The sequence below is a fragment of the Grampus griseus genome (genome assembly GCF_964374135.1).
Source record: "Grampus griseus genome assembly, chromosome: 7".
NCBI classification, from domain to species: Eukaryota; Metazoa; Chordata; class Mammalia; order Artiodactyla; family Delphinidae; genus Grampus; species Grampus griseus.
In genome coordinates, this window is record NC_139001.1 from 113,006,283 (window position 1) to 113,269,121 (window position 262,839).

The window sequence follows — 262,839 nt, forward strand, 5'->3', positions numbered from 1 at the left end:
ACTAATAATATACAATGAGCAGGTGCTTATAAATCTTCAGAAGTCAACCGACAGAAAGAAAGACAAGATCCACAGCACCCACAGCAAAGGGGCCCCTCCACCAACCCGCCCCAGCACCTACCAGCGTGTCACTGTTGTAGGCCTGCGTGTACACACGGCCATTCCTCGACAAGATCAAGAAGCGCTTCTCTGCACAGGCGATCTGTGTGACCCCCAGGTTGGCAAGGCCTTCACACTGAATTGGACCGATCACATTGGCATAGTATTTCCATCCTATTAACCCCCATCCTATGACCTCTTGCAATGATCCCTGTCAGACAACAACGTAAGGAAACATTTTCTTTATATCAGCAAGAAAATTCTTTCTTAGACAAAAGAAAGAATAATTCATGCAAGGAGTAACAATGAGATACAGTAAGATAAAAATAAAGGAAGTAAAGAAAGACGCTGATTCACAACATCAAAATAACTCAGCATACCCCACATGGCCTCAGTTAGCAGGTAAGATGAAGTAACTGAACAGGTTTCTTTTCCACAGCATTTCATTTTAACAGAGCCCATTAAAAAGTAGTGCAAGTAGACCTGAAACATATTTTAAATGCTCAAACCATATCAGGTTACCACTTCGCCGTTACAGGCAGGGACCCGAAGGCCTAAGCACAAGCCTAGGAGACAAGTGTCCCTGGCTGTTGGTGGGAGTGAGAGGAATGAAGCCACGTGAGAGCAATTCGGGGATAATCAGCTCACGTGTCCACCACATCGGGTACATCACCACTGCAGACGCGTGCACACACACAGAGGAACAAAGGTAGAGGGTAGCCATCGCAGCATTACCTGAGTAGCAAGCTTCTGGCAACACAAGTGTCCACCAATAGGAGACATTTTAAAAAATCATGATACGTCCACATGTGGAACACTAAGTTTCTTTTAAAAATAAAGAGAGAAGCTCTGCTTACTTATACAGAGAGCTCTTCAGTAGTCGGCTTAGTGAAAAAACAAGCTACAAAAGTGATATAATACAATACTGCTGAGAGAACTGAAAGGATGCATAAGGGACCAGAAGCATGAGAGGCAAAGCTGGGGAAAGAGGGCGAGGAGGCAGTGGGAGAGGAAGTGACAGGGTGTCTCTGCATTTAGTTTTCATTGTTGAACCATAGGAATGTATTACTTATCTGGAAAACATAAATACCTGCAAAATAAAATAAATACTCCTCGTATTAAACATTAAAAGTTAGAAGGAATTTCCTGGCGGTCCAGTGGATAGGACTCTGCGCTCTCGTTGCCGGGGACCAGCTTCAATCCCTGGTCAGGGAACTAAGATCCCACAAGCCACATGGCTCAGCCAAAGGAAAAAAGCATTAAAAATTAGAAAAATCTGCAGTTTGCTGTACAGCAGAAACTAACACAACATTGTAAATCAACTAGAGTCCAATAAAAATTAATTTAATAAATAAATAAAAGTACTTATGCTGCCAAAACAAAGAAAACCGTTAGAAGAATCTGGATTCAAAACCAGGATTCTTCTGCGTGACCTTGGCAAGGTTCGGTACCACTCCAAACGGCAGCCTTCTCATCGACACAATGGGGCAGCACAGTGATGGTCGGGTGCATCTGTGTGAGGTCCTCCGTGGGCCTGCACCAGCAGGCCCCCACACACCCAGCTTAGTGTCAGACACGTCGCTACCTTTCTCCTGAGGAAGACAGCGTGGCGTGTGGCTGTGGGAAGGCAGGAGAGCGCTCCAGGGACGTGCCCCTGAATCTGGAACCTGGGACACGGGGTGGGTCCTGAACCGCTGTGTGCCTCGGCCTGCTCATCGCCCACTGTGACCGCTAACGACGCCTTAAAGCGTATACATGTTTAAAAGCTGAAAGCCAAATCCACCCCAACAGCAGAGAAAGTGAGTCTCCACACAGGTACAGAATGAGAACCTAGGAACATACACACAGAGAATAAACACTGCTCTCGCACTGACCTTATGAGAGGTCGGAGAGCTACAGAGAGGTGGCATACAGGGGGCGGCCAGGCGGTCCAGGTGGGCCATGACAACAACCGCAGTCTGTCGTAAGTCTATGGCAAGCTCGCTGTCTCGCGGAAGAGTGAGGTACCTCAGGAAGCTCTCATTGGGGCTCAGAGGGCCAGACAGAAGCTAGAGAAGAAAAGTAAAGAAACATCTTCAGAAACGGTGGGAAAAATTAAAGTAACACAGTTAGCCTTTAACCACTCTTTATATTTTGGTATTCACAGTTAGACATTATCTGTGAACCTGCCCCTTTCTGGCTATCAAGTAAGAAGTGTTGCTGACGCATTGAGATCTATACACGCACCGCACACAGTGGTGCCCACACATCCGCACATCCGTCACCTGTGTGCCAACTCCACACAGGTAAATGACACAGCCCGACCGTCCTCAGGTTCACTACCCCAAGGACCCTCGAAAGAACTCAGAGCAATCTTCCTGGGAACAAAGCACTGTACCTCAACCTGGCTTTGAAAACTGAAAACAAAAACCACTTACTTTAATCTAAATGCTGCCCACTCATCAGAAAACCTAATTTTATTTGCACATTAAGTAATAATTCTAATTCTTCTGAAGCCAGAATAGCTTTATTATCACTAAAGACTGCAAAGTGAAAGAATAATTAGGCTGAAACTTCATAACGGAATAGCTAAGTCTTTCCAGAAAAGACCTGCAAGATCAAACTTGTACCTCTAAAAAGCCACAGCCCCAGGGGTGTGGAGCTGGGCGGGCCCTGCCCTGCCACCAGCCTCAGCTTCCTGGGACTAAACACAGGGATGACTTACGTGACATTCTCTGCGTGGTGCCCCACATTCAGGAAAGGCCAACAAAGTGAGTCGCTATTTCCAACGCTCTTTTTCTAATATTTTTCTGAAAGTGTGCATTTCAGACTTGGCTCCACGCTGCCAACGCAGCTGTTGCTGGCTAATGGAGGTGCCGTCCATAAACAGCACATGGAGGAGGACAGAGCGGGAAGAGAAGATTTGCCTGGGTCCTGGAAGGGTCAACACCAACCCACAGTAACTGCCCCCCACGCAGACAGAGTGAGGTATCGTGGCAGAACAGCTCCTCTGAACCAGACGCGCGCTCCCTCCCACGCCAGCCGAGCCTCGCTCCTGCACTGTGGCCCCATGTCATCACCGCAGGCACCGTAAGAACGCACTCTTTCTGAATATCATCAGGATTTTTACCCATCTTCATGCCGCTACTAACTCAATTAGCCCCATCACAGCCAAACCACAACACGACTGGCTGCCGGGAACACAAAAGCGCTAAACGCACAAAAGGCTCAGGGGCTCCAGCGTAGCAGAAAGAAAACTGCATGGCCAGCAAGGCAGCAGATGGATCTCTGTAAAAGCACAAGCTGATATTTGTTAAGAAACATGGTCCTAATACACACAATCCAAAATGAACACAAAGGGCCAGGGTCTACAAAACACAGCTGGCTCTGGTCACTCCTTAGTTGCTGCAAAGAATCCGAATGTGATCATGCGATAGTTCTGCTGTATCAACTGTGACCTACACAATGACCTGCCATAGCCAATCCCACACCTGACTCACTGTTTGCTTCGTTTTTTTTCTTTATTTTTGGTCATACCGCGCAGCTTGCAGGACCTTAATTCCCCGACCAGGGATTGAACCCGTGCCCCCTGCAGTGGAAGTACGGAGTCTTAACCACTGGACGACCAGGGAAGTCTCTGATTCACTGTTTTAATGGCCAAAACCACTCTCCCCCCAGAAGCAACTACCACCACAGATAATGTGCTCTGGTCTTGTTTATAAAAGGCTAACTCCTTTAGGATAAGTGAAATGAAGAGAGCTACTTAAGTGCAAAGTCTCGTGACGATACCTACATGAGTGTCACCTTCTGTATGGGGGGCATCTTTACTGCACATGATGCTCTGGAACCTTTGCAGCAAAGGAAGAAGGGGGGCGCTGGTACCCTGGGCAGACCGCTCATTGTCAGTTTCCTGTGTCCCACTGTCCCACAATTGAAGCAGCAACAGGATAGCAGATAACATTTGGCTGGAAGAGAAATTATCTTTATTCTCTAGTAAAAATTTTAACATTTTTTGCCATGGTCTGTAAAAAATTAAAGCAGACAGCTAAATAAAACTGAAGAAATACTTTAGATTTGAAAGGAAACTAAAACAAGGCCCTGAAAACAATTCTTGGCAGTAAAATCCCTAAATCAATGCCAAGATTTTAGCACAAGACATCTACCTTCTGTGGATGAGAAACATAAAACCAGTTAAGAAGCTCAAATAGCACTTTCTACAGGGAATTTCTAGGACCTTAAATTAATGGAATAAAAATAACTATTTGAAGAAAATTAAGAGAGAGAGGCAAAAGAAATAACAGTTCCTAAACTACTAGAAAGTTGAACACAAAAAAGGAAGTGAAGAAAACTTAAGTGTACCCAGGTCTGAAAATAGAGGGTCTGGGACATGGTTCTTTGATCACAGACCACCACACATTTCCTACAGTCACAAATAGTTCAATGAAATGCAACAGCTGCTCAGATACACAGGCATCTCCCTACAGCACTCCCAGCCTATAGCACCCCTCACCTCAGCGTGCCTCTCTGCACAGCCAGCTCTAACAGGATGGCCAGGGCCAGGTGCTGGTCCTGCAGGGGGATACTTCCTGGCCCTTTGGTACCAGGCGTTCCATGAACATCCCTGAAATGAGAGCAGAGGATGCAGGGACAAAGTAACAACAGACCTTAAAGACAGCATACTTAAAACAAGCATGTTGTTAATGTTAAATTAAGTACCTTCCCTTTCCCATGGAGAAATATATTTTTAATATTTAGAATCAGGTTTCTGAGACTTGCTTACTCAAATTTAATCAGAGATTCTAAAGCATACAATTAACCTGTAAAGATAAGTTTTTGTTAAAAGTATTAATTCAGATACTATACGATGATTACATTAGAAGACATATTCCAAGTTGCTGTAGCATAAAACTACTTGTATCATTATTCAAATGATGAGCCTGAGGGTACGCTGGAAACACTCCAGAAACCAACCTACTAAATTTCTTAGCTCTAAAGAGAAGAAGGTGAGACGAGACTGCAAAGCATGCTGGAACCGTTCACACAGTAAAATGTGAGAAGAAGAACTCACCCGGTCACGACGGACCTGAGGAAGCGGGTTGCTCTTTCTACCACCTCCAGCCACACAGAGGACACTGTGCTCTCATCAAAGAGCGAGGCCTCAGGCAGGGCTCTCAGGGCGTCCAGGGATTCCTGCAACAGCTCGCTGCAGAGGTCCGCGTCCTCCCCTGGGCACACACAAGGCAGATGACGCCACCCGTACCCGGGCAGCACACAGACAGAGTTCTCCCCACTCTCCCAGGCAGGTCTCCTACCCCCAGAGTGAGAGGATGCCACTGGCAGGTTTTCAATCTCTCACTTTCCTCTCAATGAGATACCGCAAGAACTCAGAGACTAACACTGAACAGTTGCTCCAACGTCAATTCTTTATTGTATGACTCTCATGTGAGCAATTCTAATTTCTGGTTCTCCTAGAAAATAAATCAGTACAGAGGCACTGCGGTGGTTCACCTGGGATGTATGTGCATACGCACCTTTTTTCTTAGAAGCACAGGCCTGCAAAGTCAAACAGACTGTGAAGCCTCTCATTTTACAAACAAGGAAAATGAGGCCTAGAGAGCACATGGGATCAACCCAGGGGCACGTGGTGGCAGAAGTGAGGAAAGAACCCACATCCCCTGATGTGGCAGGAAACAGAACACGCGGGGCACACGTACCTGACCGCCAGGCCCTGCGCAAGAACGCAAAGGCAAAGGAGAGAGCTGCTCGGGATCCAACTCTCGCAAGGCCTTCCACCCCTTTGCCTGTGGGCCGGGAACTGCGGACAACATACATGGGGGGGTGTGGGAATTGGTCAGTCAGAGGCATGTGCAAATTCTAAAATAAAATAAGTAATACGAAAGGATTTGTTCCAAAATGTGATCAATGGGTTTCTTTAGATAGCAGGATCACAAATGACTTTTAGTTTCACGCTTTAAAGACTTTTATCAAATGTCCTTTGTAAAGGAAAAGTTTTCTCTTTGAGGGGAAAAAAAAAGACAGTTAAAAAGAATTTTAAATGACTTGCTAAAACACTCATGAAATAATCTCAGGGAACTAATATTATTAGTTGGGGGAAGACAGATGATAAATGAAATAAACAGATAAACATAAAAGGGGGATTCAATTTACAAAGTAAAGAAAAGGCAGGTGAGGGGTAAGGAGCACACAGAAAACAAGGCAGCAAGTGCCGACACTCAGCCCCAGGCCTGGGCATCCGCTCTGGCCCTCCCCCTGCCTAGGGCTATGTGGCTGCTAGGTCTGCAGGCCCCGTCATGTGCTCTTCTCCTTCACCCACACTCCCACCTACCTCAGCAGGTAACCCCGCCTGAATTTACTGCTTTTCATTTTCACGTGTTTTTTAAGCATTTTTCTACTTATACATGTTAATTTAACAAGACATGGTTTCATTTTGCACGTATTAAGAAGTTATACAAACCATAAAAATCATCCTTTTAAAAAAAACCTAGAATATAAAAATGTGTGTACAATATAAACTCAATCATACGTAGCAAGAAATTTTATTTTCAACTTTATACTGTTATGTATTTCTACTATATACTTCACTCTCCAAATTTACTCTAATTTGCTTTCATAATTAGGGAGAAATGTTATTTAAAATGGGCAATCATATAGAATGATCTCCCCAAGATACAATATCAAGTCAAATTAGCAGTGAGGAACGTGGGGACCCACAGAGGCAGCTGGTACGCGCACGTCTATGAATCCTGAACAGTGCAGGATACGTGCTTGGGGAGCTCTACGAGGAAACAACCCTCTAAGAAAGCTGTACCAGGAGAGGCATGAAGCTGGGGTTCCCCTCAGCCAATCGCGACCTCATCCACGGAGAAAGAGCCAAACAGTCCTAAATCTGTACCGTGTAAAAACTGCTAAATCTTCAACAAGTGGCTCTCCATTTTACAGCTATTTAAGAAAACAGAAATAGAAATAGCTTGGACCCACCCCCATCTACGCCAATCAACTATCCAACCCACAGCCAGTTCTACGAAAAAGGTAAAACCCACTACTATCCAAATAAGTCGAGAAATTAGGGAAAGATATCTACTAAAATTTAGGAGATAACACTACACATCTAACAGAATGGCTAAAATAAATAAGTGACAACACCACCAAATGCTGACGAGGATATGGAGAAATGGAACCACTCATACATGGCGGATGAGAATGTGAAATGGTACAGCTATTCCGGAATCAGTACGAAAATGTCTTACAAACCTAAACGTAAGACCCAGCAATTGCACCCTAGGCATTTATTCCAGAGAAATGAAACTTAAGTTCACACAAAAACCTGTACACAAATATTCACAGCAGCTTTATTCAAAATACTCAAAAATGATAAACAACTGAGATATCCTTCAAAGGTTGAGTGGTTAAACACAATGTGGTACATCCATACGTGGAATCCTGCTCAACAATGATGACACATTCACCTACTTGGAAGAATCTCAAAGGAATAATGCTGAGTGAAAAAGCCAACCTCAAAAGGTTACATAATAAACATGGAGAACAGGTTAATGGTTGCAGCTATAAAAAAGGGTCCTTGTCCTGTACCCTGTGGCAGTACTGACAGAAATCTACACCTGCGATAAAATCTCATGCATACACACATACACAGAGGATTGAAAGCATGTAAAATGGGAAATCTGAGTAAGACGGGTACAATGTATCAAAGTCGATATCCTAGTTGTGATTTCTGTACTACAGTTTTGCAAGTGAAAAACTAGGGAAACTGGCTGAAGGGTATAAGGAATCTCTCTATTATTTCTTACAACTGCATGTGAATCCATAAAAGCATCTCTTGTAAGAAAAGAATAAGTAAATCACATTAAGAAGAAAAAAAATGAAGCATCTAAACTAGTTAAGCACTACTACAATGTGATAATTCCCTACCCGGTACCAAAACAAAAAGAATATAATGTTCAGATCCCATTTTCAAATCTAGACATGCCGATCTAAACTTTTGACTGGCTTCTACAGTTACTGACAGAACAGGGTCTTTAAAATAATGGTACAGGTTACAGCATAGCCTGTTACTTTATGAGCAAATTGGGAAAGCCATTCTCCAGATTATATGAAACATACAAAAAGGGAAAGAAAGAATAAAATTTCAGAAAACAAAAACAGACTATATTGAAAGCCTTAATTAAACTTTCTTAAACAAAACAGCATGAGTTTTATATTTAGCTGGTATCAGGATTCTTTTTTAATTATATTACCTTTTTTTGTCCACAGGAGGCAAAGAAACACTGCTGCTTTTCCACTTAACTTTGACAGTCTCCTGAAAAACAGTTCTATTCAAGGCAATGAAGTATCGTTCCAAAACGACGAGTCTCTGCTTGAGCCTCAGGGCTGAAAGGGTGGTGGTGGCTGACTGGATGGCCAGAGCTTGTTGCTCTCTAACCAACACAGAAAGACACTCCTTCAGTTCATTCACCTCTAGAAAACAAGATAAAACATCCAACCTCTGAATATCATGGGCACAGTTTGTTGTAACATTATAAAATGGGTAACAATAATAGGTAATAGCTGAGTGCTTAATATGTGCCACAAACGGTTTTAAGCAGTTTACACACATTAGGTAATCCTCACAGGCACCATTAAGAGGTAGTACTGTGCCTGCATTCTATGGAGGAGGAAACTGAGGCACAGAGTGCTTGCCCAAGGTCACCCAGCTGAGTATGGCACACGGGAGACCACTCTTAGCCACCATGTTATACTGCCTCTCTGTAAACATGGTATAAAAGTTTTTAACACAAAATTGTGAAGTCAATCCTTATCAGCAACACATTTCCTAGATAGAGAGAAAAACTACATCCAGTATTTTCATGTTATAAAACCAAATCCAAAATAAAAACAGTTTCAATAAATTGCCCAGCATACATGACCGATGAGAGGTAATACATTTATGGAATATTTCAGAGAAAGATGAAGTAACTAGTCAGAATGTGCTATGGGTAAGTAGTATTTCATCATACTATTCTCTCTACTGTGTATGTTTGAAATTTTCTACACTTAAGGAATTTTTTTTTTAGGTACCTAGAAGAAAATTACGTGAATGAAAATAACTAAAAGGAGTCTTGTCTTACAATTAAGCATAAAGCTGCCTTAAGTTGAACTGTAAACTAAGTTACCTTCCACCAACCCCCTATACCAATAAAGCACCCAGTGGTAACGAGAGCAGGAGATGTCCTATGCTTGTTTTTCTATCTCTGATATTTATTAGCTATGAAGCCAAAACAGTCATCGCCCTGGTAGCCTCATATACCAAGAGACAAAAGTCACACACCTACTGACTTCCCCTATACGGAAGACATTTATTTTTTAGCTACCCATGACCTAAACATGCTTTTCCTATGGCAGAGAAGGAGATCATAGAAGGCATCAGATGGATACACCTCACCACTCTCTAGAGAGGCCACCAGGACAAAGCTTCCCTCTCCACACACAGGAACTATGGCACAGAGATGCACATCCAGACACCAGAGGTTGGATGCTAAGTCTGGAAAGCTCCACTAGCTAAAATGGCTAATCATTATAGAAAACTAGATGGAAAAAATATGTCTTTTTGTGTTTTTTGTGTTTTTCTTTTTTTTTTTTGAAAAATACTTTTGGAACTTCCCTGGTGGTCCAGTGACTAAGACTCCATGCTTCCAATACAAGGGGTGAGGGTTCGATCCCTGGTCTGGGAACTAAGATCCCACATGCTGTGTGGCATGGACAAAAAAGGAAAAAAAAATTTTTTTTTAAATACAGATTTCAGAAACACTAAAAGCAATGTAACAGAAAAATATGAGAAAAACATTAATAAATGTTTTTTAAAAATACTTTAAATTCCAAACTAGGCTCAAGATGAAGCAGCAGAAAGATTTATACATGAAGTACCATCCCTACCCTTCACAGGCATCCTTGCAGAATCACCTTTGGCCCAACACTGAGAGGTGCCTGAGGCCCTGCATACATACGGGAGACTTCACTGAGACAAGCCCTGTCAAAGACAGTTTGTCTACACATCCCCCATGCAGAATTTCTTCCAGAAATCAGGCCTAAGAAAAGCTTTACCTTCCTGAATAATCACTATGTTTTCTACTTTGAAATAATAATACGTCTCTCTTCCGCGTTGCTGCAAAGCCCAGAGACAACAGTGAAGCTCAAAGAGAGCCTTCATGCCCTTGAGCCTGCTCTCCTTCCTGATGTCCTAACGGAGCTTGCCCTGCCCAACTCCTAATGCCTAGTCAATCAGTCATTTATTGTAGGATACCTTGAAACAAGTAGGTGAGTAAATAAAGTAACAAAGAAACAAATCATGGAGACCATGGGGGGAGCCAGCAGAACTCCCATCCCCTCCTGGCAGTAACAAGGTATAGCACACTCTTGCCCTGCCAGAATGGTGTCACAGAAAACCAATCAGAGTCTCAGAACATAACGTGAAGATGTCCATGTTTCAACAGAAAGTCACTCATCACATCAAGAGCCAGGATGATCTCAAAATAAATTTTAAAAAGACAATAAATAGATAGAAACACCAAGATGACAGAGACGTTAGAATACTCTCATAAAGATTTTAAAGAAGCCACAATAAAAAAATGCTCCAAAAAGCAAAAACAAACACACTTGAAACATATGAAAAAATAGAAAACCTAAGACAAGAAAAAGGAGTTTTATTTAAAAAAGAAAAAAAAAGAACCAAATGGAAATTTTGGAACCAAAAAACCTAATAACCAAAATAAAGTTTGGTGAAAGGGCTCAACAGTAGAATGGAAAAAAATAAAGATGAATCACTAAATTAGAAGCCAGAAGTTGCCAATCAAATAAGGAGAGAAAATACACTGGAAAAATAAAATTGCACTGAACTGAAAACATGCTAGAAGGATTCAATGGCGCATTACATGAAGCAGCAGAAAAGCTCAGTAAACTCAAAGACAGGGCACTGTAGTTCACCCAGTCAGAGCAACAAAAAGAAAAAACAATGAAAAAATGTGAAAATAGGTTAAGGGATATACGACACAATATCAAGCAGACTTCACAGGGTCCCAGAAGGAGAAGAGGCAGAGAAAGGGACAGAAAACTTATTTGATGTAATATAGGAAAAAACTTCCCTAACCTGGGGAAGGAAACAGACATTGAGATCCAGGAAGTCCAGAGAGTTCCAAACCACAGAAAACTAAAGACACCCACAACAAAACACATCATAATTAAAATGTCAAAGGTTAAAAATAAGATAAAAATCTTAAAAGCAGCAAGAGAAAAACAACTTGTTAGATGCAAGGGAACCCCTGTAAGACTGTAAGTAGATTTTTCAGCAGAAATTTTGCAAGGCAGAAGAGAGTGGCATAATATATTCAAAGCCTGAATGAAAAAAACTTCTTTACCCAACAAACATATCAAGTAGCAAGTGAAGGAGAGATAAAGAGTTTTCTAGACAAGTAAAAGTTAAAGGAGTTCATCACCACTAATCTAGCCTTAATAGAAATGATAAAAAGAGTTCTTTAAGCTGAAAAGAAAGAGAACTAATTAGTAACAAGAAAACATTTGAAAGTATAAATCTCACTGGTAAAAGTAAATATATAATAAAGGTAGTGGATTAATAACTTAAAAACTGAGTATAAAGGTTAAATGACAAAAGAAGTAAAAACAACTATAACAAACAATTAAGGGATATATAAGATAAAAAGTTGCAAATTATGACATCAAATACACAAAACATGGGAGAGGAGGATAAAAATGCAAAGCTTAGAATGTGTTCAAACGTATGTTTATTTATAAATAGAATGTTATAAATACAAGCTGTTATATGTAAGCTTCATGGTAGCCACAAAGCAAAAAACTATAGTAGATACACAAAAGATAATGAGAAAGGAATCTAGGCATACCATTAAAGAGAATCATCAAATCACAAAGGAGAACTACAAAACAGCCAGGAATAAAACAATTATCATAACAGCAATAAAAACAAACGTTATCAATAACTGTAAATGTAAATGGAGTAAATTCACCAATAAAAAGACACAGAGTGGTTGAAAGGATTAAAAAAAAAGAACTCATCTATATACTGCCTACAAGAGACTCACTTCAGACATAAGGACACAACACACAGACTGAAAGTGAAGGGATGGAAAAAGATATTCCATGCAAATGAAAACCAAAAGAAAGTTGGGGTACCTATACTTAGATCAGATAAATAGATTTTAAAACAAAAGTGTAATAAGAGACAAAGAAGGGCATTACATAATGATAAAGGGGTGAGTCCAACAAGAGAATATAATATTTGTAAATACCTATACACCCAACATAGGAGTAACTAAATATAAAGCAAATATTAAGAGACCTAAAGGGAGAAATTGATAGCAATACAATAATAGTATTGTATTATAGTATAGTAAAGGACTTTAATACACCCCTTACATCAACAGATAAATCACCCAGACAGAAAAATCATTAAAATAACATCTGCCTCATATGACATGTTAGATCTGATGACCTTAACAGATATATACAGAACATTCCATCCAAAAGTAACAGAATACACATTCTTCTCAAGTGCACATGAAACATTCTCCAGACTATCATGTATTAGGTCACAATAAACTTAATTAGACTGAAATCACATCAAGCATCTTTCTGAACCACAAAGTTATGAAACTGGAAATCAACTACAAGACAAAAACTGGAAAATTCACAAATATGTGGAGATTAAACAACATGCTACTGAACAACCAATAGGTCAAGGAAGAAATCAAAAGAAAAACAAAAAAAGACCTTGAGACAAATGAAAATGGAAATACAACATACCCAAACTTACGGGATGTAGCAAAAGCAGTTCTAAGAGGGAAGTTCAGAACAATAAATGCCTACCTCAAAAAAACAAGAAAAATCTCAAATAAACAAGAAACCAGATAGCCTAAATAAGCACCTCAAAAAACTAAAAAAAAAAAAAAAACACAAATGAAGCCCAAAGTTTTTAGAAGGAAGGAAATAACAAAGATCAGAGTGGGAACAAATGAAAGAGACTACAAAGACAATAGAAAAGATAAATAAAACCAACAGTTGTTTTTTGAAAAGATAAACAAAACTAACAAACTGTTAGCTAGAATCACCAAGAAATAAAGAGGGCCCAAATAAATAAAATCATAAACGAAAGTGGAAATGTTACAGCTGGTACCACAGAAAGACGAAGACAACTTAGAAGAAATAAATTCCTAGAAACATACAAACTGCCAAGACTGAATCATAAAGAAATAGAAAGTATGACCAGACCAATTACTTGTAAGGAGACTGAATCAGTGATTAAAAACCTCCAAACAAACAAAACTCCAGAACCAGAGGGCTTCACTGGTGAATTATGCAAAACCTTCAAAGAAGAATTAATACCGATACTTCTCAAACTCTTACAAGAAAAACAGAAAATGAGGGAATACTTCCAAACTCATTTTACAAGGCCAGCATTACCCTGATACCAAAACCAGACAAGACAACCACCAGGCAAGAAAATTACAGGACAACTTCCCTGATGTTCACAGATGCAAAAAACCTTCAACAAAATATTAGCAAACCAAATTCAACAATACATTAAAAGGATCATACATCATGATCAATTGGAATTTATTCCAGAGATATGAGGATGGTTCAACATCCACAAATCAATCAATGTGCTATACCACATTAACAAACTGAAGGATAAAAATCATTTGACAGAATTCAATATCCATTTATCATAAAAACTCTCACAAAAGTGGGTACAGAGGGACCATACATCAATGTAATCAAGGCCATATATGACAAGCCCAGAGCTAATATCATACTCAGGGGTGAAAAGCTAAAACATTTCCTCTAAGATCAGGAATAAGACAAGGTTGCCTACTCTCACAACTTTTTTTCAACACAGTATGTGAAGTCCTAGCCACAGCAATCAAACAAGAAAAAGTAATCCAAACGGTAAAGGAATAGGTAAAACTGTCACTGTTTGCAGTGACATGACAGCATACATGGAAAATCCTAAAGACACTCCAAAAAACTACCAGAACTTGTCAATGAATTTGGTCAAGTTTTAGGATACAAAATTAATAAACACAAATCTGCTGCATTTCTACTCATGAATGATGAACTACCAGAACGAGAAATTAAGAAAACAGTCCCATTTACAGTTGCATCAAAAAGAATAAAGTACCCAGGAATAAATCTAAGGAGGTAAAAGAACCGTAGTCAAAAAACTGTAAGACACTCATGAAGGAAATCGAAGACTACACAAACAGATGGAAAGATATACTGTGCTCGTATACTGAGAGAATTAATATTGCTTAAATGACCATACTACCCATCTACAGATTCAATGCAATCCCTATCAAAATCCCAATGGCATTTTTCACAAAACTAAAACAAATAATTCTAAAATTTGTACGGAAACACAAAAACCCCTAATAGCTAAAACATTCTTGAGAAAGAAGAACAACGTTGGAGGTATCATGCTCCCTGATTTTAAACTATACTACAAAGCTACAGTAATCAAAACAGTATGGTACTGGCACAGAAACAGACACATAGATCAATGGAAAAGAATAGAAAGCCCAGAATGAACCCATACTTATATGGGCAATTAATCAAAAAGAGGTAAAAATATACAATGGAAAAAAGACAGCCTCTTCAACACATGATGTTGGGAAAACTGGACCTCTACATGCAAAACTGGACTACTCTCTCACACCATGCACAAAAAAAATTCAAAATGGATTTAAGACTTAAATGTAAGACCTGAAACCATAAAACTTCTAGAAGAAAACACAGGCAGTACACTCTTTGACAATGGCCCTAGCAATATCTTTCTGGATATGTCTCCTCAGGCAAGGGAAACAAAGGCAAAAGTAAATTAATGGGACTACATCAAACTAAAAAGCTTCTGCATAGTGAAGAAAACTATCAACAAAAGGATAAGGCTTATACACTACCAAACGTAAAATAGATAGCTAGTGGGAAGCAGCCGCATAGCACAGGGAGATCAGCTAGGTGGTTTGTGACCACCTAGAGGGGTGGGATAGGGAGGGTGGGAGGGAGGGAGATGCAAGAGGGAAGAGATATGGGAACATATGTATATGTATAACTGGTTCACTTTGTTATAAAGCAGAAACTAACACACCATTGTAAAGCAATTATACTCCAATAAAGATGTTAAAAAAACAAAAAAAGATAAGGCTGCTACTGAATAGAAGAAGACATTTACAAACAATATATCTGATAAGGGGTTAATATCCAAAATATACGAAGAACTCATTTAACTCAACATTAAAACAAACAAACTACCCAATTAAAAAAATGGGCAGAGGATCTGAACAGATATTTTTCCAAAGAAGACATTTAAATGGCCAACAGGCACATGAAAAGACGTTCAACATCACTAATCATCAGGGAAATGCAAATCAAAACCACAGTGAAATAGATACCACCTCACACCTGTCAGAATGGCTATTATCAAAAAGGCAACAAATAACAAGTGTTGACAAGGATGTGGAGAAAAGAGAAGCCTTGTGCACTGTTTGTGGGAATGTAAATTGGTGCAGCTACAATGGACAACAATATGGAGATGTCTCAAAAAATTAAATATAGAACTACCACATGATCCAGCAATCCCACTTCTGGGTATTTATACAAAGAAAACAAAAACACCTATTAGAAAAGATATAAGTACCCCTATGTTCATTGCAGCATTGTTTACAATTGCCAAAATATGAAAGCAACCTATGTGCCCATCAATAAATGAATGGATAAAGAAGATGTGATAAATATAGATACAGATATACACACACACACAAAATATCACTCAACTATAAAAGGGAATGAAATCTTGCTATTTGTGACAACATGGATGGACCTAGAGAGTATTACGTTAAGGGAAATAAGTCAGATAGAGAAAGACAAATACTGTATGATTTCACTTATATATGGAATCTAAAAAGTGAAACAAATAAATAAACATAACTAAACAGAGTCAAAGATACAGCGAACAAACAGGTAGTTGCCAGTAGGGAGAAAAGTGGGAGGTGAGGGAGATTAAGAGGTACAAACAACCAGTTGCAAAGGAAATGAGTCAGGGCTAAAATATGACACAAATGAACCTATCTACAAAACAGAAACAGACTCACAGACACAGAGAACAGACTGGTGGTTGCCAAGGGGGAGGAGTGGGGAAGGGATGGATTGGGAGTTTGTGACTAGCAGATGCAAACTATTATATATAGAATGGGTAAACAACAAGGTCCTACTGTATAGCACAGGAAACTATATTCAGTATCCTGTGATAAACCATAATGGAAAAGAATTTTTAAAAGAATGTATGTATATGTATAACTGAATCACTTTGCCGTACAGCAGAAATTAATACAACATTGTAAATCAACTATACTTCAATAAAAAAATGAGTTATGGGTATGAAATATACAGTGTGGGGAATACAGTCAGTAATTAGGTAACATTTTTGTATAGTAACAGATCATAACTAGACTTATTGTGATGATCATTTTGAAACGCATAGAAATATCAAATCACTATGTCGTATAACAGGGAGTAACACAATGTTGTAGGTCAATTCTACTTCAAAAACAAAGAAACAAACTCATAGGAAAAGAGATCAGATTTGTGGTTACCAGAGGCAGGGGGTGGGGGGAGGGGGAATTGGCTGAAGGGGGTCATAAGGCAGAAACCTCCAGTTATAAGATAAGTAAATACTAGTGATGTAATGAACAACACGATAAAGATAATTAATGCTGCTATATGTTAATATGGAAGTTAGAAGAGGAAACCCTAAGATTTCTCATCACGAGGAAAAAATATTTTTTCTATTTCTTTAATTTTGTATCTATATGAGATGATGGATGTTCACTGAACTTTCTGTGGTAATCATTTCATGATATTTGTAAGTCAAACCATTATGCTGTACACTACTTTATGTCTACTTTGTGACACTACTTTGTGACTACCTTATGTCAATTATAGCTCAATAAAACTGGAGAAAAAAAAGTTAAACACAGAATTACCACATGATCCAGCAATTTTACCCCTAGGTATATACGCAATGAATTGAAGCAGAGACTCTAACTCGTGTACACCTATGTTCTTAGCAGCACTATTCCCAATAGCCAAAAGGTGGAAGCAACTCAAATGCCCATCCACAGATGGATGAACAAAATGTGGTATATACATACAATGGAATATTATTCAGCCTTAAAGAGGAAGGAAATTCTGACACATGCTACAACATGAATGAATCTTGAAGACATTATGCTAAATAAAGTAACAAGCCAGATACAAAAAGACAAATATAATGATTCCACTTATATGAGGTAACTAGACTAGTCAAAATCCTAAAAACAGAAAGTTAGTGGCTCCCAGGGGGCTAGGGAAGAAAGGGGAGTTATCATTTAGTAAGTACAGAGTTCCAGTTTGGGAAGATGAAGAGGCTCTGGAAATGGGTAGTGGTCATAACTGCACAACAGTGTGAATGTATTTAATGTCACTGAACTGTATACTTAAAACTGACTGAAATGGTAAAATGTATGTTATGCACAGTCTATTACAACATAAAAAAAATTTAAGTTTAATTTTTAAAAATTCTATGACCAAAAAAAAGTCCACCTACTCTATCTAGAAAATGAGTGCTGGATCAATCGTTCCAAAGTACCAAAAGTTCAGAAGATCATAATACCTGGTTGCTTGCCCCACACCCAGCTCTCTAGGATTGATTTGGCCCTATATGCAGGTGCAGGAGTTTCTTCCTCTTCTTTTTTCTCTTTGTCATTTAGATCTTCTTTCTTTGTTCCAATCTGCATATCAACACCATCATCTGGAAAATTTTTTAAAAATTTAAGTGTATAAATTGCTTTTTAAAATGTAACATCTACTTGCCAACACCATCATCTGGAAAAAAATTTTTTAAATGTACATATATAAATTGCTTTTTAAAATGTAACATCTCTTTCCCAGTCGCTCCCAGAAATGTAAAGGTTAAGTTACAACACACATCATTAGCTGACCATTTGATGGTTGGGAAAAAAAAAATTACATGACTCATCAACATAACAGAAACAGTGTGATTTATTAAGTAATGAATAGCCCAGTGACCCTTTTAATTTAAAAAATCGATATTCCAATTGTTCTTTGAAGCATGTCTTCCAAAATATTCCAATTTCTTACTACATCTCACAACTAAGAAACTTAGTCTTTGATATTAACATTAACTGTTTTCATCCAGTGATTCCCAACTGCTGTGTGTCCACGGGAAGGGAGGATGTGGAATCAGAGTATGATTCAATGATCATTTTCAACTCTATACATTGCCCTACTCCACCACCAGCTGAGAACCAGTGCTACACAGGGCCACTACCACTGAGGGAGCGTAATTCAGAAGCACTGCAATACAGCAGAAACGTGAGAACCATGACTTTAGGCCACTGACAAGTTTCAGTCAAGAAAAAATGTCATGAAACTCCTTACACAGTAAGTTAAGAGAGAACTAATATTAACATGGAGGTGTAAATGTGTCCTAGCCTAGAAAGCCCTTATTAAATGAACTATTTTCTAAATGACATAATTAGAAATATACAGTTGACCCTTGAACAACGTGTGCAGTCAAAAATCCGCATGTAACTTATAGTCAGCCCTCCACATGTGCAGTTCTTCCGAGTCCAGCATTTCCAACAACCAAGGATCATGCAGTGCTGCAGTATTTACTACTGAAAAAAAAAAATCTGCTTATATGTGGACTAGTACAGTTCAAACCCATGTTGCCAGCATCAACTGTACATCTAAATCTGTGAAAGAGAATATATCATATCACAAACAGTAAGGAGTATCTAAAAATACCTAAAACCAACAAGGGACAAAAGAAACTCCTAAATTCTTTCAGAAAAATATCAGATATCCAACAGAAGGAACCCCAAACAGCTAATGCTATGAAGAGATACTCAAATTCATATTTAGAAAAATATAAATTAAAATAATGAAGTATTATATTACTTTACACTCACCAAATTCACAACTGTTAGAAAGCTAAAATATAAGCTCCAAAGCAATAATTTTTTTTTCCTTTTTCATCTGGTTTTGCTCTCTGATATATCCCAAATGCCTAGAACAACGCATGCCAGGGAATAAGCCCTCAATGATGAGTTCAGTAACTAAATAATGCCAAGTGTCAGTAGAAATGTAGGAGGCACAAATCTTCAGACACAGCTGGTGGGAGGGTGGACCCCGCAGCCTACCTGGAGAGCAATCTGGTACAGCTGAGTTACATGGAAGGTCCTCCAGTCGTCCCGAGGGGCTATGCCCACAGAGCTCTCACACAGGCCTGGGATTGGGAGGAGGTGGAAGACAGAGACCCGCAGCAGTCTAATGACCTTGGACACAACTTAAAAATACAGTGCTTGGGCTAAAGAACCACACACTCTCCATGTACACAAACTTACAATGCATGCACATTGTACAACAGTATGTTTTAAATGGCATAAAAACAAATACATTACAAAGAAAACACCTAAAAATATGGATTTGGAAATGGTGTGCCAGGAACTGACCAGTGTAATTAACTCAACCTCTGCCCCTGAGGCCCAAGAAAAGGCCCCTGTATACCTCATGTGTCCCATTCTTTCAACCTCCTGCAACAGCTATGGTTAACAGTACCTCCCCCATTTACAGAAATATCCAGGGAGTTTCCTAGCGGTCCAGTGGTTGGGACTCTGTGCTCTTACTGCCGAGGGCCCAGGTTCAGTCCCTGGTCAAGGAACTGAGATCCCACAAGCCACGAGGCACAGCCCAAAAGAAAAAAAAAAAAAAAGATATATCCAACAAGCTCCTGGGCATTAAATATAGATTTTTTTGTAATGTGTACTTTTCATACATTACAGATGTAAAACCACACAGCGCCTCTAAATTAAGTACAGATTTGCTTGAAGTCATAGAAAAAGTCAGGCTCGGAATCAGGTTCTCAACCCTATCATACATCAGAAGCAGGGGGTGAGGGACGGACACACGCACACACACACACACACACGCACACGCGCGCGCGCACACACACACACACACACACACACACACACACACACACACACTTTTAATACCAAGCCTCAGTTCTATCACCAGAGATTCTGATTCAGTTGGTCCAGGGCATGGCCTGGGCACCAGCAATTTGAAGTTCCAAGATATTCCTAATATTCCACCAGGTTTAAGGACCACTGGCGTAGAAGGTAAAACGTTAATAAGACAATGCAAATGCAACTGACCAAACAAACAATGGCTATTTTAGCTATCATAAGCACTCTCACTGTAACAAATTAAGGTCATGCAGAAGTAAATAAATCTTTTTAAAAAGATAAGACAAGTGAGAGAAAGGCCAAATAACTTTGGCACTTCTGTTTTTCACAAATTGTTCATCTTTTCACTAAAACTTAAATCATGAAATAATCATTACTGAGTTTTGTGACTAAGAAGAGAGATTTGTTAATTTTTGTTTTTTTTCACAAGTGTGAGAGAAGTGTCCATGGGGACTGGCAACCTGATTATTGGAATTCAATCTTTTTACAAGCAATGAAGCACTGTTTATTGTCTCTTAGCTTCAGTCCCATCCTCAGTAAAGCTCAGAAGCTCACCTCCAGCCTGCTTTGTAACCAGGGAGTACCAGCATCTGTGTGGGGGACTTGGCCACAGCTCTCATGTCACCCCATTTGATCCTCATCAAGGCAAAGACCAAATGACCAGACTGGCTGTGGATCCCAACCCTGGGGAGGTTGGCTGGCTTTCCCTGGAAGAAGAGGTGGGCCATCAGGACCCCAACACTTCCCTGTAACCACCCAGAAGATCCTCACTATGAGTGACTGGACAGGGACAGGAACCGAAAGCCTGGGCTTTATTTGGCTAGATATCTAAACTACTGAGGGAATGTGGAGAGGAGGGGGAGGAGGGAGAGAGGGGCAGAGGGAGAAGAAGGGTGCACTCTGGGAAAAGGCAAGGCTGCAGCAGAGGATGGTGTCCATGCATCCACCTCTGGGCTGTAGGTCCACTACTCTCCCACTACACCACTCTGCTGCCTCTGTCACAACAAAGAGCCTGATCCCCAAGGTTGTAGAGAAAACACCCAAGGCAGCCATGGGCACAGCAAAGTGGTTAACTCAAGCCCAATGTAAGCCCAGCATCCTTAAACCCTGTAAAGTAACCTTCACCATGGGGAGTCCCCTTACCCTGACAATACTGAAGCTTTCTGGAGAAAAACAAATTAAATTTGAAACAAAGGTCCACAATTTAACCCAAGTGGAACTCCAAAGTTTACTGTAAGAACTTATACAATAAAAAGACAGGGCTTCCCTGGTGATACAGTGGTTGAGAGTCCGCCTGCCGGTGCAGGGGACGCAGGTTCGTGCCCTGGTCTGGGAGGATCCCACATACCGCGGAGTGGCTGCGTCCGCTGGGCCTGCGCATCCGGAGCCTGTGCTCCGCGACGGGAGAGGCCACAGCAGTGAGAGGCCCGTGTACTGCCAAAAAGAAAAAAAAAACGAAGACAAAGGGCTTTGGTGCCACTATGACACAGGGTCTGATTTAACTTAAGTATCTGCTGAAATGTACCAACTGGCAAACCTTCATGAATTTAAATCAATACTGGGGCTCAAATTACATGTATAGCTGGGGATCCCACTAAATCTAAACAAGGCAGCCCATATAATCTTAGGGGAATTACTTCATATAATCTAGAAGACAAATAAATTTGCTTCGCCTTAACCATCACAACTATTATTGCCTTAAACTCCCCATGGTCACAGCACCCATTGCCCTAAAATATCCCATAGTGGGCGTGGACACTGACACAATGAGTAATAAATTAAAATTAAACTAAGTGGGACTTCCCTGGTGGTGCAGTGAGTGGTTAAGAGTCTGCCTGCCAATGCAGCGGACTCAGGTTCGCGCCCTGATCAGGGAAGATCCCACAGGCCGTGAAGCAACCAAGGCCATGTGCCACAACTACTGAGCCTGGGCTCTAGAGTCGGTGAGCCACAACTACTGAAGCCCGTGCACCTAGAGCCCATGCTCTGCAACAAAAAGCAGCCACCACAATGAGAAGCCTGCACACTGCAATGAAGAGTATCCCCCACTCACCGCAACTAGAGAAAGGCCGCACGCCGCAAAGAAGACCCAACGCAGCCAATAAATAAATAAATAAACTTTTTTAAAAAATTAAACTAAGTATTTAGCAATTACAAATTGGCTTGACAAACACAGCACCTGTTTATGGGTTGAATCATATCCTCCCAAAAGATGTTCAAGTCCTAGCCTCCAGTACCTGGGAATGTGACCTTATTTATAAAACTAAGGTCTTTGAAGATAATCAAATTAAAATGAGGTCATTAGGGTGGGCCCTAATCCAACGTGACTGGTGTCCTTACAAAAAGAGGAAATTTAAGCACGGAAAGATATGCACAGAGGAAAGACAATATGAAGACACAAGGAGAATATGACCGCCTACAAGCCAAGGAGAATGCCTCAGAACAGAGCCTTCTCTCACAGCCCTCAGAAGGAAACAACCCTGCCGTCACCCTGATTTTGGACCTGCAGGGTCCAGAGCTGTGAGACAATACATTTCTGTTGTTTAAGCCACCTAGTCAGTGGTACTTTGTTACAGCATCCCTAGGGAATTAATACAGATACGCCCCCCCTTAGCACCCTCAGAGACTCCTTCACTGAAGAGGCTTCAGCAACCTTCTCTCATGCCCCCTGGGGTCTCTGGACCACATATGATGACTAGCTGTTACCCTGGGGCTGCAGATGCAAGAAACTGCCCTTCTCAGCCCCGCACTATACTGTACCTCATCAGCGTGGAAACTGCTGGTCATGAGCTTTCCTGAGAACAAAGCCTGGCCCCAGGTGCACATTTTTACAAACCCTTGGGACACAGCCTTTTAGAGTTGCTTTTTTTGGGCTCAAGAACCCTAGGAATCTCTTCCCTCACAGATACCCAAAATATAAATCAAAGTCTCTACATATATTAAGACCACAATATGAGGCCTCAATTGCCTTATCCTTGTAAGGACAAGGACACTCCTTACCCCTTTAGAGTTCCAGACATTACTGATAGTGACCAAGGCACTCATTCTGCTTCTCAGAATACACATGCTGGGCTCTTAAAGAAGGCATTCAATGACACTTCTACCTCCCCTATAGGGGGAGGCAGCAAGTTTACTGAGATGCATAATAGACTCCTCAAAGAACTATTTAAGTTACAATGTGGCAAATGGAATTTTGTCACTATTGCCACAAGCACTGAGCAACCGAAACTGACGCACCCTGGGGAGGCATACTCCCCCACACCAATGGCACACGGGTCACTCAATCGCCTGTATTAACAATAATAGAGGAGACTTGTAAAGTTCATGCTTTTGACAACTGCCTCACCATGGGGTCCTCCCTCTCCTGGTCAATGCCAACTCATTTCCTAGGGGGCAATTCTCCTCTTCCCTAAAAGTCACGGTCATCACCAAAGTTTAAACTGATGTCATAGCATCAGAAGGCCAACTGTGGTATAAGGCCTGAAAGTAACGTTCTACATTTTTAACGTGCTGAAACAAAACAACTATCAATCAGAATGCTGTATCTAACAAAAATATCCATCATTCTCAAATGAAGAAAAACTAAGAGAATCTGTAGTCAGCAGACCTGTTCCAATAGAATTACTAAATTATCTTAAGATAAGGGAAACAATACCAGAAGGAAACCTGGAACAACCAGAATGAAGAATGAGTAACAGCAATGGCATATACCTGAATAAGTGACCAACATTTTATACAATGCACCACCCAACAACAGCAGAACAGGCATTCTTTCTAAAGTACACACTGAATACTCACCAAGACAGACCACATCCCAAAAAGGTAGGACTTAAGTAGAGGGGACAAAAAGGCAGCAGCTAATGGAAAATGAAAATAAGCTTACATGTACTATACAAAGTATCTGGCCAAACAACAGGGCATTATCCTTTTTAATCCTTACAAACAATTATTCAAGAAGGCAGGTTTTTGTCTCCAGCTCACAGATGCGGAAGAAACTGTACCTCACAGTGTAGCCCAGCCACAGAGCTCGGGTTAGAACACGGTGCTGGCTCTAACTGCTAGGTAGGCCCTGCTCACCGGTGGGGTCCACCTATAAGGCTGGGAGCGAATTCCAGCCCAAGGCTGGTTTATGTATGGTCCAAAAACTAAGAAAAGATTTTACATTCTTTAATGATTGAAAAGTAATCAAAAGAAGAATAGTATTTTGGGATGAAAACATTATAAAAACTTCACATGTCGGTGTGCACTTAGTTTTGCATATGGCTGCTCTGGCACAACTGCAGGATTCCATAATTACCAAATAGTTAGGGTCCCCAAAGCTTAAAATATTTACTACCTGGTCCTTTAGAGAAAGTCTGCAACCCCTGATGTGCACCTTGCTATAAATTTTACAAATAAAAAAAAAGAACTCAAAATGCTCATTTAAATACCAGCCATATAATCTCTCATCCAGGGTAAAAACCTTTGACAATTCATCAGGAAGCAGACAAGAAGCATCACTAAGCACACCCCAAGTTTTATTCTCAGGAGCATAAATGAGAACATTTACAATAGCAAAGGCGGGAGGAAGTCACGAGGATGCAAAAACCACCAAGAAGAGCTCCACAAGCAGCTCCGCGACAACACGCACAGTACCTCCAGTATTTGTCAGCTCTCCTTTTCATCAACACAGGGCTCGAAGTTTACAGAGAGAAAACAAACAGAACATAAACTGTTATGGAACACCCACACATCACAGATTATGGAAAGCTGGGGACAGGGGGTGGCGGGGTAGCTGACCTTCCTGAGGTTCCAGGGCAATACCCTGAAGGAGACGAGCAGATTCCAGCAGATGGAACCAGGACTAGATAGCTTTAACACATTCCTGTCAGTTACAGCGAGGAGGTTTTTTACAACCACCCAGTGACATTTTGACTCAAAGCACTGTCTCCAGGACCTACAGAAAGACGAGTGCCAAGGCAGAAAGGCTTGGGGCCCAGGGGCCACAGCAAAATAGAGGTAGGAGGCACCTCTTCTGTGCAGCTGCCCACTGGTGGGTCGGGGCCACAGCTGGAGGGGCGCTCCTGGAACAGCCCAGGGCCACCATCAGGGAGACCTGCATTCTACTGTTCAACAAGGTTCAACTGTGTTTTGAAGAAAGCTTATTCACTAACATATGCTTCTCAAAAAACAGACTGTATGGGTATCTAAGTGTATTAGCAAGGATTCTCCACGGAAACAGAGCAGGGGTGTGTGGCGGAGGTGGGTGGAGTATGTGCATGTTGAAGGTGGTGAGGGAAACAGATTGATTTATTTTGAGGAACTGGCTTCCATAATTGTGGGGATTCAATGCCAAAATCTGCAGGGCAAGCCAGCAGGCTGAAGACCCAGGGAACAGCTGATGTTACAGTTTGAGTCCAAAGGCAATCTGGAGACAGGATTCCTTCTTGCTGGAGGAAGGTCAGTCTTCTCTCTATTCAGGCTCTTCGACTGATTGGATGAGGCCCACCCACATTACGAAGGGTAATCTGCTTTACTCAAAGTCCATGGATTTATTTATTTAATAAATTTATTTGTTTATTTATTTATTTTTGGCTGTGTTGGGTCTTCACTGCTGTGTGCAGGCTCTCTCCAATTGCAGTGAGAGGGGGCTACTCTTCGTTGCGGTGTTCAGGCCTCTCATGGCTTCTCTTGTTGTGGAGCACGGGCTATAGGCACGTGGGCTTCAGTAGTTGTGGCACGTGGGCTCAGTAGCTGTGGCTCACGGGCTCTAGAGCGCAAGCTCAGTAGTTGTGGCGCACAGGCTTAGTTGCTCCATGACATGTGGGATCTTCCTGGACCAGGGCCCGAAACTGTGTCCCCTGCATTGGCAGGCGGATTCTTAACCACTGCGCCACCAGGGACGCCCCAACGTCCATGGATTTAAATGTGAGTCTCATCCAAAAATCACCTTCACAGAGCTATGTGGAATATTACTTGATCTAATAAATACCTGGACACCACGGCTTAGCAAAGTTGATACATAAAATTAACCATTACACTAAAGGTCCCAATTAATCAAACATTAGCTAAAAAGAGATACAGTATATGTTTTTATATGACATTGAAATTTTTTTTCTATTTACAAAGAAGTACAAGTATAATTTTAAGAGATTTTAGGTGTGAAAACTTTCTAATGGAACACAAACACAGAAGTGGCCATTCAAATTTCCCTTAACTCCACTGTATTATAAAGATACAGTGCAATATTTATTATGTCTAGCTCATTTGATTAGGGATGTAGTGCTGGTAACATGGCAACTTCACAAACAATTCAAAGATTTTAGGAGCAGATTAGGGAAAAAAGATGCCTATATTCATTTAACAGAAAAATTTAATTCTCACATGAAAAATAAAGTGATCCATCAAGTCGATAATAGGATTTTTTCTTTTTTTGGCCATGCCGCGTGGCTTATGGGATTTTAGTTCCCCAGCCAGGGATCGAACCCAGGGCCCCAGCAGTGAGAGCACCGAGTCCTAACCACTGGACTGCCAGGGAATTCCCAATAAATGGGATTTTAAAAGATGGAGAAATAAAATTAAGGAAGACCTCTCAGCAGGCATGAATAGTTAAAAAGCTGAAAGCATCCACCTGAGTGACACATAAAAGGGCACTCATCTTCAGTGTCCCATCCTCCACTGGGGAATTGGTACAGCCCTAATCAGCCTGAAGCCATGACAAGACAACTCACTAACTCATGACACAAATTCTGATTGGATCTCTCCTGTATATATAGTACTCTGCCAGGTGCTGGGGTACCAGGGTTAAATGACAGAGCCTGTCCTCATGGTTCAAGGTGGATACAGAGCTGTTACAGGCAGGGTGAGGGACATGAGAGTAAATGCAGGGGCCTTGGCTTCTCAACTCAGGGACCCTCCCTGGCAGCTTCTTTCATCGCTCTGCTGTTTTCTTCATACCACTGCCACTCTGTCCATTTTTTATTTGTTGTGCCAGTTGGTATATAAGCACCAGGAAAGCAGGAGCCACGCCTGGCTCATTCACCACCACATTCTAGTGCCAGAAACCCTCACCAACAGCCGGATGAGTCCGTGAATCAATGAGCAAATGAATGAATGACCCACATGCTGCACAACTCACTCAGTCTCCCCAGAGGAGCGTGCATCCCTGGGACTGCAGTGTGGAAAAGGATCTGGACGCTCCGATCCACAGAACTGCCCACAATAACCCATGGCCAAAGCAGCCTGGCTGTAGTCCGGGCTGTGCTTCCTACCCATCCACTGGTCTCTCCTCGACTCAACAGAGCTGGGCCCAGGAGGGGTCAATTTACTGATTTCAAAAAAGGATAAAATAAAGTCAAGCCAGAGACTGAGGGTTAGACTCTAAATGCTGTACCGTTACACATTTTTTGTACATTTCTTCTAAATTCTGGTGTACCTCACATCCTAGAAGGCTTTAATTTCTATTGAAAATAAAGTGTGTATGTTTCATACATGCACTTATATGCCCGTAAGTTACCTCTGGAAAGATACTAATAATAGTAATAATACCCCTGAGAAGGAAAAAAATAAATAAAAGGAGGTAACTGAAGAATAGGACTGGGAAGGAACTCACTCTTCGCTGAAAACTGTGTTAGCTTTTGAATGCTATAAGCTATGCATGCAATATAAGTATTTTTTAATAAGATAAAAATGTTTAAAAGTTCTAACACTGAATTTAAAAATAAATGTGTGATATAAAAGATTTGAATTCATTCCTGCTGCAACTCCTTTAATCAAAAACAGGAGTTCCAGTCTCTCAGGCAGGCAAGTCCCTTCACAAGCTGATTTAACACAGGAACATGGGACATCCTTTATCCTAGGTACTGGCACCTCCTATGTGCCAGGCACTGTGTTCAGTGAAGGGGACTCATGGCGACAGGACACTGACACTCCTGCCTGCACTTGAACAATCACCGTGAGAATCACAAACCCTTAAATAGCACAAACTGGGAGCCAGGCACTGTTCTGCACATGTCATAATCAACTCATTAATCAACTCAATAACCCTATGAAGTAGGTGTTTCATCAATCCAGAGATGCACCTTTTGCAAATTTCAGCATGTCAAATTGATATGCATCAGATTCATGGGCAGCACATTCTCTCCTGGTGATAAATAATACCACGTCTTACTACTGAGGCATCTTAGCCTTGCTGAAATGCATTTCTTGCCACCCAGATAGTGCTCAGAGCATATATCTCACCCAGAGCCTTAGGCTAGTAAGGAGAGCTCTCCCTCTGCTGGCCCCAGGGTCTGTGTGCCTCATCATCTCACAAGCCAAGTGCAAGACCAGACACCAAAATGCTGACCAGATTTGCCTGAGGTTGGATAAAACTGTGGTGGAACTTTGGATGATTAAAAGTAATTCAGGTGCTCATTTTGGCAGCACATATACTAAAATGGTAACAATACAGGGAAGATTAGCACGGCCCCTGCATAAGGCTGACACACAAATTCATGAAGTGTTCTTATACGTTTTGTGCCCTTCCCCACCATCTTGACACCCTCTGCTGATTAACACACACACACACAAAATTCAGACTCATTCAATAGAAAACCCTATGGAGCCAGCAGATTCTTGATATCAGTACCCTTCATTGTATTTGTATATTTTCTTACCTCTGCAAGGAATTATTAACTATGAAGTCTATTAAATCTAGTGGTACTCCTCTTCTCCTATTTATGAAAGAATAATAAAAACTTACATAATCTAAAAAAATGGAAATCAAGAATCCCCGGAAAAGAAAGAAACTTCTGATACTTCAAAGAGTGGCCAGCCTTTTGAGGGGGAAAAAAAAATCTCTCAGAAATGGACTATATATAAAATAGATAATAAGAACATACTGTAAAGCACAGGGAACTCTATTCAGTACTCTGTAATGACCTATATAGGAACAGAATCTAAAAAAGAGTGGATATATATATAACTGACTCACTTTGCTGTACAGTAGAAACTAAGACAACATTGTAAATCAACTATGCATCAATAAAAAAATTAATTAAAAAAATCTCAGAAATGGAACCCTTGTGCACTGTCGGTGGGAGTGTAAATTGGTACAGCGATTATGCAAAACAGTATGGACACTCCTCAAAAAAATTAAAAATAGAACTACTATATGATCCAGGATTCCCACTCCTGGGTAAATATCCGAAGAAAATGAAATCACTATCTCAAAAAGATATGTGCATCCCCATATTCACTGCAGCATTGTTCACAAAAGCCAAGACATGGAAACAACCTAACTGTCCATCAACGGATGAAGGGATAAAGAAAATGTGTATGTACACACACACAAGCACACACATACAGGCACTCTCACACAATGGAATACTATTCAGCCATTAAAAGAAGAAGAAAATCCTGCTATTTAGAACACCATGGTTGACTAGGACATTACACTAAGTGAAATTAAGTCAGACAGACTATATGATCCACTTACATGTAAAATCTGAAAAGGCTTCAACATAGAGAGTAGACTGGTGGTTGCCAGGAGCTGCCCGGGTCGGAGACATCAGTCAAAGAGTACAAACTTCCAGTTATAAGAAAAATAAGTTATGGGGATGTAATGTACAACATGGTGACTACAGTTAACCGCAGAGTCCTGTATACTTGAAAGCTGCTAAGAGAGTAACTATAAATGTTCTCACCACACATCAAAAAACGGTAATTATGTGAAGGGATGGACGTGTTAACTAACCTTATTGTGGTAATCATTTCATTTGCTATGTATATCAAATCATCATACTACACATCTTAAACTTATGTTAATTACAGCTCGATAACTATGGAAGGAAAACACATCTCTCAGAAACTGCTAACTTAGAGGCACCTTTACATTTAGAATTTAAATTCACATACTCCAGGTGAACCCTTGGATAAATCAGACTGACTTGATAACTCTGGTTAAAAATGGCTCTATGGGGCTTCCCTGGTGGCACAGTGGTTGAGAGTCCGCCTGCCGATACAGGGGACATGGGTTCGTGCCCTGGTCGGGGAAGATCCCACAACAGGAGAGGCCACAACAGTGAGAGGCCCGCGTACCACAAAAAAAAAAAAACAAAAAAAGGCTGTAAGTCCATTCCCCGATGTGCTAGCAGTGTGGCATATAACACAGCATACATGATTTCTAAGCCTTGGGTTTGTTTTCTCAAGGAGAACCTAGTTAATCTGAATTTTCTAAACTGTCTACATGAGTTTCACTCATCAGAAAGTTGACATAACTTCCAGGTGTAAGACTGTGAAAATATAAGATTACAGACTCACTCTAATTGAATTATAAAATTCTGACAAACTTTTTTATATCAATAAAAATCACATTGTTCTGTAGTGTATTACCTTAAAAGCAACGTTCAAATCTTTCATTAACTTACACTGGCCCCAATACTAAATTGATTTAATCGATAGCTAATCTGTGAACCCCTGTACAAATGCTAAGAGAAAATAACTAGATCATCAGTCACCAAGCACAGGTTAACGAATAAATGCACACATGCCTTTGCCTCTTATTGTTACTGCATGGCAGTATTCAAAACCACCTTTGCACCTCTTAATGAGCACATTCTTCTTGCTTATTAAACATGTAAAATGGGACCCTTATAATGTGGACTCCAGAGCTCTGCTAAAATGCTCTAACATCTACTTCCCATTTTTTTATCTGTGGTATAATAAAAATATATGTTTGGTCTTTGCTCTAGGTTCCTGGCGCAGAGCTCCTAAAAGCCTTGGAATTTACTGAGGATAGGAGTGTCTTTTGATACTCATAACGAGCCCCTTTCCACTGTACCTGAGCTTATGCTAATGAGCTGACTCAGCGTGGGGCCTCTAGACAGCTTCATGATGTGGGCTGGATACCAGAAGGACCAAACAGCGATTAGAGGGTGAGAACTATCAGGCCCATCCCCTGACCGCCAGAGAGAGGGGGGCTGAGATTAAATTATAAAATCTCTTGAACAACAGAATTTGGGGAGATGCCAGGTTGGTGAACACACAGGTGTGCTGGGAGGGTGGAGGGCCCAGAGGCGGCTATGGAAGCTCTGAGCTCCTTCCCCCAAACCTTGCGTTCTGCATCTCTTCCATTTGCCTGTTCCCGAGCTGTATTCTTTAAAATAAACCAACGAAGTGTTTTCCTGCATTCTGTGAGTTGTTCTAGTGAATTACTGAAACTGAGAGGGTCATGGTAACCTCCGAATTTGTAGTCAGCCAGGCAGAAGTGGGAGTAGTCTGGGAATCCCATTTAAGGCTGGCATCTGAAGTGGAGGTAGTCTTGCGGGACCGAGCCCTTAATTTGTGGGGCCTGAGCTAACTCCAATAGTTAAGTGTCAGAATTGGATTGAATTATTAGCTATCCAGCTGGTGCTGGAGAATTACAGAAGTGGTGTGGAACGACTATCCGAATTAGAGGCTACTTAATTTAGATAAAAGTCATAATTAACATGGATGGTTGAGATTGGTAAACCAGAAAGGATGGTGGCAGAGAAATGTAAATATATAAGCAAGATGATAAACGTTACTATCAAGGAATAAAGATGGAAGAAAGATAGGGACTTCTCCGGCAGTCCAGTGGTTAGGGCTCTGCGCTTCCACTGCAGTGGGCGCGGGTTCAATCCCTGGTGGGGGAACTAAGATCTCACATGCCGCACAGCACAGTGCAGCCAAAAAAAGGAAGAAAGACAGTAATTTTTGTCTTAAAGGAAAATGTCCAATTATGTCAAAACGTGAAAGACGGTAAGAGATAAGTGAGCAGATAAGTAAATTGCAGAAGATTTGAGGAAAAGGGCTTTATCTGCCTAAGTTAAACAAAACCTGCAAAAATGTGTCCGAATTGACAAAGTTGAGCAATAAATAAAAGTGTGAGCCCTTTACTACCAGGCTGGGCTTTCTCTCTGGGACTAGGGCACAGCCATCCTCTCTCGAGCCCAGGTCAGCTTCCTCTGAAAGCTGTTTGATGCCACCTTCCCAGGATCAGACTCTAAACTCTGAACTATAAAATTGTCAAGGTATTTTTACACCAGATGTATCTGGCACTTCCTAGATGACCAGAATAACAAACAGTGGCTCCCACATCATGGAGTTCATGATGTTAACACCCACATGCAGCAAGAAGGCTGGACATAAAAATAAGCAGAGAAGGGATGCTCCGTATTTCTTCATGAGCTCACAGCTATCATTAGAGCTTCCCTGTGCTTCAGGGCCACAATATGGGAGAGCCAGCATATCAAAAAGAGAAAATTAACATTCCCTTGATTAACTTCATACAGGCAGGATGTTATTTAAACAAACACACTGCAATTCCCAGGATAGTGGGAGGCTCTAGACATGCTTCCATGCCTCGCTGCCTTTGCTGTGTTCTAACCCCAGGATGGACAAGGACCAAATCCTCACACCACCGCCAAGAAGCCCACCCTGCAAAAGATTTTACTCCTGTCCATTTTGATAACGTTGCTAAGTCTAATCAATCAACTGGAGCCTCAAGTTTTATCATCTGCTCCCTTCTAAAGCTAAAGCTAAAGGCCAGAAATTGGGTCTTCAACAAACAAAAGCAACAACACCAACCCTGTAGGGAACAGACTCCAGCAGAAGCTGATATCACTGCTTCCAATAGACATCAGGCAGGCTCCCAGGAGTGGGTTAAGTTTTCCATAAAGGACTAAAGATTCAAAGTGCTAAGAATTAACTATGAAGGACAGAATATATTTATGAGGGAAATCTAACTGTGGTCATTTGCTTTTTTTTTTTTTTTTTTTTTCAGTACGCGGGCCTCTCACTGTTGTGGCCTCTCCCGCTGCGGAGCACAGGCTCCGGATGCGCAGGCTCAGTGGCCATGGCTCACGGGCTCAACCGCTCCGCAGCACATGGGGTCTTCCCGGACCGGGGCACGAACCCGCCTCCCCTGCATCGGCAGGCGGACTCTCAACCACTGCGCCACCAGGGAAGCCCTGCTTTTCTTTAATGTTCTGTTTTCTAAGGAGCACATGAGGAAGCTCTTTTCCTCTTTCTGCCTCTGAAACTCCCAATGTAATAGACTGTAGCTACAAACAGACACAACATACTCTTTGACAAGCAAGCATCATCAGCAGGACTTGGAAACACATTGGAAAGGCAGATTCCCAGGCCCTATCCCAACTCCAAGTAACGGAAAGCTCTAAGGGTGGGCCAGGCATGGGTGTCTGACCAAGCCTCCAGGAGATCCTGATGAACTACAGAGTTTGAGAACCCTTAGGCTTTTGACCTGTAGTGTGTAAGCGTGCCCCCCGAGAGTGTGTCCAGAGCAGCAGCAGGCGCCCCTCCTGGATTCAGACACAGCTGGTGCTCCAAGGAGTCCACTTCCCTCCAGGCTGGCCCACCCCACCTCCACTGCTCCCCGTTACCCGGCACACTGCTCTTTGCAGTCCTCCACCTGGAGGCCTGTGCTCACTTCTCCCCAGGGACCCCACACGCCACCGCCCTTGAGCCCAGACCAGGGCCCCCTGACAGACCACAGGGAACACTCCACCTCGGAACTCCTCCAGCCCTGGCTGTGGGTAACATCATGGGGTCTTCATCATCCTGTTACACACCTTGCTTATACAGATGCCTTTTCTGCCCAAATAATCATGAATTATTTGGGAAGAAAGGCCACATTCAATGTTTTACATCCTCCACAGAAAAACTATAAAACTAGCAAGAAAGTTGTATTCTTAAAAAAAAAAATCAAAAACTCATCTCATGGAATACATAACTAAAGAGTACTGACTAGACAAAGGAAAAAAAAAAAAACCCCAAACAATTAATGCACTTAAGGACAATATGAAGTCAGAAAAAGCCAAAAACAAGCTCCATAAAACTACAAAAATTAGTCCTGATGTCAATAAATTACATTTGTAATGTAACAGAAACAGCAGTGAAACTTTTTCAAGAGGCCTGGCTAAGCAAAATAATGGCTAGTGTATTTCTACTATCTGCATAGACTGAGAAGGTTTATAATAAATGAAACAGCTCATGATACTTAAGTTCTTCACATAAAGGCCAGCCCTAGACAAAAATAAAAAAATAAGCTTAGCATATCTTTTAGTAGCCTCCTAACTTTCCTTTCTTTATATCCTATTCCCTTCTCTACCTTCCTCAAAATAATAAATACAAACAACCCTAAAGAGGGTTGAAAGAAATGTTCACTCAAAAAAACGTATATGGGCTTCCCTGGTGGCACAGTGGTTGAGAGTCCGCCTGCCGATGCAGGGGACGCGGGTTCGTGCCCCGGTCCGGGAAGATCCCACATGCCGCGGAGCGGCTGCGCCCGTGAGCCGTGGCCGCTGAGCCTGCGCGTCCGGAGCCTGTGCTCCGGAACGGGAGAGGCCACAGCAGTAAGGAGCCCGCATACCGCAAAAAACAAAAAAAAACAAAAAAACAAAGAAAACGAAAAAAACAAAAAAACATATATGACTATAATCTAGCCTGCCTTTTGCAGGGTAGGCCCCCAAAAGGAAACACAAAAGCTTACTACGTAGGAGGAAGCATTCTTTCCTCATCAGTAGGACCAGAAAGTTCTAAATGTGACTGCAAAAGAAAGCAAAGTTTATCTCAATGGAAGCGCAAATTATTAGAAGCCACGATTTCCCAGAAATTAACCATGCAGAAATCCAGCTTGATAACAGTAAGAACTCATCCTAGAATGGGTGGGTGCAGAAGAAAGTGACCGATCCCTGCGGAAAACAGAACAAAGAAAACTTGTGTGTTTGAGGAACTTCTACTCTAATCTGTATTTTCCTCACAATCAGCTACAATACAACCACATATAATGTACATAGTCTTAAAAATGAAATTTGTCATGTATAAGCCTGAGAAAAAAAGTATTTTCTAATAATAAAAAGCAATATCATGCCACATTAAAAATAAACTTTTACTGAATGTCAAAAAAACTATTCAGTTGGGACCTACATAAAGAACAATTACACTTTGCTTTCTAACCACATGATTTTTAAAAGAACAAAAAATATTCATCAAATGTAATGAATAAGAAATACACTTTGAATTTATCCATGTAATTAGCTTTTCTTAGAGTATCTTTTAGAACTAATGTTTCACAAAAAACATTTTGGGGAATGAGTTTCAATGCATTAACAAATACTGGAGAGCTGAGACGAAGAGGCACAAAAACTTTAAAAATACACAGAATGGAAAACCATAATTCAAAAAGATACATGCACCCCAATGTTCACTGCAGCACTATTTACAATAGCCTGATCACGGAAGCAACCTAAATGCCCATTGACAGACGAATGGATAAAGAAGATATGGTACATATATGCAATGGAATATTACTCAGCCATAAAAAGGAACGAAATTGGGTCATTTGTAGAGACGTGGATGGATCTAGAGACTGTCATACAGAGTGAAGTAAATCAGAAAGAAAAACAAATTTCGTATATTAACACATGTGTGGAATCTAGAAAAATGGTACAGGTGAACCAGTTTGCAGGGCAGAAATAGAGACCCAGATGTAGAGAACAAACGTATGGACACCAAGGGGGGAAAGCGGCGGGGGCGTGGTGGTGGTGTGATGAATTGGGAGATTGAGATTGATATGTATACACTGATGTGTATAAAATAGATAACTAATAAGAACCTGCTGTATAAAAATATAAATAAAATTTAAATATTCAAAAAATATATATATACAGAATGAACTACTAAAACATTACGGAGTGAAAGATGCACAAAACAGCACAGAGGACTACATGATTCTATTTACATGTAAGTCTAGAAAAGGCAAAACTAATCCACGGTAGAGAAAGATCAGACCAGTAGTTGCCTCTGAGCAGAGAGGGCAGGGGTGAGCCGGGAAGGGGCACGAGAGAACCTTCGAAGTGAGAGTAACGTTGAGGGGTCTAAGTTACACCAACTACATCTGTCAAAACGTATGGAAGAGTAAACTTAGAACATGTATTTTATTATGCATAAGTTTTACCTTAAAGACAAAAAGTTACACTGAAATGGACCCTGTTAATACCATACATGAAGTGCCCAAGGGCACCAGGTAAGGCGCACCAATGGACAGAGGAGGGACTAGTAGGGCCTGGGGGATAGGCGTGCGGCTGCTCACTGTGTAGACCTGTAGGCTTTTCAGGCTTGGGGTGGGTCCACGCATTCATTTCTTTTTAAAGCCTAAACAGTGATGCTGATTCACAGCCAAAGTCAAGAACAACTGAGTGACAGAATTTCATTGCGTTTTCATAACTACAGGCCTAACAAGAGTGTTCACTGATATTTCCCTGCATAGACAAGAAGATACAATAGAAGGGGAGCCAAGTCCAGGCCACAGGTCGAAGGCTTCCAAAAAGTGTTTTATACACTCCCACTCGAGAGTCATACAGGAAAAATTTCAGGAATACTGATTATTTCCACTCGACCTTATAATAACCACAATTTATAGTTAGCCAAAGCAATATACATTTCAAAACTTAACGAAGAAACATTAAGTGGAGTTCCTATAAGCTACAAATGAGACATCAGAGGAAGGACACCACAGCAAGGTGGTTTTGCCATGAAAAGGCCTTCAATTCACACAGAACAATGAAATCCAGGAAGCTCCTAATATTAACTATCATTTAGACATCTCCAAAGTGAAAACAAAACTTCAGTTACACTCAAGCACACTTCTGTTCCTATAGCACATTCCAAAATTTCTATAAAATGCAATTTATAAAGGTCTTCACAAAATGAAAAATACTAAAGGCCCTTACCTTTTCTAGAAGGAAGTTCTCCATTCTGTGTTAACTCTGCCCCAGTATATACAATTTCTCCATCTTTAACCATTTCATTCCACAGACCACAGAGCCCATCTCGTGTGAATGCAAGCTGGCAATGATAAATAAAATAAACTTACAGAGTAATCACACTCACAATGCAATTCTTAAAGAATAATATGGAAAAAAAATCTCATTCGTTCAACATTTAATGAAAATTTTCCCAAGAAATACAGTTAAGTGAAAAAGGTACTGTGCATAATAGTTTATATACTGTGCTACGTTTTGCCTAAGATACAAGAAAAAAGACACATGTGGGCAGGTGCTCTGGAAAGATAAACCAGACACAAATTACATGATCACTTATCGGGAGATGGGAAGGGGAACGTGGGTAAAAAGCAGCAGAGGTGAATGAAGGCAAGATTTTGAGTATACCTTACGTTTACTTCTAAAACATATAAATGATTTTCATTTTCAAAAAGTACAATTAAATCATAAAAAGCAAAGCCTATAACTGGTAACAAGCAAATTAACCTGTTTATCAAAAAGAAAAGTACACTTGACCCTTGAACAACTCAGGGGTTAATCCAAATATAACTTTTATAGTCAGCCCTCCATATGCACGGTTCCTCCACAACCACAGACTCAACCAACCATAGACCGTGTAGTACTTCAGTATTTACTACTGAAAAATATCCAAGTACAAGTGGACCCACGTAGTTCAAACCTGCATTGTTCAGGGTCAACTGTATGTCAAGACCCTTTTCAACTATACATCTTTAGCTGGATATACTTCAAGGGGAAAAAAAAAACCTTAAACTTTACTAATTGGTCTTATTCACAACTATAATATTGATATTAAAATTTTTCAACTATTTCATGTATATATTATAGGATAAAGCAATGTTAATATAATAAAATGTATGTTTATGACAAAGTATGTTAATGTTACTAGATTTAAGTATAAAAGATAAAATCAAGGAAGTTTTTAAGAACAATTTGAATTGGAAATCTCAGCATGAATTTATATTTGAATATATCTGCTTGCACTGTCTTTGGAAAAGACCTAAAATCAATGGCACTCTGAGAGCAGTGAGTACACCCAGCACCCAGATACTGGTTTCCAAGAACCACTTCCTACTAAATGAAACCTGGGCTCTAGGGAAAAAAAGGCTGAGTCAAGGACCAGGAAAGAAAGGTGAGCCTGGAATATCTTAAGTTTGCACCAAAAAAGCTGCTCAAAGCCTGATGAGGACTCCCTCACTGGCCAAATTTAGAATAATTTTGAACATCAAAATACATAACGGGGCTTCCCTGGTGGCGCAGTGGTTGAGAGTCCTCCTGACGATGCAGGGGACATGGGTTTGTGCCCCAGTCCGGGAAGATCCCACATGCCGCGGAGCTGCTGGGCCCGTGAGCCATGGCCGCTGAGCCTGCGCGTCCAGAGCCTGTGCTCCGCAACGGGAGAGGCCACAACAGTGAGAGGCCCGCAAAAAAAAAACAAAAACAAAAACACGAGTCCATAGTGATATTCAAAGACAAAACAAAAATGCCCACAAAAATGCTCTTGGTTGTCAGTATTTGGAAGTCAGAAAAGGTTTCCCAGAGAAAGCAGTCACTGAAGGGCGTGGGCATGGTAAACACCCAAAGAAGGCATCCATTCTGAAAACGGCAGGTACAACAGAAACCCTCTTCTCAGACAGACAAGACACTTTACACTAAAACAGACACATCTGTTTGCCCATCTTTTAATGGAAGGTCAGGGCCTTTTCTTTGTTCACAAGTCCACCAGCTTGTCCCTTGTCATCAATCCAACATTCGCCACTCTCATGAAGCATCCACTATTTCCAGACTCAGTTTCTTTAAAGGGAGCAAGAACTGAAGGGCACTCTGTGAGCGATCTTAGTACACAATTCCTTTAGACTTGCAAGGCTTTTCCCGCAATCCTTGACAGTTCTCTCTTACCTAACCCGTACAAGTAATTTTTTTTAGCATCTCACTTTTATCCAAACGATGTGTAGTAGGCAAATCTAAGATGCCCTCAAGATCCTTGCCCCCCCGGGGCACACACACCCTGTGTAATCCTCTCTCTGAGTATGGGCAGGACCTGTGAATATAGGACGGGACTTTCCACCTGTGACTAGGTTTTGTTTCCTTCTGTGGCAAAAGTGAAGGAATTTCTCATATATAATTAAGGTCTCACATTGGTTGATGTCTAGTCAACCAAAAGGATGATTACCCTAGGGCCCTGTCAGGTAAAAGCCCTTAAGAGGATGGGGCCATCCAGAAGAGACACTCTCCCAGCCACTGCCATGAGCTGCCAATGGAGGGGGCATATCCTAGGAGCCCACAGCTCAGCCCCACCCAACACCCAACAAACTGAATTCTGCCGACAAGGACCCCAGTGAGACTCCAGATGAGAAAGCAGACTGGTTAGCACCCTGACTGCAGCCTGTGAATCCCGAAGCAGAAGACCCAGCTAAGCCATGGCCAGACACCTGACCCACACAGAAAGGGGGAGAGAGTAAATGGAGTTGTTTTAAGCTGCTGAATTTCTGGTCAGTGACTTGTTACATCGCAACAGAAAACCAATTTCGCATCTAACTTAGTTTTCACAGAAGCAACAACTTGCTCTCAGCACTCATATTTTATCTGTCCACATCACTAACAAGATAACTGCCATAAACATACTTGAGACCAAAACATGACTGCTGGCAAAAGTATTAACTGGCAGAGGGAGAAGTAAATCCTTTCTAAAAAGTGAGCCACAGACGTTCAGGGTCCCTGAGGTTTTAACGCGGGAATGGAAAGGCCTGGCTCATCTGCTGGTCTGCGTAAGAGGTGGGCAGCTAAGAGCTGCCGCTGGGCTCAGTCCTGGCCCACAAAGCCACGTAGGCAAACAGTGGCCAGAATAAATACAGCCCCACACGTGCTGTGCTCCAGCAGTTACACGCCACCTCTAGGGGCCAGGGAATAAATGATCACACCTCCAGCCATAACTCAGTGTCAGGGCAGTGGAGAGGACAGAGGAAGAAACCAGAAACAAAGGAAATAACTTAGGTGGCCTCTGCTAAGAGCTCCCCCAAACAGGATGAGAGCGTAAGCCAAGACATGGAAGAGAAGAGTATGTAAGACATTTCAGATCAAATGGGACAGAGCAGATGTGAAACGTGAAAAACCAGGTAGGGAACAGACTCAGGATGAGAGGGAATTAGCTCAGTTTTAACCACTGAGATTTGCACCAACTACTGAACATAAACATGGAGATACTCTCCCCATGCACGTGCATACATGTACACACATACACACACACAGACACATTACACACATACTGCAAATACAAATCCAGATCTTAGCAGAGTGTTCAGGGCTAGAGGTTCAAATCTGGGAGTCAACAGCATGGGCAATAAACCTGCAGAAGATGCTAACGCGGAAGGAGGGAGGGTGGACCAGCCCCGACTGCCCACTAGGATTACCCCTGGGTGGCTGGGGACGAAACATTTATTAAAGAATAAGCCAAGGAAAAGCCCAGTTTACATGGAAACAAGAACTATCACTACCGCCCATTCTTTCATCACTCGGGTCATGCTGGGAAGGATGAGAGCAGGGCAGCTGTGTGGAAGGTAGACACTGGGTGTCTGGAGGGATACTCGCTGTAGAAGCCTCTTAGGAACTGCGGACGTGAACTCGAGTAACCACCCAACTACAATGGTTCGGGCATCTGAAAGGATTCGAGGAAGGAGGAACACTGCTAAGGCAACAGAGCAAGCTTCCATGGAGCAGGGCTTGAAAGAGCTAGACTGCAGAAGGCAGAGATGACGCCCCTGGGAGAGCATTCCAAGGCACTGGGAGGGAAGCACAGGATCCCAAGGAGAAAGAGGCCAGGAAAACTGGGAAATAATCATGGCACTGGAAGAATAACCTGCACAAGCAGTGAAAGTCACTTCAATTTGGCAGTTTAAGAGTATTTGTACAACAGTCTATAAATAGTTTGTCTTTATTAGTAGGTAATTTACATAAACGTTCCCAATGGGTGACAACACAGATCTTAAATTTTAACTTTTTTCACATAGAATCCAGATGCCTCTGATTAGCATTATTCAGTCTTAGGACCCTTTTCCAATGTGCTCTTACATTCTTACCTCACACCTCTAAAATCACACAGCAGGTAAAGGCATTTTCATCCTGAAAAGAAGCCAGCAAGGGGGCTAGTAATAGGCCCAGTTTTGAGGGTCAGGAACTAAAACTTAGGAGTTCAATTACCTGACCAAGATCACACAACACCGAGGCTGTCAGAGTTTTTGGGAAGAGGCCTAACTCTCAAGCTTGTTCTCTTCTCACCAACACCACATGCACCAACACATGCAGTAAGGAGGCCTGGGGGAGCCATCACAGGTGCTACCAATACTTGAAAACCAAATAGAATTGGGCAAGAGGACCCTGAAGGTATCTATTAAAATCACTACTTCAGAACTGTATAATTACACAATATAATCCGAAATAGAATATGCCAAATGAAATAAATGGCATTTTGATTAACTTATAGTTAGAAAATGTTTATTTCTTCTATTTTTAAAATATGCCTGAAATGTGATCTGTTCAAATATTTGCAGATGACTAAAGTAAAGATATCTGGTTTTTTTTCTTAGCCTTGCAGAAAAATACTTTCTAAACACCTACTGAACACAGGACAATATACCAATTCCAAAAAATTTTAAGAACAGGTTTCTAGAACTGGAAAGGTCAGAAAGAAACATAAAGTACATCTGTTTGAAGACATCCAGGCAGCAAGGAGAGGAGGACAGCCCAGGGAGCCGAAGGCTGCTTCCCTAGAGGCACCTGCCAATTCTGCGAGCAGGGCTGAGACCAAGCACAGCTCAGTGGAGCTGCTGAGCGGCTAGAGCCATGGTCCTCACAGGAAAGAGGCCTGTGAGGAAGAGGGAAACATGCCACGCTTTGAGCAGAACTCCGAAGGGACACACACACACACACAGAAGTACGGGTGAGGTACAAGCAGGCCGGTAGGAGCCCCGTTTTGAACCATCACAGTTCCCTGCTGCTCTGAAGTAACCTGAGGTCACTAGTGCTACTAGTTTGACAGATCCTCTCTGGAAGAGGAAAGCGTTACCCAGTATCCCCAAGTGATCACAACGATTTTTCATGTACAATACCTAGAACTCAAACAAAAATAAAAATGGGTAAGATAAGGCCACATGACTGAAAAATGAAGAAAATGGAAGACAGCATAAGCAAATCAAGAGTGCATCCAGAAAAGAGACATACAGATACAGACTTTGCCCTAAAAAGGAAAGCCCAAGTAACAGATTAAAGTGCTGACACTTTCCCTGGCAGATGCCAGCCCAGGGCAGTGAGGGGAAGGGCAGAGGGGGAGGTAAGACAAGGAAGCATAGGAAGCAAATGATGCAGCAAGTTACTACAGGGGTCAGCAAATTAAGGCCCACCAGGGGCCAAACGTGGCCCACGACCTGATTTTAGATGGCCCTCAAGCTAAGAGTGGCTTTTACATTTTTCAATGATCGAAAAATAACCAAGGAAAATATTTCATGACACATGAAAATTATGACATTCAAACTTCAGTATCCATAAAGTTTCTGGAGCCTACCAACATGTACTTGTTTTATGTACCGGCCGTAGCTGCTTTCGCATGACAACAGCAGAGGAGAGCAGCTGTTACAGAGGACACATGGCCCACAGAAATATTTACGATCTGGCCCTTTACAGGAAAAGTCTGCAGACTCCCGTTTTACTGCACCGGTCCCCACTCCATGGTGTGCGGCAGGTATACTCTCCAGGCATGTGGGGCTCTTCGCCAAGGTCTCCGAGAAGAAACCACAGACCCGTCCAAGGAGGGAAAAAAAGGGGGTGGGGGGTGGGAATTAAAATACCCAGTTCCCGTATCTCTCCTTACCAAGCGGTGAATGTTCGCCCTGTGGAAAGTGAGCTCCTGCTCTCCCCCACCTTCCAGACGATGTCACCTGCAACTCCATGGTAGGCAGCTGGGAAGCCCTAACCTACACCCTGCTGTGTGACGTTACATCTAAGACGAAGAGTGGAAGGGCAGCCCACAGGCACGCTGGGGTATCAACCCAGAGGGAAAGGGAGATGCAGTCGAGGAATCTAAAGAGGCTGCACAAGGTTTAACGTGTTCAAGCAATTAAAAGATCACATGAACAATTTCAGCAGAGAACTGGAAACTATAGAAAAGTACCTAATGTGGCAGTTAAGCAAACTGCCAAAACACTTCAAACTAAACATTTAAAATAGATGCATTTTACTAAATATAATTATACCTCAATAAAATGCATTCAAACAAAAATGTGGAAATTCTAAAACCAAAACAAACAATATCTAAAATTAAGAAGTCAATAAATGAGATTAAAGCAGATTGGGAAGGCCTGTGCTTCCACCTGTGAAGAATTAACTTCTTTAGGAATTACCTGTCTGGTAGAAAACCAGACAGAATATATCAAACAGCTGTTTTCCAACATTGGACAACAGACAGCCCAGAACTGTGATCCCTGAGAAGGGCAACAAATGAAGTAAGGGCTACAACTTCCCAAACTTAATGCCTAGAAGCAGCTTCCAGGCTGCAACACAGGAAAGGGGAACCCAAATAGAGCCCAGAGGTCTTGCTGAATGGAGGAGAGAGACCAGCTATAAGTAGGTCAAAATGACAAGAATACAGGAGAGGAAGTTGGCTGCAGAGAGGCTGATCTCTGGAGATGGGAAGAGGGGACCCCTTGAGATTCTGGCTGAGAACTGATCTGGGTATGAGTTGAGAACACTCCCAAGGCTGGGGAAAGCAGCACTAAAAAGGAGTAGGCAGAACCCCTATGATTCACAGTCTGGGAAATCTTGTGTTTCCACCAACCAGAATAGAAAGACCTCCCAACACACGAAGCATTAGTCCTGAGAAGGACATTGCCTTAATAAGGCAGATAAATTAGCCCAAGATTAAAGGCTGTGCTAGATCAGCCCAAACAAACCTTAGGATCAATCTTTGAAAGGCCAAATTGATCCCAAGTAACTTACATGCATGCCAGACAAAACTAATGCTCTGTAAAAGAATAAAACAAAATCTAACACAGAATAACATAATATTTATTTATAATGTCCAACATTTAATAAAAAATTACCAGGCATGCAAACATGTCCCATAACCAGAGCAATAAATCAACAGAAATGATAGATTCAGTCAATCGAAATAAATGCAGAAATTACAGACATGATGGAATTAGCAGACAAGAATGTTAAAAGCTCTATTATAGATATGTTCCATGTACTCACAGAGAGGAAAATATGAACATCATGACAAGTGAAATGGAAGATATAAAAAGGAACGGAATGGAATCTCTAAAGATGAAAATACAAGACCTAAAGTGAAAACTTCAATACATAGGATTACTAAATTAGACACTGCAGAACAGTTCTACTATAATCCAACATGTCTAAGCATACAGCTGTTGTAACAGCTATGCTCTCTCCCTTTTAAAACTCACTCTGGGTTCTACCCATAACTATAGGTTTAATGCCCACCACCAGTCTTCATGTCCATGTACAGTCATTCAGTCATCTAAAGATCTTTCTCTACTCAACTCCTCAGGAAGGGCTCTTGGAAACAATATTTTCTGAGTTCCTGCTCATTGATAAACTTGTGTCCTTTTTACCTGAAAAGTCAGTTCTGCTAGAACATAAAATCCTTGGCTCACATTTTCTTTTCTCAGGTGCCATGAATATGTTACTCAGCTTTCTTCTGCATAAGGCCTTGTTGTCAAGTCTGATGATAAACTCATTTTCTTTCCTTTATAACTATTATTAGTCTTTTCCAAGAACCAAAGCTAAAAGTCAGTTCTTTAAAAAAAAGACTACCAAAATATATAAACCCCTGACAAGACAGGTCCAAAGTACAGAAAAGATACAAACAACCAAAATCATGAATAAAAAATTGAGCAATACTACCTATTCACAGACACGAAAGAAATCACAAGAAGTCATTATGAAAATCAATTAAGTTACCTGTGTGTACAACATCCTTTTACTTCTATGTATCATCTGTCAACTGGAAAACCTGAGATTTGAATTTACCAAGATGTTCATGTTTACATTTTTTAATCTACTGATATTTCTAAGTGTAAAGTGACAATATATACATTTAATAACTTTAAGTTTAAAAGCTAACTTTCATGCTGAATCATTTTAAATTGATGACTAGAAGAAAAGAAAAATTCAATCTGAGTTGCATTATTGATATAGTCAACAACTTTGATGGGCCTCAAAGGCATTATACCGAGTGAACAAAGCCAGTTTCAAAAGGTCACATACCATATGACATTCTCGAAATGACAAAATTATACAGATGGAGAACAGATTAGTGATTGCCAGGGGTCAAAGATGGTAGAGGAAGTTGAGTGTGACTATAGAGGGACAGCAGGAGGGAGATCTCTGTGGTGATGGAACACTTCTGAATCTTAATTGTGGTGGTGGTTACATGAATAATCACATATGATAAAATGGCATAGAACTATGCTCACATTGTACCAATGTCAATTTGCTGGTTTTAATATTATACTATAGTTACCTAAGATTGTACCACTGGGGGAGTCTGGAAGAAGAGTACACCGTGACCTCTCTACTTTCTTTGCAACTTCCTGTGGGTCTATTATTATTTCAAAATAAAAAGTTTTAAAAATTGCTTCATACATACCTAATTTCATGTTCCACTTCAAAGAACCCAAAAATAGAAACCCAAAAATAGGAGATTGATCTGAGTACAGCTTATTCAAGAAAGAACAGGATAACACCAGCCATTCGTGGACCCCGGCTCAAAGACACACCCTTAAGCTTACATCAAGACTAGCAAGGGACTTCCCCGGTGGTCCAGTGGTTAAGACTCTGCTCTTCCACTGCGGGGGGGCACGGGTTCGATCCCTGGTCAGGGAACTAAGATCCCACATGCCATATGGCACAGCCAAAAAGAAGAAAAAAAAAAAACAAGACTAGGAAATAAATATGCATATGTATTTTAAGAATAAAAAGTTTTTAAGGTATTATGTACTATTTTTATAGTTCTTTTGCTTAACTGACTTTTTGGTTCACCAAAAAAACTACCAATCACATTAGACAGAAGGACTTTTACTGTAAATATAAACATGGTAATGGTAGTGATTATGTAGCTAACACTTCTTAGCTCTGTATTTGCTGCCTCCTCAAGAGAGTTGTGAAGGAAGATGGCGATTCAAGGAACTCCACACAACAACCAGAAAAGAGTACTGAAGAAGTAAAAGGCATTATATATGTAAAAACCAGATATATGTCTGCCATACAATGGGTACTCCATTAGAGGCAGCTGGTTACAAAGTCCCAGGCCTGAGGGATCTAAATGTCTCTGATCAAGAAAGTCTAGGATTAGTGTCTATATTCTCTATAATAGACATATTAAAACTTTTCAGTCTCCAAAAATTTTTCCTTTCTAAAGTCACTGAAAACTTCACAGGCATTTCAAATAAAAACAGCCATAGAAAAATAGATTAGCTAACTCTTACAGCTAAGAAACATGCTTCTACCCCACATATTATTCATTACCCAGGTGTCAATCCTGCTCCCAATACAGAAGCCTACTTAAGGAAGGGGACCCTTCCCACTCCAGGTGGGAGAGACATCCCCAACAAGGTAAGTGTAAAACCCATCAGCATAAGGCTGGCATCCACAATATATGTTTTCAGGAAAGATTCCAAAGAGTAAACCATGTCTAAGTTATTCCTTAGGGTAAAACAACAACATTCATTCCTCACATTTAATAAGCAATGCTGGAGAAATTGTATAAAACCAAGGTCACCAATCACTTTTTTCACACTATTTTCATTTATCTCACAGCTTCAACACCCATACTACATTTTTCCTCTATCCAAAACCTAGGTCTCTTCACTTATTCCTAGGAGTTCGGAAGACTTCTGAATAGTACTCAAATGTCTAAAGAAGGGCCAAGCACTGTATATTACACTAAATAAACCAAAGGTAAAATGGTAATCACTCTAAGGCATGAGTGGTGTTTCTATTTATGTGTATCTGCCTGACTCATTGTAGGCACTCAACTCAGCATTAAACCGGTTTTAGATCAAGATGCTAAAACTCATATTTAGCAATTATTCAATTATAATTACTAAGGGAAAAAAAACTTCATTAGGTAAAGTTCTTTACTTCAAAAAGTTTTGTAAAATATATAAACACTAATACAAAAACAATTCTTGGGACTTCCCTGGTGGTCCTGTGGGTAAGACTCTGCGCTCCCAATGCAGGGGGCCAGGGTTCAATCCCTGGTCAGGGAACTAGATCCCACATGCATGCCGCAACTAAGAAGTCCACATGTCTCAACTAAAGATCCCGAGTGTGGCAACTAAGACCCAGCACAGCCAAAATAAATAAAATAAATAAATTTTCTTTTAAATTTTTTTAAATAAAAAAATAAAAACAATTCTTAAAATCAGTTTGCCGGAATCTCAAGATTTTGTAAATAAGAAATTATTCATCTCTCACTTCCCCCACCCCTGCTTAAAAAAAAAAAGTCAAAGGAAAACAGAAAGTAATTGCTAAATAAAAGATAATGTTTAAATTAAAAAAATAAAAAGTCACTACTTTGCCAATTCTTAACCCAATTCTTCTTGGGTTAACCATCCCATCACCCACAACATAGTTCTTAACACTTGGCTCTGAAACCAACTGGGACTCCACACTTAAAAAAAAAAATGTAAGAAGGGCAATAACGCTTCACTACAAATATCTAAGATCAACTGCTTACAGAATACATGACTTGCGTCATGCAGTAGGTAAGACTGTATTTAAACAAGGTTAAGATTACTTGAGAAATACTTAAAATGGTTAACCTCAGGGAAGAGGGAAAAAACGCATATACACAACAAAATATTTCAGCCATTTCTTTCTGAGGGCAACAGGGAGTTACAAACAGTTTTTCCATTTGCAAACAAAACTAACTTGGGATAAAGAAAAGACTACAGAAACATCATCATTATTTATTTGACAATTTCTGGACAAGCATGCAATTACCTTAAAACAAATTATTAGAGAGTCTAAGGCTAACATTTTGTTTCCACATGTTCTTGATATGAAAATCCAAGCACTCCTCTTAATAAGACCAATGAGAATACAAAACAAACAGCTCAACTGAACCCTTGTCTCTCCAGAAACACAATCCCATAAAAATGAGTTTCTGCAGGACATAATAAATGACTGTATGTCACTTCTCCCCCACATAATTAACTGAACATCTCAAAAAGTATCACTAAACAGTCACCAAGATATGGCTAAGAATGATACAGACCTCTTAAAAAATAATAACAAAAAATTTTTGCATAATATCTCGTTTCTTGCACTTATAAATAACTGTAATTAAAATGTAGCCACACACACTATAAATAGAGCAATAAAAACTGACACAATAAAAGGTACATTTAAAGTTATAGAAAACAAACCTGCTTCTCTAATATGGCAAGATCTGATCTGCATGCCCTTACATATCCTAAAGAAAGGGTTCACCAGAAGTTTAACTATGTAGGCAAGGAAAACACCAGGAAAAAGGAATGTCAAAACCCCACCTGTATATCTGTTTTCAACCATTTGGAGTCAAGTCGAGCCTGAGCAGCCAAACAGAAAGAATCAGAAGGCATCTTTCCCCCGATTTCCTCCCAGTCGTCAAACCTGCAAGTAAAACAGAAACGCTGAAGACCTAAACCTTTTCAGAATTTTACAAAGACCCTACCGCAAGATTTAATGCGGCAAAAAGAGGGAACAGGAAGGAGGGAGAGGAGAAGCTCTGGAGGAGGGGAGTGAGAGGAGGAGAGAGGGAAAGAGAAAGATAGGGCGAGAAAGGAAAAAGCCTACTTCCAGTCCAGGTAAGAGTCACACACGGGATTCGCCCGGGTCTGTACCACGTCGGCGAGACCTTGAGAATGGACGGTTACAAGACCAAATCACAATGTCACCCCTTCCCTTAAATCCAAAAGGTAAACACACAGACTGCAAAAAGCCCACATCTCAACGACAAATGACACCAGAACGCATCCTCCGCTTTACCTCAGGCCAGAACTGGTGCGTGAAATAAATTAACCAAAATTCACGTCTGCAGAAAAATCCAAAACAATAATCACTTGGAAATGAAAAGACAGCCCGAGACGCGCGCCGCGGGCGGTCCGTGCAGGCCCCGGTCCGGCGGCTGCGCCAACGCCCGCCGTGCCCCGGTTTGGCCCGGCCCCGGCCTGCACCGCCCCAGCGGCCGGCCGCCCTCGCCGCCCCCCTAGAACGAAGACCGGACGGCAGAGGCCCGGCTGCCTGGCTCCAGCGCGTGCGGACACAGCCCCAAAAGCCACGGGCTAAGCCGGCGCTCCCAATCCCGGGGCCTGCAATCCCGGCGCCTCCAGAGGCCGGCGGGGCGGGCCGACGCGGGACTACGGCCCACGCTGCCCAGCCAATCGCATCGAGGCGTCTCCGCAGGCCCAGCCAATGGGGAAGAGGAACATCCCCGCCCCTTCTGCCGACTCTCCAAGTTTCCTTCAATCCGGCTCCTCTTCCTCCTTGAGCTCACCCCCTTGCGGTCAAGGCCAACCGAAGACGCCGAGAGGCGGGATTTCCGCCGCACGCACGCACGCACAAGCTCCGGAACCGGACTTCTCCCAACGCTCTCAGAAAGGCAGCCGGTGGGGAGACAGCATGGTGATGCAGGGTGGCTCGGCTTGGTCGGCGCTAGGGCTGAAGGTGAGGCGGGATGGGGTCTGCAAGAGCCTCTTGCTGCCTGTCCCACTGAATGCAACCAAAACCTTGCGCAGAATACATGGAGCAGCTGGTAGCAGGGGGATCAGAGAAGGAAATGAGAGCTTTTAGTTCCACTGAACCAGTAGCCAGAAAACAATGCTTAAGAAATTTAAAACAAAGTCATACAAAGTATGTTCTCTGATCATAATAGAATTAACTACAAATCATTAAGAGATACAGGACAATCTCCAAACACTTGGAAGTTACACAATACATTTTTAGATAGTCCATGGGTCAAAGAAGAAATCTCAAAGGAAAAGAACTATTTTGAATTGAACAAAATTAAAATGCAGCATCAAAATTTGTGGGACTCAACTAAAATACTGATGAAAGTGAAATTTATAACACTAACTGCTTATCTTAAAAGTGATAAAGACCCCAAATCAACAATCTAAGCTTACATTTTTTTATTTTCCCATTCTTTATTTTCCTGATTTCTAGACTTTATTTTTTTTAATTATTTTGGAGTATAGTTGATTTATTGATCAATACAATGTTGTGTTAGTTTCAGGTGTACAACAAAGTGAATCAGTTATACATACACAGATATCCACTCTTTTTTTAGATTCTTTTCCCATATAGACCATTAGAGGACTGAGTAGAGTTCCCTGTGCTAAGCTTCCATTTTAAGAAACTAGGAAAAGAAAAGCAGCACACACCCAAAACAAGAAGAGGGAGGAAATAATAGAGGAGAAGAAATAAATGAAATTGAAAACAGAAAAACTATAGAGAAAAATCAATTAAACTAAAATAAAACCAGTCATTTGAAAAGATTATAGGCTATGATGAGACCTCCAAAAAGAGGGAAAACACACAAGCTACCAATATCTGGAATGCAAGAAAATTTATCACTAAAGACCTCAAAAGGACAGTAAGGGAATACAGGTTTCCCCAACTATCCAAAAGAGAATTCCTATGCAACCTTTCGGAATGGAAATGTTGTAAAGCAAAGAAAGAACACATCTTGCCAAGGGATGCACGAAGTAAATTGCGATAAAGCTCAGATACTCACAGACACAATTCGAAGCTATGGTGGCTTGATGATGAGTTGCTGAGTGTAGTTCCCAGGGAAGGAGCTTGGTGGTGCCACTTGCTGCTTGGGGTGCAGGTACCTCTATAACAGCTCACAACAAAACAAATGCTGAATGCTGTTTTCATTTTTTGCCTTTTTCCATAAAAGGGAAAATTCTCTTTGGGATTTCTTTTGGTTAGCAAAAACAGGTAGTAATGCAGGTCTTTTCACAGAAGCAACATGGCATAAAGCGAGCTTTTGAAAAGCAGGGGGTACCTGTCCTAGAAACAACTCTATACATACAGATTTGACAATTTATATGAAATGGGCTAATTCCATGAAAGTCGTACACTACCAAACTCACTCAAAAAGAAATAGATAACCTAAACAGGGTTAAAGAAATTAAATTCACAGTTAAAAACCTTCTAAAAAAGAAATCTCCAGGCCCAGATTGTTTCATTGGTGGATTCTGGTTCTACCAAATATTTAATAAAGAAGTAACACAAATTCTATACAAACTCTTCCAGAAAATTGAAGAGGAGTGAACATTTTCATTCTATAAGCCCAGCATACCCTGTTAACAAAACCAGAAAAAGACATTACAAGGAAACTTAAGACCAATATACCCTACAAACATAGATGCAAAAAATTTTAGCCAACTTTTTGCAAATAGATTCCATCACCATATAGAAAGAATAATACATCATAACCAAGTGGAGTTTATCCCAAGAATTCAAGATTGATTTAACATTCAAAGCATCTCACTAGATACCAAAAAATGCTTTGAAGAAGATCCAACATCTCATTATAAACACTTTCAGCAAACTGGAAAGGGAGGAGAACTCCTCAACCTGATAATGGACACTTATGAAAACCTACATGCAAGCCAAAACAGTCTTGCAAAAGAACAAGTTTGTAGGACTCACACTTCCCGATACAAAAACTTACTACAAAACTATAGTAAACAAAACAGTGTGATACTTCCAAAAGGATAAACATATAGATCAATGGAATAGAATACAGAACCCAGAATAAACATTCACATATCTGGTCAATTGATTTCTGACAAGACCATTCAATGGTGAAAAGACAGCCTTTTCAATAAATGGTTCTGGGAAAACTGGATATCCACATACAAAAGAATGAAGTTGGACCCTTAACTTACACCATATATAAAAATTAACTCAAAATTGATCAAACCTAAAAGTAAGAACTAACAGTGTAAAACTCTTAGAAGAACACATGGGGGGAAATCTTCAGCTTCATGACATTGGATTTAGCAATGATTTCTTAAATATGACATCAAAAGCACAGGCAACAACAACAACAAATAAGTCTAAAGCTTTGTTTATCCCTAATCTTATTTAGGTTCCTACTTCTCATCTATTTCCCCCACCTCTACCCCTACCTCTACCCCTCTACCTCTACCCCTAAACCCTGTGGAACTTACAGACTATCTTCAGCAACATCTTCAATTGATTTTTTAATATTCTCATCATGTTACCGATCTAATGAAAAACTTGTTGTTCCCTGTGGAAAACAGTCATTTTTTATTCTCCCACATCTGTACATCTTAGGGCATGCAATATCATTCCCTGCCACTTTTAAACCATTTTTCCTCCTGCTTCACTTAAGAAAACAAAACAAAAGAAGACAAAAAGCCAAACTTCTTTGAAACACTGCTATTTGACGATACCACCCTCTGCTCCTGATTCCAATAATCCATACTCCCTCTCATCACTTCTCATGTTCACTGAAGAACACGAGTCACCACCCAGTTCCCTAACTTTCAGTTCCTCAGGGCCTCACTTTTAACCATCTTACTTCCTGCTCCACCTGAGCCACTAACCACCATGACCAGTTCCATTCACCAAATCACCTTGAAAATCACAGTTGTGAGCCTCTGACTCTTTGATCACTTGCCCATGATCTCTAATCAGTTGTTCCTCTCTCCCTCTGTTGTACTTGCCTGGCAAACCTCAACACTGGGTTAGTCCACTCCACTCACTGGCAATGTGGCTGAACTCCTGAGGTACACACTTGAGTATATACTCAATATTTTTTCCATTCCCCTGGTGCTGCAGAGATCTCTGGTACTCAGGATACAACAGGCCTGAGAATGAAAAACCACCCAGCTGTGGAGCAGCAGAGTGGAGGGATAGAAGGAGACCCTGGAAGATGTACATGCACCACTCACCCAGTCTTGAGCCCATTCACCCTAAGACTTAACTAAGCGTAGAAAAAATTAACAACCAGATGTTATTGCAGCCAGAAGCACCCTAACTGATAAAACTTCTCACCATGAAAATTACCATCATAATTTCTTTCTGTAGCTTCTTTCTTGCCTCTGTTATTGTGGATAAATCTTCCCATATCTAATAGGTAGACAATCCCCCTGCTAGGGCTCTGGATCCACCCCCTCACCTATCAATGACTCCACTCAAGTTAGTCCTTGCCTCACTTCCCCTCCATCTTTCTCTCTCTGCTGCATCTGGTCTGTCAGCTTATAAATATGCCAAGGATCTTAGCTTTAAAGATCCTCCTTTGAGCTCCACATATCCCTTCAGAAGCTACCTCATTTCTCTCTTTTTTCACAGCAAATTTTTTTTTCAAGTGGTCGCTACTTTCTACCTTTACTTCTCCATTCCACTCTCCTTTGAACCACACCAGTCAGGCTTTGTTCCCACCACTTCACCAGAACACTCTAGGATAGGTTACCAAAACGTTCACTTGGCCAAATCTCATGTCAGTCATCGGTCCTCACCATATGTGAGCTCCCAGTAGTAAGTTCACAGTTGTTCCCATCTTCATTATTGAAACCTTTTCTTCACATTTTCCCAGGTTTCTTCCTACATGACTGGAAATTCTTCATCAGTCTCCTCATTTTCCTGACCTTTCTTTATTGGAATGACCCAACCTTATTCCTCGAGTCTCTTTTTTTTATTTTTTTTATTTTACATTTTTTTATTTTTTGGCCTCACCATGGGGCATGCAAGATCTTTAGTTCCCCAACCAGGAAGCAAACCCGTGCACCCTGCAGTGGAAGCGCAGAGTCCTAACCACTGGACCACCAGGGAATTCCCTCAGCTCTCTTCTTTACCAACAGTTACTCCCTGGGTGGTGTTATCTAATCATGTGGCTTTCAATGTGCTAATAACTCCCTGGTTTGACATCTTTCATTAAATCTAAGATGTGTTGATGCCATTATTTTCTTAATCTTACTAAAAGGTGTCAGAAAAGATGTCATAACTGAGTCACAACTTCCACTTGTCTGACAGCCATTGATAACAGGATGCATCCTGATTTCGGAGATATTAATACATGGAAAATGTGTACCTCAGAACTGAAGGAGTAAGATGTATATATCTCCAGTTCTAAATTTCACAGTCCTTCATCCAATGACCCATTTGGAAGAACAATATGTATCTCAAATTTAACATGTTCAAAAGTGAATGTAGGGTCTCACCTCTCCACCCCCTACTCTTCTCAGTAAACAGACTACCTTTCACCCAGGTGCTCAGGCCAAAATTTGTTGCAATAAAAATAGAAGTCAAGGGTTTTTTTTCCCCCTCTTCTGAGAACAAGGAAAATAAAGGGCACAGTGAACAGGCTAGCGAAGAAACATAACCTGGCCTGAAAGAGTTAATCACTCCTAGTTTTATTTTAACTGTCACTAATCTGTAGTGTCTGTAACTAGATTTGTACTTCACAAAGCTAACCTCACTCCCTGACACTATGTAAATTACATTCTGCACCTATCACCCCTGACTCTGTGTGAGTTACATCCTGTGCTTGTCACTCCCTAACCTCATTACATCCTGGCGGGCATACATTCCCTATGCCCCCTTGTAACAAATCCCTGCCCTGTAGCTTTTGCGTTTCAGAAAGAAGGTTGCCGGCCCATAAACCAGAGACAAACTGACCCAATTACCAGGCTGCCAGACCCCAATTACTGGGCTGCCTGACACCAGCTATGACTGTTTTGAAGCAATGCAAGGGAAAAAAGAATGCAAGACCTTCACTACTTTGATCCTTATAATATACCCGGGACAGCAAGCCCTGTGTATAAAATCTTCTCCGATTCCCAGGGGAGGAGGGCACAGTTCTTGAGGTGCTAGCCTGCTGTGCCTTCCCTTTGCCTGGCAAAGAAAATAAAAAGCCTCTCTATTTCTTATCCTTCAAATCTCTGTCTCCGTATTTCTATTCGGCATTGGTGCACAGGGAGCCAAAATTTGTTGGCAACAAACCTTTGGAATCATCCATAACTCTTCTCATGTCCAACATCCACTCCAAGAATAAATCCCATTGGCTCTATCTTGAATTAGATCACTTCCCATCACCTCCACAATAATGTGATCCAAAATGCCTATGTCTCTCACCTGGACCTACACAAGAGCTTCCTAACTGCTCCCCCTGTTTCCATTTTCATGCCCCTATCATCCGTTCTCCACCCAGCAACCATATGATGCTTCTCAAATATGCTTCAGACTACCTCTCCTTGACCAAAACCCTCTAATGGCTTCTCACCATACTTCTAATAAAATCTAAGGTCACTATTATGCCTACAGGCTATACCTGATTTACTCCTGACTCCTTTGTCCTTTCTTCCTTCCACTTTCTTCTTCACCCACTTCACTCCAAGCACAGAGGTCTTCTTGCTACTTCTTCAACATGCCAAACATGTTTCTGTCCCAGGGCCTTTGCACCTGCTGTTCTCTCTACTTGGAAAGATCTTTCCTCAGAAATTTGTCTGGCTTTCATTTGTTTATACATGGCTCAAAGACCCCACCATCTGTGTGACCCACACCCCAACTTCCAATATCCAAGAGAGGATACCTCTTTGATTATTCCCAGGCCATGGAGGGGGTTCCTCTCTCTTGAGGCAGGTGTCCACCCTTGGGTCAATCATCAGAGTCAAGAAGAAAGTCATGTGGTACAAAACACCTACTTAGACCCAGTCCTTCAGTAGAAGCTATAGGTTCGATGTATGTATTTTCAAATAAGATGCATGAGTTGGGTAAGCACTTGTAAATGTCTATTACAATTTCTTCACCTCTCTGATTGGTCAGGTTTGCAATGATTAAGAGGAAGGGCAGTCAGACTTCTTGTGTCAAATCTTGTTTCTGCAACTTACTGGCTGTGTGACTTTTGGCGAGTTATTTTGTCTCATTTTAAAATGAGGATAATAAAAGTATTCACCTCATAGAGTTACTTTGAGGAATGAGATAATTGATGCAATGTGCCTAGAACAGTACCTAGTAAGGTCTTAATTTATGTTAGCCACCATCATCATCACCATCACCATCATCATCATTCCCCTTGGCCTCACTCTAGCTCCAGTTAGTTATTCAGAGCTGAAGGAGACCCCAAAGTCCAAAACTTATCCCCAAGGAAAAGACAAAGAAGAAAAAGAAAAGATACTTTTATCCCACCAAAATATTCCTCCATGTGCTGTAGAGTCAGAGAGACCTGAATTCTGAGTTAGCTACCTTCTATGTGACCTTGTGGAAATTGTTTAACCTCATTTTCTTTATCTGTGGTATGGGGGTATTACTGCCTACCTCTTGGAATGTTCACACAGTCAGAGACAATATATGTGCGGTGTCAGGCAATCTGTAACCAGGTTTTTTTTTTTAGTTACTGGGATTTTTTTTTAGTTACTGTGATTCAAGAGTTATTTCTGCAACATATCTTCACCTATTCTGATGATACACTTTTCAGAAGAAGCCAGATAATAAGTGTAGAAGGAATGACATAATTAGGGAAGCATTGTTTTCAAATCCTAATAACATTGACTCAGGTAACTCACACTAAAACCATTGAGTAAATGATTGATGGGGAATTGGGCATTCCTACAGCAACACTATCCAAATGGCTTTCTAGTCACAGGGGGAAAACCTTAATTGTCCTGACTGACGTCATCCTAATCGAGTGGCCACTGTTAGAAACACTTATGAAAGGTCAACTAGATATTTTGAGTCTTCTGATGCAATATGAAATACACAATATTACCCATGATACATTCTAGTTGTTTTTAATGTCTTCATTAAATCTATCAAGTCTTTAGGTTCTTATAACTTTTAATTTTATTTATTTATTTTTATTTATTTATTTGGCTCTGCAGGGTGTTAGTTGTTGTGTCATGTGGGCTCTTAGTTGCGGCATGCAGGACCTAGTTCCCTGACCAGGGATTGAACCTGGGCTGCCTGCAGTGGGAGCGTGGAATCTTAACCACTGGACCACAAGAGAAGTCCCATAGCCTCTTATAACTTTTGAGTTATAAGAAACATAGGAATTAGAGGAACAAGCTGAAATCATCACAAGAGAATAATTTGACCTAGTCTCATCAACAACTCAGTGCTGTAAAGAAAGGGTCTGAATTGGATAAAAAGAGAATTAAGAGATACTTAAGTGATTTAAGAGATCAAATATAAATGCAGAGTCCTGGACTGGATACTTTTGACAATCTCCATTTAAAAGTCATTTGGAGATATAAAATAGCTAGTGGGAAGCAGCTGCATCGCACAGGGAGATCAGCTCAGTGCTTTGTGACCACTTACAGGGGTGGGATAGGGAGGGTGAGAGGGAGATGCAAGAGGGAGGGGATATGGATACATATGTATACATATAGCTGATTCACTTTGTTACACAGCAGAAACTAACACAACATTGTAAAGTAATTATACTCCAATAAAGATGTTAAAAAAAAGAATGATTATATGTATATGTGTAACTGAACCACTTTGCTGTACACCTGAAACTAACACAACATTGTAAATCAACTATACTCCAATAAAATTTTTAAAAAAGTTATTTGGAGGACAATAGGAGAAATCTGAATAAGATCTGGGCTTTAAATTATGTGAATATATACTGATATTGGATAGGTATATATCATTAATGGGGAGAAAACAAGTTGAAAAACAGAATGTATAGGACGAAGACATTTTAGCAAAAGAGTGTGTGTGTGTGCATTGAAAAAGGTCTGTAAATGTACATTCTAAGGTGTAAACAGTGATAAAATTTGGACAGTGGGAAAGGATGTTATTATTTTCTTAGTTATGCTTATCTGTATTTTCGAATTTTCTGAACATATAAAGATTAAATTGTACTCTAAAAATAAATAAATAAGACTTCACTACAAAAAAAGAGTGTAAAAATTTCTTTTAGTTAACTGGCAAAATTTTGTTTCTGGAAATATGACAGAATAGTTTTCTGAGAAAAAAAACCTGCCACTTAAAAACACCTAGACATATTGGAAATGGTATTACAGTCTAAATATAACCAAGTTTAAAAACTTCAAGAGTATCTCTAGGGTCAAATGCAAATAGAAACTGAGAGGTAAAGCAATGATAGAGTGAGAAAGACTTTGTGACATGAAAGTAGTTGCCCATACTTGGAACCTAGACACCTGGGATCCCAAATCTGACAGGCAACACTTGGAGCACTGGGAATAAGTGCTTGTACTGGGAGCCTGAGTATGGGACCAATAAGTAGGGGAGATGAGGCTGCTCACCCTGGGGAAGTTACCCACATTCAGAACTTAAACGCCTGAGATCTACCAAGGAGAAGAAACATAGGCTTGTTGCCCAGAGTAGAGGCTCATTCCCAGAGCTTAGAGACTTGGGGTATAACAAGTAGAGGAGACAGGGCCTTGACAAACTGGGAGGAGGTAACTCTACTTGGAACATAGACATGTAGGACCCTCATAATCTGAACCTGGAGAACTGGATTCAAACAAGCAGCAGAGACAGCTTTGGTGACCTAGTAACTGTAACCCATACTGGGAACAAGAACCTGAGATCCAACCAGAATAGGACACGTGGCTTTTGTGCCTGGCTGTAGAAGATCATACTCAGAACCTGGAGACCTGGTATCCAACAAGCAGAGGAACAAGGCCTTAGTTCCCCGTGCATAGAGATATTGAATCCCACAAGCAGAAGAGACAAGGTCTTAATGCCTTTAAGCTAGGTGCCCATATTTAGAACCTCTGCTCATGAGATTAAACAAGCCAAGGAGACAAGGCTTTGGAGCCCTAAGAGTAGTAGTCAACATCCAGAATTTATACTAGGAATCCAAAAGGCAAAGGGCCCTGTGACTCAGTGCCAGGATACTTTCCCATAATCAGAACCTGAGATCCACAGCAAGAAACTAACACAACATTGTAAAGAAACTACACTCCAATTAAAAATTTTTTAAAAAAATAGAGAGAACCTGAGATCCAACAAGCAGAGAAGGAACAATGCTCTCGGTGTACTTGCCAGCTCCCAGATTCTAGACACTTGGGAATCCACAAAGCAGAATATATGAGACCGTCTTGCCTGGGGAAGATTTGCCACTATTGGCAACGCACAGACCTGGAATCCAACAAGCAGAGGACACAAGACCTTGCCCTGGAAGTAGTTGTTCACTATCTGAACTTGGAGGCCTCGATTCCTTCAAGCTGGGGAGCCAGGGTCTTTGCACCTTGGGAGTGGTTGCTTATGCTGAGATCATAGACATCTGAAGTCAGCTAAGGAGAAGGGACAGAAAGCATGGGTGCCCCTGGTGTTGTTGCCCATTCTAGGATCTTCGCGACTGGAAATTAACAAGCAGAGGAGCCTGTGCCTCTGTGCCTAGGGATTATTTGCCCATACTCAGAACTTAAAGATATGAGATCCAACAAGCAGAGGAAAATAGACATGGTGACCTAGGAGCATGTAACAATTTTTGGACTCTAAAGATCTGGGATCCAAAAAAGCAGAATATATGAGACTTTTTTGCCCAGGTAGACGTTGTTCCAACTCAACATAAAGGTCTGGACTCCAACAGGCAGAGGACACAAGATTTTTGTGCCCTGAGAGTAGTTGCCTGTACTCAGGTGAGAGATCTGGGGTGCAATAAGCAAAGAATACACTGCTTTGGTGACCTGGGAGTAGTTCCTAGAAAACTCGGAATTATCAAGCAGGGAGACAAGGTCCTGTGCCTTAGAAGGTATACATACTCTAGACTTAGAGGCCTGGAAAACAAAGAGCAAAGGAGGCAAACTCTTAGTATTGTGGGGGTAGCTCCCTACAACCTGAACTTAGATAACAGGATTCCAACAAGCAGAGGAGATGTGGTCTTGGTGACCCTAAGGTTATGTGCCCATACTCAGAACACAGAGATCTGGAATCTATCCAGCAAAAGAGATGAGGTGCTGATACCCTGAGTGTAGTTGCCATACTTAGAATGTAGTTACCTGTGGATTGACATGTATACACTGATGTGTATAAAATGGATGACTAATAAGAACCTGCTGTATAAAAAAATAAATAAAATAAAATTCAAAAAAAAAGAATGTAGTTACCTGGGATTGCAATAAGGTGAGGAGACAAGACATCGTATTCTCACAGCAGCTGTCATTCCCAGAACTAGAGACCTGAGACCCGGTAAGAAGAAAACGGAGCCTAGTGCCTTGAAAGTCGATTCTCTCACTCAAACCCTAGAAATTTGGATTCAACAAGCAGATAAAAAATTTTTGATGTTTGGGGAGTAGTGGGTCATACTCAGAAACTAGAGGCTCATTTTTATTTTTTTTATTATTTTTTTAATCAATTTATTTCTTTTCTTTTCTTTATTTTTGGCTGAGTTGTGCCTTTGTTACTGCGCGCGGGCTTTCTCTAGTTGCGGCGAGCGGGGGCTACTCTTTGTTGTGGTGCGCGGGCTTCACATTGCGGTGGCTTCTCTTGTCGCGGAGCATGGGCTCTACGCGTGCAAGCTTCATTAGTTGTGGCTCGTGGGCTCTAAAGCACATCCTCAGTAGTTGTGGCGCACAGGCTTAGTTGCTCTGCAGCATGTGGGATCTTCTCCGACCGGGGCTCGAACCCATGTCTCCTGCATTGGCAGGTGGATTCTTAACCACTGTGCCACCAGGGAAGCCCTAGAGGCTTTTATTTTTTTTTTTAATTTATTTTATTTTTGGCTGCATTGGGTCTTCGTTGCTGCGCGCGGGCTCTCTCCAGTTGCGGCAAGCAGGGGCTACTCCCCGTTGCGGTGCGCGGGCCTCTCATTGTGGTGGCTTCTCTTGTTGCAGAGCGTAGGATCTAGGCCCGCGGGCTTCAGTAGTTGTGGTTTGCAGGCTCTAGAGCGCAGACTCAGCAGCTGTGGCGCACGGGCCCAGTTGCTCCGCAGCATGTGGGAATCTTCCCGGACCAGGGCTCGAACCCATGTCCCCTGCATTGGCAGGTGGACTCCTAAACATTGCGCCACCAGGGAAGCCCCGAGGCTCATTTTTAATAAGGGTATTTGACCAGGTCTTTGTGCCCCAGGAGTATTCTCCCAAACTTGAATAGAGACCTGAGATTCAGTACAGAGGAGACAAGGTCCTGTTACCCATGATTGGTTCCTAAACACCAGATATCCAACAAGCAGAATAGAATAGGCTTTGCTGAGTTGAGAGAAGTAGCCCATATTGGAAACTTAAAGTCCTTCTACCGAAGAACAGACAAGACCTTAGTCTTAGAATAGTTGCCAATACTTGAAGCCTAGAGGCATGAGATCCAACAAGCAGAGGTGACCAGTCTTTGTGTATTCTGGTTTGTCCCTCCACTGTGAACCTAGACTTTGGTGCCAATAAGAGAGGAGGTCAGCCCTGGGCACCCAGTGAGTAGTTCTCTATGCTTTGAACCTAGAGACTTTAAATCCAGCAAGTATAGACAATTATACTTGAAATCTTGACCGACATCTTGTTTTGTGGCGGCTCCATCAATCTATAGTGATGCTATTAGCTGGGAATGCCTGGGGCACTCACCTGGGCCCATACCGCTTGGGGCAGCCCCACAGACATTTCCCTGATGATATAGTTGGACTGGCCCTTGTGGTTTTTATTACAATCGCAAGATGCACCTCAGCAACAAACACCAGAAAACTTTGAAAAAGCTAGTTTTATTACTCATAGGTCCTGGAGGGTACACTGCATGCCTGGGGCCATATAGCAAGGTTACAGATAGAGAGAAAGTACATACACATGTGGGGTTCTGCCCAGGGTTTCATGGGTTCACTATCGGTGAATTTAAAACATAAGAGCAAGGATTAAAGTGCAAGAAGGGAAAATCAGGGTTGGTCAGTTATCTAGGTCACCATGGGCTTTCTATAATGGGAACTTCATGGGTGGGCTGGCTCTTTATCGAGTTCGGTAGCTGGCAATATGTTTATTCAAGATGGACGTCTTTGAAATGGATGACTGCAATCAAAAGCTTAATATCAGGCACTTACATTACATTCAAAAAAGCTGATTGTCAGGCACTTACACTACACATCTGGGATCTAACAAGCAGTGGAAACAAGCTTTAAAGCTCTGAAAATAAGTGTACATACTGGGAACCCAGAGATGTTTATCCAAAAAGCAGTGGCCTTGCTGACCTGGGAGTAGTTTCCTATACTTGGAAGCAAAACCTGGGATCCAACAAGCAGAAGACACAAGGAGAAGTGGTCATATTTGGAACACAGAGAACTGTTATGCAATAATCAGTGCCTTGGGTGCCCTGAAGGGAGTGGCCTCCCTGCATCTCACAGTCACAGGAAATGAGGCCTTAGTGCCTGGGGGATTAGTATCATACTTGAATCCTAACAATTTAGGATCTGACAAACTGTGAAGATATGGCTTTGGAACCCCTGAAATAGGCATACATACTTAGAACCTAGAGATGTATCGATATAAGCCAACAAAGAAGGAATAAGGCCCACTTGGAACCTAGAGATCTTGAATATAAAAGTAGAGAGATGAGGCCTTGTTGCTTTGGGAGTTTCATGTTTCACTTCTTCATGTTCTGGAGACCTTTGAATAGTGAAGCAGTAAGGAAAAGGCCAGGGTAACTGGAAGTAATTGCCCATTCTCACAGTATATATCTTTGTTTTCTACCCAGCACAGGATTTAATGTCTTGGTGTCCTGGGTGAGGTTGCCCATTGCCAGAACCTAGACCCTCTGGATCTATCGCAAAGAGGAAATAAGGCTTTCTTGCCTAAGGAATGCTGGTCCAGAAGTGGACCCCAGTGATTTCAAGAAGAGCAGAAGTGGTACTGGAGCCCTAGCTGTTTGCTATAGATTGAATATTTGCATCCCCCACCCCAAATTCATGTGTTGAAATGAATTCAAATCTCTAGGTTTTGAGAAAACGCAGTTACTCCTGGATCATAAAGGCCTTGTTTCCTCTGGGTGTTTAATCTCAGGTTATAGGTTCTGAGTATGAGAAACTATCCCCATTGCCCAGTGTGATGTTACTAGCATATGGGGCCTTTGGGAGGTGCTTGGGTAATGGGGTTGGAGCCCTCATGAATGAGATTAGTACTTTAATGAAAGAGACCCCACAGAGCTCCCTAACCCCTCCCCCCATATAAGGATACAGCAGAAAGAGAGCCAGCTGACTTAGAGGAGGTGGACCGTCACCTGACACCCAATCTGCCAGCACCCTGGTCTTGGACTTCTACCCTCCAGACTGTGAGAAATGAAAATCTGACAACTATAAGCCATCCAGTTTATACTAGCAGAGGATGTTTGCTACAGTAGGCTGAACGGAGTAAGACACATTATTGCCCATATTCAGAACCTAGGGAACTTGGATCCAAGAAGCAAAGGCAACAAAGCCATGACGCTGCAGCAGTAATTGCTCTTCCTCAGAACCTAGAAATATTGGATCCAACAAAAGAGGAGACAAGGCTCTGTTGTCCAGAGAAGAGTTGCCAATAGTTGGATCCTGGACATTAGATAAATAACAAGCAAAGAAGACAAGATTTGGTGTCCTGGGAACACTTGCTCACACTCACAACCTATAACTTGGGATTCAATAAACAGAAGAAACAAGCCCGTTATGTCTTGGGAGTAATTGCCCATACTCAAAACCCAGAGGATTGAAATAGCACAAGCAGAGGAAAAATGGTTTTCTTGTCCATTACAGAGAGTAGTATTCAAACTCTGAACCTAGAGATCTGGATTCCAAGAAGCAGAGGAGTCAACGCCTTCTTGCTCTATAGTAGCTGCTCTTTCTTAGAACCTGGAGACCTGGAAACCAAAAGGGAGAAGAGACAAAGTTGTAGTGCTTTGAGTAGTTTCTCCTGCTTGGAACCTAGAAAACTAGGAGCCAAGAAGCCTTTATCTCTTGGAGTAATTGCTCATACATGTAACCTGGAAACTGAGATGCAAACAACTAAGAAAGGGTCTATGCAACCTGCATAAGTGGAATTTAGACAACCCCCTGCACACGCACACAGGAAACCACATTTTTTGTAGGGATTTGAGACTTGTAGACTAGAAAAATTCTGCCTGGTGCAGAAAAAAAAAAACTGTTTTAGCATTTAATGAAAAAAAGTTTAAAATCTCATCTAAGAATTTTTAAATATAGAACTACATAGTTTTGAGGTTTGAAACTGACACTGTCTTCATGGCCTGGAAAACTGAAAGTCAAGCACTTGTCCCATATAAACAGCACCTTTGGGAGCCTGGCGGAGCCAAACCTAAGTCCTCTGTGGAGGAACACATACTATGAATTCATTCATTCATGAATTCATTCATCCTCCACAGAAAATACGGAGGATAGAGGAACAAATAAAATTTTATCACAAAGAAACTAGCGAACTTCATTAGTTATCTATTGCTGCATAACAAATTACCACAAACTTAGAGGCTTAAAAAATGTTTATTATCTCAGAGTTTCTGTAGGTAAAGACTCAATGTGGCTTAGCTGGGTCCTCTGCTTAGGGTCTCACAAGGCTGAAATCAAGATGTTGATTGAGGCTTTTTTTAACATTAAAAAACTCATCTACTTGGAATATATTTGGCTATACGTTATGATAAATGGATCCAATTTAATGTTTTCTATATGGTCACCCAGTTGTCCTCAACCTATCTATTAACATTTTCCACCAGACAATAGTTTAGGCAGTTCTGATCAAGTTTACAGCTTGCCAGTTCTGTGTGTAAAATGAGTAAATAGTTTTTCTGAGTGAGACTTGAGTTCCTCCTGCTTTTAAAATTAGATATTTAGTTTATCTATTCAAGTACCTTTTTTGAGTCTACTTCCCTGACTTTAGTTGATTTCTGGTATGGGAGAGGCTATTACTGCAAACACACAAGAGAAAAAAAAAGAAAGAAGGAAAGAAAGAAAAGAAAGAAAGAAAGGAAGGAAGAAAGGAAGGAAGGAAGGGAGAAAAGAAAAAGACATACAGGAAGATATATAGATAGAAATAGATGATAGATGACAGATAGATAGATAGATAGATAAAGAAACTGTCCTGAGAGATGCCTGCTTGCAAAGTTTTCCCTTGGCTGGCCTCTGGGAACTTGGATTTAGTCAGGCCTCTCACAACTCCATTATTATCTTTTTCCCTGATAAGAGTGGTTCACCATGCCTAAACTGTACAAACAATATGGTTCATGCTGAACACTTGCTTTTCTGTAGGGAGTCTTGAATTTTGGTGTGTAACTGACCACAGAGAAAACCTCTGGACTCCTAGGCTCAGGCAAGTTTTCCTGGCAGATAGCATTTCATACATATTGTCACAGCTTATTGAAGGAATTAAGCACATGCTGTGTGACTTCTTTAGAAAAGAACTCTTGGAAGCTCACTCCTGGTTTCCTCCAGACCTCGACCCATGTACCTTTTCCCTTTGCTGATTTTGTTTTGCATTCTTTCAAAGTCATGAGTATGACTATATGTTGAGTCCTATGAGTCTTCCTAGTGAATCATCAAACCTCTGAGTGGCCTTGGGAACCCCTGACACAGATGCTTAATAAGAATATAGAATCAATGAAAGAAGAACTCAGATATTGGATAACAAGACAACAGATACAATGAAAAAGAAAGTTTCAGAGCTAAGGAAATAAACAGAACATCATCTATTAGTGGTTTTAGACATAGATGATATATAGTGAGATAATTAAGAAAACAACAGATAAAATACTATTCAGCATAAGGATAATTGGTGTCTTTAAAATAGAGAATTTACCTGATGGAACCTAAGAAGAGAAGGGGTAGTTAGGGGATATTTAAAAACACAGTGGTAGAAAATTGCCTGAAAGAAGGAAAAACAATCTACAAAAAAAGGATATACTGTGGACTAGGAAGGATGATATAGATTGAGCAATTCTGTAGTATGTCCTGATTGTGTTATTGAGCTTCAAGGATAAATAATTCTGGAGGCACCAAGCAGAAGAAAGAGAGGTGAAATAAAAGAGAGCCTCTACTACTACCTATTTCCTTAAAACATTTGAAGCAAACAGCAAAATAATAGGATTAGATAGAGTTGGAAGAATGAATGCATGGATTTTTAAAAAATATTATTCTCTGTACTTTTATGTACATTTGAAATACTTTATGATGAAGAAAAACAACAGATTTTTCAATCTTTCTTGATTTCTCATTTGCATTTCTCGTTTGCATCACTGACCATGAGGGACCAATGCCCCCGCCTGAAGCTGAGCTCGCTCTGCCTCTCCTGTATGTGAGTAAAGTGTTCCATCCAGTGCCTATGTGAGTCGTGTCTCTCTTGGCAACCCTGATATCTACAAACCATGGAGAGAGTAGACATCCTGAGACTGCTACTCTTGGTGGCAGGCATTCTTATGCTATTTGCTATCCTCCATGCAGTAGGACTTTTCCCCGGGAGTGGTAACAGGTGTCATTTGCTTGACAAATCCATTTCCACACATGCTCACACACTCATGTTTTTTTCCTTGTGAAATTAAAAAAATCAAATCTGCAACATAATTATTTCTCCTGTAAACACATTAGTAGTTGTCTGTAATAGATAAAGATATTAATGTAATCACAATTACATTATATAATGTAATACCATGCCCAACAAAATTAACAGTCATTCCTCAACATTATTTATACCCTATTTGTTTTCAATTTCCCCTGACTGTGGCCTCAGACTTTTAAATAACATTGAATGTCAGAAGACAATGGGACAATGCCTGCCAAGTTTTAGGAAAATAAAGTATGATCTGGAAATATTAGACTTGTCCATTTTGTACTTCAGGCAAACTTTCTATAAATAAAAAAAGCTCAAAGATTATAGCACCCATGGTTGTTTTTTATTTATTTATTAATTAATTTATTTATTTTTGGCTGTGTTGGGTCTTCCTTTCTGTGCAAGGACTTTCTCTAGTTGCGGCGAGCGGGGGCCACTCTTCATCGCGGTGTGCGGGCCTATCACTATCGCAGCCTCTCTTGCTGTGGAGCACAGGCTCCAGATGCGCAGGCTCAGTAGTTGTGGCTCACGGGCCCAGTTGCTCCACGGCATGTGGGATCTTCCCAGACCAGGGCTCGAACCCGTGTCCCCTGCATTGGCAGGCAGATTCTCAACCACTGCGCCACCAGGGACGCCCTGGTTGTTTATTTTTAATATACACTCATTGAAAAATTTCCAGTGAATTAAAGATGAATGGGAAAACTTGGTAAAAGGATGATATGAACAACAAACCCACTTTTCATATGTGTTTAAGATAACACAAATATAGAGGTATGAATACAGAGTAGTCTCTAAATGTTATATGCCTCGACATATAAAACATTTTCAAGGCACTGGAAAGTAAGCTGATTTCCTCACTTCTCATTGCAGGGAGTCAACTGATACTGTCTAAATTTGAAACATGGAGTTAAGAGAAACGTAATAACTCCCATCTCTTAATGTTTTTTACTTACTTTAATTATAGTGGCATCATTTAGGAACTAATATCTCATGGTAAAATTGTAGTTATCTCAGCTTTGGTAGTTAGTTTCATTTCAGTTTTTTAAATGTTATATCCAAGTAATATATATGTGCCTTCCCATCTGATAAAATGTCTATCCTCTTACCCATATACCCATTTACTGGAAAAATGTCTGGAGTGGAGTTCTTAATGGTAATAATAATTACTTTAGTGTGATGAAATTTGGGGTGATGTCTTATATTCTTTGGCATTTACTGAATTTATTGTGTTTTTTAAAAAAACTGAGCATACCTTTTTTGCCAAAAGCACTTTAGTCTTTTTTTTAATTTTTTTACTAGCATTATTAGAAAAGTAAAACATTATGATTATGTTGGCAATGCTGTTGCTGCTGTGTCCAGCGCTTGCTTCTGCTGAGGTTTATTATAGAAGTTATTGCTTATGTTTCCAGAAAACATCATTGATGTTCATAAGTATATTTAAAAAGAATAAGCAACCGTTTCACACCTACTAGGATGGCTATTAAAAAAAGACAAGGGGAAAATAACAAGTATTGGTGAGAATTTGGAGAAATTGGAACCCTCGTGTATTACTGGTGAGAACATAAAATGGTGCAGTGGCTGTGGAAAAGTTTGGCAGTTCCTCAAGATCTAAACATAGAATTTACCATATGACTCAGCAATTCCACTCTTAGGTCTATATCCCAAAGAATTTAAGTCAGAGCCTCCAATAGATACTTTCACACCAATGGTCATTGCAACATTCGCAACAGACAAAAGGTGGAAACTGGGCTTCCCTGGTGGCGCAGTGGTTGGGAGTCCGCCTGCCGGTGCGGGGCACGCGGGTTCGTGCCCCGGTCCGGGAAGATCCCACATGCCGCAGAGTGGCTGGGCCCGTGGGCTATGGCCGCTGGGCCTGCGCGTCTGAAGCCTGCGCGTCCGGAGCCTGTGCTCCGCAACGGGAGAGGCCACAGCAGTGAGGGGCCCGCGTACAGCAAAAAAAAAAAAAAAAAAAAGGTGGAAACTACATAAGTGTCCATCAGAAGATGACTAGATAAAAAAAATGTTGGAGAGAGACCTTCAAGATGGCGGAGAAGTAAAACGTTGGGCTCACCTTCCTCCTCACAAATACATCAGAAATGAATCTACATGTGGAACAACTCCTACAGAACACCTACTGAATGCTGGGAGAAGACCTCAGACTTTCCAAAAGGCAAGAAAACCTCCATGTACCTGGGTTGGGCAAAAGAAAAAAGGAAAAACAGAGACAAAAGAATAGGGACAGGACCTGCACCAGAGGGAGGGAGCTGTGAAGGAGGAAAAGTTTCCACACACTAGGAAGCACCTTCACTGGTGGGGTGAAGTGGGGGAAAGCTTCAGAGCCACAGAGGAAAGCGCAGCAACAGGGGTGCGGGGGGCAAAGCAGAGAGATTCCCGCACAGAGGATCGGTGCCAACCAGCACTCACCAGCCTGAGAGGCTCATCTGCTCACCCGCTGGGGCGGGCGGGGGCTGGGAGCTGAGGCTTGGGCTTTGGAGGTCAGATCCCAGGGAGAGGACTGGGGTTGGCTGCTTGAACACAGCCTGAAGGGGGATAGTGCGCCACAGCCAGCTGGGAGAGAGTCCGGGAACAAGTCTGGACCTGCCTAAGAGGCAAGAGGCCATTGTTTCGGGGTGTGCAAGGAAAGGAGATCCCTTCCCCACGTGCCCACAGAAGGTAGAGCACCGCCTAAGCGAGCTCCAGAGACAGGTGCAAGCCACGGCTATTAGCTCAGACCCCAGAGACAGGCATGAACTGTTAACGCTGCTGCCACTGCCACCGAGAATTCTGTGTGCAAGCACAGGTCACTATCCACACCCACCCTAGGAGCCTGTGCAGCCCGCCACTGCCAGGGTCCTGTGATCCACGGACAAGTTCCCCGGGAGAACACAGGGCACGTCTCAGGCTGTTGCAATGTCGCACTGGCCTCTGCCACTCCAGGCTCAACCCACATTCCAATTATGACTACTGTACCCCTCCCTCTCCCTGGCCTGAGTGAGCAAGAGAGCCCTAGTCAGCTGCTAATTTAACCCCCTCCTGTCTCGGCAGGGAACAGACTCCTGAGGGTGGCCTACATGCAGAGGCAGGGCCAAATCCAAAACTGAAACCCAGGAGTTGTGTGAACAGAGAAGAGAAAGGGAAATTTCTCTGTGCAGACTCAGGAGCAGCAGATTATATCCCCACAATCAACTCCATAAACCCTGCATCTGAAGAATACCTGAATAGACAATGAATCATCCCAAAATTGAGGCAGTGGACTTTGGGAGCAACTGTAGACTTGGGGTTTGCTTTCTGTGTCTCATTGGTTTCTGGTTTTATGTTTATCTTAGTTTAGTTTTTAGCGTTTATTATCATTGGTGGATTTGTTTATTGGTTTGGTTGCCCTCCTCTTTTTTTTTATGTTTAATTGTAATTTTTTTTTGAGTTTTTTTTCCTTTTTCTCTTTTTGTGAGCATGTACATGTATGCTTCTTCGTGTGATTTTGTCTGTTTAGGTTTGCTTTTACCATTTATCCTAGGGTTCTCCGTTTTTTTTGTTTTTTTGTTTTCTTCCTTTTCTTCTGAGCTGTGTGGCTGGCAGGGTCTTGGTGATCTGGCCAAGTTTTAAGCCTGAGCCTCTGAGGTGGGAGTGCCAAGTCTAGGACGTTGGACCACCAGAAACCTCCTGGCTCCACGTAATATCAATCGGCGAGAGCTCTCCCAGAGATCATTGGCTCAACGTTAAGACCCAGCTGCACCCAACGGTCAGCAAGCTCCAGTACTGGATACCTCATGGCAAACAACTAGCAAGACAGGAATACAACCCCACCCATTAGCAGAGACGGTGCCTAAAATTATACTGAGTTCACAGACACCCCAAAACACACCACCGGGTGTGGTCCTGCCCACCAGAAAGACAAGATCCAGCCCCACCCACCAGAACACAGGTACCAGTCCCCTCCACCAGGAAGCCTACACAAGACACTGAATCAATCTCACCCACTGGAGGCAGACACCAAAAATAACAGGAACTACGAACATGCAGCCTTCAAAAAGGCGACCCCAAACACAGTAAGTTAAACAAAATGAGATGACAGAAATATGCAACAGATGAAGGAGCAAGGTAAAAACCACCAGACCAAACAAATGAAGAGGAAACAGGCTGTCTACCTGAAAAAGAATTCAGAATAATGATAGTAAAGATGATCCAAAGTCTTGGAAATAGAATGGAGATAATACAAGAAACCTTTAACAAGGACCTAGAAGAAATAAAGAGCAAACAAACAATGATGAACAACACAATAAATGAAATAAAAAAAACTCTAGAAGGAATCAATAACAGAAAAACTGAGGCAGAAGAATGGATAAGTGACCTGGAAGATAAAATAGTGGAAATAACTGCTGCAGAGCAGAATAAAGAAAAAAGAATGAAAAGAATTGGGGACAGTCTCAGAGACCACTGGGACAACATTAAACACACCAACATTCAAATTATAGGGGTCCCAGAAAAAGAAGAGAAAAAGAAAGGGTCTGAGAAATATTTGAAGAGATTATGGTTGAAAACTTCTCTAACATGGGAAAGGAAATAGTCAATGAAGTCCAGGAAGCACAGAGAGTCCCATACAGGATAAATCCAAGGAGCAACACGTCAAGCCACATATTAATCAAACTATCAAAAATTAAATACAAAGAAAAAATATTAAAAGCAGCAAAGGGAAAGCAACAAATAACATAGAAGGGAAACCCCATAAGGTTAACAGCTGATCTTTCAGCAGAAACTCTGCAAGCCAGAAGGAAGTGGCAGGATATATTTAAAGTGACGAAAGGGAAAAACCTACAACAAAGATTACTCTACCCAGAAAGGATCTCATTCAGATTTGATGGAGAAATTAAAACCTTTACAGACAAGCTAAAGTTAAGAGAATTCAGCACCACCAAACCAGCCTTACAACAAATGGTAAAGGAACTTCTCTAGGCAGGAAACACAAGAGAAGGAAAAGACCTACCATAACAAACACAAAACAAGTAAGAAAATGGTAATAGGAACACACATATGGATAATCACCTTAAATGTAGATGGATTAATTGCTCCAACCAAAAGACACAGACTCGCTAAATGGATAAAAAAACAAGACCCCTATATACGCTGTCTACAAGAGACCAAACTCAGACCTAGGGACACATACAGACTGAAAGTGAGGGGATGGAAAAAGATATTCCATGCAAATGGAAATCAAAAGAAAGCTGGAGTAGCAATTCTCATATCAGACAAAATAGACTTTAAAATAAAGACTACTACAAGAGACAAAGAAGGACACAACATAATGATCAAGACGAAGATACAACAATTGTAAATATTTATGCACCCAACCTAGGAGCACCTCAATACATAAAGCAAAAGCTAACAGCCATAAAAGGGGAAATCAACAGTAACACAATAATGGTAGGGGACTTTCAACCCCACTTTCACCAACGGACAGATCATTCAAAATGAAAATAAATAAGGAAACACAAGCTTTAAAAGACACATTAGACCAGATAGACTTAATTGATATTTATAGGACATTCCATCCAAAAACAACAGAATACACTTTCTTCTCAAGTGCTCATGGAACATTCTCCAGGATAGACCATATCTTGGGTCACAAATCAAGTGTTGGTAAACTGAAGAATATTGAAATCGTATCAAGTATCTTTTTCGACCACAGTGCTATGAGACTAGATATCAATTACAGGGAAAAAAATTGTAAAAAATACAAACACATGGACACTAAACAATACGCTATCAAATAACCAAGAGATCACTGAAGAAATCAAAGAGGAAATCAAAAAATACCTGGAAACAAATGACAATGAAAACACGGGGACCCAAAACCTATGGGATGCAGCAAAAGCAGTTCTAAGAGGGAGGTTTATAGCAATACAATCCTACCGCAAGAAACAAGAAAAATCTCAAATAAACAGCCTAACCTTACACCTGAAGCAATTAGAGAAAGAAGAAGAACAACAAAAAAATCCCAAAGTTACTAGAAGGAAAGAAATCATAAAGATCAGATAAGAATAAATGAAAAAGAAATGAAGGAAACAATAGCAAAGATCAATAAAAGTAAAAGCTGGTTCTTTGAGAAGATAAACAAAACTGATAAACCATTAGCCAGACTCATCAAGAAAAAAAGGGAGAAGATTCAAATCAATAGAATGAGAAATGAAAAAGGAGAAGTAACAACTGACACTGCAGAAATGCAAAGGATCATGAGAGATTACTACAAGCAACTCTATGCCAATAAAATGGACAACCTGGAAGAAATGGACAAATTCTTAGAAAAGCACAACCTTCCAAGACTGAACCAGGAAGAAATAGAAAATATGAACAGAAAATATGACAAGGACTAAAATAGAAACTGTGATTAAAAATCTTACAACAGGGCTTCCCTGGTGGTGCAGTGGTTGAGAGTCTGCCTGCCGATGCAGGGGACACGGGTTCATGCCCCGGTCCGGGAAGATCCCACATGCCGCGGAGCGGCTGGGCCCGTGAGCCATGGCCGCTGAGCCTGTGCATCCAGAGCCTGTGCTCCTCAACGGGAGAGGCCACAACAGTTAGAGGTCCGTGTACCACGAAAAAAAAAAAATAAATGACTGTTTAAAAATCTTACAACAAAGAAAAGCCCAGGACCAGATGGCTTCACAGGTGAATTCTGTCAAACATTTAGAGAAGATCTAACACCTATCCTTTTCAAACTCTTCCAAAGTATAGCAGAGAGAGGAACACTCCCAAACTCATTCTACGAGACCACCATCACTCTGATACCAAAACCAAAGATGTCACAAAAAAAGAAAACTACAGGCCAATATCACTGATAAACATAGATGCAAAAATCCTCAACAAAATACTAGCCAACAGAATCCAACAGAACATTAAAAGGATCATACACCATGATCAAGTGGGGTTTATCCCAGGATTCTTCAATATATGCAAATCAATCAATGTGATACACCATATTAACAAACTGAAGGATAAAAACCATATGATCATCTCAATAGATGTAGAAAAAGCTTTTGACAAAATTCAACACCGCTTTATGATAAAAAGTCTCCAGAAAGTGGGCATAGAGGGAACCTACCTCAACATAAGGAAGGCCATATATGACAAACCCACAGCCAACATTGTTCTCGATGGTGAAAAACTGAAACCATTTCCCCTAAGATCAGGAACATGACAAGGTTGCCCACTTTCACCACTATTATTCAACATAGTTTTGGAAGTTTTAGCCATGGCAATCGGAGAAGAAAAAGAAATAAAAGGAATCCAAATTGGAAAAGAAGGAGTAAAACTGTCACTGTTTGCAAATGACATGATACTATACATAGAGAATCCTAAAGATGCTACCAGAAAACTACTAGAGCTAACCAATGAATCTGATAAAGTAGCAGGATATAAAATTAATGCACAGAAATCTCTTTCATTCTTATACACTAACAATGAAAAATCTGAAAGAGAAATTAAGGAATCATTCCCATTTACAACTGCAACAAAAAGAATAAAATACCTAGGAATAAACCTTCCTAAGGAGACAAAAGACCTGTATGCAGAAAACTATAAGACACTGATGAAAGAAATTAAATATGATACAGACAGATGGAGAGATATACCATGTTCTTGGATTGGAAGAATCAACATTGTGAAAATGACTATACTACCCACAGCAATCCACAGATTCAATGCAATCCCTATCAAACTACCAATGGCATTTTTCACAGAACTACAACAAAAAATTTTACAATTTGCATGGAAACAGAAACGACCCCAAATAGCCAAAGCCACCTTGAGAAAGAAAAACGGAGCTGGAGGAATCAGGCTCCCTGACTTCAGACTATACAACAAATCTACAGTAATCAAGACAGTACGGTACTGGCACAAAAACAAAAATATAGATCGAAGGAACAGGATAGAAAGCCCAGAGATAAACCCACGCACATATGGTCACCTTATCTCTGACAAAGGAGGCAAGAATGTACAATGGAGAAAAAACAGCCTCTTCAATAAGTGGTGCTGAGAAAACTGGACAGCTACATGTAAAGAATGAAATTAGAACACTTCCTAACACCATACACAAAAATAAACTCAAAATGGATTAAAGACCTAAATGTAAGGCCAGATACTATAAAACTCTTAGAGGAAAACATAGGCAGAACACTCTATGACATAAATCACAGCAAGATCATTTTTGACCCACCTCCTAGAGAAATGGAAATAAAAACAAAAATAAACAAATGGGACCTAATGAAACTTCAAAGCTTTTGCACAGCAAAGGAAACCATAAACAAGACCAAAAGACAACCCTCAGAATGGGAGAAAATATTTGCAAATGAAGCAACGGACAAAGGATTAATCTCCAAACTATACAAGCAGCTCATGCAGCTCAATATCAAAAAAACAAACAACCCAATTCAAAAATGGGCAGAAGACCTAAATAGACATTTCTCCAAAGAAGATATACAGACTGCCAACAAACACATGAAAGGATCCTCAACATCACTAATTAGTAGAGAAATGCAAAGAAAAACCACAATGAGGTATCACCTCACACTGGTCAGAATGGCCATCATCAAAAAATCTAAAAACAATAAATGCTGGAGAGGGTGTGGAGAAAAGGGAACCCTCTCGCACTGTTGGTGGGAATGTAAATTGATACAGCCACTATGGAGAACAGTATGGAGGTTCCTTAAAAAACTAACAATAGAATTACCATATGACCCAGCAATCCCACTACTGGGCATATACCCTGAGAAAACCATAATTCAAAAAGAGTCATGTACCAAAATGTTCACTGCAGCTCTATTTACAATAGCCAGGACATGGAACAACCTAAGTGTCCACTGACAGATGAATGGATAAAGAAGATGTGGCACATATATACAGTGGAATATTACTCTGCCATGAAAAGAAATGAAATTGAGTTATTTGCAGTGAGGTGGATAGACCTAGAGTCTGTCATACAGAGTGAAGTCAGAAAGAGAAAAACAAATACCATATGCTGACACATATATATGGAATCTAAAAAAACAAAATGGTTGTGATGAACCTAGGGGCAGGACAGGAATAAAGATGCAGATGTAGAGAATGGACTTGAGGACACAGGGAGGGGGAAGGGTAAGCAGGGATGAAGTCAGAGAGTAACACTGACATATATACACTACCAAATGTAAAATAGATAGCTAGTGGGAAGCAGCCACATAGCACAGGGAGATCAGCTCAGCGCTTTGTGACCACCTAGAGGGGTGGGATAGGGAGGATGGGAGGGAGATGCAAGAGGGAGGAGATATGGGGATATATGTATACATATAGCTGATTCTTTTTGTGCTACAGCAGAAACTAACACAACACTGTAAAGCAGTTATACTCCAATAAAGTTGTTTTTATAAAAAAAATATCGTACATTAGTCCTCCTTTATCTGCAGGCCATACCCTCCAAGAGCTCCAGTGGATGCCTGAAACCTCAAATAGTACTGAACTCTATATATACTATTTTTTTTCCTATACATACAGATGAACATATATACCTATGACAATGTTTAATTTGTAAATTAGGCACAGTGAGAGATTAATAACAACACTGATAAAATAGAACAGTTATGACAATATAGTGTAATAAAAGTTATGTGAATGTAGTCTCTCTCTAAATATCTTATTGTAAAAATTTAATGCCTCTTTCATCTTAACTAAGCACTTATCATGCACTGTGGCCATAACTTTTGCAGTCTGAGGTGTGACAGCGAAACTAGCACAAATCTCTTTTTCCTTCTTCACAGTTTATGGATAGAAGATTCTAAGTGTAGATCTTATTGACCTCAGAATACAATTTTTTTCTTTCCTTTCCTTATTAAGTTCAAAACTTTCACCTTTTCACTTAAAAGAAGCATTTTACAGCTTCTCCTTGGCATATCCAAATTGTCAGCATCACTACTCTTGTGCTTTGGGGCTGTTATTAAGTAAAATAAGGGTTGCATGAACCCAAGCCCTGCGATAGCCAGTAGTCGATGTGATAACTGAGTTGCTACTAAGTGACTAAATGGACAGTATACAATGGGCAAAGGGATGATTCATGTCCCGGGCAGGATGGAATGAGATTTCATCATACTACTCAGAACAGCATGCAATTTAAAGTTTATGAATTGCTTATTTCTGGAATTTTCTATTAACATTTTTGAACCACATTGACTTTGGGTAACTGAAAACAAGGAAAGTGAAACCTTGCATAAAGGGGACTACTATATTTACATACAATGGAATATTACTGAACCATAAAAAGGAATGATGTTCTGACATACGCTACAATATGGATGAAGCTTGAAACATTATACTAAGTGACACGAGCCAGTCACAGAAGGACAAATATTGTGCAATTTCATTTATATGAAATATCTAGAATAGGCAAATTCATAGAGGCAGAAAGTAGGTTAGTGATTAGCAGAGACTAGGGGGTAGGAAAAATGGGAGATAACTGCTTTATGGGTATAGAGTTTCTGTTTGGAGTGATGGAATAGTTGTGGAAATAGACAGTGGTGAGGGTTGCACAACACTTAATGTAATTAATGCCACTGAATTGTACATTTAAAAATGGCTAAAATGGCAAGTTTTGTTATATATATGCTACCACGACAAAAAGAGAATAAGCAAAGGACTAGATTCATTCAGCATAAAAGTTTTCATACAGAAATAGTATTTGATTTTATATTGCTTCACAAACAGTGATGCATATAGGTATAGGTTGATATTCTTTAGTTTTTTCAAAATTTACGAAGATGTTCATCACGGCATCACTTATAATAGAAAAAAAAACTGGGAGCAACCTAACATCCAACGACAGCTGAACAGTTAGACAAATTACGGTAATTAACTTTATGGGAAATTACACCGTCATTAAAATAATCATTATGTAGCAACGTAAAAACTGATTATGATATATTAAATAAAAAGGATATTTTGTATATTGTCATTGCAATTGTACTTTAGGTGGGAAAACAATAACTATTAGGCTAGGGCTGTGGGATTGAGTAATTTTAAAATATTGTCCCATGCTTTCTGTAATTTCGGTATATTTTATTAAAAATAAATCAGTAAATTGGACGGTGCGATCACGAGCTCACTGCCCCGGTGCGGAGACAGATGACTTCCCTTCCTTCAGCGGTCCTATTCGAGTTTCCACAGCTGACGTGTCTTGGTTTCAGGCTCCAGGGGCGGCTCTCTGCGGGCCCCCGAACAGCTTTGTGAGGGACCATTATCCCAGCGAACGCTGCGTCCTGCTAGCGCTCTTCCAGTCCTAAATATCGCATGGGACACCCACCAAAACCCATCTGTTTACCTGAGAAGCAAACTTAACTGGGGGCCCTGTATTTGCACCGCCAAGCCTGCAGCTCGGCCTCTGCGCCCACCCACCTGCCACCTCACCCCACTCCTCGCCGCCGCCGCCTCTCCTAACGCGCTCCTCCCCCTCCTCCCCCCTCTCACCCCCTCCCGGAGACCGGGCTCCACCCCGCCCCTGCAGAACCCCGGTCCCCCGCACCCCAGTGGCTCTGGGCCGCGGAGCCGGCCCCCGCCTCCAGGCCCGGCGGGCGAGCGCGCAGGCGCGGAGGGCGGGAGCCGGCGGAATGGGGACTGCAGCGGCTGCAGCGGCGGCGGCCGGGGAGGGGGCGCGCAGCCCGAGCCCCGCCGCCGTGTCGCTCGGCCTGGGCGTGGCCGTGGTGTCGAGCCTGGTGAACGGGTCCACGTTCGTGCTGCAGAAGAAGGGCATCGTGCGCGCCAAGCGGCGAGGTAGGGCGGGCCGCGGCCCTGCTCGGGGTGGGGGCGGAGGCGTGGAGGGAGCAGCCGCCGGCCGTGGGGAGGGGAGCAGCCGCGGGGTGGGGTGTTCCGGTCGTCGCCCGAGTGGGGTCCGGAGACGGGGCGGGGCACCTCGGAGGGCCAGCTGCGCGGGCGCGAGGCCCCTAGACCACCCGCAGCGCAGGCGCGGACGCGGTCCTGTGCGCCAGAAGTGCCGCCACCGCGGCCGAGCCTAGTCCTCCAGCAGCTCCGGAGGCGGCCGGTAAGCCCTGAGCGGTGGTAGTTGTGTCGCCGCCACGGTTTTTCTCCCTTCCCAGCGCTGGCGAAGCCAGTTTTATAAGGTTTCTCCCGCTGACTTCTTTCCTCCCTCCCAGACCCAATCGCTTTGCAGCCGTGCATCCCACCGACCTGCCCTCTGGTTGGCGCCCAGGCGTCCCTGTCACCCGCACCCACCGGCTGCTAGGGAAAGCTTCCTGTTTGCAGTATTCCCCGAATGGTCGGAGCCCAGTGCCTGCTCAGAAGGAGCGACGGGCCTCCCGCCTTTGCTGTGACTCCGGCCTGGGGTGCACTTGGAGGGCAGGACCTGCTGACTTCTCGCCCTGCAGTGGCCACACCAGTGCAGAAGTAAGAGCTGTGTGCTAGGCAGGCCGGGGTGGGACCTGCGGGCCAAGGAGGCGCTCGCTCTCAGGGTCGAGCGAGAGTTCTGACCTTTCCTGTGGCTTCTGTTCCTGGGGTCCTTATGACTACAAGTGATCTTCGGTGTGAAGAACACTCAAAGAAGATTAAAACCACCAAAAATGGGCCAACTGAGTATTCCCTGGGTGGATAAGCCACCAAACACCACTGCTTATCAATGTGGAAAGTGTTAAGATGTAGCAGAGTTCTTTGCCAGTGTTCTTCTGTAATAAGAGAGGCCTGAGACAGTTTACTGAACGCAAGATGTAGCATGCTTTGAAACTGAAAATCAACGTGTCCAGAAGGACTGAGAGAGTCTTGTGGTCGTTCTACAAGAATAGTGTTAGGGCTTCCCTGGTGGCGCAATGGTTGAGAGTCCGCCTGCCGACGCAGGGGACACGGGTTCGTGCCCCGGTCCGGGAAGGTCCCACATGCCGCCGAGGGGCTGGGCCCGTGAGCCATGGCCACTGAGCCTGCGTGTCCGTGGCCTGTGCTCCGCAACGGGAGAGGCCACAGCAGTGAGAGAGGCCCGCGTACCGCAAAAAAAAAAAAAAAAAAAAGGAGGAAACCGCCAGGTCATGGGTTTAAGATAAGTAAACTTATTTAATAGTTCAGATTCTATAATGCAAGTGAAACTCTCTTGAGTGTCCTGGATGATCAGCCAGGAGTGAACTGAGGAAAGAGATAAAGGGACCTACAATATTGAGTGAAAATATAAAATCAGAGTTATTTGTTAAAGAATTCAACTTCGAAGTGAAAACATTGCAGTCTGTACATAAAATCTAAATAAAACCAAGCGTGGTTTCCCTAGGATGCAGATGTATCTCTAAGGTAACAAATGGACATCTGGCAGTAGAGCACTTTTAAGGGAGCACATATCAGTTTGAGGGGCTCCAGGGGTGGGTGACATGATCGTCATGATTCAAAAATAAACAGCACACGTGCCCTTGATAGGATAGGTACATGATCTCCAAAACCCATGACCCCAGTCTAACCATGAGAAAAACAGCACACAAACCTGAATTCAGGAACAGCCTACAAAATACCTGACCAGTCCTCCTGTCAAGGTCGTAAAGTCTGACAGACTGTCGTAGCCAGGACACATGGCCATAAGACATTAGGTAAAATCTAAGGAAACCTGAATATAGACTTCAGTTACCAGAAAACAATAATTATTGAGTAAAACTAAATTGTTTCAGCTCAGCTTATGTGTTCAAGGGAATTAGTGACTAAGAAAATAAAAAACACAGCAACCTGAAAAAAAAACATTATTCATGCTTTTATTTATACCTGCATACTATGTCCTTAAATAAATGAGTGAAAATGTGATATTTGCTGATTTCACACTTCTCCAGTTACTACCCACCACTACTAATTCAAGCTACCTGGCTTGCTCATAATGGTGGAAGACAGACATACAGTCTTGTTTTGATAAATTTAGTTTTGATTTGTTCAACAGATATTCACGAAACTCTTATTATGTGCCAGGCACTGTTGTAGGTATTGAGGATGCATAGTTTTAGCATCTACTCCCCCTGAAACCTTTTTTACCTCTGCTAATAAGCAGCATAGTTGGCCGTTGTAAAATGACTGAAATGGGGGAGATTGGAGGAAAGAGGGGGTGCTAAAAACTGGGGAGTCAAGTTCTTGTGCTAAGGGAGACCTGATGGTCTTACACTGTAAAAAGCTGTCTCACTGAAAGTTTCAGCTTTATTGCACTGCCGTGCACCAGCATTTCTTTCAAGTCTCAGCTTCAGGAGAGCCAAGTTCTGGTCACAGCCCTTCCTTTGTGGGGGAGGAGTTGGGGTGCAGCTTTCTCTGTTACCAGCTTTCACTCTTGAAAGGACCTTCCCAATGAATGGAATATCATTCATGGAATGGAATGGATAGGCTAGGAGCACCATCCACAACACAGGCTCAAGGTGAACTGCCTCACTCCTGGTGTGGCTTTGAAAGACCCTGAAGATGGGAAGAGGGCAGGGGACACCTGGGGCCACAGGTCATTGATAGTATGTTTAGTGTTAGAGCCCACTTGAAGCAGAGCTTAGAAGAGAGAAACAAGGTGACCATCAAGTCTGAAGATAATTTGTTGAAAGCCAGTTGCAACATTAGAATTCTGTGCTGGTGAATAGGTGAGGATGTCCTGGGAGCCTCTTAACTGGGGGGGATGATGTCCTGCCCTCAGACAGACATTGTGGAGACAGCCTCAGGAAAGTCATAGAATTGCATAGATGAGTGACTCTATGTAGAATGTCCTAGGCCAGGAAGAACCACAATCTTTTTAAAATCCCTTTCATCAAAACTGGGAGATACCACCTAACACACATTAGGATGGCTATTGTTTAAAAAAAAAAAAGCAGAAAATAACAAGCATTGGTGAGGATGTTGAGAAATTGGAACCCTTGTGCACTGTTGGTGGGAATGTAAAATGGTGCAGCTGCTATGAAAAACAGTAGGGAGGTTCTTCAAAAAATTAAATGTAGAATTACCATATGACCCAGCAATTCCACTTCTGAGTATGTATATCCAGAAGAAATGAAAGCAGGGACATGAACAGATATTGGCACACCCATGTTCATAGCAGCATTATTCACAGTAGAGAAAATGTGGAACAAATTGTGGTATATACGTTCAAAGGAATATTACTTAGTCTTAAAAAGGAAGGAAATTCTGACACATGCTACAACATGGATGAGCCTTGAGGACATTATGCTAAGTGAAATAAACCAGTCACAAAAGGACAAAGCTTGTATGATTCCACTCATATGAGGTACCTAGAATAGTCAAATTCACAGAGACAGAAAGTAGAATGGTGTTGCAGGGGGCTGTGAGGAGGGGGGATGGGAAGTTAGTGTTTAGTGGGCACAGAGTGTCTGTTTTGGAGGATGGGTTAGTTCTGGAGATGGATGGTGGTGATGATTGCACAGCAAGGTGAATGTGCTTAATGCCATGGAGCTGTACACTTAAAAATGGTTAAAATGCTAAATATTATGATATATATTTTAACGCCATAAAAAAGTCCTTTTCAGATTTCATAGTCTCCTTCCTGAGAGGAGTACAGCCTAGTGGTGTAGTCACACTGTAAGATGCTCGGAAGGTGAGTGAGTTGTCTTGTGAGAGTGGAAACTGGGATCCAAGCATCCCACCTGCCAGTCTCAAGCCTTCTGTACTGATTTTGAAGGGCATGTGCTCTCTGGTCATGGAATGTACATGTTTTCTCCTTGCCTCTCTTGCCGTTCCCAGGCACACACCTAGGTGCATGTACCCCCAAACCCAGAGCTGAGGCACACACATGTTATCTTCACCCCTGCAGCCCTTTGACTCTGTGGTTAGTTCCTCCAGCTTCTGTAAACCCTCCAGACCCTGACAGATGGGGTCAGCTTCCTCTCCTGCCGTGTGTCTTCTTGGTGCCTGTCTTCAGCCCCTTCCTGCCCCTGAAACCTGTGGTATGATGGCTTGTTCACTTGTCTGTGCTCCGCCTGGATCCTGGCTCTTCAAGGCAGGGCACATGTCCTGTCCACTGGGAGGCATGTGGTGGACACTCAGTAATGCTATCTAATTGGCCATGAGTAACCCTGGAGTAAAGAGGGTAAAACCAAACCTCGTATTTTATTTCTGAGCTTTCTTCAAATTATTCAGAGCTGACCTCATTTACCTGTGGCCTCTACTAAGTAATAGAATCCAGAGTTACTGCTAGATCTGAAAATCTGTAACCCTGATATCTATCTAGCTCCAAGGGGAGATCGTTGATAAGGAACATGGTGAGAATAGGGTGAGTGTTAAGAGCATTTGAATGGCTCCACAGCCTGTCCATATCTGGTTTACTTGATAGTATTTCCATGAGAGGAGAAGATAAAGAAGGCTGCTACTTACAGAAGACTTATGATGTCCCTGACTCATGCATCTGTCATGTTCCATGGGCTGACTGGACTCAATGGGCCCCGCTTCCTTGGGGTCTCCAGTGGGTTGCGGTCAGATGGTGGCTGGGGCTAGAGTCATCTGAGATGACTTCTTCATCACTTGTCTGGGATAGCTGAGACAGCAAGATGGTTCCTGAGCTGCCTCCCCCCACCACCTCTTTTCATCCCTCCATATACTCTCTTCACAGGTGGCTACCGTGGGCTTCCTTACACCATAATGGTCTCAGGGAAGTCAGACCCCTTACATGGTGGATAGCTTCCCCTAGACCAAACCTTCCAAAGACTAAGATGAGCCCCGAATGGATCCCTGTGCCCTAGCCTTGGAGGTCTGGCACTACCACTTCTGCCACATTCTGTTGGTGTACTCAGGGCCAGCCCAGGTCAACTGTGGGAGGGGATGGCATAGGGACATGGATCCCAGGAGGTGTGATACAGGAGAGGAAGTTGAGGCATGCACCCAATACAGGACTGGTTGCACTAGGATTTGAACCCAGCTTGGGCTGACTTTGAAGGTGGTTTTTCTCTGCTGCTCCCAGTGGGAAAGGTGGGGCGGGAGATACATAAATTCACCTATAGATAAGACTTTTCTAATGAGGGGCTTCACAGTCTATGTGGAAAAAGCTGGTACTCCGATACTGTTTTATTATAAATAAGTATAATAATACCCCAAACATTAAGTATAAATAATACCCCGAAACTAAGGCAAATAAGAATTTCTTATCATTTTCATGTGACAAATGTGGGAATAGATCACTAATATAAATTCCTACATGAAATACCTTTGGTGTTGATGAATTTCTGTTGGACAGAGTATATTTTTTCTTCAAAAATATTTATGCATAAATAGTATAAACTATAATGTAATTTATATTTCCAGCCCTTTAAGTCCTTAATGAGTAACCAACCAGGCCTTTTTTTTAATTTTTTTTTTTTGCGGTACGCGGGCCTCTCACTGTTGGGGCCTCTCCCGTGGCGGGGCACAGGCTCTGGACGCGCAGGCTCAGCGGCCATGGCTCACGGGCCCAGCCACTCCGCGGCATGTGGGATCTTCCTGGACCGGGGCACGAACCCGTGTCCCCTGCATTGGCAGGCGGACTCTCAACCACTGCGCCACCAGGGAAGCCCCAGTCCTTCTTTTTTAAAAAAAATGTAGCCATGAGTGGCTAAAAAAGACCACTTTTCAAGAAGAATATGCTCAATCCCACACTCCCTAACCCCACACTCCCTAACCCCACACTCCCTAATGTTTCTGGGCCAGGAACCTGTGACAGTAAACTGACCCCTTTTAGATATTGCCTGGATCAGCCAGGGAGGGTGGGCAGGCAGAGGGTTTACCTTGCATGTTCATGCCCAGTCAGAGCTCTTTGGTATGATATGATTACTCAGCAGAGTATATCGTGAATTCACAGAACCTGGGCATAGTCATGCTTTTAAAAGAGCATCTTCTTCTTGGTTATAGAAATATAGTCATTGTTTAAAATCTGGGAAGTACATACAATTACGAATAGGAAAATAAATAGCATTTATCTCCTCACCTTCAGGTAACCACTGTTACAATTAGGGTGTGTTTCTTCCTAGTCACATTCAATACTTATATTTCAAAATTGAATTTTAATGAATAAATCCTGTGTACAAAAAATATATAACACATATGTAGGGTATAGAGAATAATAAGATAAATATCAAGGGGTTTTTTGTTTTGTTTATTTATTTATTTATGGCTGTGTTGGGTCTTCGTTTCTGTGCGAGGGCTTTCTCTAGTTGCGGCAAGCGGGGGCCACTCTTCATCGCGGTGCGCGGGCCTCTCACTGTCGCGGCCTCTCTTGTTGTGGAGCACAGGCTCCAGACGCGCAGGCTCAATAATTGTGGCTCACGGGCCCAGTTGCTCTACGGCATGTGGGATCCTCCCAGACCAGGGCTCGAACCCGTGTCCCCTGCATCGGCAGGCAGACTCTCAACCACTGCGCCACCAGGAAAGCCCCAAAATAGAGTTTTAAAAGTGGTGATGTTTCGATAAACTGTGTGTATAGTACATATATATAGTACGTGTATAGTATAGTACGTGTGTGTATAGGAGTCATGACTGAGAGCTCATATTCTTAGATTGTTCTGTTCACATCAGCAGAGCCTGACAGTACAGGTATAAATGCCTGACATCTACCTGTCGTGGAAACAGGAATTGGCCACTTTGGCTTCTCTGTACTCAGGGTGAGTGGGGGCAGCCCTGGTTTTCAGAGAAAGGGAGAGGGAAAATGCTGCAGTAAAAGTGAGGAGGAAGAGAACACTTTTCAAGGGCAGACACCATGCCTTGGGAATCTTTATAAGTCTTTGTATTCACCAAGGAACGTGATGCTTCCGGTAAACATTTGATAGAGAGCTTCCCTGGAGGGAGTATGTGTTAATATATACTGGACTTACTCCCTGTGAAACACTGAATGTCATTTCCACACAGAAACTGTGAGAAACTGTCACAATGGTTATTGCATTATGGTCAGCATTGTGTGGGCTAACCTAGAAGTTTAGTTATTGTTTATAAACTATTTTTTCTTTTTAAATATTGGAGTATAATTACATATAGTCAGCTGCATAGATCTTAAGGGTCAGTTTGGTGAGGTGTTTTTTTTTTTTACAAGAATGATTTTTTTAAAATATTTATTTATTTTATTATTTATTTTATTTTTGGCTGCGTTGGGTCTTAGTTGCCACACGCCAGATCTTCGTTGCGGTGTGTGGGCTTCTCTTTAGTTGTGGCATGAGGGTTTTCTCTCTCTAGTTATGGCACACACGCTCCAGAGCACGTGGGCTCTGTAGTTTGCGTCACGCAGGCTCTCCAGTTGAGGTGCGCTGGCTCAATAGCTGTGGCACGAGGGCTTAATTGCCCTGTGGCATGTGGGATCTTAGTTCCCTGACCAGGGATTGAACCCACTTCCGTGGCCTTGGGAGGTAGATTCTTTACCACTGGACCACTGGGAAAGTCCCAGTTTGGTGAGTTTTGACAAATAAATATACCTGTGTAACCAACACCTCGGTGAAGAAATTGATTATTGCTGTCATCCTAGAAAGTTCTCTCGTGTTCTTTTTCATTCTGTCCTCCCTACACCAGAGGGTCTGCTCTCCTAGTATCCATCTGCATAGATTGAATTAGTTTTGCCTGTTCTTGAACTTCATATAAATCATACAGTATGTATTCTCTTTTGTCTACTCTTCTTTCTTTCTTTCATCATGGTTTGAATATTCATCGTGATATATGTAACAGTCGTACTTATATTGCTAAGTAGTGTTCCATTGTTTGAATATACCGCAATTTGCTCATCTATTCTGAAAATTTGGTTGTTTCCAAATTTTTGCTGTTTGAGGAAAGCTGCAATGACAATTCTTACATAATTCTTTTTTGACTTAAAGTCTTCTTATCTTTGGGGTAAATACCTTGGAGCATTGCTGGATCATGCAGTAGGTGTATAATTAAATTTTAAGAAACTGCTGAACGCTTTCTAACTACAGGTGTACCATTTTACCCTCCCATCAGTAATGAATGAGTGTTCCAGGTGCTCCACGTTCTCTCCAACATTTGGTGTTGTCATCTGTTTAATTTTAGCCATTCTGGTGAGTGTACAGTGGTATCTCATTGTGATTTTAATTTACATTCCCCTGATACCTAATGATATTGAGCAGCTTTTGATGAGTTTATTGGCCATTTGTATACAGTCTTTTTGAGGTGTCTTTTCAAGACTTTTGCCCGTATTTTAGTGGATTTTATCTTTTTATTATTGATAGTGTGCATTGTATGTAACATGTATGTATAATCTGGATACACGTCCTTTGGCAGGTTTAGGAATTGCAAATATTTTCTCTGAGGCTTGTCTTTTCATTTTCTTAATGTTTCCTCTTGAAGAGCAGAAATTTTTAATTTTGATGAAGTCTAACTTATCATTTTTTTCCTTCTATGTGGTTAGTACTTTTTGATTTCTGCCAAAATAAAATCTTTGTTTCTCCTCAGGTCACAGTGGCATCCTCCTGTGTTTTCCTCTAGGAGTTTTATAGCTTTCGCTTTTACCTTTAGGTCTGTAAGCCATCTTGAGTTAATTTTTGTATATGAGTGAGGTATGAATCAAGGTTCAGTATTTTCCCTACTGGTATCCAGTTGGTTCAGCATCACTTGTTGAGGAAATTTCCCTACTGAATTATACTGTTGCTTTAGTCCATGATCTGACTGTACATGTGTGAGTCTATTTCTGAACTCTATTCTGTTTTATTGTATATGTCTATCCTTACACCAGTCTGTATTGATTATGTAGTTTTAAATCTTTTTTAAAAATCTTAAAAAATCTAATTTTTAAATCTTAAAATCAGATAGTATAAGTCATACAGTTTTGTTCTTCTTTTTCAAGATTGCCCAACTATTTCTTTAGGAAAATAAGTTCTGCATATCTAATAGCCAACATACAAAAGAACTTCAAGTACTGAATCCATTCATAAATTGGTGAATACCAAGTGCTCAGATTGAGTCTAATTAATGCCCTCATCTAGCTGTGCTGGTGTCAGGAAATAAATTTTCTTGATAGTCCTTTTTTAAGAGCTCTGTAAAAACTATGTAGCATCTTTTTACACATTTTTTAAAGTTAAGGCATTAATTAATTCGTAAAGGACTTAGTGATCCACTCTTGCTTTGCTGATAGGAGCAACTCTGTTGTTGCTGTGCAGAGCACACACGAGTGGAAGCAGTTTTGCTGTGGTATAATCAGCAAGTAAAAAAACTAGATGACTGCCTGTATTTTTGTGCTAGAAAGTCATATTTTAAGGACATTTCTGGTACACATTTAAACCTAAATGGAAGGTTTTAAAAGCCACGAGTCCATGGTTGGACAACATCAATGCCAATTGATATTATCATCCTGACAAGTCTCTTTTGTTTTTGCACAACACTTCTTTGTCTTGTAGTTCAGCTGTTATAAACAACCGTTCAACTCTCATCCAAGGTTTCCAGTATGAGGGGGAAAAAAATTCTAGACTTTAGATATTGCTACCTTTGCAACCCACACCTAGGAGTGGAGGGGAGGAGGCATGAGTATAGTCAAATAAACAAACAGAAAACCAGTGTGCTACAATTCTGAGGTTCCTTGTTCTTGCTAAGGCCAGAGAACTTGAAAAGTCCCAGGCATCAGCTGGGAAGAGGATGAGCATGGCCATAGGCTTGAACAGGTGCCTCCTGAGGGTGTCAGGTGAGTAACTTTAGGATTTTTAGGGACAGTGATGAAGGTGAAACTGTGAAGAAACCAAGTCATTTTAGGACATAAGAAAATAATATCTATGACAGGGCCAATGGCTAACATGGAATGCAGGTTCCTAGGAATTCCTGGCTGCAGGAGGATGGAACCTGGGGCAGCCAGCTCAGTGAGGATGCTAGGCACAGGTGGATGGGCAAGAAGAGCCATAGGCTACTTCCGTGGGCACTGGGGATATTGCTGAGCTGGAGCCCTTGGGGGCCATGGAGAGCAGTATCACTTTGATCTACAGTTAGGGGTGTGGGGCAAGTATCCCGACAGAAAATCTTAACTTACGTAATGTCCATGGAAGCAGAAAAATTTTGCCTAATATTGGCTTAAAAGGTGAGGGTGATCGCAATACCTTTGGATTTCAGCAAACACAAACTCCTCCTGGGGAGTATGAGTGGGAGGACCCTAAACACTTGGAACTAACCTGTACCTTTTGACTAAAGGGAGACCAAAGGCTTGTTATTTCTCTAGCCCTGGCTACGTGGTATCCCAGGTTCTTCCCCATTTTAGTGACAGTCCATTTCAGACTGTCAAAAGCACGTGCTGTGTGGTAGTTAATGGCGTGGGGAAAACTATAGCAGTGAAAGAGGAGAGCTTCAGTGGGTCCCATTGTGCTGGCATCCTTGGACAAGCTTTCACTGCCCGAGTGTTGCCCACATTCTAGCTGCTGCTGTAGCAGTGATCCCATGACTGCGTAAGCACTCACGACAAAACTGTATTCATCACAGTAAAAGGAATTGGCCTTTCCCTGCCCCCAGCATAGACCCCCAACAGAAAAGACTGTGACTGATTCCTTGATCTCAGAGTCCCTAAAATCTTTTGAATATTATATATAGAATTTTTGAAAAGCTGTTGAGTAAATTATTGTGTGCATCTGCTATAAAAACAAGCTTCAAGATCTAGAATGAAATGTGTTCACAGTTATTTTAAATAATAAGCAATAATATTTACTTATACACAAAAGAGAGCAGGAGTGGCCATGCTAGTATGAAACAGAACAGACTTTAAGGCAAAAATTGTTACTGTAGCCAAAGAAGGACATTTTTTTTGGCTGCATCGTGTCTTCTTTGCTGCACGCGGGCTTTCTTTAGTTGTGGAGAGCGGGGACCACTCCTCGTTGCGGTGCACGGGCTTCTCATTGCTGTGGCTTCTCTTGTTGTGGAACACGGGCTCTAGGCATGCGGGCTTCAGTAGTTGTGGCTCGTGGGCTCTAGAGCGCAAGCTCAGTAGTTGTGGCACACGGGCTTAGTTGCTCCACAGCATGTGGGATCTTCCCGGACCAGGGCTCGAACCCGTGTCCCCTGCATTGGCAGGCAGATTCTCAACCACTGCACCACCAAGGAAGCCCAAGAAGGACATTTTATAACAATGAAAAGGTCTACTATAAGTTTATACTTGATTTCCTTTGTTTTCTAAGCTTCTTTAGGACATAAAATAACAAAGTTAACATTATCTTTATTATAAGTTACAACAATATATTGTTGGGTTTGTAACATAAAAAATGTAACATATATAACAATAATTAAATAAAGACCACTGATCTGTTCTTTGTATCTATAAATTTGGTTTTGTTGAAAATTTTTTTAATTGAAATATAGTTGATTTGCAATATTAGTTTCAGGTGTTCAGCAAAGTGATTCGGTTATTTATATGTATTTTTTCAGATTATTTTCCATTATAGGTTATTACAAGATATTGAATATTGTTCTCTGTGTTATACAGTAGATTTTTGTTGCTTTTCTATTTTATATATAGTAATGTGTATCTGTTAACCCCATACTCCTTATTTATCTGCCCCTCCTTTTCCCCTTTGGTAACCATAATTTTGTTTTCTGTGTCTGTGAGTCTTTTTCTGTTTTGTATATAGATTCATTTGCATTATTTTTAGAGTCCACATGTAAGTGTTATCATATAATGTTTGTCTTTGACTTAACTTCACTTAGTATGATATTCTCTAGGTCTATCTCCATTGTTACAAATGGCAATATTTCATTCTTTTTAATGGCTGAGTAATGTTCCATTTTGTGTGTGTGTGTGTGTGTGTGTGTGTGTGTGTACACACACACGCACACACCCCATATCTTCTTTATCTGTTCATCTGTTGATAGACACTTAGGTTGCTTCCGTGTCTTGGTTATTGTAAATCATGCTGCTGTGAACATCAGGCTGCATGTATCTTTTCAGATTAGAGTTTTCATCTTTTCCCAATATATAACCAAGAGTGGAGCAATCGCTGGATCATATGATAGCTCTATTTTTAGTGCTTTAAGGAACCTCCATACTGTTTTCCATAGTGGCTGCACCAATTTATATCCCTACCAACAGTGTAGGAGAGTTCCCTTTTCTCCACACCCTCTCCAGTATTTATTATTTGTATACTTTTTGATGATAGCCATTCTGACAGGTGTGAGGCTCATTGTGGTTTTGATTTGCATTTCTCTAATAATTAGCAATGTTGAGCATCTTTTCATGTGTCTGTTGGCCACCTTTATGTCTTCTTTGGAGAAATGTCTATATAGATCTTCTGCCCATTTTTTGATTGGGTTGTTTGTTTTTTTGATATTGAGTTGCATAAGCTGTTTGTATATTTTGGAAATTAAGCCCTTGTTGGTTGTGTCATTTGCAAATATTTTCTCCCATTCCGTAGGTTGTCTTTTTGTTTCTTTGATGGTTTCCTTTGCTGTGCAAAAGTTTTTAAGTTTGATTAGGTACCATTTGTTTATTTTTGCTTTTATTTCTTTTGCCTTGGGAGCCTGATCTAAGAAAATATTGCTATGATTTATGTCAGAGAATGTTTTGCCTATGTTCTGTTTTAGGAGTTTTATGTCTTATATTTAGGTCTTTATGTCATTTTGAGTTTATGTTTGAACATGGTGTGAGGGAGTGTTTTAATTTCATTGATTTACGTGACGCTGTCCAGCTTTCCCAACACCACTTGCTGAAGAGAATGTCTTCTCCATTGTATATTCTTGCCTCCTTTGTTGAAGATTGATTGACCATAGGTATATAGGTTTATTTCTGGGCTGTCTATCTGGTTCCATTGATCTGTCTGTTTTTGTGCCAGTACCATGCTGTCTTAATTACTGTAGCTTTATAGTATTGTCTGAAGTCTGGGAGGATTTTGCCTCCAGCTTAGTTCTTTTTCATCAGGATTGCTTTGACAATTCTGTGTCTTTTTTTTTTTTCAGATTCCACATGTAAGTAAAAGACATGCTCTAAAATAGCCACAGTGTGATTTAACGCATTTGGGAAATTGAACAAGGATTCTATACTAATAGTTGATCATTGTTCTGCAGTGTTCACTGCAGGGCATTCTTCAGCTCAGCTCTACTTTCTGATACGTAGGACATCATGGGCCACATTTGTATCAGACACACTCAGAGGGACATGGGACAGGAGCCACAGCCAGTGTCAGGCCCTCTCTGTTGGAGCCTGGTAGCAGAGGCAGAGCATGGTTTAGGGTCCCAGAGGCAGAACTGCAGCAGACGGTGTCACAGCTGCCCAGCCTTACAAGCCTCATGCCCTCCAGTATAAAGTCATAGAGGCAGGAATCCCGGGCCCTGAAAGAGCTGTTCCTATTCTCAGAGGTATTGCACTAGGGGAGCCCAACCTCCAGTCAGATGCCATTTGCCCGTCAGAGGTCATTTTTACCTTACGTGCTGTCCCCTGGCCACATGGCTGTCAGCTTTATAGTCGCATTCTCATGCAGAAAGTGAAGGGGTTTTGTTACTCAGTTATCTACAACAATCCATATTGAAGTTTTGCCAGTTGCCCCAATGTTGTCCTTTATAGCAGCCTTTTTTCCCATCTAACATCATGTGTTTAGTCACATCTCTTTTGTTTCCTGTCATTTGCAACAATACCTTTGTCTTTCATGACCTTGCCGATTTTGAAGTGTACAGGCCAGCTGATATGTGGACCATTTCACAATTTCCTCATGATTAGATTCAGGTGATGCAGTCTGGCAGGAGTACTGCAGATGTGATGTTGTGCCTTTCTCAATGCGCCCTCAGGAGGTGCAGGATTTGGTTTGTCCCACTGCTGATGGTGTCAACTTTGACCACTTAGTTAAGGTGATGTCCGTCAGGGTCTTAGAGTACTGTAAAGATAACTTTTTCTCTTTGTGATTAATAAAAAAACTGGTGGAGGTGATTCATGGAGGTTACGTGGCAATCCTGTCCCTCAACAAACTTTCATTCACTTATTTTAGTCTCGATTGATGGTTCTTGCCTGAATCAGTTTTTACTGTGATGTTACCAAATGGTGCTATTTGAACTAGACCATTCCTTCCACTCTATCATTACTTATTGGTCTCATTTTCTTAAAAGTACTTTTTAAATACCTGTAGCTCTGCTCCTCAAAGAAGCAGCCTGGCTTCCTATGTTCATTATACCAAATTATTGCGAATTAAAACATCCAAATAGATTAGGTGTTTTAGTCTGAAGTGAAAAAATCCTGTTAGACTGGGAGCATTTTGACATACCTGAAGAAGGACAAAAGGAGAGATGGATGTGACGAGGAGACCTGCTCCCATCTGTGCCTGCCCTGGCATGCATTGGGGCATAAGAGGGTAATCCAAGAGAGTAAAAGGGAAACCACTGTGTACAATGTCCGATCATTGAGTGAGTGTAAGGGTCTGCTTTCAACCATTTTCACATGGTTGCAAAAAGAGCCATGTCACAAAGGTTCTACATTATGAACCTGTTTAAGCAGCAAGTCACAGAACCCTGTACTAGAAAAATTATCATATAAATGGGTTTCAGTAAATGCATGAGAGAATTGGACTTTGAAGGTCAAATCTCGTTTGAAATCAACATATAAAAAGTTACTCCAAAGAATATTTGTCTCTAGATGATGTGTTGAGCCCCCCTCCCAAATAAAGTACAATTTATAAAGATTTTATTTGCTTGGGTCAGCTTGTGTTGATTGCAGAAAGTATTTTGCCACTTTTAATCGTTTCTCATGCTGCTCTTTATAGACTACTTTAAAGTTTCTTTGTAGGGTGAATAAAAGTATGGCATTCATTCTTTTCAATTTTAGTTTTATTTAAAAATTCCTCTTTTAAGTGTGTAGCTTGTAAACCTCTTGGTTCGTACTTTCCTGATGTTTTTGTCTCACTCTTTTACAGGTACCTCCTATTTAACAGACATTGTGTGGTGGGCAGGAACAATTGCAAGTAAGTACTCTTTGTGGTGAAGAGCTTGGTCTCCTTTTGTAAGATCAGTCATTTGTCTGTCAGGGCTGGATGGAGGGGGTGGGATGAGCTTAGCTTGTTCTTCGGAATAAGGACCAGGATGGTGGGAGACAGTGGAGGGTGAAGGCAGAGGATCCTGCTGCCTGCTGTTGGCCCTGAATTTTGTCCAGGTCAGACTGTCCTGGGTCTGAAGAAATTAAGCAGCTCCTGCTTCCTCATCTGTAGTTGGGCTGTGGGCATTTGGTGAGCTTGTGCCCCACACAACTAGTTTTACAAAGGAGTTTCTTCACTCAGCCTTAAGTACCAGATCAGAGGTCATGTGTTATAATATAAAAATAATAAAATTAGAGTTCAGACCTTTACATATATAAAGAAAAATTCTGTTAGATATTTCAGATATATCTTGAGGTCTTTTTGTCACACATTGTCTTTTAGGCAAGAAATTTTCTAGTAGACATTGATTCATCGAAGAACTCATTTTTAAGCTCTATCTATCTATCTATCTGTCTGTCTATCTCAGTGCAGCCCCAGGCACAGCCCTGTACAGGCAGTAGTGTTTCCACTTGATGTGCCAGCAGTGTGTCACTGGAATAGATCCCAGGCCACTTGAAGGGGCATGGAAAGCTCTACATGATCTATCTTAAAACAGGGATGTGTTAAGAAGAAAGTGGAAATATACTCTTGTACCCACTGTCAGTCACTGCTGGTTAGACTGGGAATTTCCATAGAGGGTTGAAACTAATTGGGCCAGTGATACTATGGGGCCTGCCCTCCTCTGCCCTCAGGACTCTTAATCATGCAAATGATGCCCCATATTTCCTTCCTCACCAGTAATGAGAAAGAAGTAGCCCTTTCAGAGCACAGTCTTGCAAAATTCAACTCTGTGATGAATGCTCAAAGAGATTTTTGTAATTGCAGTGATACCCTTGTGATTCTCTTGACAGTGGCTGTTGGCCAGATTGGAAACTTCCTGGCTTACACGGCGGTCCCCACAGTCCTGGTGACTCCTCTTGGTGCCCTTGGAGTGCCATTTGGGTGAGAGCTGGGATTCTGTGTTTTGCTTTTTAATGTGTAGTTTAGGTATAAGAAAACTTTTCATTTTAAATGTTTCTGTTAAAAGAATAAAAGTAGAAGTGTAACTGAAGATATGTCTTCAGTATTGCATTCCATATGGTTTAATTTTTATCCCTTCAGATTTAGTTGTATGAATTATTCACCCTGTCTTAGACATTTCCTTCAGTATATTTCAAATCCTTACTTATTCATGGATACCCACATGATGTCATCACTCTCCTGGTCTTTGCTCTGGAAGACTTCCTAGAGACTGGAGTCTTCCTAGCTCCTTGGCAAGTGATTCTGAGAAATCAATAAGCAAAACTAGTCAGTTGGTGTTTTATTTGGGTCCCTAGCATCCCCTGCTGGATGCTGGGCAGTCCCCTATCTCAGGAGATTATGGAGGTTGGGACAAATGACACATGGGCTCCAGTGGGTTGTGTAAAAGGATTCACGACTCACAACAGTCAATAGCAAATGTATCACCCGAGGAGAATAGCTCTGGTTTGGTCTGGAGTAGAACAGGAGCAACGCGGGGCCTTGAGTTTTTATTGCAGTTACGAAGTGAGCCAGGTGGAGGTTCCCATGCTCAGTCTGAGGCTTACATGGTTTGAAATTTTAGTGCCAAGGGCCTGAGGGTGTGAGCTGTCCTTCTTATCAGGTTACCTGGATATGGGGCAAAAGGGAAAAGAGAGGACTGGGGAAAGCAGCCAGCTACCACAAATGAGGTCTTTCTCTTTATCACACTTGGCTTACCTATGAAAATGATTTTATGAGACATTTATTAAATATATTAACACATATCCTCTTGTGAACCTTTTTATATTATTTTACCTTTGAAGAAATCATTAATAAACAGAGGTAGAATAGAAGCGAAATAGCATCCAGGTTTCTAATTCATTGATATATTGGTATTCTGCTATATTCCAGACAGAGCTCCAGATCCTTGCAGAGAAGTGTGTCTATGGTAGATGTATTTAATTGCCTACCTTAATGTCGCTTAGGCTTTAAGGTTCTGTGGCCTAAGAAGCCCAAAAGCGTTTTCCACGTGTGAACCTTTGAAAATGTGTTTGTAGTACATTGTTCTAATCCAAACATATGCTTAGTATCACGTGTGGCTTAACATCACTTTGCATTTTGGATGGCCCTGAAAAGCTTAGATTACATGAGTGGGGCTCTCATTGGGGAATCACCACTTCAGCTTCTCAGAGCCCAGCCTCACTCACCGTTTCCTGAAAAATAATCAGGCAAATAAACAACCCAACCATATGATGTTTGCACTTTTAATGCACACATATTAAAATGCCTTGCTTCATTAATTTCCAAAGAACTGTCAATTCTTAAGGACTTTGATAATTCAAAGACTCCTCACTAGAAATGTTCACTGCTCCAGGTCTTCAGGAGACGTTTCCCAAAGAACCGTGTGAGATGGCATTCTGGATTAAAAAAATGCTTTCAACTCAGGATCCCAATAAGATGTTTTTTAAAAATAAGAAAACAAATTAATTTGGAAAAAGTAAAGATATCAATATGTAGGTACATAGGTATATGTATATTTAAAAGAAGTTCTTTTTTTGTTAATGGGATGAGGTTGCTAGAATTACATAGAAACAGAAATGAAAAGAACGTGGCACTGGGAAAAAAGATGTCTAATATCAGTGAAATAGAATAGAGAGTTCCCAAATAGGTCCACTTGTCACTGCAGTGGTTTAATGTATGATAAAGTAATCATCACAACAAAGTACTTTTAAAAAGGCTTTTAAAAATGTTTTATTTGGAATTAATTTCCAAATTACAGAAAAATTATAAGGTTAAGAAAAATTAAAACAGCATCCATATACACCTCACCCAGATACATCGATTGTTGACGTTCTATCCCACTCGCTCCATCATTTCCTTTCTCTGTATCAGGGTTTTCCAACCTTGATGCTATCACCATTTGGGGCCAGATAATTCTTTGTTTTGGGGGGCTGACCTGTGCTTTGTAGGGTGTTTAGCAGCATCCCTGGCCTCCACCCATCAGATACTGGTAGCTCCCTCTCCCCAAAATGTCTCTGGACATAAGCAAATGTCCCCTTGTGGGGCAAATCACCTTTGTTTGAGAAGCACTTTTCTATTATGAATGTGGTGCTTGTTTTGTTTTTTGCATTTTTTTTTTTGATCCATGTGACAATAGTTACATATATCATGATCCTTTACCCTTAAACACTTTGACTTGTATTTCCTAAGACGAGAGACATCCTTTCCATAACAATAGTATAATCATCAATTTTGATAAATTTAACATTATTATAATAAATGTATCTTTCTAATCTGCCTTCCCCATTCCAATTTTGTTAAGTGAACCATTATACCGTTATTCTATACCATTATCCTTATACCGCCATCCTTTATACCATTATTTTTCCTTCTAGTGCAAGATGTAGTCTAGTATCTGCATTTAGTTGTCATATCTCCAGTTTAAAACAGAGGGTTTCTTTTCTTTTTTTTTTTTAATAAATAGTTTTGGGAAAACTGGTAAACAATTTTTAGGAACATCAGTTTAAATCCTAATCATAGCACCATCAAAATGTGATCTAAGTGAATTAAGCATTATGTACAGGATGGCCATCCAAGTGTGAAACAGAAACAAATACAACATTGAATCGTTTGTTGATATTACATTCAGTGCCTGATTTGTGTAATGACATTATTTGATATGTTGAGGTGTGTTATCTCACTCAGCAGTGCAGAGTATGCTATGTAAAGCTGAAGTGAACCCAGTGTGTTAACTGGCATCTCCACTAATACCTACCTGAGTATCTATGGCATGTAGCTACAGATAGTTTATGTCTCTGATATTCATTGAACAAACCCGCATCTCTAGCACAAACCAGAGTAAGTCATACAGAGATTTTATCTGTAAAAAAGGAGGAAAAAAAGTTTAGCTATGTACCTAGAGTTTATGGTCCATGTGTAGGAAAACTTTTAATGTGTTTCAGATCTTAGAAGGTTAAGAAGTTTCAAACATTGGAAGCAATAAAAATGAAAAGGTTAATTTTCTACACTAAAAGATAAAATAAGAAGGATGTTTCTGTGTAATTCTAGCAACCTCATCCCATTAACAATGCAGGGGACACGGTTTCGAGCCCTGATCCGGGAAGATCCCACATGCTGCAGAGCAACTAAGCCCGTGCGCCACAACTACTGAGCCTGCACTCCAGAGCCCACGAGCCACAACTCCTGAAGGCTGGGTGCCTAGAGCCCATGCTCTGCAACAAGAGAAGCCACCGCAATGAGAAGCCCGCGCACCACAACGAAGAGTAGCCCCCACTCACAACTAGAGAAAGCCCGCACACAGCAACAAAGACCCAACACAGCTAAAAATAAATAAATTAAATAAATAAATTTTTAAAATGTATATATATTAAAAAAAAGAATTTCTTAAATTGACCAAAATAATATGAAAACCCCAATAGATAAAATGACAAAGGGCAAAAAGTGTCACTTTATACATAGGAAAATAAATTTATTCCACTAATGTTAAACCTCATTTTCAATAAAATGCACATAAGCAAACAGATTTAATAAACACCATATATGTGTGTGTGTGTGTGTGTGTATACACACACACACACACACACACACACACACACAAAGGAAGAAGAGGAAATAGAACTATATAAGAGTAACATTATTGTATCTCACTGTAGTTAAGTTAGTATCAATTTGAAATGTATTCTCATAAGCCTTAGAGAAACCACAAGGAAAATAACTTAAAACAAGTATAGTGAAAAATATCATTAAGGGAATTAAAATGCCACACTGTAAAGATTCACTTAATGCAGAAGAAAGCAGTGAGAAATAGGGAACAAGAAAAAGACGTGAAGCATAGAAAACAAAAAGTAAGACGGCAAACATAATCTAACTATATCAATAAAAACATTAAATGTCAGTGGATTAAACAATCCAATTAAAAGGCAAAGATTGTCAGGCAGGATGAAAAACAAGATCTAGCTATATTCTTTCTACTTCAGACATACTTTAGATTCAGAGATACAAATAGATTAAATGTAAAAGGAAGGAAAAACATATATTATGCAAATAGTAACCATAAGAAAGTTGGAGAGGCTATGTATCAGACAAAATAGACTGTAAAACAAAACAAAACAAAAGTTACTAGAGATGAAGAGAGACATTTTATAATGACAAAAGGGGCAGTCCGTTAGGAAGACATAACAATTATAAACAAATAGGTACCTAAAAACAGAGATCCAAAATATATAAAAGAAAACCTGACAGAATGGAGAAATAGAAAGTTCAACAATAATAGTCACAGCCTTCAGTACCCCCCTTTCAATAATGGATAGAAAAGCTAGGCAAATGATCATGAAGGAAATAGAAGACTTGAATGACACTATATCCAAGTAGATAAAATAGACATCTTTAGAACACTCCACCCAACAATAGCAGAATTCATCTTCTTCCCAAGTGTACGTAGAACATACTTCAGGATAGACCATGTGGTAGGCCGTTAAAATCATCAATAAAGTTGAAAGGGTTGAAATCATTCTCTGAACACAGTGGAATGAAATTAGAAAGTAAAATCAGTGAACTTGGTGAAATTCACAAATATATGGAAATTAAATAACTTACTACTGAATGATCAATGATCTGAAAAGAAATCATGGGACTTCCCTGGTGGTCCAGTGGTTAAGAATTGGTCTTGCAATGCAGGGAACACCAGATCGATCCGTGGTTGGGGAACTAAGATCCCACATGCCATGGGGCAACTAAGCCCACATGCTGCAACTAGAGAGTCCACGTGCCACAACTAGGGAGGCTGTGTGCTGCCACTACTGAGTCCGTGCACTCTGGAGCCCGTGTGCCACAACTAGAGAGCCCATGTGCCGCAACTAATGAGCCCGCATGCTCTGGAGCCCATGCACCACAACTAGAGAAAAGCCTCCATGTCAGAAGTAGAGAGAAGCCCACGCACCACAACAAAGAGCCCACGTGCTGCAACTAAGACCTGACACAGCCAAAAAATAAATATTTAAAAAAAAAATCACAAGGGAAATTAGAAAATACTTTGAGATGAATAAAACTGAAGAAACAGCATGCCAAAGCATTTAGGATTCAGCTAAAGCAGTACACAGAGAGAAATTTATATTTGTAAATGCCTACATTGAAAAGGAAAGATCTCAAAATAAACAACTTAACCTTCCATCTTAAGACACTGGAAAAAGAGGACAAACTCAAATAGAAGGAAGGAAATAATAAAGATTAGCACATAAATTAATGAAATAGAGAATAGAAAAACAATAGAGAAAATCAATAAAAGCAGTTAGTCCCTTGAAAATATCATCCAAATTGATAAGACTTTAGCTGGACTGACAAAGCAAAAAAGAGAGAAAACTAAAAATACTAAAATCAGAAATGAAAGAGGAATATTACTACCAACTGTACAGAAATGAAAAGAATTATAGGCAAATATTATAAACAACTGTATGCCAACAAGTTAGATAATGTAGGTGAAATGGGCACATTCCTAGAAAGACACAAACTAACAAAACTGTTTTGAGAAGAAATAGAAAATCTGAAAAGACCTATAACAAGTAAATAGATTGAATTAGTAAATAAAAAAATCTACATCAGGGAAAAGCTTAGGTAAAACTGGTGAATTCTACCAAACATTTAAAGAAGAATTAATAGCAGTTCTTCACAAAGTCTTCCAAAAAATAGGAAGGGAGGGATTTCTTCTCAGCTCACTCTATGAAGTCAATGTTACCCTGGTAAGAAAACAAAACACAGCGCAAGAAAACTACAAACCAATTCTCTTACGAATATAGATGGATAAATCATCAACAAAATACTCGAATTGAATCCAGCAATATATAAAAGGGGTTATATACCATGGCCAAGTGGGATTTATCTTAGGAATGCAAGGTGTATTTAACATCAAAAATAAAATAATGTAATACACCACATCAATAGAATAAAGGGTGAACACTGCATCTCAACAGACACAGAACAATTATTTTATAAAATTCAACACCCCTTCATGGTGAAAACAATCAATATGCTAGGAATAGAAGGTAACTTCCTAATCTTGCAAAGGATCTCTATGGAAAAGCCCCAGCTACCATCATACTTACTGGTTAAAGACTAGATGCTTTCCCCCTAAGATTAGGAACAAGACAAGATGTCCAATTTTTGCCACTTCTATTCATAATGGTACTGGAGGTTCTACACAAAGCAGTTAGTCAAGCAAATGCATTAAAAGGCATCCAGATTGGAAAGGAAGAACTCAGCCTCCATCTCCCCACAATAATTAACAATTAGCTATCCATTAATGAAAACAGCTCTGGGAGAGCTCCGGAGTCCACTTGAGAAAATTTAGTGATACAGTGGAACCAAAAACCTGAGAATAACTGCAAGAAAAAGAAGGAAGAAGACAGCTTCATTTTGACTGCATTATCCCTTCCCCCAAGTTGGGGTTGCTCAGTGCCATGAGGGAACTTCCCAGATAGGAAGAGTTCCCCTGGCCAGGAAAGGAAGAATGGAGGAAGTGACCAGTTTCCCCAAGACTTTCAGAGCACCACACGAAGCTCCCACCCAGAATGGCAAAACTGAAGTGTATTGAAATGGCTAGGAGCAAGGAAGAAAAGCAGGGGATACCAGTGGCAGCCATGCAGTGGGAGTGAGTGTGGTTCTCAGTGACCTGCTCTGCAGAAAAACTTAGCAGATTTCACCACCATGGACCCCTGCATATTTCAGCAACTTTTGCCCTATAGGTATTCACGTTCACTGATGCCAGAAGCCCGAGTCCTTCCTTGCTCCATTTCCCCACTCTCCCCCCCTGCACTTGGGGAGCCTGGGAACCGCACGGGCAGCAAGCAGCCCTCTTGAGTGCAAGACAGCAGCCTACACCTCCACAGCTGACCCCGCCACAATGTGCTTCCTTGCAGCTAGTGCCTCCAGCTGTGCCTTTCCACACTGCAGGCCTCCACTGCAATGTGCAGTTTGGGAGCGGGTATCCTGGCAGCCACAGGAGAGCACTCCGGCCGCCAGCCTCCACAGCTACATGTTGGTCTGGATCAGGCCTTGTCTTCTGTCACTAGCCTGCCCTGCTGCATTGACCTGCCGCCAGCCACTTGAGCTATGCACTTGCACACCCCTGGCCCAACCCCTGTCACCAGCCTCCATTACACTGTGCATGGCTTGCGGGGCTGGGAAGTGTGCAGCTACCGCAGGGCCATGGTAGGAATCCCACAGCTGCTAGTGAGCTTATAGTTGGTCCCAGCCCTTGCTGCTTGCCTTGGCCCCTACCGCTGTCTGTGTGTCTGCAACTGGCAGGCACTATATAGGCACTTGAAACTATATAGGCACCTGCATTTGGCCCTCAGAGCTGAGTGTGGCACATCATTGGCTCTGGCCACCATCTCTGCCTATCCTGGTGTCTAGCCACTTGACCCCAAGTGATACTATGGACCCCAGTACCCCTTGCGGCCACTATGGACCCTCAGCAGTACTCACCATGGAGCACACAGTTGCTGATGATGTAGACCCTAGCAGCCTGAGCCAAAAGACATGCCCCACCGGACCTGGCGCCACCGTATGCGCCTGCTCTTGGTGCCCCGCACCACTGACCGAGGGCCACAGCGCACTCCAGCATGACCCCACCCCTAGGTGAAAGTCTTCCCTTACCCGTAAAGTCTGGAAAAGGTGACTGCTTCTTCAAATGTGCAGACACGCAAAGCTATAGGAATCATGAAGAATCAGGGAAACATGACTCCACCAAAAGAACCTCCAGTAACGCCCAAAGAAATAAAGATCCTGAATTTCCTAATAAAGAATTCATAATAACTGTTCCAAAGACTCTTAGCTACAAAAGAACACAGATAAACAATTTAATGATATCAGGAAGACAACATAAGACCAAAATGAGAAGTTTAATGAAGAGATAGAAGATGTAAAAAAAGAACCAAACAAATTTTGGAGCTGAAGAATGAAATGACAGAACTGAAGAATTCAGCACAGAGCTTTAACAGCAGACGACCAAACAGAAGAATCAGTGAGCTTGAAGGCAGATCAATTGAAAATATCCAATGTGAGGAACAAAAAGAAAAAAGAACGAAAAGGAATGAAGAAAGCTGGTGGGACTTTCATGACACCATTAAGAGAAACAATGTAGGCATCATTGGAATCCCAGGAGAAGAAGAGAGGAAGAAAGGAGTAGAAAGCTTATGTAAAGGAAATAATAGCTGAGAACCTGTCAAACCAGGGGAGAGATTTGGACATCCAAGTTCATGAAGCTCATAGGTTACCCTAAGATTTCAGTCCAAAATGATCTTGTCCAATACCCATTATAATAAAACTGTCTAAAATCAAAGAGAATTTTAAGAGCAGCAAGAGAGAAAAAAAATCATAGAAGGAAACACCCATAAGGCTATCAATGGATTTCTGAACAGAGACCTTGCAGTCCAGGAGAAAAGGGGATGATATGTTTGAAGTGCTGAATGGAAGAAACTACCAAGAATACTATACCCCGCAAAGTTGCCCTTCAGAAATGAAGGCAAGAAAAAGACTTTCCCATGGGCTTCCCTGGTGGCGCAGTGGTTGAGAGTCCACCTGCTGATGTGGGGGACATGGGTTCGTGCCCTGGTCCGGGAGGATCCCACATGCCGCGGAGCAGCTGGGACCATGAGCCATGGCCACTGGGCCTGCACGTCTGGAGCCTGTGCTCCGCAACGGGAGAGGCCACAACAGTGAGAGGCCCGCGTACGGAAAAAAAAAAAAAAAAAGACTTTCCTTACGCACGTGGCTCCCGGAGCCTCCTATCCCTCCCCCTGTCTCTCAGGCATTCTTCTCACCATTTAAAGTGAAGTGTGCATTCGTTGTAACAGTGATTTGGCTTTGATGGGTTATCTGAAGCATTCTTCGATCTCCTTGCCACAGAAATTATATGAAAATGTATTCGCCAAAATGACCAACACAAAGGGGCACCTGCTACACGTTCTCTAGGCCTTTTAGAAAATATGGAGTTGTTCCTTTGGCCACATACATGCGAATCTACAAGAAAGGTGTTATTGTAGATATCAAGGGAATGGGCACTGTTCAAAAAGGAATGCCCCACAGATGTTACCACGGCAAAACTGGGAGAGTCTACAATGTTAACCCAGCATGCTGTTGGCATCATTGTAAACAAACAAGGGCAAGATTCTTGCCAAGAGAATTAATGAGCGTATCAAGCATATTAAGCACTCTAAGAGCCAAGATAGCTTCCTGAAATGGGTGAAGGAAAATGATCAGAAAAAGAAGGAAGCCAAAGAGAAAGGTACTTGGGTTCAACTGAAGCGCCAGCCTGCTCCACCCAGAGAAGCACACTTTGTGAGAACCAATGGAAAGGAGCCTGAACTATTGTAGCCCATTCCCTATGAATTCATGGCATGATGGGTATAAAGAAAATAAAAGACCTGGACTGGAAAAAAACAAACAAACAAGACTTTCCCTAACAAATAAAAGCTGAGGGAGTTTATCACCACTGGACCTGCCTGCAAGAAATGCCTAAAGGAGTTCTTCAAGCTGAAATGAAAGGACACTGGTTGATAACATGGAAATATATGAAAATATACAACACACTGGCAAAAGTAAGCATATAGTCAGATTGAGAATACTGAATACAGAATACTGTAATATGGTGGTGTGTTAACTACCTAACTCTAGTATAAAGGTTGAAGGATAAAAGTCTTAAAAAAGAGCCATAGCTACCACAGTTGATCAATGGATACACAGTAGAAAAAGATGTAAATTGTGGCATCAAAAATATGAAAAAAAGAAGGGAATAAAAGATTAGAGGTTCTGTGTGCAATAGAAGTTAAATTGTTATGAGTGCAAAATAGACTTATATCTCTAAGATGTCTTAATGTAACCTCATGGTAACCACAAAACAAAACCTCCAGTAGATTCACAAACAAGAGAAGGGAATCAACGGATATCACAATGGAAAATCAGCAGTTCACAAAGGACGGCAGCAAGAGAGAAGGAAAGGTACAAGGGAACTCCAATAAGCCAGAAAACAGTTAATGAGATGGCATTAATAAGTCCTTACCTATCAATAATTACTCTAAGTGTTAAAGGATTGATTTCTCTAATCAAAGCACATAGAGTGGCTAGATGGATTAAAAAATAGAACCCTGGTATATGCTGCCTACAAGAGACTCACTTCAGTTTTAAGGAAACATACACTCAAAGTGAAGGGATGGAAAAAGATCTTCCTTGCCATTGGGAACCAAAAGAGAACAGGAGTAGCTATACTTATATCAGACAAAGTAGACTTTAACCTGAAAACAGTAGCAAAAGACAGAGAAGGTCATTAGACAATAATAAAGTGGTCAATTCATCAAAAATATAACAATCACAAATATATTCACACCAACATCAGAGCATCTAAATATATTAAGCAGATATTAACAGATCTGAAGGGAAAAATAGACAACAATACAATAATGGTAAAACACTTCAATACCCCACTTTCAACAATGGATAGATCATCCAGACGGAAAATCAAGGAAACATGGAACTTGAACCCTATGTTAGACCAATCTAACATATACAGAACATCCTATCCAACAGCAGCACAGTACACATTCTTCTCAAGTGTGCAGGAAACATTTTCCAGGATAGATCTTACGATAGGTCACAAACAAGTATTAGCAAATTTAAGAAGATCAAAGTCATACCCAGTATCTTTTCCGACCACAGTGGTATGAAACTACAAATCAATAACAGGAGGAAAGCTGGAAAATTCACAAATAATGTGGATATTAAATAAACACTCCTGAACAACCAGTGTGTCAAAGAAGAAATCAAATGGGATATCCAAAAGTATCTGGAAACCAATGAAAATGGAGACCTAATATATCAAAAGCTATGGGATACTGCAAAAGCAGATCTAAGAGGGAAGTTTACAGCAATAAATGCCTACATTAAGACAAAAGAAAGATATCAAATAACCTAATTTTTTACCTCAAGGAACTAGAAGAAGAACAAACTATCCCCAATGTAGGCAGAAAGAAGGGAATAAAAAGCCAAGCAGAAATAAATGAAATAACATCCATAAAAACAATAGAGATGCTTAACAAAACTGAGAGCTGCTTTTCTTTTTTAATAAACAAAATTGAGAAACTTTTAGCTAGACTACCTAAGGAAAAAGAAGATTCAAATAAATAAATTCAGAAATGAAAGAGGAGACATTACAACTGAACGACAGACATAGAAAGGATCATGAGACTATGAACAATTCTACACCAACAAATTGGATAACCTAGGAAAAAACAGATAAATTCCTAGAACATGCAACCTACCATGACTGAATCATGAAGAGATAGAAAATCTGAGCAGAAGAAGATTGAATCAGTAATTTAAAACATCCCAGCAAAGAAAAGTCCAGGAAGAGATGGCTTCACAGGTGAATTCTATCAAATATTTAAAGGAGAATTAATACTAATCCTTCTCAAATCTTCCCAAAAATTGAAGAGGAGGGATCACTTCCAAACTCATTTTACAAGGCCAGCATTACTGTGACACCAAAACCAGACAAGGACACTAAAAAAAGGAAATTACTTACCAATATCACTGATGAATATTGGATGCAAAAATTCTCAACAAAGTATTAGCAAACTGAATTCAACAATACACTAGAAAATCATATACTATGATCAAGTGGGGTTTGTACCAGGGATGCAGAGATAGTTCAGTATCCACAAATCAATCAGTGTGATATACCACATTAACAAAATGAAGGGTAAAAGTCATATGATCATCTCAATAGATGCAGAAAAAGCATTTGACAAAATCAAATATCTATTCATGACAAAAACTCAACAAACTGGGTACAGGGGGAACATACTGCAACATAATAAAGGTCACATAAGACAATCCCACAGCTAACTTTATACTTAATAGTGAAAAGCCAAAGGCTTTTTCTCTGAGATCAGGAACAAGACAAGGATGCCCACTCTTGCCACTTTTATTCAGCATAATACTGGCAGCCCTAGCCAGAGCAAGACAAGAAAAAGCAATAAAAGGCATCCAAATGGGAAAGGAGGAAGTAAAACTGTCTCTACTTGCAGCTGACATAATATTGTATATAGAAAACCCCAAAGACTCTACCAAAAAACTGTTATAACTGATAAATAAATTCACTGAAGTTGCAAGATATAAGATCAATGTACAAAAATCAGTTGTGTTTCTACACACGAAGAAAAACAATCAGAAAAAGAAATCAAGAAAACAATCCCATTTATAGTTGCATCAAAAAGAATAAAATAGGGACTTCCCTGCCAGTCCAGTGGTTGACTCTGAGCTTCCAGTGCAGAGGGTGCGGGTTCAATCCCTGGTCAGGGAACTAAGATCCTGCATGATATGTGGCATGGCCAAAAAAATAAATAAATAAAATACCTAGGAATAAAGTTAACCAAGAAGGCAAAAGACTTGTACAGTGAAAACTATTAACACATTGATGAAAAAAATTGAAGAAGACACAAATAAAGGCAAAGATATTCCATTCTTATAGATTGGAAGAATTAATATTGTTAAAATGTCCATACCACCCAGTGCAATCTATGGATTCAGTGCAATCCTATCAAGATTCCAGTGGCGGGCTTCCCTGGTGGCGCAGTGGTTGAGAGTCCGCCTGCTGATGCAGGGGACACGGGTTCGTGCCCCGGTCTGGGAAGATCCCACGTGCCGCAGAGTGGCTAGGCCCGTGAGCCATGGCCGCTGAGCCTGCGCGTCTGGAGCCTGTGCTCCGCAACGGGAGAGGCCACAACAGTGAGAGGCCCGCGTACCGCAAAAAAAAAAAAAAAAAAAAAAGATTCCAGTGGCATTTTTTCACAGAAATAGAACAAACAATCCTGAAATTTGTATGGATCCATAAAAGACAAAGATAGACAAAGCAATCTTGAGAAAGAACAAAGCTAGAGGCATCAAGCTTCCTGAGTTCAAACTATATTGTAAGCTATAGTAATCCAAACGGTATTTATTTATTTATTTATTTATGGCTGTGTTGGGTCTTCGTTGCTGCACGCGGGCTTTCTCTAGTTGCGGCAAGCGGGGGCTACTCTTCATTGCGGTGCGCGGGCTTCTCATTGCGGTGTTTTCTCTTGTTGCTGAGCACAGGCTCTAGGCACGAGGCTCTAGAAGGTAGGCTCAATAGTTGTGGTGCACAGGCTTCGTTTCTCTGCAGCATGTGGGATCTTCCCGGACCAGGGATCGAACCAGTGTCCTCTGCATTGGCAGGCAGTTTCTTAACCACTGCGCCACCAGGGAAGTCCCAACAGTATGGTATTGGCATAAAATCAGACACGTAGATCAGTGGAGCAGAATAGAGAACCCAGAAACAAACCCACACATATATGGTCAATTAATTTAAGACAAAAATGTCAAGAATATAATGGAGAAACGATAGTCTGTTCCATAAAACTGGTCAGGCCACATGTAAAAGAATGAAGCTGGATCACTATCTTACACTGTACACAAAAATCAACTCAAAACAGATTAAAGACTTGAACATAAGACCTGAAACTAGGGCTTCCCTGGTGGCGCAACGGTTGAGAGTCTGCCTGCCGATGCAGGGAACACGGGTTCGTGCCCCGGTCCGGGAAGATCCTACATGCCGCGGAGCGGCTGGGCCCGTGAGCCATGGCCGCTGAGCCTGCGCGTCCGGAGCCTGTGCTCCGCGACGGGAGAGGCCACAACAATGAGAGGCCTGCGTACCGCAAAAAAAAAAAAAAGACCTGAAACTATAAAACTCCTAGAAGATAAACATAACGAGTAAGCTCTTTGATATTGGTCTTGGCAATTTTTTTGATCTGACATCAAAAACAAAGACAACAAATGCAAAAATAAATAAGTGGGACTACATCAGACCAAAAAGCTTCTACACAGGGACTTCCCTGGTGGTCCAGTGGTTAAGACTTTACCTTCCAATGCAGAAAGTGTGGGTTCAATCCCTGGTTAGGAAGCTAGGGTCCCACATACCTCACAGCCAAAAAACCAAAACATAAAACAGAAGTAATATTGTAGCAAATTCAATAAAGACTTTAAAATAAAAAAAAATCTTTTAAAAAATCAATAAAAACCTTCTGCACAGCAATGGAAACCATCAACAAAATACAAGGACCATTTATAGGATGAGAAAAAATATGTACAAATCATAGATCTGGTAAGGGGTTAATCTCCAAATTATATAAAAAAATCTTACAACTCAATAGCAAAAAAAATCACAATCTGATTAAAACATGGGCAGAGGAACTGAAGAAATGTTTTTCCAAAGAAGACATACAGGTGCCCAATAGGTACATGAAAAGACGCACAACATCATTAGTCATGGGGGAAATTCATATCAAAACCACAATGAGATATCACCTCATACCTGTTAGAATGGCTGTCATAAAAAATAAACAAGAGATAAGTGTTGGCAAGGGTGTGGAGAAAAGGGAACCCTTGTGCACTCCTTGTGTACTGTTTCCTTCTTCATCTGTCAGTGGACACTGGAGTTGCCTCCACAGTCTAGCTATTGTGCATCATGCTGCTATGAACTTGGGTATACAAATTTCTCTTCAAGACCTTGCTGTCAATTCTACAGTGCATTTTTTGTTTGTTTACTATTACTATAAGTTTATTAAGATAGTCTATTGACTCTCTCGGCATTAAATTTCTTTCCCCCTCTTTCCATTGCCTTTTATCACGCTGCTTCTCACCCCACCCTCCCACCTCTGCTGTACCCCCAACCCCTCCAGTGAGGATGCTGCTCCTTCCTCTGTGCTGTCGTGGCCCTGATGCCGACATGTAACTTGTGCCTCCACCTCAGGCCAACTCTCCAGATAGATGTGCGATTAGTTCTGTAGATCATTTAACTTAGGGGGTGGCCACCTTTTTCTGTAAAGGGCCAGATGGTAAATATTTTAGGCTTTGTGGGCCATGTGGCCTCTGTTGCAGCTGCTCGCCTCTACCATCATAGTGGAAAGTAGCCAGAGACCAGACTAACTGTGTGGACACGGCTGTGCTCCAGTAAGATGTTATTCGCAGAAACAGGTGAAGGGCTGGATTGGGCCTTCAGCCATAGTCTGTGGACTCCTGATTTAAGTCAAAGAGATTTTATATGATTTTTGTTTAATCTCAGATCAGAAGGTAGCAGGCTTTAGTTACTGCAGCCCAGGAAAAGTGAGAGGAGAAAGGTTTTGAGCCTAGACAGCTGGTGGATTTCCTGCTGGGGAAGCCTGTTAGATAGATGGCCCTTATTCCAGCCGCCCTGGGGTCATCCATTCTCAGCCACAGAGGGGAGGCAAGGACTAGTTCTCCATGAGGAACATACTCAGGAGGTAAGCGGTTGCCCACGTCTTTATCTGGTGTGTCCTTAAATGACATGGCACTCTATTGACCATGTGTCTAGCGTCTCTAAACTGGATGCCCTAACATCTGCCCTGCATGCCTGTGCCGCACACGCCTCGTTCTGGACAGTCCGGTCCTGAGTCACCTTGCCTTGGCTCACGTGTCCGCTGGCACGTGCACCTTTCTCCTCGGGAGGAGTTCTCCTGCTCAGGCATGCGTTTCAAATCTAAACCAACCGATCCAGAGCTCACATCCCAACCACCTCCTTTTTTGGACTCTCACACTCCTGCCCACTACCCACCTGCGCTGATCCCCCAGGACCAAGTCATAGACAGCTAGGGACAGCCCGTGCCCAAGCGCCACTGAGCTCTTCCCTCTGGCCAGTGCTAAACTGCTTGCACTGCCTTACACACCCCTTCCCCCGGAGACCACAGTGAAGTGAAGGCTCTTGCTACAGCCCTCCGCAACCCCGCAACCCGCCAGCGCCTCCTGACCAACGCTAGCTCTTCCCTGTGCCGTCCTGCGTAGGACGCTACGGCCCTCAGCTCGGAGACCGTGAGCAATAAACTGTCTTTTTCAATGGCAGTTGTTTCCTGATCTATTGGCCTTAGCATCCCTCAAGTTTTCTGTTACGCACTGTTTTATAGCAGGGCTGTTTAATTTGTACTCTGGTATAAGACCAAGAGTGCAATAAGAGGTGAGTTGGCCTCGCGGTGCGGGATTACCCTGCCCCTTTCTTCCATATTCGTGGCAGCCCTCTCCCCCGGCATAGGCCCACCCGTTGTTCCTGGCTGACTCCAGCCCACCTCTTATTCTCGGAGCCGCCCACTCCTTTGTTGCCACCTCTCCGTGCAGCTGTGTGGAGCCCCCCAGTTTAACATCCAGTTCTGTATTATTATATCCTGTATGGTTTCTTTCAGGGATGTTGCTTATTTTCCCAGCTACACTGATGGGTCTCCTTGGGGACCAGGCTATCCAGGGCCAGGGACACAAAGCGCTGTAAGGGAAAGATGGAAGCTTTGACCTCTCCGTGGCTTCACCTTTTGTTAGCTTTGTGGCCTTGGTTTCAGTGCTGATCTTTTCTGAGGTTTGGTTTCCTTATCTGTGAAATGAGGATGAATGGAAATAGTCCTGTATATATATATATTGGTATCTGGGTCTGGTGTGCCCTCCCCGTACCAGTCTTAAGATTACAGATGTTTTATGAGGAATGCTTTTTTTTTTTTGCATTAAATAAGTAATGTGACCACATTTTAAAAGTTTCCATATTAGAGAAGAGAAAAGTAATCACCCATACTCCTTGTACCATAATTCAATTACTATTAGCCTTTTGATTTTTTCTTATTTGTGCATTTTCTCACTTAATTTATTTTAACTTAAGTGTTCTGATCATGAATTACTTGTAATTATTTTAACAATTTTCATATCCTGCTTTCCTACTTAACATAGTTTTTTTGGACTGTGTACTTTTAAAAATATGGAGGCAATATTTTTATTTTTGATCAATCATAAAACTTAGTTTTCTACCCTGGTATATTTCATATCTACTGAAATAATAGAGTGGTATGAGTTACTAGTATCATTATGTACTGGCTCTGCATGGAATTGGCATGAAGATCCTATTTGTACTGAAATAGCAACTTCAATAAATTCCTAATCTTTGTACACTTAAAAACTAATTTAAAAATAAAATGTGACGGTAAAGAAGATGTAGCTTTAATAACATCTGCAGTTAGAAGAAACAGGTCGGTCAGATAGTTTGATTTAATCATATCTTATTTTAAAATTGAAGGTCCATTTTAGCTTCTTACCTTCTGAAAGAAAAGCTCAACATCTTGGGCAAGTTGGGGTGTCTACTAAGCTGTGCGGGTTCTGTCGTGCTGATTATCCACTCCCCGAAATCTGAGAGTGTGACCACTCAGGCCGAGCTGGAGGAGAAGCTGACCAACCCAGGTAACTCAGAGCTGTGGTGCCAGAGAGCTTGCCGCCTCCGGCGCGGTTCTCCCGGCTGGAGCTGTACCCTCCGCCCCGCTGTGGTCTGTCCTCCAGGCCCTTGATTCCTCTTTGCTCACCACTGTCTGCTGCTGCCCCCCGGGGCTGCCCTGCTGCCGTGGCCCCTTTGCTGCCTCCTGGGATCTGGACCTTGTGCATGGACGCTGTCCCCCACCCCGCATCTGTGCGCCCATTCTGCGGGATCGACCCCAGGCTGCTCCTCTCAGGACCACCATGTGTCCAGGCCTCCATGCTTCCCTCTGAAGTGAAGCTCTCAGAGAGCCGAGGTCTGATTTAATTCATCTTTAGAGCCCCCGCAGAGCCCTGTACTTTTTTTTTTTTTTGGTATCTACTTTTGACATAATTTCTTTTTTTTCATAACTGCAATCATCACCACCCCTTCCCCCTGATGAGAGAAAACCCAAAGTACTGCACACTCAGGCCCAGCTGCTTTTTCTTCTTCTTCTTTTTTTTTTTATTAATTAATTAATTTATTTTTGCCTGTGTTGGGTCTTCGTTTCTGTGCGAGGGCTTTCTCTAGTTGCGGCAAGCGGGGGCCCCTCTTCATCATGGTGCGCGGGCCCCTCACTGTCGCGGCCTCTCTTGTTGCGGAGCACAGGCTCCAGATGCGCAGGCTCAGTAGTTGTGGCTCACGGGCCCAGTTGCTCTGTGGCATGTGGGATCTTCCCAGACCATGGCTCGAACCCGTGTCCCCTGCATTGGCAGGCAGACTCTCAACCACTGCGCCACCAGGGAAGCCCCCCAGCTGCTTTTTATGAAATAAAGCCTGCGCACTTGCGTTCAAGCTACTTCTGATTTTTCTGCAAACACAGCCCACACTTCGGCAGTATTTTACGTTTGCGTGTGCTGCTCTCTGCCCTCCACTACCCCTTGCCCAGTTTATAGGTCAGGCTCCCAGGCAGCTTTCAGCTGTAGTATCTTCCTGAATCTTCCCCTGCAGCAGAGCTCCATAGTCTTTTTCTTATCCTTGAGGAAGAGGGGCTCCCACCACCTGCTTGCTGATACACATGTCCAGGCTGTTCCCAGCCCTCAGGCCCAGTGCCTGGCACCCCCTTTACAATCTGGAAATGAAGTTCATGGAAAATACAACTCCTTGTACATATAATAGCAGTCAACATAATGCCCTAAGAACAGTACTTTGGAATAAAATGGAATGCTCAGGTACAACTATAGGAGAAGACATATTAAAGCCAGCAGACCCCACACCGTGTGTGCTGTGAATCTGGCAGGTGCAAAACAGACCGATGTGGAGGTGTTGTGTTATTGACTCAAACACTAAGGATTTTGCCATCAGCAATGGGATCTTCTTTTTTGTTTTTTGTTTTTTTTTTTTTTGGCTATGCCAGGTGGCCTGCCAGATCTCAGTTCCCTGACCAGAGATTGAACCTGGGCCCCACCAGCGAAAGCCCGGAATCCTAACCACTAGACCACCAGGGAACTCCCAGCAATGGGATCTTCTGAAATGGAGTATAACTCTTGAAGTTCTGAAAAATTCAATGTATATTAAGTCCTTGCCAAATTACTCTGTTTTACACATAAAACAGGTTCTAGCTCTGATTATTATAAATATTTTCCACTTTCCTGTCCAAGATGACATCCCGAAGTCATCAGGAGAACAGGATGATTTTTCATTGTGTGGGGCCGTCTGCACATCACAGGACCCCTGGCCTCTGCCCACTGTGTGCATCCCCCAGTCACTGCAACAGCCAGAAATACCCTTACAGCTTCCCTGTGTGTCCTTTGAGACCCCGCGTGACTCTCTTTCTCTCCCACCCCACACGTAGGAGTACTCTCTGCCTAGGGTTTGTTGAGTTGACCATCTTGTGAAATGGTTTTAAAAAAATTCTCAGGACTTCCCTGACAGTCCAGTGGTTGGAGCTCTGCACTTCTGCTGCCGGGGCACGGCTTCGATCCCTGGTAGGGGAAGTTCTGCGTGCCGCACAGTGTGGCCGAAAAAAAATCTCAAAGCATCTGTGTAGACTTTTATTGTTATAAAAATGTTACTAATAGAGAGAAGACTTATTTACTGACATGTAATATATAGGAGCTATGAATGTTTGAATGGTGAAAGTGATGATGGGAATAACTTTTGTGGAGTGAGCTCAGGGGCTGTGGTAAAGCACATCCGGAGCGGTAGGGTGCCCCGGTGACAGCGGGGGTGGGGGGTAGGTGGCGGAGCACGTGGCGAGGGCTGCTCTGCTTCGCCCCCTGGGTCACCGTGCACCCTCTCGTTTCCAGTGTTCGTAGGCTATCTGTGCATCGTGCTGCTCATGCTGCTGCTGCTGATCTTCTGGATCGCGCCAGCCCACGGGCCCACCAACATCATGGTCTACATCAGCATCTGCTCCTTGCTGGGGAGTTTCACCGTGCCTTCCACTAAGGGCATTGGGCTGGCAGCCCAAGACATCTTCCACAACAATCCGTCTAGTCGGCGTGCCCTCTGCCTGTGCCTGGTGCTCCTGGCCGTGCTTGGCTGCAGCATCATCATCCAGTTCAGGTACATCAACAAGGCCCTCGAGTGCTTCGACTCCTCTGTGTTTGGGGCCATCTACTACGTTGTGTTCACCACACTGGTCTTGCTGGCCTCGGCCATCCTCTTCCGGGAGTGGAGCAACGTGGGTCTGGTGGACTTCCTGGGCATGGCCTGCGGGTTCACCACTGTCTCCGTTGGGATTGTCCTTATACAGGTGTTCAAAGAGTTCAACTTCAATCTTGGGGAGATGAACAAATCTAATATGAAAACAGACTAGGATGTAACAGGGGGTTGGATGGCTTGAGGAACAGGAAATGGATGTGGCTTCTGGTCCTGATTTGTCGTGAAGTAGAAGAGACCGTAAATCGCTGGTGTTGGAGTTGCCTGTATATTAATGGATGGGCTGGTGGAGAGTGAGGATGTGTTGCTCAGCACTGGGGTGGGGGCCCAGCCTTCTGTACTCTGAAGTTGCTCAGTGGTTGCCTGGGTGTCATCTCTCTCTGATGAGAGGAATCTTATGTTCATTGCCATTAACCTGGAAGCTTTCATGAATACTCTTTGCTTTTAAAACACGTCATCATTATTTAAATAGAATGGGCCTTTTCTGATTAGTCTTTGCAGGGGAACAGATATTCTTACTTAGAAGCTTACTTTGGAAATGGGAGAAATTGTTGTCTTGAAGTCTGACTCTACAGTAAATGTGTCTGTAGTTTTTTAATTTTGCATTAAGCATGTATAACATTCAGGTGTCAGATCCAAATCAGAGGCATATACATTTAATTGGTTTTAATCCTCTGATGTGTTGACTCTCCTACCCCCAACTCCTAGACATTTTAATTGCAAACAGAGAGAGAAGAGTGAATGGAAATGATATACTGTTCCATTTGCAGGATGATTTTCAATAGCTCAAATCAATTTCAGTGCCTTTATTACTTGAACTATTCACTTAATTTGACTATTACTGTGTGTATGTTCTCTTAGATTAGAGTAATGCAGCCTCCTTGATTATACTTTAATATTTCACTCTTCAAAACATAAATGTTCAAAGCAGTTAGAAATTATAGTATATTCATTCACTGGAAGAGAGTCAAGACTAAGGGCACATTGGAGTAAATCAACCCTTTCAGCATGTAGTTATAGTTCAATTAAAGACAATTGACTTAAGTAGCATGAGGTATTTTATTTGCATTCAGTCTAATGTAACTGGGATCCAATATTAAATATATTCATGTTCTCTTTCAGCAAGCATTGTGGCCATTAAGAAGAAATAAATTATTTAACTTGATAATAAGGCTGTTAAATGAGAGAGTAACTGTTCAATAGCACATATGAGTTCCCTGTAATTCAGGAACAAGTTAAAGGACACAATTAAGTTTAGGCTATATTCTACAAACTGGAACACACATAGTTTTCAAAAGAATTTCTAGCAAAAATGAAAACAATTTGTAGCCATCTCCCTGTTGTTTGAGATGGCAGAGCACCCTACAATTCCTCAGTCAAACTTCTGAAATGCAAAATAGCCATTAATTATTCCAGTATTTGGATCAAAGAGGTCACTTGGCTATCGATAGTAACCTTGCATGTGTATTAAATGGGAACAAAGCACAGAGTGATGCAGATATTCATCACGATATCATGTACTTCATTTGCAGTGGTTCTCCCACCCCTGCACCATGCGGCATGACGGATCTTAGTTCCCTGACCAGGGATCGAACCAGTGCCCGCTGCAGTGGAAGCTTGGAGTCCTAACCACTGGACCACCAGGGAAGTCCCATGTGTACCGTTTTATCTAAATAGGAAGCTATGCCAAGTTGAAAGATGGGATTGGGTAAGGTAGATTTGGTGATACCCAATTAAATAATACCCAATTAAAATTACTAAGGAATGTCAATAGGAAAAAAAAAAGTGTTTTTTCGTACAAAAAGAACATTTCTAAAGACCTAAGGAATAGTTCCCTAAAGTGTTGAACAAAGAGACTAAACTAAATGAGGATAGTTTAACATAGAGAAAAAAACACCTTTATGAATTAAAAGTACATGTGATGATCATGGGTTGTCAAGTGATCTGTGAACTAACAGCAGCAAGAATATTTAAAAATTTTTAAAAATCTTATAGTAACTGATAGTTAATAAATGCTCAAAAAATGCATTACTCTTTTTATCAGCTCATGAAAGTTTGTTTTTTATCATCAGTATTTTTAGGAATGCAGGCCTTAATTTATTGAACTGAACTTTCTGAAAGTATAATGCAGGAGTATAAATATACTTTTAGGCATAAAAATCATTTCTAGATAAGGAGTATGAGATATTCAGAGAATACATGTGGCTATACAAGTATAATGAGAAAGTCCATGTGTCATATGGAAATTACCATTTTTTTGTTTACAGTTTACATGTGAAGCTTAGTTTATTTAAATTCATCTATTGATGTTCCTGATTACAGTTAATCCATGATTATTCCATAGATACTTAGAGGTGATATTTTCTGGATTATCTCCCTATGATTTTTTTTTAGAGTAAAATAGAATCTCAAAGTAGTAATAGTTTGTCTCCTCTTGAAGGTGATAAGTCCCGGAACAGTTAGACTCTCCCAAGTTTACATCTGTTCAGCAAATTACCTTGGTAGGATACACAACTTCCCTTCCAGTGGAACACAGTTCATATCATCCATTGTATTCCAAAAGTGTGACTCTAGCCTGGAAGTAATTGACATGACCAGCAGTCTAACAGCCTAATTTTCAAGTTTAACATAGAGCGTTTAATATCTGACTTATAGTATTTATTTTACAGATTCATGTTTTTATAATTTGGAATTACAAAAAAAGATTTAAAAAGTAAAGCTTTGAAGGGTAGGGCCCAGAATGGGGATAGGTCTTATATTGGTCTTTCCAAAAGTAAATACATATAAAACATTTTCATTATTATGGTATTCTTTGGGTTTTATCTTCAATTAAAGCAAGCCTCCTCTAAAATCATATGTTTGTGATATGATATCCAGGCTTGCTCTGGATAGATACTTAAATAGGCCATTTCTCTCCTGTCTTACTTGGACAATGCCTTGTTTTCTCATCTGAATCTTTGCATTTAAAAAGATTGCTTCCTGTTCTGCTCAGTGATCAAGTGTAGGGCCTATTAAGGATTCTAACCCAAACCCAGCACGAAGACCACCCTGGGTGTTTTGCTGTTCTGCAGGACTGCTCCAACTCTGCAAAGAAGGATCCGGAGAGAAGGGCAGTCTGCTCCCTGTCACATGGGGAGCAAGAACTGCCCACGGCTGGACCTTCAGGGGGAATCATCACTCAGATGTTATTATGGTCTTTTCACATTAGAAAATTAGTGAAATACACTTTGCTGCTCTTGGTTCAGCAATAAGAAATATTCCTTCAAGTCCTACTTCTCAGGCCAATTTGATTTATGCAGTTTTATTTCCAGAGGTTCATTCCAGCTGTAGTAGATTGGTCTTCGGGTTTTTCTTTGGGTTTCACGTCTGATAGAAGAGAGCACTGTTGAAGTATGCAGTCACCTCTCACCTTCCTTCTTCCTCGACTGCTCAGCTCTTTGTAAATACTGCGCTCCCTTCTAGAGGCCAGTTTCTAGACATCCATAAAGTGCTCGAGATGCACTGTCTACACGCGTGGATGAGTCCACGGAGACTGAGGTGTTGATCACAGGCCACTGTCGTGCTGCCTAATTCTTGTTGGGAGATGACACCTCTCGTTTCTAAGCTGCTCAACTAACCCAGAAGAGCAGTTTACAGAGCTATGCCCATCACTCTTCTTTGATGCCTACTTGATCCTGACTTAGACTTCCTGGGACTGAGTAGGAACTTGGAAAGAGAAGAAGCTTTAGTTTAGATCTGTTCATTGGCTGTCTGATTGGCTTCAGTGGTCTGAAGAAGTTGTCCTTAACTGTGTCTGACACCGCCGAAGTAGTTCACCTATCAAGCAGGATTAGATGGAAACTTGGTGTTCCACCTTCTCAGGGACCAAAAACGTAACATTAACTCCTTGGCATTGACCTTCCTCCCAAGGACATATCTGTGTTAGTTTTTCATATGTTTTACTCATATTCATAGCTAGAGGTCTGTTAGCTTGAGTTAGGAAGAGAAAAGATCAGTTTGCACACCAGTCACACCATAAAACAGTTTATCATATAAAATACCTCAACTATATGTATTCCTCACTTCCGCCTCACAGTTGAACTGGTGATGAATTTTAAGGTGATTTTTCACATCTGGCCAGATTCTTATACCTCCATCATATACTTGAAAAGATTAAGAATTTTAGGAATGGGAACAAGAATTTGGCCCAATATCTACTCATTTATTTTCGTACACATTTCTCACATGCTATTAAATGCAACAAAGAATTATATTTTAAGAAAATGTAACTCTGTGTTACATCAAAAACATATTGTCTAGTGAAAAGTTGATATTCAGTAGAACAATGATCATGTAAATAAACATCTATTTCAAATGTACCCAATGTGATAAAAAGCATAGTCTAGGGCCCAGTGCATGAGCCGGGGAGGATTTATTTGTTCTTTTCTCTGTTTTTCCTTGAATTGTGCAACTATAGGTGAGTCACTTAACCTTTCTGTGCCTCAGTTTCTCTACCTCTAAATGGTGGGATGGGTCTCCAAATCTGTGTTAGAGCACTCACATGTTTAGTTTGTGCTGGTAGCCTCAGACCAGAGCGCATGTGCAGGACTCCTTTGGAGCGATGCACCATGCATCCTGTCTGCTCAGGACCATGCTGTAGACACACAGCTTCGAGCACTGAGTAAGCAAAGGAAGCACTGGGTGTAAAGTCTGCATGATTCCATGAAGCTTTAATTTTCTTTTTTTTTTGTTTTAAAAGGCAGGGTTTTATATTTTCTGTTGTAAAATATGGAAATTAAGCAAGGACTTTAAAAACCTGCACTGAGAGATCACATTCTGATGGTGTGATGAGCTTCTCTGACATTCTGCAAAGGTTTATGTTCTGCAGAAGAATCAATGACTTGTGAACCAGATTGATTCTGTTGCGTTGAATTTGTAATGAATGATGCTGAACTTCCTGCTTCCAAGCGGCTCAACCCTGACCATGAACTACCTGACACCAGGTAAATGTCAGGAACTCCCAAACCACTAGTGCCAAAGGGTCACATTGAAAAGTACAGAATATTTCTTTTATTTGTCAGACTATAATAATTTGCTCCCCCCTGCCATGTCAGTGTTTTTGCAGTTTGGAAAAATTTAAGGGTACTGTTTTTCCAGTAGCATTCCTGAGTGTTTTTGCCTTTTTAAATGATAACTATTACTGTCTTGTAAAATGGAATATAATTGTGAAAGAGAGGAAGAAGACTAGATAAAAAAATGTAAAATGTTTGATTGGTTGCATAAAATTTTTTTCATGTAAATGTATCAGGGAAGCTTCCAATTAGCACACACACCCATTTGTCAATGACTAAGACTTGCTTATATTTTGCTTTATAGAAGTAGTCATAGCATGTTGTAATTGCCTTATGTAAATAAAAATGCTATTTATTAAGTTTTCCAATAATATTTATTAATCTGTATGTGTTTTAAAATAAAATAACTTATTTCTAGCTGAACACTCGTTGCTTTTTTGCCCTTTACATGAAATGCTTGTGTGGTCTCGGGTTCCATATCACCCTAATTCCTCAATCAAATGCTTCACATTTTCTTTGTAGAAACAAATAGCCCAGGTCTCCATCACAATGTAGAAAATGTCTACCCGAGCATATATTAGGGAGCAAATCTATGATGTGTGAAGGATTCACCATCCAGTGATTACCTTCTGATACAATGAAATGATGGTATTAAAGAAAACCAGCTATATTTTAATAACGTGTACATGTTTTTGAGGTGTATAACATGTTTTAAACACATGGAAAATATGAGAATCATAACACATTTTAATACTCCAAGTGTCATGAGAAATCTTGTCATTAATCTTTATTAGTGTCCTATAAGTAATTTTATTTATTAAATGAAAAAAATATTTCATTTGAGAAAAAATATTTTTCCTTAGGCTCTATCCAAAAAGATTTGATGACTCACATTTTGATCAAAGTATACCTGTATAGAAGTCAGGAACAAACATTTTAAGAAACCACTAAATGTTTCTATGGATAACCCTTTCCACACAGGTTTCTGGGGTCATGAAATGTACAAGTGCCAAATTCTACAAAAACCTGCCTGGGTTGGTTACTATTAACAAAACTGTTAGTTGTATCTGCTAGCCAATCACAATACTGTTGAACCTGAGCTCTACATCTGGATCTGAGGAGTATAGAAAATCAGGCATGCTCCCTACCCTTTACTTCCTTTGTTGATGGGTCATGTCCCTGTCAGGTGGCCCTTAGGCATGACATTGTCAGCATCTTTGATGTAATATTAATCATACCATATTTTGAACCTCATATGGTAGGTAGTTTCAAAAAGGCTTTTTGTGTTGGAGAGCTGAGGCACAGTCAAGAAATAAAGAGAGGGCTTCCCTGGTGGCGCAGTGGTTGAGAGTCTGCCTGCCGATGCAGGGGACGCGGGTTCGTGCCCCTGTCCGGGAAGATCCCACATGCTGTGGAGCGGCTAGGCCTGTGAGCCATGGCTGCTGAGCCTGCGCGTCCGGAGCCTGTGCTCCGCAACGGGAGAGGCCACAACAGTGAGAGGCCCACGTACTGAAAAAAAAAAAAAAAAAAAAAAAGAGTGACTTAATACAAGATTCCTTTATTCTTTCTCGTATGTCTATGGGTCAACAGCACAATTTTGTGGACCTCAACCAGCTTGGCCCAATGTCTGGTCTCTGAGTCAACTAGGTGGCTTTGTAAGTTGCTCTGCTCCACCTGGTCTCCTCCTCCAGCAAACTAGTCCAGGCTTCTTCTCATCATGATTTAGGCTGGGAACCACCACATTTTCTTGGCCAAAGACAGTCCCAAGGCCAAGGCTGGAGTGGAACTGCAAAGCCACTCTGCAAAATGGGTGGGCACATGGATGAGTAGAGAATCAGAGCCATTTTTATCAATCTACCACATCATCAGAGACCAGCTTGCCAGCTATCAATAGTCAATGTAATTCCTTATTTGACCATGTCATCTAGCTAGAATTCAGCTGAGACCAAAAAAGTAAGCAAAAAAGTTCCTCTGGAGCCAGTTCTAAAAAGCACATCTGTCTGGTTGCCAAGCTTACAGATTAAATTAGAAGCTGTATAGTTACCAAAACCAGACTGGTCAGGGGCTGTGCAGTCTAGAACGTTAACAGTCCAGTTTGAAAGGAGCAAATTATATCTGGCATTTTCTGGCTAAATAAACATAGACTTCATTTTAGAAAGATTCCCACCCAAAATGATTTAAATTTGGTATAATAGTGTTTCTGTATCTAGTCAAAAACTGGAAGAATATCCCCAGAGGACTTTTGCACCTGTAACAAAGGTATTACTGATTTATTAGCAGGTCTCACTGCAGATGTAGCTAGTTGCGCTTTCCGTTTCTAATAAATGAGCCCTCTGTCTTGGTCCTTTTTCGAGGAAATCATGATGATGGGTCCCAGGAACTTGCCACGTTCCAGAAGCAGCCAAGGCAGGACAGCTTAACAGTGGGTTTTCTGTGCATCTCATGAAAAATAAATCTCTGCTCCAAGTGTCGGGAGACCGGCTTTAACCAAACCACAAACTCTTCCAAAGAACTTAATCTATTCCCCGATTCGGTTAGTTAACGTTTGGGAAGAGAGGGCCTGACCCTGAGCCGAGCCCCGCCCCGCCCCCATCTCTTGGTCTCGCGCCTCCGCGTCCGCCAACCCGCTCCGGTCTACCGGCCTCGCTCTAGTCCCGCCCCTTGTCCTCTTGGAGCACCTTTCCCTAGGGGCTCTTAGGGACACCGCTTAAACTGCAGCTTCACATGTTAACCGCGCGTGGGAATTCACGGTACAAGGTACTTTGGCTTTGATCATTTGGTTGCCCAACAATACGTGGCAAAACGCTGCCTCCTAAACCTTCTCTCTTTGGCCCGCCCCGCCGCCCTCCGCCAACCAGGACTTGGAAAACAGACTGGAACACAACCGGAAAGCGAGACGGGGGCGGAGCGTTTGCCGCGCCGCAGTGCGCGCGCGCGCGGCATCTCTTGCGTCACTCTGCCGCGCCCAGGTTCTTCTCGGCCGTGCCCCCTGGACCTGGTGGCGGAGGTGGAGGCCGGAGGTCGTCCGGAGCAGGTTCCCCTGGGCGCTCCCCCATGGAGGAAGAGGTGCGCACGGCTGCAGCCCCGGATGCTCGCACTTCCCACTGGACGGCGACGAAGGCGGTGGCCGCGCGTGCTCTGGAGGGGGTGGCCCGTGCGGCCTGTACGGGGGTGTGAGCGGAGGTGACCGTGGCCGGATAGTGGAGGGCAAGCCGCGCGCGGGGCGGGCCGGCCACCGGCGGTGAGGTCGCCACTTTCTTCCTTTCAGGCAAGCGCGAAGGGGCTGGGGGCAAGCCTGCCCATCTTGGGTCGGGAAGGACTCTTCAGGGGCGCCTTTCTTTTCCCTGGGGACCCCGAGCCGCGCGTGGTCTGAGATGGGGTTTCCCCCGTAACCTGCATCGGGGAATACCACCGTGCTTTGGATTGCCAGTAAATCCCACGGAAACCGGCCTGGCCCTGTCTGGGGCGCGTGTTCATTAAGTTCATTAAGATAGTTTCCTGTTGTTGTGAGTTGGAAGATTGTTTCAGCTACTGCGGAGATATTAACTGACAGTTGAACAAGCCTTAGATGTCGCTGTAACGGTTTGAACATGGCTTGTTTAATTTCCTAACTTTTATAAACTCAGAGATTCCGCTCTCCCTCTCCATACAGCTGAACAAAACTCAGTATACCTTTGGTTTTGTGTTTGTCTCTTGAATCTCTTTACTAGATTTTTCATTTCATTTACTATAGACCGTGCTTTAGTTCTGTTTTTAGAAATTCTCTATATACCGCGAGTCCAGTTAGTACTTTTATTTTTTGTTAAAGTACTGTCAGTGAATGTGAGGGAATAGAGATCTTTGTTTCATACCAGTAAGCTGTCCGTTGAAGCAGTATGTTATGATCGGTTGAGTTGGTATTATGTTAGTTGGTAAGTAAAACGAGTATGGAGGGTAGTAGTCAAATTTTAAAAGTGTTCAGTAACTATTCATTCCTTTTGCCTATTTCTGTATTTTCTTCGTTCCAGGCTGGAGCTACTCTGCCAGGGCTTAAAACTTTAAATGAGAATAAAGGGTATTATTTACGAGGAAATGAGAGTGAATAAGTCATCTCTAACCTCTTCCAGCCTTGTTTTCATAAGAGAGACCATATTAAACGTACATGTAAGTTAAAGTTTTAATTTATAACTAATGTTGGAAATAGGGTTGGAAATTTAGGTTCTGTAGTATTTATAACTACTACTATTAGAAATAATTAGCCAAATGAGAGGTTGGAAAAAATTAAAGCAGTGTAAACCAAGTAGAAGTAAAGACTGAGAACTCTTAAGGTTTTATTATGATGTGGGCAGTCTATATAGAAGTTGAGTCCAGTGGACACTTAGGTTCCAGTTCAGGCTGTTTAACTTTCTGTGTGATCCTCCACATGTGATTTAACCTCAGAGAGGTTTGGTTTCTTTACCTGCAAGGTGGGGGTAATGATACCTTTTTCTTATTATTGTGTAGATTAGAATTAATGTGTTTCAATCACCAGGAGCAGTGCCTCTGTAGGCGTTCAATAAGTGGTAGCTATTACTATTAGGGAGACATAATAATAAAAAACAATTACACTAGTTTTCAGGAAATTTCCATTGTATAAAAATACTCTGCTGTGGTATCCCACCTACCCTGGTTCAGTTAGTGTCAGCCACAGTGGCCTTTCTTTTCCCAGGAAACTGCATACTTGATCATGCCTCAGTGCCTTTGCACTTCTTTCTCTGCTTTGTTCTTTTACTGTCTCTTTCAAGCCTTTACTCAGTGTTACCTTCTGCACTAGACCTCCTAACCAACTTAGTTAAAATAGAAGCCCCCCAACCCAACTCCCCAATGCCTTTAACGTGCTTTACTTTTCACCATAGCATTCACCGCCTTCCAATATTGTGTCCTTATTTACCAACAGAAGGTAAACTCCATGAGGGCAGGGTTTTGGTCTGTTGTATTCACTGCTGTATCCCTGTTCCTAGAACATAGTGTGTATTCATGTAAATATTTTTTGATTGAGTAAATGAGATAAGCATACCACTTGTCCATAGGGGGATATGAGTCATGTACATTAGTAATCATAATAAGGGCTAGAAAAGTGTCCAAAGAGAGGTTCAGATTAAAGGCTAGGGAATTCAGAAAAGATTGGCTTATGGAATTCAAGCAGGGCTTCATTGTGGAGGTGCTTTTTTGAAGCAGGTCCTTAAAGATGAAAGGGATAATGTAATAAAGTTATAGAGGAGTGAAAGGAATAGGTAAGAATGGCAGCAGTATGTTGGCTTAGGGTGGAACCAGGGTATGTGAAATACAGTATCGGGAAGTTAAGATTGAAAAGACAGGTTTGGAACAAATGGTGAAAGGTCTTAGTTACTGGCTTACAAAATTTGGAATTCTTTCTGTAAATAGTTGGGTAGCCATTCTAAGTTTGTAAGCAGGAGAATGAGACGACAGAGATGTGTTTTATAGAGCAGTGTGGTAGCATGATGTTTTTAAACTGGATTAGGGTCAGAAGAGACATGGAGATGCCAGGCCACATTTCAAAGGTAGAATCCATCTGGCATCCTTGGCCCTTGTATGCAGTTTGGGTAATGAAAATGGTGAAGCTGCAGTCAGAACACAAGGAGAGGCAGATTGGGTGTGAAGACAGTGACCTACACTGAGAGCCTGGTTTGAGCTGCCCCTTGCTTGTATTCCAGCTCGGGGACTAAAAGGAGACTCCAGTGGGAAAGGCTAAAGGCTGAGGAGACCTGGATTCTAGTCCTGGGTCTCCTACCCACCAACTGCATGAGAAGTTACTTAACATCTCTGTGCCTGTTTTCTCATCATGAGGCTCTTATCACATTTCTTTTCAAGCTTTTTCGAAAATGAAATGTCAGGAGTGCTGTGACAAGTTTAAAGCTGTAAATGTACTTCAGTTAGTATAATTTTTAAAGTTAGCTAACTTTGGTGATTGATGATAAGTCATTTTGCAAAGCAAAAGTTTTTTGGGTTTTTTTTTTGTTTGTTTTTTTTTTTTGGCCGTGCTGTGTGGCTTGTGGGGTCTTTCCCCTGCCAGGTATTGAACACAGGGCCATGGCAGGGAGAGCACCAAGTCCTAACCACTGGACCACCAGGGAACTTTGTTTTGGAACTCTAACTCCCAAGACAAATCTTAATTTAGGCCTTTTGTATAGGTGTTAGAATGCTAGTCCATGTTTTCCTGTTCCTTAAATTATGTGTTCTCCATGTTTTAGAAGGAGGTAGACCAATTTCATAATTATTTTCTTTGAGCTATATTAATTTCATTTTTGACATAATTGCATTTAATGGAAGTTAACAGTATAAGTATTCATAGATATTGGTGAAATCAGTAGTGAAAATTAAGTGTGTTAAAGTTTAGAAAGAGCAAGCTGAAAATTCTAAGAGTCTGAGTGTGTTTAAAATTTGAATAGTTTATTTTCAGAATTCTCCCTTAGCTGTGGAATTCTTAAGGACAGGAACTTCTGGTCATCTTTATAACTCCAATGCCTGGCACATCGTAGCTACTCAGTGTATGTTTCTTGAACAGATGGCCACATATAAATAAACAGTAACAGCCAGGGGTAGGGGATTGGGACCTTCCACCTGAGTCCCTTTAAGAGGTAACATGGGCAGGTTACCACCTGGAGCTCGTCATATCTGGTTTGGGAACCTAGAGGAAGTGAAACTTAGCAAGTTTTCTTTTTTAGCTGTCTTTAAACCTGGCCCTGCCTCATAGCTAATCCTTAAGAAATAAAAAATAATCTCTGTTTCAGGCTCTCTTGGCTATGATTGACCTTCAGTTACACAGAGTAGGAATAGAACATTACCAGGTCAGCGAATAGTGAAGCAACTATTCCTTTCAGGACATTCACACTGATGTCCTATTTTCTTTCCTTTTTTTTTTTAATTGAACAAAAAGTAATATCTTTATATAAACTATTAATAGATCTCTAAATACAATATGGTTTTTAAAATGAAATTATGTATATATAGTTGTATTCATGAAGTACACTAATCAAAAGCTATACAACAACATTAACAGCAAATCCAAATACAAACGAAGATAGTCCTCAGAATTTCATGTTTCACCGAGCATCAAAAACCACCCATCTTTTAGTCCTTTTCTTGTGCATTATTCTGTATCCACATTCTCTGCCTCAGACTGGATCCCGTAATTTTATTTCATTTTCTGTGTGACATTCTCCACAGGTATATATCACTGGCTGCTGCTTTGGGGGTTGAACGTCCTTCTGTGTGTCCATTGTTGTCCCCACATAGTGCGGAGGAACTTCTCTGCACTTCCAAGCAGATTCCGACTTGCCGCTGTGTCCACGGACGTCCTGTTTTCAAACTGTAAGTGAAATGAGATGATTCATTTACTTAGTTTAGTGGCTGAAGGCTGCTTTATAACTTGATGGCATGTAACTTTTATGTTACTTGGCACCCTTCCCCACCCACATACACATCATTGTAGTTCAGTAAGTGAACGAACAAGCACAACAAATAACCTTAATTCTAGAAAAGCTTATAAATCATATTTGCCACTATAAATGAGTGCCTTTTGTGGAGAAACCACTACAAAGAACCAGTCATTGTCTTTAAGAAACTTAGAATTTATCTTTGAACATACAACAGTAATTAAGAAATAAATTTTATGAAGCTGTCTGTAAATAAAATGAGTGCAAAGGAGAGAAAATGCCTGTGGGCTATAGTTACTCGAGAAGTCTTTGTAGCATAGCTTGAAGTGTGACCTGGCCTGGAGTGAAGAGCAGCCTCTAAGTAGTGGAAAGGAGGATGGGAGGGCTGTAGTGTGGCTGGGCACTGATGACTTGTCTCAAGGGAGCCATGATCCTGTGTTGGGAAATGAAGTGGGCACGAGGGGTACAGCTCTCCAGAGCCACATGCATAATAAATGATTGACCCAACTGCTCAAAAAAGGCCTTCTCTCTACTTTTGTGTGTTTGAAATTTTCCACAATAAGTCAATAGCAATTAAAAAAAAGAGGGAAAAAGATTTTAAATAGCATCATGCAACTTTATGTAACAAGTGGAAAAAATTTATATGTAGACATAGTAAAGTTAAGAATAGTGAACTTTCAGTTCACTATTTGGATAAAATGAGTAAGATTACATTATAAAATGAGTAATCTTACTCATTATAAAATGAATAAGATTACATTATAAAATGAGTAAGATTACATTATAAGGTATTTGTTTAATCACCTCTTCTTCACTTTGTTAGTTGGGGGTAGGGTGCGGATTCCCTCCCTTTGACACTGGACACGTGAGAGCAGTTTATTAGACAGCAGTTTATTAGTCACTTTTACTCATCGAGGAGGAGGACACCGCATACCACACAGGGCCACACGGGGGCTGCAGAGAAAGAACCAGGGACTGTGGAGGCAGGCTTTGTAGTGCAAGAGGTTGAGGGGCCCCTTGGCTCCTGCAGGAGGATGTGATTAGCTGGTTTTAATAATTCTGCAGTCTGTCAAGGCAGTGAAGCCCACTACTCAAGGATAAGCAGGAAATGTGCCTGGTCCCCATGATAAGTAGAGTTGTTTGGCTTCGGGACCTAGCCATGAAAGCAGAGTGGGGGAGGGCAGGAACTTGTGGTCAGGTCATCCCAGTTTTACCAGGTGTCAAGGCAGCACAATATATTGGGTCTTAATTTTACACCTTACACCACTAACTTGCCTTTAGTGAAATTTAACATTAAGTGTTAGTAAATATTAGTAAATTAGTAGTTACACATTTGGCATTTGAAGGTCAGGTTTATATAATTAAAGTCTGAATTTGTATTTGTGAGGCTATCATTGTACTGGGATTGGAATTACAGATAAACCTGACTTGTTTCTGGGTATCATCCTTGCAGATAACAAAGTTCCATCTTATTGATTCCAGAACATTCAGACTATAATTTGGCTTGTTCTGTTCAGACCTTCAAAAGGGAGATTTTTGAAGATTTAAGTAGTTACTTCCTCAGTAGAACTTGTATGAATCATAATTACGAACATTGTTCCATGAACGTAACGGTTGAAGGAAGAGGTTTCATTAAAGTTAGGTGACTCTTGCTCATTAGAAGGATATACCTGCCAAGTGGGCTGACGTGTTTGGTAGCCAGGTTTCTTTACTCCCATTTTCCAGCCGTTATTACTATTATCTTTGCATGTTCACTTGTATGTGGTGCTATGACTTCCCAGTATACTTTGACAACTTTTTACAGTTCTTCAGTTTATAGTCTATAAAATAGTGGTTACATTTTAGGATGCTGATATGAGTGATGCAGTGGTTTTCTGTCCACTAATGACCACTCATGAATAGCCAACTTTATTTTTTAGGACCAATTATATGATTCCAAACATGTATTGAGACATGAGACTGCCAGATAGCTGAGTACACAGGATAAAAAAAGGTGACTCGTGCAGGAACCCAGGAGCTGGCATTCTGCTGAGGGTGACTGGGCCATAAACCTGGATAAACCAGTTGTTCACGGTGTGGTGGGAACCTGTAAGCACTTGTTTTTGTTATAATTTTTTTTTTCTTTTGGTGATAGAGCAGTTTAATTATAGATTTGAAATTTATCTTTCATTTTTGTACTTTTACTTATTGATAAGAAGTAGAAGTAAAGGAATTGATTCAAACTAAGCCACCAGATTTGAAAAACTATAGCATATTTGCAGAGAGCTTCATTCCTTTGTGTTTAAGTATATTGTCAAATCTTTGGTATTCAATTACAGTAAGTACCGTTTTTAAGATGTTTTTTCATACCTGGAAGTTTAGTGTCAAAAGTTCTGTTTGTTTGTTTTGAGGTATAATTAACCTGTAATGCTATGTTAGTTCTGAGTGTACAACATAGTGATTTGATATTTCTCTATGTTACAGAAATGATCACCATAATAAGCCTAGTTACCATCTATCACCATGCAAAGATATTACATTGTTATTGACTGTATTCCCCATAGTGTACCTTTCATCCCGGTTTCATTTATTTTGTAACTGGAAGTTTGTACCCCTTAATCTCCCTCACCTATTTCTCTTATCCCCCAACCCCCTGTTATAATCTGTCGCTTGTCTGTCTCCCCATTGAAGTGTAAAAGCTATTACCATTTTATCCAGAGAGCTTATCATAATGCTTAGTGCACATAGCATATGTTCAGTAAAAGCTGTTTGAGTGGTTGGATAAGGTAATTGAGGGGCTAGGTAGATAGGAAGTTAAGTTCCTTTTATGAAAAGCCTGAGTCCCATAACCTGAAGAATGGAAACATTTGGCTAGTTAGTGAGGGTTAATGACTAAGGATCCTGACTGAGTTGCAGATTAGTTCTGGGATTCAGTTGTTAAATTGTGGGACTAAAAATCTCAGGGCATACCAGAAAGTTGGACTGGCAGTTAGTTATAACCAATCATAAATCTTGCAGCTAAGTAAATGTTTTTACCTCCACTTTCTACACTTTGCTTTAGTTTGTTTGTCAGCAGAGTTCTGAGTTTTGGCTATTTGGAAAAAAAATTGCAGTCTTTGGTATGCCACTGCATCCTTTCTGGCCTTATGACTCAAGTCCTCTAGGTCCCATGGCCCTCATGTTCTCTAAAAAGTCCACCAGTACTATACATACACCCTGGCAAACATCTGTCTGTTAGAATCATCATCCTCTGCTCACAAAATAATGTGACATCTGCCTTCTCCTTACACACCCCCAAATAGGCTAAATAAGAAATAAATTACCAAATGCTTATGTCTACATAGATTTCTAAGAAGAAAATATATGAGTGAGAAAATTTTTTCTCTGTATAGATTATTCAAAAAGGACACATTTGTGAAATTGGTAAATGTATTTGCAGACTAGATTTGTATGTTTTTATGCCTGACTTTCATTCTGTAGAAGTTTTTTTTCTTTTTCTTTTTTGGTGAAACTAACTTTTAAAATATGTATTTATTTATTTTTTTTTATTTATTTATTTAACTTTTGGCCACACTGCACTGCATGCAGGATCTTAGTTCCCCGACCAGGGATTGAACCTGTACCCCCTGCAGTGGGAGCACAGAGTCATAACCACTGGACTGGCAGGGAAGTCCCTAGAAGGTTTTGTCTTAAAAGCAAAGTTTTGTTACTATGGACTATCCAGCTAAGACTGGAAACATTTTAAAAATATGAAACCACAGTTTATAACATCAATTTAAATGTGGTTTTATTTTTAATTTTTTCCCCAGTTTTATTGTTATAGCTGATATGTAACACTGTACTAGTTTAAGGTGTACCAGATAATGTATATATTACAAAATGATTACCACATTAAGTTTGGTTAACATTCATTACCACACAAGAGTTACACATTTTTTTTCTTGTGATGAGAACTTTTAAGATCTACTGCCTTAGCCATGTTCGAATATACAATACGGTATTATTAACTGTGTTACTGTGCTCTACATTACATCCCCATGACTTATTTATCTTGTAACTGGAAGGTTGTACCTTTTAACCACCTTCACTCCTACCCCCTACCCCCTAACTCTGGGAGCTCTCTGTTTCTATTAGTTCAGTGTGTTTTTTTTTTTTTTTTTAAATTTTATTTATTTATGGCTGTGTTGGGTCATCGTTTCTGTGCGAGGGCTTTCTCTAGTTGCGGCGAGCGGGGGCCACTCTTCATCGCGGTGCGCGGGCCTCTCACTGTCGCGGCCTCTCGTTGCGGAGCACAAGCTCCAGACGCGCAGGCTCAGTAGTTGTGGCTCACGGGCCTAGTTGCTCCGCGGCATGTGGGATCTTCCCAGATCAGGGCTCGAACCCGTGTCCCCCGCATTGGCAGGCAGATTCTCAACCACTGCGCCACCAGGGAGGCCCTAGTTCAGTTTTTGTTTTGGTTTTTTTTTGGTCACACCGCATGGCATGTGGGATCTTAATTCCCCAACCAGGGATCAAACCCTCTCCCCCTGCAGTGGAAGTTTGGAGTCTTAACCACTGAACCGCTAGGGAAGTCCCTATGAGTTCAGTTTTTAAGTATGGTTTTATATCAAGATCCCATCTTTCGCCATAATTGGAAGAAATATAATTAGATTAGCACTAAATACAAATGGTAAATATATTGATGTTAATTAATAGTACCAATAGAAATGTTATTATTTTATGAAAAGAGAAAGAGTAAAATTTTGAATTGTATATGGTCATGCATCCTGTCATTCTGTGAAAAATCTCATTTTCTTTTGCATCATTTAGATTTGAAGACTGCATCATCCTGCCTCCAGCACCAGCAGTTTCTCTGTTCTTGATCAATGTGATTCACAGGAATTTTTAAAGTAACAAACGAAATGAGCCAGGGCCGTGGAAAATATGACTTTTATATTGGTCTGGGATTGGCTATGAGCTCCAGCATTTTCATTGGAGGGAGTTTCATTTTGAAAAAAAAAGGCCTTCTGCGACTTGCCAGAAAAGGCTCCATGAGAGCAGGTAGGTTATTTATGCCCTATGTGACTTTGAAATGACATCAGTGTATGCTTATGTACTTGGGTTCTTTGACCGTAGAAGACCGTATCTTCATTCCTAGTGACTATATTTAAAACTTTGAACTGTGCAAGAGTTGTAAATGTTTATAGAGAATCATTTTTGTAATGAGAAAAATAAAAAGTAAGAAGTCAAAATAAGTTAACTACTCGCTCTTGGAGTTATTATCAAAGTGGGAGTAGGGACCAATGCCCAATTAGCATCCAGCCTTTCCTTTAAATTTTGATATGACTGCAGAGAAGGAAATGAAGGTATGTGGATAGAATCAGAATCCTATTGAAGGCTAGGATCTTTTGTCTATGATAGTAAAAGTTTAACTTTTCCTTAGACATTTTTTCTGATGATCTCCAATTGGCAGGAAGGAAAGAGAGGGCTTCCTAAGGTTGAAGTGTACTCAGTTGCGTGAAATTCTGATGGGTGGTGTAGGTTGATCCCCAGAAATTACTGAATAAGTCACGAGACCCTGGGGGATGCCCAGTGTGATTGAACCCGCCTGACTTCGTCTGGTGCATCATAACAGCTCTCAGAATTATTTTGCATTCTGGTCATGTTCTGTCATTCAGCCTCTGCCCCAGTTCTGACCTCATAGGAAAACCTGCTTTGGCAGTAAAAAATGTTACCTCCTTCTTTTCTGTGCCATCTCTATGGCCAAACCTAATTAAACTCTCTTAAAACAATGGCCTCTATTAGATTTAGTGCAGAGGGGAGAAAGTATTGGCATATGCTGCTTGAACAAGTGTATCCTCATTCCTAAGGCAGGTACTCATTGCCCATATGGATACGCTTGTCGAGGGGTTCATTCACTTTGGCTTTTTCTTTTGAACAACGGCTTAAGTACTGATTGCTTTCGGATCTTATTAGTTTAGACTGGAGGAAAGTCAAGTGAAAAGGCAGCATGAGCATCCTGGAAGCCCCACACTGTGAGCAGTGCTCAGTCTTTTTATGTCTGGTCAATATAGGACCCCTTTCTCCAAGGTTACTACCTCATAAGTGGGGCTCACCCACACCTAAGTGGCTTGTCCACTATCTGATTCATTTGAAGTTGGGCTACTTCTTATAGGTTCAGTTTCTTTATTTATTGAAACTGAGTTCACAAAACAAAAGAATGAAGTATGAACTGAATATGTGTCACTCACATTCACATGATCCTCACATTCCCTTTTCTAAGATAATCATAAAAATATTATCTAAGAAATCCCGTATGTAATCATGATGAAACCTTTATTCAATGTAGTAATAATTAGCAAATGATATTTTAAAATCTGTCATTACTAATAGTTGTCATAAATTTATTGAAGTCTGGCACTTTTCCAAAGAGGTGAAATATGTTTTCATTCACAGGTCAAGGTGGCCATGCATATCTTAAAGAATGGTTGTGGTGGGCTGGACTGCTATCAAGTATGTATAGAGGACATTTCAAGAAAATATTATAGCTGTGTATTGAAATATTTACATATACTATTACAGCCTCATATTACCAGCAGTTTTAAAACTTTAAATAAATTCTGTTTTTGTAAATGAACAAAACACAAAATATGTAAAATTTAAGCCTGTAAAAGTCATTTTGCAGTTTAATAGCTTATTTAATTTGAATGAGAAGACATTTACTTGGTTAAAACATGTCTGATATATATATATGTATTTTTTAAAATTATGCTCAGTTTAAAAAGGTAATTTTGAAAGTGAAAGATCATAGAACACATCCTGTTTTTAATTCCTGTCCCTCCATTAATTTTCATTCTAAATTGGAAATGAGATATGCATTTGAGAAGACTGTCCATGCTTATTTTGATGATTACCTTTTAAAGGGTACATGGAAAAAGTGATCCTTAAGACACTAAGCCTTCAAAGTATTCAAGATTAAATTATGTAAACTTTTTTCTAAGTTTAAGGGCAGTTGAAATAAGAAAGAGACTGATTTGACTATTCATTCAGCAAATATTTCTTGATCAGTTTTTGTATGCCAGTTGTTCTAGGTGCTGGAGATATAGCAAACAGAATACACAAACAAAAAAATTCTTAACCACATGAGACTTTACATTCTACATGGACAACAAAATAAACAAGATAAAATGTGTATTAGTGATAAATGTTAACACTTGCTAGGAGTAAAGTAGGGAAGGGATGTAATAAAGTGAAGGAAGGATAGGTTTAGATTTTAGTTAGGGGGCCAGGGCAGCCCTCCCTGGAAAGATAATATTTGAGTAAAAGACATAAAGGAATTGAGGAAGCTGGCCATATGGATATTTGGGGGAAGAACATTTTAAGCAGGAGGAAGTAATAAATATGAAGGCCACGAGGCAGGACCATGCCTGGCCTTTTAAAGTGTGGTAGGCAGAATCCAAGATAGCCCACAAAGATCCTCATCCCCTGGTGGTCACATCTTTCTATGATCCCCTTTCACACTGAATTAGTGCTGACCTGGTGTGATCAAAGAATACAACGGAATTGATGATGTGACTGAGTTATCAGAGGCGTTAAGGTTTGCCTTGATGATTGTATTGGTCATTCTGAAGCCAGCTGCTGTGCTGGGGGACAGTCAGGCAGCCTGAGGAGAGGTCCCCAGGCTATAACCAGTTACTGACTTACCAGTCATGTGAGTAAGTTATCTTGGAACTGGGTCCTCCGGATTGTAGCAAGGTACAGGTTGCAGATCGTATCTTGACTGCAACCTCTTGAAAAACCCTGAGTGGGAAGTACCTACTGATCAACAGAAACTATGAGAAACCGTTAAGTCTTGACCAACAGAAAACATGGCTTTTGTTGTTTTAAGCTGCCAGTTTTGGGGGGTGCTTTGTTATACAGTACTGGATTACTAAAACCTCAGGAAACATTAAAGAGGCAAGAATAGTAAGGGAGTGGATGTGCAGGGAAGCAGTAGGGGTAAGTTTAGAGAAGTAATAAGGGCCTAGATCATGTGGGGCTTTGTAGGTTATAGAAAGGACTTTGACTTTTATGTTTGATGGGGAGTCATTGGAGGCTTGAGTGAAGAGGTAACCTGATCGGACTCAGGTTTTAATAGGAACTCTCAGGCTGCTGTGTTGAGGCACAGACTGCATAGGTGCAAAAGCAGAGAAACCAGGTGAGAAGCTATTGAAATAATTAGGTAAGAGGTTGTGATGGCATGGACCCAGAGTAATAGCAGTGAGTATGGTGAGAAGTGGTAGAATTTCTGGATGTGTTTTGAAGCTAAAACTAATAAGATTTGCTGAAAATAAGTTAAAAGTCTGGACAGGATATAAAAAACCATCCTCTTAAAAGCATTAAAGAGCTAACATGTTAGTGAAGAATTAGCTAGCCTAGATCAGGGAAAAGCATAGAGCCCAGGATAAGCTGGAGATACTTCTGCCCTAGAGGTAATCGCAGACTCCAGAGCAGGCAGTTGAAAGAGAGAACTTGTGAACTGGACTAATAAGGATCAGTTAGGTGATGCCACTTGGGGAGTCTGGGTGGTGGATATATAGCTGTCATTTATATTTTATTCTGTTTTTCTGAATATTTGAAGTGTTGCATTATTCTTTAAACTTTTGAAAAGAAAATCTTTTAAAATGGGTGGTATATTTAAATCCAGATATATCAATAACTACTGTACACGAAATGCCCCAGTTAAAAGGCAAAGATTATTCTACTGGAATTATAAAAACAAATAACAAACAAAAACAACTACATGCCTTTTACAAGGTCCACTGTAAAACATGAGATACAGAACGGCTGAAAGGGAAGGATGGGAAAACATGCCTGAAAAAAGTTGAGATTTCTGTTATTGATATTAGAAAAAGTATAATTCAAAGCAAAAAACAATACTAGAGACAGAGGACTATTTCTTAAGACAAAGGGTTCAACTCAGGAAGTTTAACAGTTCTAATTTTATTTAATAATATGGCCTTATATACAAAGCAGCAGTTGACAGAATAGCAAGGAGAAATAGACAAATCCAAAATCATACAGTGAGATTTTAATGTAACACTGAGCAGTTGATGGGGAAAGCAGAGTAAAATCTTAAGGTGATAGAAAATTTGAACAGCAGATTTAACACACTTAAGTCACTGAACTCAGCAACTTAAGATCTACATTCTTTTTAAGTGCATGGAATATTGATGCACATGGACTGTTTGCAGGACCATAAAGCCAGTCTTTAATTTTTCAAAGGATTTGATGAAGTCTTTTCACAGATCATTATATTAGAAATAGTAACAAAAAGATATCGTGAAAAACACGTGTGGAAACTTAGAAATATGCTTTATGTAACCCATGGTTCAAAGAAGTCAGAATGGAAATTAAAAAATATTTTTAAAATATGTTTAATTTAGAAAATACTTCAATATGTTGATACAAAGTACAGAATATCGTAATTTGTGGAATATAACTGAAGTAATTAAAGTTTATGGTTTCAAATAAATATAATTGAAAATGAGAAAGGTGAGGCATCTAGTTCAAGAAAATAGAAAAAGAATGGCAGAATAAACCCCAAAATGTAGAAGGAAATAAAGAGAAAAGCTGAAATTATTTAAATAGAAAACAGGGCATTAAAGCAAACATTTGGGTCTGTGATCAGGATAATGAACTTGGTAAACCTTGAAACTGATCAAGAAAAGGAGAAGGTAGAATAGCTAGGTGATGTAATTAGGGTTTTCTAGGTATTAACAGGATGTTACGAAAAATTTATTCCAGTTGATAAAAAAACGTAGACAGAATATCTTGAAAAGTAAAATTTATCAACACTCATGAGGAAATAGAAAACTGGAATATACTCCTCTAACTTAACACAGTTGAATCTATAATTTTAAAACCTATGCATATGGGACTTCCCTGGTGGTCCAGTGGTAAAGAATCCGCCTTCCAAAGCAGGGGATGTGGGTTTGATCCCTGGTCAGGGAACTAAGATCCCGCATGCCACAGGGCAACTAAGCCTGTGCACCTCAACTACTGAGCCTGCACGCCTCAACTAGGGAGCCTGCGTGCCACGACTATAGAACCCACATGCCACAGCTAGAGAGAAAACCTGCACGTCACAACTAGAGAGCCCACGCACCGCAATGAAAGATCCCACATGCCACAACTAAGACCAAACGCAGCCCAAAAAAATACCTTTGCATATACTAAACCTTGGGCCCAGGTGGTTTCATTGGTAAATTTTTCAGTCATTGAAAGAAGAAATAATTGTAGTCTTGAGAAATTTCCTAATAATAGAAAAAGCAGTATATATTCCTTCACTCTTCTTAAAAAGCTAGCATAATTCTAATGCCAAAAGCTGATTAGGACAGGATAAGAAAGGAAAAATCAAGTCTAGTCTCATTCACGAACATATATGTAAAAATTACAAATAAAATGGTATAGCATGAACAAGTTAGATTTATTCTGTTGATGCAAAGTTGGCATAATACTGGAAAACCAATCACTGTAATTTACCGTGTTAAATTGAAGGAGAAAAATTATTTCAGAAAAATTCAGCTATTCATGACTATAAAGAAACCACTTCAAATTAATAATTTAAGTGAATTTCCTTAATATGATATAGGATTTCTAAGACCAAAAAAAGCCAAAACCAAAAAAAAAAATGCTAACAAAAGAAAGCCAAAACCGACAATTGCCCAGTAAACGCAAAAATGGGGAAATATTGAAGACTTAACTTTTTGGAACTGGGAACAAGCAAATAACCTCTCATCACTTTTTCAATATTTTACTGGAATTTCTAGCCAATGCAGAAAGTCAAGGGGAGAAAATAGGATTAGAAAGGAACATATAAACTGTTATTTGCTGATTATATGATTGTGGGTATAAGAATTCCAAAGAACATACAGATGAGTTATAAAATTAAAATTTAGCAAGGTTGTTGGATACAAAGTTAGTATACAAAACTTAGCTGTGTTTCTATATATCAGCAACAATTAGAAAATGAAATGTTAAAATGTTACCATCAGCATATAATTTTAAGAAACAGGAATTAGTTATAAATCTAACAAAAGATGGTAAAGATTCCCACAGAGGAAATGAAAACATTACTGAGACGAATAGTAGAGGGATATGTCATTTTCATGGATTGAAAGATTCAACAATATAACAATAGTTTTGTATTTGTATTCAACAAATACAACAATAGTTGTAATTGTAAAATTGTCATTTCTCTCCATGCTCATATATGGATTAATGCTATTCCATTTGAAACTAGGTTGTTAGGTGGTACATGATAATTGATTTTAAATTATGTGTGGAAATACAGAAGTCTAAGAAAAGGAAAGATACTCTTTAAGAAGAAAAGGTGAAAGGACTTGTTCTATTGGATATCAAGACTTAATGAAGTTAACACTAATTAAGTCAGGATGGTATTATAACAAGATAGATACATGAGCCAATAGAATAGGTCCATGGGCAGTATATTTATGACAGAGGTGGTATTGATATAGGGAAGGGTACTTTTCAGTAAATATTGCTGTAACAATCCACCTGGAAAAGAAAATAGGGTTCCTACTTCACTCTGTATAAAGATCAACTCCAGGTGGTTTATAAGCTTAAATGTGAAAGCAGAACACTAAAGGATTTAGAGGATAAAGAATTTTGAGACAGATTTCTTGTACAAGTTGTATGAAGCACTAACCATAAAGGAAGATATTTTAAAATTTGACATTGAAATTAAGAACTTTTTTAAAAAAATAAATTTATTTATTTATTTTTGGCTGCGTTGGGTCTTCGTTGCTGTGCGCAGGCTTTCTCTAGTTGCGGCAAGCGGGGGCTGCTCTTCATTGTGGTGCACAGGCTTCTCGTTGCGGTGGCTTCTCTTGTGGAGCACAGGCTCTAGGCGAGTGGGCTTCAGTCGTTGTGGCACGTGGGCTGAGTAGTTGGGGCGTGCGAGCTCAGTAGTCAGGGTGCATGGCCTTAGTTGCCCGTGTCCCCTGCACTGGCAGGTGGATTCTTAACCACTGCGCCACCAGGGAAGCCCCAAGATCTTTTTTCTTTTCTTTTTTTTAAATAAATTTATTTTATTATTTTATTTTTTGGCTGTGTTTGGTTTTTGTTGCTGCGTTCAGGCTTTTCTCTGGTTGCGGTGAGCGGGGGCTACTCTTCGTTGCAGTGCGCAGGCTTCTCATCGTGGTGGCTTCTCTTATTGCGGAGCATGGGCTCTAGGCGCGTGGGCTTCAGTAGTTGTGGTGCGTGGGCTTCAGTAGTTGTGGCACACGGGCTCTAGAGCGCAGGCTCAGTAGTTGTGGCACACGGGCTTAGTTGCTCCACGGCATGTGGGATCTTCCCAGACCAGGGCTCGAACCCGTGTCCGCTGGATTGGCAGGTGGATTCTTAACCACTGTGCCACCAGGGAAGCCCCCAAGAACTTTTTTGATTACAAGAGTTTAAGAGAATTAAAAAAAGCAGGTCATGGCATTAAAAAAAAATGCTTTTAACCAACAAAAGATTTGTGTTCAAAATATATAAAGAATTACCTAGAATCAATAAGAGAAAACAAATAGCTTAATAGACAGAGAAAAACCTTGAACAGCTACTTCACTAAAAGATTTCACTTGGCCAATAAATATGAAAAGGGAAAATGCAAATTGAAAGCATAATAAAATAATCCCATTTCCCATTAACAGATTAGCCAACTTTAAAATCTGACAATACTAAATGTTGGGGAGAGTGAGAGACAAAGGATATTTGGCATAACCATTTTGAAAATAGTAGCCAAGAGTGATCATTTTATGAGATCACATGTCCCTCTCCTGCTAAAATTCCCCAGTGGCTTTTCAGCTCAGTTAAAATCCATTGTGAGACTCTCCCTGGCTTCTCTCCCCCTGGCTCGCTTTGCTGGAGCCACCCTGGCTTCCTTGCTGTTCAGACATGCCAGGCATTGTCTTGAGTCAAAGTTCTGTACTTGCTCTTCTCCCTGCTTGGGATGTCTCTCCCCCTTCCCCATACCCATAGCTGCTGGTAAATCCCTCACTCCATATCAGATTGGTCAGAATTACCTATCAGAGCATCTTTGCCTGGCACCATGTCCTGCCCGTCACCAGCTCTCCATTCCTTTCCCTTGCTTTGTTTTCTTCATAGCACACTTAAATACTTGACATACGTGTTTTGTCTGTTTTCCCTCACTAAAATGTAACTCTTAGGAGGGTGGTATCTTTATTTTGCTCCCTGATGTATTTCCTGATGCTAGAACAGCATCTGGCACATAGTAGGAACCTAAGAATACCTTTTGAATGTAAGAGTTGGGTTTTAAAAAAGAAAAGAGCTAGTGAAAAAGACTTGGGAGAAGTGCTTTCATATCATTTTTAGCTGATTTGTGTTTGTTGTCATAGGATGTAAATATCTATTAAAATTTTTAATTTAAAAAACACCTATATAAACATAAATTAGATGTCTTCCATTGAAATTATAGATTTGTATTGTTTCTAATGGGTTTGAACTCTATTCTAATGTTGCTAATTTACAGGAGAACCCTTGTGAATAGATGGGAGAAAATACAGAAATTACTAGATATGATTGAAATAGTATGTTAAAAAATAAATGTAAATGAAATGCAGGCATTTCCGTTTTGACTAGATATGTTCCTATCTGAGAGTTTTCTCTTGTTGTCTGTCTCCAAGTGGGAGCTGGCGAGGTGGCCAACTTTGCTGCGTATGCCTTTGCACCAGCCACCCTAGTGACTCCGTTAGGGGCACTCAGTGTCCTAGTGAGGTAAGGACCCTACTCATCACATGTAGAAACAACAGCTAGGGTTTCAGCCTTCAGCCTGTGAAGTTTTCAGTACCATCTAACCACACATGGTCTGCATAATTTATGTTTAAGCAACGTGGAGAACTTTTTATGCTGCGTAGTAATTTGCTTTTGAAATGTTACCCTCTGTGTGGAGGCAAGCTATCAAGTTGTGGGAGAAGATGCTTTTATTCTTTGTCTTGCTTGTGTTCAAAGTCAGCACTAGTTCTACTTTAATTTCAGTTTTTTAAAACTCCAAGTTGCACTTGTTACAATATTTATCATTTGATACATGTATACTTTGGTAGGTGGTGGTTGGTGATGAATAGATTTCTGTACCTTCTACAGAAAATCATTGATTGGGGCATGGTTGAAGACTGGCCCAGGATCCTTGTTTGGAAGGAGCAGTACAAGACTTGTCCTGTTTCTGTTATTTTAATCATTAGCCCAAACAGCTAAGCCCATATTGAAGTCTGGATTTTGGCTACTATTCCCAAAGTTGGTTGGTTGATAGGTATTTTTATTTTTAAAGATAGTACTTTATAAATCAATGTAGTATGCAAATTATATAATTTTCAAGATACTATATATTATACATAATATATAAAGATATAAGATGTTATGTATTATATATAATAAATAAAGATATATTATGGCATGTGTCTTTTATCCTTGATTTTTGTATATTATGCCATTATTATATTTATAGGTTTATATTTTTTAAAGATTTTGATAAAACTAGTTATAAATTATTAAAACTTGATAATATAATAGGCAAATTACATAGAATTAAATGAAAATGTACAAAGGATGCATCAACCAGTAGGGATAAATTAAAGTTGAGCAAATATTAAGCATTGGTTTGGACATAGATTCTTAAATAGAATATACATTTGTACCATAGCTCTGTTAATTATAAATTTCACATTGATGTACTACAGTAGAAAGATGGTAACTATACTGGTTTAGTGTATGATGAAACAGGTGGTTCCCAGAAACTTTCGTTTTATGATTGAATTTGCATTTTCTTTACTTTGGCTGAAAGCCAGAATCTTTATAAGCTCACAGTGTTTTAGTTTGAGTTCATTAGTTTAAATTCTGAGTTGTGTTGATATTTAAAAATGAGAAAGTAGCTGATTATTTTAATATTCTCCACCTTCTCCCCATTTTAGTGCTATTCTTTCTTCATACTTTCTAAATGAAAGACTTAACCTTCATGGAAAAATTGGATGTTTGCTAAGTATTCTGGGATCTACAGTTATGGTTATTCATGCTCCAAAAGAAGAGGAGATTGAGACTTTAAATGAAATGTCTCACAAGCTAGGAGATCCAGGTAAAAAAAAAGAAAAGCTTTATTGGTCTTACTGTATTTTACTTTTCAACATAGTTTTTATTGAATCAAAATTTTATGTGCATATGAAGAGGCCAGTTGTCCTACAAGGCTTATCAGGGAAATTGCAGTCATTTTCTTCCCCTGGCAGCCCCTCCGCCCTTGTTTCTTTTGTTCTTTAACTTGGTATCTCTAAATCAGGGGTCCCCAACCCCCAGGCCGCGGACTGGTACCGGGCCGAGGCCTGTTAGGAACTGGGCCGCCCGGTAGGAGGTGAGCAGCAAATGAGCAAAGCTTCACCTGCTCCTGCCGCCGCCCATCGCTCGCATTACTGCCTGAACCATCCCCCACCCCCACCACCAGTGTTCCACAAAACCAGCCTCTGGTGCCAAAAGGGTCGGGGCTGCTGCTCTAAATAACATGCTATATTGCTACTACCTCCTTGCCTTTAGGCATTATTATATCTATTACCAGTTGTATCTATTTAGTTTTGTTTAAATGATTTGTTTTACATTATTGTCACTACATAACTTTTATTCTCAGCTTGGACATACAGTACATTATGATTACTTTTCCCTTCCTTTCTTGTGACTTCTGATTTTCCTGAACTAATAATGATCTTATTTGCTTAGTTTTCTACAAATTTATCAGTCCATTCTGAAATTTTTCCCCTGTGATCTAATTCTACTCTCAGTAATTTCAGACATATTTGGTGTTCCTGCAGTGTCATCTCTTATGGAACTCTCTCTCTAAGAGCCTTGTTTGGCCTCAATTTAGACTGATGTCTTGAGGCCACTAGCAGAGTCAACATCCTGGGTTCCTTCACCAGCATCCTGGGGGATCCCTTTCACTTTTGTTTTTTCGTGGATCTCTTATCTCCCAAATCCTGGGTTTGCACCCTCATTTTGCTGGAGCCACTCTTGTAGGAGACAAGAGAGGCACACAAGAGAGACTTTTTGAGACCCTGCATATATCAAGATGTCTTTAATCTACCATGACCTTATCATCTTCTCACTTCCAGTGTTGCTGCTGAGAAATCAAACACAATTGATTTTTTTTTTTATTTTTGGTTACCTGACCAGGGATTGAACCTGGGTCCTTGGCAGTGAAAGCGTGGAGTCCTAACCACTGGACCGCCTGGGAATTCCTGATTCTTTATCTTTTATATGAGACTGATCTTTGGAAACATGTAGGGATGTCCTCTTTGCCCTCATTGTCTGACATTTCCCAGTAATGTGCCTAGATGCGGGTTAATTTTTATCCATTGTGTTAGGTACTTGATGTATCTTTTTTAATTTAAAAAATCATGCCTTACGCTAGAAGCAATTGAAATACTTCTTTGATACTCTTCTTTTTGTGAAATTCTTCTTATTCTTCTTGTTGATTGGACCTCCTGAACTAGACCATCAATTTTCTTACATATTTTTTCCCCATTTTGCCTTTTTACTGTCTTTTGGGGAGATTTCCTCAAATCTTCCAACCCTTCTTTTGAGTTTTTAGTTCTGCTATTGTATTTTTAATTCCAAGAGCTTGGCTTTGTACTTTGATTCCTTTTTTTTTTTTTTTTTTTGGTGGCAAAAAACACATAACAAATTCACCCTCCCAACCAGTTTCCAGATGTACAGTACAGTATTGTCAGCCACATGCATGGTATGGTGCATCAGGTCCCTGGAGAGTCCTAGGTATTTTAAAGTCTTTATCCGAAAACTTTAATATTTGTGGGCCTCTTTCTATGGTCTGTTTTTTCTTTTGTTTTCAGTCATTTAGTTTTGTCTTTGGACAGTTTCAGTTGAATGCTGGCCATAGTGTATTAAAAAGTGTAAAGGCTCTAAGTGATGTTTTCTTCCTTCAGAGGGAATTTAAATTTCTTTGGGTAGGCAGATAAGAGTAAGCAGATGACCTTCAACCTGTAAGCTGGGGCTAGTTTTTTTCCATTTTGCCATTATTCTTGGTCAGAGCCCTTCTGGCTCCCAACTGATAGGCTAGGACTCTCCAGCTTGGCGAGCTGTGGATTGCCAGTGTCTTGTCTCGGCAGCCCCAAGACAAGGCGGGCCTCTCTGCTTAATCCTTTGGCCTCCTCACCAGGCTGTCCACTTGGCCCCTCTGACTAGGCGTGTACAGCTCTGTGCCCACAGACACCACACAGAAAATTCGCGTGCGCCTCTTCAGTTCCCTCCTTTCTGCAATCTTGGCCTGTTTTGTCCCAGCTGCTTAGCCTAAAATTCTCACTTTTTCTTTTTTTTTACCTCCTCTGCTGAAACATCCATAAGCCCCAGGTTACCACTCTCTGCTGGCCTTCGTGCCTATCCTCACTCCTGCTCTAGGTTTGGTGTTTGCCCTGAGGGAACAAGCAGAGGTGTTGGTGCAACCTCAGAGTACTTTCTCTCCAGATTTTGACTGCTTTGATTCCTCTCATATTTCATCTTTGTCTGTCTGAGGAAATTAATGGTAGTTTTTATTGATTTGGGGGGGATGGTAATTTGTCTAATTTGAAGTTTCCTTCTAGACAGAATTAGAGGAGTAAAAAGGTTAAATTTCCTCATCTTAAAATGCAGATGACAGCGTCTGTACTGCAGGGTAATTGTCAGTTGAATGAGTTAATTGGTGCAAATTGCTGAGACAAGTGCCTGGCCCATGGTGCTACACAATCATTACTATTATCATGCTGGGTTCAATTCTCCATATCCAACCTGAACCCTGACAGTTATTTTCATGTTCTCTTACTGATTTGTTTTTTACCCCAGTGGTTGTCCCTAGATATTTTAAAAATTACTCATTTTAGACAAATGTTGTTTAGCATCTATAAATCGTTGAGCATTCAAGGTCATCTCATGATTTCTCTCCACTAGTTTCTGATTCTGTCTTTGGAGTTAGAGCACCCCAGTGGGTGGGAAGTAGTACAATATTCTAGGATAGACAGCTGTGAATCAGCCTGATGCCATTTTCTGTAAGTTTGACCCTTTAACAACACAAGGGTTAGGAGCACCCGAGAAAACCCACTTACAGTCCATCCTCCACACCTGAGGTTCCACAGCCACAGATTCAGCCCTCAGACTGTGTAGGACTGCAGTATGTATTAGGAAAACAATCCACATATAATTGGATCCCCGCAGCTCAATCCCATGTTGATCAAGGGATATCTGTATAATTATGAGGCCTAAGACGCTACTTTAAAAGTGTTACATGTATAATAATTGGTGAATATGAAGCATAGTTTAATCTTCCAGCGTGTACTTCTAACTAAATTCTTATGAATGTGCTTTTTTGCTGGGGCAGCAAAAGAAAGCTGATTTTTATGTTAAGGCCACTTCTTTCTCCTTCCTATTGAGGACTTAAATATTTGACTTTGCCTCCTCCAGGTTTTGTGGTCTTTGCAACACTTGTGGTCATTGTGTCCTTGATATTAATCTTTGTGGTGGGACCTCGCCATGGACAGACAAACATTCTTGTGTATATCACAATCTGCTCTGTAATTGGAGCGTTTTCAGTCTCCTGTGTTAAGGGCCTGGGCATTGCTATCAAAGAGCTGTTTGCTGGAAAGCCTGTGCTGCGACATCCCCTGGCCTGGATTCTGCTGCTGAGCCTTATAGTCTGTGTGAGCACACAGATTAATTACCTGAACAGGGCCCTGGACATATTCAACACTTCCATCGTGACTCCAATATATTATGTATTCTTTACAACATCGGTTTTAACTTGCTCAGCTATTCTTTTTAAGGAGTGGCAAGATATGCCTGTTGATGATGTCATTGGTACTCTGAGTGGCTTCTTTACAATCATTGTGGGAATATTCTTATTGCATGCCTTTAAAGACGTCAACTTTAGTCTCGCAAGTCTGCCTGTGTCTTTTCGGAAAGATGAAAAAGTAATGAATGGCAGTCTCTGTAATATGTATGAAGTTCTTAATAATAATGAAGAGAGTTTAACCTGTGGAATTGAACAACACACTGCTGAAAATATCTCCCGAAGAAATGGAAATCTGACAGCTTTTTAATAAGAAAGATGTAATTAAAAGGTTAATCTATAATTGTGTTATAAAGTGAACTTGAGTATCAGAATGTGTCTGAAAAAGCATTGTTCTCAAATAATGTTCTCTAGAGACAATCTTTTTTAAGGTTTCACTAATCTGGACCAAGAAATTACTTTTCTTATATTTAAATGATGGTAGCTCACTAAAATGACCTCAGTACATGGCCACTTTCTTTTAATATTGTATTATTATAGAGGTATTTTAAATTTTCCTTCACCAAAATCTAAATGCACTAATGACAGTTTTAAGTCTATAAAAATGCTTTATTTTTTCATTGGTGATGAAACTCTGAAATGTATATTTGTCATGCCCACTCTATCAATTCTTGACCATTTTAAGGCTTTTTCATTTAAAAAAACAAAATTAACTCAATACCTTATCCTGTAATTTACCTTACCTGTAAAAATGACTCCCATTTGATGAATTATTTTAATTTTGAAATGTTAATTTAAGAGACTCCTAAGTTATTAAATGAAGGAAACTCTTTTACAACAAAAACAAAAAAGGTAGGAAATCACCACACTGAAATACTTCTCAGGCAGTGAGTTGTCACCGTGAACGTCTGATGGCCTTCCTAGATGGCACCTTGTTAATAAACCAGCGTACCCTTTGTCGGACTACAGCCTGGCTGGTTTTATTCTTCAGTTACTCAGTAATCCCTTGATGCCTGGAACCTTGATTACCATTTTTACATCAGCTCTTGTACTTTTCCATATATTTTCATAAGGAGTTATATTGTCATTTAGCTCTTCTAACAACTCTGGGAAATGAAGTCAGAAGACTAGGGTAATTTCTTAAATTTAGCTCATATTGAAATAAAAAGACAAATTGAAACGAAGTTCTTTTCTAAGTCTGAATGCTCAGAATAAACAGGATATTTGTAAAATATGGTTTCCTTGTACCACATATTTTACTTTGCTTTGTTTGGACCACTATATATTTTGGTTTTTTAAAAAATGTCCATAAAAGAAAGTTTACAGAAAACTTCAAAAATATGCAAAAAAGGTAGAGTACTATAATTAATTCTATGCAGCTTCAAAACCTGTCACTGATTGATTGGCCTCAAAAATACTGACAACTAATTTGGGTCAGTATCTGGGTTGGGCTTGTTTCCATTCTGCTGCTCCTGCCCAAGGCCCCACAGCTTGGCCCACTGTGTAAGTAGCCACCACAGGAGCCTCACTGTTCACTGGCTTTATCAGGGCAAAGCTGACAGTTTTCAAGTTTCATGAAATAAATTCCATTTTCCCAGTATTGTATCATTGACCCTCTAAGGAGCCTTTGTAGACATTTTTTTCTAACTGCCTCTCTCCGTGTAATTTTAACACCACAGATATAACTATATTTGTTTATGTACTGTATCTATATCTGTGCTTTGTATACAATAGATAAAAACCAATTTTCACTCCCTTGGGTGTGATATTTATTGCCCTCATTGAGAATGCACAGGTTATTAGTAATAAATTCTTAATTATTTAACATCTTACAGCACTTGAAATTTTTATTTGGTTATTAAGTCTTATAAAACTCAGTAGTGTAAATTATTTAAATTTACTCATTAAACTTAAGTTTTCATCATATTCTGTACTTTCATTACAGGCTGAGCACAGCTGCTACCTCTTAATCTGCAGCAGAATGCTGGCCCCAGGGTTATTATTTCACATTACAGTTATGTTTTATGTAACTCAAGGTTAAACAGTACAACAGAATAGTTCACAGACTATATTTGGTGCCATGGATGATGCACCTGGACTTTTTGGTATTAACGTTTTTAAAGCCATATGGAAGCTTTACTATCATGATCTTGTCCCTTCTCCCAAGGCTGCAGGTAACCTAGACTCCTGGCCTGGTTTGTGCACTCGAGTGAGGAGAGAGAGTACCTTGCCCAAGCCAGGGCTCATAGGGAGGGTCACAGTAAATGAACACAAACAACAGGTTTCATTAGTTTTATTTCTGTAACCTTTAAATCATACCTCACAAATTAGATTTTGTCACAACTGGATTTAGCAGAAGCAGAGAAATCAAGTTCACTATTTTCTGAAACACTGACACAAAAAGGGGAAAGAAACAAATGACTTAGAAAAGGTTTTCATAAAAAAACTGGAAAAATCCCTAAACAAAAGCTAAATAATCATTAATTCTAATTGGTAATGGGTTTTATCACAATTAGCTGGTAATTAAGGTTCTTGCTTAAGTTCACAAGTCTTTCCCTAAATGTTACGGATCCTTTGTTAAAGGATAAATGGATGAACTCAGCAGCACTTCATAACATAGCTAGCTGCTGGAACATTCCATAGAAAAATGGAAAATAATTTTGTAAGGACGTGATGGCAACCCTCAGCAGCCAAATCCTCCGACTTTCCAATTACCAAAAGTATATACAATTTTAGTGTAGAAAAATAAGTCAACTTTATAAAATTAAGCTTTTAGATTGAAAACACCCCCTTTAACAGGCACAGAGATACTGAAAAATAGTTCCTAAAAATCTAACTAGCTTATGGAAAGAAAAACATGCCCTTATAGTTCTTAAATGCAGTCAGTACTGGGACTCTTCAAAAACAGGTGATACACATGCCCTCAGCTGCTGGCCAGAGACTGGTGGATAGGTGGCTGAAAGCAGCGAACGTGTTCCACAGGCGTGCTCTCTCCATCGCCCGACTTCAAGTACTTGTCCAAGATAGTGATAATCTCATCATTTAGAATCTGGAACTTGCGAATTCTCTCCACCATCTTCTTCAAAGGCTACATACAACAGTTAAAATTAGGATGTTTTACTAATAACAGTTACACATTTATTCTTCATGTGTCAAAATGTCAGGATTTTTCATATTTTCTCAGAAAAATTATAGCAAACTGCTGACACGTACCATCTCATTAATGTAACTATTGGACCGATGAATATATTTTGCAACATTTCTCTGTTGGTTTCATGCTACTAACTGTAGATTCATTTGTGAAACTTAAAGACCTATTTATTTAACAAACAGGTATTAAGAACCTATAGGACACCTCCTAAAAGCCAGGAATGTAAAGATGAAGATAATGTGGACAATGGGGAAAGACCAGTAAACTAGTAATAACACAAGTTTTAAATATTTCCAGTTATTGTGGACAGGATGCTTTGACAGACCTTCATGCTATAATAGAACCGGATAAAAAAAACCCACAAGCACTGCTGGTTCTGTCTATGCAGGAAGTAAAGCAAAAGCCAGGACTTCCTCAGGGATAGATGCCACCAGCAGCAGTGGGATGAGGAGACAGGCTGGGCAGTAAGCAAGGTGGACTACACCTGGAGACTCTCCACGAAGCCTGGACCTCTCATTAGGCTAAAGTGGTCCCAAGTTGGTAATAATTCTGGGAGATGAACAGTAAATGAAAATCCTAGGGAAAAACCCTATCAAACAAGAGCTGCCAAATAAATAAAATCCAACACACGGGGACTTCCCTGGTGGTCCAGTGGTAAAGAATCTGCCTTCCAATGCAGGGGACGCTGGTTTGATCCCTGGTCAGGGAACTAAGATCCCACATGCAGCGGGACAGCTAAGCCTGCACGCCACAACTACTACAGAGCCCGCGCACCTCAACTAGAGAGTCTGCATGCCTCAAATTACAGAGCCCGTGTGCGCTGGACCCTGCGCGCCACAACTAGAGAGAAAACCCGCGTGCCACAACTAGAGAGAAACCTGTGTGCCGCAACGAAGAGCCTGTGTGCCGCAGTGAGATCCCACGTGCTGCAACTAAGACCTGATGCAGACAAAAAGAAAAAAAAGTCCAACACAGTGGAACATTTCAGAGTTTTAGATACCCCTCGAGGCCTCAGATACTAGAACTAAAAAAGAATATAAGATACATGAAATGTGTAAAGAAATAAAAATTGGAAAAAAATTCCATGACGAAGATAAAATTATCAATGACTACCAAGATTTGAAGAAGAAGCAAATCAACATTTTAAATATAAACTGATGACTTTCAAAAGTAAAAGCACAGCAGGTCAGACTGAGCTGAAGTGAGTTAGTTAAACGAAGACAGTACTCTGGGTACAGCCCAGAGAGCCAAGGAAAAGGAAATGGACACCTCAGTTCTCCAACTGTAAGGAACTGAATTGAGCCAACCACCTGAATGAGTCTGGAAGCAGATCCATGATCAGAGGCTCCAGAAGGGATCACAGCCCTACAGACACACTGATAGTGGCCTTGTGAAACTGGAAATGGAGGACCCAGCTGAATTGTGCTGTACCCGACTTCTGACCTTGAAAACTGTGAGATATTAAGTGGAGACCAGATAAGTCCGTCTGACACTTATCTAACTGAAGTCCCAAAATGGAAGAAAAACTAAAATATTTGAAAAGATAATGGCAGAGTATTTTCTGGAATTCAATTACAAAGAATCCATAAAACACAAAAAGATCTTTAAAAAAGCCCCAAACACACTTTAACTACAACGAAGGGAGCCAGAAGACTTGAAGGGTATGCCAATAATCTGAAACTGCAGATCTTACAAGCCTCTATAATTTGAAGTAGGTCTACATACCTTAAAAACAGAAGGAAAATGGAACCATTAGTATTTCAGTACCAGACTCTTTTACTCACTAATTCCATTTAGATTCATTTGGGGAGTGAAAAGAATGCTTCAGTTGTCCTGGCATGAGAAACATTTCCAGAAAAACGACTTACAATAACTAGAAAGTATCTTTTTTTGTGAAACTTCCACATACCACGTTTTTGATAATTTCATCCTTGCCATCATGTTTTTGGACTTTGAGTAGATGGTAGCAAAAATCCAGTACAGCAAAGCGCCGCTGCTGCCCAAGAAGCACAATGATCATACAGCCAGCCCAGTGGAGCCCGTCGCCAAAACACTGCCTGGGGACAAGCAGCAGTAGGTAGGATGAGTGATCAGGTTCCAGCGACCAAACCACCTGCGTGCCCCGCCTGGAATGCTGAGCAGAGGTGTGCCCCCGGTAAACACCTCTTTGGGCTTCCTCTGGCAAACTGTGGCTCCTCCATGAAGAATGAGTTCATGAAGTTGCGGCCCTCCTATCTAGCAAAACGTACACCTGACCTGCACAAGTTTCCATGAGTTCAGAGAACTGCAGAAGCCCCGCCCTGAGGCACTTGCTGGGCCTCAGGCAAGAGCCCCCACTTGAGCAGCTTTATAGCAGCTCAGCAATTTGGGGGTCCGTTTCCAGAGGAAGGTGGTCCCCCGTGTTAGCCCGGCACCAGGTTCTCTCCCCCACCTCGCCCCGAGCACACGCGCTTACTCGACTGTAAACTCGTGTGTTCCCACAGGAATGCAGTAGACAAACTGCATGGCGCTCCACAGTCTGTGAAACTCGACACAGTCATCCACGTGCATGACCCCATTGCTGGGCAGGGGCCCACGCCAGATGGGGTCGTCCAGAAAGGTCCGGATCCGAGTCAGGATGACTTCAAACATAGACAGGCCACAGCAGAGGCGCTCCTTCGTCAGCAAGTCCCCCTCTCTTGCTATTGCAATTTGCTGTAGGAAGGACAAAATGTCACGGGCATGGCAGGAGGCTAGAGTGCTGAAACTGAAGTACTCCAGTTTTGTTTTTGACCCACTGGAAACTGTCCCAGCTTGCAGAAGAGGGTTTTTAGAAATAAGTACCAACAAAATAAATACGTCAGCTATTACCCGTATGTCTTACCACACTAAACGTATTCCAGAGTTGAGAACTGTCGAGTACAGCTGTTCTTAACGGGGAGTGATTTGTCTCCAGAGGACATCTGGCAATGTGTGGAGACATTTTTGGTTGACACAGCTTGGGGTGGGTCTAGTGGCATCTAGTGGGTAGAGGCCAGGGATCCTGCTAAATGTCCTACAATTCATAGGACAGTCCCCACAACACAGAATTATCTCGTCCAAAATGGCGACAGTGCTGAGGTTGAGAGACTCTGATGTAGCTGGTCTAAGTTCACGGAACTCCTCCTTGCTTTCTGTTATTAAAAACCTACGAGAAGGCCTTCTTCGTGAAGGGACGGACAACAAAAACAGCGACGTTTTCTGTGTCTGTCTCACGTGCCAGGTGATGTTCTAAGTCCCTTTCACGTGTTAGCTCATTCAAACTTCCCGGCCACCCTGTGACAAGGTCCTGTTACGAGCCCCACTTGAGACACTGGGGCCTGAGCAGCTGAGCGGGCTCGTCCCCCCTCATGACGCTTCAGGGCTGGGTCTCACCCAGAGCCCGTGCTCTCAAGCCCCAACCCCGGTAGTGGCCTAATGTGTGGGCCCAGCTCACGGCAGTGACAGCAGCCCCAACATGCATTACCTGAGGGGTTCCCAGTCTTTCGATTAGAGGGACAAGATGCAGTGGGGCGTACTTTGATTCTAGTCTTTTCATTTTGGCATCAAGTCTCTCTCCCTCTGCAGTGGAAAAAAATATTTTATACTCTATTCCTTTGTATGAATAACAACTGCACAAGTTTAATTTTGTCAAACAAACAAAAACCAACCAAATGAAAAATGTTTAACGTTATACATGTAGGTTCTCTTTGAAAATTCTTTTATGGAACTGGCTCATTTGCTATTTTAACTCAGAGAATTGATTTTCTGTTCAATATTCACTTTTAAAAACTTACTGAAAAATCCAAATATAATCAAAAACAGCACAGTACAGTGAATCCTCTGTGCCCATCCGCTGCAACAGTCATGAGATGGCACTCTTCTTTCATAGATACCCAACACCTCTCCTTCCGTGCTATTCTGAAGCACATCCAGGACACAGCATTTCAGCCCTAAATACTTCTGTTATTTGATACTCATTTAACAACATTATGTTACCAATTACCCCAGGTTATGACTGAACAGGCACGAAACTCAAACAAAGCTGGCCTGTAACTAAAGAGAACTCTCTGGCTACACAGACATGCATCCCTGCCCTGGTCAGAGGGCTGGCTCACCTTTCACGTGGACTCTTGGTAAGATGTTCTGGAAAGGGGCTGCGTGCAGGAGGTCACATACTTCTTCTAAAGACTAGAACAAAGAAAAAGAAGGCTGTGTTATGAAGCTTATCTCACAGCAAAAATGGACAAAGAAATCAGGTGCTGAAAACAAGGCACATCTTTGGCATTTAGTGTAAATTAAACACTGCAAACAGCACTGCCCAACAGGAGTCTGGGATGATGGAAATGTCCCCTAGCTGTGCTGTTAAGGTAGTTACCAGCCACATGTGGCAACTAAGTACTTGGAATGTGGCTAAGGAACTGAATTTTCATTTTTACTTACTTCTGACTAATTTAAACAGAGACAGGAGTAAACCCAGCACTGAACGTGGCCTTCGTGTTTACAGTTTCGCAGCCCTCGGTGCAGAGATAGGAAGGAGGTGCTTCCTGTGTAAACAGCAGAAGGCAGAAGGAAGGGGCAGCGTCAGCGATTCCCCACAGAGCCGAAAACAAGGTTCTGAGCAGTCGCTCTGAACCTGTTGTTGGATCACCAACTCCTTTAAAGAGGCAATAAAACCCCACGCTGCGCTTCCCTGGTGGCGCAGTGGTTGAGAGTCCGCCTGCCGATGCAGGGGACACGGGTTCGTGCCCCGGTCTGGGAAGATCCCACATGCCGCGGGAGCAGCTAGGCCCGTGAGCCATGGCCGCTGAGCCTGCGCGTCCAGAGCCTGTGCTCCACAACGGGAGAGGCCACAACAATGAGAGTACCGCAAAAAAAAAAAAACAAACAAAAAAAACCGCCATGCTACACAAGACCTCCAGAACAATGCAATGCAGGGAGAAAGTTTACTTCCAATGTCACAGGGGTTGCAGAACTCCTAAAAGCCCAGCGTGAACCCAAAGATGGGCAAGAACAGGGCGCCCTTCCCGAGTCCGAGGGCCCTTAAACGAGGGAAAGCGCCTTAGACCGCGGTGCGTTCACCGCAGGGCAAAAAGGCAGAAGACGAGAACGGGCTCTCATGCCTCCTATGCTACACCCATCCTGAAACCTCAATAAAACAAATTGTTAAAGAAATGATTATCAGAGAGTCAAAACATACTAACTGATGAGAGTTTCCCTTCTGAGGATCTCCCCAAAGATGAAAGCAAGGCTAAGACCAAGAGGAGGAAGAGAAGGCTTTCTGTACCCATCAAGTGAGGGTCCCATTGTCACCTAACGTAAGCCCGGTGCAGCAGCCAATCAGCCACCCCTGCTCCTCCAGAACCCCCCAGAAGGAGGCTGACCTCCACCCCGTCTCCTGTGCCCAAGTCCAGCAACAACACGAGTTCTTCACGCAGCACACACGTGACGGGAGCCCCTCTAGGCCAGAGCACACAGGACCTGGTCCCCAGGCCCCCTGCACTAGGAGAAGGCGTGGTGGCCGAAAGAGGACACGCTTAAAGAAGGAAGGCGTCAGACGGCGACGGCACAGCATGCAAACACAGCATGGGGGCAATGTCCGTGGAGTGCCATGCAGCTAAGAGAGGCTGAGGAACGTCACCACTTACTGATGTGGAGTGATCTCCAAAATATATTTACTGTCAAGTGAAAAAAGCCAAGTGGAGACGGGCGATCAGCCCATCTGCACCAAGAGAGGGTTGGAGGGCACCTGTAAGGTGACTAACTGCAAGAAAGTGGCCGGGCCAATGGATGGGGGATGGGAAACTTTGATGAGGGAAGAGAGCTGCTGGGTGGAACGGCTGGGGCAGAGCCACACAGATGGAGGGCTCTATAGGTGGTAAAAGCAGCTGCCTGCTGGCAACACCACTTTTAGAGGGACCACTTGGCTATCAGTACAGCTTCCAGGTGTCACTGACAATGAACTCAAATTTCTGCACCCAAACCAAGCCAGAGAAAGAGGGAGAATGGCTATAAAATCCAGTATTAAAAACAAACAAGCAGGGCTCCCCTGGTGGCACAGTGGTTGAGAATCCATCCGCCTGCCAATGCAGGGGACACAGGTTCGAGCCCTGGTCCAGGAAGATCCCCCATGCTGCGGAGCAATCAAGTCTGTGCGCCACAACTACTGAGCCTGTGCCCTAGAGCCCACAAGCCACAACTACTGAGCCTGTGCTCTAGAGCCCGTGCACCGCAACGAAGAGTAGCCCCCACTCCCTGCAACTAGAGAAAGCCTGCGCGCAGCAATGGAGACCCAATGCAGCCAAAAATAAGTAAATTTATTTTTAAAAACCCCAAAAAACAAGCAATCTAAAACTATTCTGAAACAAAAAGTTCAGTAAACACACACATACACATATAAGCTAAGAAGAATTATATCACCAAAAATTTCAGGTTGGGCTTAAAGAGCAGAATTTAAAGAACAAAACAAAAACCCCTTCTTCAGAAAGGTAGACCTATCTATCCAATGCAGAGGTTCAGAGTAAGATCAACATTGTTGGTTACTGAACCAAATCTTGGTGCCAGCTGGGGCCACCAATACCCTGGGGGCCTCACCACAGGCTCAGTGCCCCCTGCAGCTGGGTGACGGTTACCCCCCTTTTCTAATGTGACAATTTCAAGAACACATCTATGCTTAACATCTCCATTTATATTAATGGGAGTCCACACAAATGCCAAACACAGTTCATTACCACTTTCCTTGGAGACACCAAAACAACCACCAAGGAGAGATCAGTGTCTGGAATCTGGGTTTGATGAGATGGAGTGAGAAAATGCATCTCTCACCTTACAGAGCCCCACCCTGGTACTGGAAAACACCACCCCTTATTTCCAAAAGGACAAACACGAGACCACAAAATTCCAGTCTGGGGCAGGGCCTGGGAGCAGATTTGCCCAACACAAGGAGTGCGGCTTCTTGCCACTGCCATAAGGTGCACTGACAGGTGAGGGGGAAGGAGGAAGCAAAGGGTGACAGTGCACAGAGGGCAGGAGGGGGTGGGGACAGAGATTCCTGCAGGTAGAGCCACCGTGTCCAGGGGCCACTCACGGGCCATGGAATCTGCAGTGAAAAGAAAATGGCACTCAACTGAGTTGTAGATGACCTTTTTATTTATTGTTTCAGAAACATCCGTCCACTCATAAGCCAAAGTTTGCTTTAAGATCAACTGACTTAATGTCTTTCCTAGATGCCCAGCACTGTGCTTGTCACTCAAGGGAGCCCAGTACAGGGTGTAAACTTGAGACCCAGGCCCTGGTCTCAGAAGGGAAGAGACACTGGGGATCTGTGTCACCTGGGTGCCGAGGCCCAGCACTCACCTGGATCCTGAGACCTGGAAGGTCCAGCCACTGCTGAGGTTGGTCCCCCAGAACTGCAGGGGGCCATCCAGAGTGCTGGACGCCTGGGAAGGGCGGGGGTGTGGTGCTTTGAGAGTGCTGGACGCCTCAGAAGGGCTGCACTGGTGTCCAGGTATAGACAATAGGAATTACTGAAGGGTCTGCGCAGGGAAGGATCACATCAGTTCCAGATTTCTCTTTCCCTAAGTTTCTAACACAGGACCACACTCCTTCCAGAAGCCAACAAATGTCCAAGTGTTCCCTTTATGTGTGTGTTTCAGGAAAAGTCACTCATGAAGGGAATTTTCCTATATTAAATCTTTAAAATTAATGATGAGTGATTACTATTTAAAGGAATTTTCCCTAACTTATCTGTTTGTTAAAAATTCACATGGAAATACATGTGAAAGATAAAAGATTCAGTTCTCTCTCAGCTGTTCCTAGAGTGAGGCTGCCCTGGACACCAGCTCTTCAGGGAGCTGCCTGCCGGCCCTGCACCACCATTCCTGCTGCAGGGGAGGTGGGCTGGGCTGAGTCACAGCTAGTGGGACAGTGAGGGGCTGGGAGTTGCCCATCTCTGGCACCATATGGAAAGGGTCTCCAGGGAGCAGAGTAGCAGAGGGGAAGCCAGAAGATGCGGGTCCTGACCGGAGGCTGTACCCAACCTTGGGCTCCCTGACATGAGAGCCAACATATTTTCTTTTTTGTGTACCTGGGTGTAAGAGGGCCAGTCCAGTGGCTCAGCCCCTACAGGCCTGGCAGTCTGACTGCCACGCCCTGCACAGTGTACGGGCACCCCAGCCCCGGTCACTGCAAAACACGACCTTGCCTCTGCCAAGCTGCCAGGGCCCCGGAGACAAGAGACTGCTTTAAGAAGTAACAGAGGAGCTCCCCAGACGGAGCCAGAAATGCAAAACAATTCCCATCCAAATGCCAATATGCTTTTTCAATGCATTTGGCAAGCCGATTCTAATACTTTCAGAGCAGAGCAAAGATCCACAAAGAGGGAGCATGTGCTTGAAGAAAAAGGTTAGGAGCACGTCCTGTCAGGTGTCAAGACTTAAGTTACAGCTGCCATGAGTAGGACGTTTTAGAAGCCACGGACAGACACACAGACCGGTGGAATGAGGAAGAAAGCCAAGAAACAGACCAGCACATCCACAAAAAGCTGAAGGATGACAGAGTGACACTGCTGACCAGCAAAGAAAGGAGTCTTCCTTCGGCCACTGGAGGAGGGACAACTGGTTACCCCACAGAGGAAAAAAGAACCTCACCCACATCTCACTACACACAAAAACCAACTCCAGAAGGATTATAAAATAAAGAGAAGCAACACCTAAAACCTTTAGAAGAAAATATGAAAGAATATTTTTATGACCCCTAGGTAGGAAAGGACTTTTTTGAAGAGATACAAAAAGTGCTAACCATTAGGAAAAAAAAAAAACAGAGACTACATTCAAATTAAGAGTATCAGTTTACCAAACATCACCACTGTTAGAGTGGAAAGACAAGCCAAAAACAGGGGGAGGTATTTGCATTTAAGTGTAACATACAGAAGATACACAAATTGTAGTAAAATGGATAAAAGATACAAACGGAGCATTTAACAGGACGGGAAGAGGCCAGCACCAGGGAAGACAGCCGGCTCTCTAGTCCTGAGGGAAAGGCAGAGTGAGGCCACCAAGAGTCCGTGCTACACTCACGAAGGCTCTCAGTGCAGAACTGTCAGGTGACATGGTCTGCAGGGGACAGAGGGAGAGGCTAAATGACACCACCAGGAGGCAATCAGTGGAGAAAGTGGGTGTCCCATGTGTGCTTTCCTAGTGGTGGTGGGCTCCTGGTGTCTGCTTTATTATGCTGTCCACTGCAGTAGGCATGGGGCACATGCAACTATTTCAATGTAAAACAAAATTCAGCAAAATTTAAAAATCAGTTCTTCACACGGAGCCACGCTTTGAGGGCTCCACAGCCTCAGCTGTGGAACTTCCCATCATACACAGTTCCCCTGGGCAGCAGTGCTTTTACCTTATGTGTATATCACATATGTTAATTTAGATGCAGCAAATACTATATAATAAAACATTCTTAAATGATGAACTGCATTGCATTTCTGTTTTCCAGTTGTAGAGAACAAATTCACATTAAAGTCCAAACAGTCATGAGAAAAGATCGGTGCTTTACGATACTTGCTCCCCTTCCGCCACTAAATAACCCCACCGAATCAAGCGTCTAAAGCTCGGCCTGATCTATCACCCGTGGGGAGGGGGGCTTGGCGGGACGCGGGGCGGGGCACTCACCAGGCTCTGCTCTATGAGCAGGCAGAAGAGGATGGCGTTGCCTACCTCCCGTAGGTTCTGGAAGCACACCGTCTTCAGCTCTGCATACTCAACAATGTCCTTTAACTGGTGGTGGAAGAACTCCAGGATGCCTATGGTGGCATAGAATGAGTGTGGGGCTGGGGGTGGCTGGAGGGGAGGGAGCCCCACAGGGAGCAGCCTGGGGTTCACGGCCGGGAGCACTGAGCATTCTCCCACTGCCATCGTGCCCACAGGGACATGGCCGCACGTCTCCTGACCCCAGCACCTTCCCTGCACTGGTGGTTTGTCCACCACCTGAGTGCCGGGCCTCAGCTCCAAAGCTTCTTTCTCCGTCAACCCTGTCCAGGCATGGCTTGTTTTACTGTGCTTCGCAGATACTGTTTTTTACAAATTGGAGATCTGTGGCAGCCCTGCATCAAGCAAGTCTATAGGTGCCGTTTTCCCAACAGCGTCTCCTCACTTCATGTCTCTGTGTCACATTTTGGTAATTCTTGAAATATTTGAACTTTTTCATTATTATTGTAGTTGTTACAGTGATCTGGGATCAGTGATCTTTGATGTTACTATTGCAAAAAGATCACAACTTGCTAAAGGCTCAGACGATGGTTAGCATTTTTTAGCAATGAAGTGTTTTTAATTAAGATATGTATGTTTCATAAGGCATGGTGTCATTGCACACTTAATAGACTACAGTACAGCGTAAACATAACTTTATATGCACCAGGAAATTAAAAAAATTCATGTGGCTTGCTTTATGGCAATATTCACTTGACTGCGGTTATCTGGAACCAAACCTGCAATATCTCCAAGGTCTGCCTGTATCTTCAGAGGAGGCATCACGTCGCAGTAAATGAGAAAGACCACAGTCATCTCCAGCAGAGGTAGAAAAGGTATTTGGTAAAATTCAGTATGCCTTCACAGGCACAGAAGGGAATGTACTTAGCCTGATAAAGGACATCTACAAAAACCCTGTAGCTAGCTAGTGTCACACTCAGTGGTGAATCTGCACACCTTCTCCCAGAGCTCCAGAGCAAGACACACATTTCACCACTGTCCTGGAGGCCCTGGATGTTGTAATAAGGCCGGAAAAGGCACAAGGCATAAAGTCTGGAAAGAACTCAATCTATCCATTCAATGCTGATACAGTCAAAAATCCCCAAGCTGACTCCAGAATTTATAGTCTCACAGAAGACCTAGAACAGCCTCAACAACCCTGAGGAGAACAAACTCAGAAACTTAAATGACTTCAAACCCCTCATTCCGAGAGGTCAGGCCCCGAATGCCGTTCGGCACGGACCCCACAGCCTTGCCTGCCTGAGAGGCCATCCTTTCCTCTCTGCGGTCCACCCCAAAACGGGCACTAGAGAGCAGGGGTGCTCCCAGCAGCATGGCACTATCCACACGGTGGTGCCAGGCCAGCTGGGCGAGGACGTTCAGAGAGCAGCCCTGAAGTCCACAGCTCTGCCCCAGACCAGCTTTGGATTTGGCCTAAATGGCTTGTCTTTGACATTTAAAATATCCACCTTTAAAATATCCGGCTCTAGTCAGGATCTGAGCAACAGTTTTATTATCCCAATGTTACTCATCTGTTTTCTGAGATCCTCCGAAGCCAGGCCAGACCAACGGTTAGGTCCCTTCCCAGGGGCCAAATGGGTCATCTCACTGTCTCCTTAAACACCAATAGCCCTGGGCGGTGCCAGCGACCTCTGGGGGCTCAGCCACACCAGCCGACTACCCATCAGAACAGTCTCTCATGGGTGACCTACGTGTGGGCCCAAGTCACTTGGTAAGATAGCTGCCCAGCTTTTAAGAAAGTAGTAACGAATATGAGAGAAAAGGCAGTTTTGTTACGAGATAAGGGTTCCTGTAGTCCAATTTTATCACGAACGATGCTTTCTGAGGTCACGAAAGCTGTTCACATGGAGAGCCCCAAATCCGCTCTGGTCAGGCCATGCAGGTCTGTCTGGCACCCCAAAGGGCACATCTGCCCGAGGGCCCTACGGTCAGCCAGCCAATGAGACAGGCTCTCAATTAGAGGGAGGCTGCCAGGCAGAAAGACAGACGGGCTGCGCTGTAAGGGGAAGCAGCACCCCTGCATGGGGCTGCCTCTGAGGCCTCTGGGCAGTTGGACCTGGCAGTGGAGCTCCCTGCCCCTCCCTGGTCAGCGATCTTCAAGATCCTGGTGTTGTAGGAGAGCCAAGGTGCGCAGGGTTCACAGCCCTCACTCCCCACCCAGCATTCCCACCCCAAACGGCAACTCCTACACACCCTCCTGCACACGTGCTCCTGGTTGAAAGGCTGGCTGGTTTTTTCTGCTGGAAACAATCAGGCTCTGGTTGGGCTCCCCACCTCCTCCCACCCGGGGAAGGCAGATCTGATCCTTATCAGTAATTTCCGACTTGATTTCCCTTACTGGGGCCTATGGCTGACACTGTCCCTCCCTGTGCACCCCAGGGAGCCGCTGTGCTCACCAGGGGAGCCGTACTCGTGCCGCGGCAGCCGGCAGACCTTGGGCATCACCTCCATCAGCGTCTTCACGTACTGTAGAATTGTGCCTTGCAGCTGTGAGAGATGGGCTGTGTCAGCCACCAGCCACACCACCACGCAGGCTGTGGGTGTGACGGGCACTTCTGAAAAGGAGTCTGTTAGTCAAATGCACAGTAACGACCTGGGACTTTGGCTGGAGGGGAAATCTCACGCGTGGAGACTGATGTGAGAGAGGGAATGGAAAGCCCCTCCCCACACAGGAATTGTGTGCAGAATCCTTCCCACCACCACCACCCCCCGCCCGGGGAAGGAAGCCCACCGAGGGAAACATACCAGGCTCTTGACCACCTTCAGCAGCTCCTCCATGACCACTGCGATGCCCTGGTAGCCGAGCAGCCGGCAGATGACCTGGAAGTGTGGAGGCCCCACAAAGTTCCGGTAGCTGCCGTAGATGCTTGAGTAGGCCAGGTTCAAAGCCTGGGGACAGAGAAGGCCAGCGCTTGAGGGAAGTTGCCAGGGTTTTCAACGTAGCCCCACGCACAGGTGAAGATGAAGAATCCATACGTAAAGTGCATTAGCACACAGTGCCCTCAGGTGGAGGCATCCAGAGACCCTGTTGGACTGCCCTTTATTGGTATAATCTATGTTTCCAACTTGAAGACATAAAAACCAAGCTTGCTAAAACAGAAGGAAGAATACAAAACCATTTGGTTCTTCAACATTTATTAAACTGCCAGTCCTACAGAAGACATTCTGAGGTTCTGGAATGAGAAATGAATGTATCTCAGGGCCTCACTGCTGCCCCCATGTTACTGCTCCCAGTCTCCTGAGGGAGACACCAAGGATAGACTCTGATGAGGCAGTGGGGTATGCAGGGATTGGGGGACAGCAGCCCCTGCAGGGGGGGCAGGCGAGAAAGGTAGTCAGGGTGGTTTCTTGTCAGACGGGACCTCCAAGCTTGTCTAAGGACACAGACGTCTGCACACCTATCAGGGAGACTCCCAATGTAAGCATTCAGTGCTACGTGTTTCCCTCTCAGCACTTCTTTAGCTACACCCCGTAAATTTTGATATATTTACATTTCATTTAGGTCAATGTCTTTTTAAAAACTTTCCCTTGAGACTTCCCCTTGCCCTAAGGATCATTTGAAATGTGTTAATTTCTGATTTTCTTATCTCTTTGTTACTGATTTCTAGCTTGAGATCACTGTGGTCAGATAACACACTCTATAATATATCAGTTCTTTGAATTTTGTTGATGTTGTTTTATGGCCCAGGGTATGATCTATCTTGGAGAATGATCCATGGGTACTTGAAAAGAATGTATGTTCTGCTGTTGTTGGACGAAGTGTTCTACACATGTCAATAACATCCTATTGGTTGATGGCGTTCATTCTTTTTTGTTGCTGATTTTCTGTGTACTTATTCTTTCGATTACCAAGTGAAAGGAATGTTGACTTCCCCAACTACAACTGTGGAGTTGCTCATTTCTCCTTTCACTTATGTCAGTTTTTGCTTCAAGTATTTTGAAACTCTGTTGTTGGGTGCATAAACATTTAGGATTGCTGTATTTTCTTGGTGGCTTGACTTTTTTAATCATTATGTAATGTCCCTCCCTCTTTGTCCCTGGTAATATTCTTTGCTCTGAAATCTGCTTTATCCTATACTCAGTCACTCTGCTTTCTTCTGATTGTTTGTGTGATACATCTTTTTCCATCCTTTTACATTTAACCTACATACATCATCGACTTGAAGTGAGTTTCTTATACAGTCATATTTTTTAATCCACTCTGTCAATCCCTCTGCCTTTTTAACTGTCTTTAGACCACTTACATTTAATACATTTACATGTAGTGTAATTATGATTTTTAAGTTAGTCTCTGTTTCATTCTTCCTGTCTTCCTGTGGGTCATTTAAACATTTTTTAGAATTCTGTTGTGATTTAACTGTGGTATTTTTGAAAGTATCTCTTTGCACAGGCCTTTCAGTGATGTTCCCAGTCTTACATTATACGTTATGTAAGTTATCACAACCTACTGTTATCAACATGTTACTACTTTGAGTGAAATGTACCACTCTCACCTGCTTTTAGGTCCCTATAACCTTCCCCCTTCCCCTTTTATAATTGTCTTAAATATTTCCTCTATGTACACAGAGAACCACATCAGGACAGCAAGGATTCTGAAGAACTGGCAGAAGTCTAGTTGCTCAGCTCTGAATGAATATCCTCAGGAGGCCTGCTTGCAATTCCTGGGGACTCAGCCCTTGAAATGTTGCCTATGTTGCTGATTGATAGTTGTTTTCTACACTTGGGACACTTAACCATGCTGTACGAGCTTGTCTAGGTTGTTTGTACAAATAGTGATTTATGGCAAGCCCCTCCTTTCCTTCTGGGGATTCTGAGGTTGCAGTAACTTGTGGCTGTGTCTATGCCCCTAGCCCTGGACCCAGGTGTTCCTGTGAGCTTCTCTTTCCTGGGCAGGATCACCCTGTACGTCCCATGCGACCCCCATTAGGGACCACTGGAAGCCCGCACCTGCTTCCATAACCACCAGATGCATCTTTCCCCCTTGCTGATCCTGCTTTGTGTCCTTTAGCCGTAATAAACTGCAGCTGTGAATGAATGAATCCTTCTGGAGAATCACCAAATGTGCAGGTGGTCCTGGGACCATCAACACAGAAAGTCTGAGTCCAAACCAATGATCAAATGCAAGATTCACCAAGGTGGAAACACTGCCAAATGCCTGTCTCACATTCCTCCCTACAACCCTATCAGACTTGGAAAGACCATATCTTGATTGTGGGCTCAGACACAACCTGCCCCCTGCCATCCCTCCTCAAAGCACCAACTGTGCTTTATGATTATTTTTTAATCCAGAGAAGGAAGGGCTTATTACTTGTAGCAAGAGAACACTTGCTTTCCCAAAGCAATGTCCCTAAACTGTGCTTTAAATGCTGGGATTCTGGGACTTCACTGGTGGCACAGTGGTTAAGAATCTGCCTGCCCACGGGTTTGATCCCTGGTCCGGGAAGATCCCACATGCTGCGAAGCAACTAAGCCCATGCACCACAACTACTGAGCCTGCACTCTAGAGCCCGCAAGCCACAACTACTGAAGCCCATGTGCCTAGAGCCCATGCTCTGCAACAAGAGAAGCCACCACAATGAGAAGCCCACGCACCACAACAAAGAGTAGCCCCCGCTCACTGTAACTAGAGAAAGCCTGCACGCAGCAACAAAGACCCAACATAGCCCCCAAAAAAAAAAAAAAATGCTGGGATTCTGGGTGAGGTTTTTGCTTGATAATAAGTTCTAATGCTTGAAAAACATGAAAATCATTAGTAAAATTAAATGGCCTCATGTTACAAGTGGGAAAATTCACTCCCAAAGCCACCCTCACTTGCTCGGGGCCTGGGGCTCAATGACACCTAAGTCCCCGGCCCCCCGATGAGTGTCTGGCTTCCTGGAGACCTCACTCACCCCAAAGATGGCACATCCCAGGGACAACACAACCGGAGCAACATGCCTACTCAGAGGAAGGGGAGGAGGAACTACCTCTGAAGAGGGCAAAATTACAAATCCTACACTATAAAACACGCAGACTCAGACGAGGGGAGCCTCACAGCTCAAGTCAAGAAACACTGCTGACCACGCCTGATGCAGAGACTGGGGCCTCGCCCGGAAACCAGTGGACGAGGGCTCCAGACTCACTAGTCATGTGCCCTGGGTTCTCTAATGCCCTCAACACTGTGCATCTTCAACTGTGAAGTAGGGACAACCTTACTTATCTTATAGGAAAGAGAACATCAGTGATGTACTCAAGAGAGTGTTCACTCGGAACGGTGATACCAGGAACCAACAGGGTAACGCCACAAATGGGCACTCATCTAAGTCGATTTATTACCATAAGACACTAGCCCTCACTCATCACTCCTAACAAAAGAATGGATTGGATTTTTGAATTGGATTCCTGTGTATTCCATACTCTCATAGGTACGAACACCCTAACCGCACAGCAGCACACTGAAGTGCAGCTGACACGTCTGAATGCTCACAAGGAACAGGGTGGCTCAACTCTGACAGCACAATGTTCTGGCATTCTGCCTTTCTTTGATCCTCAAAAAAGTATCATATGAGATGAATAGTCAGCATCAGTGTTTCTCACGCAAACTTTTGTTAGACTTCTGTTAGGAGTCCAAATGATCTAACAAAAAAATACTGGTTTAGGTTTTAAGAATAAACATGACATGAACAATTTCTCAAAGAGGCTGAAATCCATAAGTTTAAGTTCAGTCACAGCTGGTCGCTTTAAAAAGAACAATCTAATCTTTTTTTTCCGAGATGGGCACCTACTTTGCAGATGCAGATGCACCTGCCTCCTTTTTAGCACAGAATGCTTGTCTTTTTTTTTTTTTTTTTTTTGTGGTACGCGGGCCTCTCACTGTTGTGGCCTCTCCCGTTGAGGAGCACAGGCTCTGGACACGCAGGCTCAGCGGCCATGGCTCACGGGCCCAGCCGCTCCGCGGGGCCCGAACATGTGGGGCACGAACCTGTGTCCCCTGCATCGGCAGGCGGACTCTCAACCACTGCGCCACCAGGGAAGCCCCCGCTTGTCTTTTTCTTATTAAATTGTAAGAGTACTTTAAATACTGACAACACTAACCTTTAGCAATGCCCTTGCTGCTGCACATCCAGCCATGTCAGCCGGGAAACCTGCCTCATCTCATGGGATGGTGGGTGTCCTGTGGTTCCCGGATGTCAGCTGTTTTCCGCATGCCCCTTCCCACCTCAGCTCCTTCCTTTAAGGTGTCACAGCTGGACAGGCCACCCTGCCCCTCCATCACAGATGTGGCCCCCACCCACAAGCCTCTTCCACAAACTTTTCTGGCTCGATATTTTTACACCTTTAAATCTTCCAACAGTCTCACAGCTGACACCCACCACATGGCCAGAAGCTGTCCCAGCACTACATTACTTTTCAGAAGGGTGCTAACTGAAGGAAACAATAACATTTTATATGTGGCATGATACATTCAAATTATTGAAACTACACTGATTCAAATTAAACTTCAAAATACGCTTCGCTATGAACTTAAAAATCGTAATACAAACACAGAAGAACCTACCTTTGATCCATGCAGATACTGGGGTTGTGCATTTGGCTGTTTATCTCTTTGAAATTCTTGAGAAAATGGTAATACTGTCCGAACAAATCTAAACAAGAAAGATGAAAAAAAAGAAAACCAAAAATTTAATGGTAGTTCTTTAAAATTCAGACTTTTCCATTACTCATCAAAATCTTCCTCCCAATTAATCATCACATAGGAAAATTCTGAGAAATCAAAACCCACACTAGGAATGAGCTATAAATACTCTGAAGTATGATAAATGTATCCGAAGTTCAGGAACAGAGTGAGGACGCCGGAGGCCCTTCTAGCACATGAAAAGAGTCTCCAAACTTGGCACGAGGACCATTTCATTCAGTCTTTTGAAAAGAGGTGATGCAGGCACTTGGGCCTTGCTGGGCCTCTGGACACAGCAATGATGGCAGGGACAGGAGTGGGAAGGCAGATTCGGACAGTGATGTGGTCACTCAGGTCACTGGGTACAAACTGACAGAAGGTGAGTCTGTAAACACACTTGCAGAGCCACGAGACTGTGGCTTCATAACAGATTAAGAGCAACTAAAACTCAAATGCTTGGATCTTAAAGCAGAAATGTCAAAATCGACTCACACTTTCAAATCAGAAGCGTTCATTTAAACATATAAAACTTTTTACAAAGAAGCATGATAAAATTCATGGATTTGCTAATTATTAAATTCAAAAAACTTGATTAACACATATTGCACTTTAATAAATAAAAAAGGATGTAACTGTCAAAACACCACTTGTGCATGAAACAAATGTTTGCATCTGAGGAGAGGATAGCGGCCTGTGGAGCTGATCACATTTACATGGAAACATCACGTTGCTGAGTGGCTGGGTTCTGTCGTTATCCTTTTTTTTTTTTTTTTTGCGGTACACGGGCCTCTCACTGTTGTGGCCTCTCCCATTGCGAAGCACAGGCTCCAGACGCGCAGGCTCAGCGGCCATGGCTCACGGGCCCAGCTGCTCCGTGGCATGTGGGATCCTCCCGGACCGGGGCACGAACCCATGTCCCCTGCATCGGCAGGCGGGCTCTCAACCACTGCGCCACCCGGGAAGCCCCAAGGAACCGTTTTTTAAGTCTCAGATTATCTCCCTATATATTACTTATAAATTTCAAACAGAAAAATGGAAACACGCCAGTGGAGAAACTTGGCAGCCACCACCCTAACCAAGGGACGGATGGCCAGTGATGGGAAAACCTTGTGGTACATTGCACTGAGGACATACCCTCCTCAGTGGTCTTCCTGCCAAAGAGGCCCGACTCTGATCCCAACTGCTGGCTTACTTCGAGGGCTATCGCGCTGTCACAATTAGTAGCTGTACAGGTTAAATTTAAGTCACAGGCCACCCCATGCGACTTCCCAGAGTCACCAGGCATAAATCATTAATCGGAAATAAGCAGCAAAATAAGTAGATACGCCAAGCAACAAACAGAGTTCTGGTTTCCCCACAAGCAGCTCTCAGAAAACCCTCAGGCATGGAATTAAGATACTGGGTGGCATAATTTTGTCTGTCTTCTCAGGTTTCCACATGCAACGTGGACATACGAAACGCTATTTTAAAATGTCTTTTCCAGATAATGAAGCTCTAAGGGTTCCACTGAAAGACCTGTTAAAAATACAGGAGTAATGGCTTTTGCCAATGCTCTCAAGAGGTGGAGGCCTCCAGCGCTGCTGCTCTGGTGAAGACTGCATCTCGTACAGCCAGGGCTCCCTCTGAATTGCACCTCAGGTTTCTGGGCCCAAGGAGACTGAGGTCACTTCACGCTGGCCCCTGCCAGCACATGTGCCCAAGGTCACAGGTCCAATGCATGGGAAACTGGGTTCCCGTGCAATCAATTGCACAGCCTGTTGGAGGCAAAGCCGCCTACCAGCGCCGTGTGGGCAGTGGGGAGCACGCGCTATCAGGCGAGGGCAGCCATCTGCTTGCTGTCCTTCAGGGTGGACCTCGTGCTGGACAGGCTAAGGGGACCCAGGGCAGAGGTGCCTCTCGTCAGTTTATACACCTGATGCCATAGTGTCTGTCAGGCCATGCAAGTGACACGGCCTGGAGGTGTTCCACTCCTGCTAAGGTTGCTGGGCCACACGGCACCAACTTCCTGACCTGAGTCCTGGCAACCTCGTCTCTGACAAGACTCCTGCTGCCAGTAGGACAGGTAGCCTAGGATGGCGGGTTGTTCCCTAGCATCGGCCCCGATCAGGGAAGGGCACCCACGTGAGCCCAGCTTGGCAGGCAGGGCCTCGAAATAGACCTCTTTCCCTAACTGCACACACATGACTCATCATGCCTGGAGCATCTTTCAGAAAACATAGTGATTCAACAGAAAGGTTTACAGCACATGCTGAGTTTTCATCACCATGTAGATTTCAGCTCCCTCCCACCCCACCCCCTTGCAGTCCTTCCATGGGGCTCCTGTTGTTTTTGAGCCCTCGACCCACCAGGCTGTCACCAAGATGACCAGAACAGGCAGATGCTGAACACACGCAGTGCAGCTGGCACAAAGGGGGCCCAGGGAGCATCTTCAACTGTTCCTTTTGCAAGATCTCTGAGAATCCCTTAAAGGGCGACAAAATGCTAGATAATCAAAAATGCAACCTAAAGTAACACAAGAAAATCACGACTCCTTGTGTTGCCTGAGTCTACCACCTCCACAGCCCTGCCCAATGCCCCCCGCCCCCGGAACATATTTTCTCAACTTGCCAATAATGGGGTTCGGCTGCATTTCACCTTTAGGGACGCCAGTTCTAAGCACTAGGCAAAATGATTTAAGGGACATAACAAATTAACTCCAAAAGTTCTAAACGGACCGACCAAAGCACAGAAAATCTTGCAAACGTTGGCCATGACTTAGGTTTTCAGAAACACGACAAGCACGTATGTACACACAGAATGCCCCATCATGACATATGATGTGAAAAAAGAATGTGTACTTAACAGTATGCCTAACAACATCCATTTCTGCAAAACAAAAAATACACATGTATATTCGACCGTATGGCAAAAATTCTAGAAGATAGACATTTTATAAGGGAAATCTCTAGGGATTTAATTATTTTCCCCATGTACCTATTCCATATATATATATATATATATATATATATATATATATATATATACACACACACACACACACACATACATACACACACGTACACACGATTTCTAGCTTTTCTACAATTATGATGCATTACTTATGCAATAAAAATATTTTTTCAGTTAATTCCAACTCTAAAACAACTTGAACAATACCTGTTTCAAGAACCTGGGCACTTAGAAGGGAGTTTACAGGGATGAGTAGTCTCTAAAATTTGTTCCGGTGGATTGTGCCCAGCCAGGCCCAGGGCCCCCTGACCCAAGAAGGGCAACCAGGGCTCCTTCACCTGTGGTTCTTGTGGCCATGGCCATGTGCCCTCTGCTGCTGCATGGGGCTGAGCTGATGGGCCTAATGGCACACCTCCATGTACCAGCAACAGGCCTGTATTTCCCACAAGGAAACCAACCCTGGGGTCCCAAACAGACTATGGCAATAGCAGGTATGATCAGACCACAGGAGGGTCTCCCTTCTGCCCTCGGGGTCGAAGCTCAGCACCCCTGGATCAAGACACAAAAATCTAGGCCTGAAAGACAGTAGTGATCAAGCCAACACATGGTAGGATGTTCAGATGCAGTAGTGAAGCAAAGGAAAAGCAAAAGACATTTACTTTTAAAAGGTGGTCATAGGACTTCCCTGGTGGCACAGTGGTTAAGAATCCGCCTGCCAATGCAGCGGACACAGGTTTGATCCCTGGTCCAGGAAGATCCCACATGCTGTGGAGCAACTAAAGCTGTGCACCACAACTACTGAGCCTGCACTCTAGAGCCCACGAGCCACAACTACTGAAGCCTGCGTGCCTAGAGCCTGTGCTCTGCAACAAGAGAAGCCACCGCAACTAGAGAAAGCCCGTGCACAGCAACAAAGATCCAACACAGCCAAAAATAAATAAATAAATTTATAAGAAATAAAAATAAAAAATGGTCATAACACTCACATACACACGGTCTCTCACACACACCCTCACTCATACTCACCCCCATTTCTCACACTCACAAGCACACACACACATTTCCTCTCTGGCATGTGCTGACACAGCAGGAGTGAAGCTCAGCGCAGAGAGGACAGGCCTCAGGCAGGCAGTTGCCAGAGTGTGGAGGTGACACAGAGCCATCCCAGGACCTTGGCTGTACCACAAGACTGCACCACATAACCCTGAAGCCAGCAGCCATGCCACCCTTCCAGCGGGCCACTTTGTGTTGTTCAACATAGTAAAATGGTAGGTGCGTGGAGGGCGGCTAACTGGCAGACCCTCACATGGCCCGACATCCCAGGATGGAAGCATGAAAAGTAGAGTCACCCAGCACATTCCAACGTCAGTAGACATGAAAAGTATGGAGGTGGTACCGACCCAGCAGCTGCTGTCCACAAGTACCAGATTTGGCCCTGAGCCCCAAGGGAGTGCCCTGGATAGGAACCCTGGCCCCGCACTTGGTCTGCACATGAAAGCCATGACCATACACCCAAGGGCTGGCCCAGGGCTGCACTTGCAAATGGAGGAGACCAGGAGGGCCTGAGTATCCTGGACATGGGAAAAGATGGGCCCTGAGACCATCCTGTTTCGATGCCCACTGGAAGGGGCATCCAGAGCCATCTGTGAGGTAGCATGCTCACCGGTTGGTAGAGCCATTGTAGCAGTAGTTGGGCAGGAAGTCGTAGTTGAGCTCCCAGAAGACATGGAGGGTGATTCTCCCGTAGGGCGCTGACACATTGTGGTTGGCCTCCCGGAACATGGCATCAAAGCTGTCCAGAGTCAGGTACCTGCTCAGCAGCCTGTGGGTCATGCGGTTGATTTCCAAGAGGCCATCCAGCTCCTGTGGGACCACAAAGACAGGGGCGTGAGGACAGAGCTGGGCCTGGCATGGCGGCCTCCATCCTCTACGTGGGTAGCGCCATGGTGGTGGGCCGGGAGCAGGCAGAGGAGGACGTGGACGGCGAGGGGCTGCACTGAGAGGGGGCCAGTGAGCTAGGCCAAGAACGCACGTGGTGGCGGTCTGGCAGGTGACACAAGCTTACTTCTCACACCTAAATTCGTGTCCTCTCCACTGCTCTTAAAATGCCCCTCCTTTCCATGGTTGCCCCCGAAATGGCCACTGTCCATTCTCTACTGCAATTACCTCCCACTGTCCACTGCTGGCCTCCAAACCCCTCACAGGGCAGAGAACACTGGGATGTGTCCACCCCCACCCAACGGCACACAGTGTGTCCTCAGGTGTTAGCCTTAATTAGCTTTCCTAACGCACCTGAAGTTACTCAAAAGCATTGCTGTGCAGCAGAACTGGCAAGCATGTTCAGAGGTGGCCTTCCAGGCTCTCACACTGACTGTTCATAAACCTGCCCAGGTCTGTACTATCCCCTGAGGCAGCCACTGGCCCCATATGGCAACAAGAATGTGGCTGGTCCAAACTGAGATGCGCCATATGTGTGAGATGCACAGATTTCAGAAACTGAACATGAAAACAAATGTAAGATATCCACGTCAATAGAGTTCTTATAATAATTATATGTTGAATTGTTAATTTTTGGATATATTGGGTAAATAAATTAGATTACTAAAATTAATTCCTCCAATTTCTTTCTCCTTTTCTAATGTGACTACGAGTAAATTTAAAATGGTCTCTGGGCAGAAGCAAGAACTACAATCCTGCAGCCTGTTGAACAAAAAACACATTCACAGAAAGACAGACAAAATGAAAAGGCAGAGGACTATGTACCAGATGAAGGAACAAGATAAAACCCCAGAAAAACAACTAAATGAAGTGGAGATAGGCAACCTTCCAGAAAAAGAATTCAGAATAATGAGAGTAAAGATGATCCAGGACCTCAGAAAAAGAATGGAGGCAAAGATCCAGAAGATGCAAGAAATGTTTAAAAAAGACCTAAGAAGAATTAAAGAACCAACAAATAGAGATGAACAATACAATAACTGAAATGAAAAATACACTAGAAGGCATCAATAGCAGAATAACTGAGGCAGAAGAACGGATAAGTGGCCTGGAAGACAGAATGGTGGAATTCACTGCTGCAGAACAGAATAAAGAAAAAAGAATGAAAAGAAATGAAGACAGACTAAGAGACCTCTGGGACAACATTAAACGCACCAATATTCACATTATAGGGGTCCCGGAAGGAGAAGAGAGAAAGAGAAAGGAACCGAGAAAATATGTGAAGAAATTATAGTCGAAAAATTCCCTAATGTGGGAAAGGAAATAGCTACCCAAGTCCAAGAAGCGCAGAGAGTCCCAGGCAGGATAAACACAAAGAAAAACATGCCGAGACACACAGTAATCAAATTGACAAAAATTAAAGACAAAGAAAAATTATTAAAAGCAACAAGGGAAAAACGACAAATAGCATAAAAGGGAACTACCATAAGGTTAACAGCTGATTTCTCAGCAGAAACTCTACAAGCCAGAAGGGAGTGGCACGATATATTTAAAGTGATAAAAGGGAAGAACCTACAACCAAGATTACTCTACCCAGCAAGGATCTCATTCAGATTTGACAGAGAAATCAAAAGCTTTACAGACAAGCAAAAGCGAACAGAATTCAGTACCACGAAGCCAGCTCTACAACAAATGCTAAAGGAACTTCTCTAAGTGGTAAACGCAAGAGAAGAAAAGGACCTACAAAAACAAACCCAAAACAATTAAAGAAATTGGTAATAGGAACATACATACTGAAAATTACCTTAAATGTGAATGGGTTAAATGCTCCAAGCAAAAGACACAGGCTTGCTGAATGGATTTAAAAACAAGACCCATATAGATGCTGTCTACAAGAGACCCACTTCAGACCTAGGGACACATACAGACTGAAAGTGAGGGGATGGAAAAAGATATTCCATGCAAATGGAAACCAAAAGAAAGCTGGGGTAGCAATACTCAAATCAGATAAAATAGACTTTAAAATAAAGAATGTTACAAGAGACAAGGAAGGACACTACATAATGATCAAGGGATCAATCCAAGAAGAAGATATAACAATTATAAATATTTATGCACCCAACAGAGGAGCACCTCAATACATAAGGCAAATGCTAACAGCTATAGAAGAGGAAATCGACAGTAACACAATAATAGCGGGGGACTTTAACACCTCACTTACACCAATGGGCAGATCATCCAGACATAAAGTTAATAAGGAAACATAAGCTTTAAATGACACAACAGACCAGATAGATTTAATTGATATTTATGGGACATTCCATCCAAAAACAGCAGATTACACTTTCTTCTCAAGTGCACATGGAACATTCTCCAGGACAGATCACATCTTGGGTCACAAATCAAGCCTCAGTAAATTTAAGAAAATTGAAATCATATTAAGCATCTTTTCCAACCACAACACTATGAGATTAGAAATAAATTACACGGAAAAAAAACATAAAAAACACAAACACATGGAGGCTAAACAATATGCTACTAAATAACAAAGAGATCACTGAAGAAGTCAAAGAGGAAATCAAAAAATACCTAGAAACAAATGACAACAAAAACACGATAATCCAAAACCTATGGGATGCAGCAAAAGCATTTCTAAGAGGGAAGTTTGTAGCAACACAACCCTACCTCAAGAAACAAGAAAAATCTCAAATAAACAATCTAATCTCATACCTAAAGGAACTAGAGAAAGAACAAACAAAACCCAAAGTTAGTAGAAGGAAAGAAATCATAAAGATCAGAGCAGAAATAAATGAAATAGAAACAAAGAAAACAATAGCAAAGATCAATAAAACTAAAAGCTAGGGAAAAGAAAAAAAGGTCTCTGGCTTGCATTCTATTTATAGTGGTCAAAACCTCAACCGAATCACATTAAGACCAAGGGCAATGAAACACCATGCCCCAGCCCAAGCCAGGCTGAAGGAAGAGCCACTGTGGGCTCTGTGGCCAGACAGCCTGGATTCTGAGGAAGGAGAGGTGGGCCCAGCAGACACCTGCCCCCCACCTGCTTCTCTAGGAACAACAGTCTTCCTGAAGTTCTCACAAGCTCATTACCATTTGCCTGCAGCCATTATTCTTGGAAGATAGATTTGGCACGAAATCCTTAAGTTGCATTTCCTTCCCTGCTGGCAAAGGTCTGAGGACAATTGGATTTTCTTTCCCTGATCACTCTGCTTAGATACCCAGAGGGTTTTTCCTTTTCCTTGAAAGTCCAATACTATAATGTTAACTACAGTGTTCTTTGGTGTTGGCCACTTTAGGTCGTCTTCCCATGTATGCAATATTTGCTTCTAATATGTATTCATACTGTTTTTTATTTCATCAAAGTTTTCTTTAAGTAGCTTTTTTTTTTTTTTTTTTTTTTTTTTTGCGGTACACAGGCCTCTCACTGTTGTGGCCTCTCCCGTTGCGGAGCACAGGCTCCAGACGCGCAGGCTCAGCAGCCACGGCTCACAGGCCCAGCCGCTCCGCGGCATGTGGGATCTTACCAGACCGGGGCACGAACCCGTGTCCCCTGCATCAGCAGGCGGACTCCCAACCACTGCACCACCAGGGAAGCCCTCAAGTAGCATTTTTAATGTTTGTTCCATCTCATTGCTTTGGTTTTTGTCTTCAGGGGCCTTCTATGATAGGTATGTTGAATCTTCACCGTCCATCATCTCCATGACCTTCTCTCAAATCCTTTCTGTCTGTCTTCATTTCCTTTTAATTTTTAAAACGTTCCTCCTTTCATTCTTTTGCCATATCTTTTGCCATAGTGAGGTGTAACTATTTGTTCTTCGAAGTCAATTTAGAATTGTGCATATGAAGAGCAGATGCCCAGGTAGGCCCAGCTCAGTGAGTGCACACCTCTTGAGTTCTATGCCAAAAATGAACCTACCATCAGGTCAATTTATCAATAATGACAAAAGCAGAAGTAGCTCCAACCCCCCAAATCTGCTGAGTCTGAGAAAAAGGAGAGCACTTACAACTATCGATGTCAGGTCTTCACTCTCAAATCGCCCAATTGCCAGTTCCAGGGATTTGTACATGGCGGTGGAGACGCGCTGGGTAATCAGACGATTGAGGTCTATGGACCTGCCCAGGAGCTGGGCACAGAGAGTGGAAAGCATGAACATTAAGAAACAAATAAGCAAGAGAATACGGATCTATCCCAGGAAACTGATTCCAAAAGATAAGACAGACAAATAATGTACAAAATTTAGATGACAGTATGATCAAATACCCTACTTTCCTAGAGCCGAAATTCTGTAAGTCAAAGCTATAAAAGGACTCTTATAGTGTACTTACACTTACATCACAGACAGAAACCCCAAGCCTCCCCAGAGATCCTGGAGAGCCTGGGTCTGGCACTTAGCGTACCCCTTGTAACGGGTTCAGGGCCACCTCCCAGCACAGAGCGGCCTGCGTGTGCCTTACCCCTCACCGTGTCACAAGGATGAGTAGGAGAAAACTACTCCATCTCTACTGCAGAGTCCTAACAACATGTGCATACCTCAGTATCATTTCAATAACATAAAAATACTGGCAAAACCCTGGTGAAAATGTCCCAAAATGTGAATGGTGGTTATTTGTAGATAGAATTACATGAGATTTCCCTACAGTTTTCTGTATTTTCCTTTTGGTGATGTATATATGTTATTTTTAAAGAAACAAAAAAAAACAAGCACTGTATTATTACTCTCTGTGCTGGCCAAGAAGCAGTTCCTCCCCACCACTCTGAGCTGACTAGAGTCCACATCTTCTTTCTTTTAAGCTCTGTCTTTTGGGCTCCTGGAAAGGAGTTGTGCTTGGGCCAGGCCTCCTGGGAACTGTGCAGGGCAGCCTTCCCTTGTGTGTCAGGTTATGCAAGAGAAACTGCTTATCTTTAAAACCTCAGCTCTTTACATGGATGGTCCCACAGCCACATACATACTGACATCTATTAAAACCTGAGGAGCTCTAAGAAAACCCCACTATTTCCACTGCTGGTTCCATGCCTCACCGTGCCCAGGAAAGGCCTGGCTCACCTGCACGTGCCTCTGCTTGAGCAGCGTCTCATAGCGATTAGATGGCGGGAGATGGATTGTTGCACCCTGATTCTTGCATTCTGATCGTAACCGTTTGTCAAGAAGCAAACTAGCATGGAAGGAAGAGAGGACAATTTCTCACGTGCTGTGAATTTTAATGGAAATGTCAGATCAAGTTGCCCAAGATTTTGTACCCAAATTACAAACACATACTCACCTTCCTGCCATAACCTTATAATATGCAAATATCTGGTCAGCCAGCTTATAAACAAATTGGTCAAAGCAGAGATTCACCTAAAGGAAAGGAAAGGAAAGCGTGCATTAAATTTTGCTTCCCTAGGGAATTCCCTGGTGGTCCAGTGGTAAGGACTCTGCACTTTCATTGCCAAGGGCCTGGGTTCAATCCCTGATCAGGGAACTCAGATCCCCCAAGCTGTGTGGTACGGCACGCCCCCCGCCCCCCAAAAATGCTTCCCTAAACCAAGATCAAATAACAGAACTTAAAAAAAAAATTTTTTTTTTGATCCAGCAATTCCACTTCTAGGTATTTAAATGGAGACACTAACTCAAAATGATATCTGTACCCCAGGGTTCCTGCAGCACAACAGCCAAGACATGGAAACAACCTGTGTCCACTGATGGTTAAATGGATAAAGAAGGTATCTACACACACACACACACACACACACACATATGGAATATTACTCAGCCATAAAAGAGAAGGAAACCCTGCCATTTTCGACAACATAGATGGACCTTGAGGGTGCTATGCTAAGTGAAATAAGACAAATACTGCATGATCTCACTTATATGTGGAATCTAAAAAAAACCCAAAAACAAACCCATAAATACAAGAACAGATTGGTGGCTGCAGAGGTGGAGCATGGGAGAACTGGGTGAAGGGGGTCAAAAGGTACAAACTTCCAGTTATAAAATAAATAAGTTCTGGGGATTGAATTAAAAAACAAAACAAAACCACAAAACCCCAACCCTTTGTCAAGGCAACTAAAACAGGCTCTTATGAGAAAACAGAAACATCTTTACTGTCCAACAATAGCAGATTAAATCCATTTCAGTGGGACCAGGAATGACCACCACACCACCACTGAAAATTATGTCAGAACCTTACTTACTGATGGAGAAAAATGCTCCAATTCTCTTAAATACAATGGAATATAAGAAAGTCTCTGTTCTTCACGTGCTCCCAGGGGCTATCGTGCACTGCATCTGGGGGCAGCTCCTGACTCCAGGCTGTATGTCCCAAGAGCCGCTGCCCGTGGCCTCCTCTGGGCTCCCAACATCAGTCAGAGTTGCAGGGTGGACACAGTCTGTGACTTCACCCTCAAAACTGTATCCTCACTTGCAAATGGGGCTAGCACATACCCCTCGGAACTGGGATGAGGACACCCTGTGCTCAGAGCGGAGCTGCTCCAGGACCCACGGGTCTCTGTCCCAGCCCACCCTGCCTCACCCAGGAGCCCACGACATCTCCCCCAAAGAAGCACTTCCTGTGGTTTTTGTGAAGATATGGGGAAGGAGACCCAGATGTATAATGTAATCTGCTGAGGTTAAATTCTCTTACATCTTGAGCTAGAAAATAAGATTTTTCTCCTTAGCTGCATGTACACAGACTTAATAATTCCACTTGTAGGAATTTGTCCTCAAGAATAATCCAATACAACTAAAAAGATACGTGCAAGGAAGTTCATCAAAGCATTATGTATAATTAAAAGTAAAAAGCTAAAACTAGAGAAATTAAATAGAGGTTGGTTCAGTGCATCTCTTCTGTACAAGGCCCCTGCTCTAGACTGTGTTCATGAAAGAAACAGGCAAGATATGCAGTGTTCATGCCATGCAGTCACGTGAAAAGGATGTCCCCCAACAGCTGATGTTTTAAGACCCCAATCATCCTGTGTGGATGCACAGAAAAAAGTGCAGATAGAAGGGTTCAACCCAAAATGTTTATTTCAAAGTTCATTCCATTGTTTGAACCTCCGTGTATTAAAAAGAAAGGTTGTTCCCTCTAACACTCAGAGGAAAAAGGAAAATTTTAAAAGTCTATTAAAAGTGCCTGGGCCCTCACCTCTGCCTCGATTTCGTCATAGAGAAACTGCTTGTTGAACCTGGTGAGGGCATAGTGGGCGCTATCGTTGTACAGGTCCAGCGAGTAGAGAACGTACCTGCAGAGTGGGAGAGAGGTCAGGCCAACCGCCCACACGGGGTTTCTCGGCTCTCACACCCTGCCCTCCACGGGAAATGTAACCCTCACTGTCTTCCTCTCTCATGAGGAAAAACAATCTCTTACTTCAAATGCCAAACTCGGCTTCTGTGAGGGCCCTAACAGAGGCCCCAGCAAGCTGGCCAGACCCTTGGCAGGACATGCCTGGCTCAGCCACGCCCAGGGCGCCTGCTGGGTCCACGAGGGCCTCCTGCAACTTCATCTTCTCAGTTATCACGTTTCAAAGATTTTCACCCCACTCTGCAGTATTTTTAATAACCACAAGAATGAGTCATTTTCTTATTTTTAAGAATAAGCTGTCGACTTAAAAAGAAAAACATACAAAGGTCCTGGGCCCCAGAGCTGACCCTGAGCACACCTGGTGTGGCCAAAGCCCCTCTCTCCCTGGACAAATGGTGGTAGCCGACGGTCTTCAGAAGTAAGGTCCCTCTGAGGGCTTGAGGCACGTAAGCAGAGGGCCCAATGTGGCCCTAGAGGCGCACACACGCTCATCAAGGCCTCTAACGCTACGAAACAGACACCACGGCTGCTGCAGAGTGAGGGAAGGCCGCCCTCCTGACGTGCACAGGCAAGGACAGTGGCGGGAGGACCCGCTAGGCAGGGCCCCAATCTGCTCACTACACGACGCCCCGTTTGCTATTACTTTCCCTCCATGGACTTCATATTTTCAAAATCTCTGACCCCCTGCCCTGACCCTGAGCTTCAAACTCTAAACAAAGATGTTCAATGAACATTTCCTCTCCCAAATCCATCTGAGTCGGAGGCCATGCCACACACAATTGCCAGGCTACCTCTCCCCTTGCCAAGTTCCCAGGCCTCACAGCACCTGGACACAGTGGACTTGATTAGCTCTACTGCCTCAGCTCTGGATTCCAGTCTGAAGCCAAGACACCTGTTCCTTGTATTGATATCTGAAGTCTCACCCCAAGAATTACGACTTCAGGGAATTCCCTGGTGGCGCAGTGGTTAAGAATCCACCTGCCAATGCAGGGGACACGGGTTCGATCCCTGGTCCAGGAAGATCCCATGTGCCACAGAGCAACTAAGCCCGTGTGCTGCAACTACTAAGCCTGTGCTCTAGAGCCCACGAGCCACAACTACTGAGCCCGCAAGCCACAACTACTGAGCCCACACACCACAACTACTGAAGCCCACGCGCCTAGAGCCCGCATTCTGCAACAAGAGAAGCCACCGCACCACAACAAAGAGTAGACCCCGCTCGTCACAACTAGAGAAAGCCCGCGCACAGTGACGGAGACCCAACATAGCCAAAAATAAATAAATTAAAAAAAAAAAAAAAAAGAATTACGACCTCAAATGAAGTGCTGAGAACAGTCACCCCTCCCCCACCTCCCGGCTCCCAAATGCCACCAAGGGCCTCAGTCACACAGACAGAAGGCTGGGACAGGCTTCCAGGACACTCACTCCATCATCGACGCTTCCTTGGTCTCCAGGATGTGGTCTGTCAGGATCCAGGGCATGGACATCTCGATGGGGAACTGGATCCTCCTGCCCATGGTCAGCTCCAGGAAGAACTCTCGGAACCACAACTGCGAAAGGTCACAGCACTGCTGGAGCGTCTCTTAAGGAATTCAAATAACACCACATTAATATTCCGCAAGCAGAGAAGACTGCACAGGACAATGCGAGGGGGCGCGTGCCAGGCTCTCAGCCCTGAGCTGTGGAGAGTGCACATGAGCAGGGAGGGGTCACGTGTGCCTTGCACAGTGTGGCCACAGGCAAAGTCACCTGGACATGCTGATTCTCACTCACAAACAGAGCAGAGTCAGCGTCCAGCCCCACGGGCCCAGCACGGACACCACCGCCCACCAACGGGAGCTGGTCAACACTGCGCGCCTTCTGGTGGGATTTATTTTATACGGGATACAGACACAGCATTACGGGCACACTTGGTGCAGGTCTATCTAACGCAAAATAGATTGAAAAAAAAAATGTTTCCATCTTTTTATGAAGAGAAAAACAAAAGCCTTACTATTACTCTAAACCTGCAGCACTTGCAGCCAAGATAGAGGCCCCCCACCCTGGATAATGGCTGCAGCACAGAAATAAACGTGGACGGCTCCACGATGACAAAGGGCATCCACACGTGCCCCGGTCACCCTAGGACGGGCTGTGCACGTCAGGTCACCTGCCACCTTCCACACATTGCAGTCGTGGGCGGCTTCTGATATTTATCACCACCTGCGTCTCGAGCCAGGTGACAGTCACATTGGCCTGCGTTGCTGACCCAGTTCAGGTTACAAAGACTTTGCGTCCAGGTCACTGGGCCAGCCCCGGGCCCACAGGCCTCACCCTTCTAAGGGCCATGCCACATGGAGGGAACCCCCAGCCGGCCGTGCATTTAAAGCAACAGGTGAGGGAATGTCATGAGGGCGGCAACTTGTGTCACTGCCTGGGTGCGTGAAGGGACCACAGCAGGGGCGACCAGGCAGGCAGAAGCATTCTAGATGGTGTTAGTGGTGTTAGAACATGCTGGGCCGGACACTGGTCAGCAGTAGCTCTTACCACTGAAATTTATCAAGTGGGTGTAGAAGAATGACTCGCGATGAAATTTTTCTATGTCCAGTATGGTGGGCCCCTCGAGGCTACTTCTCAAGGTTTTCTTGGAACCACTTTTGTCTGCAATGAGGGACTCTAGCATGGTTCTCACCATGTAAAGCTGCATTATCCAAGGAGACATTTGTGGGGGAGAAGATATACATGGCACATTAGTTACGACAAACGCAGATAAACCACGAGGGGGACTGCCCCGTGGACACCATGCCGGCTCGCAGGGGCGGCGCCCATCCACGAGGCCAAGTCGCTGCTGCTTGGGACAAAGAACTTGGAGCAGAACCCTTCGCCTCGGGCCGTAAATACCAACAAGAAAAACAAACAATGTCTTACCACCAAAGGTTAATAGAGGCGGATAGGTGTAGGACTGCCTCAGAAACGCGTTAACCACATGCAAGAGCCTTTCCGTGCCCACAGACTTGAGCTGCCTGAGCAGCTCAGCAGAGCTCAAGGACTCCGCCATGGTGCGCACCAGGTAGAGCTAGACACGGACAGACGGGAGAGCGGAGACAGCGTTAGTCACACGCAGCACAGGGCAGGGACAGACACGCGGACGAGTGAGGAGGGCGCCAGCGTGCTGGCAGACAGGGGACGGACAGACCCCGGACGGCACCCTCCCTGGGCAGCAATGACTTCCTCCCAGGTGCCCCAGAGGTTTCATACACAGTCAGCAACATGCTCTGCTGGTAATTCTCTGAAAGACTGACAGAAGCGATTCTAAAAGCCCCCAACACAGAGATGATGAGTAAGAAGTACAAAGTCCCAAAACAGGAGGGGAAAAGCCAAAGGGCATAGTAAATCAGGTATAAGGGTCAGAGAAAAGCTGCCTGGGGGCAGGAGGGAGCTGAGTACGCCAGGAGAGGGTGCAGCAGAGGTAGCTGAAGACCACAGACACACCAAAGCTATGTTTTTAAATTTCCAAAAATTTTATCTTTAGGAATGATCATTTTTAGAGCCAACATAAAAATTATAACCATACATTTAAACACCCACCAGGCAACACAGCATAAATACAGACACATAGATTTTCACCCACATTTTTGGGATAGGAGTTGATGCAGTTAAAGTTCTGCATGCAAATAACCAAACCCAAGAATCACAGGGTGTCTGCACCCCAGAGTCACTTGGGCAAGGAATAAAGGAGCAAAAAAGACACAGGCAGTACTTTATCTGCCCAAGCAGACAGCGGTGAGGTTATTTCACTCCCAGCCCCCCTACCACCCTCCAGCTCAGGGTCAGCCCACTCAGGGGAACAGGCAGCGACAGGGGATCGGGGAACAAGAACCTGGGTGCTAGAGGGTCCCACGGCGCGCCGTGGCACTTTAATGTCAAAGCCGCTCTTGGGGTCCTTCTCGCCCCGCAGGGCCGGGTCGTTGAAGGGCTCGTGCCCTGTCTCCCAGTCACACACGGTCTTCCTGATGGCCTGCAGGACACTAAACCGCCCGTCAAGCTGTCAGGGCAGATGCAGTGCTGACAGGCTCGGCACCTTTACAGTCACAGCATCGCTTCGCCTCTCACACAGACAACTCTCACACATGAATCCCTCCGGAGGCAGCGGGGAGATGTGGTAATGGACCAGTTCAACGTGAAACTTTAAAAATAGATCGTTTTCTTGGGGACATTACTACCCTCAGAGGATCTAATGTAGTTGCATTTTGCATCAATTAGCCCAAACGTGATGTTTTATTTCCTAAACACTGAGACATACTCAGGGCAGCAAGAGGACAGACCCCAAACATCACCCAGAGCTGAAACTCAACCTCCCTGCGAGTCATCCCATTTTCTAACTTGAATTTGAAGTCACCAGCACAATACTGGGGACTTTGCCCATGTCCCCAACTCACTCGGACATCGGGATGCCCCCACTCCCAACAGGGCTCCACCATTCGGAGTCTTCCACAGCGCCACCCTCAGGGCAGACGCCACACCCACACACCCATCCTAATCACCTCACGGGGAAAGCTCTAGCTAAATCCAGAGTTACTCTAAGGCTACGCTGCATATTTCCCAGTGGTGAGGCTCCATCACAGTAAGCGTGAGCAAAACCAAGGCACTACTGAAAATATGAAAACCTTTACTAAGTCCTCCAGGAGAGAGAACAAAAACTGGGAAACCTCACAGTGTAAGATCTTATTAATGCTAAAGTCATACCATATCAGGTGACAATTATATACAGCAACAAAATGAAATCAGTACATGTGTGAGCCCCTGTGAGCTTCATTTTAGGTAAATGTCTCTGAAAGAAAACTTTATCTAAAAGGCTAAACATTCATAGAAAACTAGCTCAAGATTGCTACAGGAACTCTGCAATATGTATGTACTGGGTTGGCCAAAAAGTTCGTTCGGGTTTTTCTGTAGCCTCTTACGGAGAAACCTGAACAAACTTTTTGGCCAACGCAATAGTTTTTGACTCATTTGTAAGACAGGCGAGAAGGAACAGAAGCAAAAATACTGAAGAAATGGGAGATGAGATTCTGGGTTGTGTGTCCCTACAGGCCTGGTGAACAGAACTGCCAGACAAATTTTGAGACACTCCCAGGCCCCAGATAAGCACACCCTTGTCCCTGGGTCTCCAGACTGCCTGGACCTTCTGTAGTTGATTTATTGTGGGTTGCTCAGGTTAATAATTGGACCCACTGCATTACATTTAGAGGAAATTCACCCAAAGGGTGCCTGGAGGTTGAATATAAATGCACTTTATGAAAATGTTAACTCTACAGCTGTTCAAACCTAAGCTGATCCTTCAGTTTTGGATGACCGTGCAGGGAGTGTGTGCAGCAGCGCTGACCTCTGGATGACGTTTTTCTTCTTCTTGATGGCCTGCCTGAGCGGCTCCCTGAGGGTGACCTGGGAGAAGTCCTGCAGCGCGGCGTAGACAGTGTGGCGGATGGCATGGTTGAACACGCTCTCCATCCTGCCCATCAGCACCTGCAAGCCTTTGATCATGGCGATCACCTGCAGGGGCACGGACACATGATCTTCAGTGTGCTGGAGGGTCACAGCTGAGCTCCATGGGCCTGACACATGCCAGGAGACTGCCTCCCCCAAGCACCGGGCCTCTCCCTGGCCTCCTGCGTTTCTGCTCTGCACCTGCAGCTGTCCCTGTTCCTAGGTCTGAACCCATCAGACCATGAGTGCCTCGAGGGCAGGGACAGATCTGCTTGGCCTGGAGCCAACATGGGGATTTGGTAACTGACTCAAAATACTGCTGAATGCCTTAGGGTGCACCTCTCTGTGAAAGACTTCAACAAAACAGAAAAAGATTCAGGAAAGCAAATTTGTTATTATCTGGACAGGAAGAAAGAAGTTACAAGCTTGTAACCCAAATCCCATCTTTAAACCAGCGGTCCCCAACCATTTTGGCACCAGGGACCGGTGTCATGGAAGACACTTTTTCTGAGGATGGGGTGGGGGGGAAGGTTTTGGGATGATTCAAGTGCATTACATTTATTGTGCCCTTTATTTCTATTATTATTACATTGTACTATATAATGAAATAATTATACAACTCACCATAATGCAGAACCAGTGGGAGCCCTGAGCTTGTTTCCCTGCAACTAGATGGTCCCATATGGGGGTGATGGGAGACAGTGACACCCGAACTGTGTTGCTTATGTCCCGTCTACTCCGTAAGATGCAGCTTAATTGTCACTTGCCACTCACTGATAGGGTTTTGATACGTGTCTGCAAGCAATTGATTTATTATGGTCTCTGTGCAGTCAAACCTCTCTGCTAATGATAATCTGTATTTGCAGCTGCTCCCCAGTGCTAGCATCACTGCCTCGGCTCTACCTCAGATCATCAGGCGTTAGATTCTCATAATGAGCACACAACCTAGATCCCTCACATGCGCAGTTCACAGTAGGGTCCGCGCTCCTATGAGAATCTAATGCCGCCGCTGATCTGACAGGAAGCAGAGCTCAGGCAGTAATGCGAGCGATGGGGAGAGGCTGTAAATACAGATGCAGCTTCGCTCGCTCGCCTGCCGCTCACCTCCTGCTGTGTGGCCAGGGGGTTGGGGACCCCTGTGTTAAACAATAATGGCACAGTGAATTAATATGCATAAAAAGGTCAGAAGAAAATGCACTGAACTGCTTAAAGTTCATTTTTGTGATGGCATCAGAGACATGATCCTGTCCTCAACTCACATGTATGTTTTCTCTGTTTGCTTTGAGGATTATATGATGAATCTGGGTTGCTTTTCTAATGAGAAAAAAAAGGGAACTTTTCTATTTAAAACAACAAATTCTCCAACTGAAGTTGAATTGAATTCAAATTCACAGCAATCTGAATGAAAATGAAATTACTATATATTCAAACTTATGGGATGTAGGAAAAGGTGTGCTGAAAGGTAAATTTGGAACTTTGGATGCATATATTAGAAAACAGAAAAGCCTAAAGATAATAATAACCTAATACTGATCACCAATTTATAAAAAGGTAAAACAAAATAACCCTCTCCAAAAGTAGAGGGAAATGAATATCTAAAAGCAAAAATTAATGAAATAGAAAACAAGCATATAATAGAGGGTGATCAACTAAGATAAAGCTGTTTTATAAACAAACAAGTGCTCAGCAAGACTGATCAAGAAAAAACAAACAGATAAGGCATGAATTACAAGCATTACAAATAAAGAGGGGACACTACCACACGATTTACAAATATTAAGAGATTATGAGACTATACTGGAATAGGATAAACATACAGATCAGTGGAACAGAATTAAGAGTCCAGAAATAAACCCTCACATTTATAGTCAATTAATTTTCAAGAAGGGTGTGAAAATAATTCAATGGGTTAATATTATCGTTTCAACAAATAGTATTGGTACAACTGAATATCCACATGCAAAAGAATGAAGCTGGACTCCTGTGTAGGAAAGGGTCATCTCAGCAGGCCTGGGATGACCAAACCCTGCACGTTCCCAGGAAAGGTCTGGCCCTTGGTTGGCTCCTAGGAACCAACTCTGAGCCACTGGAATACGCAGCCTGAAGAATGTCTGTGTGCCTGAGGCTTTGGGCCATTGCAATAGCAGTTTCACCAGATATTTTATGCTAACAATGTGATTTATAGCAAACAGCTGTTTTTGCTCTGGATCTGGAGTCTGAGTAGCTGAGGTCAATCGTGCATGTGCTACATGCCTACATTACTGACCCTCAATAAAATTCCTGGACACCAAGGCTCAGGTGAGCTTCCCTGGTTGGCAGCACTTTGCATCTGTTATCACCCATCACTGCCAGGAGAATTAAGCACATCCCCTGCAGCTCCAATAGGAGGGGGACACTGGAATTTGCACCTGGTTTCTCCTGGACTTCACCCAGGTGTCTTCTCCCTTTGCAGATTTTAATTTGTGTCCTTTTGCTATAATAAATCATAACCTTGAATAGAACAGCTACTTAGTCCTGTGAGTCCTTCTAGCAAATCTAGCCTGAGGGTGGTCTTGGGAACCCCTGACAGAACACCCTACCTCACACCATAAAAAAATTAACTCAAAATGGATCACACCTCAAATATATGAGGCAAAACATAGGAATAAATCTTTGTGACTTAGGTTAGGCAGTAAAGCACAAGTAACCAAAGGAAAAATTGAAAAACTGAACTTTATCAAAATTAAAGACTTTTATGCTTCAAAAGACCCCATGAAGAAAGTAAAAAGTTAATGGGAGAAAATACTGCAAATCATATGTCTGATAAGAACTGGTATCTAGAATATATAGAGAACGCAATAATAAAAAGACAACTAATTCAATTAAAAAATGGGCAAAGGATCTGAACAGACATTTCTCCAAAGATATACAAACTATCAATAAGCACAGAAAATATGCTCAACAGCATTAGTTGTTATAAAAATGCAAATCAAAACCACAATGAGATATTACTTCACATCTAGTAGGATAGCTGGAAGCAAAGGACAGATATCAGGGGTTGGCAAGGAGTTGGAGAAAGTGGGACCCTCTAGCACTGCTGGTCAGAATGTCAAGTAGTGCTACCACTTGGCAAAACACCTGGTAGTTTCTCAAAATGTTAAACACAGAGATACCATATGACCCAGCAATTCTACTCCTAGGTGTATCACCAGAAGGAACGAAAACAAGTCCACACAAAAGTTCACAGCAGCATTACTCAAAAGTGAAAAACTAAAACAATCCAAGTATCCATCAGCTAATATGGATAAATAAAATGTGACATATACATACGATGGAATGTGATTTGGCAATGAAAAGAATGAAATACTGATACATGTGTGAACCTTGAAAATATTATGTTAAGTGAACGAAGCCAATCACAGCCACGTATTGTATGAAATGCCCAGAATAAGCAAATCTACAGTCAGACGGTAGACGGGTAGCTGCCGCGGGATGAAGAAAGGGGAGAATGGGGGTGGGGGGGTGACTACCAATGGGCTCCTTTTTGAGGCGACAAAAATGTTCCAAATTTGATTGTGATTGCACAATTCTGTGAATAGGTATCCCCGAAGCACTGGATTTTACCCTTTAAATGGATGAACTGTATGGTATGTGGGGGGAAAAGCTGTTACCAATAAGATGAGAACTTACTATGAAAAACTGTGTCAAAAATTAGAAAATTTAGAAAGATTCTTAGAAAAACTTTCAAAATACAACTTACCAAAACTGATACAAGAAGAAACAGAAAATCTGAATACCCCTACGTATAGCAAAGACATTGAAAGTTTCAAAAACCATCCCATAAAGGAAAAGCTTCACCAATAAATGCTAGAAAACATTTAAGGAAAAAAATAACATCTTACACAAACCACTACAGACAACAGAAAAGAAGGAAGTGCTGTGAGCCACTTTACAAAGCCAGCATCCAAAAACTAGAGTGGAAGGTTATCAAAAAGCAATGTTACCCACTCCTCAGGTGTGGGCTAAGCACAGTGACTTCCTCCCCAAAAGCGCCCTATGAAAGGGGGCGATGGCCGGTGTGGGTAACCTCAGCCAGGTGACCAAGGGCAACACCAGCAATGATGAACCACAGTGACAGCATGGACCTCGCATGTGAGGTGATGAAAACAGCTCTGTGGTCCTCCTTCGCAAAAACTACAACCCCAGTCTAATCAAGAAAAAAACATCAGATAGGGCTTCCCTGGTGGCACAGTGGTTGAGAGTCCGCCTGCCGATGCAGGGGACACAGGTTCGTGCCCCGGTCTGGGAGGATCCCACATGCCGCGGAGCGGCTGGGCCCGTGAGCCATGGCCGCTGAGCCTGCGCGTACGGAGCCTGTGCTCCACAGTGGGAGGGGCCACAACAGTGAGAGGCCCGCGTACCGCAAAAAAATCAGATAAATTCCAATTGAGGGACATTCTAACAACACCTGACTAGCACTCCTCAAAACCGTCAAGGTCATCACAAACAAGAAAAGTCTGAGACACTGTTGTGACCTAGAAGAGCCAAAGGACACAAGATTGACTATATGTGATGTAGGATCCTGGATCAGAGGAAGAACGTTATAGAAAAGTGAGGAAATATGAATAAAGCAAGGGCTTTAGCTAATAATAATGTATTGATACTGGCTTATTAAAAATGTAACAACACTAATGTAAGATGTTAGTAATAAGTGAAAATGGGTGTGGGGTATATAGGAATTCACTGTACTACCTTTGCAATTTTTCTGTAAATCTAAAAGTATTCTAAAATGAAACACTGAAAGAAAAAAGTATTATCAAAAGCCACTCTTACTCATGAACCTTAATGCAAAATCCAAATCAAAATATTAATAACTTATATCCAGCAATATATAAAGAGGATAATATATCATGAACAAGTTGAGTTTAAACCAGGAATGCAAGGCTAGCTTAACATCAAACCGGATCCAAAAAATCCTCTCAGTGTAAATCTACCACATTAATGGAATAAAAAAGTCATAAAACTATCTCAACGGATGCAGAAGTGTTTTATAAAACTAATAGAAAATCCATGATAAAATCTCTTAGCAAACAAGGAATAGAAGGCCACTTTTCTGATCTGAGGAAGGGTGGCTATAAGGAACCTACAGCAAATATATCATACGGTGAGATGCTGAAAGCTTTCCCTTTGAGATGAGAAACAAGACAAAGATGCCTGGAGCCTCCTTCTATTTAATGAGTAGGGATCCTACCCTACTCATTAAAAAAAAAAAAACAGATTAAAAAAAAAAAAACAGAAGGGGGAGAAATAAAACTGTCATCATTTCCAGATGATATGATTATATAAGTAGAAAATCCAAAAGAATATATGGGTAATTTATTATAATTAATAAGTGAGTTTAGACAAGTTGGTGGATACAAGGAAAATACAAAAAATAATTCTGATTTTAAACATCAGTGATAAACATTTAGAAAAAAATTAAAATACACCATCAAATATCAAATACCTAGAAATAAAGCCAACAAAAGGTGTGAAAAAGTTTTACAGATGAAAAGAAATCTTAGAGAATCTTAACAAATGGAGGGACATACCAGATTCATAAAAGACTTAATTTTATAAATCTGTCAATTCTTCCTAAAATGATCTATAGGTTTATTCATATCCTCATAAAAAATTCTAACAGGTTTCACTGGGACATGGAAAGGTGATTCTAAAATGTTTATGAAAATACAAAGAGCAAGAATAGCTAAGGAACTCTTGAAGACAGAAAGACCTGCTTTACCAGACGCATGATTAACTATTGTAATTAACACAGAGGGGTGTTAGGAAAGGATAGACAAACTGACCAATGGATTAGAACATGAGCAGAAACACACCTGCCCAGGTATGGTCACCTGACTCACAACAGAGGCGGCAAGAAGAGCAGTTGGGAGGGTTGGTGGGGACATTTCAGATCCAAATGTGAAAGCAGAATAAGACATCCAGAAGACAACACAGGAGACATCTTCATGACCTTGGGGTATGCAAAGATTCCTTAAATAAGGCAGGAAATGTACAGCTACAAAATCTACATCCAAACACTGGGTGGCAGAGCAATTAAGAACTATTCATCCAAAGGGTCCTAACGACAGTGCGGAGCTGGGGGCCACACAGCTGTGAAAGGGGCTCTTCTCCCTCAGACACCCAGGTCCTGGCTCACTCCTCTTGTGTGTGGCCATAAAGAAGCTGCTGCAGCTCCCAGGCTCTCACTCAGAACATACCCCGCCTGCCCCAGGGGAGTGTCCACGCAGAGACCGGGAACCCACAACCTATTTTACTCTCTGTTTTGACAACTGTGACAGATGCAAAGGGCCGCCCTACACAGATACAATGACATCAGATAAGCAGTTCATTCATGTTTTTGCCTTTGCTTTGTAAAGGGAAGACAGTTTCAGGCCAGAGTCAAAGAAGGAAGAGAAAGCAGACAAAGCACACCTCCACCAGGGCGAACTTCTCCTCGCTGGTGTAGTTGTAGCGGGTGGCACGTTCATACTCCTCGGCGTTGTCAGGGCAGTCCTTGTTGGAGTACTTGTCCGTTGGGTGCACAAGTTTCCACGAATACTGGTGTGGTCAAAAAGAGGGGAGATAGCCACACTGAATGCGAAATGCTTAACTGCTGGTCTGACTCACAGGACCATCACCAAAGCTACCTAAGGTCAGCCTTCTATTGTTCACTGAGTCTGAAAGTCACACAGCGGCATGTGTGCTCGCACACACATGCATACTATACATGCACACATGGGCACATGTACACTACACGTGCACACACACACAGACACCACACACACGCATACATAGTCCATCTCCATAAAACTGCAAAATCTTCTGGCAATGTGACTTCAGGTTCAAGTAATACATCAGAAACTTAAGACATACATGAGGTAAAAAGGCCTGGATATTTTATGTGGAATATCTAAGACTATAAGCGTTTCACCTCCATTTCTAAAAGAATCAGCCTTTCAAACAATCAGGTACCCATCCAAATATAATCATCCTTATCTGAGCAAAATAAACAACAAAAGGGAAAATCCTCTATGACTTACGGGTATCCAAATCTTTCTATGCATCAGAAACCACTTTACTAATCCTAAACTCATGGCTAGAAATACACAGAGAGTGCTGTTTTAAAACAATGAGCATTAAAAATCATCATAACAATACAAATTTAATTCTATCAATATGTTTTAAAAGATAAGGCCCTTTATTTGTAATATATGTAAATGAAGTGTACACTGAGCCGTCTTAGAAACATTTAAATTAATATATACTCCTATTTCTAGTGCCAAAGATAAAAAGCCAATTTGTTCTCGATCCAAAGACCAAAGTTAATGCAGAAAAAATATAATTTAGTCAAGTTTGGGAAGAAAAGCACTTCTAACCAAGTAGGGAGTACATTTCCAAATAAAAGTGAGAGTGCCCACCACTTCCATCACATGAGCACTCCACTGGGACAGCAGCTGCAAGCCCTGCAGCGCCAGGTCGAAGAGCTTCCGGTACTCAGCATCCGTCTTCTGAGCCTCCTGGCGGCCTGAGCCTGTGACCACCTAGAGAAGACAGAGCATCAAGAAGTCACAAACGTCCAAGAAACCACCTATCAAACCCAATCTAGAAGCCTACCCCAAATGCACACTCACAAAGTAGAAAATGATATGAGCACAAGACTCTTCCGTGCATCAAAAGGCAGAGCAACTGCAGAGCCCGCGTGATGGGCACACGTAGCTCAAAACACAGAGAAAGGCCACCACAGCCTGTGCTGGAGGGGTTTGCAGACCTGGTCCTTCCTGAAACATGCGCACAGTATGTTTCTAACTTAGCTAATAAAGGAAAACGTGCGCATATGTGTATTTGCTTATATCAAATAATGAAAACTTAGATTTAAGAATGTTTATCTACAGGCCAGGAAAGCAGAGGGTAGAGAGGAAGGCAGACTTCTCTGAACATACCTCCTCTGACAGATCTGACTTTAGAACCACATAAACAGTTTATATATTATGATATAAAATTGAATTGGGGGAAAAAGCAATCCCCCAAACTCAAATGCAAAATGAAACAATGAACTGAGCTGTGTAGGACTGAATTGGCATTGTGACCACACAGAGGAACCATGTAGTGTAAGTGCCTAACATTAAGGTTTTGGTTGCCAAGTCATCCATTTCAAAGACATCCATCTTGAATAAACATATTGCCAGCTACCCAAGTAGATAAAGAGCCAGCCCACCCATGAAGTTCCCCTTCTAGAAAGCCCATAGTGACCTAGATAACTGCCAACAGGGCTTTTCTCCTCCCACACCTTCATCCCTGCTCTTATGTTTTAAATTCACCAACAGTGAACCCGTGAAACCCTAGGCACCCCACCCTCAGCCCTGACAAAGGCAGAGCCCCAGGTCTGTGCTCCCTCCCTCTCTACCTATGACCTCGCTTTGGGGCTCTGGGTGTGCTGTGTACCCTCTAGGACCTGTGAGTAATCAAACTTGTTTTTCTCAAAGTTCCTTGATGGTCACTGCAGAGAGTATGTGGCAATCGTGAGGACCATAAGGGCCAGTCCAGCCACAACACTGGCTCTGGTGTGGGCTGGAGGTGGGGTGTCTGTGGGGACTGCCAAGAGGAGTACAGGTCCAGGCATCACTATCTGTAGGCTGAGACCAACACAAAACAAACCACTTCAGTGACTTTGAGAAATAACGATTTGATGTAACATCCCTAGAGGAAGAAATCTAAGGACAAAATTAACTGCAAAATAAATCTGAAGGGCTTCCCTGGTGGCGCAGTGGTTCAGAGTCCGCCTGCCGATGCAGGGGACGCAGGTTCATGCCCCGGTCCGGGAAGATCCCACATGCCGCGGAGGGGCTGGGCCCGTGAGCCATGGCCGCTGAGCCTTCACGTCCGGAGCCTGTGCTCCGCAACTGGAGAGGTCATGGCAGTGAGAGGCCCGCGTACCGCAAAAAAAAAACAATAATAATAAAATAAAAATCTGAATTTCTAGTAATTGTTATTAGCAGTGCCAGTACTGCTATTTTCAGTGCCAGTACTTCTATTTTAAGACTGCTGAGTGTATACTGAGACGTGTAATCTGACCCCAGTCAAAATATGCTGGGTTTCCCTGGTGGCGCAGTGGTTGGGAGTCTGCCTGCCGATGCAGGGGACGCGGGTTCGTGCCCCGGTCTGGGAAGATCCCACATGCCGCGGAGCGGCTGGGCCCGTGAGCCATGGCCACTGAGCCTGCGCGTCCGGAGCCTGTGCTCTGCATCGGGAGAGGCCACAACATGAGAGGCCCGTGTACCGCAAAAAAAAAAAAAAAAAGCAGAAGTCTTTAAGAATGAGGACTTTCACCATGGGAGAAAAAAGAAAAAGGCAGAAGGAAACTGAAGTAGATTGACTAGAAAACAGTACTCCAAAAGCTGGTTTGTTTCTTTAGATATGCTAGGGAATCAATTATTTTAACACATGATGCATAAAGCAAAGGAATCCAGCTCTGGAAGGCGCAAGGAGCTGAGAGGACCACCAAGCTGAGGCCTGGTGAAGTCTCACATCAGGGCAGGGGATGCAGCCGTCCACATCCCAGAGAGTCAGCTGGACCCCCCAGCAGCCCTCAGCATGGCCACCGAGAGGCCAAATAGGCCGGGACAGTGGGAGCTGACTATGACCAGGGCCCTGAGCCGGCAGCGTACAGACACACAGGGGACAGAAATCATGATAAATGACACCAGAGGGAATGAGGGAGATGGCTGGGACAGGCATGTCAACCAACTGCAGTGTATGGAACTTATTTGGGTCCTGAGGCACACAAACCTGGAAAAATACACCACTAATGATAATGAGCAAACGGGAAATCTGAACAATGACCCACTATTTAATATTAGGGAATACATTTGTTGGTTTTTTAGGTGGGATGGTATTATGGTTATATGTTAAAAAGGGCCCTTATCTTATAGAGACACATGGGAAATACTTTCAGAGAGAGTGCTATGTTATCTTGGATTGCTTCAAGCTAACCCAGACCGAGGCACAGGGTTGGAGGAATAATTGAAAAGGGGCAGGTGATTAAGCTCAGCGTGGCACCTGAGGGGCCAGGACTGGTCTCCCCCTTTGTATGCTTGAACATTTACGTAACGGAGAAATTGAAAAACAAACAAGCAAACAAAATTTATACCCAGAACCTGGCTCTGGTCACTGTTAGAAACTGAACAGATCTGGGGGCTCTTGAGGACTCAGGGTCTGTGCACAGCTGCACTGACATTCTCATGAACTATTCAAACCCAGCCGCTGTCCCTGCTCAGTACAAATCCTTACCCTCTAGTCAAAAGAAACTGAGCAAACAACTTGAAAATAAAATTAAAAAGATAACTCCATTTACAATAGGATCAAAAGGAATAAAACACTTAGGAATAAATGTAACAGAATAAGTACAAAGCTTGTACTCCGAAAATGATAAAACATTTTTGAAAGATATCAAAGAAGGACTAAACAAATGGAAAGACATCCCCCATGTTCATGGATTGGAGGTCTCAATCTTGTTAAGATGGCAATACTCCCCAAACTGATATACAGATTCAGTGCAATCCCTATTAAAATTCCAGATGCCTTATTCTGTAGAAATTGACAGGTTGATCCTAAGATTCATAAGGAAACGCAAAGGATCCACAAATAATCTTGACAAAGATGACAAAACAATCTTTAAAAAGAAGAACAAAGCTGTAGGGCTTCTATTATCTGGTTTTAAGATTTACTATAAAACTGTAAAATCAAGACAGTGTGGTAGTGGCATAAGGACTGACAAAAGGTCAATGGAACAGAACTGAGAGCCCAGAAATAAAGCCTCAGGAGTAGAATCAATTGATTCCCCCCATCACCCAGTTTTACTGAGAAATAACTGACACACTGACACTCAACTTTGTATTAGTTTAAGGTGTACAATGATTTGATATGCATATATTGTGAAATGATTATACAGTAAGTTAACATTCACCAACTCACATGGTTACAATTTTTTTTCTTGTGATGAGAACTTCTAAGATTTACTCTCCTAGGAATTTTCAAATATGCAATACCGTATTGTTAACTGTAGTCACCATGCTGTATATTACATCCCCAGAAATTATTTATCTTATAACTGAAAGTTTGTACCTTTTGACCATCTTCACCCATTTCTCCCACCTCTTGCCTCTGGCACCCACCAATCTGTTCTCTGTAGCCATGAGTTTGTTTTTTTTTAGATTCCACATAAAGGGATATTAAATAGTATTTGTCTTTCTCTTTCTGACTTATTTCACTTAGTATAATGCCCTTTAAGGTCCATCCATGTTGTCACAAATGCCAGGATTTTGTTCTTTTTAAGATTTTTTTTGATGTGGACCATTTTTAAAGTCTTTATTGAATTTGTTACAATATTGCTTCTCTTTTATGTTTGGGTTTTTTTTGGGCCACAAAGCATGTGGGATCTTAGCTCCCTGACCAGGGATCAAACCTGCACCCCCGTCATTGGAAGGCGAAGTCTTAACGACTGGACCACTAGGGAAGTCCCAGGATTTCCTTCTTTTGTATGGCTGAATAATATTCCATTGCATACTGTATGCCACATTTTCTTTATCCATTCATCTGTCTATAGACACTTAGGCTGTTTCTTTGCTTTGGCTCTTGTAAATAATGTTATAATGAATATGGAGGTGTACAGTCAGTTGATTTCTGTTGAGGGTGCCTTCAGTGGGGAAAGAATGGAATTTCAAAAACAGTACTGGGGGGCTTCCCTGGTGGCACGGTGGTTGAGAGTCCGCCTGCCGATGCAGGGGACACGGGTTCGTGCCCCGGTCCGGGAAGACCCCACGTGCCGCGGAGCGGCTGGGCCCGTGAGCCATGGCCGCTGAGCCTGCGCGTACGGAGCCTGTGCTCCGCAACGGGAGAGGCCACAGCAGTGAGAGGACTGCGTACCGTGAAAAAAAAAAAAAAAAAAGTAACTTAAAATGGATCATAGATCTAACTATAAGAGCTAAAACTACAAATCTCTTAGAAGAAAACAAGGGGTAAATCTTTGTGACTTGGGTTAGGTAATGGTTTCTTCATTATGACCAAATGCACAAACAACCAAAGGAAAAATAGATAAAATTGGACCACATCACAAATAAAAAATTGTGCTTCAAAGGACACCATCAAGACAGCAAAAAGACACAGGAGAAAATATTTGAAAATCACATAACAGATAAGGGATAGAATATAAGAACTCACACAACTCTACAGTAAAAAGAAGGTAAATAACCCAATTTAAAAATGGGCAAATGACTTCAAGAGACATTTTTAAAAACTGGCCAATGAGCATATGAAAAGATACTCAGTTTCATTAGTCATTAAGGAAATGCAAATCCAAACCACAACCAGATACCACTTCACATTCACTAGGATGGCCAGAATCAAAAAACAGCAACAAGTGCTGGCGAGGATGTGGGGACATCAGACACTCACAGACTGCTGGTGGGTGTAACATAGTGCAACCACCTTGAAAACAGCCTGGCAGTTCCTCAAAATGTTCAGCACAGAGGTGCCATAAGACTCAGCGATTCCATTCCTAGATAGCTACCCAAGAGAAATGAAACCTTATGCGCACACAACACTTGTACGTGGATGTTCACAGTAGCATTATTTGTAACCCACTGTCCATCAGTCAACAGCAGGTGAACAAACCAACAAAATGTGGTGTGTCCAAGCAGTGGAGTATTATTCAGCCATAAAATTATTATAAATAAGCCATAAAATTACTGATACATGCTATAACATGGATGAACCTTAAAAATACTATGTCAAATGAAAAAAGCCAGTCACCAAGGAGCACATATTATGATTCCATTTATATAAAGTCAAGTAGGCAAATCCATGGATAGAAAGTAGATTGCCACGTGCTAGAAGGAAGGGGAATGGGGAGTGACTGCTATGGGTGCAGAGTTGCTCTGGGAGATGATGAAAATGTTCAGCAATGGACTAAAAACCTTTGAATTGTATAATTTAAATCAGAGAATTGTCTGGTATGTGGATTATGTCTTCATAAATCTGTTTAAAAATAAACTGTGCAAAGCTTTTAAAGGTGGATCTCTTTTCTCTTATTAAAATCATCATCTATGGGCTTCCCTGGTGGTGCAGTGGTTGAGAATCCGCCTGCTAATGCAGGGGACATGGGTTCCAGCCCTAGTCTGGGAGGATCCCACATGCCGCGGAGCAACTGGGCCCGTAAGCCACAACTACTGAGCCTGCGCGTCTGGAGCCTGTGCTCCGCAACAAGAGAGGCCGCGATAGTGAGAGGCCCGCGCACCGCGATGAAGAGTGGCCCCCGCTTGCCACAAGTAGAGAAAGCCCTCGCACAGAAATGAAGAACCAACACAGCAACAATAAATAAATTAATTAATAAACTCCTACCCCCAACATCTTCTTTAAAAAAAAAAAACACGCATACGCCCTTTTTTAAAAAACAAAAAACCATCATCTGATTATAAAGGCACGATAGCAGACACCAGAAGGCACACAGGAACCATGCACGCTGTCAAGGGCTCCTATTTGGAAAGGTAGAAGCCAGCTCTCTGTGTTGTTTGAGAACATCTCAGGAACTCAGTTTACAACAAAATCATGAAGTCCTGGGGACTGGCCCCCACCTCTACTCTTCGGGCAGCACTGGCCTCCGCAGAGGGGTGAGCTAATGTTCCTCATGGGGAGTCGGCTGCCCACCTGGGGTCTGCAAGGAGGTGATGTGCCCCAAGTATTGGGGCTGTCTTTCAGTCATCTTGGTTACACGATGACAAGTGCTCGGGGGTGAGGGATAGAGTGCATATTGTCCTGCAATGAGCAGGACCAACAGATTGTTCCCCCCAAATGTAATGGGCCTCCTGAGAACCCCGAGGTACCACGATCTCGGAAACCAGACCTGCGTATGTGGCCCCAAGTCCTCGAGTTCCTCTAGAACACCTGCAGCACCCACAGCACTGACCACCGCCCTGACCCTGACCTCAGTGCCCGGTCCACTAAGACGTGAGAAACGACACTCCCGCTGCCGCTCCCCCTCGCTCAGACCCCCGTGCCACCCACCCCATGCGTGAGCAGCAATGGCCTGGAGCCAGGCTTGGGGCAGGTGTGGGGAACGTGACCGGCCCAAGCAAGGACACAGAGAGTCCAGCTGCAAAGCTGGAAGGAATTAACAAGGCCCATGGCCGAAGAGACCCCCCTTCCTCCCACACGCAACTCCAGGTCTCCTCTGGGCACTCGACGCATCTGCCCACCGACTCGGAGGCTCCTGCACTTTCGCCCTCTAGACACGAAAGGGGCGCAAGTCAGAACCACCCCTTCTGTTCCTGACATCCTCCACTCTCCCCACCCCTCTCCTAGCAGCTTGGAACCATGGAACTACACTAGGAAATGCACTTAATTCATGGTCTCACCTCAGTCCTCAGCCCCGTGTTAACGTTTTTCTGAAAAAAGAAGCAGCTTTCTTGTACAGCTGAACAGATCCAAACAAACTCCATTATATTTGCCCTGCCTCATCCATTATTATCAGTGCTTTTTAAGCACGCAGTGCTAAACTACGTTTCTCAAAGCGATCAATGGTAGTATTTGGGCGCAGAGAATACAAGGGCCACACCAGACCCCATGTCCCCAGGTGCGCTTTGCAGGCAGAGGCCACTCACCTCGCTGTTGCTATAGCGCGCCAGCTCCGAGATGAAGCGCATGTGGTCCTCCCGGATCTGTACCATCTGCTCGCAGATGTTGTACTGTGGGCTGCTGCTGGAGGACGTGCACGTCCATCTGGTGGTAAAGGGGAAGCATGCGTTACCTGACAGGCGACTGGCTGAGGGCACATGCACAGCAGGCCCACCTACCACCCCGGGAGCCCCGCTGCAGCCAAGAGGTAGAGATGCAGAGGAAACGTGGAATTCTCCGCATGGAAACAGAGCCGGGCCTGCCTCATCTCCCTGTGTCAGGGCTGCGTCCTACCTTCTCATGTCTGTATTCTGGAAAAGGAACCGTAATTTCTCCTTAATCGGCAAACTACTTACCACAAAGCTGAGAGGTGTTGCTGAATTCAGGACACTGCAACACCCTTGCAGGGCCCCTTGACAGATTACTGCACAGTAGGCAGGAACTAATATTTCCTTATTACTCACATATGAAAACATAGCTATAGTATAAAACAAGTCAGCCAAGGACTCAGGGACAAAAGTTATCCTTAATGAGAGAGTTGAAACTTGGAAATTAGACAGTGTTGCTATAGCTAACTATGTGCACAACACACCATTTCAGCAGCAAACGGATACAGTCAATGTGGTGGGAAAATGTGTATCAAGAATTAAATCTGGGCTTCCCTGGTGGCGCAGTGGTTGGGAGTCTGCCTGCCGATGCGGGGGACGCGGGTTCATGCCCCGGTCCAGGGGGATCCCACATGCCGTGGAGCAGCTGGGCCCGTGAGCCGTGGCCACTGGGCCTGTGCGTCCGGAGCCTGTGCTCCGCAACGGGAGAGGCCACAGCAGTGAGAGGCCCACGTACCACAAAAAAAAAAAGAAAAAAAAATTAAATCTGTTGGACTTCTTGGGCAGAAAGCATGGGCCTTGCTTTGGGCTCAGAGCGGTTCCCTCAGTTCCCTCGCACTCAGCACCAACTCACACCATGTTTTAACAAGTTGGTCCCCTTTGCTAGAAGGGAAGGATTCAGATTACGAGTTTTCAAGGTGATCAGTACACTATCTCAAGCAGCATCACTTTTTAACTTTCTGATTTTACTACAGGATTACGTGATTACGGCATGAGCAAAGGCAGCTCCCTGAGTGTGCAGTAAGCACACAAGGCCCAGGCCCTCTGCCAGGGTCCACCTTAAACACACTGGCCTCCCCTGCATGCCCCAGACAGCATGTCCACCTCAGGAGAGGCAAGGAGCCCAGAGCCCGATGCCAACATGTGCCCACTCTGCGCCCACCCCCTGTGGCCAGACAAAGGTGCTACGCCATTGGGCTGAGCTCTTGGAGCTGATTGTTGCACGCTCAGGCACCTGCCTTGGTGGCTGTGAAACCCAGCATCTAATTGGTAATAATGGCCATCGACTTACAACAGAGCATATTAAAAATAAAGGAAGTATGCAAAACTCCTTGTTTCCTGATTCTCTTACTGATTTTACAATTACGTATGATCTGGATCTGACTGTGTTTGTTAGGGTAGGAGGTGAGTTGTACATTATTAACTTAAACTCAGGCATTTCCATTTATACCATGGAAATCAGCACACCCTCCAAATCAGAGCTCAAGTTGATGCTGAAGTGAAGAGAGATTAGTGAATGTAATTTATAGGAAGGTGATCACATATCAGATTTAATGGCAGATGTGTTAGGAAACAAGCTGGCACAGAGGCTGGCAAACTACATACAACGTGGGCCCAACGCGAGTACCTTCTGCATGGCCATAGAGCCATACAAAATGGTTTTTACAGTTTTAAAGAGTCGTTTAAAAACAACAACAACAAAAAAAAGAGTATGTGACACGTGTGGCCAGAAAGCCCTAACGTGTTTACAATTTGGTCTTCACAGAAAAAGACTGTTTACCTTTGAGTAGCCAGATTGAGGTGCAACTGTATTTTTCAAAACCATGGCTGAATGGAGACCATGTGTTTGGCAAAAGTCAACTAAAGCATCCTATGAAACTCAAGTGGATATGTGGAAGCTACAATAAAAAGTACTGTGTATTGATTACCATTTCTAACTGTAAGCTGCAGATGTTTTACGACAGGGATTGGCCATCTTTCTCAGGACAGGTCCAGAAAGCAAATGCTTTAGGATTTGGGGGCTACACGGTCTCTGTCACACATCAGCCATAGAGCCATCATCTTAAAAAAAACTCTTTAAAACTGTAAAGACCATTCTCAACCACAGAGACCTTGGGCCTGGCCTGGTTGGGCCCTTGGGTGATAGCTCTGTACCCTCTGTAAGTTACACGTGAATATCTAGCCGCTCCCCAGCAGGCTGCTGTCAAGCTTTTATAAGCACCCAGAGCATTTGGTTATACTTCCGTACTTGTGGCCAGCACTAACAGAACTCTTTGGGATGATGGAAAAGTTCTGTATCTGTGCTGACCAAAACTATTAAACTATTTGAAATGTGGCTATCCCACTAAGGAAATAAATTGCATTTGTAAATGAATTTAAATGTAAACATCCACTCATGGAAAAGGCTACCATATCACGCATTCGGTTCCACGTGGTTGAAAATGTCAAAGGTGGCATCTCCGGATAGATAAGTGGAGTGTTAGGAACCACAGTGAGAACACTGCAGAATGCTCTAACTGGACAGCTCACTCTGCCTACCGAGATTTATTTTCCTCATAGTGGGCGCTGGTCTTGATATATCTTGCCAGTTCTATTTGCATGTCCCCGAACAGCGGAACCACCTGGAGCTGCTGTATTCAAAGAATAAAAAATAACCCAGGGTCATTAAATATGTTTAGTCACCAAATACAATCGCAAGAAGAATGAATAATGCTAATAATTACTGTGGGTTGAATGTTATCTCTGCAAATCACTTACTGCAAAAAAGTTGTAAACAACTTCTACGTTCACTTTAAGAAGAACAAAATAAAAGTTAAAAACCAACTCTCATAAAACCAATTAAATATTAAAATTAGGGCTTCCCTAGTGGCACAGTGGTCGGGAGTCCGCCTGACGATGCAGGGTACATGGGTTTGTGCCCCGGTCCGGGAGGATCCCACATGCCGCGGAGTGGCTGGGGCCATGAGCCATGGCCGCTGAGCCTGCGCGTCCGGAGCCTGTGCTCCGCAACGGGAGAGACCACAACAGTGAGAGGCCCACATACCGCAAAAAAAAAAAAAAAAAATTAAAATTAACCTACCTTGTTGCTAGATCCATGGTCATTAAAAAAAAAAAACAAAACAAAAAAAAACAACTGTATTTCTATATACTAGGAACTATTAGAAAACAAAAATCTAAAGAGAAAAAAATTACAACAGCATCAAAAAATAAATGAAAAGTATATATTATTAAATCCAACAAAATATGTGCAAGACTTCTAGACAAAAACAATACCAAGAATTCTAGAGAAATTTTTAAAATTCTAAGGGAATACAGAAATACATTAGGTTCATGTATATTGGAAGACACGGTATTTTAAAAATATCAATTCTCCCTAAATTGATCTATAGATTCAACGGAATCACAAACAATATTCCAAGAGGAAAAATGGTTTATGGGTTTTCTGTGTGTATGTGTAAATCAGCAAGTCAATTCTAAAACGTATTTCAAAAGATGGAGGGACAATACTCAAGACAATTGTGAAGAACGTAACTTGAAGACTGGTAAGTAGACCTGCTGGAAACCTACAGCAACTAAAGCCAGCATGGCCCTGGAGCGCAGGTGCAGACCAGTAGGGCAGAGCAGAGAACTTAAGGCAGAGTCACACACGTACAGACACCTGCTTTATGACACAGGTGACTCCTCAGAGCAATGGAGGGGAAACGGCCTTTGCAATAATTGGACAGAGTCAACTGGATATCTAGAACAGGAAAAAAAAATCCAAAAATATCAACCCCCTACCTCACAGCATACACATGGCCAGTTCCAGGGGCATTATAGATCTAGATGGAAAAGAAATGGTGATGCTTCTAGAAGGTATCACAAAAGAAAATTCTCGAGAGTCTGCTTTATCAAAGATTTCTTAAAGTGGACATCAAAGATTGATATATTGGACCACATTAAAATTAAGAACCTCAGTTCACCAAAGACTCTTCAAGAAAGTGAAAAAAAAGAGCCACATAGGGGAAATGCATGTATTTTAGAACACATGTATCTGACAAAGGACACATACCCAGAATACATAAAGAACTACAAATCAACAGGGGAAAAAAAGAATGAGAGACTTGAAAGGACACTTCACAAAGAGAACACACAAAAGACTAATAATACCGTGAAAAGCCATCAGGGAAACATCAAGTAAACCACAAGAAAACAGTAGCCAATAAAATCACAAGGACACCGCTAGTGGTGATGCAAGTCAGCACAGCCATGTGGGAGAGTTGTGAGGCTGTATCTACTACACTGAAAATGTTCATTCGATTGGATGAATACCCAATCCACCACTGGGTATTCATCCAACAGAAATGTGCATAGATGTGCACGAATCAGAGCAGCACTGTTCGGACAAGCCAAAATCCAGAAACAATCTCATGTTCATCACAACAGAATGGATAAATAAATTGCAGTTTAGTCATAAAATGCAGTGCTATACCACAATGAAAATGTAAAAACTACAGTTGCAGGCTCCCACAGGGATGATCTGACAAAGTGAATGGGGGCAGCCAGACACAAAAGAGTACACGTGGCACCATTCCATTAGACAAGGTTCAAACCCAGGCAAATCCGGTACAGGGTAGGAGACAGTCTACCTCCACCTACCCACCCACCTGCCACCACTGCATTTCCCAGCACAGAACAAAGCCACAGAGGTTGACCTCCAAAAGCTCAAACTGCATACACTTCAATAAAAAGGTTTACCTAGAAACTGTAACTCACCTTGAAGTACTTGTCGATTTTGGATAAGTTTATTCTTTTCTTGGCATCTAGTTTATAAATGTTGCTGACACTCCCATCCATCAGGTACAGACCAAACCCCATGACCTGCAAATCACAAAATGGCACATAAAGCTCAGACCTGCAAGTTTAATTACCCATAAACACTTATACTGCTACAGTTCATAACTTAGAAATGACCATTCTTCTTTCAAAAAGCACTTTTTAAAAAAATTTAAGTATAGTTGACCTACAACCTATGTTAGTTTCAGGAGCACAACATAGTGATTTGATATTTCTACACATTAAAAAATGATCACTACAGTAAGTCTAGTTACCATCTGTCACCACGCAAAGACATTACAATATTAATGACTATATTTCCCATGGAGTACATTCATCCTAGTGACTCATTTATTTTGTAGCTGGAAGTCTATACCCCTTAGTCTTACCTATTTCATTCACCACCACCCCGCAATAACCCCACTAGGAACCTCCTGCTTATTCTCTGTATCTATGAGTCTGTTTCTATTTTATGTTTGTTCATTTGTTTTGTTTTTTAGATTCCACATATAAGTGCAATCATATGGTATTTGTCTTTCTCTGACTTATTTCACTTAGCATAATACCCTCTAGGTCCATTCATGTTATCACAAATGGCAAGATTTCATTCTTTTTTTAGGGCTGAACAGTATTCCATTATATATTTAGTTAGTTAGTTAGTTAGTTATATAAAATCTTCCTATGCATCTATCAATGTTACACTTTGGTTGCTTTTGTGTCTTGACTATTGTTAACAATGCTGCTGCAATGAACACTGGTGTGCATATATCTTTTTCTTTTCTTCACATAAACAGCCAGAAGTGGAATTGCTGGACCCTATGGCAATTGTAGAAGAACCAGCATACTGTTTTCTAGTGGCTGCAGCAATTTACATTCCCACCAGGGTTCACCAGGCATCCTTCTCCACATCCTCGCCAGCACTTTGTCTTCTTTGGAAAAAATACCTTCTTTGGAAAAAATGCCGATTTAGATCCTCTGCCCATTTTTAAACTGAATTTTTCTTTTATATTGAGTTGTACAAGTTCTTCGTATATCTTGGATATTAACGCTTTACTGAATATACTGTTTGCAAATGTCTTCTCCATTCAGTAGGTGACCTTTTCATTTTGATAGTTTCCTTCACTGTGCAAAAGCTTTTTAGTTTGATGTAGTCCCATTTGTTTATTTGCACCTTTGTTTCCCTTTCCTGAGGAGACAGATCCAAAATATATGTTTTCTTCTAGAAGTTTTATGGTTTCAGGTCTTAACATTTAAATCTTTAACCCATTTTGAGTTTATTTTTGTATATGGTGTGAGAGAGTAGTCCAGGTTGATCCTTTTGCAAGTAGCCGTTCAGTTTTACCAATACCACTTATTGAAGAGGCTGTCTTTTCCCTGTCACATGTTCTTGCCTCCTTTGTCATGGACACAAAATGGGCACAAAAGTGCCCATTTAAGTGTGGGTTTATTTCTGAGCTCTCTGTTCCACTGATCTATGTGTCTGTTTTTGTGCCATACCTTCCTGTTTTGATTACTGTAGCTTTGTGGTATAGTTTGAAATCAGGGAATGTGATACCTCCAGTTTTGTTCTTCTTTCTCAAGATTTGTTTTGACGATTTGGGGTCTTTTTGGTTTCCATACAAATGATAGAATTATTTGTTCTAGTTCCATGAAAAATGCCATTGGTATTTTGTTAGGGGTTGCACCAAAACTGTAGATTGCCTTGGGTATTTTGGTCATTTTAACAATGTTAATTTTTCCAATCCCCAAAACACAACAGATATTTCCATTTGCCATTTTATTAATTGTTTCCTGGGGGTTTTTTTAGAGTTCCTTTTTGTCCCTTTCTTCTTCTTTTGCTCTCTTCCCTCGTGATTTGATGACTATCTTTAGTTTTATGTTTAGATTCCTTTCTCTTTTTTGTGTATCTAGTATAAATTTTTTTTTATAAATTTTTGATTGTGGTCATTATGAGGTTTATATATATGTGTATATATATATATGGCTATATATGATCATATATATATATATGATTAAGTTATGATCTCAAGTTCAGACTCATTCTAATAACCCTGCATTTTTACTCCCCACCAACGCTTAATGTTTCTGACATCATATTTTATATCTTTTGTGTATCCCTTAACTACTTATTGTGAATATAGATGACTTTACTACTTTTGTCTTTTAACCTTACTACTAGCTTTGTAAGTAGTTGATCTACTACCTCTACTGTATATTTGCCTTTACCAATGAGATTTTTCTTTTTGTCATTTTAATATTTCTAGTTCTGGTAAAAAGCATTTTTAAAAGTCCCTCAGAAATTAATACCTATCCCTTCACATGAAGCTATTTTACGTCATTTTTTGTGTCCTCTTCCAGGTGCATACATCAGCTCCACTTCTCATCAAGCACAAGGCAATACTAAATGTGGATTTCCATAAGCACTTATGACCAAGGGGCTCTTGCACCAGGTAGGTGCAAACAGAATGTTTCCACTGCCACAAAGCACTCCACTGGACAGTGTCCTCTTGCTCTGATCCCTCCGTGCTGCTCTCCAGCAGGAAAGAAGTATTGGAGATGGGCCCACTTGCATGGAGGGCTTTGGGTCAGCAGGACACCCAGAACAGGGTCCCCCGGAGCTGCCCTCCATGAAGGTAGAGAGCAGAGTGAAGAGAATGGCAGAAGCATCTTCTCAGAGTTACTCAGTTTTCCTGGGTCTCTCCCATGTACAAGTTATTAAACTTTTGTTTGAAAAAAAAAAAACGCCTTCTCATCTTCCCAGTGAGAAACATCATTGAAAACCTCCCCAATTTGAAACAGAATAATATTGAGGAATATGGTAAATGGCATGTTTCTTGACCAACAAAAGTCTACTATAATCATGGTGACACAGCATACTAAATTTCTAGGAATTACATCCTTACCACGTAGAATCTGGTATAACCTCTGCTACAAGCTTTATACTGAGAAAGGCGCTTGACCAGGGACTCCTCACCCACGAGCACCTTCTCCAGGGATGGGCATGTGATCTACCTGGCACTGGGGTCAAGCTTGGAACACACTCACGGGAATGCATCAAGGACTTGTAGGGCAAACTGCATGTAGGGTGGAGGGTGCTATATATGCGTGTGCGCGCGCGCGCACACACACACACACACACACACACAAGCATGAGAGAAAAGGTTGGCCAAACGATCATAAAGTGCAGCCTATTCACGAAAGCAGGGCTGCCCCTATCTCATGGTGCTGTTGGCAGCCTACCCTCAACACACGTACTTTGAGAAGCATGTGTTTCTCACTGGGCGTCAAGTACATCCTGTTCTCATAGCAGTCCACACACAGATTCACAATGTCTGCTAAGAGCTCTTCATAGCCAGAAATCACTTCGAGCTGCTGCTGCAGAGACTGAAACACAGAGTGAGACACCTGTGTCACTGACCGCTCTCCGCCCCTCAGCCCCCCAGTGATGCGCCCCATCAGCCAGAGCGGCAAGAGTGTGAATTACTTGTGTGATCTTGTTGTGGTTGGCCAGGAACATGGACAGATTCTGTGATTCCTGGATGGACTGTGGATCTGCCATTTTACGTAAAAACTGAGCAGCCCTATGAAAGGGGGAAAAAAAGGATTAATCAACCAACATGCTTAATGACTTTAAAGAAAAACAGCCTGGGAATAACAAAATTATTTTACCCTCGCTACAGTTATCTGTAGAAATGTGCATCTTAGATGCTGGTTACAATTTCAGCCTCCTCCAGCTTCTCCCCTGAACTCCAGGTAAGTCTCTTTGCAACCTGGATAGCTCATGACCCTACTGTCCATAGCTGATGGACTTCCTCAGAGATGTGGCAGCACTTCTCACAGGCCTTCCTGAAGGGCACCTATACATGGGCCTCTCCCCTGGGCTCCCTGTCCCCAAGTGTGAGAAAGGATGACACTCCCTCTGCTGAGTGACAAAGATGGCCAACACTGTTTAGGTTCTCTGTTAGGAAACTTTTGGGCAGCCAAACCCCCCAACAGTCAGGGACCACACCACGCATAGTTCTGGTGCCAAAGGTCTGAGACAGAATCCTGATTCCACCACCAATTTGCAGCTCCATCTTGGACAAACCTAAAGATCCGGTACCAAGTCTAACATGAGGGCTGGGTTTTCCCACACCACCAAGCAATTCTCTAGCACCAGTTGCCAGTGGTGTTACAATTCTGACACTGCCTGAAGATAGCATCAGACCCCACAGGTTAAGAGCTCAGTCCCACAAGACTGCCACGTCATTCCCCCACTTCAGACACCAGCTGGAGGTCCACGTTGTCACTGTGCTCCTGGCCAACCAGGTACAGATTGGCAGTCCCAACAACCCTTCTTTGGGTTCGATTAATTTGTTAGAGCAGCTCACAGAACTGAGAAGACATTTTATATACTAGATTAACAATTCATTATGAAAGGATATAACTCAGAACAGCCAAATGGAAGAGATACATATGGGGACGGGGGGGGTGGGCCCTCTCCAAGCACCACTCCCCCCGAAACCTCCACATGTTCACCAACCTGGAAGCTCTCTGAACCCTATCTTTTGGGGTTTTTATGGAGGATTCCTCACATAAACATGCTTGGTTAGATCACTGGACATTGGCAATGGATTCAACCTCTAACCCCTCTCTCCTCCCTGAGATCAGGAGGGTAGGTCTGAAAGTTCCAACCCTGTAGTTACAGGGTTGATTCTGCTGGTGACCAGCCCCCATCCTTAGGGTAACTAGAGGCTTTCCAAAGTCACCACATTTACATAACAAAAGAAACTTTCTTGATTTTATCATGGGAAATTCTAACGGTTTTAGGAGTTCAGTGTCAGAAATGGGGATGAATACATATTTCTTATTATAAATCAATATCACACCTCCTGAACTCTCCTGACTCTCACTTACCATACCTGTGAAAAACAATAGCTATACGACCTACCCAATGGGGCTGACAAGGGAACGGTGGACACAAAAGGACCTGTACACTGAGGTCCAACAAATCCTGTGCAACACAGGCTGAGTCTCTAGTTTTTGCAAAGAGGGTGAAAGCACATATGAGGATTCTGCACACCTAGGGCTTCCCCAAAAAAGTTTAGCAGAAACTGCCCACATAAGGACCTGTCGTGCAACCTAGAACCTCTGGGGTTTTACTAAAGAAAAGCTTTCATGGCAAAGACTGGTAACCTACCCCAACTGTCATTTCCTTCCCTTTCCTTCCCTTTCCTTCCCTTCCCTTTATTCAGAATAAACCCTGAATTTCTGTGGTGCAGTAACGTGCCTCATTCTCATCTCCATGCTGTGACCAACTGCTGAGCCATGAGATGTAATGCAAAACTTTGTAAGGCACTTGAAAGTTTACTTGTAAGGAATATTGTGGGCCCTTCAATACTCCTTCCTTCCTGCTGACTGGAATACAGAGATGACAGCTAGAGCTCAAGCAGCCATCCTGGGCCACAAGGCAACAAATGAAGACAGCAGGAGCTCTGGTTCCTCAACACTATGGAACCCCGTCAGCTGCAGACCACCTACGTCAGAACTTTTCAGGTGAGAAATAATCTGCAATCTTGCTTACTTCTTAAGTTGTAAAAAATTATATACAGTGAAACAATATTAACTGATATGTTTACATTCTTTTTTAAAGTGTTCACTTTACTGTATTGATTTGAGTGGGTGTTGAAGCTGCAGGAGTGGAAACTAAGGAAGGGACCAAGAATACCTGCTTTTATTTTCCTTAAGCCTCACCATGACTATATGGGTTATCTGGCATTTACACTCAGGAAAGGCTGTAACTACCAGCTGGGTGCACATAAAATGTGTTCTGAGTGTTGAGTGTGGGAGTGTGAGGGCTAGGGAGAAGTGGAGGTTATTGTCTGGGAAAGTAAACCAACCAACCCGGGATACCAAACATAGGTCACAGGAAGAGGCTGCTGGAAGGGTGAGGGGTGCCCAGGCCCTCTTCTGTGCTTAGGGGAGCCTAGGGGGTAGCAAACACGCTGGGCAACTTCTGAATGGGGTGCCCGGGGGCCTTCCACAGAGCAGCCGTATCTTTAAACTATTTTCCAGACTGGGCTTTGAAATAAAGGTGCTGCTGCTAAGAGAGAGAGGGAGAAAAGAAACCTTTTTAAAATTTAAAACCCCTGGGGCTGTCCACCTCCCCATTTCCCTGATAGAGTCAGGAAGGCTGCGAACACCCGACAAGTGATTTGTGCCATCAGGAGCAGCAGTTGTTCTCCTGAGCTGGGAAGTTCCGAAGCCCCGACACTCCACCAAGAGTCACACGCACTTGGAATCCCACAAAACTGGCATCAAATGGAAACAACTCCAGACTTTCCTACCGGAGCGGAGTTAACAGGACAATTCAAAAGATTTTGTCGTTCTGAAGATCTAGGCTTCCGTGCAGAGCTAACTCTAGGTGATGAATGGAACGCCTGAACTTATTTCACACGAATGAGGCTTAAAGTCTGGGAGATCTAGCTCAACTTCCAGTGCCATCCCCTCCTCAAATCTGTTTCATGCCTCATCTCAAGTCGACTTCATTTTAAAGACACAGCAATAGGTGCACGATTTTAAGTACGTGTTGGGGTTCAGGGTAGGCCGCCCCCAAATATGCCACTGTGGCATACTGAATTATTCAGAATTGAAGTTACTTAAGAAACAGCCACAGCAGGGCATTCTGACCTCCTCTGTGCCCCTGAAAGCAGGAAACAAACCTCCCACATGAAAGGTCCCCTCCCTGCACCAGGAGGTCGGGAGACATCGTCATCACAAGAGACGGGGCGTTCAAGGCTGAGAAGGCCGTGTGAGCTAACCTTCCAACCTCCTCACTCACTGGCCACCCGAACTCAAACTTCTTTGTCTTGTCAATTCTTCACAGTTTTTTTTTCTTTGTTTCAAAAGTATAAACGCTGGGAATTCCCTGGCAGTCTGGTGGCACTCCCACTACAGGGGGCTTGGGTTCCATCCCTGGTCGGGGAACTAAGATCCCACACGCTGCCAGGTGTGGCCAAAAAAAAAACAAAAACAAAAGGTATAAACACTGCCTCCTTTGGTCACTTCTTTGGGTCTCATATCTTGGGACCCCCATACTCATGAAATGAAATTATATTTGTTTTTCTCCTATTAATCACTGTTTTCTTAAAGGCGGTACTCAGGCAAGAACCTAGAAGGGCAGAGGAAAAATTCTTTTTCTTCCCCTACAAATGAAACCACAGCCTATTCAGACACAAAATAAAATCTCTTCTAATTTAATTTTATAGCTAAGATTCCTTGTCTAGCAAAGGAAACAGAAGTCAGCATCTCATTCCAGCCAACATGTTTTAACAGTCCCAGGCAGACTTTCTAGAAAGTCAGTTAGAGGACAGCAGCTCCGCTCTACCTGCCACCAACACAGTGTCGCAGCTGCAGCGCCGAGCCGTGCCCACCTTTTCCAATTCTCTTCTCCAGAAGCTGTCCACATTCGAAAAGAAAACCGCTCTGGAGGACAACTGGTCTGGGGAGCCCTGTGGGTGCCGGGGCCAGCTGTGCCCACTGCGGTGACGGTGCCCGCCTGCCAGGGATGCCCACCAGCCAGCCAGCGACGAGCAGCGGCGGCCCCATCAGGCGTGGAGCCTCCAGCCCCCTGGACAAGACGCTCAGCGCCTCAGCGCCCACGCACCACCGGCCCCATACAGGCTCAGAGCACATCACTGCTGTCTGGGCTGAGAGTCCAGGGCCCGCCCCCACCCCCGCCCCGCCCCGCCCCCAAAGCCTACAAGAACGCCTCGCAGCGCTGGCGGTCCGCCCAGGAGAACACTTCCGCGGGACGAGACTGGCCCTCGTGGGCACTGCACCCCGCACGCGAGTGCACTCGGGAACCCGGCCCTGAGTCCCAGGCGCGCTCATCACCTCTTGTAGGCTGAGTGGTCATTCTTCACGCTGCACTTCATGTTCTTCAGCTCGTCCAGCACGGCAAACATGTTGATGAACTTGCCCAGGGTGATCAGATAGGCTTCAGACACGAAGTCCTTCCTTCTCTCCGCGTGACACAGGCGCCTCACCTCCCCACAAAAACGCTCGATGGCGTTTCTCTGTGCAGAGGAAGCAGGGGCAGAAACGCGGCTTTCAGGGACGGGCCAACCCCAAGCCCAGCTCCAAGCACAGGGTCCAGAGTCACGTTACTCGATGATGAAACACCCAACCAGGGGTGCATGTTTACAGCTCGGGTAAAGAGACATGTTTCTAGAAAGTGATTTCCACGAGCCTTTGCTCTGTAACAATCATTATCAACTTTGCACTTTACCAACTATGTCCCCAAAGTAAAAGAATTTTGTTGATTATTCCAGCAAAGTTACTGAGCAAAATGCTCCAATAGAATGTCTGTAAAGCACACTGCTTTAGCTTTTAGAGTTGAAAAAGGGGGTGGGAGGATTTCCACTTGACAATTTTTAAGATAAGACAAAAATTCGTCACCGAAGAAGTTCTATCTTCTCCCTTTGCTAAAGGATCTATAATAAAAACTTTCACACATTTCTAAACTATGTCTTTAAAAAAGCCAGTAAGTCCCTCCCTGTGGCCACTCTGTTTAACCCAAGGGCCAGAAGGAGCCAAGGCCAGGGCGAAGCCCACCAGAGTGGACAGTGGGGAGAAAACACCCCAAAACCAGATGAATCGAAAGTGTAAGCCTGTAAGCGTACTGACAGAAAGCAGTCTTCCTGCAGGAACTACAAATTCACTCTCAAGGGGAGAAGAGAAGTGAAACCCAGAAGCAGCATTTATTCTGAAAGGGCCAGTAACGCTTTGGACTGTCTAAGGCTTAGTTCCCTTTGGTCTCAGAGCTATTGTGATCGCTTGAATTTACACGCACTTTGTTTAGTTGGTAGATGGTGCCACCATCTCATTCCTCTGCTCTAAACCCCTAGGATTATTTCACTGTTTTACCTGGAAGTACATAAAATTCATCAGTTTTGTGACCTCAGGCTCAAGGACCTCCACGGTTTTCTCATAAATTTCCACTCTGTTAGGCTGTTCGTTACATTTCACCTGGGAGAAAACAAACATGACATAGAGAGGCTTCAACCCTGAGAGGATGTGGGGAGTGCCCTGAGATGGAGCAGGCCAGAGGTGGGGCGGGGTCTGACTGGGCAGGGACGAGTGGAAAGGATGAGGGGGTGGCCAGTGGGGGTTGGGGTCCGGCTGGGATGGGGCACCTGCGGGATGGCCCGAGAGCAGCTCCTCCAGGTGTACAGCATGACGGCGTACTCTTGGCCTTCCTCCAGCATCTCGTTCTGCAAGGGTACACGGGGCAAATCAAAGGCAAGCAAAACAATCATAAAAAAGGAGATGCCAAATCGCCAACAGCTAGAGCCATAAACCATGGTGACCATGGTGGAGAGGCCAGGAGGACCCTCTCTTTGAGGGACAGAAAAGCACCAGGACCTGTGTGCCAAGAGACAGCTGCTAAGATACTGGTGACACTGCAGACCACCCCAAACACCCCCATGGCTTCTGCAGGCTGAAGAGGGGTATGAGCGACATGCAGCCACCTCTGCCCAGGGGCAGCACAGCCCAGGGCACCTGCCGTAGCCGCTACACCTCAGCCCCACTCAGCCCCAAGCCACCTACTGGCAGTGCAGATCTGAAGCTGGGGACATGGGAAGCGTGCAGTGCAGCTGAACGCACACGGGGTCCTCACAGCCGCTCCACCAAGCCACACAGAGCCTCCTGGCCCCGAAGGAAGACTAACACACTCTGCTGTCCCCAGGGCGGGGAGGGAAAGCACTTAAAATCCAGGGAGAGTATCCATGGGAAGAGGACTGCCATCATTTCAAAACTGCTTTCGTGTCTACTCCTTCTTTCACGTTATTTCCTTTGGTAAAAATGGCAAAAATTGCACAGATGTCCCTGAAAATGTTGACTACAGTTTGGTAATGTTTTTAAGATGCTTTAAAATGCTCACAACCTTTGACCTAGTAACTTCACTTCTACAAATCTAGCCAGTGAGAATGATGATGTATTTAGGAAGATGTTCATCACAGCATTTTTTACTAGAAGAAATCAAGGCAAACTAAGTAAACATAGCTAAATTTTGCAAATTAGTTAAAATTTGCAAAAATAGTTAAATTTTGAACACTTAAAAACTGGACTAGACAGCCATTAAAAATTACTTCATCTGGTGCGTTTTAATGACATGTTAAAATGTTCATGAAATCATTAAAATACATAATTATAATAACAATGCAATTCATTTATGCAATCTAAATCCCATATGGGTGTGTACCTGGTATGCTTGAGTACAAGTACAAAAGAGGGAGAATGGGTTCCCTCAAAATGCTGACAAAGTTTTTCTCTGGGCCACAGAAGCCAGGTTTTCAGAAAGAGCATATATTGTCCTTATAATTTAAAAAAAAAAAAAAAAAGTGCTTTAAAAAAACATAAAACACTTCATTCACTTTCTTCTCTTCTTCCTCACTATGTATCCTACCAGGATAATACCAAAGTGACATTTGCTATTCAGACATGCCATCCCCCCAGAGGAAACTGCGCAGAGTTACCATGCTAGAATGGACGGTCGCTTGTTCAATGTATCTTGCGATGCCAGTGACAAATGCATTTCTGTCTTCAAAATTAGTGTTGAAATTTGGCTGCAAGAAAGAAGAAAACCATCAAGTACAGGTCAGCACCACAGGCCACGCATCCCGCGGCCGCCCAGCACCCACCTGGTAGAGCAGTGAGGATGGCGGGGGCTCGATGCAGGGCTGCTGGTCGGGCAGAGGCAGCTCTTCCAACAGGTCCACGTTGGACAGCGCATCCTCCAGCGTCACCTGGGCTGCCATCCTGCCCTAGGACAAAACACAGAGTCCCCCCAGGCCATGAGGAAGGGCAGGGGCACCCTGCCAATCCTTCCAGGGTGGGGTGCTTAGCACCCTGCTCCCCTGTGCCCTCTCCTCAGGGAGCTGGGGATGCTGGAGGGGTCTCGGCCCATCCCTGGGGTCTGGCATCTCTCTCTAGGCTCACCAGCAGGGGAGTCACAATACAGCCTCTGCTGGTCGTGGAGTAGGGCGCATGGGCCAAAACACGTGCCATCACCCCCTGCCACCTTACCACCTCAGGGCCACCATCCTGGAGGGCTCTCCGTGAGGGACTGGCAACCCCTCACTGAGCTGGAGGTGGGAACAGCTCCTCCAGTACCATGTCTGCCTCCAGGGGCCGATGGTGCTTCCCTGCCAGTGGCGCTTCCCAGGTGCGTCCTCCAAGCAGGGCCACACAATAGGGACAGAGATGGATGAGGCCAGAGCCCTGCCTCCAGGAATACAGGGCAGCCTGCAGCGCCCATTGAGGTGAGGGCCGGCGGCCAAGGGGAGGAAATAGGGAAGGACTATTGGCAGAGGCCTGAGAGCCTGGACTCTGCAGCTGCCAGACAGAAGCACAGCAACAGAGACGGACTTCACCTGCCACGCCTACGCCAGCTCCAGGAGAGAGGAGTCAGCTCACTCCAGCTTGCCTCCGCTGAGTGCTGCTGTGACCCTGGACAGGACTCAGGGACGAGCTCTGACTGCAGACGGGCACACCAAGCAGCTCCGCCCCTGGCAGGATCCTGGGGTAGCTCTGACCTCAGACAGGTTGCGTGGGGCAGCTACATGGGAAGCTACGTTCATTCTGAGATGGAAAGAGCAGCAAGCGGGCTGGACAAGAACACTGAAGGAAGAAGCACCCAGTTGCTCCACCTATAGCAACTGGGCCCCAGGCAAGGCATGGGCGTGGAAGTGTACGGCAGGGCAGGCTTCCAAAGCCCGGGCATACTGGTTAGAGGACCAACAAGGGAACCCCAGGCCCCTGGAAAGCCCCAAGGCCAGTGTGGAGAGGAAGAAGCTTGGAAGAGCAAGCCCGCGAAGTTGCTCATGAATGTCAGGCCCACCCCCAGGCTGCGTGGATCTGATCCTGACACCCCAAGCCCTGAGACCACGGCCAGGTCCCAGACAGCCCCAGGAGGCACACACAGGCCAGATCCAATGGCACGGCTGAGGCTCCAAAGAACTGACACGGAACCGTAACCCAGAGAGGGCAGGTCAGAACTGCACCTAAATCAAACGAGGTTGTTTGCCTCGTTTGGAAATGGAAATGGAAACACCGACATTTTCCTAGGATTTAAGCAAGACCCAGAGTCTCATACTATAATATCCAAAATGTCCAGCTGCAATCCAAACTACTCAGCAAAGAACCAGTAGTGTCTTAACCCCTGTTGGAAAAGATGAGCAACAGATACCAATACCAAAATAACAGATGCTACAACTATCTACCAGACTTAAAGCACCTACTATAAAAATGCTCTAAACAAACAGCACTCCTGAACTGAACAAAAAAACTGAAAGACAGCAAATAAATAAATAAAGATATAAAGAACCAAATGGAAATTCAGAACTAAAAAATACAATACTGAAATTTTAAAAACTCCCCATATGAGCTTAAAAGCAGAGGAAAGATTCAGTGAACTTGAAGACAGAGCAATGGAAATGATCTAATCTGAATGACAGAGAGAAAAAAGACTGAAAAGAATGAAGAGCTTTGAGGACCTTTGGGACAAGAGAAAAAGTCTAACAGTCTCATCAGAGTGCAAGAAAGGGAGCAAAGTGGGCATGGCTGGAAAAACAGCTGAAAACATGACTGAAAACTTTGCAAGTGTGGCAAAACTTTGATCTGCAGATTCAAGAAGCTCAACAGACCCCAAACAAGATAAACTAAAGAAATCCCTACCCAGACACATCACAGTCACACTGCTGAAAAATAGACAATGAAGAAAATATCTTAAAAAGAGCCCGAGAAAAGTGGCTCATGACCTAGAGACCACGTTCGACCTCTCCCCAGAAACCAGGGGGACCTAAAGAAGTAGAAGACACTTTTTAGGTTGAAAAAGAAGTGTCATGAAGATGAAATAAGGACATTATCAGATGAAGGAAAATCAAAAGGATTCATAGACAGCAGGTGAACACAAGTTCAGAAGGAAGTGATACCAGAAGGAAACTTGGGACATAAAAAGCAAAAGCAAGAGAAAGGGTAAACAGTGAGTAAACAGAGTAGACAGCTTCCTCTAGAGGTCTTTAAAAGATGTTTGGTGGCTGAAAGCAAAAATGAAAATATTGTCTGATGGAGTATTCAGTGTATAGAAACGTAATATATAAGAGAACTATGGGGCTTCCCTGGTGGCACAGTGGTTGGGGGCCTGCCTGCCGATGCAGGGGACACGGGCTCGTGCCCCGGTCCGGGAGGATCCCACATGCCACGGAGCGGCTGGGCCCGTGAGCCATGGCCGCTGAGCCTGCGTGTCCGGAACCTGTGCTCCGCAATGGGAGAGGCCACAACAGTGAGAGGCCCACGCACCGCCAAAAAAAAAAAAAAGAGCCTCGGGGCTTCCCTGGTGGCGCAGTGGTTAGAAGTCCATCTGCCAATGCAGGGGACACGGGTTCGAGCCCTGGTCCGGGAAGATTCCCACATGCCTCGGAGCAACTGGGCCCGTGCGCCACAGCTGCTGAGTCTGCTCTCTAGAGCCTACGAACCACAACTACTGAAGCCCGCGGGCCTAGAGCCTATGCTCTACACAGCAAGAGAAGCCACCACAATGAGAGGCCCGCGCACCGCGACGGGGAGTAGCCCCTGCTCGCCGCAACTGGAGAGGGCCCGCGCGCAGCAACAAAGACCCAATGCAGCCAAAAATAAAATAAATTAAAAAAAAAAAAAGAGCCTCTAGGGCTTCCCTGGTGGCGCAGTGGTTAAGAATCCACCTGCCAATGCAGGGGACACGGGTTCGTACCCTGGTCCGGGAGGATCCCACATGCCGCGGAGCAGCTGGGCCCGTGAGCCATGACCGCTGAGCCTGCGCGTCCGGAACCTGTGCTCCGCAATGGGAGAGGCCACAGCAGTGAGAGGCCCACGTACCGCAAAAAAACAAAAACAAAAACATAATGACATAGGTAGGCTGACAGTAAAAGGGGGAAAGAGAAACTGTGCAAGAAAAGGAAGCTGGACTACTTGAGTGTCAGACAAAGCCAACTTCAGAGCAGGAAGTTACCAGGGATAAAGACTGGGGCTGCATAACGACAGAAGGTCATTCAGCAAGGAGACAGAACCACACTCAGGGTGGATGCACTAACAAGAGAGTGCAAACCAGGCAAACGCTGATGGCACCGAAAGGAGAAGTAACTCCACCCTGGAGACAACAACAGGTCTCAGCCAGCAACAGGAGATCAGCAGGACACACAGGACAGACACCAAGGGAGCGACGGGGCCTGACGGCGGTTCACAGAACACCCCTCCCGACAGCACAGTGCTAACTACGAATTTTAAATGTAGCAGATATTTTTCAAAATAATGAAAACTTTTTCCTTCCATTACCAACTTCCTTCTATCATCACAACTTCCTGTTCCACATGCTCAAGAAAAGACACACGCCCAGGACAGGGGATGCATAGCGCCACGTCCTCAACCTGGTCACTGCCTTGCAGAGCCAGTGCGGGGCTCCAGTGGTGCCCACACACGGCACCTCAAAGCTGATGGCCTCCAAGGGGCCAGGCTGCCCTGCAATGATCTTGCGGCCCCTCAGGGCTGCTTGGCCTCACCTCTGTGCCTCCCACCCCCGCGGGTCAACGAGAAAAACTGGTCGGGCCAACCACCCTGGGACAGCCACACAGCTCACATGACAGGCCGCCCTGGCTGTCTGCCCAGTGCCTGCGGGACGCCCTCCCTCCCCCACCTCTGCCCAGGACAGTCCAGGAGAACCCAGGTACGGAACTGGTGCAGGAGGGTTGCAGAAAGCCTCCGTGACACACACGGGTCACATCCTAGGAAAAATGTCAAATGTTCAACTTATTTCCAATCAATGTGTAAGGATATTTTTCTTTGTTGTGTTTTATATATACAGTGGAATATTATCTGGTCTTAATAAGGAAGGAAATTCTGACACATGCTACAACATGAATGAACCCTGAAGACACGCTAAGGGAAATAAGCTAGTCACAAGCAGACAAATACTGCACGATTCCACTCACATGAGAGGAGCTAAATTCATAGAAGGAAAGTAAAACGGTGGTTACCAAGGGGTTGGAGGGGCGGGGACTGGGGAGTTACTGTCTAATGGGCATAGAGTTCCAGTTTGGGAAGATGGGGAAAGTTCTGGAGATGGACGGTGGTGATGGTTGCACAACAGTGTGAATGTTTCAAATGGCAAATTTTATATGTTATGTATATTTTACTACAATTAAAAAATTAGGAGTGGGCTTCTCTGGTGGCGCAGTGGTTGAGAGTCTGCCTGCCGATGCAGGGGACATGGGTTCGTGCCCCAGTCCGGGAAGATCCCACATGCCGCGGAGCAGCTGGGCCCATGAGCCATGGACGCTGAGCCTGCACGTCCGGAGCCTGTGCTCCGCAACGGGAGAGGCCGCAACAGTGAGAGGCCCGCGTACAGCAAAAAAAAAAAAAAAAATTAGGAGCAAAACATTAGCAATATTTATTGTAGATAAATCAGAAAATACAGAAAGGTAAAAGAAATTATCCACAATCCCCGGATTTCTCACAGAAACAAGATGATAGAAGCTCTTTTGTAAGCTACTTTTCCCTTCCAACTTCCAAAAAACGTTGACGTTGTTGAACATTCTTTCATAGCATCTTTTAAGCTTCATGTGGACTACGGGTCAAGGCCCTGCCGTCACTCACGGAGGCTCTCTCTTATTTGCTGCATTTTCCTCCCCATGTTTTTCGGTCAGGAACACCCCCTACAAACACCCAATTCCAGGGCCACGGGCACCCCCGCGACTCTCCAACCTGTGCATCTTCCACAAATGCACGTCTGCCCGGCCTCTGCCTCACCTGTTGAGGAAACCTGGAACTGCCCGTTCCGAGTTCAAGTCCCCAGTCTCCATCTCGCCTTCTTCTTTGACAGCTCAGAATTCCCTTTAAATCCATTTACTTTTCTCTATCTCTAACGGCCGCCCCTCATCGGGGTGGCCCACGCTCCCTCCCTGTGCCTGCTGCCACCCAGACCCAGAGCCTCGCCGGCCCCTCCTCCCAGCCTCACGTCGGGCCCACTGGGGTTCCTTCCCAGCACGACACAGGGGCCTTGTGTGTCTGGTCACTGCAAGGCCCTGGGGCAGAGCCTCAACCACATCTGAAGGACCCACATGCCTTTGCAGCGGGCTTCCACTGGTGCCAAAGCCCAAGAGCGTAACTAAAGTAACACATTTGGAACGCACTCAAACCTGCCCGTGCGGCCATGCGGGAGCTTACGGTTTAACAACTTGATTACATTTCTGTCTCCTCTGGCTCAGCTCAAAGGAGCTCATGCGGCTCCACAGCTTGGGGCCTGGTCACAGCAGGGTGGTATGTGACCACAGGCACAGAGGGGAGGCCACGTGAGGACACGGCGAGAAGGCGGCCGTCTGCAAGCCAAGGAGAGGCGCCTCGGAGGGAAGCAGCCCTGCCGACACCTTGATCTCAGACTTCCAGCCTCCAGCACTGTGAGGGAGTCTGCCTAAGCTGCCCAGACTAACACAGCCAAGGTCGGGTAGAGCAGAATCTCCCAGACAGGGTCCCTACACCCTTCTTCTGACTGGCCACGAAAACCATCCCCATGCTGGTGTTTTTTCTGATCATAAAACAATACAGGCTCGATGCAGAAAAAGACTGCTGAGAGCAAAAACCAGCTGACCCACTCGGGCCTCAGTCTGAAAGTACCAGCATCAGCACTTCTGGTCTGTGACCGCCCCCAACACCCATCCTTCCTCCCCCTGGGGGTGAAACAACTGCAAACAGACGTTGTCCACCCAACAACATAAAAGCCAGGCTTTTTCTTCCTTGACTGATTCCTTTCAGCAGTAGTTCCTAACCCTGTTTCTGATCCCTACGGCTTGTCAAGTTATCAAGATGAATTTAAATATGTCAGCGGAACTTTCTTTTAACAAGCTATGAACAAGTTACGAGTTTTTAAAATAAAGATTTCAAAAAAGGACACACTGGGACATCCCTGGCGGTCCAGTGGTTAAGACTCCGCGCTCCCACTGCAGGGGGCACGGGTTCGATCCCTGGTAGGGGGAACTAAGATCCTGTATGCCGCACGGTGCAGCCAAAAAAAAAGACATGCTGATCTCACTTTGCTGCTGCTGGAGTGTCCCTGACTAAGGGATCCCCAGGGCTCAGGGGACACGCATACTCTGGACAGTTCCTCAGCAACTTCCTCACAGGTAGGGTGGGCGAGTGGGAAGCCAGAGCTCTGAGCTGGTAGCACTTCACCCGCCCTGTGCACCACCACCCACCCTGCTTGTTCCTTTAACGGGCAGTGTCCTGGGGCCCCACGGCAGGGCCCTAGCACTCAGACGGTGTGCCCACGCCTCTGAGCTGGAGAGGCGGAGAGTGGGCGAGCTTCCCCGGTAGGGCCGAGATGCAGGGATGCTGTGCTGTGACATACCGCAACACTCATAGCCAGCGAGACCCCGGGGCCCAGCTGCTTCCTCCTCCTATGCTCCCCGGCCCCTGCCCTTGGGTGAGGGGCTCCCAGGGTCCAGGGGCCTCTTCTGACTCAGCTGACACACCATCCTGCAACCGAAACTCAGGCTCAGTTCTGTGCAGGGCAGGGTCTTTGAAATCCTGCCTCCGTAAGGGGACCTCCCGTCTCCTGCCATGACATGGACCCCTTCATGGAGGGGCACCCAACCCCACTCCACCCAGGACCAGCACCTAGACAATGCTTCTGGCGTAGCTCACAAGCAGAGCGAGCTGGGGGCACCCTTCCTGAACTTGGAGCCGATGTGTGACCAGAGCCAAGGCCCAAGGAAGACACCCTTTGAACCTCAGGTGGCCACCACAGGCAGGCATCAGAGAACCCCAAGTGGGCTCAGGGGACCACAGATGGGGGTCAGGCAACCTCAGGTGGGCAGGAGGTCAAGGTTCCCAGTGCCGGGCTAGAGACCCCATGGCTGCTGCCCCCCTTTCTCCCCAACGTGGCACCGTCCACCCCTCAGCCTAGATCACCCTACAACTTCCCAACAAGTCATCCGCACAGTCACCCTCAGGGTGGGGTCGTCACACTCTGACAGATGATCAGGGCAATGCACAGAGTCGCACAGCCACAGAGCAGGGCAGAGCCAACGTGACCCCAGCGCCAGGCGCCGTGTGCACCTGGGCCGAGGACACAGGCAGATTACAGCGGTAGAGACGCCGGCCAGGCCTGAGGGCAGGAGAGGGGCAGCGAGAGCCCGAACCCCAGAGCAGCTGTTGGGGTCGAGAGAACAGCGCTGGGAATGGGGAAGGGCTGCGGTGAACAGCCCAGGGAGAAGGTAGGTTGGTTTCTGTGAATCACAGCAGCCACCACACAATTCAAAACCGAGAACAGCAGATAACAGGACTTTTGTTGTTGAATGAGAATATGATCTGATCGTTTTCCCTGTTTCTGTGCAGGACGAAAGGGAAGCCTCCTCTGTTTGCCGGCAGTTCAGTTAAAAGGTAATAATAGACAACGAGTCCTTACATAATTCAACAATTTTAAAAAATAAAAAAAGAACACTTAGGCTAGGCTGCAGAGAATTAATAGAAATTAAAGCGGAGAGACTAATTTTCAACCTGGTAGCATGGGTGGCACCAAGAGATTAAAAGGAAAAGAGAAAAAAAGTATGTGTGTGTGTGTGTGTGTGTGTGTGTGTGTGTTTGTTTTCAATAACCCAAGATCACTGGGAGAACACAGGCTCCCCATCAGAACACTGGCTGCAGAGACAAGATGAAACAAAAGCGCAAGACAAGAAAGGTACCTTGGGAGACAGACATCTAAGGTGAGGCGCAAGGACAGATGGTGGGGGTAGTGAGGAGGGGCGCCCTCAGGAGTCCACGGTCCAGACTCCCTGTGAAGGCCCCAGAGAGTGCAGTGTCCGGAGGCATCCACTCCTGAAGGATCCAGGCCTGGTTCAGACCCTTGATGCACCTCTGCCAACCACACACAAGGCCTCCTCCAGGCCCAGACAACCTCAGTCCGCACTGCCTGTGGGGACCAGCCTGGTACAGGACATGGGCCACGGAGGGGGGCCTTGTGTTTTGCCAGGTTAGAGGATAAACTTCTATCACCGTGGAGATGTATTTATTTTCTATGACCATCTATACCTCTAGTACTGCTCTGGAAACAAAAAACAGCTAAAACACTTTCTGGCTGAATAACTTGCATGTATTTGGAAGAGAACATTCATCTGTCAGCGGTTAAGGTAAAAACAAAGAGCAAGAATAAATAAATAGCAAAAAGGAAAAAATAAATAGCAAAAAGGGTGGAGCCCAGTGGTGAAGGGACATCAGCTCGAGGAGGGCGACCATTTAGAAGGCTGGGTTAAAAACACTAAGAGAAACAGCTCAAAACAAGCAGTTAAGCAAGCAAACTCGGTTTCTGGTTACTTCTGCTCCCAAAAGCAGCTGAATTTAAATCTTCCACAAATCAAGCATTTAAATCCAACTGGTCTTACACACCCGTAAAAGAACTTGGCACACAGTTTCAGAGAATCGATCACTTTCGTCAAGGCAAGGTCTTAATTTACTGTCCATGAAAACAGAAATGAAATGAAAACTGTTACACTAGGTATGTGCCTATTAATAAACAGTAGGCTTCCAGCGGCTGGGAACCAGACTGGGGGCGGGGGTAGGATGTGGACCCAGCTCATAAATGGGACTAAAAATTGACCCTGAGGCCCTGGAGGGTCAGGCAGCAGGAGCTGGCAACTGGATGCCCCGAGAAAGGGCTGAAGCAGGGGGATGCCAACCCATGGGCCAGGAACTGGAGACCAGGGGCATGCTGGGCCAGACAGACAGGGCAGGGCGGGCAGGAGGCTGTGTGAGCGCCACACACAGGTAGGGAGGGCGTCCAGCACAGACGGGGCCCGGGGTCAGACGCAAAGCTAAGTGAGGGTGCATCCCAGCCAAGAGCCAGCAAGCAGGCATTCTGCACAGGCCCAGTAAGCTTTAAAATAGAACTGCCAAGGCAGCTCGACACCAAGGTTGCAAAACATGGCAAAACCACAGGAGGGAAAATGCAGAACTCATGGTTCAGATGCCCATCCAGATGTCCTGACTGTGGCACCACAGTGACAGCACTGCCTGTGTGTCGATGCCACCCTTCAAGCCCACGTGACCTGAGCCACGAGGGTGTTGGGTCTCCTCAGCATCTCCAAACTTGTAATATTTTTTACTTTACAACTAGACAGTATTTCACTTGTCAAACCCCACAGCATAACCAAACCACAACAAACTACGAAATGTTTCTGCTAACATGCACAGGACGCACATTGATTTTCTTCCTCTTCTATATATACAAATAACAGTACTTCCCAAAAAAGTACAAACATCCAATTTTTTGTGCAATCTGTTCACATGTAAAATAAATCATCTGAGGAAGAGAAGCATACTTTATTCAACTGTGCCCTTCTCTCTCGCATTTTAAAACAACATGTTTTTCCAACTCCAGCCTCTTTCCCCAGATCAAGTGGGATGGGGAGAGAGAATGGGGTTGCTATGATCTCTAGGCAAAAACTTCAAAATTAAAAAGCAAACACCATCTTCTGCTCAGCTTTACTACTGAAGAAATGCAAACTGCACAAAAATTTTAGATTCCATTCTCGAAAGCAGCACTGGTCTCTTCTGCAATTACCTCAAAACAATTGCTGCATCAACAGAAAAACAAAAATCGAGTTTGCTTGAAAATCATGACAATAGGTGAAGTGTGAGACAGAGCCCGCAGAGGAGTCTTGAGCCTGTCAGCCTCTCCCTCCTGACACTGCTCTCCTGTGCCCTCAGCCTCAGTCTGCAGACCTGGGACAGGGTCTTCCCAAGACACAGCGGTGTCTCTGCCTCCTGAACGCCTCCTCCCCGGGCGACCTGCCCGGCCTCTTCCTAACCCAGAGCTCCTATGCCACCCTCAAGCCTGCACGCTCCTTTTTCATTCCTTTTAAACTAGGACTCTGATCCTATTGCTCTCCTGCTTATATGCTTACAGCTGTGGTTCTCAAACCATGTTCCCTGGAACTCCGGGGTGCCCCACGATGGCAAGGCAGAGTAGCCCCGTGTTTATCTATTTTACGAACTGGGATGCCTCCTGAGATTTGTATGAAAAATGAACCTGATGCAAATATAAATCAATCAACAAAAGACGGAAATGGACCTAGGAGGCCAGAGTAAAGTCTCAATCCCTCACAGTGTACAGCGCCCACACGGGCCCAGCCTGACACCTCTGCGCTGTGCCCTGCCACTCCCGCCACCCCCAGCGGGTCCCTGGGGAACGGAAATGCTCCACAGCTGGCGCGGCCACGCACCAAGCACACAGGTGAGCCCCACAGAGCTGGACGCACTGCTGTGGGATGGAGGTTGGTATGGGGTGGGTTCTCCTGGGGCGGCAGGGGGGGGGCTTGTTTTCCCCCAAGGTCTGGGATCCCTCTGGTCTACTAATGCCTGACCATTTCTTTGTGACTCCGGTGGTCTTCATCTTTCACACAGAATCCAGTGCATGTTTAAGACACGAGGGGAGATGACAGTAGCAGCTCAGCGTGTTCCTTCTAGGATGGAGCCAAGCTCGGCGGTCTCTGGCACTGGGGGGTGGTCACACCATGGAGAGGGTGCCACCAACCTCCCGACTAGGCTGGGGGCTCTCCATCCACCGTGACTCCGGGGCCGCTTCCTGCCCCAGAAAGAGGGAGAGTGAGCCTGCACACAAGCATGCCGGGGCGGACACTTCCCCAGCTCACCGCAGGGAAGGCCTGGGCCCCCGCACACAGACCTGGACGCTGCCTGCCCAGGCTCCATCACCAGCGCCACTCCATACCGGAAGGTGGCCTCATCCTTGCTTACACAGCCTCATAAATGCTCACCGAGAACTCCGACCCAGCAGTCCTTCTAAGCCTTCCCTTCATGTGAGCCTTTTAACAAATTTTTACCTTCTAGAGAAAAGCCTAAGATGACCGTATCTGGGCAGAAAGGTCCAGTATAATCGGTCCTCTGTATCCACAGATGCAAAACCTGGGGATACGGTACACTGACTGTATTCATGGTACAACTTCCATCTCATATAAGTGACTTGAGCATCTGTGGATTTTGGTATCCACGGGAGCTCCTGGAACGAACCCCCGGCGGATAGCGAGGGACGACGGTGTTTCCAGATGACTTCCTCGGCAGCACGTCCCAGGAGGGGATTCTTAAATCGCATGAATGTCTTCACAGCTGCAGGAGATGATCCATCAATCCCACTTCTGGCCATTTATCCAAAGGAAACAAAATCACTAATTCAAAAAGATATCTGCACCCCATATTCACTGTAGTATTATTTACAGTAGCCAAGACATGTATTATGCTAAGTGAAATAAGTTAGGCAGAGCAAGACAAATACTGTATTATCTCACTTGTATGTGGAATCTTAAAAAGAAAGGGAGGGAGGAAGGAAGGAAGGAAGGCAGGGAGGGAGGATGAGAGGGAGGGAGGGAGGAAGGAAGGAAGGAAGGAAAGGAGGGAGGGAGGGAAGGGAGGGAGGAAGGAAGGAAGGAGGGAAGGCAGGGAGGGAGGGAGGGATGGGAGGCAGGGAGGGAGGGAGGGAGGGAGGAAGGAAGGAAGGAAGGAAGGAAGGAAGGAAGGAAGGAAGGAAGGAAGGAAGGAAGGAAGGAAGGAAGGAAGGAAGGGAGGGAGGAAGGAAGGAAACAAAACTCATAGATAGAGAATAGCTTGGTGGTGTGAGAGGCAGGGAGTGAGAGAACTGGGTAAAGGTGGTCAAAAGGTACAAACTCCCAGTTATAAAATAAATAAGTCATGGGGATGTAATGTACAGCATGGTGACTACAGTAAATAACACTGTATTGCATATTTGAAGGTCGCTAAGAAAACAGATCTTAAAAGTTCTCATCACAAGAGAAAAATTTTTTGTGACTATGTAAAGTGATGGATGTTAACCAGACATGCTGTGGTGATCGTTTCACAATATATCCAGATATCAAATCATTATATCTGAAACTAACATAATGTATGTCAATTATTTCTCAATTTTTAAAAAGTTACAGGTGGATTCAGGTGAGGTGCCCTCCCACAGGGTCCCACAGACACCGGCATGGCACCTCATCACAACATCCAGGGATCACTTGCATTTTTACAATTTAATAAGTGGAACCGCATCTAAATGTTCTTTTAATTTGCATTACTTTTATTCTTATTAAAGTTGAACAAATTTTTATACAGTAACCCTTTTTTTTCTTTCTTTTGTGACTTGCCAGCTTGGTTTTCTTGTTATTTTGTCCTTTGAAATCTCGGTATTTTCCTCATCAATGTCAAGTATTCAACGATACCTCTTTATTAAAGACATTAAAACTGTGTGAAAGTTGCTACAAAAAATTTTCCCAGGTCACACTACTTGCCTTCTTATGTCACTTACTTTTTTCTTTGAAACCTCAGTTTAAAATTTTTACCATATCAACTTTTCAGCCTTTTGCCTTTGGAATTCCCTCTTTCACTTATAAATGTACCAAGTAGGAAGAACTGTGCCAGCCCCACCCAAGTAGGAAGAACTGTGCCAGCCCCAACCAGGGAAGGGAGCAGTTTCTAATGCACAGCCCCCGCCTGAGCAAACTGCTGACCCTCTGTCAGAAGTCAAACAATCGCCCATCTGAGAAACAGTTCTGAGGCAGCAGGTAATCTCAAAGAATTAACTTAAAAGTAATATTGAGATCCATAAAAAGTTCAGTAACTGATTGATGTTAGGAATTTTTTTGTTGGACCTCAGATGCATAATAGTTCCTAGACCCTGGCCCGTTCTCACCTTGTTATGTTAAAATGATGCCATAAAGACAGGTGAACCACCTGTCCACAACAAAAGCCAGGGTCCTGCCTGTGATATACAGCAAATTCCACCTGGGCATCAATCCCCTGCCTTCTTTTGTACAAGCTGCACCTCATCTATACATATTCTCAAAAAGGCACTTTTAAAATTCAGTCTTTATAAAAGGGATATTATGCTATCAATATACGTAATTGCCTGACGCACTTTTTTCACTGCTATTACTAAGAGGCATCCACACACTGTCACATGCTGCTCTGAAGTGCTGTTTTGACAGATGCGTACTATTCCACTGAGCGAATGAACTAGTCTGTGTGCTGTCTCCTGAAGCTCCCTATAACGGGGTGTTTCTTATTGTAAACTGTGAGGAAAATTCTTGCACATTAAATATGTGCAATGGATTCTCTAGGACAGGGATTAGCAAACATTTTCTATAAAGGGCCAGGGTTGGTCATTGTTCTGTGGGTATGTAAGAGAATATCCTTATCCTTAGGAAATACACACAGGCACTGGGGGATGAAAGGCCTCAAATTGATGTAAAAGAGTTTTGTCGTGTGTTCTTTGTATTATTTTTATTTTTGCAATTTTTGTAAGGTTGAAATTATTTAAAAAGAGTAAAAAATGGAATATCTCTCTGAAAACTTTTTGTGAACATAAGGGAAAGGGAATGAAAAACGTTGAAAACAGATGCGTCCGTGACTGCAGGTGTTTCGGTGAGCCTCACTGCTGTGACGCAGAGCAGGTTACACACCTGCGTCCACCACAGAGTGAAACGCATCTTTCCGATCAGATCAACTGCCTTGGAAATCCCTGTTGTCTGCCCAGAGTCCTGCACTCCTAAAGAAAGCTTCTGACAGACCTATCGGAGATCTGGGCCAGGGACCACGCGTCCTCAGGCAAATCAGCCCTCAGCAGTGATCATTTTCGTTCTATAATCAAATGCTTCAGACCACTGCAGAATGGTGGGCTTTGTTTAAAATATATATACACTCCAAATGTTTAGCTTCAATTACTTAATAATTTTACACTTCCCAGATTTTTAGGATCTGAAGAAACCAGCTTACACAAAATAGCGAGAGGTCTTTAAAAACGCAAAACCATTTCCACCTCTGGCCCAGAAAAAAGCAGCAAAACTCCAAGAGCATTCATGTTTTTAAGTAGAACTCCTCTCTCTTGGAGACATGTACTGAATGAAGTGTTTGTTTATGACTCAGGTGAGACAGTGCTCCTGGGACTTGCTTCACAACAGCACAGTGTGGGCAGGGGTTACAGGTGAGCCCAGACCACTGTTGAGGGTTCATACACTATTCAATATTTTCCGTGCCTCTGCACATTAAGGAATTGCCCACAACGAACAGTTTAATATACATATATGTGAGATTTCAGGTTTCAGACTGAGCTAAAATGTGTAATCACTGCCTTGTCAGTGATTGGGGGTTAGGCAGCAGCTAGTAGCTCTGCCTGCAGCCACCGGGCCCAAAGGCCACCTATTTAAAGTTCCTTCCTGAATAGTTCTAATTGTCTACATCTTTTCCCCCCCACCCCACCCCACCCCCGCCCCCGTGGTAATTAAAAAGTCATCAAGAGGTAAGAGTTTTTGCAAACAAACATTTTCAGGCTACTACAAAGCTGATAGGGTGAGTACACGCATACCTCAGCAATACTGCAGGTTCAGTTACAGACCATCACAATAAAGCAAATAAAGGTTTTTGGTTTCCCAGACCATATAAAGTTATGTTTACACTATACTGTAGTCTATTAAGTGTGCAATAGCATTATTTCTTAAAAACAAGGTACAGGGCTTCCCTGGTGGCACAGTGGTTGAGAGTCCGCCTGCCGATGCAGGGGACACGGGTTCGTGCCCCGGTCCGGGAAGATCCCACATGCCGTGGAGCAGCTAGGCCCGTGAGCCATGGCCGCTGAGCCTGCGCGTGTGCTCCACAATGGGAGAGGCCACAACAGTGAGAGGCCCGCGTACCGCAAAAAAAAAAAAAAAAACACAATGTACAGACTTGGTCTAAATAACAGTGGCGAATACACAAAAGTGCTTAATAACTACTAGCTAGTGTTTTTATTATCATTCTCTACTATGTGATTGATTCATGCTGCTGCTGCCCCAAATGTCCCATATCCCTTTTGCCACCATTCAAACTCTGCCATGCTTTTAGGTAAATAGTAGAATATTTTTATTTAACATTGTGCACAAGAAACTCAAGACTGTATTTTTGACAGTGGTATTTGTCAAGACTGGAAATTCACTGTATTTTAGTATTGCTTTTGAGTTGGAAATAATGTGTGATAGCAGAGACGACAGGCCAAGAGTCCCATAGGAATGTCAACCAGGAGTATTTGATGACAATACTGGAGGGAAAACAATAAGGGTGCTAGAAATGTGTTTTGAAAAGCATGCCGTTGTGGTAATATAAAAGCGGCTCAGAATTACTTGGCATCGAGAGACTAAATAATGGCTATCAACTCTTCAAAAACCAAATGCAATGTGCATACCTTAATTAAAAAATGTTGTTGCTAAAAAATGCTAACCATCATCTGAGTCTGCAGCAAGTCATAGTAACATCAAAGATCACTGACCATAGATCACCATACCAAATATAAAAATAATTTAAAAGTTTAAAATATTGCAAGAATTACCAACATGTGACACAAAGACACGAAGTTAGCAAATGCTGAAGGAAAAATAGCACCAACAGACTTGCTTGATGTAGGGTTACCACAAACTTTCAATTTGTAAAAAATGTACTATCTGTGAAGTGCAAGAAAGCAAAGAGCAATTAAATGATGTCTGCCTGTGCTTTATTCAGAGTACCATAAAATCCTGAAAGTGGACTCCTGCTGCCCAGCACCCCAGGGGTATGAGCTGGCTGTAACTGAAACGGACAATCACCAGAGATCGGCGCAAATGCTCTCTCACACCTTGTCCTGACTTGGTGGAGCTGAGTGCCGTGGGCACCTGCATGTTTAATGCCCGGCCCACACACACCCCTTGATTCTGAGGTTGGAGTCTCTGGCCCACACTTTGAGAAAACGTTTTAGGGCAGTAGTCTCCGACACAGGGTGGACCATATAATCCTTTGAAGCGATAGAAGAAAACGCTGGAGTGTCTGTATTTCTGCCTCACGAGGACGAGGAACTAAGCCTCCCTGATAGCTACACATCTTCTCCCGCCTCCTTGCCAGGTCCTCAAGGAGCAGCAAGAACCAATGGCTCACAGGCACCTCATCACTGTAACTAAATGAACTGCTAGGGGCTGAATTGCGTCCCCCTTCCAGGTCCCAACTCTTAGTACCTCAGACTGACTACATTTGGAGATGTACAGAGGTAATTAGTAAAATGAGGTCACAGGGTGGGTCCTAATCCAATGTGACTGGTGCCCTTTACGAGAAGGGGAGATCAGGACACACACAGGCACAGAAGGAAGACCATGTGAAGACACAGTGGGAAAGTGGCCATCTACACGCCAAGGACAGAGGCCTCAGAAAGAACCAACGCTGCTGACACCCTGATCTTGGACTTCCAGCCTCCAGAACCGCAAGGAAATAAATATCCACTGTTTAAGCCCCTCAGTCTGTGGTACCTTGATGCAGGAGCCCTAGCTAACATACAAACCTTTCAAAAGGGTTCGTTCCTGCAAAGATGCCAGGCACGCAGAAAGGCAGGAGGACCTGCGGCCCCAGGCAAGCGCAGGCCCACTACAGTTCACCAGCCTGGCCCCAAGCGTGTGGCATGGGGAGTTCTACAACTGGCACAAGGCCGCCACAACCAACCGGCAAATTCAGGGCTGCCTCCCGCATCTTTTCAAGCTCTCTAGCTATTACAGACTGTGCGCACTTCATGCCTTATCCAGCGCGTATGGACAGAGACACCCACCAGGGCACACGCAAGGAGCCCTTTTAGGGATGAAGTGAGCAGTCGACAATGACTGGGCCCTGAAATGCTGCGATTCCCAAAATCACCTCTGCCCTTGTGTGTGTGTGTGTGTGTGTGTGTGTGTGTGTGTGTGTGTGTGTGTGTGTGTGTGTGTGTGTGTGTGTGTGTGTGTGTGGACGGGGGGGGGGGGGGAGCTAACAAAGAAGCAGATAAAAGATGAAAGGAGAAATACTGGTAAGTGTACATAATTAACTTCTTCAAGCAACCTGAGGCGCTCGGAAGCTGGGAAGCACCAGCTCGGGCTGCCGCTGGGACCGTGGTGCGTTGGGTGGGCGCTGCCCTCCCCCACCCCTTCCTGAGAGCTGCTGACTGAGGGGACAGAAGGGGCAGAAGGCCGGGAAAAGGCAGGGAACCGGCCGCCTGTAAGGCCCGGAGAGCCGTGCAGGAGTGTGAAGGCAGCCTGGCCCGACCGCGGCTAGAGGACCTGGGCGCGCGCGTCTCCCCGGCGGCGGAAGCTGGGCCCTCGGGGAGAGCCGGGGTGCGGGGGCGGGGGGGGGGACTGTCCAGCGGGCTGCATGCCTCCAGTCGCTGTAAAGCCAATCACAGGCTGCGGAGGCATAGAGTTCCCTAAACACGTCCGCGCAAAACACAACGGGGGCTAACTGCCGAAATGCACCCGACCTTCGGGAAAAGGGAGAACTCGAGCCTTTCACGCTCGGAGTCCGCAGGAAGGGCACGCACGGCTGTGTCTCCGCACGACGCGCCGAGGCCCACAGCGCCGCAGCACCCGGGCTGCCTCTGCCCCAGTCTGGGGGGACCCCTAGGCTGAGTCACACCCCAGAGGCCCTATAATACAGCACATTTTCCCTCCTGCCTTGACCTCAAGGCAGAATCAAGACAACTGAGAGTTCCAGGAGCTTCTCAAGAGCTCTTCCAGAGTCAACACAGAATTGCAGGGCAGAAAGTCACATCTTCCATGGCAGCTGCCCCAGACCTCGGCCATCCTGGCAGAGGCTTCCCGGAGTGAACTAACTCTGCTGTATCCACCTCTGGTCTACCTGGGGCCATCTGTGGCCACTGAGAGGGTCACAGCCTCTCAGTGCTTGTGTGCAAGGTCTGGCAGTGACATGTGGAAGGATGTGTTCCCTCTTCCTGGTGGAGGGAGGGTAGGCAGTGTTGATTCTTCCCTGGCTCAGCTGGCAGTTCCAGAGGGCAGGGATCCCCCCCAAATCCCTTTCCACCCTTTGCATGGGGCTTACCTTGAAGCCAATCTTTGTTGGAGGAGGCAACTACCTAAAATGCAAATTAAAATACAAAAGAAAAACTACCCCCTATGATGATTAATTATATGTGTCACCTTGACTATGCTATGGTATAATCCAGTTTTGGGTCAAACATTAGTCTAGATGTTGCTGTGCAGGTATTTCTTAGGTGTGATTTACGTTTAAATGGGCACACTCTGAGTAAAGCCGATGACCCTCCATGGTGTGGGTGGGCCTCTTCCAAACAGTTGAAGACCTTAAGAGAAAAAACCGAGGTCCTCTTTGGATTTGAATTCTGCCCCCAGAGGGCCTTTGGACTCAAGCTGCAACATCAACTCTTGCTGGGTCTCAGCCTGCCTACTCTGAATTCAGAATTGCCAGCCTCCATGGTCATGTGAGCCAATTCCTTAAAATAAATCTCTCTCTATATATAAACATACCCTATTGGTTCTGTTTCTCTGGAGAATTCTGACTAATACACACACCCCCCACCTCAATCAAAGCAAAGGAAGAAACCCAACTTGCATGTACAAAACCCTTATCAGTGTGGTCTCCAGGGCAGGAGCAAAACTTTGCTCTCCAGAATCTGTGAAATTATCATGCACGTGTACAGGTCTGCTTGATTTAACACACTTAGTTATTCCATGACCCCTGGGGACAGACAACCCCAATCAGTCAAGAGTCCAGGTGGTTTTAAAGCTCATTGGTTTTATGCAGACTGGTCCTTCCAAGCAGCATTTGTGGAAAAAGATGAAAATTCTTTCAAATGGAACAGCTTGAGTAGGTCAAGCTTTAGATAGGGATTTAAATATAATGCAAATCCTCATCACCACTTCTGACTTGGGGAGGTGTGGTTCTTCAGAGCAAAGTGTACCTTCTTCTGTGAGTATCTTCAAGGATGAATCATCGCCCACCCTCCCCCTGCCACCCCAGTCCTGGCCAGGACAACACAGGCACAAGGAACGGCCATGCTAGCTCTGAACGTAAAATTCTGGCTGTCAAATCAGGTTCCAAGATGAAACTCACTGCTCTCTAGGCATTGGTTTCTCTCTCCTGTAGAACAAAACTCCCCCGAGAGAGTGAAGAACAGGGCCTGACAACCTTGGCGAGTGAAGTATCTGAGATATAAATACAAATCACAAATATGCTTGTTTCAAAAGTCACAGTAGCTATCACTGTCCATTTGTCTTATTCACAACTAAAAAATGTGAAAGCCACAGTTCAAGGCCTGTGATTTCTGTCCCCACAGCCTTGTGTGGAGGTGAGGCAGTCATGAAGTTGGATGGGGGCACAGCCAGGTAAATGAATGCTCAACGAGCTTCTGCTGAAGAGCACAAGTGCACACCAGGCTCAGACCAACACAAAGGTAAAAAACACATCCCTATGTTTTTGAGACCATGTTCTGAGAGGGCTTTAACACAGTAAGTTCATATAAATGCAAATCGTATCCCTGGAGTGCTCTGAAATCTTATTAGATAGCCTGAATTCAGGCCAGAGTTGCCATGTTTAAGCCCCATTCATGGTGCTATGTTCTCTACTGGCTCCTACAGAGTGTAAGCTCTGTCCCTAAGCCCCTCACTTATAGCCAAAGGGTCTCCAGATATAAAAAGAACAAATAACAAAATGGCAAATGTAAATCCTACCATATAAGTTATCTGCATTATGTGTAAATGGAATAGACAATCAAAAGGCAGACATTGATAGAATGGATTAAAAAAACATGCTGTGAGACAAATTTTAAATTCAAAGATATAGGGAGGGTGAAACGAAAAGGATGGGAAAAGATATAACGTGCAAAGAGAAACCAAAAGTGGCCAGAAGTAGCTATACTAATATTAGATAAATATTAGACAAAATAGACTTGAAAACAAAAATTGTCACTAGAAACATTATGACAAAATGGTCACTCCACCAGTGAGATGTAACAACTATTAACATATTCACCTGACGAAACAACCTCAGAATACATGAAACCACAGAGAACATGATCTTATATGTAGAAAATCCTAAAAAACCACAAAAAAACCTGTTACAGCTAATAAATGAATTAAGCAAAGCTGCAGGATACAAAAGCAACACATAAAAATCAGCTGCATTTCTATACATTAGCAATGAATATTCCAAAAAGAATATTAAGAAAACAATTCCATTTACAATAGCATCAAAAAGAAAAAAAAACTTAAGCATAAATTTAGGAACTTCCCTGGTGGTCCAGTGGTAAAGAATCCGCCTTCCAAAGCAGGGGACACGGTTTCGAGCCCTGGTTGATCCCACATGCCGCGGGGCAACTAAGCCTGGGCGCCACAACTATTGAGCTCGCGGGCCTCGACGAGAGAGCCCATGTGCTGCAAACTACAGAGCCCAGGGTCTCCGGAGCCCGTGAGCCGCAACTAGAGAAAGAAAACCCACACGCCACAATGAAGACCCGACGCAACCAAAAAAAAAAAAAAAAAGAGTAAATTTAACCAAGGAGGTGAATGATTCATACACTAAAAATTACAAAACACAGACTTCCCTGGTGGTCCAGTGGTTAAGACTCTGCGCTCCCAATGCAGGGGGCCTGTGTTCGATCCCTGGTCAGGGAACTAGGTCCCGCATGCATGCCGCAACGAAGATCTGCATGCTGCAAATAAGACCCGGCGCAGCCAAAATAAATAAATAAAATAAATAAATTTTAAAAATCACAAAACACTGCTGAAAGAAATTAAAGACACAAACGGAAAGATATTCCATGTTCATGAACTGGAAGACTTAATATTATTAAGATGACAATATAGGGAATTCCCTGGCAGTCCAGTGGTTAGGACTCCACACTCTCACTGCCATGGGCCTGGGCTTGATCCCTAGTCAGGGAACTAAGATCCTGCAAGCCACACGGGGCAGCCAAAAAAAGAAAGAAAATTTACAATATAATCCAAAGCCATCTACTGATTCAATGTAACCCCCTTCAAAATTCCAAAAGCATTTTTTGCAAAAATAGAAAAACCCACCTTGATTAACATGGAATCTCAAAAGACCCAGAATAGCAAAAACAATCTTGAAAAAGAACAACAAAGCTGGAGGTCTCACATTTACTGATTTCAAAACTTACTATAAAGCTACAGTAATCAAAATAGTGTGGTACTGGCATAAAGACTGACACATTGACCAATGAAACAATAAAGAGCCCAGAAATAAACCCTTGTATATATGGTCAAATGATTTTCAACAAGGGTGTCAAGACCATTCACTGAAGAAAGGACAGTCTTTTTAACAAATGGTGCTGGGAAAACTGGATATCCACATGCAAAAGAATTAAATTGGACCATCACCTTATACTATATATGCAAAATTAACTCAAATGAACCAAAAAGCTAAACAGAAGAGCTAAAATTATAAAACTCTTAGAAGAAAACATATGAGAAAATCTTCATGACACTGGATTTGGCAATGATTTCTTGGATATGACACCAAAAGCACTAGCAACAAAAGAAAAAGTAGATAAACTGGACATGAAAATTAAAAACCTTTGTGCATCCAAGGACAAGAGAATGAAAAGATAACCCACAGAATGGGAGAAAATATTTGCAAATCATATATCTGATAAGGGATTGTTATCCAAAATATATAAAGAATTCCTACAACTCAACACTAAAAAAAACAAACAACATGATTAAAAAATGGACAAAGGATTTGAATAGACATTTCTGTAAAGAAGATACACAAATGGCAAATAAGCACATGAAGAGATGATTGACACCATTAAGCATTAGGGAAATGCAAATCAAAACCAGAATGAGATACTACTTCACACCCATTAGGGTGGTTATTATTAAAAAAAAAAAAAAAAAACACCAGAAAATAACAAGTGTTGGTGAGGATGTGAAGAAACTGGAACCCTTGTGCATTGTTGGTACACATAAAGGCTGGCGAAGCTGCTATGGAAAACAGTATGACAACTGCTCAAAGAAATTAAACATTGAATTACCATGTTCATAGCAATGCTTAATTGGTGTCTGGAATAGTCACGTTCATAGACAGGAAGTAGAATGGTTGCTACCAAGAGCTGGAGGAATAAGGGAATGGGGAGTTAGTGTTTAAGTGGGTGCAGACACAGACATAGAAAACAAACTTATGGTTACCAAAGGGGAAGTGGGGGGAGGGATAAATTAGGAATTTGAGATTAACATATACTATTATATATAAAATAGATTAACAAGGACCTACTGTATAACACAGGGAACTATATTCAATATCTTATAATAACCTATAATGGAAAAGATCTGAAAAAGAACAGATATGTGTGTATGTATGTATATGTATGTGTATATATACAAAACGGAATCACTTTGCTGTACACCTGAAACGTACATCAACCATACTTCAAGAAAATAAAGAAATAAATAAGTGCAGAGGTTCAGTTTGGGATGAAGAAAAAGTTTAGGGGATGGATAGTGGTAATGGCTGTACAACTTAATGCTACTAAACTGTACACTTAAAATGGTTAAAATGGTAAATTTTGGGTTATTTATATTTTATTATAGTAAAAAAAAATCAGGCAAGGTGATTTCCCTAATTTATTTTTGAATCATTTTTTTCAGATATTCCAGTTTATTTTCCCCTTCATATAAATTTTAGAGTCAGTTTGTCTTTTATCTATAAAAACATCCTCCTGGGCTTCCCTGGTGGCGCAAGTGGTTGGGAGTTCGCCTGCCGATGCAGGGGACACGGGTTCGTGCCCCGGTCTGGAGGATCCCACATGCCGCGGAGCGGCTGGGCCCGTGAGCCATGGCCGCTGGGCCTGCGCATCCGGAGCCTGTGCTCCGCAACGGGAGAGGCCACAACACTGAGAGGCCCACATACCACAGACACACACACACAAAACATCCTCCTGAGACTTCTAATAAACAAAAATATCTTATGACCCAGCAAGAACACTTCTAGATTTCTATCCGAAAGACATTATAACATATGCCCACGTAAAGACTTGTACATGAGTCTTCATAGCAGCAGTTATTCATAACAGGCAAAAAATGGATCTAATGAATGGTTAAACAAAATGTGATATATCCATACAATGGAATACAATGCAACAAAAAGGAATGAAATGCTGGTACATACTAGAACAGGGATAAACTCCAAAAACATTATGCTAAGTGAAGGAAGCCACACATAAAGCCCACAAATTGTACACTTTCGTTTATGTTAAATGTCCAGAAACGGCAAATCTATAAAAGAAAGCAAATTAGTGATTAGCTGGAATAGGGCCTACGAATGGGGATTAACTGTGAAAAGTCATGAGCGATCTTTACTGGGGTGAGATCCGTATGTTCCAAAACTGGGTTATGGTGCTGCTGCCCAACTCCGTAAATCTACTAAAAATCACTGCCCACTTGAAGTAGGTAAATTTTATAGTATGTACATTATACATCAATAAAGTTAAAATATTTTTTTGCTGCAGTATTTGATTGGAATTGTGTTAAATCTATAGATCAATTTGGAGAGAACTGACATCTTTACTATGTTGAGTGTTCCAACCCATGACCACAATGTGCCTCTCCATTTATTTACATGATCTTTGTTTCATTCATCAGCATTTTGTAGTTTTCAGCATATAGATCCTGCATGTGGTTTATTAAATTTATATGTAAGTATTTGATTTTTTGAAGCTGCTGAAAATGGTATTTTTTAAAATTTCACTTTCTAATTGCACATTGCTTGTATATAGAATAAGACTGACTTACATGTGTTGACTGCATTTTGTGACCTTGTTAAACTTCACCTACTAGTTCTAATAGTTTTTTCATAGATTCCTTGGATTTTCTATGTAGATACCATCTGCAAAAAGGGACAATTTTGTTTTCTCTTTCCAATCTGCCTTTTATTTATTTTTCTGACCTTACTGCCCTGGCTAAAATAAAGTTTTTAAATTACATAGATGTGGTTAACCCATGCTATACTTATTTTGGTTGCAAAAACAATGAGTAGCTAGGACTGGTTAGTTATATAAAAGCTTTAGAAAACATAGCACGAATAGTAACAGCCCCTTATACAGTACATTTCCTATATATATTACACCTCATTTGATCTTCATCACAACCTAATAGGTGCTTTTCCCATGATACCAAAGAAGAAAAATGGTCGAAGGTAGTCCAAGCAACATACCCACCGGGGCTCAGGTGAACACATAGCAGACATCAACAACAGTCAAAGCAGTAGATTTGCCAAGACCCAACTTGATCACACCTGCCAAAATGTATCTTTCTTCCCACTGGCTAGTGGGCAACCCCAGGCACTGACTGAGCTGACCCCTCTATAAACCGGTGCTAGTGAAACACAGATCAAAAGCCAGGACACAGACTGTCACACAGACTGAGGGAACACTGGCCCACCTGGGGAGTGGAGGCAGGTGCTCCTGGAGTGGTACCTGAGCAAGCACAGTGCCTTCAAAAAATCGCAGGTAAGTGATTCAATAGGTGTGTGAGGGTCAGGTCCTAGGGTCTAACATTTTGCAGAAGGCATTACTGACAGCTTCTTTCTAATTTCTTTTTTTTTTGCGGTACACGGGCCTCTCACTGTCGTGGCCTCTCCCGTTGCGGAGCACAGGCTCCGGACGCGCAGCCTCAGCGGCCATGGCTCACGGGCCCAGCCGCTCCGCAGCATGTGGGATCTTCCCAGACCGGGGCACGAAGCCGTGTCCCCTGCATCGGCAGGCGGACTCTCAACCACTGCGCCACCAAGGAAGCCCGTGCTTCTTTCTAATTTTTAACTTATGAGTGTGCAGTCAGACGGCTGGATTCAAAGTCTGGCTCTGCCACTTACCAGGCATGTAACTTTAGGCACATACTTCACCTCTTGGTCAGTTTCCTCATCCATAAAGTGGGAGTAATAATTGCACCCACCTCTGAGGGTCGTGAGAATAATTAGTATGTAGAGCATTCAGGAGTTAGCAAACTACAGCCCGTGGTCTCCTTCTACAAGCAAAGTCCTACTGGGGCACAGCCATACTCATTCATTACAGACTGTGCCGACTTCTGCTGCAACAGTGCAACTGGGGAGGCTGTGACAGAGACCACACGGCCTGCAAAGTTGTAAGTAGTCACTATCTGGACCTTTACAGGAAAAGTAGCCCTAGCTTAGAACGATGCTGGAGCAAAGTAAGTACTCAAGGAATGTTAGCTATTATTTAGACCCTAATTTACTTCCAAAACGATAAACTTGAGTATATACATAAAGATATACACACAAGCATTGACTATGGGGGTGACAAACGTAAAATAACAATGTCAATTAACAGGTGGTTGATTAAATAAATTGTAATGCAGCTACACTATATACAGCCATTAAAAGGAATGAAGGCTATCCATGTGTATATATACTGTATGTGCCAACATGTTAAGATTTCCAACATCTTTAAATAATCCGAGATCATTAAGTGAAAAGGTATGATGCTACATGCAGTCTCTCATTATGTTACAAAAAGAACACACACAAACAAAACCTATGTGTATGCACAGAAAAGGCTACCTACCAAGATAGAAGTACTGAGGGAAGTTCACTTTTAGTATATGTAGCTGAGTACTGTTTGAATTTTTTAAAAAGCTGAAGTTCTGTAATTTTTCTCATGACTCAAAAGTGTTATTTGAATGGCTCAGGTTGTACCCTAGTGGTACAAGTTCTAAACTTTAATGTCTTTACCCCAGGGACAAACTAGAGTATGGATGAATCGCAAACGCATTATGCTAAGTGAACTAACCAGACTCAAAAACTACATATGACATTCTGGAAAAAGCAAAACTGTAGGAATGGAGAACAGATCAGGGGTCAGGAGTTGGGAATGGGGGTGCCTACAAAGGGACAGGAAGAAGGAGTTCAGCGGGGTGATAAAACTGTTCTGTATCTTGACTGTGGTGGGAGTCACACTACACTAAGCATTTGTTAAAACTCACTGAACTGTACCCCACAAAGTGAATCTTACTATGTGTAAACTTAAAAATAAATTTAAGTAAACACACATACAAAACAAAAACACTTGGGGGGTAACTCTTCTTTGGGCGACCTATGAGCACACAAATGTATGTATTAATACAGGAAATGTCTGCCACCACATTTCCCTGGTTCGCCTCTGGCACAGAGATGATGCCGCTGCGCGAAGGCAGCGTTGGCACCACCTTCCTAACTGAATTCCCACAAACGCAAACCTGCCGTGGCCCTGAATGTTTTCTTCGAGCTCCGTGCGTGTAGATCTGCGCTTTACTCGGAAAACCTCGAAGGGCCTTCAGGGAGAAGGGACGGCAGGCACCGGCGCGCACCGTCACAGGCCGGCGCCCCAGCCGAGCGGCCCAGGCAGGATCTTCCAGCACGAGCCCAGAGCCGCTGCAGCCGCCGGTGAGCTGTCAAGAACAGCAACCTGAGCTAGGCAAGGGGAATCACCGCTGATTCAATCACGGATCATTGACGGAATCACGTCGATAACGGCCAAGAAATACCACCCGGCTCACCAGCTTCGGCCAAGCACTGTGCGGCGAGGCGCACAGCACCCTCCTCTCCTGTAAAGGGAAACTCCCAGGTCTCCCACAGAAGCGCAGACCGTCCAACACGGGGCTTCATAAGCAACGCTATCCTGCCGTTCAGACCTGACACTAGAGTGGACGTGGTCCGGACACCTCTCTCGGCTTAGAAAACGCTCCTTAAGCCCCATTGCCAAATTACTCTTCCGCCCTTTTCTCCCGCCCACCAAGCGCTGAGAATTAGGAGCACGCATTTCAGGCTTGAAATAGACAATTTAGTCTGGCTATACTGAACCGCGCTGCCCAAGTAACAATCTCGGCTCCTTAACAAAGCCCCCAAACTCCTCTCTCCAAGAATCTGCAAAATGGTCTCGCTCGGCCAGAGTCTCCCTCCTTCCCTCAGAGAGGGGCACAAAGCACGACCTCAGCGTAAACCGCCTGCTCCTTGCTTTCCAACAATAACTGGAAAACCCCAATGTACCCCGTCCCCACTGGAGTTTCGCCACGTGCCGGGGGCGCTGGGGCAGGGGTCCGCGACTCCCGGGCCGGAGCGCGGTGGCCAGGGCCATCCTGGGAGGCGGCGCAGCCGGGGAGGCCGCGCGGCCGAGGTCCAAGTCCCGGCCGCTCGCGGGGCCCCGGCCCGGCACCGCCGCCTTCCAGCTCCCTCCCGGCCGGGTTTTGAGCGAGGTCCCGATCCCACCTGGGCGGCGGGGTGGGGCGGAAGCGGCAGCGTTCCTCACCTTGGTCCGCGGCGGCGGCTCTGGGGTCCCGGGTGGGCCCTGGGAGTCTCCCGGCCGAATGAGTCACCGAGGCGGGTCGGGAATGCTCCAGGAAACACCCGGCCTCCTCCCCTTCCTCCCGGGGCGGGGGCTCTCCCGGCTCGGCCCCTTCCTCCCAGCGCTCCTCCCTCCGCGCTCCTTCTCCAGCCCAGTCCATCCGCTCCTCCATGCCTAGCTCCCTCCCCCGACTCCGCAGTCCGGCAGTATGCCGGGCCGCGCTCCTCTCCGGCCGCACAAAATGCTCCCCAGGGAGAGAGCCTCCAGGGCCACCTGCCGGCTTCGGCGACCTCAGCTCTACCTGGGACCACGGGGGCGGTGGGAGGGGGGGCGCTTCCCCGTGGAAGCTGCCCGCTTTGGGCCGTAAAAAGAGCGGGGGGTGCGCACCCTGTCCCGGGGCTCCACAGGGTCAGGGCGGCGGGTGAGATGAGCTGCAGAAAGGACTTGGGGGGCCACCCAGGCGGACTGGCCTGGCGCCCCACAGCCAGGGAGGAGGTGCGCACACCTGCGCTCCGCGGGCTGGAGACGGGTGCGACTGGGACACGCCGCCGGAACCGAGCCAGCTGGGAGAAAATGACCCGGTATGGCCCCTGCAGTGATCGCATCTCCCCTCTGAGCCGGGGGCAAGGGCGTGCGCAGGCTTGTGGGAATGGCTGACAAGAAGTCTTGACGAACTAGCCCCAAAACACAATCTTGAGAGGCCAAATAACACGTCTTATGGAATCGCCGAGTGGAGTGAGCTTGTCACAAACATGCTTAGGAGAAAAATTTCCCTAAACTACACTCTCCCCGCCCCCCGCCGAGTTGTAAGGGAGAGCAATAAAGATGGGCAGCGGGTACTGAAAATCACAAGAAGTTTGATTACCTCCTGGCTGTCCCCCAGATGATTCAAAAAGTTGCAGAAAATGGATCCTGACTAAACCAGAATCTATCAGTTGTCTAAATATTCAGAGACCACTTTTTCTAGAAGCTCCTGGAGGTCCCTCACACTCGTGCAAAACATGGGTTTTTAGTGACTTTCTGGTCCCCAGCCAGCCCACACATTTTCAATCAGCAGAAATATTGCATCTCTCTGCCCAGGGCTGAGTCTCAAAGTTAGATTCCGAAGGGTTGGGGTTTTTTGTTTATTTTTGTTTGTTTTCCTGTTTTTTTTATACTGTAGATGAAGTGCTGAAATACAAATTCAAGGTATATTATGCTAATTTTTAAATATCATAATCCCTAGAGCAATTAATAAAAATAAGCAATTAAAAAATATCCGGGCTTCCCTGGTGGCGCAGTGGTTAAGAATCCGCCTGCCAATGCAGGGGACACAGGTTCGAGCCCTGAGCCGGGAAGATCCCGCATGCTGTAGAGCAACTAAGCCCATGCACCACAACTACTCAGCCTGCGCTCTAGAGCCCTCGAGTCACAGATACTGAAGCCCACGCGCCTAGAGCCCACCGCAAGAGAACAAGAGAAGCCACCGCAGTGAAAAGCTTGCGCACTGTAACGAAGAGTAGCCCCCACTCGGGGCAACTAGAGAAAGCCCATGGACAAGCAAGCAAGACCCAACACAGCCAAAAAAAAAAAAAAAAAAATCCAAGAGAGGAAATAAAATGGAATGCTAAGATATAAATCTGAAGAAAGCAGCAAAGGAGGAGCAAAAAGCACACAGGACAAACAGTAATGAAAAGCAAGCTGTTAGGCTAAATCCAACCATATTAGTAATTACACTAAATGTAAATGAACTAAACACTCCAAAGAAATTGTCACATTGGATAAAAACAAAACCTAAATATAAGGCTGTTTAAAAGAGACATACTTTAAATATAAGGACACGAAGTGGTTGAAATTTTAAAAGATGAAAAAACATCTACCATGCCTATGCCAATCATGAGAAAGTTGGGGTGACTATATTAATATCAAAGTATATCTCAAGGGACTTCCCTGGAGGTCCAGTGGCTAAGACTCTGCACTCCCAGTGCAGGGGGGCGGGTTTGATCCCTGGTCAGGGAACTAGATCCCACATGCCACAACTAAGAGTTCGCATGCCACAACTAAAGATCCCGCATGCCACAAGGAAAATCCTTGTGAGCCGCAACTGAGACACGGTGCAGCCAAATAAATAAATAAATGAATAAATAAATAAATATTCAAAGTAGACCTCAAGACAAGGAGTGTGACCAGAAATTAAAAGGGACATTTGGTAAACATAAATGGGTCAATTAATTCAGAAAAAAATGACAATTTTTAGTGTGTATACAACCAAATAAGCTTTGAAATACTTTGCAAAAATTGATAGAACCAGAAGAAGAAATAGGCAAATGCACAGTCATAATTAGAGATTGAACACCCCTCTCTTAGTAATCGATAGAACAGGCAGACACCAAAATAAGTAAAGATGCAGAAAAAAGTTAAAAGCAATTGACCTATTTGCCCTTAACCCTCACAAAACAAAATACAGAATACGTTGTATTTGATGAAAGATGTTTAAAATCTTTATACTGAATCCTCAAGGTATTACTGAGAAGAATTAAATTTTTCAAATATCATGCACAAAATATAACATATGTTAGGAAGTAAAACAAGTCTCAATAGATTTCAAAGGGTTGAAATCATACAGAACTTTCTCTGATCACCACGAAATTGAACTGAAGTAACAAAAGATAACTTTTTAAATGCCCAAATATTAGAGAACTAAATAATACACATCTAAATATTCCTTTGATCAAAGAAGAAATCACAATGGAAACTGGAAAATATGCTGAACTAATGAAATAATGAAAAAATAACATCAAAATTAGTGAGATGCAGCTAAATGAATGCTCAAAGAGAAAGTTAGTACACCAAATACATATAGCAGAAACAAGAAAAGTTTAAAATCAATTATCTAAACTTCTACCTCAAAAATGTTAGAAAAACAGAAGCAAATTAAATCCAAGAAAGTACAAGTGAAGAAATAATAAAGATAAGAACAGAGGTCAGGGACTTCCCTGGTGGTCCAGTGGGTAAGACTCTGTTCTCCCAATGCAGGGGGCCTAGGTTCGATCCCTGGTCAAGGAACTAGATCCCACACGCATGCTGCAACTAAGAGTTCACATGCCACAACTAAGAAGCCCGCATGCTGCAACTAAGAGTTCACGTGCCGCAACGAAGATCCCGCATGCCGCAACTAAGACCCAGTGCAGCCTAAATAAATAAATATTAAAAAAACCCCAGAGGTTAATGAACTAGAAAACAGATGAACAAATAAGAAAATCCACCCCTTCCCCCAGGAATAAATTAGGAGTTTGGAATTAACAGATACACACTACTACATATAAAATAGATAAACAACAAGGACTTACTGTATAGCACAGGGAACTATATTCAATATCTTACAATAACCTATAAGGGAAAAAAATCTGAAAAAGAATATATATAGAGAGAGATAGATAACTCAATCACTTTGCTGTACACCTGAAACTAACATAATATTGTAAATCAACTATACTTCAAAAAAAAGAAAAATAGAAAGAGAATCCCTCCCTCCCCGCAAACACTGGCTTTTTTAAAAAAGTAATAGAATTGTTACACCCTAGCAAAACTGTTTTTAGAAAAACATAAATTACCAACAACAGAAATAAAAAGGGTGATACCAATAGTTTCTTACCAAAATAAAAGGGTATAAAAAGTATTGTATGAATAACTTCATAGCAATAAATGTACTTATTCAGAAGAAATAGATTTCCTGAAAAATATGACTTTCCAAAAATGACACAAGAAAAAAATCGAAAATCTGAATAGTCCTATATTGGTAGAAGAAAAAAGTTGAATCTGTAATTTAAAACCGTCCTATAAAGAAAATCTCCAAGGTTATATAGCTTCACTGGTGAATTCTATAAAACATTTAAGGAAGAAGTAATACCAATTTTACAAAGCCACAGTAATTAAAATAGCATAGTCTTGGCTAAGGATGCACAAATAAATCAATGGAACAGAATAGTAAGAAATAATCCCTGCTATAGACTGAATGTTTGTGTCTTCCCAAAATTCATGTGTTGAAACCTAACCCCCAATGGGTTGGTATTTAGAAGTGGGGGCTCTGGAAGGTGATTAGGTAATGAGAATAGAGCCCTCACAAATGGGACTAGAGCACATAGAAAAGAGACTCCAGAGAGAGCCTTCATCTCTTCCACTATGTGAGGTTACAGGTCCATGAAGCAGGAACTGGGCTCTCACTAGACACCAAATCTGCCAGCACCTTGCTCTTGGACTTCCCAGCCTCCAGACTCTGTGAGAAATAAATTTCTATAGTTTATAAGCCACCCAGTCTATGGTATTCTGTTATAGCAGCCCAAACAGACTAAGATAAGCCCACACCTCTACAGTCAGTTGATTTTTAATAAAGATGCCAAAGTAATTCAATGGAGAAAGGGAAGTTTTTTTTTAATGGTGCTAAGTAATTGCATAACTATGTGGAAAAAACTGACCCCTTTGCCCACATCATACACAAAAATTAATTTGATATGGATCATAGACCTAAATGTGAAAGCTAAAGTTTCTAGAAGGAAACATAGAGAATAATTTCACAACCTTAGGGTAGAGGTAGGAAAAGATATCTTAGAACAGAAAATGTATTAACCTCTTTGGTCAGTACCTTTAGAAAGAAAATGATAAATGATTTGGTCAAAAATTTTAAACTTCTCGGGCTTCCCTGGTGGCTCAGTGGTTGAGCGTCCGCCTGCTGATGCAGGGGACACGGGTTTGTTCCCCGGTCCGCGAGGATCCCACATGCCACGGAGCGGCTGGGCCCATGAGCCGTGGCCGCTGAGCCTGCGTGTCCGGAGCCTGTGCTTCGCAACGGGAGAGGCCACAGCGGTGAGAGGCCTGCGTACCCCCCCCCAAAAAAAAATTTTAAACTTCTCATCTAAAGACAATGTTAAGAGAGTGAAATGCCAGACTGGAAGACAGTCTTGCTACACAGATAACTGACAAACGACTTGTATCCACAATATACAAAGAACCCCTACACATCAACAATAAAATGCCAACCCAATAAAAATAGGACACTTCAAAGAAGAAACTACTTTGGAAGTCTCTTATCAAGTTAGATATACATATATGTTATGGTACAGTAACCCTACTTCTATGTATTTACCTAAGAGAAATGAAAATTATCTCTACAAAAAGACTTGTACATGAATATTCTAATGAACTTCATTCATAATAGCAAAAAACTAAAAACAACTCAAGGTATATAATTAGGAAAGTAGATAAACAAATTGTGGTATATTCATACAATGGAACATTAGTAATAAAAAGGAAGGAATGACTGATCCAAGTAATATCACAAAATAGATGAATCTCAAAATTATCATGTAATTTTACCAGGTACAAAAGATGATATCGGTTGATGTGAGGAAGAAAGAAGAGTAGGAAGCTCCAGGCCCTCATTTCCCCACAGAAACACCAAGTAAATATCATACCGACCTAAGTAGTTTTGTGAGAACTCTAGAAACCAGTCAAGGATCTGCAGCAGCCAACTGAATCCACAACCAAGAAACAGCCGCACTCAAAACATTCCAAACGAAAATTTTGTGGCATTTTTGATCACCCTTGCCCACCCCCACCCAGGCATACCTCAGAGAGAGGAAGTCAATTCCCGATCCCTCCCTTACGGCGGAAGGAAGTTGTCTACACTGTTCTGACTTCTCTGGGGGCTATTGGAGGGTCTGTTTTTTCTCCCCTGACTCAGAGTGCTGACACGAATGGTGGATTAGTTTGGGTATCAGATTGGAAGCTGATGATAGCAGTGTGGTGCAGGGCACCGTGGAGAGCCTCAGGGGGATTTCTGACCTGTGGGCACCTGGGGGCAAGAGACTGTGGGTGGAGGAATACAATAGAACACTCAAGTCCCTGAGAAGAAGAAGGGTGAGACTCTTAGGGACATAAGATATTTTGAAAAGCAGCTGTGTATATAGAGGAATTAGGGGGAAAAGCACACGCACAGGCCCAAGGAAGATGTATACCACCTGAGAAGACCCTGAGCCCTCATGATGCACTGATTAGGGGACTGACACCTGCACAGAGTAAGGCCGCAAAGACTGGGAGAGGTATCTGATTGTCAAATGCCCAGTTTTCAACAAATGCATGACCCATTCAAAGAAACAAAATAAATCTCCAGAAAATGACCCTAAAGAAAGGCTTCCAATTTACCTAACACTTTGAAACAATTGTCTTAGTGATTAAGCTTGATAACCTAAATAGGAACACATACAGAGAACTAAAGGAAATCAGGAAATCAATATATGAACAAAATGAAAATATCTACAAGAGAGAGAAATTATAGAGATCCAGTTTCTGATCTAGCATATCAGGAGCTTGAAAGTTGTCCCTGTGTCCTAACAAGTAAAAAACTAAATGGACCAAAAATCAACAACTCTTCTTAGATCCATTAGAGAAGTGAGGTCACAGGGCAAATTGCTGACCCATAAATCAGAGAGACACACAAGGAGATCCAGAGAATCAGAACTCACCAAAGCAGAAACCCATGAATAGAAACTTCTGTGGGAGCTAGTATCAGGGTAAGAATCCTAAACTGAAACTGATGAATTGTTGGAGGCTCAGTGTGGAAAAGTCTGAGAGTTTAAAACTCCAGAAGGGACCATTCTTAGATGGGTGTGTTACCGAGTCCGAGCTCACTCTGCTCACCACCCAACAGGCCAATACGTGCCAATAAATTGGGAGACGAGGTGTTGAGGTAAGGAATACGAGTTTAATTTGAAAGCCAGCAGACCGAGAAGAGCGTAGACTAAAGTCTCAAAAAAACATCTTATCAGGGTTTGGATGCCAGTTTTTTTAATAGAACAGAGAGGGGGAGGAGATGAAGAAGTAAAGGGAAAAATCCATAAGATTTTCAAATGTCCCGTGGAATGGCCAGCCTCGGGGAGGGGATGTGTTAGTTTCTTCTTTCTTGCAGCCATCCACAGGTGGACAGGGTCAGGATGCTTCCCTGAACAAAGGCACTTTGGTTTAACATTCAGGCAGAGGGGCAGGGTTCCCTGAGGCAGGCCATTGTGTATAGACAGTATCCTTTTAGTGAACAAAAGCAACAGGAAGCAAAGGTTAAAGTACAAGAAACAGATCCAACGTGTGGTCAGATTTGACTCCTCCCTGTTACAGGTGTGCTTGTGATTTTGTGTGTTTGATCTCCAGGAGCCTTACCAGTTACTTATAGTAAGGATTAGAGAAAAAAATTGCCTTGTGATTACAACAGAGAGAGGGGAAAAGGAACCATTTTGAAATATGCCAGAGCAGTCTGTTCTTAACAAAGCCTGTCCTCAAGAGAACTACCTCAACAAAGCGTAACTTATTGGAGCTTTATCAGAGCATAACCAACCTGAATGAAGGGAAATAATGCCAGCCCCTCTAGCCATCCTGTCCCACATAAAGGAGGGGGAAAGCTGTGAAGTTCACAGCTCAGGGGTACAGTCTCCCTAAAAGACTGAGAACTAATATTTCATGGTCTATGAAAGAAGTAAAATTATCTGTTTGTAGATGACATGATCTTACACGTAGGAAACCTAAAGATCCCGTTTTAAAAAACTGTTAGAAGTAATAAAACAATTCAGCAAAGTTGCAAGATACAACAGTAACACATTAAAAAGTCAGGTGCATTTACATACACTAAAAATGAACAATCCGGAAAGGAGATTAAGAAAGCAATTCCATTTACAATAACGTCGAAAAGAACAAGATACTTAGGAATAAACTAAATGAAGAAGGCAAAGTCTTGTACACTTAAAACCACAAAACTTTGCTAAAAGAAATTAAACAAGGAACAAATATATGAAAAGACATCTCATGTTCATGAAGTGGAAGACAACTTTTTTCAGTTTTATTGAGATATAACTGACATACAGCTCTATATAAGTTTAAGGTGTACCTCCTAATGGCTTAAAATACATGCACTGCAAAATTATTACCACAGTAAGTATAGTTAATATCCATCTCTTCATATAGTTGCAAAGAAAAAAATGTGCTTGTGATAGAACTTTTAGGATCTACTCTCAAATATAGTTAACAGCAGTGTTAACTATAGTCATGCTGTACACTACATCCCCAGTACTGATTTATCTTATAACTAGAAGATTGTACCTTTTGACCCTCTTCATCTAATTGCTCTACATCCAAGCCTCTGCCTCTAGTAACCACAAATCTGATTTTTTTCTATGTTTTGTTTGTTTTTGTTTTTTTTAGATTTCACATATAAGTGAGATCATAAAATATTTCGTCTTTCTCTTTCACTTAGCATAATGACCTCAAGTTTTATCCATGTTGTTGCAAAGGGCAGGACTTCTTTCTTTTTTGTTGCTGAATAGTATCCATTATATATATATATTATATATGTATTATATATATGTATATATACCAAATTTCCTTTATCCATTCATCTGTCGATGTACACTTAGGTTATTTCCATGTCTTGGCTATTGTCGATGTCTCTTTGACATAGCGATTTTGTTTCCTCTGAATATGTACCCAAAAGCAGATTTGCTGAATAGTATGGTAGTTCTATTTTTAATTTTCTGAGGAACATCCATACTGTTTTCCATATTGGCTGAACCAGTTTACATTCCCATGAACAGTACACCAGGGTTTCCTTTTCTCTGAGTCCTCCCTAACATTTGTTATCTCGTCTTTTTTTTTTTTTTTTTAAGATGTTGGGGGTAGGAGTTTTAGCAATTTATTTATTTATTTTGGTTGTGTTGGGTCTTCGTTTCTGTGCGAGGGCTTTCTCTAGTTGTGGCAAGCGGGGGCCACTCTTCATCGCGGTGCGCGGGCCTCTCACTATCGCGGCCTCTCTTGTTGCGGAGCACAGGCTCCAGACGCGCAGGCTCAGTAGTTGTGGCTCATGGGCCCAGTTGCTCCGCGGCATGTGGGATCCTCCCAGACCAGGGCTCGATCCCATGTCCCCTGCATTAGCAGGCAGATTCTCAACCACTGCGCCACCAGGGAAGCCCATCTCTTGTCTTTCTGATGCTAGCCATTCTAACAGGTGTGAGATGATATCTAATTATGGTTTTGGTTTGCGTTTCCCCGATGATTAGTGATGTTGAGCATCTTTTCAAGTACACGTTGGCCACTTGAATATTGTCTTTGGAAAAAGGTCTGGAAGACAATATTCTTAAGATGTTAATACTATCCAAAATGATCTGTAGCTTCATGCAATCCTTATCAAAAACCCAATGGTGTTTTTTGCAGAAATACAAAAATCCATCCTAAAATTAATATGAAATTTCAAGAGACCCTAAATAGCCAAAAAATCCTGAAAAAGCAGAACAAAACCAGAAGACTCAAACTTCCTGGTTCAAAACATTACAAAGCTTACAGTAATCACATCAGTGTGTTACTGGCATAAAGACAGACAGACAGACCAATGGGATAGAGTAGCGATCCCATAAATAAACCCTTACATATATGGTCAAATGATTTTTAACAAGATTGCAAGACCACTCAATGTGGAAAGGACAGTCTTTTCAACAAATGGTGTTGGAAAAACTGGATATCCACATGCAAAAGAGTGAAGTTGGACCATCACCTTAACCCATACACAAAAATTTACTCAAAATAGATCAAAGACCTGAATGTAAGAAAAAATACTATAAAACTTCTGGAAGAAAACATAAGAGAGAACTTCATGACATTGGATTTGGCAATGATTTCTTGGCTATGACACCAAAAACACAGGCAACAAAAAGAGAAAAAAAAGATAAATTGGACTGACATCAAATTTTGAAACTTTTTTGCACTACAGGACACAATCAACATAGTGAAAAGGCAGCCCTTGGACTGGGAGAAAGTATTTCTAAATCATATATCTAATAACGGGTTAATATCCAAAATACATAAAGAACTTGCACAGCTCAACAACAAACAGCCCAGTTCAAAAATGGGCAAAGGACTCGAAAAAATATTTCTCCAAAGAAAATAACAAATGGCTAATAAGCACATTAAAAGATGCTCAACATCAGTAATCACTAGGAAAATACTAATCAAAACTACAGTGAGTGTATAGCTGATTCACTTTGTTATAAAGCAGAAAATAACACACCATTGTAAAGCAATTATACTCCAATAAAGATGTTAAAAAAAAAACTACAATGAGATACTACCTCACATCAATTAGGATGGCTATTAATTAAAATTAATTAAAAAAACAGAAAATAACAAGTGCTGCTGAGGATGTGGGGAAATTAAAACCCTTGTGCCCTATAGGTGAGAATGTAAAATGATGCACATGCTGTGGATAACAGTACAGTGATGCCACAAAAGATGAAAAATACAATCAACATATGAGGTAGCAATTCCACTTTTGGGTATATGCCAAAAAGACTTGAAAACAGGGTCTCAAAGAAATATTTGTACACCCATGTTCATAATAGCATTGTTCACTATAACCAAATGATGAAAGTAACCCAAGTGGCCATTGACAGATGAATGGATAAACAAAATGTGTTATATCTATACAATGGAATATTATTCAGCCTTAAAAAAGGAATGAAATTCTGACACATGCTACGACATGGATGAACCTTGAGAACCTTATGCTAAGTGAAATAAATCAGTCATAAAAGGACAAATACTATATGATTCCACTTCTATGTAGTACCTAGAATAGTCAAATACATAGAGATAGAAAGTAGAGGGTGGTTGCCAGGGGCTGTGAGGAGGGGGAAATGGGGAGTTATTATTTAATGGGTACAGAGTTTTAGTTTTGCAAATGAAAAGAGTCCTGTAGATGGACTATGGTGTTGTTTGCATAACAATATGAATGTACCACTGAACTGCAGACTTAAAAATGGTTAAGATGGTAAGTTTTATGTTATATGTATTTTATTACAATTTATTTATTTATTATTATTATTATTATTTGTGGTATGCAGACCTCTCACTGTTGTGGCCTCTCCCGTTGTGGAGCACAGGCTCAGAGGCCATGGCTCACGGGCCCAGCCGCTCCGCAGCACTTGGGATTCTCCCGGACCGGGGCACGAACCCGTGTCCCCTGCATCAGCAGGTGGACTCTCAACCACTGCGCCACCAGGGAAGCCCCCACAGGTATTTTTGATGTTTGTTGGGGGGAAGGTGAGCTCCACGTCCTCTCACTCCACAGTCTCAACTCCCTCCTCCAGCTGATAAATTTTTTGAGAATCCCCTCTAGCTGATGTATCGTTTCTCTCTTGCTGCTTTCAGGATTCTCTTTTTGCCCTTGGTTTTCAACAATTGGATAATAATGTGTCTCTGTGTGCATCTCTTTGTGTTTATCCTTCTTGGATTCATTGAGCTTCTTGAAGGTGTAGGTTTTTGTTTTTTTTTAAATCAAATTTGGGAAGCTTTTGGCCATTGTTTCTTCAAATATTATTTCTGCCCCTTTGTCTCACTTCTTTTGCTGGGAGTTCCATTATCTGCATATCGATACACTTGGTGGTATCCCACAGGTCTCCTAGGCTTTTGCATTTTTCTTCTTTCTACTCACAGTGGGTGATTTATATCCATCTACCTTCAATTTTGCTTATCCTTTCTTCTGGGTGCTCAAATATCTATGAAATCCTCTAGTGAAATGTTCAATTCAGTTATTGTATTTTTCAGGAAAAAGAAATTTGGAAGAGCCATTAGATTACAGTTTATTATAAAAGGATATACAGGAAATCCAGATGGAATAGATGTATAGGGCAAGGAATGGGGAGAGGGCACAGAGCTTCCATACCCTCTCTGAGTATGCTACTCTCCCTGAATCTCCACGTGTTCACCAATCCAGAAGCTCTCCAACCCTCTTCTTTTGGGTTTTTATGGTGGCTTCATCACAGTAGGCACAATTGCTTCTATACAAGACACTTTTTAAAAATAATTAATTAATTAATTTTTGGCTGCATTGGGTCTTTGTTGCTGTACATGGGCTTTCTAGTTGCGGTGAGCAGGGGCTACTCTTCATCACAGTGCTCGGAGTTCTTATTGCGGTGGCTTCTCTTGTGGAGCATGGGCTCTAGGCGCACAGGGTTCAGTAGTTGTGGCACACAGGCTCAGTAGTTGTGGCACGCAGGCTTAGTTGCTCTGCTGCATGTGGGATCTTCCCGGACCAGGGCTCGAACCCGTGTCCTCTGGATTGGCAAGCGGATTCTTAACCACTGCGCCACCAGGGAAGTCCCCAGCAGAATCTTTTGATGTTCAACTACTTGTTTTTGTTTTTGTTTTTGCAAAAACTCTTATATATCCTGGCTCCTCTCTTACCTCTTCAGAACAGTCCCTCAGAGCATCTCGACCAGGGCTCGAACTCGTGTCCCCTGCATTGGCAGGCAGATTCTTAACCACTGCACCACCAGGGAAGTCCACAAGACACTTCGAATGCGTTAATTTCCTCAAGAAATACTTTCTTCAGCTTTTCTTCCCAGGATTTAGGAAGAAATGGTATAGTATGGTATGGTATGCCTCATTTGTAATCTTTTACCCCAGGTAGCTGTGTGTTGCTTTTTGTCTTACAATGTTTTTGAGGAATTCCTACTTCTTTTCTTCCCTGAGTAACTCTTTTCTAAATTAGGTAAAACAAAGGCAATTACCATATGTTGGTCCTTCAGGTAGCTGCAGATGTCTGGAAGAGGCAAACACAATTCTTTGTAAATAAGTTGTGCTCCCTCTGAAGCCAGGGACCACCAGGGTCCTGCACTGGGAACGTTACCTTCTGTCTTCAAAGTCACCAGCAAGTTGAGGAGGGGATGGGACAAGGGCAAATAAAAATGTACAAAGCTTTCCCATCATTTTAATTTAGCTTTATCTTGATTCAGTACTTGCTTGGTTGCTGTTAACCTTCAACTATTCCAGGGTTCTGACAAAGTTGATTCTTAGAGTTCTTGCTTGTTTTTTCATGTTTTTGTTGGGGTAGGGCCCTTTGAGCTGCCTATTCCAGTTTTGTTCCCAGAATTATTTTTTAAAACAACAAGAACCAAAATCAAAACAAAATAAAAAGTAAAGTGTGGTGGTGCTCATTTTTTTCTCTGACTTTTATTGTGGTAGAAACTGCTAATGGCCATCAATACCTGCTTCACCTCTTTTCTGGTTAGTGTATGGATCACCTCCAGGATTAGCTGGGTGCATGTGTCCCTGGCCTGCTTATAGTTAGGTGTAGTTAGATACAAAGTTCTGGCCAATGTGACTTAAGCAGAAGTGGGTGTGCAGCTTCTGGAAGGTGTCTTTAAAGGGCTTGATATGCCAGCCTCCAGCACTTTCTTTCTCCTGCTGACTGATAAAATAACCCTCATGAAATATGAAATGAAACCTGGGGGTAAAAGGCCAAAAAGATAGAAAGAATCCTACAACTTTGTTGACTGAAAAAAAAGCACAACCTAAAAGTTGAGAATCATGTTTTATTTGGGGCATTACTGAGGACTTACACTTGGGACACAGCCTCTCAGATGCTCTGAGGGACTGTTCTGAAGAGGTAAGAGAGGAGCCAGGATATATAGGAGTTTTTACAAAAACAAAAACAAGTAGTTGAACATCAAAAGATTACTGCTGGGGACTTCCCTGGTGGCGCAGTGGTTAAGAATCCGCTTGCCAATCCAGAGGACACGGGTTCGAGCTCTGGTCCGGGAAGATCCCACATGCCGCGGAGCAACTAAGCCTGTGAGCCGCAACTACTGAAGCCCGCACGCCTAAAGCCCATGCTCCGCAATAAGAGAAGCCACCGCAATGAGAGGCCCGTGCACCGCAACAAAGACCCAACACAGCCAAACATAAATAAATAAATTAATAATAATAATAAAAAAGATTACTGGGACTTCCCTAATGGCCCAGTGGTTAAGTCTCTGTGCTTCCACTGCAGGGGACATGGGTTCGATCCCTGGTTGGGGAAGTTCCCCATGCCACGGTGCAACCAACAACAACAACAACAAAACAAGATTACTGCTAATTATTAAAGAAAACCAGACATCATCAAGTTGATGAATTTAGCACTTTTCTATGTATGGGAAGATGCAAGAGTCTGAGCTCACTGAAATCATCCCTTTTATATGCACCTTAACTATCTACTATCTTCTTCTTTCCCATCCTGAAATCCCTCAGGATGTGCCGTTGGAAGCAGCTGCAGTGGCTGATGGCCCAAAACATACTTCATTTACTGAAATGGCAGGCGACACTCTTTGTCCACAACTTTGTCACCAAGATGTTCCATACCTGAGCTGCACTAATTTCAGTGGTCTTTTGTTTTTCATTTTTGCAAGAGAGAGAAACAAACTTCTAATTTCTTTTTTTTTGAAATTTTATTTATTTTTTTATACAGCAGGTTCTTATTAGTCATGAATTTTATACACATCAGTGTATACATGTCAATCCTAACCAATTCATCCCACCCCCACCACCCCCACCACCACCGCTTTCCCCCCTTGGTTTCCATATGTTTCTTCTCTACATCTGTGTCTCAACTTCTGCCCCGCAAACCGGTTCATCTGTACCATTTTTCTAGGTTCCACATACATGCGTTAATATACGATATTTCAAACTTCTAATTTCTATATGTCCTTGGTATTTTGAGGTTTCTATCATTTCTGTTGAATCTAATCCTGATACATTCCTCATTCTACACAGGAGAAAGTCCACACAACTTAGTCTGAATGTGGCAGAAATCTTCAGGGTTATGGATTATTTTACTCCAGTATATTTTCTAACTTATTATTGGTATATAGGAAAGCATTCTTACTAGTTTCAGAGCATTGTTCTCTCATTTTGAGGGGAGAGGGTTCTAGAAAGACAATTCGATTATCTTCAGATGATGATAATTTTGTCTCATTTCCAATATTAATTCTTTTTTTCTTATTTCATTAAGCAGAACCTTAATAATTTCTTAGCTGATCCCACCATTTCACAATGACAGGATCTCAGTAGCTGTATTTGTACACTCTGACCTCATATTTCTCGCCACCTTATCTCACATTTATTAAACCTGGGTGGACACCTGACCCAAGTTGTGTTCTCTTTCCTGTGTGTTCCTGAGGGATGACAACAGAGGTTCTTAAGGGAGACTTGGTGGGTGAGGCAGCAGTTATTTGTAGTTTACACGTGTCATATGTCGGACAGTTAACTCGAAGCAGTGGCAAGGCCTCCAATCACTGCCTTTCCTTGGATCCTCTGACGCATACAGCAATTCATATGTTTAGCTTCCTGAAGGAGGGCCCTAGGTTTGCAGGACAACCACACTGCCAAGTCAGAGGCAACAGAAATAGACATGGCTTTTAGTCTATCCAAAATGGGGTTTCTGGCATATGCTTGTGGAAACACAAGTTCTCCAGCTTGTTCTTTCCCTCACTTCATATCCATCTTCTCCTGCCCACTGGCCCTGTGGACAACACACTCCAGCATCAGATGCAGACCCAGCCTTATGGAGACTGAGAAGCCAGCTCCCACAACTGTGTAAGGTCAAATCTTTACAGAAAAATCCCTGTGACAAGTCCATATGTGATTATCCATATTTACACAAATAATATGTATATTAGTGGTTCTGCTTCTTGGATTGAATCTTGACTGTTACGGGATTTGTTACTTAGGGAGGAATGCTGCTGTAACAAAACCCTAAAACGTGGGTGTGACTTTAAAACCAGGGTTTCAGCTGTGTGTTAATGATAGCTTCAAGTGCCTGAAACACAGTGTTTTTGCAGACAAGGACTTTAAGGAAGTTGCTGGAGAGGGCTTAGAGTAAAGGGAGAAAAATATCATTGAAAACTGGAGGAGAAAATTTAACAATGCTGTTGCCTGCAGTTTTATGGAGAGAAGAAAATATATCTAATGAAGTGAGTAATTTAGCTAATGAGGTTTTCAAGCAAAGTATTGCAGATGCTGCCTGGTTTCTTCTTGACAGTTTTAGTAAAATGTGAGAGGAGAGTGAAAACTTAGAAAAGATTTTTAAATAAAAAGGAGCCTGGGGACTTCCCTGGTGGTCCACTGGTAAAGAATCCGCCTTCCAATGCAGGAGACGCGGGTCCGCTCCCTGGTTGGGGAACTAAGATCCCACATGCCACGGGGCCAAAAAAAAGTAGCAGAAAAAGACTTAAAAAAAAAAAGGAGCCTGAATTAATGGTTTGAAGATGTTCAGTTTCTCCATGTGGCAAATGATGCTAAAATTAAAAAATGGCTGCTGTGCCAATATCAAATATAATTCACTGCCAAGACAACGTGGTCTGAAGATAAGGGGGAGGGTGCGACTATAAAATACTGTCTTAAGACTTCAGAAAACTCAAAAGTTGTGCCCCAGCTTATCCTCAGTCACATAGAGGACTAGATCAAGGGTGTGCCTCATAGACACTTTCAGACCATAGGGTCTCTAGTAAGTTTAAGGAGGCTACTCCTCAGGAGGAATCCAAGGAAGATAAGGGTTTACAGTTGACCCTTGAACAATGCAGGGGTTAGGGCACTGCCCCTCCACACAGTTGAAAATCCAAGTATAACTTAGAGTCAGCTCTCTGTATCCATGGTTCCACATCCACAGATTCAACCAACTTTGGATCACATAGTAGTACTGTAGTGTTGTTACTGAGCATAGAAGCCACCACTATGGCACTGGCTTCTAAGAAAATAAAGAGCTTTTCTGTGAGGTCCACCAGCAAGGAGACAGGAGTCATGGCTCAAATCTGTCTCCCTGTTCTGGGGTTCAATTAAACTTTTATGAGTTAGGGGAAGAGGGTTGGTATGTGGAAATACTGGTGGGGCAGGATTCCATTGGAGGGCTTTGGAACTTTGGAACATTTGTGGTAAAGTGTGGTAAAGGGGTTTCAGCACTGGATCTTCCTGGATAACAGACCCTTCACTTCTGAAAGGGCTCCAGTGTTGAGGTTCTGGTCGTGTCCCTGTTTTTTGGTTCCATGGGGGTGAAGGGTAAACTTTGGTTCTGGGTGTTATTTGAAGTCAAAATTTCTCCTCTGCAAATGCTTCAGCTGCATGATGGCAGTTTTGTCCTGTTGTCTCCAAAAAACAACTCAGTATCTTATTAGGTAAAGGATAGGGTCAGTTTGAGCTGGTTCTGCAGTTATATATCCCACCTTTTTGTTGTTCATTCTTCAGTCTTGAAGGATAGAGTGTGATGACAGCTCTAGTTGCTTCCTTCTGGTAAGGGGTACAGGTTTGGGTTTGAAGAATGAAATTGTTTTGCATTTAATTATAAATATTCATGAGTTCCAGGATGAGGCCAATGCTTTGGGTTTGGGCCTGTATGTTGAATGATCATCATATGGGTTGGGGTAGGGGGTCTAAGGATAGGAGGCACACATCAGATACAGAGTTTGACAAGAAGGAATATACATCCTAGTAAGCACAAAACAATGACACCTAGTTTAAATAATCCCTTAAATATAGACCTTATTTCTGATGGGACCCACAAAAAGATATTTCCTAAGAGGTCAGATCCAGGTTCTTGTGATGACATTTGTTGGAGCCTAGTTGCCTGTTGTCTAATTTTACCTGAGTGGGTTTTAACTTTTGAGGTATTAATATATACACAACAGGAGCTATTGACCACTACACATATGCTTCCTTGTTCTGCTAAAATATAATCTAAAACAATTCTATTGTCTAGTACTGTTCTGACTAAAGAATCTAGAGCCCTTTGCTGGAAGGTTTACAAAGACAAAACCTAAAAAATTTCATAAGTTGTTTACCAAGAATTAGGATTGGAGTTGGCAAGGAGTAAGGCTTGTTAAGCAAGGATTGGTTAGGGTCCAAAATGGTTTCATAGTTTTCCGCACAGTTTTATATCTCATCAGAACAAAGAATATCAAACATGGCAGGGGTACACTTTTTCAAGGTTTCAAAAAGACAAATCAGCATGTACAGTCAGTATGGCCTTGGAACCTGGCAAGGGAGGCTTATCATTGGAGTACTAGCATTGGCATCCCAGGAAGGGAGGCATTTATCTCTATCTTCAAAACAGTCATTCTTTACTCTGGACAGCCCACCCTTTTCTTTAATGATTAAAACAGATGTGCAATGGGTGTTTGATACGTCACCAACCAGGCTGTTCTAGTTAGCATAAAATTCAAATTAAACCATGTATAAGTCAGAATGATTTCCCCATTTCAACATGGTGAAAACTTCTTCCATTGTTTCTCCCATTTGATCACAAATCTTTTGATAGAAAGCACTCATGATCAAAATATTTGTCCGTTGACTCGAGGGTGCTTGCTGCCTGCCCTGAGTCCATAATGTCCCTCAGTGCTAGGCCTCTTTTTTATTTATAGATAGATAGCTAGAAAACTAATTGGGGGAAACTAATTGGACATAGTGAACAAGCACAGAGGTTTATACTAATAGGGAAACATTATATATTTTCTCAATTATATCTAATTGTCACACAAACATTGTACATGTACTTTTAGCAGTAGGCATAAAACAAGTGGCAATACATGTCATGAGTAGTTATACTCTGTGACAACTTCACTAAAGAATTTTGTTTCCATCCTGAACACTGGGGCAAAAGTATACTTAGAATAATAAATTTCAATTTTGATAGGGAGACAAACATTTGGTAAACAGTTCAATTGAACTGGTAGGATGGGTCTTACAGGCCTGGTCTGCATTCTTGGGTCAACTGTCTACCAATGCTGTTGTCTTCTTCTCATCCTGGTGTGGGTGTCATTTCTCCTCTGTTTGAGCATTGTTTTAAGGTGAGTTTGAGGTCAGTAGTCCTCTCTATTCATCAGTCTGGGGCAGAGGCCCTTTTTTTTTTTTAAATAAACACCATGCATTCACTACATTACTTTTATTTATTAAAATATATATTTATTTACTTTATTTTCTTTTATTATTTTTTTGGCTGCGTCGGGTCTTATTTGCGGCACGTGGGGTCTTCATTGAGGAATGCGGGATCTTTCATTGAGGCACGGGCTCGTCATTGTGGCACGTGAGCTTCTCTCTAGCTGTGGCATGGGGATTTTCTCTCTCTAGTTGTGGTGCGTGGGTTCCAGAGTGTGTGGGCTCTGTAGTTGTGGCGTGCAGACTTAGTTGCCCCGCAGCATGTGGGATCTTAGCTCCCCAACCAGGTATCGAACCTGCGTCTCCTGCCTTGGAAGGCAGATTCTTTACCACTGGACCACCAGGGAAGTCCCCAGAGGCCCTTTTTAAGTGGGAAATTTGAATTCAAGAGTTATTTCCCTTCAGTTTCGCTGTGCATGAGATACCTGATAAAGGTCCTTCCATCTAAGTTGGAGACAGTCCTTTAAGTGGTGTCTTTTCCAGTATGCATAATCTCGTGGTTGTAGGTCATGGGGCATCTGACCTTCATTCAAATATAGATTAATATGATAAGCTTCAGAAACAAACTTCGAATGTCCTTTTAATAATTCAATTAAACTTTACCATGATGTAACATACCATCAAGGAACCATCTAGGAAGTGAGTCTTAGGCAGTATATACTGAACCTCAAAGACCATTAACAACAGCACCAGAACTTAATATCCATTGAAACCATAAACTTTTCTCTCTAAAATTACCCTAATTTCTTACCAGATATAGCCAAATTGAGGCTAATTTGTTTGTAAAATAATTCTGATTTCAATAAGCTTGTCCTGATTATTTACATAAGTGTAATTTATCATATAGGCTCTTTTGAATTGGCTTTGCTGGAACTTTTCATAAGAAATCTCAAACTGAACTTAAAAAAAATTTTTTATTGGAGTATAGTTGATTTAAAATGTGTTAATTTCTGCAAAGTGAATCAGTTATACATATACACATATTCACTCTTTTAAAAATTCTTTTCCAAGGGACCTCCCTGGTGGTTAAGACTCCATGCTCCCAATGCAGGGGACCCGGGTTCGATCCCTGGTCAGGGAACTAGATCCCGCATGCTGCAATTAAGATCCCGCATGCCACAACGAAGATCCCACGTGCCGAAACTAAGACCTGGGAGCAGCCAAATAAATAAATAATTTTTTTTTTTTTTTTTTTTTTTTGCGGTACGCGGGCCTCTCACTGTTGGGGCCTCTTCTGTTGCGGAGCGCAGGCTCCGGCCGCACAGGCTCAGCGGCCATGGCTCACCGGCCCAGCCGCTCCGCGGCATGTGGGATCTTCCCAGACCGGGGCATGAACCCGTGTCCGCTGCATCGGCAGGCGGACTCTCAACCACTGCGCCACCAGGGAAGCCCTAAATAAATATTTTTTAAAAAATCTTTTCCCATATAGGTCATTACAGAGTATTGAGAAGAGTTCCCTGTGCTATACAGTAGGTCCTTATTAGTTATCTATTTTATATATCATAGTGTGTATATGTCAATCCCAGTCTCCGAATTTATCCCTCCCTCCCCGCTTTCCCCCTTGGTAACCAAAAGTTTGTTTTCTATGTCTGTGACTCTATTTCTGTTTTGTAAATAAGTTCATTTTTACCATTCTTTTAGATTCCACATATAAGCAATATCATATGTTTATCTTTGTCTGACTTACTTCACTCAGTATGACAATCTCTAGGTCCATCCATGTTGCTGCAAATGACATTATTTCATTCTTTTTATGGCTAAGTGATATTCCATTGCATATATGTACCATATATTCTTTATCCATTCCTCTGTTGATGGACATTTAGGTTGCTTCCATGCCCTGGCTATTGTAAATAGTGCTGCTATGAACACTGGAGTGCATATATCTTTTTTTAAAATAACTTTATTTATTTATTTTATTTTTGGCTGCATTGGGTCTTCGTGGTTGGGTCTTCATTGCTGCGTGCGGGCTTTCTCTAGTTGCGGTGAGCAGGTGCTACTCTTCGATGTGGTGCGTAGGCTTCTCATTGCAGTGGCTTCTCTTGTTGCAGAGCTCTGGCTTTAGGTGCGCAGGCTTCAGTAGTTGTGGTACGCGGGCTCAGTAGTTGTGGCTTGCGGGCTCTAGAGCGCGGGCTCAGTAGTTGTGGTGCACAGGCTTAGTTGCTCCACAGCATGTGGGATCTTCCTGGACCAGGGCTCGAACCCATGTCCCCTACACTGGCAGGCAGATTCTTAACCACTGCACCACCAGGGAAGCCCACATATATCTTTTTGAATTATGGTTTTCTCAGGGTATATGCCCAGGAGTGGGATTGCCAGATCATATGGTAGCTCTATTTTTAGTTTTTTAAGGAACCTGCATACTGTTCTCCATAATGGTTGTACCAATTTACATTTCCACCAACAGTGTAGGAGGGT

General features: G+C 42.9%; 4 protein-coding genes and 2 pseudogenes across 9 annotated transcripts in view; 3 read left to right on the plus strand and 3 right to left on the minus strand.

Annotated features, from left to right (window-relative positions):
• HERC2 (HECT and RLD domain containing E3 ubiquitin protein ligase 2) overlaps positions 1–49,170 on the minus strand; it is a 230,085-nt gene extending 180,915 nt beyond the window's left edge. The window contains exons 1-11 of the mRNA XM_082658482.1: positions 49,052–49,170; positions 48,574–48,676; positions 36,941–37,055; positions 17,825–17,962; positions 8,352–8,571; positions 5,793–5,893; positions 5,147–5,303; positions 4,589–4,699; positions 3,872–4,043; positions 1,974–2,147; positions 122–310 (exon numbers count right to left, since the gene is read on the minus strand). Coding sequence (XP_082514608.1) covers positions 122–310; positions 1,974–2,147; positions 3,872–4,043; positions 4,589–4,699; positions 5,147–5,303; positions 5,793–5,893; positions 8,352–8,571; positions 17,825–17,962; positions 36,941–37,055; positions 48,574–48,645 — 1,449 coding nt within the window. The 5' untranslated portion in view covers positions 48,646–48,676; positions 49,052–49,170. The remainder of the gene's footprint in view (positions 1–121; positions 311–1,973; positions 2,148–3,871; positions 4,044–4,588; positions 4,700–5,146; positions 5,304–5,792; positions 5,894–8,351; positions 8,572–17,824; positions 17,963–36,940; positions 37,056–48,573; positions 48,677–49,051) is intronic.
• A 28,950-nt stretch (positions 49,171–78,120) lies between these two features.
• Positions 78,121–115,528, plus strand: NIPA1 (NIPA magnesium transporter 1). Its single transcript, XM_082657965.1, has 5 exons — positions 78,121–78,294; positions 93,297–93,344; positions 94,307–94,397; positions 111,586–111,746; positions 114,045–115,528. Exons 1-5 carry the CDS (start codon positions 78,132–78,134, stop codon positions 114,554–114,556), a joined length of 975 nt encoding a protein of 324 aa, XP_082514091.1. The 5' UTR covers positions 78,121–78,131; the 3' UTR covers positions 114,557–115,528.
• LOC309824949 (large ribosomal subunit protein eL21-like) lies at positions 101,935–103,850 on the plus strand (annotated as a pseudogene). Its single transcript has 2 exons — positions 101,935–102,086; positions 103,398–103,850. The product of its transcript is annotated as a large ribosomal subunit protein eL21-like (transcript).
• Positions 115,529–126,532: 11,004 nt separating the features above from the next.
• LOC309824743 (DNA-directed RNA polymerases I, II, and III subunit RPABC4-like) lies at positions 126,533–126,709 on the minus strand (annotated as a pseudogene). Its single transcript has one exon. The product of its transcript is annotated as a DNA-directed RNA polymerases I, II, and III subunit RPABC4-like (transcript).
• On the plus strand, positions 126,663–147,424 carry NIPA2 (NIPA magnesium transporter 2). The gene is made up of 6 exons (XM_082657885.1): positions 126,663–126,800; positions 131,654–131,884; positions 133,280–133,336; positions 140,515–140,605; positions 141,796–141,956; positions 145,313–147,424. Exons 2-6 carry the CDS (start codon positions 131,746–131,748, stop codon positions 145,945–145,947), a joined length of 1,083 nt encoding a protein of 360 aa, XP_082514011.1. The 5' UTR covers positions 126,663–126,800; positions 131,654–131,745; the 3' UTR covers positions 145,948–147,424.
• Positions 147,425–147,924: 500 nt separating this feature from the next.
• On the minus strand, positions 147,925–241,704 carry CYFIP1 (cytoplasmic FMR1 interacting protein 1). 4 transcript variants are annotated; one of them, XM_082657881.1, is made up of 31 exons: positions 241,633–241,704; positions 214,154–214,276; positions 213,989–214,078; positions 212,645–212,722; positions 212,376–212,477; positions 211,344–211,525; positions 206,953–207,049; positions 206,724–206,852; positions 203,409–203,513; positions 201,192–201,283; positions 198,534–198,651; positions 191,298–191,420; positions 190,312–190,437; positions 183,758–183,924; positions 182,255–182,402; positions 180,922–181,075; positions 179,821–179,977; positions 178,240–178,336; positions 176,374–176,450; positions 176,157–176,265; positions 175,116–175,235; positions 170,819–171,018; positions 166,090–166,177; positions 161,298–161,441; positions 160,949–161,039; positions 158,457–158,587; positions 152,904–152,976; positions 152,273–152,367; positions 151,244–151,482; positions 150,698–150,845; positions 147,925–148,725 (listed from the first exon to the last, which is right to left on the minus strand). In XM_082657881.1, exons 2-31 carry the CDS (start codon positions 214,268–214,270, stop codon positions 148,561–148,563), a joined length of 3,762 nt encoding a protein of 1,253 aa, XP_082514007.1. In that variant the 5' UTR covers positions 214,271–214,276; positions 241,633–241,704; the 3' UTR covers positions 147,925–148,560. The 4 variants fall into 4 exon arrangements, with proteins under 4 accessions (XP_082514007.1, XP_082514010.1, XP_082514008.1 ...); XM_082657884.1 differs by lacking the exon at positions 180,922–181,075 and adding an exon at positions 181,303–181,450; XM_082657882.1 differs by having other exon boundaries at positions 214,154–214,271; positions 241,633–241,695.
• Between the last annotated feature and the right edge of the window lie 21,135 nt (positions 241,705–262,839).

Coding starts and splice junctions, on each gene's coding strand:
- NIPA1 (XM_082657965.1), top strand. CDS start 78,132: ATGGGGACTGCAGCGGCTGCAGCGGCGGCGGCCGGGGAGGGGGCGCGC. Junction 78,295..93,296: donor CGTGCGCGCCAAGCGGCGAG/GTAGGGCGGGCC, acceptor ACTCTTTTACAG/GTACCTCCTATTTAACAGAC. Junction 111,747..114,044: donor GGAGAAGCTGACCAACCCAG/GTAACTCAGAGC, acceptor TCTCGTTTCCAG/TGTTCGTAGGCTATCTGTGC.
- NIPA2 (XM_082657885.1), top strand. CDS start 131,746: ATGAGCCAGGGCCGTGGAAAATATGACTTTTATATTGGTCTGGGATTG. Junction 131,885..133,279: donor AAAAGGCTCCATGAGAGCAG/GTAGGTTATTTA, acceptor TTTCATTCACAG/GTCAAGGTGGCCATGCATAT. Junction 133,337..140,514: donor GTGGGCTGGACTGCTATCAA/GTATGTATAGAG, acceptor TCTGTCTCCAAG/TGGGAGCTGGCGAGGTGGCC.
- CYFIP1 (XM_082657881.1), bottom strand. CDS start 214,270: ATGGCAGCCCAGGTGACGCTGGAGGATGCGCTGTCCAACGTGGACCTG. Junction 198,652..201,191: donor TATGAGGAAAATAAATCTCG/GTAGGCAGAGTG, acceptor CTTTACCACCAG/ATGGACGTGCACGTCCTCCA. Junction 176,266..176,373: donor TATAAGGTTATGGCAGGAAG/GTGAGTATGTGT, acceptor CTTCCATGCTAG/TTTGCTTCTTGACAAACGGT.